This window comes from Leptidea sinapis, chromosome 27 (genome assembly GCF_905404315.1).
Source record: "Leptidea sinapis chromosome 27, ilLepSina1.1, whole genome shotgun sequence".
Taxonomy (NCBI): domain Eukaryota; kingdom Metazoa; phylum Arthropoda; class Insecta; order Lepidoptera; family Pieridae; genus Leptidea; species Leptidea sinapis.
In genome coordinates this window covers 4,283,043-4,515,506 of record NC_066291.1, presented here as the reverse complement: position 1 = coordinate 4,515,506, position 232,464 = coordinate 4,283,043, and the positions used below count along the sequence as shown (strand labels likewise).

The 232,464-nt window shown below is 35.8% G+C and overlaps 3 protein-coding genes across 3 annotated transcripts; 1 reads left to right on the top strand and 2 right to left on the bottom strand.

Annotated features, from left to right (window-relative positions):
- The first annotated feature begins 433 nt into the window (after positions 1–433).
- LOC126972774 (protein kinase C, brain isozyme) lies at positions 434–189,660 on the top strand. Its single transcript, XM_050819814.1, has 13 exons — positions 434–733; positions 165,680–165,711; positions 166,493–166,575; positions 169,282–169,393; positions 171,924–172,052; positions 173,600–173,796; positions 174,158–174,482; positions 174,869–175,038; positions 176,707–176,798; positions 177,605–177,971; positions 178,323–178,487; positions 180,009–180,165; positions 180,963–189,660. Exons 1-12 carry the CDS (start codon positions 555–557, stop codon positions 180,159–180,161), a joined length of 2,004 nt encoding a protein of 667 aa, XP_050675771.1. The 5' UTR covers positions 434–554; the 3' UTR covers positions 180,162–180,165; positions 180,963–189,660.
- A 2,309-nt stretch (positions 189,661–191,969) lies between these two features.
- On the bottom strand, positions 191,970–206,148 carry LOC126972877 (tetratricopeptide repeat protein 36). The gene is made up of 4 exons (XM_050819986.1): positions 205,986–206,148; positions 204,155–204,337; positions 202,213–202,388; positions 191,970–192,349 (listed from the first exon to the last, which is right to left on the bottom strand). Exons 1-4 carry the CDS (start codon positions 206,095–206,097, stop codon positions 192,269–192,271), a joined length of 552 nt encoding a protein of 183 aa, XP_050675943.1. The 5' UTR covers positions 206,098–206,148; the 3' UTR covers positions 191,970–192,268.
- Positions 206,149–217,687: 11,539 nt separating this feature from the next.
- Positions 217,688–223,149, bottom strand: LOC126972876 (SUZ domain-containing protein 1). Its single transcript, XM_050819985.1, has 3 exons — positions 223,075–223,149; positions 222,681–222,973; positions 217,688–221,653 (listed from the first exon to the last, which is right to left on the bottom strand). The coding sequence occupies exons 1-3, from the start codon at positions 223,132–223,134 to the stop codon at positions 221,419–221,421; spliced, it is 588 nt and encodes a 195-aa protein (XP_050675942.1). The 5' UTR covers positions 223,135–223,149; the 3' UTR covers positions 217,688–221,418.
- Positions 223,150–232,464: the final 9,315 nt, after the last annotated feature.

Sequence of the window (232,464 nt, the reverse complement as noted above, 5' to 3'; positions counted from 1 at the left end):
ATTCATAACATTTATCAATTTATGTATATTTAAGTAAGTATATTGTATTAAAATATATCGTTGTTTTGCAACCCATAACACATGCTATATGCCTAATGTGAGGCAGGATAATTTGTATAAAAGTGTGTCAATATTATTATTATTAACGTTCATTCTCCACAAGACTGTGTAGTCTGTGCAACGTGGCGGTGATCATATTAGACTCTATTTATCACGATATGAAGAAAGACTAGCAGCAACTTACAATCACAGTTATTTTCACATGCTATGACACTCGCTTATTGTAGTTTATCTACTTAATGTCCTATTGACATTTCTTCTCATTGACAAAACTGATGAAGCTCATGAAGTTAAAATGTCACATGTCAAATTCACAAATGTCAGCCTGAAAAGAATTGGCAATTATTGGCAATCGCAAATTTCAATTCGCAATGCCGTTCCGCTGAGTGCGGTTGTATACGGGCTGTACGATCGTGTGTTATTGAAAATTATTGCGAGATTTTATTGTTTTTCTCATTGCACCGGTGGTTGTCCGCTATCGCTAGCTATCAGCTATGGCGGACGAAGAAAATTGTGATGATGTTGTTGATCCAAAGGCGGGGCAGGCTTTTAAGCTGCGAGGCCGTAAAGGAGCACTGAAGAAGAAGAATGTTTACCTGGTGAAGGACCACAAGTTCATGCCGAGGTTCTTCAAGCAGCCAACATTTTGTTCCCACTGCAAGGATTTTATATGGTAAGTGATACATGTAAATGTAATTTTATGATACCTAGCTATGGTAAATTAAAAATAGTTCATGTTTACAATGGAACAGCGCGTTCAACTCAAGGCATAGTTTCCTCTTGATAACGCCCAGGATTATGGCAGAGAAACCATAAAATTAATTCAGGTCGCGGACGTGTGCACGAATGAAGCACTTAAAACATTATTATATGCAATCGTCTCTTGCACTGACGCACGTTACTATTATATTTTTGTTTTTGTGTCTGGTGCCTGTCTCTGATTGTCTCATTTAAAATAATCTGGCAAGGTCACAACCTAAACGTGAAAAATCTCTTATGAATAATAATGAGAGACACCCATAACAAAGAACCTATCTCTATTTTTTTTTCTAACTTTTAAGTAATTATTGGACTACGATTTTCCAGCTTTTAATTTATGCTTAATAGATTTATATTATATACCTTAAGATAATATCTTAATTAATTGCATATGTTTATAAAATTGTAAGCTATTAACAATAATGTGGCAATATTTTTCATCAGCTAGAAAAATATAAATAATTATTGTTCTGTCACTAATATAGTCACACAAATTCCAATTAGAATCACCATGTTGTATTACAATAGCAATAAAAAACTATTACATGTATTGTTACTTGCCTAAGAATATATATAATGAATATCTACCAAAACATGTCGAAGTAGGATGTGCTTAATAATATAAGACAATACTACTAGCTATTGATATTATGCTTAGTAAATTTAAAAACTGTTATTCTTTGAAAAAGAAAATCTGAAAGGCGAACAGACAGCACTGATGAACATTGTTGTTTTCTTAACAATTTTAATGTCTCGCATATGTTTGGGTACCAGATATTGAGTGTACTCTTGCTATGGATAGAAATTAGCACATAGGCGTCTAAGAAAATGTATTTGTTATGTCTATTTAGTGTAGGCCTTATCTAAGCTTTCCTGATAATAAGCTTCTCGCAACAAAGGATGTATATTGATCTTATTTGATAAATAGATTTGGTTTTGTGGACTCTCTCCTTATTCCTGCCACAAATTTTCAGTATAATAGCACCAATAATGTAAATAGGTACCCTATTTGTATGTTATGTATACCACACTCTGTGACAAACAAAATTCATTGGCATTATGTAGGTATATCTAGTCATATTGCTTCCTTTACTAGAAATATATCTGGGAATTTTCCCGAGAGCTATTCACATGATTGTTGCAGCCAAATTTTAGTATCACCATATTTACCATCTCGATGTGTGGTTTTCAAGGAGTTTACTTTTTTGTGCAATGTTTTCTGGCCAATATGCCATGTGTACATTTATCTAAAAAGCTGGCAACTCTTGTGTGATACCTCTGCCATCCCCATTTGTCCTCCTTTTACGTAAAACAACCACGATATTTACGATGTACCTATGTCCTATACAACTTACGTCATTAAAATCTTCATTCATAACAATTTATGCGTAGCTAATATTATTTCGTTTGCGTGACAATCTGACCATTGCATCTGATTTAAATGCGTCATTTATTGTGTTTTAGTTTCTTATTATATTATACGCATTCAAAAAATTAATTTACTTGATACCAATTGACAGAACTGAAATAATATTATACAAAAGATAAAGGTTTTCTGTAAAAATTGTATAATTTGCTCTGATTGATGACAATCAACAAAAAAAAAACAAAAAAATAATGTAACACTACTGTACTGTTTTAGCTTTAAGATCTTTGTGAGGAGAAAATAAATAGATATTATTATTATTATTATTAATCATTTCACAGCAGCTCTACGTAACAGCTAAGCCTTAGACGATCTTCAAAAATAAAGTGCTCAGCATGTCTAAAAATGGTTTTCACTTCAAAAAGTACCTTAAGTTTCGTGACGTGTTCCTGAGGCACTGGACGCAAAGGATCCGAACTGCAAAGTTCTGAAGAGAAAATAAAATGCTTCCAGATACTTTAAGCGGAAAATTGCCCGTGCGAAATTAATGATCTTTGCCAAAATCAGTGAACACTAACTTTTGAACTAACCCGTCCGAAACACGCAAGTTCTGGGCATTGTCGATACTGTATGTCTGAAGTAAGAGTAAGAGTGTGCAAAAAAAAATTAAATATGAAATCTGTTTTCATTAAACGTATTCCGGATGGCATTTCTCTCATCGTGCTGAGAACGTGTGCTCTTGAGTTGACGCCGCGCCGGTGCTAAATAAACGGAAAAGGCGAAGTCCCGAACTTATGGAATTCAGCCTTTGTACATACAACCCCCAAAAAGCTATGCTATTAGTTACCTCCCTGCTCTTCAAAATCACCGAGAGCATAATTTAGCGCTAAATTTTGGTCTAAGGGGCGGTCTCTCCATTACCAAAGTGTTTTTTAAATATCATTTAGAAAGTCATTTATGTTATATATATATTTATACCTTAATTCACACAATGTTTTGAATTTCGTAACACATTATTTTGTATGGTACCTTTTCTGGGATCATGTTTTAGAAACATATGCATCGCGCAACACAATTTTGTTTTAAACGATAAGTAGGCATAACAGTTTATGTTAGTTTTTTTTATTTGGAGAAAAAACAAAACAATTATCTAAAATCTAGATTCTAGGTACATATAAGAAAAAGTCTAATGCTACAGAATTTATAAGCTTCATTTTAGTTCATGAATTGCAGTAATTCTCTTGTTTATTATATTTTTAAATTGTGCTAATTTAATGATATTAAAATCTAAATCAATATCAACAGAGACTAAAGTTTTTATTGAATAAATTCATAAGTCTATTAATTGGAGCGCGGAAAGCTGCATTTGTGCGACATCTGTTATCTATTAATGGTTCTTGGTACTAGACCAAGTGTAGGTATTCTAAAATTAATATCTTGCAAAAGTTCTTGAGTGTTGAGTCAGATAATGTTGTAAAATTATAATGAGTTCATGAGAACTTAATCTACTTTTATTTAGTCGAAAATGTATAGCACGCAAAAACTTTTTCTGAATTATTTCTATTTTTTCACCATAAATAGAGTAATAGGGATTATAAATCACAGACGCATATTGAAGATATGGTCTTATTAAGAGTTTTATAAAGAATCAAGTATGATAACATTAGCATACCTTTAGTGGTAATATAGTCGATATGAATATCTAATATAACCTAATATATCTAATATATACCTAATATATCTAATATATACCTAATATATCTAAATATCCTTTTGCTAACATTACGATAATCAATATTTCTAGATAATTCGTTATGCCTGTGTACATACATTACATTATTAATAATATATTCTACACAGTGTTGATACGCAAAAGATTGTATATCATTGATATGTACGATGCATGCATGCATTGTTTTGCAGATGATAGTACTGGAGATGCCAGATGGTTATACCGGGCATGCATGTCTTTCTTGGGAAATCGACTTGTTTTTTCTGTTGAGTCCTTCCCTAAGAAGGTCGCGGAATGGTGTTAAATGAACCCTCGGATGATTGAAAGTTTTCGCGTTAACCACAAAAAACCATATTTGTCATATCACCGCTCTTTGACAACACTCCCATTGATGCCTCTTCTAGCATTGGAAACCTGGGTCTCGAATCTTGAGCGATTGCCAATTCCGTAGTCACCTGGAAGGGAAAGTTAAATTGGCTTCGACGAAACTGATACTTAATAACAACTAGGCAATACTTCAAGCCGGCTCATTCTAGTGTTTTTAAAGCTCAGTTTCGACCACATATGAATTGATCTCATCAATGGTCTGGTGCACCCCAGTATCGGCTCGAACCATGGGACTACGTGCAACGCATAGCTGCATTGTGCGTCTTCTACCCCATATATCACGGAAAGTCTTTCGTAGAGCTGTTTGACCTAATTTTGGTTTGATACGCTACAAACGTGGATATCATCCCTACCATCTGGATGAATGGCGTTCTTCCACAGTGCGGTTTTCAAGGAAATTTCTACCACTTTCTATCAAACTTTAGAATGAACTTCTTTTCCCGGTGTTCTTAGTAAGATAGGATATGGGTACGTTCAAATAAAACCGCGTACGTTGCACCAGTGGGAGGCACCTTTGCACAGGCTGCCGGCTAGATTATTATTATTATTAACAGTGCCTATTTCTGCCGTGAAGCAGTAATGTGTAAGCATTACTGTATTTCGGTCTGAAGGGCGCCGTAGCTAGTGAAATTACTGGGCAAATCAGACTTAACATACTTAATACGAATTAACTTATGTCTCAAGGTGACGAGCGCAATTGTAGTGCCGCTCAGACTTTTTGGGTTTCTTAAAATCCTGAACGGCACTGCATTGCAATATGCAGGGCGTATCAATTAACATCAGCTGAACGTCCTGCTCGTCTCGTTCCTTACTGCCATAAAAAAGAAACTACTGTGATCCTCTCGTTTTGCAAGAGGGCGATGGTGATCAGTTGTCATCAGGAGACCCGAGGAGGTATCCTCTTCCATAAAACAAATTGTGCGAACAGATAAACTGATACCGAAATAACCTACATTTAATAAAACTCTTTCAACAATAAACATAAAATAATATTTTGTTGAAAATGTAAATTTATATTGTTTTCTCTCTCAATTTCAATAAGATTGGCTGTGATAATTTTAAAACGGAAAATATTTTGGGAGCGTCGAAATATTTGTCGTTGTGAAAGCAACGTGCGAACACAATGCTGATTTATAAATTCTATTCTCGTTATAATGGCCACAATTTGTATTTGTATAGTCTGGTTATATTTCTGTGTATTTCATAAAGTTGTATCGTTTTTCTATACTTTGCTTTGTTACATAATTCAGGGCCTATTTCTGCCGTGAAGCAGTAATGTGTAAGTTATTGTGTTTCAGTCGGAAAGGCGCCGTAGCTAGTGAAATTACTGGGCAATTGAGACTTGACATCTTATCTCTCCAGATTTTATTATTTTATTTTATTTTTTTATTCAATTAATAAAATTATCTTAATATATATAATAATAGAGACATACTCGCAAAACCTCTAAGGTTTATGTGCGAGCGGTAAGTTCGCATTACAATAATTGTTTTAATTACTTAAGACTTAATATAACATATTATTATTAAAAATATACATCGTAGGTATTCCTGGTTATTAGCTTCTAGATAGTATTTTTTTAGCTTTACTTTGAAATTTTTCTTTTGCAGATATATATCTATTAGATCATAAGGTATTGTATTTAATATCCTAGGTAATACATAGTTACAGGTTCTTTTACCATATACATTGTTATATTTAGGTAAACAAAACTTATTTAGGTAGGCTAGTTTCCTCATATTTTGTTTTCTTTCATATTTCTTAACATTACAATAAGTATTATTATATTCTACAACTAAAATAGCGAAGATGACGAGCGCGGTTGTAGTGCCGCTCAGAAAATTTGGGTTTTCCAATAATCCTGAGCGGCACTGCATTGTAATGGGCAGGGCATATCAATTACCATCAGCTGAACGTCCGGCTCGTCTCGTCCCTTATTTTCATAAAAAAATATTTTGTATCGTACATGTTATTAAGGCCTTACCGTAGGTTAGTTTAACGTAGGTTTTACCGTGGTTTTACCCATTGTTCGACTCCTTTCATTATTATTTATTTGTATTTAGGTAATTTATACATGCATATTGAGTTAGCCAACTTTTTTTTTATCCTGTACTTCTAGTGGCAGAGTTAGTAATACTATAAATTTTGAAGTCGACTCATTATATTACAATTGAAAACTATTTGGCTCGGCTTGTTCTATCATCTCGTCTTTAGTTGGATGATTTATTGAGTAACAATGTGACGATTTATAGCTTAAAACAAGAACTGTATTTATATACGAGTGGACTAGCACATCAACTTCTACATTCAAAATATCCCCTTTGTCATAGGCAAGGCAACTCATAGGGCGCAAGAGCCACACTATCTATAAAGGTCACAAGATAGATTTCTGTCCTTAAAGGTTGTTATTTCTTTAAGATTCAGGGTCCCTAAAGCCGACAGCTGATTCCACAGAATGGCTGATGGCTGGAATTGATGTGGTAATTTTTTATGAGACAAATTTAAAATTACTTAAATAAGCATTCTTAATAAAATTTGGATTATGAAATAACTTATTGAAATTCAGAATCATTCACAAACACATTCGTAAGAGAATTGCCTCAGGGCTGAAAACGGTGAGCGAGAAAACCAGCTGGACTTTTTTTATAACAAAATTGTTACTTAATAAAAAATTGTACACTTTGTTCTGTTTCACCCATTTGGTTACAGAACACCAGTAATATTGGCTTCGGTACAATTTCGAGTTTTACAATTTTTTCTGCTGAAGTAAAAATAATATCTGATATTTATTACTCTGTATTCGCAAGTGTGGAAAGCTAAACAGCTTTCCATCCCGACTCTGCCGAAGCGGAGACGAGAGCATTTCATTAATGGCACATCGGCTTCGCATAGCCGAGTGGTTAGCGATCCTACCTACTAAGCTAGAGGTCCCGGGTTCGAATCCCGGTAGGTGCAAGCATTTATATGATGAATATAGATGTTTGTTTCCGAGTCATGGATGTTTAAATGTATTTATGTATGTTTATATGAATATATGTATGTTTAAGTAAGTATATTGTATGAAATATATCATTGTCTTGTAACCTATAACACAGGCTATACATGCTTAAGTTGGGGCAAGATAATTTGTGTAAAAAGTGTGTCAATATTATTATTATTATAGCAGATATTGTAGTGTAGATAGAGGAAGAAGTGTTTCATATAAGTCAGAAAATCGAGATGATTCTTGCAATTGGCGAAGCGCGCGGCGCAGAGAAGAGGAAATATCAGCAGGGTTTGTCACCCGTAGTTCCCCCGCTATCGCGCAAAGCAATTTGCATGAGCTGGTCATCTGCGGCAGATGAGCTCTTCTCTAACCTTAGATCATTTATACGCCTAGAGAGACTATGGCAGCTGTGAAAACATCGAAAAAAATTCATTTTAGAACGAACCTCTATTTTGAGCAAAGCACGCACACTCAGAGTCTCATACAAATCGCTGATGTAAAACGTAGCTTGTCACGCACACTAAAGTATTCTTTAAATATGATAATTTAGGATTAAAAATAATAATAAACCTGGCCTGTTTTTATCGGATTGAGAGACTCTATCTAGACATAAATATATGTGCGTATATATTTATCCCCATATTTGAATATGTGCGAAGGGAACTATGGCTGGTCCACGCGTCAACTCGTGAACGGGTGCTGCTTGTGGTGCCAGGTCGACCTGTTACTCGTATAGTTAGAAAATCAGTGTATTTGTTGGATGCGATTACTAATTATGACAGTAATCACGACCATCATGTTCACGAAGCATCAGCTATACTTTTTCCGAACATATGGTAGATTCAGTAATTTAAAAAAAATGTTTATACAAAAGCGCTTAATTTAAGCCCAATTGAATAAAAATTTGACTTTGCTTTAGGCCTAGCTATACGTTGATTTAACATTCCCAACCTAACTTATAAAGTAAAATAAGATTCTACACGTCTCTGTCACCTCACGACACATTCAATGACGAATGTTATACGGCGAATAACAAATTATTGACGTCAGCAACATCGACGATCTATAGTTTTTTTTGTATATTTAACACAATACTCTTCGGAAGACTATACAAAAATAACCTTTAATTACTAACAATTTGTTCTATTTTTCAATTATAAGACTTATAGTAATTGTTTGCAATTAAGTGGTCGTTATTTTAATTGGTGCCATATTTATTTAATACAAAGTAATCTAATAGGTAATCTGCCATAATAGGTCCGTTTTGTAACAAGTTTAGGTATACGAGAACACTTACGGCCGTTTACAATAACCTATCTATCCTTAGTTTAACTTACTAGAGGTAGATAAATCTTTCCTTTTACGCTTACTTACATTTCAGTAACTTATTGACAGACAGCATTGGACCATAACTATATTCGACATAATTATGGATAGATAAGATCTTGTCATTTAACGTTGACAGCAATGCATCCGTAACTTAAGCTAAGGATTGACAGGTTATTGAATAATATTAATAAATTAATTTTAGTATGAGTATGGATATCTTATACAATATTTTTTTATTGTTTTTTAAAACCATACTACGCATCTCTATTTTTTTGGTGGTAGGTCTGTAGGTACTGTGGACCTATTTTCGACAAAATATCCTGGAAATAGCCTTTCTTTTGTCCACTATTAGAGCTGGTAACTGGTTCTCGTCTAAATGACATGCCGACATCGAGTCGCTGAACAAATCTCTGTTGTTACAGAGTGACTTAATTTCTCTGTTGTGAGAGCAGTGACTTAATTTCCCATAGAAATTGTGCGTAAATCCGCGTATTAAGGCCTGCTTTAAAGGCAGTGTTTTTACTGCTGAGACTGAGACAAGTTTAGGCGAGTATACGAGTCTAACAATTTGTTATGTTTAACTAAGTTTAACAAGTGATAACCCTCACTTATGGGATTAAGCACACAAATAAAACTGAAAACAAAATTTTATGAACGATGGACTCGAACCCTCTCGCGTTCCGTGCGAGCGCTCTTTCCAACTGATCCAACCGTTCGAGTGACGCATCGTCATTAAATTGTTTGTTCAAATCTCATTTGTGATGCTGGTTGTGGCTTCATCTACAGAATCTACTTTACAGTTTATATTCTGCTTAACCCCAATATTTGTATATCAAATATAAATACTATATTAGTCAAATATAGGAGTGATAACTCTCACTTCTGGGATTAATTACACAAATAAAACTGAAAACAAAACTCTATTATCAGTTTAAAACATAACAAATTGTTTAGATTTACAAGAGCGACATCTCAAGTCAATTTCCTTCTAAATACTTAATACTTAATCTACCGAGGTCCTTCTGACAGTTCAGTACGAGTGGGTGGTAATATAACATTGTTGTAATATAGAGGTAATATAACTGTTTTATCGTTTTTAAAAAACCACACTAGGCATCTCTAGGTGTTATCTAGCAGGTCTACTATATGCCTATTTGGTGAGAAGACGTCCTGAAAATAGCCCTTCCTTTATACTCTTCACACAAAACGTTTTGAATTGATGATGCAGATATATTATCATGAACATATAACATTACGTAGAAACATCGCCGACGTCTCATTATTGATGATGATAGCTCAATCTAAAATCAATTGTCCATACCTCCTTACCAAAGTTAGTTTATATGTACCATACTAGTAGTATTAAAACATTTAGATAATATCGACCTATTCTGCTCTCACGTGCAGTCAGCTAAAATAATTTTGGCTAATTATTCTGAGGGCTAGATCCTAAATAGGATTGTATTGTATATAATCTAGTTTATAAGTTTTAAATCTTGCAAATTCAAATATTTCTATTCAAAATAGGATATGAAATCACTTATTGAACGTCAAAAACTAACACCCATTCAAAAGAGACTGCCTCAGACCTGAGAAGAATGGGCGCAAGAAACTCAGCGGTCTTTTTTTTTAAAATATAAAATATGGATTACAATATGATATCGTACAATAAACATTTATAATTAAAGAGCCTGAGGGTGTTCGCTTTATTCCCAGTCCGTGGTCGTGAATATCGTTTATGCTATAATAACCTTTGCCACACAAACGTTTTTAACAATTCTTTTAAATTTCGTAACACATTTGTTTTGTACATTTTCTAGGATCATATTGTAGAAGCATATACATCGCCCAACAAAAGACTTACTAACTAATGTTGTATCTAGTCTTAAGCGGAAAGCATTGTAATTTTTAGTTGATTTTTTACTTGTGTAGGCTCATAAATGGCCTTTACTTATTAACATTTACATTTAACTCTGTATTATGGGTGTCAGGCCCCCTAATATAAATAAATAAATAAACATATACATCATTGATGTCAATAATGTAGCGTTGGTAGATTGTTGATATGATTGCGGTGTTGTTTCACAATTATCGAAATTAATTGCGGTACGGAGTCGTAATCTCGGACGCGAACTCTATCTTTTAAGTCGTGACTCACCGCCCATTAGAGCAACACCCGCCATTGTTGGACTTGTGATTGAGATTGATCACTGCGAAGACAGCTCGTCAAATGAGATACGATGTCTGTTGTTTAGAGCAATCGATGCCCCTGAACCAGTCCATACCGCTTCTAATGTCTGGCCATAATTTTTTTACCATTAAAAAACTTCTAATTTTATTTATTTTTAATTTCATTTCGCTTTGTTGTGTGTCTTCTACCACATTTATCACTGTGTTCCGAAGAGCTGCTTCACCTGATTCCTGCCGCCGAATTCCACCTTCGCACGACACGCCACCAATTAGGATATCATCCTCACCATCTGAATGTGGGGCGTTCCTCAATAGCGCGGTGTTTCCGGGGCGATACGACTTGGTACCTTTAAAACAAGCCGGGACATCTTCCGTTCCTTGAAGGCCGGTCTGTGATTTCTCTGCTATGGCTAGAGAATGTGGTCATTTAGCACTGACACTGGGTGACCTCCTTTCTCATAAAAAATAAGTATATTTGGAAGGTGTTTAGTATCTTAGAAACTTCTATTACTTCCTGCATAATTTTTTATCATTTGGTCTCTTTCGCGTAGCGTTGAGAAGACCTAAAATTTGGTGCTTATCGTGGTGACACCCCTATCCAGGACATGCCTTAAATCAATCCCTACAGTTTTGAGTGGCTTGCTTACTGCTCTGATACGCGTTCTAAAAGTACAAAAATATATTTTTGACTAATTCAAATTAAAAAATCAAATATTTTTATTCAAAATAGGATGTGACATCCTTTATTGAAAGTCAAAAAACTACCACCCATTCCAAAATGAATGCCTCAGACCTGAGAAGAATGGGCGCAACAAACTCAGCGGGCTTTTTTTTCATCCAATAAATATGTTTACAATGTAATATTGTACAATTAAACTTATTATTTAATAGCCTGAGGGCGGTGACTTCACTCCCAATCTGTGGTATCATTAAGAAAGTCATTTATGTTATAGTAACCTTTACCACACAAACGTTTTTTAACAATTCTTTTGAATAACGTAATACTTTTGTTTTGAACATTTTATGGGATCTTGTTGTAAAAGCATATACATCGCCCCACAAAAGACTTACTAACTCGACTAAGCCGAGTAGTAGGCATCATAAGTTTATGTCTATGGTGGATGGAAAAACTTACAGAATTTCAGACTTGTTGTACTTTGGAACTTAGGTATCGATATTATGGTCAGTTTTAGAAGACGTGGCCTCATCGTAAGTGAATTTGCCAGAAACTGTCATAGCCATAATGTTAACACCAGGAACAGACATAAACTGATGATGCCTACTACTCGGCTTAGTCGAGTTGGTAAGTCTTTTGTGGGGCGATGTATATACTTTTACAACAAGATCCCAGAAAGTGTTCAAAACAAAGGTGTTCCGTTATTCAAAAGAATTGTTAAAAAACGTTTGTGTGGTAAAGGTTACTATAACATAAATGACTTTCTTAATGATACCACAGATTGGGAATGGAGCGACCGCCCTCAGGCTATTAAATAATAAGTTTAATTGTACAATATTACTTTGTAAATGTTACTTATGTTATGTTACTTTAATTGTAAAACATATTTTTGATGAAAAAAAAGCCCGCTGAGTTTGTTGCGCCCATTCTTCTCAGGCCTGAGGCATTCACTTTGGAATGGGTGGTAGTTTTTTTTTTGACTTTCAATAAGTGATTTCACATCCTATTTTGAATAAAAATATTTGAATTTGAATTTGAAATGATCATTCAGAACATCGAGTTGCTGAAGAAATCTCTACAAAAAGCGATGACTTCATTTCCCATCGAAATTGTGTGTTTATCCGCATATTATAAGGCGTGAATTGAACCAATTTTATCTACATCCATGATTTAAATCCTCTATTAAAGATTCTGAAAAGTTAGCTTATTGCTAACATTAAAACACCCAATGTCCTAATAACCATTACATCATTCAAACGAGTGTTGTAATGTTGTACTGAATTTCATAACAACACTCCTTTGTGTTTTTTTTTCGATCCCTTCTTGCGCAAAGTGATTCAACAGACAGCCACACTCTTATTACTCGATGTGTGGTATCTGTATGAATTAATAAAAAAACATTTTCGTTTCCGCGCGTTCCGCACTACCATAACGTCGCACGCCGTAAAAAAAGTAAGTTTTTCGAATCCCCGCCATTTTACTTCGATATTTTATTGTTTTGTTTACAAAAAATTGCGATTCAAGTTTTGACAGCACACCGCCAGATATTTTAAACGCTGCAAAGGAACATAATATTCAAGTGAATTTTAATAATTGCACTATACAAAATGTAAATTACTACCAAAATAAATAGTTCTTTCATTAATACTTAGTTTATTTGTATACTAGCTGATGCCCTGCGACGTCGTTCGCGTACGCATTTTTACACCTTGGGTTATATTACTGGACTTTTAGTAGGGATCCCTAATTTTTTGAAAGTGTCATATAGCCTATAACACCCGGGGATAATGTAGCTTCCCAACAGTGAAAGAACTATTCAAATCGGTTCAGTAGTTGCGGAGCCTATTCAATGCAAACAAACAAACAATCAAATCTTTCCTCTTTATAATATTAGTATAGAGTATAGATAATCAGTAATGGTTGATATTAGGTTACTACTAGGACTGGCAGTTTTAATGTTAGCAGTAAGCTAACATTAAAACAGCCAGACTGTTTCAGAATCTTTTAGACGATTCATATTCTGGGTGCAGATTAAGTCTTGTATGCAACTGTTGATAATTAGGTATTACAACACTCATGTGATACTATTATCATACTTATCAACTTAAATTCGTGTTGTAATACCCCTTATTACACAGCAGTTGCATAAATAACTATTTTTTTCAGCTGAGATCTCAAGAACTAAATACTGTTATGTTAAGATTACACTACGGCATAAAAGTTTTTATTTGAAACAGAACTTATAACCCGATTGTTTTATTTTAGTTGTTAGAGCGTGGGTTGCATCTGTAGGTAGAGGATCAATATGTCATGCCTCTGGTTAAATATGTCATTCTCAAGGTTTCTGATTGTTGATATACAAGGCTATAGCACTTATAATAAAATTGAACATTGAAAATATATGAGCCTTTACATTTTAAACTTTTTTCATGTATTGGAACCATTGTTAAAAGCATTTATATCAATCTAAGGGAATCAATCAATGTATAATATATTTTATTGTAAAACATGTATGTACGTTACGAATAAACCATTTTTCTTTCCTTTAAGCGTATTCACCGCCAACTGAATACTCAAAAGATATCGCAAGTAGACACTTTGGGCAAGTTGTGTTCCGCAATGTCCTGTTTTGATGAAAGAAAGCGAAGATTTCCTTATCAAGAATGTTCCGTTATATTCGTTGGCTTATTTTCAACAGGAATATTTTTGCTCCCCACCTGGTTGTGTTCTCCAAATCCTCTTCAGTGCGGTTTACAAGGAACTTGCATACACAGACAACAATACAATGGAAAGAACTTCCGTACGAGAAATGGCCACTACCATATGAAAACTTCAAATATCGCGTAAACTTATCTTTACTTACTGACATCATAAAGAATTCTAAAGAAATCAATTTTGAGAAAATAAATGCCTTTTATGCCTTTTAGGACGGCAAGGCATCTGTTATTCCTCGGATGTTGCAAAAGAGTATGGGCATATCTTCCAACGGACTTTATAGTTTGCCTTCTGCTCGGTTTTTCAGTCACATAACCCATTTATATTATAATAATTAAAATTACAGTCGGCTTCATCTTTGAAAGAAAATATTCTATTTAAATTTACTCACTTAATGACAGAATATTATGGCATTAAAGAAAGATAAGTTATTCCAACTTAAAAAAAAATTATGTGTGTTCATTTCGAGAACGGCTGGACTGATTTGGCAAATTTAGGTCTTGAATTATTTGAGGATGTCCAGAGAAGGTTTAAAAGGTGAATAAATATGAAAAATGCTGCTAAATTATAAATAAAAACAACAAATTTGTTTTTCCTTTGATGTGTCCATACATAATTTCTATGAGAGAATTTATTGACGCACGGTTTGACAGTTCTGCTGTGAAACAATTTCATTACGACAGCAGGGTGCATATTTTACGAAGTAATTTTTGATGTTATGATATATTATTGACAAATTCATATAAAACATTATTTTATTTTTTATATACAGTACAACGTCTGTCGGGTCAGCTAGTATATAATAAAAATACGACGAACTGATTGCCTTCACGTTGGCGACAGATCATATGTTACCTTAGTAGTAGCCTTACATCGACAATCTGGCCGCAGCATAGTAGGAGCTCTTTAGTAAGCTGACGTCTTTATTGCAAGTGTCAATTGGTAAATCTAATATCATTAAACGAGCAATTCTTGTATATATATATGTATATAATCTGAATCTTGGAAACGGCTCCAACGATTTTCATAAAATTTAGTATAGAGGTAGTTTCGGGGGTGATAAATCGATCTAGCTAGGTTTCAATTTAAAAAAAAAATAGTTTTATCCGCGTTTTAATGAAAAACAGCTACAATAACATTAGAATACAAAGGTAAAGGTCGTTACACTCTTGATAGAGCGGTCGTGATCATCACGAAGTGAAAACTATATACAAGACTATAATAGCTCAGATGGGACTTTGGGTGATCCGGAATGCAGAAGACCCCGGTCCGAATCCAGGTGTTCTATTAGTTTTTTTTTGTTCAAGTTTTGCACATCCTGAAAAATCCGAGCAAGGCTCGGTCGTCCGGATATTGAATAAATATACCAATCACAACACTACCAATAGGAGATTTATCGACTATTCCCGGTGTCGGAAAGTGACTCAGCATGTCAGCATTTGGCCTAAACAGCTGCAGTCACTGACCTGTATAAATACCACTGGACAGGCTGTTCTATATGTTTGACAGCAAATATTTGTGCCTATTTGAAGCGCCACTCGCGAGAGTCCAGATAACTAATTTTGACGTATAATTTAAATGGCTGCGAAGGAACATACAATACTCTGAAGTATTTTTGCATTTTGAATGAATTTCGTTCGTTTTCCGTGTTATTTATACTAAAAGAATCAACGTTATAAAATACTATTTTTTTTGTAAATAGTTTCCCATCATCTATCGATATTTGTTGAGGTTGTCACCACTAGTTGTAGTACCGCACACTCTCGCTACATGGCCAATAGCGCCAAAATGGCGAATATCAAGCAGGCACAAAAGCACTTTGACAGTCGCCAGTCCGGTGGTATATAGTAGAGGTCAGTGGCTGCAATAGATATTTTACATCAAAAGTGGATTCCAATTACAAACGCTATTGTGTAAAGTGTACCAATAAACGGCTATAATACTATATAGACAATAGCTATTATTTCAATAGCCAACAAGAGCTCTACTCTGCAAACTTGTTAACAGCTGGCGGTGACATCGGGCAGAGAGTGTGTCACAGACAAAGTTGCCTCGTCAGCGAACTAGTTAGCTGTTTGTGGGCAAAACACGACTTAGGCGCCGAAGTAATGAGCTTAGCGCAGTCCTTCATACGTAAGGCGGCAATTACAAGTCGATCCTAAGGTATCTTGGATGTATGCAGGACCAGATTTCTTCAAAATACTAGACTTGATCTTTTTATAAAAGTCTATATGTCTTATTAATAAACGCAGGGTAAACTAACTCCAAGTTTAAAATTACTCCACCCTGTTATGTAATTGTACAAGTAAATTTATTGAAGTAGGCGTTACTTTGCGTAAATCCATAATTATACAAATGATTTGAGTTTTCTTTAGTGTTAATTGCCAGATTTTGGCGAGACATATCGAATTGTTTAAAGACAAATATTGGCGGAATTAACGCTAAAGAAAACTCAAATCATTTGTATAAGACATACAAGATTTATCAACGATATGTACTCGAACAGTTGGCCCAGTGAACGCGAGAGGTCGAGTCCCGCATCGTTCATAAATTTTGTTTTCAAATTTAATTTGTGCATATACTTACGTGTAGACAAACAAAGTATGCGAGTCAGAAGAACATCTCTAAGGAGATACAGCACAAGTAGAAAACTATAAACTACCTTGGTCACGGATTACCGGGCTGTCAGGTCATCTATTCTCTAGTATATTCAAAGTCTATGATTCGAAGCGTAACCAACGAAATTACTAAGATTTTACTGCCCGTCCGTATCTGCATCTTTACAAATAGCCAATACACACTACAATATAAAGTTGTCGTAATAATAGAGCTTTTGTTCTTAGGTAGTACTACGGTATCTTGTGCAGGAGCGCAGTGGAGACCTATCCTTAATCTAAAGTTTATTGGGTACATTTTCATAAAGTATCAGCCGATTTCCAGACCTTATCTATATAAATAAATTAAAAAAAAGCTCTCATGTAGTACTACATACTGAAGATTTTCTAAACGATCACACAGCGCCGTAATACTTATATTTTCCATATACTTTATGTACGCTTACGCTATTGTAATATTTTTAAACAAGGAGAATTTCTGGCATCGTTTCCTCTCTCAGAGTGCCATTTGTTTCTAAAGCGGAAAGGAATTCTAAGGGGTTCTTATATCGAGATAGTAAATCATTTTTATGACTAATTAGAGGTTGGCCATAAGTCGTACTTCTACCAAATGAAAAATGACCTCTTTAATCGTTAGGTATTTAGTTTTGTAATCTGCTATGTATGGGATTATTTAATATTTTTTTTATTAATTTTGTGTAATGTGTTACAAAGTTGTTATTTGTGCGTATAGTGCCTCAAGAAAAGTAATAAACACACACGCATACTGCTACTATAATATTTTTGTTACTGTTAATTTTTTTTTGTTATGAAAGTGCGTGGCCTTCTGACTCAGACACTTTATTCACTTAATAGAAGGCCATATCCACAACTATGTTTATACCATTTTTTTTTAATAAATAAATATTTTTTCAATTAATTCAATGGTATGCGTTTTAGCTTTCTGTACTTCTCTATGCGTAAACTTTTACTATGCAACTCTCACATATACATATTACAAATCTCACATTCTGCGGGCAAAGTGTGTCGTCCACGAAATGAACAATATCACATTCTTTCGAGGCTACAAATGGCATATCATTAGTGTAGACGAGGAATAAGATAGGTCCTAGAATTGCACCCTGAGGTTCGCTTACCTGCACTACAGCTCCTGATGAATGTTCACTATCTAATATGTATTATTATAGTCGTGTTTTAATAAATTTAAGATTAGCGAAAGCAATTAGACATTGCGAAGATGTATATATTCACAATACCATTCTTGGATTTTATAAATGTGACTGGCCGTTGTTTAGAATTGAAAAGCCATTATCCCGATGAATCTGTTGTCACAATAGCTGGCTCGCTCGTCCAGAGCTTGCTATTCTTTCTTTAATAGACAGCCTCTATAGTTGTCTGTTAGTAATCGAGTGCCTTATTGTTACAGGTATATGATACTTATAAGTAGTCTATTAAATATATTTCAATTTGTTATAAGAGGCATCTTGACTTTGTTCGATAAAAGAGCAACTTTACGATTTAGATCGCATTTTTATTTTAATACTCGAAGATGTGGGTTTGAATACTTCCAGTGTGAGGTAGCTGAGCCGTGACTGTGGGGTACTGTGAGTGTTACCACCAGAGGCGTGCGAGCAAGCAAATAATGAAATGATAAAAACAAAGCTGAGATATGCAATGTGCCACAAACTACACCATTATAACATTGACAGTTGACATACGACTAAGTAGAAAAGTGTGCTTAAATTGTCTATGAGCACACTTTTGCCATTCCTTTATCAGACTGCGAATGATATGTTCATAAATGTGAATAGAACGTCTAGAGGCAAGCATATCATATAGGAAATGAGGCGGTGCCTACTTCGTGATGAATCTAAATCTAGTGTTAAAGCTTATTTACTACCTACGGTAGGCAGTCTACAGATTGCCTATACGAAGCAAGCAGCGTTCCATACAACTTATGTCGTACTTTCGGACTACAGCGCAACCATGACCAGTTAGATCTACAGTGCCTACCTTGCTACAATACCAATGGACGCCCCTGGGAACGTCATTGCATGAAAGTAATAATAAAAGCAATAAAAAAGAGGCATCATCAAAATTCGGACGCATTAATGACGCAGTTGATAGTTTATTGACGATGCTCCCTGTGTGGTGCTAGCAACACGCGAGCGTGCAGCTTGTATCTCAGCGAATGTGCCCGCAATTTAGGAGTTTCTTGCGTCACTTCTTATCTCAGATGTATTATCGTTCTTGTGAAGCATACAATAAGATTAATTACTATCATGATGTATAGTCTTGCACCATGAACTGTTTCATTAAAAGTATCTAAACTAAATTAGGAAGCCGGATAAAGATATTTGCGTAATAAATACAGGTAGGTAAGAATTGTTCATGTACATTAACGCCTGTCGTTGGTTAACAAGAATGGGTTTATCTGATGGTAGGTGATCATCGATGTGCCCCATTCACACAATATTACAGTTCAGTGCTCATTTCACCGCCTTCTAGGGTGGGTCAGTGGCAGAAAGTGCTGATACAAAAACTGAGTTAACCCTTTACTTAGCAGAGAAAAAAATCTTTGAATATCAAAATAATTTTCATATTCCTAGAAAAATGCACAAAAAAATCACACAACACAGTGCCAAGAGTCCTTGATAATATGTTAAGATATCAATGTATCTCTAAAGATACATAGCCAAGTTACCTTTGACCTTATTGTATAATAATTTGTTTAGAAAAATAAGAAAAATGATCGCATTTTTATTCAAAAATCAGCACTTTTTGTTAAAATCAAAAAAAAAAATAACATTTAATATCATTTCTGTTAACAAACCAATAAAATAAACAATAATACAAAAGCTTCTCTGAGAAACAATATCACAAAATGAGATTTCCTTAGGTATGCTTGCTATGGAAATTCAAAATAACAATATCTGACGTCCAGTAGGTATGGCATACCGCACTTCATGCACAAGACCCTTGGCCCCAAATGTCGGAAAATGATTATATCCATCAAATCTGGCGTAGTAGTTGGCTTTGCAGTACGAGTTTTTTTGATGGTTTTCTTTGGTGTTGGTGGCATAAAATCAGATTTGTTTCATAGTTGTTGTCTCCCAGAATTCAGTAGCCCTTGTATTATACATGATAATATATAAAATCCAGCCGTTATTTACGCTCAAGATCTGTGAAAATATTGGCAAGTATTTGCTACGTATTTTCATTGCAGTTCTGTAGAGGGCAAGCAACATGTTCGTAAGATCTACACCTCCCATGTGCGCGTTGCAGTGCCGGCCTCTTGTTCAAAGTTTCTTGTTTGTCCAATAGAAATTTAAATGCTTCTTTTACGGGCGTAACAGGTACTATTCGGTTAATCCTGGGTATTTTGGTGATGGATGAATGGATGAAAGAAGAGAATCTTTACCTGAAGAGTTCAGGGAAATGGTTCCTAAATATTTTCATAGATATTTTTTGTTTTAGCGAAAATAATAGACTGAGAATTTTTCAAACTTTGATTGACAGATAGCATTGAACTATAATAAACGGTAATAGCAATATATCCGTAACAAGAGATACGTTATTGAAAACGGCCGCTAATAGATTAGTTAAAGTAAGTAGTAGTTATGTACGTACATATAATTAAATGTTTTTAAGCGCATTAATAACTTGCCAACAAATTGTTAAAGTCTGGCAAGATATATATCATTGTGTTAAAAGTGTACTAATTAAATTAAATTTAAAATGAATAAATAAAAAAAACATTTTTTTAATTATGAGTAAGATCTATCTGATAGTAACTGATAAGTGGATTCAGGATTCTTGAAAAGCAATGCGCGTCTCGTTGAGGCAAGATGTAGTCTCAATATTTCAGTAAATTATAACTGATTAATTACTGTTTGTTAATAACTGTTTGGCAGTATTTTGCATATGTGCAATGAAGCATCCTGCTGGTAACATTAAAATAGGATGAGAATGAGTGAAATAGGTGAAACTTTATAACAAGAAAGTTTAAATTAAAAAAATATATAATTAAAGTTATATCATTAAGTTATGAAATTTACGTCCCACTTTATAATAAACTAGCTGACCCAGCAAACGTATTGCCGATATTAAAATCGCGATACAAAAGTAACTGTTGATCGTAGATGGGTGAAAATTTGAAGTTGTATGTATTATTTAATGCTGACTTATAAACAAACAAATTTAAAAAAAATGTCAAAAAAATTAAAAACATAATTCGTGTGACCACATTTAGGGGGATGAAAAATAGATGTTGTCCGATTCTCAGACGTACCCAATATGCACTAAAAATTTCATGATTCTCATGTCAAGCCGTTTCGGAGGAGTTCAAAATTTAACACCATGACACGAGAATTTTATATATTAGATATATTTACAAGAATTGCTCGTTCAATAGTAGAATGCATGCGTTGGTAAACTCAAAAGTTTTGAGATTTCTGTATGAACTCGATGTTGAAGTATCTATTGTTTTGATGTTTCTGACTTTTAACGAGTTTCTATAATCATAACAAGTTAGACACAGCAGTATGTTATATATATATGTTATAAAGTTTTTGGTGCATTAATAACGTAAGTGGTTAAGCCCCTTATCTAGTTTTATCTGAACTCACTGGATTATGCTCTCGAACCACTTCAGACTTTGCAATTACGTGACTATTACTACTACTAATATTATTTGTGGCTTCTTAATATTATATTGGCTGGTTTTGTCACAAAGCGAGAGGTAGCGTTTAAATATATTGTGTCACTACGGATATTAATCTGATCAACGGTCGTTCCCAATATACTATCTACAGATAGAGATAAATTACTACCTTCTACTGTCAATAATCTGAAGCTGTTCCAATATACCCTATAAATCATTCTTATCGCCTTATATTGGCACGCGTGAATTGAAATTTCCATACGAACATCTATCGCGTGTAAGCTATACGTCGTCCCATTGACAGACAGCGTGTACGGATAAGGTGAGTTACCGTGGGTAAGTTTATTGGCACAGAAAATTTAACGATAGTTACGATTTATATCTCAAGTAAGAGATAGACTGAATATTAGGAACGGCCGTTAGCGACTATGAAACTTATGACAAGCGAGGAACACAGAGTAATAAACTGTCACTTCTGACAGGAAGAGGGAGACTGGGTACGATATTGGTATATGTGAGTTCACGAAGCGTAATGTTATAGACTAAAATATTGTAGAAATTATAAAACCGAGTACACCAAATAATGGCGAAACGTGAATTATGACACCCTTCTCACATTTATGAATGTTGGTTTGATTTTATCTGTTGAGCATTCGCGCCAAATTTAATATAATTGAAATAACAACAGCCAGACGTTTACTAGTGGGAGGCTCCTTTGCACAGGATGCCGGCTAGATTATGGGTACAACAACGGTGCCTATTTCTGCCTTGAAGCAGTAATGTGTAGGCATAACTGTGTTTCGGTATGAAGAGCGCCTGTGCAAATGAGACTTGACATCTTATGTCTCAAGGGGCGAGCGCCGTTGTAGGGCCGCTCAGAATTTTTGGATTTTTCTAAAATCCTGAGCGGCGCTATACTATAATGGGATACGTATCAATTACTATCAGCTGCTCGTCTCGTCCCTTATTGTCATAAAAAAAACGTGAAAAAAAGGCAATGCTTATAGCAGGCACTGAGCCTGCAACAATTTGCCTCACGCGTATGTGTTTCACTCGAGTTGCAGCAATTGTATTCGTCTATTCGGAGCTTGTACAGTATTGTAAAGAAGTTGTATGACAAACGTTTTTCCCTCCAGTAACCGGGCACGAGTAGACAATGAAACATTAATCACGGGAGCGTATAAACAACAGCGAGCGACGAGTCAATCCTCTAAAATAAAAACGGAATGGCCATTACGTGTCGTGGAAATAGCATTTGGCCGGAGATATTAATGTGCACTCCTGGTATATATTGGGCAATATAATATAATAATTAGAGATGGGATGACTGCGACTAGCCGACTGGCATACTAGTATAGGTTTTGGAAAAAAATCGTGTGCAACCTAATTTAATATTTTAGTATATTGTATGTTAATAACATTATTAATATATTATTATTAACAAAACAGTCTAAACTGAACTGAAATTAATCCAGTGTTCTGTGAAAGGCTAGATGACTTAGAGTTGCGTAGAAATGATGCTTCATTGTGTGTCTTCCACCGCACGACACACTACAAATTAGGATATCATACCCACCTTGACTTAACATCTTGACTGTTGTTTCTCAATATATTCTTGATATTGTATTGTATGTTCATAGGTATATAAGTGAATTTGCAAGAAACTGTCATAACCATAATGCTAACATCAGGAACAGACATAAGCTTATAATGCGTACTACTCGGCTAAGTAGAGTTAGTAAGTCTTTTGTGGGGCGACGTACGAGTATATGCTTTTACAACAAGATCCCAGAAAATGTTCAAAACATTCATTTTGGAATGGGTGGTAGTTTTTTTTGACTTTCAATAAGTGAAGTCACATCCTATTTTTAATAAAAATATTTGAATTTGAACCATCTGGATGTGTTCTGTTCCTTCACAGTGCGGGTTCCGAGGATCTTTCTTCCACGTACAACAAAGCTGTGAAATTAGCTTACGATAGAGCGGGATGATACAATTTGGGTACCTTCAAGCATGAACACCTTCAATAAAGTCCCGCAACGCTCCTGTGATTCCTCTGATTCTGCTGTTGCAAGAGAATGTGGACGGCGATGATCACTTAACATCAGGTGACCCGAACAAATAAGTATAAGACAGTTTACAAAAAAAACATTTCATTTACTCTATATTTACACTAGTAGGAATGAATATATACTCTGCACATTATGAGACTAATTGCCGACTACAAAAGATCCGGAATAGTGTCTTTCCAGGCTAGTGACCGTCTAATCGGCCCAGCGCTAAATAATGCAATGCAGCTACAGTTTCTTACAAAGCAGTTTTAAGACACTTCCTTTTATTTACAAAATATTTTCTTGGGAGGTTTTCTCAGGTCGATTACTTGATTCAGCTCGAAGCTCGTCACTTAGCTGAAATATGACACTCCTATTTAAGTTTGGATATACTTTTTGTTTGGATCAGTTTTTCACTGAACACTTTGTCATCGCGTGGCGTTGTAATCAAAGCGCGGTCGAAACTCAACCGAATGAAAACTCTGCCTAAAAGATGCGGAGGCACATTTTTGCTTAAGAGCTTCTAGTTTATTGCCTCCAACTTTGTGAGCGTTAAATTCGTATCGTGATATATTTTTTTCTATCACACCTGACAAAGTGTGTGAAATATTTGCTCGATGCTCAGTTGAGTAGTTGTGTCGTGAGAGCGTAACAGGTAAACAATCTTACATTTGAATTTATAGTAATAGTTACAAATACATAATATAATTTATAATAATTATATTGTGGGGTAGGGCTGCAGATATTTGTGCTGCAGAAAAGAGCAATTCGAGCAGTCTATAAAATGCGTTCAAGGGATTCATTGAGAGAAAAGTTTAGTGAAATAAATAATATGACAGTACACTGCCAGTACATATACGAGAACCTCCTGTACGCTCATAAACATATTAGCCAATTTACAAATAATAGTGATGTACATAGTGTCAATACTCGAAACAAACAAACTCGCAATTCCATCTACTCTATATAGGCTCCGTAAAATTGCTAAATCTTTTAAAGTGGATTGTGTTATATTTTATAATAAACTCCCAAATGATATTAAATTATTACGTATTAAAACATTTAAATGTATCGTAAAAAATAAATTAACATCTAAGGCCTATTATAATGTGAAAGATTATTTGAATGATAAAGATAGTTGGAATTAATGTTCTAAATTTTGTTAATATATTGTTATACTCATTTGAATGCTATTGTAACTTTTCTACTTCATCCTGACTTGCACTCAATAACTTATTATGTTTTACAGTAAATAAAGATTTTTTGACTTTGACTTGACTTGAATAAGAGTATTAAACAAAGCCAAATAATAATTAATTAAAGCATTGTGACTGTTCTATGTTATGTTAAATGATAAATCGTACAAATTACTCGTAATTAATCGTACTCGGAGGGCTATTTGAAGTATTTTTGACTGCCTTTCTATAAAAGTTTGACGCTTCAAGCAGCATCTGGCAGCCGCCAGTTTGTGTATAAATTGTATCTGGCCATATTGCTTAATTGCAATGCAGCTACAGTTTATCTTTATAATTACATTTTTCATCAAAATATTCAACTGCCAGAAAAAAAAATGAAGAATTTCTAATGTGAATTGTCTTTGAATTGGATTTTATTAAATATTCTCTGCCTTCATATTGTACGAATGAAATGTGTGAAGCATTTTCGTCGTGACATTAATACGAAGGCAATTTCCTTGGCGACGGTTTCACTAATAAATTATGATCTTATTACGACATGGGGCACTTGTAATCGTATACAATTTAAAAGTTATTACTAGGTCGGTAGGTCCCTTCCCTAAAATATGCTGAGAGATTTGCTTGCTGGACCATGCGTGATTCTCGTGCACGGCCGTTTTGAGTAACTGGTATAATTCATAAAGTTTCAATTTACATAAAATCTATATATTAATACGTTAAGTGAAAACTTTCTGTCCGTTTTAGGGTTCCGTAGCCAAATGGCATAAAACGGAACTCTTATAGATTCGTTATGTAAGTACGTCTGTCCGTGTATGTCACAGTCACTTTTTTCCAGACTATAAGAACTATAGTGTGTAAAATTGGTTAGTAGATGTTTTCTGTGAACCGTATTAACATTTTCAGAAAAAAAAAAACACTAACATTTTGTGGGTGGGGAACCCCAATACTTAGAACTAAAACTCAAATGATATTGGGGTTTCTTATATCATTTTTTCTAAACTGAATAGTTTACGCGAGAGACACTTTCAAAGTGTAACTTCTAATATAAGAGAATGATAAAACTAAAAAAATATATTATGTACCATGCAAACTTCCACCGAAAATTTTGAGCGAGATCTAGTTAGTAGTTTTTTTAATACGTATAAATGATGATAGCTTATTTGCTCTGTATGATTTTGAGCAAAGCTTTTTTTGCCTTTTTCATTTCAATAATTTTATATCATCTTCCTTTCTATGTAACTTTTATATTATCTTACTTGCTGCTACGGAACCCTTCATGGGCGAGTCCGACTCGCACTTGCGCGAACGGGTAAACGTGAAATTAAACACGGATAAAGTTTATACGGAGAAGTAGTTTATAAAGCTATTTTTCTTTCATAAAATGCCTTATACTACATTCAATTAATTAAAATGAATATTAATATCTTTATAACTTTTGATATTCATAAGCAGTCTAGCGAAACTGTCTAAGAAAAAAGCGATTCACTCTATTGTATGAAACGTGCAGTCATTGATAGATTGACAGATAACTGTTATAATCTTGTAATAAACGGAGATTGCCGAAATCCTATTCGTTTTACGGCCGATTTTAATAAAATATCTATCTTTAGTTTAACTTACTAGAGGTAGACAAATCTTTCCCTTTACGCTTACTTACATTTCTACATTTTTTACTTACATTTAATAACATATCGACATAACTATAATATGACATAACTATGTATAGATAAGATCTTGTCATTAAACGGTGATAGCATATATCCGCAACTAGAGATACGTTATTGAAACGGCCGCTAAGTAACTTCATCGCCAATCGCCATACTGCTACTATTTCAAACTTATGTCCAATCACTGCACGTTTCATACGAAACTAAATTTCAAGTTTTACTTAGGCAGTCCCAGTGGTTTCTTTGATCATAAAATTATTTGATTTATAACTCATGTGTTAGATAGATGGGTGTTGGAACTTTGTTATGTCAGGTGCGCTTCCATGTTGTAGTTGTGAACGTAGCTCACAACGGAGCAAAATGGCTGGGATTGTTATTGCAATATAACAATGGTTGAATGCGAAGCGTAGATATCTGTGGGATGTCGGCTTTGTAGGCACCTGGATTTACGAGATCCGTTTCATGTAAAAGGAATGTGTGTTGTTTTACGTAAAGCATAGGATGCGTTTGTGGTTTGTGTATACATTGCTTTGGAGTTTTACCTCCTTATTCATAATGGTCCGCTAACTTTAAACAGCCGCTAAGGAGTGTTTTTTCTCATTCTGACTTAGGTCAATAAAAGAAGACAGATTGAGAATTAGGAATGCTGTAAGTTAGCAGAATATTATGAATAAGGGGGTTATTATTTACGTTTTTTTTTAAGAAGTTAAGGTGACGAGATGATCAGGATGTTCAGTGGTAATTCATAGTCCCTGCGCATTACAATGCTGTGCCGCTCAGGATTCTTAAGTCACATTTACCCAGTAATTTCACTAGCTGCATTCTGCTCACATTACTGCTTCATGTCAGAAATAATCGCCGTTGTGGTACTCATAATCTAGCTGGCATCCTGTGCAAAGGAGCCTCCCACTGTTTGATTCAGCCTTGAGTTTTCAATGAGCAACTTTATTAATAATGCCGAGGCAGTGTGTGTTGGGTGTAGGAGTTGATCTTCTTGAATATTCATGCGAGAACAAAAAAGTTTTTTATACAATATATTATATAAATAAGTTTTGGTTTCAATAACAAGGTTTCATTATAATTTTAGCCATGGCCAGAATAATATTAATATATACTATAGATTTCCACCTATATATTGACTCATCACTATATCTCTAGAACCATAATAGTACGAGATCCCGCTGCAGGATTATTGGTGCGTTCATAGACTTTTTGTTTAAAACCAAATTTTTATGTTTATTTATAATTAAGAGAATATATATTTACTAGGGTGCCTATCAAAATTTGGCTGCCATTATTTTTAATTGTTCTTGGTAAAAAATTTCGTTTATTTTTTAAATAAAATAACGTCTACATCATGTTAATTAATATGAAGTTTCTAAAAATAATGGTTGCCGTTGCGCACCTGGCCGCACCTCTTTGCAGCCAGGTGTAAACAGGTATGATTTCGATAAATTTATAAGTTTATTAGTTATATTTATTAATTATATGTCAAATTGAAGCTAATTTTTTTCTATTAATTATCATGTATGGTTGCTTAATTAAATCTGGCCGCAAATAAAGGTTACTGGCTCTTAAAGATAATAAATATTCAAGGTAGAGTGAAAGAGAATTACCGCGTCATATCATTTATCAGACGAGGACAGCTATTGTTGGCTGTGCGACGCTTTTAAGCCATTGCGCATGCGTTGAATGTTAGTGTTCTCAACCACCGGGGAGTAATAGAGACGACTTATAATAAATACTCCAAAAAAATATGTAATTTTCAAAATGACAAATTTAAAAAATGAAACAAAAAATTAATATTGATTTAATATATCGACGGTCTAATTAGCAATTTGTCTAACTCCTTATTTTTTAGAGGGTGATTTTTTTAACATTTTGATTTTTTTAACACTAACATTCGACGCATGCGCAATGGCTTAAAAGCGTCGCACAGCCGACAATCACTGTCCTCGTCTGACAAATGATGTTACGCGGTAACTCTCTTTCACTCTATCTTGAATATTTATTATCTTTAACAGCTAGTAACCCTTATTTGCGGCCAGATTTAATTAAGCAACCATATATGATAATTAATAGAAAAAAATTAGCTTCAATTTGACATATAATTAATAAATATAAGTTACAAACGTATAAATTTATCGAAATCATATCTGTTTACACCTGGCTGCAAAGAGGTGCGGCCAGGTGCGCAACTGCAACCATTTTTTTTTAGAATCTTCATATTAATTACCGTGATGTAGACGTTATTTTATTTAAAAAATAAATAAACGAAATTTTTTACCAAAAATCAATTAAAAATAATTAAATTAAAAATAATGGCGACCAAATTTTGATAGGCACCCTAGTAAATATATATTCTCTTAATTATAAATAAACATAAAAATTTGGTTTTAAACAAAAAGTCGATGAACGCACCAATCCTGCAGCGGGATCTTAGACTATAAGGCGTTGAGACTTGAAATTTGGTAGGAATGTTCCTTTCGAAGAGGTCAGCTAAGATTTACGAAATTCCACCCGCAAGAGTTTTTTTTTATTATGAACAGAACCACGTCTGTTGGGTCGGCTAGTATGTTGTAAAGTTTTATCCGTTTGTTTGTGCTTATCTCAAAAAATGGCGAACTCGATGTGAAAGCGGTTTATAAATGTTTTGTATTTTAGCAAACTCCCAGTAATATTTAGTATTTATCAAGGCGAAGTGATAAAACGAAGTTCACCTAGTAGTTCACATTAGACATTTCTGGACGAATTTACCTGTCCAAGCGTGACGGCTCATGTTTATTCAATACCACAAATAGAGTGCTCAGCAAAGAAGATTTAAAAATTTTTGAAAATACAATTCTTAACCAAAAATGTTAATTTATTTAAATTAAAATAAGTGACTTCAAAGTTTCATAATCAACAATTTGTCTTAAATAAGTTTTGTTTAACAATAGATACTGATAGGTATTGATCAAGAATATCTTTGAAGACTGGTAATGATTACAGATCTCCAAACATCTTTTATATTATATTTATTTATCAGGGGACTGGGGTGGCAGTCCCCGTGAAAGCGTGATCGGGAAACGTTCGGACTAACTAAAATAATGATAAAAATGTAACTTTTACGCAAAATCTAATGTAAAAATACAGTTCAAATTACACACGTTTTGATCCTTTTAATCAATAAAATGATAACTAAAATTTCAAAGGGAAAACTGTAGTAAATATGTAGTAACAAGAGATTACGAAAGCTCCTGTTTATCTTCGTCGTGGTAAGCCGAGGCCGGAGCAGTGTGCACTGACCGCAGGGCCGCGGTGAGTTGAACAACAGATTATATTAAATACTATCAACACACTTCGAAGTTAACATCACTGCACTGCCAACTGGCGAACTAAACTATGTCGGGTTTTCCTTTCAACCTATTTATGGTAATAAGTTATTAACTAATAATTGTGATTGTGAATCTTGTGGTTTTAAAACGTTTGTTTAACTCGGGTTTATGTTAATGTATATTTTCGTATGATGATTAGAATAAGATTGATTTTTAAATGAATTTATTTTCATGCATAGAGCACTTTCTGTAATTATTTACATTGTGATGTACCTATTGGTTTTTTTTTGGATAGGCGATTCATTGTGCAACCGTTTTATTATAATTCAATCATAAATAAATTAGTCGTAATCGTACATTGAGAACCAAAGTCACCGACATAGCCTAGTGCTTGTGAAACTGAAGTGGCAGTGGGCAAAGCACATAGCTGGACGGACAGATGACCGTTGGGGCAGTAAAGTTCTGGAATGGTGACCACGTACCGGAAGACGTAGTGTTGCTAGGCCGCCCAACAAGATGGACCCTAAATTTGTCAAGATCGCTGGAATAGGTTGGATGAGTATGAAAATAATTTTGTGTCACCTTACACGAGGGGCTTCTATATGGTTGCACAACGTAACCCCACTACAGGCGCAACCCAATTGTCGGTCATAACTCCGACCTCACAAGTACGACTGGAAAAATGTTCCGGGTAACCCCTGCGTTGGCTGCTTTGACTCATACTTTTTGAAAGACTCAAAACAAACAGAGCCTTTCTTCGCGGCTTGTCTCCGAAACTGCTGAACCCATTTTGCCAGGAGTTTTACTAGCAGGATATCTCGTCAACAATTCGTTATTTTTTAAAGTGATATCCCTGACTTCTGGGACAAATTAAATTAAATTTGTAACCAGAGACGTCATAAATTTTAGTTACAAATTTAATTTACATATTCCCAGAAGTGAGGGAATCACTTTAAAAAAATTGTTTAAATTTGAAAGAGCGACCATCTTAAGTCAATTTCCTTTTCAACAGTTGGCTAACGGTTGGCTCAGTGGAAGAGCGCTCGGACTGAACCCGAGAGGTCGAGGGTTTGAGTCCCGCATCGTTCATAAATTTTGGTTACAAATTTAATTTAGGATATCTCGTGTTATAAGGCGGAACATAAATCTTTATATTAGAAACTGGATTAGAATTAACAGTTCGAGAAAATCTGATTAGAAAAAGTTGCGGAGGCCGCTACTATAATTAAGTATTAATCTGTTGTAAGTAACACGAAATAGAAAACATAATTCGAAATCAGTTTGGGTTTTCATCAAAGTAACATATCCCTTCTCAAGTTCGAGAGCGACGCTCGCGTTAGTATAACGACGAAACAAGGAATACCTTTATCTTGTAATTCATATTTGATGAGAGGTTTCACGTTCCGCATTATATATCTAATTCGGTAGAGCGAAGTTATCCCGGCTAATGGGATCCATGATGTGATGCGAACACACGTTGCTACTGTTGTGGTATTAATAACCAACATTTTGGATGTAATATCACTTGTGTAGAGGGGCGTTCATATCATATAGGCAATTAGGCAGTGCATATCTCGTTATGAACCTAAATAAACAGAGCACTAGGGTTAAAGTCAATTTAGTTTAATTTGGTTCCGTTATAACCAAACTTCTATTTAACACCAGTGGGAGGCTCTTTTGCACAGGATGCCGGCTAGGGTGCCGTAGCTAGTGAATAAACTGGGCAAATGAGACTTAACATCATATGTCATGAGCAGAATTGTAGTGCCGCTCAGAATTTTTGGGGTTTTCATGAATCCTGAGCGGCACTGCATTGAAATGGGCAAGGCGTATCAATTACCATCAACTGAACATTCTGCTCGTCTCGTCCCTTATTTTCATAAAAAACACCCACTCATATAAATTTTCCTTACGCTACATACCTACTAAATACCTACGGTAAGCAATTTTTTCATATTCCAAAGCTCAACTACGACTAGTTAGATCCACAGTGCCTACCTTACTTGAAAACAAATGCTTACATCATATAATAATAACGCTCAGAACGATAGTTTCATTCATAGTTCCTGTCAATAAAGAAGTAACATTATAATTAATGTGTGCGTGAGCGTCACGTACTTACATTTGCCAACACGCACACAGACAGCTAAATAATGTTGCAAGTGAATAGACATTTCCCTAAATCAGTAAATAGTAAGAAATACTAGATTATATGTATTAAGAAAGAAGAAATAAAATATAAATTAAGAATTTAATAAAAACATGACGTATTTAATTTTTGTTGCAACAACTTTTTGCGCAAATTTATGAATTCAACAATATGGATATCGAATCGGAGGTTTTCGAGGGTGCAGAGAACGAATTTGGGATCATTGTTGAAATCCAAGATGGCCGCCATGCAAAATTATGATTTCAACAATATGGATATCGTTGCCGAGGTTATCGAGGGTGCAGAGAACGAATTTGGGATCATTTTTGAAATCCAAGATGGTTACCATGAAAAATTATGATTTCAACAATATGGATATCGTATCCGAGGTTCTTGAAGGTGCCGATAACGAATTTGGGATAATTTTTGAAATCTAAGATCACCGCTGCTCAAATTTATGATTTCAACAATATTGATATCGAATCCGAGGTTCACGAGGGTGCAAAGAACGAATTTGGGACTTTTTTGAAGTCGGTTAAAAAGAGTGGCCGTTAATGTTCTCACGAGCTCAACTTTTTCCGAACTTATGGTAAATTCAGTAATTTAAAATAAATATTTATACTTGATAGTGACTATTCAAAGCGCATTGTTTAAGCCTTATTGAATTAAGTTTATTTAACTTTGACTTTGAATACTTTTAACATCATCATGGTATCGTACATTATAGCCTATCAATATGTACCATTAAACACAAAAAACTATCCCAGCGGAGGAACTCGGGGTATTTAGTACATTCATAGCTGGTAACATATTTTTTTAATGGCGTCTGTTTTGTTTACAAAATATTTTGTTGTTTTGACGAATGTATTAGCTTAAATTAAAAGTTGTGAAATAGTATTTAGGGGTGAAATGTGTTTTTCTTATCATAATTTTTATTATAAGACGCTTTATGACAGCCTTTCACTGCACAGTAAGTCATTTTTCAATTAATTTCGCGCACTGATTGTCCTGGAAGTTGACAGAATGACATTGGCGCGGCGGAAAACGAATCACATTGAAACTGCTTCATTTCGCTTGGGCCTACTCACGTTCTAAGCGTTATTATTATAAGGCCTACATATTATTATGATCACAACTGCCTGTATCAGGAGTGGTCCTAACCAACTTCCCAGGCCTGGTTTCCACTCCGCCAACCCTTGCACGCAAGCAATTTCTTCTATTTCATGACAATTAGGGACGAGACGAGTTGGACGTTCAGCTGATGGTAATTGATACACCCTGGTAATGAAGTGCCGCTCGGGATTCTTGATAACCCTAAAAATTATGGCACCACAATTTGCACTCGTCACATTGAGACATAACATGTTGAGTCTCATTTGCCCAGCAATTTCACTACCCACGGCGCCCTTCAGACCGAACCACAATAATGCTTACACATTACTGCTTGACGGAAAAAAAGGCGCCGTTGCGTTTTTAAATATCTGTAAAATATCATTAATCAATTAGCGAGTGCGACAAATGCATCGGTCGGCGTAACGAAGACGTGTCGACGCACACTCGCTACAGAATTACGTAGAAAATTGTTATACGTTATGTATAGGGCTGCCAAGTTCTTAGAGTATGTCTGATTACAGAGAGGATGAATAAAAAGTACAGATTAATATTAGTGAGTATCATGTATGAATCTATTTTTTTTTAAACATTTTTTTTCCTCCATCAACATGTCATATTGAGTTTACCTTTATTTTGACCTGACTGACTTGGCTGCCTTACGTACCTTAGCTTTGTGTCTGAGTACCACCTCTCCAGTCCTTTTGTTTAGTGTACTCACTGAGATTACCTAAATGAGTATGGCAGGAATGTGCCAAAAAGTCAGTATATTATATAAAAAGAACGTTTTAGCGTTCTCTAATTAGTGTCTTTAGATTAAAGAATGCACGTACGCGAAATAGAGTACAATACTATATTTAGACCACGGTTGACAACCCTAGTTATGTACGCGCAGTTGTACCTATACTGGACAAGCTCGCATCTAATTGGAATTTAAATTGGCTTATCCGATGTGCGCTACATTTGTGATATCCGCGCCGCTTGTTGCTGTTTTAGTGTTGCAAATTTTGTTTGCATTATGATTTATGAAACCAACTAAATAGATTGTTAGCAGTTATGTTATCCAGGGGTTTACTGTAACGACAATGATGATTATGAAATAAAGCGATGTTTGTTTTTGAATACGTAATAATAATCCTCGACTATTCCTTTATATATTATAAAGAAATCATTGGGAAATAGGAGTATGCGGGATTCTATGTTTGCTGAGTTCGCTTTAAGAAGATGTCACTTCAAAAATACACGGTATTAAACAAGATCTATTGGTCTTATAGAAGTTTCCTCCAGCAGTCTATTCATCGGTCGACATCCTATTTAGAAATATTTAATCCCGAAATAAATACCGTAGTTTTAGTTATAAACACGTCATGGACATTTACGAAAACCTGAGTAATTGGGCTAATATAGTTTCATACAAAATTCGTTTATACCAAAATTCATAGGCGATGCGGGTCTCGAGCCTGGTCCTCTCGGGTTCCGTCCGAGTGACGAATCGACCGAAATTTTGGTATGTGTTGTTCAACTCTCAAGTAAGAGCGCTCCTTCGAGTCTATAATTTTATGTATAAATTAAATTTGATTGGGCGAATGGTTAGTAAATAAATAAAAATCTTTTAAATGTCTTAGTTAAACAGGCCAAGATATTACTTTGAAAACAATTTTTACACTTCATTAAAATCATTAGGTTTAAGAACAGAAAAGTTATTTAGAATCTGGCGAACTATTTGCTTAAACTCACTCCTAATCTGTCAGTACTTGTTGTTTTAGTGCTAATAAATGTCTAACGACTTTTTTTTCTTTTCAGGTGAGTAAGCGTATAATACCCATCAGGCATCAAACTACGGTAAGGTACTTATTGGAAAACAAGTTATTACTCGAGAGTACAATATTACTATCTCTATGTATATACAACCTTTATAACGAGGAGGAAATACATTTACGTACAACAGGGGTGCGCTATGTGGCACAGGGCGTGTAGGGCTCAACCACTTAGACCATCTTCTACTCAGGTAGAAGTTGGCCAAGTTTGGAAATACCCACTAAAACCTCCTCGAAATCAGAGAGTTCCCCTTTTTGAGAGGTTCTCCGGGATCTTTACAGGGCATTTCACCTGAGAACATATATACATGAACCTAGGTCAGCGTAGATATTTATATTATTTTATTCCCATATTTCTGTAACTGACAGGCGGGAAGTGAATCGAGTATTATTTAAACATTACTTTGTTTCGTCACAGATGTTTTGTTTGTTTGAACGCGCAATTTAATCAAAGAATCTTCTACATAGATTTGAATGAATAGTTTTGTATACCTAGGTAGGTACAAGAATAATCAAATAGGCTATTTAGCATTATTCTACAATTCTCGTCCAGCGTTTAACTTTGATTTTTGTGAAATAGGAAGAAAGATCTCCCGAATTGCTTTATCAGCTAGAAGGGCTATTGTAGCACAAAAACTATATTCTAGAAAATAATTAATCTTAGCCTGTTTCTTATGCATAAACCACAAGTATTTATATAACAAACATTTACTATACACTAGTGAAACCGCGACCACATCACATCATTGAAATACGTGTTCGAAAGCAAAGTTTTAGTTTCCTGAAGTAGAAGTTATGTGTTGGTTGGGCCGAGATTAAATAATTCGAACACTTCAAAACATGACGTTGTCAGTACCGGGCTTATCTCTGTTAATGGCTATACCAATAGATGATCCATGAGATAGGGCTCATCTCCTTGGCCATGAGGCCATATAGATATGAATCTAATTCGTAATTAGGACTCTCACTATTAAAAATAATGTAACTGTCACTCTTTATTTTATTAATCAATCTATATATATAAAAATGAATTGCTGTTCGTTAGTCTCGCTACAACTCGAGAACGGCTGGACCGATTTGGCTAATTTTGGTCTTGAATTATTTGTGAAAGTCCAAGGAAGGTTTGAAAGGTGAATAAATATCAAAGTGTTCGGAATTAAATAAAACAATTTTGTTTTTCCTTTGATGTGTCCCCCGTCGTCCGATATTTGTTTTGTATGGACATATTTTCTATGAGAGAATTTATTGACGCACGGTTTGACAGTTCTGCTGTGAAACAATCTCATTACAACAACAGGGAGCATATTTTACGAAATAATTCTTGATGTTATGATATATTATTGACAAATTAATAAAAAAAAATATTTTATTTATTATATACAAAACAACGTCTGTCGGGTCAGCTAGTTGTAAATAAAATTGAAGGTTTAGGCTCATGTCAATATACTTAGCTGGTTAAAAAAGGAACTAAATGTATGACATATACTGACAACATTATTTCCGTCCGAAAAATAACTTAAAAATTTATTAGCAACCCGCCTAGTTCCTTGCGCCCGTTCTTCTCGGGAATGAGGCAAATATATCTCATGGAAATCTTAGTACTGGCAAACTCTCAATTTCAGTAAGTGAACGATCACGAACTTCATTCGTTATGCGAAATTTCCTGCTACTTCATATATATCCATGGTTAGTAAGACCATTATTAGTCTATGATCGACAATATAATATGAGCACCGTAGAATTGCCGCCTTACGTGCTTTTAAATACGATTTTCTCTTATGACAAAACGTGTGTTTATCATTTGCTTGGATTATTTACTTAGATAATTTATACGACTATATATAGCTTCTTGCTGACAAAGTTAGACAACTGGCCAGGTTTACTACATTAGTGTGCATTACAGTTACGTTACAGAGTTGAACAAAGCATACAAGATTTTATGAAGATACGTCACGCGAACGGTTAGCTCAGTTGGCAGAGCACTGGCACGCAACGCCAGAGGTCTTGGATGGGTGGGGAGTCCCGCATCGTTAATAAAATTTTGTTTTCAAATTTTATTTGTGTATTAATCCTAGAAGTGAGGGTTTTCACTTTAAAAACATAATAAATTGTTTAAATTTTCAAGAGCGTCATCTCAAGTCAATTTCCTTATATGCAATTTCTTAATATGCAAATATTGGGGTTGAGCAGGTTATCAACTGTAAAGTAGATCCTGTAGATGACGCCACAACCTGAGAATTGAACAAAGCAAACAAGATTTCATCATGATACGTCACTCGAACGGTTAGCTCAGTTGGCAGAGCACTAGCACAGATCGCCAGAGGTCGTGGGTTCGAGTCCCGCATCGTTCATAAAAAATTTTTTTATTAGTTTTTTATGACAGCTACGTCTTACACTCGCGATACGTAACTCACTTTGTTTTAGTGTGCGTGCGTTTGCTGAAAATCGAGCTTAACTGTTCGCCGTTATTTAGTCGACGTTTTCAGACAAGTCACAGTTTATGCAGACGTATTAATTATCTAAGATTTTTTGTGTCTGCTATAAGAGATTCGTGAAGTGAGCTGTGTGGTTAGTTTGAAGTCTTATACATACGTTACATAAAGGCGAATTTTCCTTGCCCAGACCACTTTAACGTACCAATTCATTACGTTGAACAGAATATTAAATGCCGTCGCGCCATTCCTCTGGAAGTACTAGAGCGTCCTTGTTCTTTTCACTTCAGTAACCCTTCGCAACGAAACTTAATTTCGGCCGTATCCCGCTTACAATACAGACTATAATCCACTGGTAATTGGGGACATTAGAAACACCTGGTTGGAATGGCGCTGAAATTGAAGTGCGATTTGGCTTGCGAATGCCTTATTTAGGTTGAACGGTCTATAGTTGTGTGTAATGGAGGGAGTTGGTACAATATCTGATTTATATGTCGCTTGCTTTTCCGCAAATACAACAATAATTTCTAATGTACTGAAAGCATTGCCATTTAGGAGTGGGAGGCTCCTTTGCACAGGATGCTGGCTAGATTATGGGTACCACAACGGCGCCTATTTCTGTCGTGAAGCAGTAATGTGTAAGCATTACTGTGTTTCGGTCCGAAGGGCGCCGTAGCCAGTGAAATTACTGGGCAAATGAGACTTGACATCTTATGTCTCAAGATGACGAGTGCAGTTGTAGTGCCGCTCAGAATTTTTGGGTATTTCAAGAATCCTGAGTGGCACTGCATTGTAATGGGCAGGGCGTATCAATTACCATTAGCTGAACATCCTGCTCGTCTCGACCCTTATTTTCTTAAAAAAAAGCTTTAGTTTGGAGTCGCTTGCTCTTAATATTCTAGAATGGATTAAAATTCCGATTGGGATCGCGTGGGACATTGGAGATCACATTATGTAAATATGTATGTTTCATATCATTGTCATATTGATTTTTCCGGGAATTCAGAATTCGTAATACGAATGAAATCTTCAAATTTCAGCCTGTACGCTGGTAGTTTAGATCACAGATGATAAATAATAACTTATATTTCTTAACATTTTATAGTGTCGAGTGCTAACTATTCGTCTTTCGGTCATTAATTTATTTGAATACTTACATTTTAATTTGACCTACTTTACTATTACGAAAAACGAGCCTACAATCACGCGATGTTGTGCAATACTATAGGTACCACAGGAGGATTTTTTGAAGGTACCCATGACGTATCGAATCATGTTTCCAAAACCGCAAGTTATTTCCTCAGTTTTGTTGCACGTAGACGAAGTGGTAAAACGCCATACATACACATGACAAGGACACATGACATATATCTTACTTTATGGCTTGTAGAGCTATAGTGCTGCGGCTGAGATCAAACAGCTGTTCGGTACACTCTCTTTACTATATCTGGTATACAAGCACAACACATAGCTAAGCAGTGTCTCTATGAATAGAGGGAGCGATTCTTCACTCTCTCATAGCGTCTGTTTTCAAAGCTATAGTAATTATTAAACTTTTTAATTGTATAGGAATATTATTGAACGTCTTTTTACTTAGATCATTTATACGTCCACAGACCACGAAAGCTGTGAAAACGTTGAAAAATAGACTAAAACTATCCTTTATTTTGAGCAATTCACGCACACTAACACAAAGTGTCATACAAATCGCGAGAGTAAGACGTAGCTTGTCACGCACACTAAACTAATATTCTTGGCCTGTTTTTATCGGTTTTCTAATAGCAATACTCTATCTAGTAGTAGTATAAATTATCTAAGTCTTTTTACTATATAGTTCACGAATTCGGTTGTAGTTTATCTAAAGTAATAACGAGGCATTGGTGATCACTTAATATGTAGTGAAACCCTAGAATAATTTGTGTTTCTATGTAAATATTTTAAGTAATGACAGTAGAAGTTGTTACCGTGGCCATGTTTAATTTAGCGGAGAGCCTACGATAGCGCGCGCTGTCCCAGTCATCTGTTTAATTAGTGCAACACAGAACCGTTGACAGCGCCTACCTCGTATTCAATTCACTTAATTAATGTTATTAACACTCAACTCTTCTAGGGTGCTTCAAATGAAGTGTAAAAACATTTATTTTTTGTTTGTTTACGTTTTAATCACTAGTCATGGGGTACATTCTGAAACGCACTACTAAGTTTACCTAGCAAACGTTGTATTGCCGATATAAAAATCGCGATACAAAAGTAACTGATGAAAATTTGAAGTTGTATGTATTTTTTAATGCTGACTCATAATCAAACAAATTAAAAAAAAAAATGTCAAAAAAATTTCGTGTGGGCCACCCTTAACATTTAGATTTTGTCCGACTCTCAGACCTACCCAATATGCACTCAAAATTTCATGAGAATCGGTCAAGCCGTTTCGGAGGAGTTCAATGTTTAACACCATGACACGAGAATTTTATATATTAGATTAGTAATTTTTTTTTAGGTAATTACAAATTTAAAAATGCAGTTAAATTCTTGAATGGCGACTACTTACCGGAAGACGCAGTGTTGTTGGGGGGCTAAATGAACCGATGATCTGGTCAAGATCGCCAAAATATGTATAATGAGGGTAGGGCGGGGCAGCAGTGGACGTCTTCATGTTGATATGATGATGATGATGATGCATATTTAATAGAAATATTTATCCATGTTATACATCAATCATCTCACGGGAAGGTTAAGTACCTATGCCTTTGCGGTAGAATTCTGCGTGACCTCCACTCAAGAAACTCTGTGATGGCATTTTGTTTTGGTTCTTGAGAATATTTTTTACCACGTAGAAAGTAGTCCAAATCGGAGAATTAACCATCTGGTGAGATGACAAATTGTGTAGATAAAGAGGGTTAATACTTCGCCTAAATAAATATATAATTGAAACAACAAAATACTGTTTAAATTATCCAGTACCAAACTGCAATTTCGTACTTCAACTTCACAATTTATTAATATGCTAATTAACTATTGTACTATTATATTTAAAAAAAACCGAGCGATTACAGGATGGAACGATGGTAGGAATATTCCTTGCGTCGAGTAGAGGTCAGCTATGAACGGATTTTATGAACTGTCGAGTCAGTTAGTTGTGTATATATTACTCTGGTAGTTTTCTTTCATTATTTACTCTAATTGATTGCACTCCCTTAGTCAACTTTACCCAAACGAGAGTTTTTTCATAGTTTTCGACCGTGGCGCGCCTATCTACATCTTCACTTCAAAAGAACTTGATGAGGGGATAAAATTTTATCATCACGATTTTGTTGTCCAATATTTTATGTAGAATTTTCTTCCACTTCCGACGAATTTATACCTTTTTCATATAGATTCATTACATCCATAGAAGAATCTGTGTGAATCTATTTGAAGCATATCGCGAGTATTATTTTGGCCCCTATTTACACTCGAGTGTTATTTATTATAAGTAAGATGGATTCGATAGTGTGGAGTTTTATTTGTAAATTATCATAGTGTTATATAATCATTATAATAAACATTCGAGACAACAATATGATGACGTTAGTACAGGCACGAAACTTAGAGGTGACGTCACCACTACAGTATTCGTAGGAATGTTTGTTTATTTAAAAGTTATTTATTGTGATATGGACGGATGTTTATGTAGAGAGACAGTCAAATAAATACCAATCTTAAGCTACAGATTATTGGCGACATTGCCTTTTTGACGTGATAACGTTTTATAAATAGATGAATGCCGGCTGCAAGCACGAAAAATTGTCACGTTCCGCTTGAGCCGAGCCGAAACAGAATAATGATAATTGAGTGATAATAAAACGGCTCTGAAATCGGCGGTGGCGCTAAAATAGTGTAACTCGTGATCCTAGCGCTTCGGATTAAGTCATCCGATCAGGGTGGATTTGGAAGTAGTTCTAATTATACATCGTATTATTAGAACTACTATTTGTATGTATGTAAAAATACATACGAGTTAACCAGGTATATCCTGAAAATCAGCACTGCAGACAGTATTGGTTAACAGCACAAGCTGAGCATCGGCCTTTTCTTTTGCCACACAGCATATTTAGTTAAGTTAGGTTTAGGAATATATATTAACCCCCTTATTCATAATAGTCTGCTAACTTAAAGCATTGCATAAGCATCTCACGACAGAAGAAGAATACAGAGTGAGATAATTCTCACTCTGTCTTCTTTTATTGACCTAAGTGAGAATGAGAAATAGCACTCCTTAGCAGCTGTTTAATGTTAGCGGACCATTATGAATAGGGGGGTAAGTATTTAGATTGTATTGTTTTATTTATTATTTTATGTGTGTGGCATGGATTTTTTTTTCTTATTTCTTATGTCACTCAACAGTTAAATCATTTTATTAAAAGTAACAAATTTTTATTTCGTAGATAAATTGCATTACACTTGAAATATGTCACTTTTTTAATACAGCTCATTCGGAAGGCAGATTTCCTTAGAGAATAACGAGCGAGAAACTCTAAGGTTGCTCTTTTCAAAACAGAATGGTATTAAACCTTCTTATTTTCAATTAAATTTACAAATCATTTCAATCACAATAAATGCAAATGTTAGTAGTTAGACGGCAGGTATTGCTCTTCTAAAACGGGCACCTGTTCGTTGTAGTTACAAAATTGTTTCATTTGAGACGAATTTTTATCAGTATGCTTAAAATATAACTAAGAATTCCATGTTTCCTTTCACTAAGCACGTATAAATTGTACTAGTAATAACACCAATTAAAGATCTTATCGTCAGACATGTGGGTGGATCACCCACACACATTGAAATTGCAATTAGGTGCTGCGAAATTAAAACAATTAGACAAGAGATGTAAACTTTTAACTAAGAATAAAGCCGGAGCTGAAGTTACGACTTCAACTTTAGAACGCAAAGGAATATTAAGCTCGGGACGTTGTTAATTCTTATGAAATAAACTTTGTACGTTGGCGGTATAATTTTTGCTTCCAACATCTTCAACCGTATACTTTATTGAAAGAAGACGGTCTTGAGTTTAATTCGCTTGTAGTATTAAAGTTTAAAACAATGCTTTGAGAAATGCGAATAAATTGAGTGGGTTAAAATATTATTTTTACAACGCTCCTGTGATTACTTTGGTGTTGCAAGAGTATGTGGGCGGCGGTCATCATCTTACATCAAGTGACATGTTCGCTCGTAATTATTGTAATTGTATATTGTAGGGTCTTTAAGGTATAGCTTTACGTTGGTCAAATTAAATGTAGCAGTAATTATTTATTGTGTTAGGTTATAATATAATTAAACGAAACCACTTAAATATTTGCATATCTGTCAAGACGTAACATGTAACTCTTAAATTTTCATTTCATTTATTTATTTATTTATTTCACACACACACATAGCAACTATCATTACAGGTATTACCTAATGCGACAGTTACAAACAAACAAGAATAACAAACACAGCAAACAACAATCAAATCAAACTAAAACTAATCATACAATCAAACTACATTACATTACAAATAATACATCACACCAGAAATAGAAAAAACTTAAACATACTACTATTTACCATAACATACTACATATAACAATACCCTTGTGAGTTCACTCCACGTACACTCAAAAATGTCCACTTTGTTGTGGAGTTCGTTTATATGGCGAAGGGCTCTAGTTAAAGGCGACTTTGCCAACACATTTGTTCTCGCCATCGGAATGGATAGTAGTGGCGGACGGAGGCGCCTCCACACGTCGGTACGTGTGGAGGCGCCTTCGTGTGCCGGACCGGTGTCCGACACACGAAGTCTCAAGCAGCACAGAACTCCCGGGTTGTGCTCCTTCCCGCGCAACAACTTCACCACATACGCTGCTAGAAAAAAATCCCTACGGACGCTCAACTCAGTATACCCAACCATACCCAACACAAACAGTGTCGGATACATAAGTGGGTAAAATGGGTATACTCCATATAACTTGAAGTATAGGTGCCTAACGAATTTGTTTTGGACACGCTCTAACATCAACCTGTACTTGTCCTCATAAGGGCCCCATATCGCCGAGTTGTACTCCAGACGACTCCTTACCAGTGCATTATAAAGTACCTTGACGGTTGTGATATTAGTGAACTCTTTAGAGTGTCTCAAAACAAACCCTAAATTTCGATAGGCCTTTTTGCAGGTTTTAATTATATGCTCTCTAAACATCAAGTCCGATGTAAACAAGACACCCATATCCTGTATCTGCTTCACGCGCTGCACTGTATCCGTGCCTATCTTGTAGTTATACAATATAGGTTTACTGGCTCGGGTAAAACTTAAGACACAACACTTAGCAGGATTGAAGTTCAATTTATTCTCCCTGCTCCAGTCTATCAATTTTGAGATGTCGTCTTGTAGGTGGTCGCAATCCGATTTTTCTCTTATTTGGAGCATTAACTTTACGTCATCTGCAAAAAGGAGACATTTGCTGTGCCTTAGGACCTCCGGCAGATCGTTTATCGTTATGATAAATTCAAGAGGTCCAAGGTTACTGCCTTGACTTACTCCAGATCTCGTAAAGTATGGCTCCGATTCGTATCCATTAAAGTCTACATACTGCTTCCTGTCTCTCATGTAAGAAGCCCAGAACTGTAATGTTTTTGGCGAGCAACCTACATCCGCTAATTTCCTCAGCAATACGTCATTGTCAACAGTGTCAAATGCTTTCCGGAAATCTAGGTAAATCACATCTACCTGTATTCCAGAGTCCATTGCTGGGACCAAATATGTCATCAGATTTAGAAGATTAGTGGCAGTGCTTCGGGCTGGACGAAATCCGTGTTGGGAGTCGCAAAATTGCGCTGACACTTGGGCGTACAGCTTGCGATGTGTAGCTGACTCGAACACTTTTGCCGGCGTTGATAGGACTGCCACCGGTCTATACCCACTGACATCTGGTCCCGCTTTACCCTTCGGGACTGGAATAACTCTCGTGGTTTTCCATAATTCAGGGAATGTACTATATTTCACGCATGTGTTAAAAATGTATTGAAGAGGCTCAGCTAGTACCCTACTACAATCCTTAAACAAGAATGCTGGTATGCCATCCGGTCCTGCGGAACGCTTTGGTTTGAGGCGCACCAGAGCTTCACTCACTTCCGCCACAGTAAGCTCTTCTAAGTGGACGCGCGCGCTGCTAGCCCCGTAGCATGCCGCCGATCCTGCGTCCAAAAGTGGCTTTTCGCAACTGTAAACACTTCGAAGAACTGAGCAAATTGCAAAGCACTTTCTTCATTCGTGAGAAGTTTGCCATCTTTCAAAATTAATTGCTTACTCAAAGACCCCCTTCTTGCTTTTATAAATCCTCAAAAGGATTTTGGATCAGCAGAAAACTGACACTGAATTTTTTCCTTGTGTTGTTCATATGCCACTTCAACTTCTTGTTTTACGGACTTTCTGTATAAAGAGAATTTATTGTAATCACTGAGTAATTTCGTCTTCTTATAATACCGCTTGTGTAGCATCGCCTTAGCTTTAATATTTTTTATTAAGTCACTCGTGTACCATTCCGGATATCGATAATTTTCACTACTTTTCCTTTTTTTATTTCTTTTAGGTACACATTCATCCAAAATATTATTAATTATATTATAGAAATAATTTAGCATTTCATCTAAATTACTAATTTTATATAATTTAGACCAATCAAACATAGTTAATTTGGAATACAGCAATTGATAATCGGCCTTATAAAAGTTCCATTTGGATCGCAAATTGCGTGTACCTGAGTGTAAATGTTGAGCATTGGGCGCGGGACGGCGGTCGTCCCATAATTACATTGAGTGAACTCACAATAGGCTATCAAATATTCATAGTAATTACTGGCACTAATAGGGCAAGAATACATATTGAAATCTCCTATTACAATTATTTTTTTAAACTTAATACATAAATCTTCTAGTATTTTAAATAAAATTAAATAATCATTTTCCGAGCTATTCGGTGGAATATACAGCACACAACATAAAAACAAAAACTTGTTATTTAAAAAGACGGTGGCACAAATAATTTCAAATGCACAATTGTCAATAGATACGGAGGTTATGCATACCCGACGCAACTCAAACCTCTGTGTGGCCACTAGAAGCGCGCCGCCCTGCTTACGACCGTCCGTTCTGTCGCAGCGTAATATTTGATACCCCACTGGGACAAGTTCAGCATCTTGAATGGATTCATTGCAACCCGATTCAGTGATAGCGTATAAATCATAGTCCATAAGATGTAAACCATTCCGGAATTCTGTTCATTTTGTTCGAAGGCCTCTTACATTCTGGTAGAAAATTTGTATTTTTCTAGTTACCAGCATTTTTTTTGCTTGTGCTTCGAAACCAGATCCATTCGCTAAATTCTATATTGATTGGCCAAACGTCAGGGTTATTTAATTTATTAAAATTTTCTTCAGAGACACCTATATAAAATGATGCATAATCTCGCTTAGATTTGGGTTTGATTTTTAACCTTAATAGAATTATCCGAACCACAAATGTTTTCAATGTAACTTCTTATGTCCTCCGGTGTAGTTTGGCCTTTAATCGCTAATGAATCCGTGTTGTTGCCTAACCGGACTTGAGCCCGCCTCTGTAATGATACGGAGTTCCTGCCTTCCTTACTACTTTCATCTACATTTTGCACATCTCCTACACTCTCAGCAGTGTTCTGTGAGGCTGCCGATGACGCAACTGTAATGGCCTCATTTTGTTTTGTACACAACACTTTATTCGGATCATTTTTGTGAATGATCTGTTTTGGCTACTATATAAACTATGGAGTTTTGTACTTTTTGATATTCCGTTCACTGTTAAGGATGTTTTTATCGCTTCTTATCAAACACGAAGATGTACCCGTTTCTTTATCAGATAAAATCTCGGCGTAGGTTTTGCTCACGCAATGACAAACTTTCTTCTCAAGCGAACTTATTATCTTTACTATATTGTTCAGATAACTTTTGGTCTCACACCACGCAAAATAGGCGCGCTGTAGTCGTCGAGTTGCGGATAATAGCCCGTGATAACCTATAACCTATAACTTTTGGTCTCATAAAATTGAGTTTGTAAATGAATTATAAGATTCGCCTGGCTATCTAAACGAGAAACTACATCCTCCCGCAATTTAATTAATTCGCCTCGTATGATGTCGTCCTCGTCATACTGATCATAGGGTGACTGTGCAAATTTTACTCGATTCCCGCGCTGCGCATTAACATAATTCGGTGTAGAAAACGATATTTGACTTCCATTTGATATAATTCGTCTATTTGGAGAGTCTACACATTCAGAACACATCCTGTTATTTTTGTACTCCACTGTAAATGCGCAAAATAGATCTATATCAATTTTAAGACACTTTAAATCATATTTTTTCATTCTTTTTTCCAACACCATTATTTAATTCAAAGAAGATACGAGAAAAACTTAGCTTAAGGTTTATATTTCACCGCGACTGGTTGCACCACCGTGATGCCCCGGTTAAATATAGCCCAAAAAGTCATAATAATCTCGATATAGTCGAGATAGTCGTTAACAAGCTCGTCGAGGCAATATTTTCTTATAAAATATTGGTGATCAGTTCATGTGATTAAATTAATATCGGGGACGTTGATTAATTACATAAACATCTTGATTTGTTAGTAAATAAAACGGCTGTTTGACTTCGGGAATTGATTAATGGTTACACACTTTGAATTAATATCTAAAGGAAATGTTGTGTCGTGTGCTTTTTAGTTATTGGAAATCCAACAAACGAAAAGCAAACTTTTTTGAATATAAAATGGATTATTCATCTAGCGTTAGTTAAACATATTGTTATTTTTTTAAAGTGATAATCCTCACTTCTGGGATTTTTTTTTTAAATGAATAGGAGGACAAACGAGCGTACGGGTCACCTGGTGTTAAGTGATCACCGCCGCCCACACTCTCTTGCAACACCAGAGGAATCACAAGAGCGTTGCCGGCCTTTAAGGAAGGTGTACGCGCTTTAATTTGAGAGCAATATTTATGAACGATGCGGGACTCGAACCCGCGACCTCTCGCGTTCCGTGCGAGCGTTCTTCCACTGAGCCAACCGTTCGAGTGACGTAAAGTTCATAAATCTTGATACTATTGATTGTCTTTGTTCAACTCTCAGGTTATGGCTTCATCTACAGGATCTACTTTACAGTTGACAACCTGCTCAACCCCAATATTTGCACATTAGGAAATTGACTTCAACGGTTGGCTCAGTGAAAGAGCGCTCGCACGGAACGCGAGAGGGTTCGAGTCTCGCATCGTTCATAAATTTTGTTTTCAAATTAATTTGTGTTTCATTAGTGTTTGAAATCAATGACCTTAGTAATACGTATACGAAAAAACTCAGTACTCAATTCAGACTATGGATTGTGCTTCTGTGTTTCCAAAACGATAAGACATGGCTGCCTTCAAAATGGGCCGGCAACGCTCCTGTAATTCCTCTGGTCAGCACCAGGAGTATGTAGGCGGCGGTGATAACTTACAGGTGACCCTCACGCTAGTTCGTCCTTATCATCCATAAAAAAAAACAACATTAGGTGATACACAAAATATATATAATAAAATTTTGTAATCTGTCCAATTCTTGATTCATTATTGAACCAAACAGTGAAACTTAAGTGTCCATGTATATAATATTTACTGGGGTGTATGTGTGTCTACTACTACTACTATGTCAAATTAATATTTGACATAGATAAGGACAATAATAATGACGGAGGTAATGATGCCAGATTAACTAAAATATTTTTTTTTTGATATACAATGCTTTCCTATTGATATAATTTAACATGATTTTATCTTCATTTATTTTCTGTGCTGTTTTAGTAAATAGAAGTGTACGCGCTGATTCATTAAAATAATTGGACAAAGTTAAGTAGTAAGGACTCAAAAAATTGAACTTAAAATCCTGAAGGTCGTATCTGTCATGCAGTGAAAATCCTATTATTAAAATGTACGCGGAAACTGTTCTTTTTGGATATTTATATGGAAGATTATTTTAAAGGCATAAAAGACTTTTATTTTCTCAAAATTGATTCCTTTAGAATTATTTTTGATGTCATTTCTAATAACTACTAGATACTACTACTGCTTCGGAAACAAATGGCGCTCTGAGAGAGAAGATGCGGCGCAAGAAACTCTCCCAGCATTCTTTTTTTGCGCTCTTTACATTAAAAATGTACAATATTGTACAGTCGTTTCTATCGCTATAAAATAATCACAATCTAGTCCCAGGCTGTCCGATCATTAAGATATTCAGCAGTGGAGTAATAGGATTTACGACAGAGCCATTTTTTTTTATAAAACGTTTAACTTTATTTATAGATAATGCCTGAACAGTGGCTGGGACTTTATTATAAAAGTGTATACATTTACCCTTAAAGCTATTATGTATCTTATGAAGCCTACTAGAATTAGTTTTAATTTAGAGCTGAAACTTCAAATGCCTATAACTCTAAAGTGCCTTTGTGTGGTTTGAGTCCTTTCTGCTTAACAACGTCCAATCTACATTGATACACAACTATAGTTAACTGTATGTACAATCCAGCTCAATCGTCGATTTAAGTCGTCAAGCGAACCGCTATTCCCGTTCGATTAGTCCACTTGGTCGCATAGAAATGATTTGTAAATGTACAGTACGAGAGCGAGGAGTCGCTGCGAGCTCCCGGTTGATTTGCTCAGAGAGTTGTGTGGCGTAGGCAGTAGGACACGGCAACCCTGGGGATGATATTTGATATTATAAATTTAAAGCTGTTAAAAATACTTCAGTTGCGTAAAATGTTCGCATAATATCTTGATTGATTTACAACCTTTTATTTATGGAATAGGAGGACAAACGAGCGTACGGGTCACCTGGTGTTAAGTGATCACCGCCGCCCACATTCTCTTGCTACACCAGAGGAATCACAAGAGCATTGCCGGCCTTTAAGGAAGGTGTACGCGCTTTTTTTGAAGGTACCCATGTCGTATCGTCCCGGAAACACCGCACAAGGAAGCTCATTCCACACCTTTGTAGTACGAGGAACAAAGCTCCTTGAAAACCGGACCGCCACTCATCCAGATGGTGGGGATGATATTCTAACTTGTGGCGTGTCGTGCGAAGGTGGAATTCGGCGGCAGGAATCAGGTTAAACAGCTCATCGGAACACTCCCCATGGTAAATACGGTAGAAGACACACAATGAAGCGACCTCTTAACTTGCGTCAGTAAAGGCCATCCCCTAAACTCTCAACTCTTGAGGGTTTTTTAAATACATTTTTTTTTCACCTAGTTAAGTAAGTTGAATGTTTTGAGTAGTTTGCATGGATTGTATTGAATTTGTTATTGATTTGAAAGAGGGGCTATGAGTTTCTTGCCGCTTCTTCTAATTAAGATCCATTTTTTCGACTTGTTGGTAAATGGTTAAATGTATAAGGTTGTTCAAAAGTGTTTTTTGACCAACATGTGTAGAAGGGGTTGGTAATTTAAATGCACATAATAAAACTGTTATATCTGTATTTTAAATTTTCCACTTAGAATTATAATAATCACTGACAATTATAGTGACGGGCATAGTGTCCCCTTCCAAAACACAATAAATAATGCCCTCTCGAAAAAAAAAAAAAATTAAATTCCAAATTTCTATATTTGATATTAAACTATATATACAAAATTACTTATTAAAGCAATTTACAGTTAAGCCTTATATATGTAGGTATCAGAAAACTTATTTCTACAAACCTATCTACGTGTTGGGGGATAAAACTTTATTATGCTTAAACAAAACTAATACATGAGGTTTGGGGAATCAATGAAACTGGGAAAACCTGGCTATTTGCTATGTATGCCCTCTCGAACTTAGCGCTCTGGCTTATATAGGGCACGACCGTTTTGATGCTACCAACTGTCAGTTGGCACTGCTGTAGTGCCAACTAACTTACACGAATCAAGTTAACTAAAGATCTAAATATTATATTCTATTAAAGCCATTTCTAATAATAGTGATTATTATATAAAATAATATAATAAGATAAATGTTATTGATAATTGGATATAATTTTATGGTAGTTCATGACGTTCGTAGCGCTTATTAACACATCAAGTAATCAATATTATAATATTGCTGACACATGGGCTTCGTCTGCTTGTTCTACACCAACTTGACCAGGTTTTAAACCACAATAATACTACGGTCATTGCAATGCAATCTAAATGAAATATTATCCGTCACGTTTCAAATCAATCCTCATAACGAAACAAGGGTGGAGTATAAGAGTTAAATATTTAAGTATGCTCGCTTCGCTGGGAACAATTGTGTTATTTTGGGATCAAAGACAACTCGACAAAGCATCGATTGGAGGTTTTTTCTGGAATATCATTATTTATAATGATACTCTATTGACTGCAACGAATATATTTTAAATTTAACACGAGTATTTCTGGAGAGTGTATTTGTGATGATATTCTGCAATCCTTGAGTATTTCTTCTACATGTGTCAAGTTTAGATAAATCATAATTTGGTATCTTTTGCTGTCTTTAAACTTTTGCTTCCAATGGGCATATGAATCGCTCTATTTTTTATTCTTTTAGATATCTATTTTTTAATTACTACCATCGCTTCGGAAACAAATCTTTCGCACTAAGTAATGCTTTTAAAAATATCAAGAAAATGAATTTTGTTCCCTCCTCGATGAAAAGCTCACTTTTAGTCCCTGGTACCAGGCACAAAAGTCGTATTGCCGGTAGAGAATCGGCCACTTTTCTTGCGAGCAAGCTTGTCATCCAGGTGAGAAAAAAATCGTATACGCACAACGTGAGATAAGAAGGACATTGCCACCCGCGATTATAAATATTCCGCGGTGAACAGTGCGTAGACAATTCAGTAAAACACCCACAAAGGTTTGTGCAAAGTGGTATTAGATTTCGCGACGTGAGAATATTTTCTGTACCGATACGGTGTCTGAAGTTGTGCCTGGTATTTGGAAATGAGCTCGTCTCCTATTACATTGGTACTAGATATAAAGCCGGCATATTCATTCACACTTACAGTTTGTTATTGTGTATAAGAAAAATATTTTATTTTATTTTTTGGATCTGGTTGTGCAGAGATGTATTTTCACACGTACACGGGCACGTGCGCTTTTTTTTTTCTATGTAAAAGGAGGACAAACGAGCGTACGGGTCACCTGGTGTTAAGTGATCACCGCCGCTCACATTCTCTTGCAACACCAGAGGAATGACAGGAGCGTTGCCGGCCTTTAAGGAAGATGTACGCGTTACGTTAGTATCATTCTAATAATGATAGTGTATGACTTGTACTTGTACAATTGTACAGGATCAGTGCCCGCATTGAGCACTGTTCCGTTGTAACCAAAAAATGCAATCATTCACTAGCCGTAGCATCCCGTTGCTTCATAGACTCCGGACATTTATCAATCAACGCACACGCTTGCAAGCGTGCGTACGTCATGCTACGAACTTCAATATTACAATTTATTACGTGCTACGAGCTCAGCTACGATTAATAATTCACAATGTCTCCTTTCTTTGTGATCCAATAATGACGTTTGAATGCTCTAGTTGTAGAATACATAATTATAATGAGTGTTCCGTTTTTCTAGAGATGGGGCTAACAACCTCTTGTATATGAGATTATTAATATTATATATTATAAATATTAACGCTTATTTATTCCATGTTTTCTAAGTTGACACATAAAACTTTCATGTGTACACGTAGCTGTACCTTTGGAAATTGTACCACTAATTAGATGTATGGATAGATAGTGATTTTGACTACGAATATAAAATACTCGGATAGGTTATGATTGCAACAAAGGATAACAAACAGACTCTTTTATATAAAAATAAACATTGAAATAACGACCAGTTTGTTTAACTTCCATTTGATAGCTAACTGCGCGCTCTCGCCCTATTTTTATTCTAAGCAGCGGTGCCGAGTTTGCAAACACTAAATAATGCAGGTTCATGTGTCGCCCGCGGCCGTTCGTTACGATAAAGGGACCGAGTGTAATAATATTTACATTGTATCAACTTACGTTTGAGCGTTGATAATGTCTGAAAGGATAGTTCTTGGCTTCAACTTTAAATATCAAGTACTATATGCAGCTAAAAAATTGCTTTGCCTTGCGATATACAATCAGGATTGAAGTGATCCATAGGAGAACCAAAGCCAAAATAGCCCAATTTATTGCGAAATTGAAGTGGCAGTGGCAGGCAGCACATAGTTCGACGGACAGATGGCCGGTGCGGCAGATAAGTTCTCGAATTGCGACCACGTAGCGGAACCCGCAGAGGTGGTTGGCCCCCCACAATATGATGGTCATGATTGCTGGTATTCATTGGATGAGGGTAGCGCAGGACTGATCAAACTCAAAGGCAAATCAACTTGATTCAAGTAGGCTTAAACTAAGCTCTTTTGAATCGTCACTACAAATGTTTCATTTAAATTACTGAATTTACCATGTGTTCGTAATAAGTTTAGCTAGTGAGAAGAAAATACAAGGAACTCAACGTCCACTCTTTTCAATCAAATAGAGTATTTTACAATGGCTGTAATATACATAATAAATTAGTTTGTAAGGTGCTGCATTCAATATATGAATCGTGTATAAATAACATAAATTATTTCATGAAAATTTAAAAAGAATTAATTGTATAAATATAAATTATCGTATATTGGATGCATCAACCTTTACAGCTTGAACTCATTGTTTTTGTAAGGATGCTTCGTCTTCGTGCATCTTTAGGGGATGCCTTTGTCTAGCAGTGGATATCTTCCGGCTGATGACAGTAAATTTTATCTAAATTATTTACATTTTTCCGAAATGCAAAGTGCTATGAGTTCTGAAAGTGGGATTAACTAAAAGGAAGAAGAAAATGAAAAACAATATTAACAAGTTGCGAAAATCTTATCTCTCCTCGGTTTCTTTAATCTTTATTCGTTTCACGTTCCCACGCAAAAGCGAAGCGATGTTGCGAGGTTGTTAACATTTATAACATATTTTATATTCTAAATGAATAGTATTTATACTTCTACAGAGTAGACTGTAATCTCGTTATAAATGGTATAAAGCTTTGAGAAACGCCGGCGTCGTCTACTAGAAGCGCTTATAACACTCCTGCTCAGCGCTAGTATGCACATCATTCTGCTGTTTATGGGATTCATTATTTAACTGTGCGAGCTTGTAACAAAAATCAATTTTGACATGATAAATATCAGTTTGATATCCCTTTATGTAATCTATGTTACTTTAAAGAATTGAAAATATTCATAAGTCAAGGTGAGCTATATTGAAAAAAGAGAAAATTTTCTGACAGAGTTAGGATTCAGTTTTGTGTTTCTTTCTGATAGTTTAATTGGCTTTCAGCGTTGAGATCAAGCACAATGTGATTTGGAACGTAATGATGATAATCTTGTAATTACACCATTGAAAGCACTATACTAGACCAAAAATTTTTAAAGTGATAATCCTCACTTCAGTGATTAATAATACAAATTAAATTCTCACAACCTGAGAGTTAAACAAGACATACCAGGAGTTACGATCCATGCGTCACGCCAACGGCTGGCTCCGTAGGTAAGAGCGCTCAAAAGGAACCCGAGAGGCGCGGTTTCGAGTCCCGCACCGTTCATAAATTTTGGTTACAAATTTAATATGCATTTGTTCTAGACAGTTTGAAAATAAGTTACTTATTCATTCATGTCTAATTCATTAATTTCTTAAATTGCATAGCGTTCGCAAAGTGCTGAAGTTTTGGGCTCGATTCCCGGGTTGTGCAAAGTTTTCATGTGAGAAAATTTTCTGTACCAGTATGGTGACTGAAGTTGTGCCCGCTATTAGGCAATAGGCTCGCCTCCCAGTACGAGTAGATGAGACCTAGACATAAAGGCGGCTATTTATTACATAAACATTTAGTCGCTATAAAGAAGAATATTTTATAAAATTTTATTATTTCGTAAAAGGCTTAAAACACAAATTATGATTTTCACAGTTAATCGAAACCTAGGAATATTTAGTTTATACTTGCAGGCCGTGTTCCAATTTTTGACAAAATTTGTGCGAATCTGGCAGTTCTATATGATCTACCTAGCCTAGACTGAACCGCCTTACTGTTAATATAATATAATAAAATATTTCCGATAGAAGTGCAATTAATATATTTATTCATTGTTATATTTTAAGCAACAATGTGCAGGAGATACGTTTTTATTTTACTTTTTAAAGACAGTTAACAAATTGTAATTTTTTTTCTATTGAATATACCTAATTGTGCGGCCTTTTACAGAATTCTCTTTGTCCTGAATCTTAAAAATTAGTCGACGAGATGTTCAGGAGAAATTACCTGTCTACTGTTAGAATAAAGTGTTAGTTTTTTTGGATTGGCATCAGTTAGAAACGATAATCGATAGCACAGAAGAGTGGCGACTACGGGTTGGAAGCACGAGACGGACACGATAGACTGATGACCTGATAAATGTGGCAGCAACTGTTGGGGTGAGACCGGAATGAGGCCGGCAACGTATCAATCTCTTGACCATGGTATAGCAGATATACATTGGCGGTCGCACTTTCCACCACGTTGTCTTGTCCGTTTGACCCTTCTTATATAAAAAGGACTGCGCAAGATCGGCCGTTCTGGACGTCTGTGGAGTAGACATATATTCAGCAGTGGGCTTCTGAATTCTTCTTTTTCTTCGGGCTTCTGAAGATGATGAACTCATAAACAACAAGCAGATACAATTGTGTATTGTTAATACTTCACGTGGCACTGCTTATTGCGCTAATGAACGCGGCACAATGTTTCAATTGTCACTAATTGTCTGAATCAAGATACAACACCGCAGAATGTTTGATTACTTTGATCTTGACGCGGATGGTGAAGCTGTTAATTGTAGCATCACATCAGATGTATATGCTCAAATTGAGACTAATTTAAATCATTATTTAACCAGAGTTATTATTTTACATCGTTTAGTGAGTATCGTCTAGTCATTATTAAACTTGGACAGAGAATATGACACCAATTAATTCTTGATTAGAACTTGCTAAATTGTTAAAGTAAAGATGGCGAACGTTGCATCTTTTCTTTTTGTTTCTAATTGAGAACTCTTTTCAAATGATAAAAAGTGACAAAAACCAAACTAAAAAGTAGGAAATAATTTTCAGTAAGTTTAAATTTGGAATACTCTCAGTATTAACAAAAAATGCATATTATTGTGAAATGAATTAACGACTTTTTGGTGTGCGCATGTACACTACACTGCACGCGCCGTGGTCCTTCGACGTAAAAAATCAAATATTCAGGATTTGTTTGAAGGAGTCTAAAATCATATATAGAAACTCCCTTACATACAAACAAACATACCAAGCTAATAAAAGCGTGTTCGATGATGGCAAATTAAAAATGGCCAAAAAAGTCTTAAACTGGTCTTAATTGATGGAGGGAATGGTAACCATCGTTTTTCACGTACCACGAAGATTTAATACTTACCTTTTTTTTTCATAGCTCATTGTTCAAATGAAAAATTGGCTTAAATTTTTAACCTATTTGTTGTTTAATTCTCATCGGGTTCTTTCATTTTTTTTTTAAATATAATAACGCCCATGTTACTCAGTGATCTTAAAACGTTATACCTGTGAAAGAATTTATAAATTCGGTTAAGTTCTTTCCGAGTTTATCTCACAAAATTCAATTGTTTTCTCTTTAAAAGTGTTAATGTAATTATAATTTTCTATCTTTATGGTTTAATTATATTCATATAATGTACTACATTATCCAAAAGTATTGTCGCCCCAATTTGTGGGATTATTACAGCTGCAGTGCATTACAGAAAGGGGCAGAGCTCTAGCCCAGTGGCAGTCCGCTTTTACTCTTATTGCGAGCAAGATTACTTTAAGCACCTGAATATACCGCCTGAGTGCCAGTTTCCTTTGCCTTTATTTTACGTATGTTGAACATTCAATTTGTGTGCTCTTAAAGCGGATTTTCCCATTCAACTTTAGTTCACTCCCAAATTTTGTTATGTACTTAAGTCAGTTCTGTTATTTTAACTTCCGTATACTAAAGTTATTGTGATGATTACAAGTATTAAATTACTTAACGTAAAATTACGTTTTAAGCGATGCCTTTATTTTGTTTATTTTCTTTTCTATAACTTTTGTGTTTATAATTATAAATTTACTTTTATTTTGACTTACTGCCTTTCTGCTTTTGACATTTGAGTATTTTTTTGCGTCACTTTGCATATATTATTGTAATTGAAATGATTTGTAAATTGCATTAAAAATAAGAACTTGTAAAACCTAATCTGTTTTGAAAAGAGCAACCTTAGAGTTTCTTGCTCATTCTTCTCTGATTAAAACTGCCTACCGAATGAGCTGTATGAAAAAAAAAACATATTTCAAGTGTAATATGATTTACCTATGAAATTAAATTATTTTTGATTTGATGGTCGTGCAATAGCTAGAACCGTTGATTCTCTCCATGTTGCCCCCATGTTGGAATCTCGCTTGCCACGTACTAATGTGCTTTCTCTTTATATGGTGGGCATCACTCTTATTATTTCTTTCTCTGGTGCTACAAGAAACGTCAAGAGATAAGGTGACTCGTATGCTGATTTGTCCTCCCTTTCATAAACTTACGATGTGTTTCATAAATAACAACGTGAATACAAGATATTTAATTTAAAGGGTTTTTTGTGTGAACATGAAATGTAAGCTTACCAGTGGGAGGTTCTTTTGCACAGGAAGCCGGCTAGATTATGGCTACCACGACGGCGCCTATTTCTGCGGTGAAGCAGTAATGTGTAAATATCACTGTGTTTCGTTCTGAAGGGCGCCGTAGCTAGTGAAATTACTGGGCAAATGAGACTTACCATCTTATGTCTCAAGGTGACGAGCGCAATTGTAGTGTCGCTCAGAATTTTTGGGCATTGATTGGCACAGTGCCGCTCAGGATTCTTGAAAAACCCAAAAATTCTGATCGGCACCACAATTGCGCAAATAGGAGCCGTTGTGATACTAATAATCTAGCCGACATCCTGTACAAAGGAGCCTCCCACTGCTATACGTACATACAGTATGATTTTTTTAAGTTGCTTTCTGATGGTATGTATCTTATAACATTCATGCTGTTCAAGTAAATATGTGTTAAATATATCCATATTATCTATACAATATCTATGCAGATGTACCTATATAAGAAAATTGGCGAGCAGCTTTTTACATTTTCTGTCTGGAACAAGTAAGTAAGTTCTGGGTGTTTCTTAAGCACCTAACAGCAATCTGTCCCGCGGCTACACAAGGAGAGCGACACCCTAATCCATAATATGTTAGAAGAGAATGAAAAATCATGATGAGTAATATTAATGATAATGCATTCGCACGAACGTAGCAAGCGCTGTTACCTTTATAGCGAAGGTGGATGATAAGCTCGATTCCGCCATCAAAAGGACAGCACTTAACCTCGGCTTTCAAAGCTGGAAATAATTGAGTTAGGCAATCGTTAAGCGAGCGATTTGCACATTAACCGGATCTGCGATCGTGTCCGGGAATGAGATCCGGCGCTGAGTACCGAGCGCCGCTCGTATCCGGAGCCTAATGGGGTCCGCTATTATGGCACCATGTAATTGGTTTAAAAGTGCGTCTTTACTTATCCTTCGATAGTTACTGGCTGGAGGCCGGCCGCCTTGTTGTAGGTTTCGCTTCCATATTGAGATTGTAGTATTGTGACTTTTGTGCAAGTATTACAGCTGTTGTTTTTATATGGAAGAGTAGACATATATATATATATATATATATATAAACATATAAACGAGAAGTTCCCAGCCAATTTTGACTTACTCGTGTAAGACATTGACTATTTGACGTTTGAGTGTGTTTGTTGCATCATCTTACATTTTACATATTCAAATCAAATCAAAATATTTTATTGCAAGTCACATTTTACAGTAGGATGGTTGGTACATTAATGGGTAGACAATATGTGACGCCCTGCAAGGGCACAGCAACGTTATACATAAAATAAATAAGTCTTATACATTCTTATACTATATTGTAACTAATTCTCACACTTGTAATTAAAAAATTCGGGTAAATCGTAGAAGCATTTTGAAACTAAAAAATTTTTAAGATGTCTTTTAAATAGAGAAGGCTTCTCTTTATTTTTAATTACGTTTGGGATGTGATTATAAATTTTTATTGCCATGTGGTAAGGGCTCGATGACACTAATGACATACTTCTTTGGGGAATTTTTAATTTGTTTAAATTTCTATTATTTCGCTTGGTAGTGTTGAGTATAAGTCCGAATGTTTTTTAACAAATTTACATGCTTCTAGGATGTAAATTGAAGTAAGAGTTAAAATTTTGTGTTTAATAAAATATGGTCTACATGAATCCATCTGCTGAATATTTTCTAAAATTCTGATACATTTTTTCTGTTGAATAAATATATCTTTTATTTCACTACAGTTTCCCCATATTAATATTCCATATGATAATCTAGAATGTGCATATGCATAATAAGCAGCAAGGGCAGATTTGAAATCTGTTACGCGTTTTAGTTGGTAAAGAGCATAAGTAAAAGATGACATTTTGCTTTTAAATTTCTGTAGATATGGCTTCTGGAGTCTAAATCAATTCCCAGTAGTGTAGCTGTGTCAACTGTTTCAAGTTGTGAATTTTTGTAAGAATATGATATATTTAAGGGGGATTTTTGATAAGGTTTAAAAGGTATAATTTTAGTTTTATTAATATTAAGTTCAAGATTATTATTATTTAGCCAACAAAAGATTTTGTCCATTGTAATATTTAATTTTTCTTCTAGTTGTTTTAATTTTAATTCGTTTAAATTTTATTATTATATTGTAATTATTATATTATATTATAAATGATCTGTAAATCTTGATATAAAAGAGTGGCAATAAGTTTCTTGCTACTTCTTCTCATTAGCTCAACCCTTTACGAAGTAGCGGTAGATTCAATAAGAAAAAAATTTTTTTTGACATTCATAAGTGTCATTTCCTGACCTACGTGAATAAACTGATTTTGATTTGATTTGATTTGAATGGTTCAACCTACAGCGCTACCGATGCTATTTTATTTAACACTGACAGTGCTCGTCGCTTGTAATGTGATGGTGACTGTAAGTTCGAGACTGATCTTTAGTGAGACAGAAGCAGAGAATATAATCTCAGTGGCTTTGGACTCGGAGCACCACATGTACACATACGAAGATCAAATTAAAAATTATTAGAAAATCAATAATTTATTAAAGTAGCAAGTTATTCGTCTTATGATATCTTTTCGAAATAGTGTCCATTGACGTCGAAACATCGCCGCTTTCGATGTAACCACTTTGCCCACTCGTTCTTAGTTTACACGTTCATTAGAAAATGGGACACGACCACGAAGCAAGAACATTTTGTTTTAGCAATTGAAATGTAATAATTTAGCAAAATTATTAAAACAAAAAGTTTATTACATTATTTTTTATGAAAATAAGGGATGAGACGGGCAGGACGTTCAGCTGATGGTAATTGATACACCCTACCCTTTACAATGCAGTGCCGCTCAGGATTCTTGAAAAACCCAAAAATTCTGAGCGGCACTACAATTGCGCTCATCACCTTGAGACATAAGATGTTAAGTCTCATTTGCCCAGTAACTTCACTAGCTACGGCGCCCTTCAGACCAAAACACAATACTGCGTACACATTACTGCTTCACGGCAGAAATAGGCGCCGTTGTGGTACCCATAATCAAGCCGGCTTCCTGTGCAAAGGAGCCTCCCACTGGTACATAATTTTGTTAATTTAAAGGGGCACTCACACTCCACTTTTTAAGCTTAGATATGATGTTAATTGGACAGTTTTTCACTGAACACTTTGTAATTGCGTGACAACTGAACGAAAGATCTAATAGAGGCGCAGGCTGAGGTTTTTCTTCAGATAATTCTTGAACATTTTGAGTCTAGTTGCTCTGTGAGTCTAGTCGCTTATTGTAAGTCAATGCAGCCCTTGCGAAATAATTTCAGTCAACGTTCAAGGTAGGTGACGCGTCTTTGCACAACGTCACCGTATGCGCTATGAGTTTTCACGTGACACATTCGAGCGATGAGTCAACAAGATTGAAAGCTCCTACCCAGAGCGTTAAGCCTTTAATACAATCGTAATAAATCTAGCGCTGTACCATTATACGAGCATCTTTCCGGTGTAAATCTTCTCGCTAGAACACTTGCCTGTCCTTTAAAGGTCGCGCAGCTAATATAATTTCACTTTGTGTGCTGTCACGTACTATCTTAGGTCATGCAAGCTCTTGCCGTTCAATTACAAAGCAGTCTGTACCTGTTCTGTTCAATATTCTATTGGCATGAATGTGTGAATAGAAATATTCTGTGAGGTTTATGTATTACATTTTCTTGGGAGAGATAATCAAATTCAAATATTTTTATCCAAAATAGGATTCAAATTCACTTATTGAATGTCAAAAACAACCACCCATTCAAAATAGACTGCCAAATCAAGAGAAGAACGGGTGTTGCGAAGAAACTTAGCGGGCTTTTTTTTTTTTCATAAAAATATATAATATCTCTGAGGGTGCTTTTTGTACATTTTCTGGGTTCATATTGTAGAAGCCTATACATCGCCTAATAAAAGACTTACTAACTCGACTCAACCAATTACTAGGCATAACAAGTTTATGTTTGTTCTTCGTGTTAACATTATGATTGCCACAGTTTCTAGCAAATTCATCAATGTACTTATGAACATATAGAACATTATCAAGAATATATTAAGAAGCAACAGTCAAAATATTTATTTCTTAAAATTTTTCTCTTAATGATTCTCTAGGATTAATCAGCTATATAACAAAATATATAATGTTTCAAATAGCTCATAATAGTTTATATTATTTATTATAAGTGAGAGTTGACCACAAATCAAATTGTCGTCGGTACGATACTGGAAGAGTTATTTCGTGAACGACGTTATTTATTCCCGTGTTGCGGACAGATTGTTTTGCCCTCAAATCCAGTGATTAATTACTTGAGTTTCTGAGTGGGTTCTGAACTGCGTTGCGCTTTTTTCATTCTTTGGTAATTTTCCCGTGTTACATATTAATTGGTGGAACGGAAAGCAGACCTGGTTGCTAACTATGGGTGCTATAAGAAAGATAATGGTCATTCAGAGGACAATGGTGAGGGCTATGCTCGGAGTTTCCCTGTGAGGTAGAATCAGAAATTAGGAGATCTGTAGGATAGTCAAAGTCACCAACATAGCCGGATGATTGTGGAACTGAATTGGCAGCGGGCAAGGCAAATGGAACCGACATAAAACCTATAAATAGATAGCAGATAGATAGATTAGTATTTTATTAATATAAACGGTATTAATTAGGTTAGTGTAAGAGGTTAAAATAAAAAAAAATAATCATAAGCCCAGAGCAAGTGCACGTGTCGAGCGAAAATGAATTAATACGATAAGGCAACGTGTAGTGCGATAACATTTATAGATTTAGATTTATTTAGAATAATATTTAATGTAATTAGCTAGTGATTATAGTGTTTTTTTTTAATGAAAATAAGGGACGAGACGTGTACAACGTTCGCCTAAAGTAATTGATACACCCTGCCCATTAAAATGCAGTTCCGCTCAGGATTCTTGAAAAACCTAAAAATTCTGAGCGTCACTACAATTGCGATCGCCACCGTGAGACATAAGATGTTAAGTCTCATTTGCCCAGTAATTTCACTAGCTACGGCGCCCTTCAGACCGAAACAAAGCAATGTTTACACATAACTGTGTAAAGGCAGGTGCAAAGGAGCCTTCCACTGGTAAATAGTATTAGTATTTTATTAATATAAAAGGTATTAATTAGGTTTGTGTAAGAGGTTAAAATAAAAATAAATAATATTAAGTCAGAGCAAGTGCACGTGTCGAGTGAATATTAACGCCAAATAGGATACGGCAATGTGTAATAAACGCGCGTACGAACGCTTCTTCGGAACGCAACGATCGCGCGTGATACGAACGAGAGAATCAAGAATGCGCTCCTTCTGGACATGCCCTAATTCACTCGGAAAAGGTTGAGCTTAAATAAGAAATGAAAAGAAGAAAATCATTGCCACTCTTTTAAAGCAACATTTATCATCATTTTACAAAGTATTTTAATTACAACCACTGTGTACAAATGTGAAGTGATGCAAAAAAAAAAAATCTGTGGATATTTAATACCCTGTATGATCTGTTCACATAGTTACAATTACTGCACACATTTCAATTTAAATTATTAATTCAAATTCGCGGTTCAATAACTTACACAAACAAGTCCCATATACAAACTAGTGTATAACATTTGCGTTCATCAAATAACGTTTCTGACTCTTTGTTTGAGTTCCCAACCCGAATTTCAATTTCCGTCCCGATCAGTGTGCTATTGAAGTTTTCGTTCGGCACCGCATCAATTACTTAATCTACAAACGTCCCGGAGAGGAGCTCAGATAGCTGTTTGAAGTGGACTCGTGCGAATTGTGGAAGTTAGTTGGCGTTTCTACGTTGTAAAGTTAGGTCGTTAGTACTGAGAGTTAAAAACAATATTTTTTATTTAAAATTAAAAATTGCTTTGTTATATTAATGCATTTTACATCTAGTAAGTGGTTTTTTAAGCTTTTATGTGAGCATTGAATCTGCACAATAATAATTTATAACTTAATAATTATTGTTTAGAAAATTACAAGTAATTATTACTTTTATAACCAAACTACTACTATTATAACTGTTATCATGGAAATGATTAATTAGCTTAAAGCAAAAGTCTTTCCCTCCACACTGCACTGCGAAATAGTAACGACTGTTTTAAACGGACATGAGTCAGACGCTACGTCGCGTAGGCGACTCGCAACGAACGAAATCGAGAAGGTAAACTCAATAGTCTCGAAACACCACGGTTCTGTGGAGCTTTGCTCTGGAGGCGTATCCACCAAAGTCGAGGGTTCGAATCTTGTATAATCCGTACATTTATAGCACAAATCTAATTTTAAGAAAAAAAGGAAACTTTATCCATGCCACACACATAAAAATACAATGTAAATACACATCCCCTTATTCATAATAGTCTGCTAACTTAAAACATTGCTAATTCTCACTCTGTCTTCTTCTATTGACCTAAGTCAGGATGAGAAAAAACACTCCTTAGCGGCTGTTTAAAGTTAGCGGACCATTATGAATATGGGAGTTAATATATATATTCCTAATCCTAATTTAACTAAATATTCTGTGTGGCAAAAGAAAAGGTCGATGCTGAGCTTGTGCTGTAAACCAATACTCGCTGCAGCGCTGATTTTCAGCATCTACCTGGTTAACTGTCGGATTTTAGATTTCAAATAAGTACTCAAGAAACAGTTACAGTTTTCGGCAAATTTCAAAATCAAATAGACCACTTCCACGCGTATCGACTGTTGTTTAATTTACGACGCCTGAGGGTCAGAATAAGTTTCTTATTTCATTCAAATTTAATCTGAATTATCCGCACACGTGCTGTCAATCAATCGGTTAGTTCTCCGTTTATATTATGAATAGATGTAGTCGTAGATTTCTAACTTCCCACTCTCCACATTAGTTATTTATTTTGTCAATTTGAATCATTTAGTTAGCAATAAGACCGCTGTCAAAATGTACTCTGTATTATTAAAGTAGTGAGAAATGTATCAGTCATAATATTACACGCTGTTTATTAGCTTCACCTGTATGTATGTATGTATGTATGTTTGTTTGTTTGTAACCGACTCATTTGGGTGAGATTTTCATCCACTTAAAACTAGATTTTCATCCACTTAAACCAGATTTCGATCAAACTTCGTAGATATATCGAGGACCGATGACATTACATTAATTTAATAAAATTATTCCATTTTAAAATTTGCAAAATAAGATTTTTGTTAATTTATATAATTTTCATCTATACAAGATCTATCTTCCTTATAGAAGAATTTTTAAAATTAACATCAATCAGGTATTGATGTTAATTTTAAAAATTAAATTTTTTAGTCCAGTTTTCTATAAAAAGCGTATTTTTTACTTTTTTTAACTACTTTTTATTTAAAATAATCCCTTCTTATGTTTATTAGTTCAAAAACTAAGGCGTTAATCTTGAAAAATAAATCTAAACTTGTTTCGTGTTGTAAATAATTTCCCTGTAACATAATTTTAAGACTTAAATAGTACTAATTCTGTATTAGCCTCTTATATTCGTATAAAGTAGCAATTTGTATGATTTATACAGCCTATTGTAGATGCTCAAGTTAAATTTCATACATTCCGTGCACCTGGCGAAGGACGTGTTCAATGTCGAATATTATAATATTTTTCACACGGAATTTCGTATTCCTCGAGCTTATTTCGAATTCACGGTTCGCTTAGAATCGAGCGGATGGCATAAATTTTAACCCTGATTTATCTGAATATCTGATGTAGGTATTTGCTTTTATCGGAATTGTGCTTCCCAATTGAAAAACGCGAAAATATGCTTCTACTTGTGCTTTCTTTACTGTTCATTGCTTTATTAATGTAATATTTATATATATAATTCTTCTATGCGTGTGTTGACAGTGAAGTACTCCTAAACGGCTGGACCGAATTGAAAGAATTTTTTGTGTGTGTTCAAGTGGATTCGAGGATGGTTTAGATTCACATTTAAACTACCTCCAAAACTCTATTCTTCAAACTAATATTCCTGGCCTGTTTTTATCGGTTGTCTTAATAGCAAGAGACTATCTAGACGTATAAATGATCGTAGTATAGTCCACTGGTTTATAATAATTTGTAAAATTCGTTCAAATTTTGTTTGACAGCCTGATTAATATGCAAAGAGTAGGTATATGACAAGAGCTATCCTAATTGGAGGTATATGGCAAGATACATTTTTCATCAAGAAAATTTATTTATGATATATCTAATTGTTGAGTCCAAACGGAAAAATATAGAAAATAATAATATTTACACACTTTTACACAAATTACCTGTACTATGGGTTCAAGACAACGATGTATTTAATATACTTACTTAAACATACATATGTACAATATAAACATCCATGACTCTGAAAGAAACATCCATATTCATCATATAAATGTTTGCACCTACTGGGATTCGAACCCGGGACCTCAAACACAGTAGGTAGGATCGCTAACCACTGGGATATATAATCGTATGGTATACATTTTTTTAATGATGGACTTTTTTAAGGACGAGACGAGCAGGACGTTCAGCTGATGGTTATTGATACGCCCTGCCCGTTACAATGCAGTGCCGCTCAGGATTCTTGAAAAATCAGTATTTTCACTAGCTACGGCGCCCTTTAGATCAAAACACGGTAATACTCACACATTACTGTTTCACGGCAGAGATAGGCGCCGTTGTGTTACGCATAATCTAACCGGCATCCTATGCAAAGCAGCCTCCCACTGGTATAAATACATACGTGATGTGACAATAAATATCTGCTCATAAATAGCAGAGTAAATAATGAAATATTTATATTGTCAGCAAATGCGTTAGGCTGCTATCAGCGGACGGGTTCACTTCGTACAAATTTATTTAATGTGAGAGCCCATTTCACGGCTGTATGATCGTAAACATGTAACGTCGTCAAATCTTATTAGATGGTACATTTAGTGCCGCGTTACTGAGGACATTAATGGTGCCAGCCGCATTGTTGCTTCCACGTGGACTTCAGCAGGTTATTGGATTATGTGAAGTCGAAAGAATTGATATTTGACATGATGGGGACAGATTTCCGAGTCACCAATTTGGTCATTCACTTTGGATGTCAATATAGTCTTAGAGATTTATTATTTTATTTATATTATTTGTAGCATCGCCAACAGTAGTGAAGCAGTAATGTGTAAGCATTACTGTGTTTCGGTCTGAAGGGCGCCGTAGCCAGTGAAATCACTGGGAAAATGAGACTTGACATTATATGTCTCAAGGGCGCACTTGTAGTGCCGCTCAGATTTGTTGGGTTTTTCAAGAATCCTGAACGGCACTGCATTATAATGGGCAGGACGTATTAATTACCATCAGGTAAACGTCCTGCTCGTCCCTTATTTTCATAAAAAAAAACAATACTATAATCTACTAATTACATTATAAATTACATTATATATTATTCTAAATAAATTTAATTCTATTAATGTTATTGCATCACTATTACATACCTGTAAATAGATACATAATATATATTTTTATTTGTGTAATATTAGAAGTAAGAACTAATACTAAGATATACAATTTTATAATCATCCCCACCATCTGGATGTGTGGTGCTACTCCACAGTGCGGTTTTCAAGGAGCTTTCTTCCACATACTACGAAGCTGTGGAATGAGCTTCCTTGTGCGGTATTTCCGGGACTATACGACATGGATACCTTAAAAAAAACCACGTACACCTTCCTTAAAGGCCAGCAACGCTCCTGTGATTCCTCTGGTGTTGCAAGAGAATGTGGGTGACGGTGTGGCGGTATGGCACTGAACCAGTTGATCAGTACGGTCGTTTGCCCTCCTTTTCCATAAAAATAATTAGTTTCTATAAAGTAAGAGTTGCAGTTTTATATCAGGTGATTTTTTTTGTATGACTGCAATGGTTTAGTCCTCATAGCCCTTATGTTTCTGTAATTTTCATATTATTGAAATATAAATATTACATTAGATGTTGCGTGAACATGATGGTCGTGATTTCTGTCATAGTTTGTAATGGTATCAATCAAATACAAAGATTTATCAACTATAACAGGTCGACCTGGCACCAGAAGTAGCACCCGTTTACGGGTTGAAGCATGGACCAGTCATCGTTCCCATCGTACATATTTGACGCTGCATAGATAGTACATCATCTAGGAAGGAAGCGCGCTGTGTTAGTGGGGGCCGTGTTCGCCCGAAAAGAATTGTTTGCATATAAACGTAAGATCAATGAACTTTTCTACAATAAATTAAATTATTCGCAAAGTAAAGCCGTATTTGGAGTAGATAGCGACATTAAATCACCCCACAATTCTCCCGAGCGTCGATCGCGTTGATGTAATAGAATTAGCGAGCCTATCATTAAGCCGGGATCGTTATCAGCCGCCGCCGGGACCCCGCATCGCTCTTCCCAAATCTCGGAGGTTCTTAGCAACCGTTCATTTGACACTCCAACCTGTCTGTCACTTAACGAGACGACGTTATTAAATTATAATATTTTTTTCCCACCTAGATGAAAAGCTCGCTTTTAGATACCTGGTACGCGGCAGCAAAGTGGCCGATTCTCTCTCGGCAAGACGACTTTTGTCCTTCGTACCATGGATTGAAAGTGAGCTTTTTCATCCATGAGGGAAAAAAATGGTATACGCACCACGTGAGATAAGTAGGACATTTCCAATATTCCGCGGTTGAGAAAGTACGTACTTTTATACCTAGGTGCGTAATATACTATTTTCTACTCCTCTACTTTTATCTGTCATTTATGTAGCCACGATCAGTAATATAAGTACATACTTTATTGGGTCTTTGATAAAGTGTATACTCTATGGCCTAAAAAAACACTGTTTACCGTACTGCTTATAATGTTGCCAAAAATTTACTGTTGTTGCCAGAAACAACTAAATCTAGGTTAGGTATGGTAGATTCATAGAAATAATAGGTAATACGTAGTACATACTAAAAGGCATTTATTTTCTCAAAATTGATTCCTTTAGAATTCTTTTTGATGTCATTTCTAATAACTACTAGATACTACTACCGCTTCGGAAACAAATGGCGCTCTGAGAGAGAAGAAGCGACGCAAGAAACTCTCCCGGCATTCTTTTTTTTGCGCTCTTTTCAAAAAAAATATACAATATTGTATATTATGTGTACTATATTATATACATAATGTTTTCGAGTTAAAATCATTAGACTAAGCATTTCAATGTCAACTTAAGAAAAATCTTGTTTATATAATTTGCCAAGATGCTACTAGGTTCATTATACATGCTAGGGCCATTATACAGCCACCTATACAGGTTAATGGCCCTATAACGCGGTACAGTGGTTTAACGTTATAGGTATATTTCCGTATAACGCGTTTTTACGACCTCGTAATTCGTAATAATAATAATAATTAATCACAATTCGTAACGAGTATTTCCAATTATTTAACCCTATTTAACTTAATTTTTATTATACTAACTTTATTAACCTAGTTTAACTTTTTTAATACCCACATTTAATGAAATAATTTAATTTTGTAAAAACACAATTGACACACGCGTAAAGGTACGCTAAGCTAATTATGTGTATAGAACGTCATTGTCCACGTCCATACAATAATAGTAAAATAAGATATTAAGAAGAAGAAGATATTAAGATATTTTCCACTCCCTGAAATTATCAATATTTTTAATTTTTCTATTGTGAATCAATCAGGAAAGGCAGGTGAGCGAACCATGTTCACGAAATCAGCCATCGTCCTCGTTTGCTTAGGTCCGTGTTTACATTCTATGTTTTATTTACGATGAAGCCGAGAGACATTTTCTTATTTATTTATGGAGTCTCTTATACGAAGGCACTCTCGGCGGTAATGTGAATATTCTTACGTGTTTTCTTTGGCTTTGACAAAATGAATGACTATTTATTTACTCTTGCAAACTCTTGTGATATTTTATGGTCGGTGGTATTTAAGTTCGTTAAAAAATGGACAAGTGCAATTCGGACTCTCCCACCTAGGGTTCCCTACCTATATATTACGTACCTATAAACTTTTTTGACCTTAAACTATGAAATTTGGCAGGTAATTCCATTTCATATTACAAGTATAGGGGAACAGTTGGAAAACTATGCATTTGTAATTAAATCATAAAAATACAGGGCCTTTAGGCAAGGAACGGCCATTGGGGTATCGTATGAAAGGGCTTTTTTTATGAAAATAAGAGATGAGACGAGCAGTACGTTGAGCTGACGGTAATTGATACGCCCTACACATTACAATGCAGTGCCGCTCAGGATTCTTGAAAAACCCAAAAATTCTGAGCGGCACTACAACTGCGCTCGTCACCTTGAGACAAGATGTTAAGTCTAACTAGCTACGGCACCCTTCAGACTGAAACACTGTAATATTTACACATTACTGCTTCACGGCAGAATAAGGCGACGTTGTGGTACCTACCCATAATCTAGCCGGTTTCCTGTGCAAAGAAGCCTCTCAGGTGGGCTTCATTTACACAGACAGACATATAGACAGTTATTTTATGATGTATTCGATTTATGACGAATAATGAAAAAAAAACCTTCACCCTTTTTTATATCTATACCTAGGTAGCTAATAATATGTATGTAACCCGACTGGGTGTGCGAGTCTGAATCGGACTTTTTGGTATCTTCAATTGCTTAATTTTACCGGTGGCAGGCTTCTTTGCACGTGATAGACTAGGTATATGTATATGTAACAGCGGCGTTTTGTGTGTGCATGCTGTTAGCTAACGCATCACAACAGGCCAGGTTGATTAATTTAGTGGGCTTACAAGCTACGTCTCACACTCGTGATACGTATGCCACTTTGTTTTAGTGTGCGTGCGTTGCTGAAAATAGAGGTCAAACGTTCCCCGCTTTGTTTTTTGATTGTTCACAGCTGTTACAGTCTATATAGATGGTTAAGTTATCTACATGTGTGGGTTTTAAATTTTTGCACATTTTCGTGATGTCATAAAGAGTTCAAAAAGCTTGTCTGATCACTTTTCTTAACTTGTAGACTAGACTGTAATGTGACGGACAGACGGACGGTGTTCATTTGACATGTCATATTATTATCTAACAATAATAATATAATAATATTGAAACACTATTTTACAAATTATCTTGCCCCAAACTAGGCATAGCCTGTACTATGAGTACAAGACAACGATATATTTAATACAATATACTTACTTAAACATAATATATAAATACATATAAACATACATGACTCGGAAACAAACATTCATGTGATTGCACTTACCTGGTGTCCGTATGGTGTCTAGTTTGGTAACTTACGGACACGACGGTGGCGTAACCAATCGCAGCTACCAACAAAATGTATACAGCTCTATAGAGAGTTATTCACCTGGTGCTCGTACCTGCGCAACCGTAGCCAATTTGGTGGCGCGACCAGCTCGGTCGCGTTATGACTCTGGTATCCGTATGGTGTCTAGTTTCGATACTTACGGACACCACGTGGAAATATAGCCCTTAGTAATTCGCCGCTTCGCTGGGTGAATTTTAAAAGGAAAAAAATTAGTACAAAAACAGTTAAATATAAGTAGCCATAAACCATCTAGGATAAATTTCGCAAGGAATGGTGCTAGTTTCATGTCGATACGATCAGTGGCTTAGGCGTGATTGAGCCTCAAACAAAGACAATTTTCATTATATATATGTAGATATAGATTAAACTATGTTGCTCAATGTTTCGATCTTTGGTATAAAAATGAAACAAAACGAATGAAGCATTAACCTAAATATCTTAAAAAACACAAGTGTAATTATAAAAGGGCCGTAACGTTCCGGGAACGCGGCGCGGGTGTTCGCTTAATGGCGATACATAAGTTTCAGCTTGCTGTTGTAATTTACTGTGAGATTGCGTTCAAGATACTGCGGCTATGACGTCCGCTGCCCGCGGTACAATCGTGCTTGTACACGTCACTATCGCTATAACACACTATTGTTTTAAAATATGCTTTATTTAATGTGTCGTTGAGAGAATAATACATAGCGTAGCCACACTGATTCTAACTAGACAGCTCCTCGTACTACAAAGCTGTGGAATGAGCTTCCTTGTGCGGTGTTTCCGGGACGATACGACATGGGTACCTTCAAAAAAAGCGCTTACACCTTCCTTAAAGGCCGGCAATGCTCTTGTGATTTCTCTGGTGTTGCAAGAGAATGTGGGCGGCGGTGATCACTTAATACCAGGTGACCCGTACACTCGTTTGTCCTGCTATTCCATAAAAAATAAAAACTAGACAAGTATACTTATAATATATCTCATAGTCAGATGGTACGAATCCTGATAGTTTTTAGTATACCAGTTTACCAGTGGGAGGCTCCTTTGCACAGGATGCCGGCTAGATTAAGCAGTAATGTTTAAGCACTACTGTGTTTCGGTCTGAAGGGCGCCGTAGCTAGTGAAATTACTGGGCAGATGAGACTTAACATCTTATGCCTTAAGGTGACGGAATTGAAGTGCCACTCAGAACTTTTGAATTTTTCATTAATCCTGAGCGGCATTGCATTTTTATGGGCAGGGCGTATCAATTGCCATCAGCTGAACGTCCTGCTCGTCTTGTCCCTTACTGTCACAAAAAAAATCATAACTTTTTAGTATTTATTTTTCTAAAATGTCGGAATTGGTACCGACTAGTTTCGGATCATTCGGAGATCCTCCATCAGGGGGAGTGTAGTGAGTTTGCGGTGATGTCCCGTCTCAAACTGCGGATTTGCGCTCGTAGTGTGCGGCTTGAGATAGCGGGGGGTGCGGGGTGCGCCGGTTAGTAAAGACGTTTTAGACAAATAAACTTTATAATGTGTCACGAAAGCCACGCTGATTCTGATTTTCTTCTCTCGAAAAAAAGGGTCAATAAAGGTCTAATATCTGATTGCCTTTCTGTTAAACAGGTGTGTTTATATATATGTATGTGTTAGTAAATACATAATCAGTACATGGTGATAGTAAGCAATTGGTATATTTAAGTATGGTAGGGTTTGTACATCGTTTGATGTCATTAGCATTCCGCATGGCTGCTCCACGATCCGCCGAACCCATCTATTGGGATAAATTCTCTGTTAATCATGTCTAATTAAATGCTTAGCTCGATTGCGTTCCAACACGCAGAGCGTTCTAATGCTGAGATCTATAGCGTACAAAGATTTTGCTCATACTTTACTTACGTAAAGCTTAGCTGATTAGTGTGATGAAACGGGAACTTGCGTCGGGCTTTCTTAATTTAAGTATCAGTATATTTTCAGCTCAAATAAAATTTGAAAACAAAATTTTATGAACGATACCGGACTCGAACCTTCGACCTCTCCCGTTCATAAAATCTTGTATACTTTGTTCAATTCTCAGGTTATGGCTTCATGAACAGGATCTACTTTACAGTTGATATCCAGCTCATCCCCAGTATTTGCATATTGGGAGATTGACTTGAGATGTCGCTCTTGAAAATCTAAACAACTTGTAAAACTTTTAAAAATTTAGTTAGATATAATTTTATATACTTAGAAATAATTTTTGTTTTTCCATAGCTTTTAATTGCTCTTTTGTTTATTCACATGTTTTAACTGTATCGTGATTGTGGCTGTAAGCTTCCCAAATAAAATAACCTTGTGTCTTATATCCTTTTTAGTTTAAATTCATTATTACTCGAAATATTTCGTGATTTTCTTGTTTAAATATTACTGTTTCATACGGCTTACCTACAATGCACAGTTCCAATCGCTGCACTAAAGCTCAGAAGGAATTAAGTCTGCGAATAGTTGGCACAGTCAATACAAAATCTGGAATTGATCTGAGCGAGGTTAACGTACATTTAGATAAGGTCTATCTGTCTACTATGGAGTCATAACGCATGACTTTCTATCAGTAAATAAATAACGTTCTTCTTCATCTGCGTCTATTCATGAAAGTATTTATTTAAAGAGATAAAGATATATATATATCCCAATATTATGACGACTCCTATAGCCCAGTGGTTAGTGACCCTGCCTACTGAGCTAGAGGTCCCGGGATTGAATCCCGGTAGGTGAATATGAATGTTTGTTTTCGAGTCGGGGCGAGATAATTTGTGTAAAAGTGTGTCAATATTTATTTATTCATATGTCGAGACGAGCAAGAGATTAAATTGATTGAACTTAACCTCGACAGGATCGCAATTGTACTTTGTATTTGGATCCTGTACAAAGCCTCCCACTTTTATACGCGACCAATTTAAATTTGTCAATTCAAATTCATATATTTTTATTTATAGTAGGATATGATGACCTGAGAAGAACGGGCGCAAGAAACTCAGCGGGCTTCTTTTTTTTTATAAAAATGCGTGTGTTATCTAGTTGTTTGCTTGTTTAATGATTAAAATACCGAGGAGCCAATTCCAAGCGTGGCTGTCTGACTACGATATGTTAGTTATAAGTCGACTACATATTTAAATGAGCAAAAACGAGCGTACGGGTCACCCGGTGAGAGGAATCACAGGAGCGTTGCCGGCCTTTAAGAAAGGTGTACGCGCTTGTTTGAAGGTACCCATGTCGTATCGTCCCGGAAACAACGCACAAGGAAGTTCATTCCACAGTTTTGTAGTACGTGGAAGATAGCTCCTTGAAAACCGCACTGTGGAGGACCGACACACGTCAGATGGTGGGGATGATTATATAATTGTATATCTTAGTATCTTACTTCTTATGTTGTACAAATAAAAAAACATATTATGTACCTATTTATAGGTTTGTTATAGTAGTGCAATTACATTTAAAGACTTAGATTTATTTAGAGTAATATTTAATGTAATTAGTTAGAGATTATTTTGTTGGCGATGCTAATAAATAAATGGTGGTAAAGTCAGGCGAAACAGCTCTTCGGGAGACTCCCGGTGATAAATGTGGTAGAAGACACACAATGTAGCGACGCGTAGCTACACTATAGAACTCGAAAACGATGATGAAAATGATGATACAAGAAATTCTCTGAATAAATGTTTTTTTTCCTACTTATTATAGCAGTTTCAATGTTTTCAATTCTCTCTTTAATGAATTCACAACAAAATACACATATTACATATTTGTAAACAAGCATTATCAAATAAAAATATGTGTTGGCCAGCTTTTTGCATCAAATACCCCACCGTGCGACGTCTCTAAAATATCTGAAAGACGCAACAGTGAAATCGTCGCGACCTACGTCCGCGTTCACGTCTGTCGATCATCAACTACTAAAAATACTTTCGTGTGGCGGTGGCAATGAACTTGTGGTGATGCTATTTAAGTGTTATTATTTACCGATCTGTTGCTTCTGTACTAATTTTGAAAAGAGGATTTGTTTGTTATTTGTTTATACTGAATAATAATATAAAAACCTACTTAGTCGATTTTAAAATATCTTTCACGCAGAACGATATATTATCTCTGAGTAACATGGATTTTATTTAAAAGATCCCTACTTAAATTGAAATAATGTAAAAATATTATGTATTTTGTACTTCTTATATACTACCAGCTGACCCAGCAAACGTTGTATTGCCGTAAAGTAACTGTTGATCGTAGATGGGTGAAAATTTTAAGTTGTATGTATTTTTTAATGCTGACTCATAATCAAACAAATTAAAAAAAAAATGTCAAAAAAAATCGTGTGGACCACCCTTAACATTTAGGGGGATGAAAAATAGATGTTGTCCGATTCTCGGACCTACCTTTAACACCATGACACGAGAATTTTATATATTAGATTAAGTTCAGCCTGAACTAAGTCGGGGGTGACCAGTGCATTGGTTTTCTAGCAAGGTAGGCACTGTATATCTAACTAGTCTTAGTTGAGCTTTGGAATATGAAAAGATTGCTTACCGCAGGTATTTAGTATCTAGCGTAAGGATAATTTTTATTAAAATAACGGAAACAAATCAAAATAAATTAACTTTAACACTAGTGATATATTTGTTTCAGTTTATAACGAGGTAGGCACTGCCTAATTGCCTATATGATATGCACGACCCTGTGGGCGATAGACTAGTATTTTACATTGACTTACTTATTTAAATATCCGTCACCTTAACTCAATCGAAAGATTTAAAATTGAAACGAGTTTCTCGACTCATATTAACATATCCATAAAGCCAACTGCACTTTTAATTTGCACATTCGTGGGTCCCATCAGGTTACACGAAAGTAATGCTTTTATTAACCGACTTCAAAACAGGAGGAGGTTCTACATTCGTTGTTTTTTTTATGTTTGTTACCTCAGAACTTTCGACTGGTTGAACCGATTTTGATAATTCTTTTTTTATTCGAAAGCTGATGCTTTCCGTGTGGTTCCATTTTTTGGTCCAAATCTGACAATTACATTCACGAGAAAGCCATAAAAGTCTTAAATTTGCTAAAACTCGGTATCAGGTAGGTTTGTATCAGCATTGACAATGACAGCCACGAGAAAACCATAAAAGTCTTAAATTTGCTAAAACTCTGTATCAGGTAGGTTTGTATCAGCATTGAGAATGACAGCCACGAGAAAACAATAAAAGTCTTAAATTTGCTAAAACTCGGTATCAGGTAGGTTTGTATCAGCATTGACAATGACAGCTACGAGAAAACCATAAAAGTCTTAAATTTGCTAAAACTCGGTATCAGGTAGGTTTGTATCAGCATTGAGAATGACAGCCACGAGAAAACTATAAAAGTCTTAAATTTGCTAAAACTCGGTATCAGGTAGGTTTGTATCAGCATTGACAATGACAGCCACGAGAAAACCATAAAAGTCTTAAATTTGCTAAAACTCTGTATCAGGTAGGTTTGTATCAGCATTGAAAATGACAGCCACGAGAAAACCATAAAAGTGTTAAATTTGCTAAAAGTCGGTATCAACCAAGCACATCTCATCTATAACTATATACATAGTTTTAGGTGGGATGTGTTTGTGTCGCACGCGCAACGTGACAAGGCGAGAGGCGAGGGTCCACGGCCGGAGGTCACCTATTCCAAAAATAACAATAATTGTAACAAGAATTAGATTAATTAGATTGTATAAAAGTACGCAATTATTTTTTAAGTTTTGAGTCCACCTTATATTAATTGTTTTGGAATAGTTTTTTATTTTGAAGTCGGTTATCTTTTGTTCAAATTTTTTAATAAACCCCGTAAGGACAGTAAATATACTGAGTAAGAGATTTTTCTCCCTTTAATTGCTAGCTTCTAAAGTAAGGTACGTTTTCTTTCAAAGTACAAACATCACCGTTTCATAACGTAATAAGTCTAAATTAAAATTTGATGAGAGTACTCCACCGAATACCAATACCTCTTGCCTTCTATCAATTCTCTAAATGGTTCCTTTTCTCTTCAAGTTCGGCTGAAGTCTAAAGCTAAATTGAATAATTAATTAAATTGAAGGCTTCACCGTAAATTGGGTTTCAATTAATCTATGCCAGACACTTAACAACATTATTTTGTTACGAGTGAAATAACAACTTATTGCTTATATAAATGTTTATATTAATTTAACTCTTTTTGTTATTTTTGGTATAAATGTTCTTAAAATGATATTTGATATTGCCGGCCTAACAGTGAGTGCTGTATTATGTTAGAAATTAATTGGTGAGTCACTCATCCGTTTAATGGATAAAAAGGTTTAATTTTATATCAAATTATTATATTCGTTATGTTTTATTTTGCGAGTGATCTGAACTGTTTCTGTCGATACTAATGTAATTAAAATTCGAGTTCTGGAGTTCAGACAGTATCTCACTGACACTGTAATCAAATCAGTTTTATCTTCTTAATATATATAAATTACGTGACACGTTGTTTGTCCGCGATGGACTCCCTAAACTAATGAACGGATTTTAATGGGGATTACTTCATGGAGTGCAGTGTGGTCCAACTTGAGAGATAGGATAGTTTTTATTTCGATTTGGGACCCATAATTATTTTTATTTCCAATATTTGTTATGTATGGACATATTTTCTATGAGAGAATTTATTGACGCACGGTTTGACAGTTCTGCTGTGAAACAATTTCATTATAACAGCATACGTTACGAAATAGTTCTTGATGTTTTGAAATATTATTGGCAAATTCCTATAAAACAGTATATTTCTTTTATCTACAGAACATCGTCTGTCGGGCCAGCTAGTTTTATATAAGGTTCAGATTAGTGCAAATTACTGGTATTTATCTTTCCTGTTTTTGCCTACCATACCAGTAGTAATGACGGCAAAATAGAAGTCAACTTAACTTTTTCATATTTTATACGCTTGCTACTTCTGAATTGTATGTAATTTGTATCTAAATCGAATAAGTGCTATCATATCTGAATTTTTAGTTAATTTTTTTGTTCTTGTTAGAAACTCACCCGTGAAGTATTTTTACTTTATGAAATAAATAATATTAAAACAGGCCAGGTTAAGTTTGCGTGACAAGCTACGTCTTACACTCGCGACTTGTTTGTCACTTTGTGTTAGTGTGCGTGCATTGCTCATAGTAGCGGTTAACCGTCAACCTCAATTATTTTCGACCTTTTCACAGCTGTCTGTCTATCTAGACGTATAAATGATCGTGCCACGAAGTGTAGCCAGTGTTAGTAGTTTTTTTTTATATTTGAAATAATATGAGACTATTATTGCACGTTCGGTCCAGTTTTCAAGTCATACGTCATCACGCTGTTAGTCTTGTTACGTCACATCATAACAGTATAATACATGCTTGACACTGCTGCTAATGTGACCACAAATTGATTGTATGCAGTTGTATGTGTTATGTAGAATCTGTCAATGGCACAATAATTTAGCTCGGTGATTTGATACATTGTTTGATGTTGTTGATAGACCGCCATACTCGCCGCTCGCGCCGGCGACTAGGGTTGTCACTGGTTGTAATTCTATGGTATATGCAGCTATTATCCAACTTTATGGATTATACAGGAATAAAGATCTGCATAAAATCGTCATCTTTTTTGCGAATTATACTAATTTAATAACAAAAGATATTGTTTTTTACCAATTCATGAAGGCTCCATAAAATACTTCATGTTATTTAAAAATTTCGATAATAATTAAGAGTCATTGTATACTCTTTATTAAAAAAATGCAAAAATAAAAAGTTTTATCAAAAAATATCAGATTAGAAATGTCACACTTGGTTATGTAACTCTGTTTCAGGTAAAGTCGGTTTGAGTCAAATAAGAGATTATTAGCGCTATAAGTTAGAGCGTAACTTAACAAAGCAATTTACACAGGATTAAATGTTTTTACATTATAAATTAAGAACAAAAAAGAGTATTTACTTCGTATTTTCGACCTCGCTTTGATAATTTATGATTTCTATTTTATTATTATTTTTAGAGTTACACTGTTTATTGGACATTGCAACATTACCTTACTTTTCTAAAATAAAATAATTTTTCTTAAATAAACGTAGCCTAAGTTACTCCTTATTTCATCAGCTATCTGCCATTAAAAGTCCCGTCAAAATCGGTCCAGGCATTTCAGCGATTAGCCGGAACAAACAGACAGACAAAGATAGAAAAATGTTATTTTGGTGTATGTACCGTATATATATTCATATACATGTAGTAATAAACGGTTATTTCAATATTACAAACAGACACTCCAATCTTATTGATACTATGTATAGATTATCTATATATTCGTCTCGTTGCCAACCCTAGTTGATGAGTTCGAGGCTGGGGAGCGACATGGATGCGACAATGGGACACTGATTGCGAGTCTGTTTTAGAAATGCGGTTATATTATCGAACAAAGTTTGTACTAAGACAGCTGACGCTGCGATGTAATAACCAGCTTGCATTTGAAATATATCCTCAATAAAAATGATTCTACAGAGTTATTTTCAATGTATTTCTTGTATGTTCACTGTTTGACTTAACGGGTAAACGGACGAGCGTGGATCTCTCGTGGTTATTTTAAATATAGATAATGTTTAAAAAATGGTTTATATTTGTATTTAATTGAATCGGGTTTCTTTTTATAATTTCATGGGTATTTTATAAGCGGAAACATACATCGTTTTTGTACGATAATAATAGTCTTATCCATGATAATTTATCCGTATAATATCATGTTCCGTTCTCCAGTGCAATCCTTATTGAAATCGGTCGAGGTGTTTTGCAGTAAAATACGAAACACGCACACATTCAATACCGCTTATTCTAGTATACGCTCACACACAGGCACTTACGTATATATATATATATATATGTTCCTAACACCATGCACTTGCATAAGAGCGATATGTCGCGATCCATTCCATTCTAGTCTAGTCTAGGCTTACCAACTAAATACAATTTACTAACTTATGCACTGAGAATTAAACAAATATTATAAAATAGTTTAAATATACTTAAATTATAGGTAGGCACAACATTACTATACGAAATACATGTGATATTTTAAAATCTAAAATATAAAAATTTTGGAGAGCAATATAAATTTGTTTTTTAAAAATAAGAAAATTTGAAGGGAAGATTTCAATGTTTTCATCTATATTAAAAATACTATTACGTAATTGTAACATTAGCTGTAGGGGAGAGTTTAAGCCATAATTACTTTGATGGAATTAAATGTACATTGGGGAAAAACTCAAATATTATTATTCAAATGACCATTGTATGTATTGCAGGGGCGTGCATTGATTTTCTAGTAAGGTAGGCACTGTGGATCTAAATAGTCGTAGTTAATCTACGAGTGGGAGGCTCCTTTGCACGGGATGCCGGCAAGATTATGAGTACCGCAACGGAGCCTATTTCTGCCTTGAAGCAGTAATGTTTAAGCATTACTGTGTTTCGGTCTGAAGGGTGTCGAATAGCTAGTGAAATTACTGGGCAAATGAGACTTAACATCTTATGTCTTAAGGTGACGAACGCAATTGTAGTGCCGCTCAGAATTTTTGGGTTTTTCAAGAATCCTGCGCGGCATTTGCATTGTTATGGACAGGGCGTATCAATTGCCATCAGCTGAACGTCCTGCTCGTTTCACTGTAACACTAATGCTATATTTATTTAGGTTCATAACGAGGTAGGCACTGCCTAATTGCCTATATGATATACACGCCCGTGATGTATTGTCTCTTGTGTGATCTTCGTAGTTGATTTACCTCTTAAGGCCTGAGCAATGCGCTACGCAAGGTCTACGCCGTAGGAATTGGCTAAATTCACTACCTGATGAGTCTCAGCGTCTAATATCAACCAATTTTAAATCAATCATGATAAACACAAAGAAAGTTACCAGTATAAATAGAATCTATATATATTGATTATTTTGAATCAGACATGCTCAGTTTAATTACTGTTTGTTTAAATTACATATAATTATAATAGTAACTAGCTCCTGGCCGCGATGTTATAAAGCAGCAAAAATACTATGCCTACAAATAGCATGATAATCTGTAGCCTAAATATTGTCCTGGCCTCTTGTTAATATTCATTCATTCATAATACATTCAGCAGTTTTTGAATTTTTCCCGTACAAACATACAGACAAAAATTCTGGAGAAGTACTTTTATGGTTCCGTTATTGTTTGTAGAACATTCAGCAAGTATTCTTTATGGAAAGTAGTACTTAATAATATTTAATATTTCATAGTAGAGCTCAGACCACATCCCAGAAATATTCCTCAAATTCCGTCGGTGGTTTTCTTATTTAAACTCTAGTTGGCAACAAGTGTCAACCTCAATATAACCTTCCCACGTCATTACTAGTCTAACCATAAATTTGTTAATTCCAGGATAAATTTGAAATGTATACTTTACTTCGTATTTGAATGTTATTGTGTTCTGAATAATGAATTTCATTCGATTACATCGCTCATAATTCTTTGTTCGTCAAGTCAGGAGTATCGCAGTAGATTGAATGGCATGAATAAAATGTAATGACCTAATTTATAATAAAAAACGCAGTGACAAAATATATTGTACCTGTATTGTATTTTAGTGATTATATTGAAGTGACTGTATTGTAGCTTGTAATGATTTGTGGAATGAATCTATCTTTTTATATTGTTTTGACATGTTAGCGTTATAGGACTTCAATTTACTTTTATATAATTAACAACTAAATTGTTTGTATGTTTATGTGCATGATGTGTTCACCTGTAATTGCAGGAACACGATTTTTGAAATTTATGTTACAATCTTATGAATTGTCTTGTGTATTCTGTGTTGGTGGACCTTGAATAAATAAATAAATAAATAAATGGAAAAATAATGAGGATCGACGTCAGCGGAGTATGTATGAAATGTTTGTGGAAGTAGCAGGCAAGTGTATAAGTATTATAATAATTTTAATATTAACCCGAGAGTTGAACAAGACATACCAAATTGTAGGTCGTAACGGTTGGTTCAGTTGGTAAGAGCGCTCGAACGAATCCGAGAGGCGTGGGCTCGAGTCCCGCATCGTTCATGAATTTTGGTACAAATAAAATTTATATAATTAATAGTGAATTGTTATAAAGCGTTAAATAATAAAAACTTGGTCCGTCTATCGACATTATCAAGTCTTTCTTTTCTTACTTTTCATTTTATACAAAGGTTTTTTGATATTAATTATAATAATGACACACTTTTATACAAATTATCTAGCGCCAATAGTAAGCATAGCCTGTGCTATGGGTGCAAGACAACGTTATATTTAATACTCAAATATACATACATACATATCAACAACTTGGAAACAAACATACACATATATCATATAATTGCACCTACCTGTTTTCGTCTCCCTCGTGCTGTCTAGTCCGTGTCGATCGGTCTGAATTTAATTCAATATAATAGAAACGCTTGGTCACACTACAAACACTACGTATGGTATTCTATATCAGCAGACTTTGATTCAGCCCACTGGCCCGTATCGTGCCCTATTACTCGAGGGAAACAATGACCAAATACATATTTTATTCGTATGTTTAGATGTATTGAAATATCAAACGTCTTTTAAATAAATATTATTAATAGCTTACTTAGTAAAGCCATAAATACTGTTACTCGTAATACAAGTATAAAAAATATATAATACTAGTTGACCCGACAGACGTTGTTCTGTATATAATAAATTAAATAATGTTTTATATGAATTTGTCAATAATATATCATAACATCAAAAATTGCTTCGTAAAATATGCACCCAGCTGTCGTAATGAAATTGTTTCACAGCAGAACTGTCAAACCGTGCGTCGATAAATTCTCTCATAGAAATTATGTATGGACACATCAAAGGAAAAACAAATTTGTTGTTTTTATTTAATTTAGCAGCATTTTCCTATTTATTCACCTTTTAAACCTTCTCTGGACTTCCACAAATAATTCAAGACCAAAATTAGCCAAATCGGTCCAGCCGTTCTCGAGTTTGAGCGAGACTAACGAACAGCAATTTCAATTCTAACTGCTGATGCTTGGTTTGTAACTTGGAACTTAAAAGAGTCACTTTGGTCGTTATTCGACCGATACTTTAATAATGACTGGGGTGCCATAAAATAATATCAATTGCTGAGCGAAGCTGAGCGGAGCTCCCACCGGGTGATACCAATCGATTTCTGTGTTAAATTGTTTCTAGGCCATTTCTGGACCGATTTTAAAAAATTTTGATTTCATAGAAATCTTTTGATATTTCGACTTGATTCAATTATTATAATTAAAAATAAAACCAAACTAACATTATTTACAAATTATTCTAAATTATCACGCGCTATTTATATTTATTAAAAAATTGGGCCGATTGATCAAATCTTGTTTGTTTAATTTTGTTTTGTTTTTGTACACAGACTTAGTTTACCTCGGTTCGCTCAAATATTCGCCGCAACGAAGCGGTACGACGAGCGACTGCGGCATCCTAGTTTAATTTGTATTAATCAATTGTTTAGTTTATATTGATCTCTTAAGTCAAAAAAATAATGGCGTATGAGATAAAGAGGCTGTTGTTCATATAAATGAAGGCGTGATCGTCTGTCACTCCCAGTCAGACACCTTTGTGGCTATGGTGAAGCGCATGTGCGATTTTTATTCGTACACTACTCGTAGTAAACTCAAATTAACCATCCTGTATTTACTGACTCAATGTGCAAAAATAAGGCTTAGCATAATTTCAAATTGAAATACTGGAATTGATAATGACATATACGTATTAACATTATTACTATGAATTTAAACAAAATTCTTTACACAACATAGAAAATGAACTCTCCTTAGGGTAGATAGAGCACCCAAAATATTGGTAGCATGAAACACGTGTATCAATTAATAGTATATTGATGATTCGTGATTTATAATTTTGTCGTAGAACGGTATATGTTTCTGATTGCTTGATTTTAATTAATGTTTATAATTAATACAGCAATATAATATAATGAAACTTTCGTGTTTCGCTGATACTTATTTGCAATTGAGAGTTAATTTATTCCGATCGCGACTGTACTGTGTTTATGTAGCCAATGAACGCTACGGGCTACGACATAATCAGCTACGTTACGTAGCGGTATTCACGCTACGGTGTTTTGTTTGCTTCATTTTAAATACCTACTTGCTACTTTTTTTGAACTTATATTTCCTTTGGCGCGTTAGGAAAAAAATTATCAGTGTTTTTTTTTGTTATAAGTACACACACCCTTATTTGTTTGTAATATTAATTGCTTTGCTTACAATATTGTTAATATCTAATTTTTTCATTCAAATATTTCCTTACTGTAAAAAAAATATGAAACAGTTAAGATATGTGTCGTATTAACAGCCTACCTTGTGTGCATCGTAATGCGCCCGTCACCATAATACTTAGAATGTCTCATGTGTACTGATGTTTTGCAGCAGAAATAAGTTATAACAGTAGTTCTGTGATTTTATTTCTTTTTGATTACTTTATGTATATATATATATACACCCATGCTTTTTGCCATCTTTGGTAGTGACATGATCCCTTTGCTGCAGATATTTCGGGACTTTGGCAGTCTTGTCTTGATGTTAACAGGATTTGATACTGAATAGATCGAAACACGTGGAATTCTGAAAGTTCAAAATCAGGGCATTAATACCTCCTGGCAAGGCAAACTGCAAATTTTTGATGAGTAGCTGAAGATGTGTGTGGTCTAGCGTTATCGTTATGAATAACCAAACCATTTCTATTTATCAATTCCGCTTTTTATTCCACTCTTTCCCAACTTCTTGCTTTAATTTCATCCATTGTCAGCAGTAGGGATCCGAATTGATGGTTCTGCTCCGCGGTAGTAGCTCATAATGAATAATGCTCTTTCAATCATCATACACACAGTTCGCCTTATTGCGAGCTAGCTCGAGTTTTGCCACAGTTTGTGAAGCCTCAACCTTTGACCCACGAGGCTTTACTTTTTTATTTCCTGACTTCATCCTTTAAATTACCTACTAGGTAAGTAAAACATAATGGAGAAATCGCAGTAGCGATTGTAGTGAAAATGCAATTTGTGTATATAGACAATTTTCGTTCGTAGATATAATAAAAATATTTCATTTGATAGACCAATATCAAATATTAGTGTAACTCAATAGAAAGGTAAAAATATGAGACAATATTTCGAAAAATACAGCTTAGGATTCTTGATTGAACCCAATATTCATCACTTTGAAATGTTAAGTTTCATTAGCCCAGTAATTTATCTAACTACGGCGCGAATCACGCTCTACACATATACGAGGATATATTATGCGCAGTGTGAACTTCAAAAGTGTAAATACAATGTTAGCACAGCTTTTCTCCTTAGTCTTGTTTCAACTGTCTTGCCAGTTGCCTAGCTGGTTGCCGCTATTCGAATTTATTGTTTTCCTAAAACATTTTCTATAATGTAGACTACTCGTATTTGGTATTATACAGGACTTAAATAATTTGACAAATCTTGCTAGGAAACATTACTTATAATCTGAATTAAACGACAGTCAAATGTTGCTATGTGAACAAATATCCTTATCATCATCATCATCAGCCGAAAGACGTCTACTGCTGGACAAAGGCCTCCTCTAAAGATCTCTACCACGATCGGTCCTACGCTGCCCTCTTCCAACGTATTCCGGCGATCTTGACCAGATCGTCAGTCCATCTTTTGGGAGGCCTACCAACACTGCGTCTTCCGGTACGAGGTCGCTATTCACGGACTTTACTGCCCCATTGGCCATCTGTCAGATCTATGTTCCCTGCCCTCGGCCACTTCAGTTTTGCAATCATTAGGGCTATTTTAATATCCTTATAACAGGTACTAAATTTTTAAATGTTTAGTGCAACTTCAACTGGAAATCTGGTACATAATATAAATATCCATGACTCGGACACAAATATTAATATTTATCAAACAAACATATCGGAATTGAACGTAGGATCAGAGGTTAGGGTCACTAACAAATGAGATATAAGGTTTTAAATTTAGATTACGCATTTATTGTATTAATTACTCTGAACGCAGAATCAAACCAGAATTTAAAGAAATTCATTCAATTGAAAAATTGCGATCGTCCCCTTAGCCATTTTAATAAAACAACATTTTTATCGGTCGGCTCGTCGAAGGACAAATTGAGATAGATGGGGCACTATATTCCTCCAAACAGCTGTACATTATTCAATGTATTATCACGTATCTACTATCTTTTATCAGCTATATCACCATTTATACGTACACATATTGTGTGCTCCAGACTGCCTTAGGTAGTCTGCCTGTACCTGACGTCACTAGAGAATAACCAAAAGAAAAAAGTGATGTCATCATCACCTGGATGTGTGGCGGTACTCCACTGTGCGGTTTTCAAGGAACTTTCTTCCAAGTACTACAAAACTGTAGAATGAATGGGTGGTAGATTTTGATGTTCAATAAGTGGTATAAAATCCGATATTTATTGAATAAATATATAAATAGCGCCGCGTCTATAAATGCTTAGTAATCGTTGCACAGCTTATACTTATTGTATGCGGTCGGACTGTTGAGATACGGGTCATAGTCACGTTAACCTCCGAATGGCTTCGGAAGCCTCTTGCGGCCTGCCGACGTACTTGGCCTCGGATGCAGATTACTCTTATATGGCTTGCTTAGATATAGACCAATGATCTATGAACATTTTGACAGAACAGTGATAATCTTAATATATATAAATTACGTGACACGTTGTTTGTCCCCGATGGACTCATAAACTAATGAACGGATTTTAATGGGGATTACTGCATGGAGTGCAGTTTAGTCCAACTTGAGAGATAGGATAGTTTTAATTTCGATTTGGGACCCACAATTATTTTAATTTCGAATATTGGTTTTGTATGGACATATTTTTTATGAGAGAATTAATTGACGCACGGTTTGACAGTTCTGCTGTAACGACAGGGAGCATTTTTTACGAAATAATTCTTAATGTTTTGAAATATTATTGGCAAATTCCTACAAAACAGTATTTTTTTATTATCTACAGAACAACGTTTGTCGGGTCAGCTAGTATATTATATACTGAATTTCCGTACATACATGTTCAATTATAGATTAAATTAAAAAAAAAACCGGTTCAGTGACAGTTAATTACGCGTTAAAATATTACCTTTACTTTTAAAGGGGTTAGAGTTGCACATTTATTAATATTCTGAATGAGATTATATTTAAAGCGAACGATTGCTTCGTTCAAGTGGATATGTATGTATATATCGAGTTCTGAAGGAAACCTTAAAATTTCGGGAAAAAATGTGTATGTATGTGTTGTTTTTCTGTAACCTTGACAACGCGTATGATATATCACAATTCGTGAAATATTAACCGCGCGATTGAATTATCATAAAAAATTTAAAAACTCGTGATGCTGAAGTTTCGTTTCTTTTATTGAGAACAGTTACTGTTTGCGCAGTGATATTATCATATAAACTAAGTCTGGGATCAACTAACTTTAGCAATAACAAACATGCTAAAGTTACGGTTGAGCAAAAAAATGTGTTTCATCATTTGAAAATTTTTAGATGACGTCATAACTTCAACTGTTAACCGTAATCGTCCAATCTTCGCCGTTTAAAGCTGATACTAATAATTAAAAACTTAACTAATTAAAACTCATTGTAAATGAACGTTGAGGGAGTATGCAATGTAGTGATACGTTGCCTATAAAAATTGCCGTAATTACCTGTAATTAATTTTCGTATAATTAATTTTTTGATATAAATTGCAAATATTGTTACATTACACCTTGCATGCCACTTCTTATATTCATCTTCTTCTCATATTCATATCTTTACTTATGCAACAAGGAATACTATAGCGATACCCTCTGTGTCTATGTTAAGGTCATCGTTACTGTTAACGTTAAATTCGATTTAAACCTTAACTATAAAAGCTGATATGATGCAACCAAGCCTAAATACGTGAAGTTATGAACCGAGAGTGCGGTCTGCTAAAGCGCTATTTGGACATGCAATTCAGAATATTCGCAATTTCCGATAGAAATTTCAATTTATTGGCCGTTACTTGCATTTCTGATTTCAATTCAAAATTACAAATTGGACTTCGACAGTTTAATGAAATATAGAAACTAATATTGGAAATGGAAATTTATTTATTCCTATAATTTTCCACGCGTCTCTGTATATTTCTCGTCGTTTTCGCAGTTGGATAATTTATCTTTGCAAAATATTAAAGCATAACAATTTGTTCTTCAAAGTTTCAGTGGAAATTGAAGTGTTGATGGATATTATGTATCTTTTAAGAAATAAAATAATATGTGTGTCGATTATTTTATTACTTGTGTTTAGGATACTTAGGATATAGAGCAAAACTTATGAAAATATTGTGTTAACGGTTCTTGATACGTGTGCAAATAAAATCAAACATATTTTTTCGTAGGTAAATTGCATTACACTTGAAATATGTCATTTATTCATACAGCTCGTTCGTAAGGCCGATTTCCTTAGAGAAGAACGAGAAAGAAACTCTAAGGTTGCTCTTTTCAAATTAAAGGTGAATCTGGGCCAGAAATAGTTAAATGAGCTGCCCTACAGTTACGACGTAGACTATGTAGCGGACTTTCCAGGGCAATACTTTCAAAAAACCGCGTACTTAACCCTTGACAGGCCGTTAACGCTCCTGTGATTACTTACTATCAGGTGATCCGTACGCTGGTTTATCCTTCTCATCCATAAAAAAATATACCGTTACTACACATTTAAATGAATTTACAATTAAAATCTATACTGTTAATACACTTTTAAATAAATTTACAATAAAAATCTATACGGGTAATACACAGTTAAATGTATTTACAATTAAAATCTATAGTGTTAATACACATTTAAATGTATCTACAATAATTAAAATCTATTCTGGTAATACACAGTTAAATGTATTTACACTTAAAATCTTTACTGGAAATACACAATTAAATGTATTTACAATTAAAATCTATACTGTTAATATACATTTAAGTGAATTTACAATTAAAATCTATGCTGTTAATACACATTTAATTGTATCTACAATTAAAATCTATACTGTCAATACATATTTTAATGAATTTACAATTAAAATCTACATATACATCTAATACGTTTGTTAACAATTTATAATGATTAAACATAAATCGAATAAAAGTCACACAGCACACAATGCTTACATAAAAACGAACTCTAAAAATAACCCCAATTAATGTTCGCATCGTATTCAAGTCCGAATTTCGGAATTTATGATTTATTGACAATGTTGCAGAGAGCAATTTGAAAATAAAAGAATATAACTGAATGGATTCATGTCAAGGCTCCGTCGGAAGGTCGAGCGAGTTATTTGAAATGACTCCATCGCTGTAGCGCTACGAGAGCGGGCTGATTTGAGAATCTTTTTGTAGTTGCCGACATGTGTACAATATTATGCCGGAGCCTCACTATGTTTTTCTTAGTTTTATATATTATGTACTTTGATGAAGCTCCGTCTATATGTATCTATGTATGTAATGAAATCTTTGAAGGTGTTGTCCGACACTAAGGCTGAGATCTATAGAGCGAACTTAGACTTTCCTCAGGCTTATCTAGAGTTAATTCAAAGTTCGTTTTTATAAACATCGATTTCGAACCAACATTTCTTATTTAGAAAGTATTTTATTTCACCCGATTGCTGTAAAACCATTATAAAACCTAAGCAGTTGTTAAATGTGGAAAATGTGAACGTATTTTGCACCTAAATCCGATATTAATGCTCAACAAACAAATAGCAGCTAGATTTCTGGTTCTTTAATATTAATTAAAAGGGTAAAGGCGGCCGCCCGCTAGATGATATAAAAACTGTACTGTGGGCAGTCGTACCATGTAAATTTTGAGCACGATTATATCTAAAGTATACATTACATTGCTACGTGCGCTTGCAGCTTTCCGAATGTTGTAAGTACTTCAATAGCAATGGTGTGTTATAAAAACACGGTAAGACGATTAAAGTTAAAACTAATCAATGTCGTAGTGAATGCTGAATCTCCGTTTACATCACAGACATAGATCCAAGTAGAAAACGCAAATCCCTCCGTCTGTATGAAAACCAAGCGTGGCCTTTTTTTTGTACCTACTGTGACGTCGTTAAAAATGCCAGCGCATCGAGCCTAACGTTTAGCCACTCACCTCATCATGAGTTGTCGTTTTCAGTACATCAATAGGCGGTATTGTTTATAACTAAAATCGGCAATGTATTATAAATCATAATAAAAAATAAAATAAAAACGTCAAAGGAAGAGCATTGCTCCTCTTTTCGACACGCGAAGTCAACTCGCGGCATCAATTTGGATCCATGTCTGTGGTTTACATCGTTTGAAAACACAACAGCTTAAAAGTAAATTTCTGATTGGAAGAGTTTCTGCAATAAAATATACCGCATATTTAAGTATTCCTTCACATACGCCGTTCCGGGCAATGCAAAATCGCTTCTTACGCGTTGGTGGGCCATAAGTCATTTGTGTCTCATGGTTCCTGCGGGTATGTGACTGCTATTACCTTTCCATTAAGATTTCTACGGTCCACAAACAGAATAAACCGCGGGTAAAATCGCTCGATCGGATAAATATAGGTGTAAGAGAATACTTTAATATATTTATTAAAATCTGTTCAAATGCAATAATTTGTTTTTTATTCTAACATTTCCATTCATGTACTACAAAGTATCTCTACCTAAATATATTCAACGTAATATATTGAACCCCAACCCGAAGTTAAGTTTAATGGATCCGTGTTTTGAATAATGCATCGAGTTGTCAAATTTCATTTGTGACTTTCCTTTCTGAGTTAATATGGTATTGTGTAATGGGTGATACGACGGATGACATGACGACACATAACGAGTTTTATTGCACCGTTTGATAGACATTTAACTTGCTTGATTGATAATAAATAAACCCATTTTTACAATTTTTTTTATGACAATAGTCGATGACATTTGTAACTTGGCTGGCTGATGGTAGTTGTAACGCCCTACCCATTACAATGCAGTGCCGCCCAGAATTCTTGAAAAACCCAAAAATTCTGAGGGCCACTACAACTGCGCCCGTCACCTTGAGACATAAGATGTTAAGTCTCATTTGCCCTGTAATTTCACTAGCTACGGCGCCCTTCAGACCGAAATACAGTAATGCTCACTCATACTGCTTCAAGGCAAAAATAGGCGCCGTTATTACCCATAATTTAGCCGGCATCCTGTGCAAAGGAGCCTCCTACGGGTATTTGCGTATAGTCTTAGTTTTCGAAATCCTTTGTATTTATAATGAATTACACTCAAATATTGATATATTATGATAAATAAAGACTTAATCTTTTTACCCCCAGACATACTGTCAAAATACCAAATACCAATCGCGTTTCGCTGCAAACATTTTCAACTAACACACAAACTCAATCATCAAGTACTCGATAACGGCCGTTTCCAATATACAATCTACAGATAGAGATAAATTACTGCCCTTTTACTGTCAGTAATTAGCTGTCATTAATCTGAAGCTGTCCCAATATACCCGATAAGTTATTCTTATCGCCTTTTATTGGGACGCGTGAATTGCAATTTTGATAAAAACTTCTATCGCTGGTAAGCTATACGTCCTTCCATTGATAAACAGCGTGTACGGATAAGGTGAGTTACCGTCGATAAGTAGTTTATTGGGACAGAAAAGTCAACGATGGTTACGATTTTTATCTCAAGTAGGCCACAACCAGTGATAGACTAAATATTGGGAACGGCCCTAATCCAGGACAACAAAAACACACGACGATTAGAAAATGACTGTTGATTAATCAGTAAGTGGATAATTACAATCTAAGGGTCGGGTCGGGCGTAGCGGATAAAACGGTGATATCAAGATGGATGTTAATTAAAAGTTCCCGACGCTGTCGCGTAAGGATTGATATCCTGGAACTTGTTAATTCCAACGTTTTAACAAAGTTCCGAGGTTCGTATAATTAATTGTCTGTACAGAACAGACTTCGAAATTATACTGGTAAGCTGTTATGTCATTGTGTTTATATCAATATCGTAATACAAGCAAGATATTTCAATTAACAAAAGCCTGTTAAACCCGTTCCGTACTACCGTTTGTGTTTCCTGGTTTCCTCATCGCTGCAGAGACCAGTGGGAGGTTCTTTTACACAGGATGTCGGCTAGATTGTGGGTACCACAACGGCTCCTATTTCTGTCGTGGGGCAGTAATGTGTAAGCATTATCGTGTTCGGGTCTGTAGGGCGCCGTACCTAGTGAAATTACTGGGCAAACGAGGACTTAACATCGTATGTCTCAAGGAGACGAGCGCAATTGTAGTGCCGCTTAGAATTTTTGGGTTTTTCAAAAATCCTGAGCGGCAATGCATTGTAATGGGTAGGGCGTATGAATTACCATCAGCTGAACGTCTTGTTCGTCTCGTTCCTCATTGTTATAAAAATAAGACAGCATTGGACAGTTTACTGCACAAACACACAAGGAATTAAACACTGCGCGACGATTTTTGAAGAATTGTGAAGCGTGCCACTGCCCCAGAAGTAATGATCGCAACCATTTATCAGGTGTGTATGACAAATATAATAAAATAAGTTTGTCTGAAAAAAAGGGAACTTTTTTAGGAGAAACGTGCGAAAATACCCCGCTTAATTTGATATAAAATACTAAGCTACTAATCTAACTACACACCTATAACTGTCAAACTTCTAAGCCAACGCAATCATAGGAAACACGCTGAATCATTAGGTCGCTTCCCTTTGACCCTACCTGAAGAGAAAATACTATTGTAATCGGAACCATTGACCAATTTTTTCGCCCACTTCAAGACGTTATGTTGTTACATCGTGCAGAGGAATCTTAAATCTGAAAAAGGGAAAAATTATTGTAGTTATTATTATGCACATGAAAAAATTACAATAAAAAATATTTGAATTTGAATCATTGAAGTTATGAAAATATTCCATTCAAGAGTAGAATACACAAACAAAGAAATTCCCCTTGTGGGACGAGCAACATGTAGAGCTCTTTCTTCAATGATATAAGTAAGCTTAAGTCCTACGTAATTTACTAATAATGTCCTTTTAGGATGAAGGATTATGGACACGCGTTTATAAGGTACTTATGTCGCTGCCAGTTTTGGTCAAGAGTCAACCAGATGCTGAAATAACATCATATTTTACAAGCTTACTCGTCGAACAATTTATGGCGGTACATTTATGTTGAGAAACAACTTCAAATAAGTTGATATAAAATGGACGAAATAGATATTCTTGATTGTGATCCCATCATTAAAACACTTTGTTAAGTAATTAATGTACAAAATCAGTGAGATATTACATGTATAGAGCTCAACTTAGTAAAACTGTGGACCGAAAGGTTGTCGTAATAATTTTTATATACTATCTGTCTTATAAATAAACGTTTAAAATTACTTCTAACCGTCATGTAATTCTGTAGCGACAACTTGGTGAGATAAAGACAAAAATTTCTAAAGTTGGAATAACTTTACTTCGCGTTTATTAGTAACACAGGATAAAATTAAACAATTTGTTATTTATAAAGTGACATCTCTCACTTCTGGGAGTAATTGTACAAATTGTAACCAAAATTGTGAACTATGCGGGACTCGAGCCCGCGTCTGAGAGCTCTGTCATAGATTGTATTTTATTGTGGCAATGCAAAAAAAAACTCCTGTGTTCCAACAGGGAGCATGGGTGGCGCTGATCAGTTACCTTCAGGTGACCCTTAGAGCATTCATCCTAATCCTAAAAGAAATAACTAATTGTATATCACTTTATTGAGGCATAGCTTGTTAACCCAAGAATAAAAATATGTTGCTTTAGCGATCAGATAATCCTGTTAGGAAAAGTATGTGATTTCATAAAATTTGTGTAGTAATTGGGCGACGCAAATATTGGAAAACAATTTGTACCGGCACAGTCGCTCCGAGACTCGTTATCAAACCTGCAGACGTGAAATAGAAAATGTAACGAGTGGAGAAGTACAAGTACGTGACTGTGGAACTGAGATAATTGACACTTGAGATCTCTACTTATGCAGCTTTTCAGTTAGTTGCTCCGTAACATGTACGAATATTTCCTCAAAATGTGGCCTAATTTATGTAATATTAATAATATTAACTTTTTATATATTATCTTGCCCCAAACTAGGCATAGCCTGTAGGACTATTTTCTTATGACAATAAGACTCTTATAAAGCGTTGGTTATACGTTCATATGAATTGGAAAATAGGAAACACTTTGGTACGTGGCTGGTAAGGATCGAACGAGGGGCCCGTAATAAGAGTCAACGGTTCTATCTATTGAGCCATCGACGTTATGATATTACGGGTATTGAATGTCTTATGTGTATATATTACCATAACGAAGGGGTTGATAATATTTTTTAAGAAAGAATATGAAAATCGGGTGGACGCGCTTTTTTTGAAGGTGCCCATGTCGTATCGTCGCGGAAACACCGCACAAGGAAGTTCATTCCACAGCTTTGTAGTACGTGGAAGAAAGCTCCCTGAAAACCGCACTGTGGAGGACCGCCGCACATCCAGATGGTGGGGATGATATCCTAACTTGTGGCGTGTCGTTCGAAGGTGGAATTCGGCGGCAGGAATTAGGTTAAACAGCTCTTCGGAACACTCCCCGTGATAAATGCGGTAGAAGACACATAATGAAGCGACGTCTCTACGCAACGCCAAGTGATCCAGCCGTTCACAGAGCACTGGGTCCCCGACAATTCGAGCTGCTCTGGGTTGCACGCGGTCAAATGGATCGAGGTGATACTGGGGTGCGCCAGACCAGAGATGACAGCAATACTCCATGTGTGGCCGGACCTGCGCTTTGTACAGCGCTAGAATGTGGGTCTGCTTGAAGTATTGCCGTGCTCTATTAATGACGCCCAGTTTCTTTGAAGCTCTCTACCTCTGTTTTGTATGACTACAATTACCATATTATTGGGTACAAGCACAATTTTACCTATATTATTATTAATTAATACCTTGTGCGGTATTTCCACGACGATACGACATGGGTACGTATAAAAAACAGCGGGTACGCCTTTCTAAAATCCGCGCTCCTGTGTTTCCTCTTGTGTTGCAAGATGATGTGGGCACTTAACATCAGGTGACCGCTACGCTCATTTGTCCCCCTCTTCCATAAAAAAATAATTAATACACTATTATAAGATTGCCATTCTTTCAATGTATTATTAGAATTTCATTATTTTATCTCAAACAATGACAAATACATAACAACTAAAACCTAAATGCTGAAAACTTACCATTGCCTTTATTTGCTCTTTGTTGGTTGTTCGGAAGTTCTTATCTGTACCCAGAACAGTAGCTAAATCCTTTCTTTTTTGTATCGTAAACAAAGTAGTAACACGGACAATTTGTAAAGTATACGCCATACAGCCGATAATATCGCTTCTAAAGCTGTTTTATTGCGGGCTCCGTGTTTATCTACTATTGCTTTGTATTGCCTCTGTAAATTGATAGCTCGCTTTAGAAACAATATCAATAATAGGGATTTACTTGAATCCCTTTGATGTATAGAGACGTGTTATAAGAATGCAGATTTTTTCAGTAAATTTAGAAGTACCCTCGTATTGAGTAACAAGTCGATTGAAATCGGGACGTGACCTGCGTAATAATTGTTTGAGTGATTGTAAATATTGCTCGCGATTCGTAAGAACATACAATTATTTTAAAAAGGGATCTAAATCTTTTAAGTAAACGTATAAACTTCTTTTAATTTCAAAATTAAGGTAGCTGCTTTCGTTCACGTATAAAAGCACGAATCGAAAGGATTATAGGCATTATTTTTTTAAGTTCTATTAAGGTAAATACTTTAGATATTACAGTTGAATAATCTTATAGCTTAACATTCTTTGTTGTTGGAACGAATTTCTTTTACGCCGCGTACAGTAGAGTGAACTGGCGGAAAATGTCACGTAGCGAAAAAGCGTTATTACTCAACTCGAGAACGTTACGTTACTCGAAAGGTTCGGTTATGTGACGCTCCTATCCAAAATAGTGCAGCAGTTATTTTTATTTCGTGGTCCAATTTTATCGTACGTCTGTCTTTTTTTATGACAGGGTTTTTTTTTCTGATGGACCGCGCTATCTTGTTATTCTCTTTTTTTATGTGAATAAGCGGCGAGACGAGCAGGACGTTCAGCTGATTGTAATTGATACGTCCTGCCCATTACAATGCAGTGCCACTCAGGATTCTTGAAAAACCCAAAAAATTCTTAGCGGCACTACAACTGCGCTCGTTATTCATTCGTTATTCGTATTCTATCTTGTGGTCGTGTTATTAATTAGATTAGTGCGATACTTTAGTCACATTGCTCGCAGAAATGCCAATTATTTGGAGCGTCTTGTGGTGACAGGGAAGGTAGAAGGAAAGAGACCGAGAGGTCGGAGTCCTACGGTGGTCTTACCAAATTTCCTAACAGCTGGAGGTGCTAATGAATGTTGCAATACATGAGGCAACGGAACGCAAACAATGGCGACAGATAGTGGACAAGATCAGATGGAGTCACTATCCTCAGCAGTGAGGGAAACGACTGAGAAGTTTTATTTATAAACACGAAGTAATTATCATTTAAAGTATTACAAATTTAGGGAGTGGGAGCTGTTGTATGCTCACACTAAACATAACTCAGGGACATGAGAACAGTATCGCTGTACGCTACAGCCGCATTCTGTGATCTCTACACGAACATGGCGTGGGCAATCTGCAAATTTCTTCACTTATTTCCATAAAAAACTAGCTGACCCAGCAAATGTTCTATTGTCATATAAAGTAATAAAAAATTCAATTATAGACATTTTTGGGGGATAAAAATTGATGACGACTAATTCTCACACCTACCAAATATTACGTACGCAATATTTATTGTACTAAATCCATTATTATATTCGTTTGCTATCTTGCAGCCTTATTGCGGATCTGTGGATCGAACAGAATAATACAAAAATCGCGATACAAAAATAGGTGTTGATCGAAGAAATTTGAAGTTGTATATATTTTTTATGTTGAATCATAATAAAATAAATATTAAAAAAGTGTCAAAAAAATTAATAATATATATTTAGGGGTGGGTCTTCAAACCTTTATCATTTAAGGGAATGAAAAATAGATATTGGCCGATTCTCTTCAGTTCCAATATGCACATAAAATTTCATACGAATCTGCTTAGCCGTGTCAGAGGAGTTAGCAAACGCCGGGACACGAAAATTTTATATATACAAGGGCGGAGATATTTCAATCGAATTGAAATACTACTCTGCATGTAATAATGAATGTCATTGTTTGAACAACACCCACCATTGCCGGTTCGCGTGTACAAATTAAAGAAAAATATTTAATTATCCTGGGCTCGAAATTTGCACATGCGAACAATGGAACGTAAACATGCCACTGCGGTTTTCATTTTAAATAAACTCAACAATTTTGTGTATTTGCAATAAATGTATTGCGGGGTTCACGAAACAATATTACGAAGCCTATTTCGTTTGTAAATATTGATTGCTGATTGTTAGTTTCATTTAGTAATTTATAAAATTTAAAAATGCAAATAATGTTATTATAATACGACATATTATGGAAATTATGTCGGCCATATTGAACGAATTAGAAACCGAACATAGACTGAGACTGTCTTATTAATAAACTCAATCTTAAATAATAAATAAAATAAGCCTTTATTCAGACAAAACACTTAAGTTTTTTTACATGCATAATTATTATTTAAATTTAACAATATTTTCCTTCATAAATCATATATATATATATATTATTTAATTACTTGAATTCTTATTAGTTTTGTCTGTTTGTCTATTATAGACATAGGCCTCCTCCAACTACCTCCACAGACTCCTTTTTTCAGCTGTTCTAGTCAATGTGCTACCGGCAACTGCTTTAATCTCGTCCACCCATCTTCGAAATGGTCTACCTTGATTTCTTTTTCTGTTTCTCGGATACCCGTTCATTATAGTTTTACACCATTTCTCTCGCCCTCTTATAGTATGCCCCGTCCACTTCCATTTAAGTTTCCTTATTATGTCAGAAGGAGTATGGCCGGTTATAAACAGCAGGATAAGATAAGAAACACTGGCCTAAGGAAAATTACGAAACTAACCGACATACTCAAACGAATCGACCAGCAAAAGTGGATATGGGCAGGGCACATGATTCTAGATAAAGTGGGGAAGTGGAGCATAAAACTTACAGATTGGTACCCAAAAGATGGCAAAAGAAAGCGAGGAAGACAGCACACAAGGTGGGAAGATGAAATAAAATTGACAGCAGGATTAGGTCCTGGAGATGAGTTGCCCTAAACAGAAGAGAGTGGAAATCGTTGGAGGAGGCCTTTGCCAATCGGCACGCCGAACTAAGAGACATTCTATAGTTTATACTTGACAGCTTAAGATTATTGGTTTTTCAAATTTTAATTGTTTTTTAGTTCGGTTTATTTCTTCGCCTTCTCTTACTGCTTTTTTTTTAGCTGTGCTACTATCGTATACGTTTCTTATGATTCTGATATATTTATTCGCAATTTAAAGTTACTCCAAGTTTAAAATTACTTCTCCCTGTCATGTAATTCTGTAGCGACAAAGGTAATATAAAGAAAAAATGTTTTCATTTTGGAATAACTGTACTTCGCGTATGTTAATAACAGCTACAGATTTAATTAACTTGGAAAATAGCTGCCAATGTTATTTATCATTGGAAATGATAATAGAAGACTCAACAGTTGCTACAAACGTATTTCCAACTCGCTTATTGCCCCGAGCACGTAGTTTCGATAAATTCCCCATTGGCCGCAAACAAGCGACGTGCCGCTGTTGCGGTCGGCTAGGTTCCCAACTACCTCGACATCACCCGCCGGCTGCCACCCACATTACCAACAATGTCGGATTGACTCCCACTCGCAAATATATCTTACGCTTCTCAATATACGTTTTTTTGTTATCTGTTTATTAAAATAATTGTACTTGACTTACAGTCTATAGTTGTTATCTGTCAATGTCAAATTAACCAGCACACTTTGATTCCATCGTTTGAACAGAACACGTTATTTCATTTTACCAATCCAATTAGTTCCGTAGTTCCTGAAAAACGTTCCAAGCCTCTAACAACACATTTTAAGGAATTCGTGTTTAAAGTTTAATAAATATTAAGTGTATTCCATACATGTGGGTTACTAAGTCATGATCTCATTTAAAGAGTGACAGTAGGGCTGCCATTTTTTGTCGGTATGATTGTGGTTTGGAACTGCACTACATATTTGAAGTGAAAATTCTTTAGGCGCAATTTTACTAAAGTTATACTTATTTTGGGGCATTAAAGAAAAAAATTCAGTGGGAATTTATACGATGCCCACGCACACCGTCGCGCAAATTAGACACCCTGACGTTATTTGGTCAACTAGACCATTTGTATCATACTTCAGCTACGAAGCCTCTTGTAACATATACGTCTACTGAACTACAAACAATGGATGAGAATTTAATAATTTTCAATATCTATGTGTTAGTTGAAAAAAAAAAAAAAATCTTTCTTATTGTAGAAATATAATTTAACTTGCTTTTACCCGTTGTGTTTATGCGTTGAATAGTTACTTTGGGCAATAACAGTTAGTTTGTATATTGATACAAACGGTTCTTTCCGCTCTTCTATGATACAGCGCATATCTCTTGTCATTATGGGATAGTCTCTTTGATAGTTTTTCCCTGCGAAAATTATCTACCTATCTATCCTATTTCTTCCTTATGTAGGTCAAAGTTTCAAATATGCTCGAACGAATGCTTATAAATTATTTTATTTCAATTGCCTAAATACAACGTTTGATGGTTTTATCTTCTATAAGGACGAATTTCCATACACACTAGCATACCCCTATTCAGACCCTCCATTTATTTTTTGCAATAATTTATAATCATTTGTTCGAGCATTTTTGATACTTTGACCTACATGGGGATGAAATATCAGATTAAAGTCCACAGGGAAATACTATGAAAGAGACTGTCCACAATGACAAGGAATATCAGCTGTATCATAGACGAGCGCTGCCAGCAGCGGTAAGAGCAGTTTGTATGTGTATTATTTGAAAAGTATCCATTAAAATAAAATAAAAATAGTCCAGCTCAAAGTAACTATTCAACGCAAACGAAGTCGCGGGTAAAAGCTAAACTTAGTATGTATTGAATAAATATAATTACGTTAATGTGTAAACAAACCATCTCTCCATTAATTATTATGATGTGGTCGTTTGTCCATCAATGTTGTTTCATCGTGATTGTTTATAAGCTTTTACATTTTAACAAGCAGCCCATTGTTTGAAGTGTTAGCTCTTGTTGGATAATAAACTTCAGTTGCAACATACACAGTGGTAGTTACACCACTAGTGTAATAAGCATTTTCAATTCTCTAATATTATAGATTTATTTTTATACTAGCTAACCTAGCAAACGTTGTTTAGCCATATTTATATATATAAAAACGAATTGCTGTACGTATGTCTCGATAAAATTCGAGAACGGCTGGACCGATGTGGCTAATTTGGTCTTGAATTATTTGTGGAAGTCCAGAGAAGGTTTTAAAGGTGAAACTGCTCGGAATTAAATAAAAACAACAATTTTGTTTTTCCTTTAATGTGACCCGTCGTTTAAAATTAAATTGAAAGAATAGTTTAAAATGAATTACTAATTTGAATTTATATCTTTCTTTCGGAGGAGGAAAAAAATAAACTTAATTTTATATACAGAACAACGTCTGTCGGGTCAGCTAGTAAATTAATGAAAAACCCCGCGCCCAGTTGCTTAACTGAATTATCTGTATTGCGAATGTAAAGGTATTTCTAAATCGAAAAAATATAGGTTTTCACATAGTAAAACCTCCGAAATACGCTGCATGTTATGGTATAAGTATTATTCCGATCGGTTCAGTAGTTTTCGCAGTATAACCGAACATAAAAATCGGCTCTCCATTTATTAGTATAGATATTATTTCAGGCTTCAACGCAATCCAGTATATATTGATATTAATACGCTGATTTATAAAAGAAATTGGCTTTACTCACGTTTTTATCGGTCTCGGTACCAACTAGTTTCGGACCATTCGGAGGTCCTTCATCAGGGTGAGTGTGGTATTTTTTTTTATGGAATAGGAGGACAACCGAGCGTACGGGTCACCTGGTGTTAAGTGATCACCGCCGCCCACATTCTCTTGCAACACCAAAGGAATCACAAGAGCGTTGCCGGCCTTTAAGGAAGGTGTACGCGCTTTTTTTGAAGGTACCCATGTCGTATCGTCCTGGAAACACCGCACAAGGAAGCTCATTCCACAGCTTTGCACTACGAGGGAGAAAGCTCCTTGAAAACCGCACTGTGGAGGACCGCCACACATCCAGATGGTGGAGATGATATCCTAACTTGTGGCGTGTCGTGCGAAGGTGGAATTCGGCGGCAGGAATCAGGTTAAACAGCTCTTCGGAACACTCTCCGTGATAAATGCGGTAGAAGACACACAATGAAGCGTCGTCTCTACGCAACGCCAATAGATCCAGCCGTTCGCAGAGCACTGAGTCCCCGACAATTCGAGCTACTCTACGTTGCACGCGGTCAAATGGATCGAGCAGATACTGGGGTGCGCCAGACCAGAGATGACAGCAATACTCCATGTGTGGCCGGACGTGATGTGGCCTCTATTGATGACGCCCAGCTTCTTCGAAGCCAATTTGGCTTTTCCCTCTAGATGGCCACGGAATTGGCAATCGCTCGAGATTTCGAGACCCAGTATTCCGATACTAGGCGAGGCTTACTATTAATAAATAATTTAATAATGACTCACGAAAGTCTTAATAATTTAATAGGCCTTATTTTGTCGAAATCCATAATTATCTAAATGTTAATCTCTCTAAGAATCAATCTCTATTAAATCTATTCTTTCGTATTCTACTTTTGAATATATCTGTAACAAGTACACATTGATTAGCTCCATCCATAGCTTCGTTTGAAATTACGATCCACTTTTATGTCTGTAAATTGCTTCACAAAAGCTTCGGGTAAATAGAAATGAGAGCTCCGAGAAAGTTGAAATATTTCGTTAGAGTGTAATCGTGTAAACAATACAGTAATATTGTGGGTGTGTTTTCATTCCGATCCAATTACCGTTTGGAATAAAACTCCACAATTTTATTCTACGCTTTTGTTCAACAATTTCATTCGTCGCTTCGTTTGCTCTATAGGTCGCAGAACGCGATGGACTGTTTCTTTTTTAATATTGATCAGTTACGATTAAGCAGCGAGGGTTATTTTCATTCGTATTTTACATTCGGCTTAAATCTCATTTTAATAATGGATTTATATTGCTCGTCTCTTTGAATATTGAAAGTTGCACATGCTATGTTTCTTTTTTGTAATAAACTTTGTAATTTTGGCGTGCCGCGTTTGAATCATTTATATAACTAATTTATTGGATTCCTTTTCTGCAACGATTAAATATACATACATAGTTTGCACTACACCTTATGGACGATGCGGGATTCGAACCGCTATCTTAATATATATAAATCCAGATGATTGTTTTCAGAGAACTCTTCTTCTCTAACCTAATGAACGGATTCTAATGGGGATTACTTCATGTAGTGCAGTTAAGTCCAACTTTAGAGATAGGATAGCTTTTATTTCGATTTGGGACCCATAATTATTTTTATTTCCAATATTTGTTTTGTATCGACATCTTTTCTATGAGAGAATTTATTGACGCTCGGTTTTTTGACAGTTCTCAGTGGAACAATTTCATTATAACAACAGGGAGCATATTTTACGAAATAATTATTGATGTTATGAAATATTATTGACATAAAAAATCAGTATTTTATTTATTATGTAGAGGACAACGTCTGTCGGGTCAGCTAGTACCTATCTATATCTATATATATATATATATATATATATATATATATATATATATATATATATATATATCCAGATTATATAGAAAGATCGCGTACCATACAAAATATTTACGTTGATTCATAAATCACAATCACTTAGCTTAGAAATCTTTATATCACACCATACTAATATGTTAATGGCTCGATACTCGATATATTCTTTGTATAAAGATAAATTACTCAGCGTCACAACTTCGTCGTGACATCGTATATTATAATCGATTCCCGTTCGATAGATTAATCGAATGGCGAGACATCGATTTGTCGATTGATTTATTGCTTGGGCTAGTTTCTCACTCGACATTTTTCTCAAATTGATTAGTTGTATGCTCATATCCCCAACGCCCTTTTTAGGGGTTGGTCGATATCTAATACTAGCAGACCCGGCAAACGTTGTTTTGCCATATAAAGTATAATTCACGCGATTTTTTAAGCAAAGTTTTATAAGTAATAAAATATTGCCTATATTATAGCCTGTACATCATTTTGTTCTATTGTCAATAGTTTTTGCAGCGCACGCAAAAATAGATTTTCGATTTTATACCTTGTGTTACAAAATAGCAATTTTATTACGGACCCCTTATTTTGAAAAAAAAAACATAGCCTATAGCCTTCCTCGATAAATGGACTACCCAACACGGAAAGAATAATTCAAATCGGACCAGTAGTACCAGAGATTTGCGCGTTCAAACAAACATACAAACACTGCAGCTTTATAATATTAGTATAGATTATGAATCTGAGGCAAAACTAGAGTGTGTTACAAAAGATACAAGAGGTAATTGATAATTAAAATCTGAAAAAAGAAAATGTCTTCACGATATCTCTGGAACCATAAAGCCCAAAGACTTGATATTTGATAGAAATCTTCCTTTCGTGGAGTAGAGGTCAGCTAAGAATTTACGTTTATACGACTTTCTTTTATTATGAAAACAACAACCCTTTGTCGGGTCAGCTAGTAGTTATATGTGTCTTCATCACTTTCATTTAAGGCTACAGCTTGTTCCAGGTCTTTCTATCAATTGCTCTTATTATCCATAGCTGCTCATACTTTTATATCTTCTATCCACCCTTGCCTAGAACGCCCTTTTCTCCTTTTTTCTGTTAGTCCTTCCGATATAGTTGTCTCTTATTTGCTTTTTTATCTGTACATCTTGCTATACCTCCAGCCCACCTCCACTTCTATTTTAGAGTGTAATGTCAAGCACCTTTGTATTCGTCTTATTTTTTTACTTTTTCCAGTGCCCTGTGCTTCCCCGAGGCATAAAAAGAATAGGGAAGTGCCAGGCCTACCGGCGTAAGAGCCGTTACCAATGTTAGGCTCCTTTTTACAAGATGCTAGATTATGGGTACCACAACAGCGCCTTTTTCTGCCGTGAAGCAATTATGTGTATGCATTATTGTATTCCAGTCTGTAGGGCGTCGCAGCTAGTGAAATTATTGGGCAATCTCATGTCTCAAGGTGACGAGTGCAATTATTGCTGAGCGGCACTGCATTGTAATGGAGGCGTATCAATTACCATTAGCTGAACGTCCTTCTCGTCTCGTCCTTTATTGTCATAAAAAAATGCTTAAAGCAGGCACTTTTCAATCGTAATTCGATTTTTTCATTTAATTTACTGAATCTATCAAACCTCTTGGATGTATAAAATTTAATGCGTTTTAAGTATGACTACCCCCTTAATAGATGGAATCTATTGAACTTAATTGATAGAACTGATTGAATACGTCGTTGAAATCGTTTTTTGCTACGCCAATATTGTGACGAGTGAAAGAGAGACACATTCACGGAATAAGCAGCTTATAGGGCTTTAGAAGTCGGAGTGGTAATTATAATTGATAGCGGGAACGGATTGTGAAGAGGGCGCCGCATTCAAAGCGTTCACTTATCGCGGAGGCTGCACTCTCACTTGAATCAGACTCTATTGAGCGGGTATACATTCGCACCCTTGACGGTAGCGGGACTTATTTAGCTGCCAACTCGAATAATAGATTCTCTATTTCATCAGTTAATATAAATCTTGTATTCAAGAACGTCGAGCTACGAGCGAGTGCGAAGTTATACCGGTACTCGTTCTGGCTCGGGTGTAGTCGGCGTGCGGTGCGAGTGCGGTCGAGATCGGGCGCCGAGCAGGAGTCAGTGAAGAACTATCGAGCGAGGCGGTTGTGTCGCACGCGCAGGCCACACCACACCACGTTCTTGTTACATAACCATAAGGCTTTGTGAAGTGTCCGTACCGTTACGATTGTAACGTTTGTTGCTGATGTGTTTTACTTGCTGTCGTGATCAATGCCCACATTGATGGACAACCACGAAGATACTGACCATGTGACCGGTCTTGCCGCGTCATATAAATATACCGGTTTATATATTCCCGAACCGGTACGCTAAAGACTTAAAAGTCCAGATCATACTTCCGTCCCAAAGGCCTAAAGGCATTTATTTTCTCAAAATTGATTCCTTTAGAATTCTTTTTGATGTCATTTCTAATATACTAGATACTAGTACCGCTTCGGAAACAAATGGCGCTCTGAGAGAGAAGAAGTGGCGCAAGAAACTTTCCCAGCAATCTTTTTTGCGCTCTTTTTGGCTGGCACCGAGATTTAGATACTTCTGATGTCCATGAGCGGCTGGTTTGTTAATTTTCCATCAGGTAAGCCGCCTGCACTTTTGTCCCTTAGCATAAAAATAAGATTATTACTAGGTCATAGTAGTTCTAGGTGAACATTTTCGTATAAAATACCCGGTTAATGGTTCCCTTGAGAGTGTTAAAATGTACGCTTTTGCAGTATAAACGGCCGTATTTTTTTTTACGTTAAGTTTGAGTTTCATGGCTTAATGATACTGTAGACTTGAGTATATCGTTTTAATTCTACTCGATACCTCCACGCGTTCCCGAGATAAAGGGTCTTGAAAAACAGACGGACGAACGCACACTAAAGTGATCGTATAATGGTTCCGTTTTTTCTTCATGAGATACCGCGACATTTTCTGCGTATTAATTCCAATTAAGTCAACTTTTTGAAGCAAAAACTATATCAGGCGCACTGAGATCTGTATTTTGGGTGTATGAGACTGAGCTGTCACGCTCGGCTACGTAATGCTCGTTCTGGTAAGAGAGTCAACTAATGAAGCGCTATCAGTTAATTTAAAAATAACAAGAGTAATTTATATACGATAGTAATTACATTAAATTTTATGATAATATAAATTGTAAATGTTATTATTTTATAGATATAGACCAAGAAGTATTTCGTATTATTTTAAATGAGTTTTTCACTTTTTGCGGTCTTTTTGTGTACTTAACTCACTGTTTCTTTATAAGTGAACTGATTGGATTGAAACAAACACAAAATGTCACATGGACCTTACCACACAATATATAACAGTGATTTAATTTTTGAATTCAAAATCAAAAAAACTGTCAAAACTGGGTTAAGGAATTATGTGCCATAATGTCACATGCGTATTTTGTGTGTGTGTAAAATTTTGTGTTTACATATGAATTCAAAAGCTGTTTCTGAGATTAGCGTGCGCACAAACAATCAAAAATTCTTAAAACAATGTTTTGGCCTCGCTTATGTAATGCAACGTGTATAAATAGTTTTTTTTTTTGGAAAATAATTATTGTAAGTACAGACACTCCAAAGGTGAAGATATTACATGTATATGCATTTCATACTCCTAAAAGTAATTACAACACTGCAGTCTCGACATTCAGATTAACTCTGCTCGTATTTTAGTGCTCACCGAAGCACGAAAACTTTGTAACTTACGATGTAATATAACTGTCATATCTCATAATTTTTGTGTGACATTCCTGGACATAGTCTAAGGCTCACTTAATGGCAGGTGAATACCACCGCCCATATACATATAATGAAGAAGATAAAGTATACTGATCTGATACGTGTAGTAGATTTACGGCCCTTACATTTGACGAACGGTGGTTTTTATGAGATGAAATCTAGAAACCTAGCTTAGTTTTGTGTTCCTAAAAAATTCTTGTAATTCTTGGCTACTTAGATATACACTCCAACGTCAAAAAGTATGCAATGTTCCTTGCAACTAGTTGATTGGTATGCAGATATGTTTTCTTATGGAATAGGCATTTGGGAGAACGCCCATATCTACGGGTCATCTGATGGTAAGTGATCTCCGCAGCTATTCTCTCTTGTAGCACCAGAGGAATAACAAGTGCGTTGCCGACCTTATGTTCAAGTTCAACTGAACTGTAGAACTCTTCACTAGCAATTGTGAGTGTATAAGAAAGAAAGAAATGAGAGAGAAATTCTTAGTGTGTTACTTGAACATGATGGACCCTGATCGGGAAAACCCTGGCTTAACGCCGGGGTGGCCGAGAAGTTGACGTCCAAAGCTAAAATTTGAAAGCCTCATGGTATCATAATCACCCCTATGTATGTTCTATGATTTTGCGTAGTTTAGGAGATAACAATTTATTTCCCCTTTTATCTGCTTTTTTCACCTAATTGTGGTGTAGGACTGTTTTCTAATTTTTTTGAACACTTAGTTAATTTTATTGTTGATAATTATTCACTACTGTTGCAATAACCGCATAACAAACTATGAATAGTTTAGACAATGTGGAACTAGTTTAGAATTGAGTCGTAAGTTCAAGATAACTGCTCCAGCTAAATTCATGAAAATGTTCAAGGTATCAAAAAAAAACAAATGGGGAGCCTATGGCTTCTAACTACTTTTAAAAACTTCCCAGAACATTGGCCAATAAAATGAGCCAAATTCAAATTTTAGCTTTGGACGTCAACTTCTCGGCCACCCTCGAGTACATGGGGGACGAGGATCGAACGCCGGGGCTTCGAGGTGAGAGTCAACATTTCTATCTATTGCGCCACCGACGCTTATATACTAGTTATTTATGAAACTGTTGTGTAAAAAGGGATTTTAAAACACGAATGTGGGTTTATTCGCCTCGTGTCATAATAGTATCACGTGAGTGTTTTTTTTTTTTTATAAATTTATTTAATCATAAATATATGCACAGTTAGTACTTAAATTTTACATCTCGCCAAACTGTTGCAACAGTTTGTTGGCGAGTTTACGCTCTTAGTCTATATTATACTATTGTGCATCTATAATAAATTATACCTAATTTGTTCGTTATATTATACACTATTACTAATACACATATAACATTACACACATATCATTACTTAGTTATCAATTCATAATATTCCTAAAAACATATTAAAATCTTACCTGTATACATATAACTACACTATACTACTTTAAATATTAAGGCTTATGTGGAGACGTTACGAAAGTGCTTTTAATTTTTTCTTAAGTACTACTCTTCAGTCTTTTTTATCCTCTCTTAACCATATAATACCTAATTATCAACAGTTGCATACAAGACTTTATTTACACCCAGAATATGTATCCTCTAAAATATTCTGAAACACTTAGCTTACTTATAACATTAAAACACACAGTCCTAGTAGTAACCTAATATCATCAAAAGGAGTGTTATTATGAAAACGGATGATATAATTTTGTACTGAATTTCATTAAAACACTCCTTTGGATGATGTAATGGTTTATAGGACATTGGGTGTTTTAATATTGGCTAAGCTAACTGTTTTAGAATTTTTAATAGAGGATTTAAAGCATGGGTGTAGATAAATATATTTATTTCACTCCCCCTACGGACTCGACAGTACAATCTCTTATTAGCAGTTAGCACAAATGCAAGCATTAGCTCTGGGGATTACCCCACTAATTACTTCACTCTCATGATCAGAACACAATAGAACTGAAGAACAAATGAACGTCAATGTGTGTAGCATTTCCGACGAGAAGTGGTATGGTATTATCTAGCTCCCGATACTTGCGTCCAGATCAACAAACAGACGAGCTTCGTGAATGCGGAGAGCGCTGTGTTCGCTTGAAACTGATTGCGCTTCGGCTGAATTGAATGTTTGACTTAAACGGAGTCTGTTTTGTGGATGTAGCATTGATTGCGGTTTTATGTGGTGTAGAAATACTTCTCCTGTGAATAAATTTATTCACCTACCTACCTATACCTACTTACCTACCTCTCTCTATCGGTACCTACTTGTACCTACTAATTAGTAGGTACAAGTAGGTACTTTATTCACAATATAATTCGTTTTTGTTTATTTATTTTATTTCGCGAATACATTGCGTTATATGTAGATAGATAGAAGATAGAAATATATTTATTTACCATAGCGAGTGACAATAATATTGGGAGAAGAACTGATATGAAACTCCCATGCCATCTTTTAAATCATATAATAACTTAGCCTATTTAATATAATATAATACAATTTTGGTATCCTCTATCGGCCGTTTTCAATAACGTATCTCTAGTTACGAATACATTGCTGTCACCGTTTAGTGACAAGATCTTTTCTATCCATAGTTATGTTCAATATAATTATAGTCCTATGGTTATTGAAATGTAAGCAAACGTAAAAGGATAGATTTCTCTACCTCTACGAGAAGTAAGTTAAACTTAGGATAGATAGGTTATTGCAAACGGCCGTATATAATCTACTATACTATAGTAAGCCTTCTTTGTCAAACAAGCTTTAATATCTTTCTTGAATTTGTGCTCATAGAGTCCTAGTAATATAGCTATTCCAATAACCGTTATAGAATTATTTAGATTTACATGTCGCTTCTATACAGCGTGGTAAACCTATAGCGGCGACACTAAATAAACACACGAGTAGAGCTTCTAGACCGTAATTAAAAATATATATATATAATTCACCTAAATTAATAAATTTTCTATAATATCATTTCGGAACGCCCTGTGAGTAATCTAGTAGCCGCACGCTAGCCACGTAACGTGACCACGTAAGAGTGATTAAAATTAGTTTCATTAATATATAATTTGTTTGTGTTAGATTTATTTTATATGGTTCGTTAAGTAGTTTAAGCCGTGTGTTCATTTATATCACCAGCTCCACGCTGTATATTTTACGTGGAATATAATTCATTGTGGGCCGGTTGAAGCTGATCACCGTCGCACATCCCTTGCAACAGCAAGAAAATAACAGCCGAGAAATTAACTCCAGGTAATATGGCGCACCCCAGTATCAGCTCGATCCATTTGACCGCGTGCAACGCAGAGCAACTCAAATAGTTAGTGCTCTGTGAACGACTGGATCACTTGGCGTTTGCGTAGAGACGTCGCTTCATTGTGTGTCTTCTACTGCATTTATCACGGGGAGTGTTCCGAAGAGCTGTTTCACCTGATTCCTGCCGCCGAATTCCACCTTCGCACGACACGCCACAAGTTAGGACATCATCCCCACCATCTGGATGTGTGGCGGTCATCCGCAGTGCGGTTTTCAAGGAGCTTTCTACCACGTACTAAAAAGCTGTGGAGTGAGCTTTGTTGTGCGGCGTTTCCGGGACGATACGACATGGGTACCTTAAAGGCCGGCAACGCTCCTGGAATTCCTCTGGTGTTGCAAGATAATTTGGGCGGCGGTAATCACTTAACAACAGGTTGTCCTCCTATTCCATAAAAAAAAACACCAGGTGAACACAGGACAAACACAGGACAAACGAGCGTACGGGTACGCTCGTTTGTCCTCCTATTCCATAAAAAAAAACACCAGGTGAACACAGGACAAACACAGGACAAACGAGCGTACGGGTACGCTCGTTTGTCCTCCTATTCCATAAAAAAAACACCAGGTGAACACAGGACAAACGAGCGTACGGGTACGCTCGTTTGTCCTCCTATTCCATAAAAAAAAACACCAGGTGAACACAGGACAAACGAGCGTACGGGTACGCTCGTTTGTCCTCCTATTCCATAAAAAAAAACACCAGGTGAACACAGGACAAACACAGGACAAACGAGCGTACGGGTACGCTCGTTTGTCCTCCTATTCCATAAAAAAAAAAACACCAGGTGAACACAGGACAAACGAGCGTACGGGTACGCTCGTTTGTCCTCCTATTCCATAAAAAAAAACACCAGGTGAACACAGGACAAACGAGCGTACGGGTACGCTCGTTTGTCCTCCTATTCCATAAAAAAAGGCTGTGTTTGACATTGCTATAATGAAACATATTGAACAACACGCTGGTAAGGTTTTGGTGAAGTACAATCACAAATAACGTATTTTTGCTATCGTAATTCTTAGAATCCTGAACTGCCAAAGAGTTGCATGATAGGCCGTGAAAAGTTTTCGTTGGGTCAGTCAAAGAACCGCAGACTCTTTTCACGACTAACATTTCTTTTACTATAGTAAAAAAGTGTGTGTACTTATGTATGCACGCAAGCAGTTATACAAAAATCATTAAAATTGTTTATTCCTCGTGCTATTATACGTATTAAGAAAGAACAATTTTGTAAAAATCTTGCAAAGATGCCTTTGACAATTTATAAATAAATAATTAATACGGCTGTATGGGCTTGAACCCTTTGCCTGTACTTATACTGGACGAAGAGAACAATAAAAATAACGAATGACGCAAATGTCAGAAAATTTTAAGAACCAACTTCAACCTGTTACTTTTGTGTATGTATGCATAGCGCGCATCTTAGAATTTCACTCTCATCATTTTTTCATAACGCACCTAAAGAAGTATAACTTCAAAAAGTATATATTGTATTAAAATTACCTCCTGTGTAGAACATGTGAACCAAAGCTATCATTAAATTATTAAATAACACTAAATTAATCCAACCAAACGACTCTTCTAGGTTACGTTTGTGATATCTTATATATAAAATTCTCGTGTCACAATGTTCGTTCCCGTACTCCTCCGAAACGGCTTGTCCGATTCTCATGAAATTTTGTGAGCATATAGAGTAGGTCTGAGAATCGGCCAACATCTATTTTTCATACCCCTAAGTAATAAGGGTTGTTCACCCTTAAAAATTTTTTTTTAATTTTTGAACGAATTTTTTTGTTTTTATTTTTTTATAATGTGGCATTAAAAAATACATACAACTTCAAATTTTCACCCATCTACGATCAACAGTTACTTTTGTATCGCGATTTTAATATCGGCAATACAACGTTTGCTGTGTCAGGTAGTATATTATGTCTATTATTATTATTTTATACCAATGAAGCGATACAAGTCTGCTAGTAAGGATAGGTTGAATATCAACATGTAACATTGTGTAACAAGTTTGATTTAAAAGGGCTAATGAAGTAATATATCAGTCATGTGCTATAGCTGGCGGGGAAAACGCCCGCGCCTTATAAAGAACCCGCTCTGATCAATAGCTTCGTATTATATACTTGTGATATGTAGATGTTAAACTGTCTAAAAACGATACAATTTTTGAAGTGAAAACTTTTTTAGTCGCGTCACTTTTTAACCGAATTAAAAAAAGGAGAAGGTTCTTAATTCGTCGGTATGTTTTTTTTATGTTTGTTAAAACTTTCGACTGGGTGAACCGATTTTGATAATTCTTTTTTTATTTGAAAGCTGGTGCTTCCCGTGTGGTCCCATTTTTATATAATCTAACTAGCTGACCCGGCAAACGTTGTTTTGCCATATAAAGTATAATTAACGCGATAGTTTTATAAGTAATAAAATATTGCCTATATTATAGCCTGTACATCATTTTGTTCTATTGTCAATAGTTTTTGCAGCGCACGCAAAAATAGGTTTTCGATTTTACACCTTGTGTTACAAAATAGCAATTTTATTACGGATCCCTAATTTTGAAAAAAAAAACATAGCCTTCCTCAATAAATGGACTACCCAACACTGAAAGAATCATTCAAATCGGACCAGTAGTACCAGAGATTAGCGCGTTCAAACAAACAAACAAACAAACAAACACTGCAGCTTTATAATATTAGTATAGATAAATGAATCTAATTCTAGTTACGATTATTGTAATTTTTGGAAGGACACCGATTCCAAAAATAACAATAATCGTAACTAGAATTAGATTAATTAATTAGATTGTATAAAAAAAAGTAATTATGAACAGTCATAATATTTATTTCTGTAATTTTTTCTTTGAGAGGCTATCTATTACCAAATTTATTATTACTTTTTAGTGCATATTATATCTATTGTTTTGGAATAGTGTTTTTAAAGTATGTTGTTTTCTTGTTAATTTTTTTTTGTTTGGCACTTTCATGACGCACCGTATTTTACTGTGTGGTCATGCTGCTGACATTAATATAGTGTGTGCTCTGCAAAAGAGAACTGTTCGTGCTATATATCAGTTTGGTAATAGATAGCCTCTCAAAGAAAAATTTACAGAAATAAATATTATGACTGTTCATTGCCAGTACATTTATGAAAATTTAATATACGTTCACAAAAATCGTCACCTTTTTCCTCTTAATAGTGATTTTCATTATAAAAACACTAGAAATAAGGGATTGTTTGTAACTAATTCTAGTAGGCTTCATAAGATACATACAAAATAGCTTTAAGCGTAAATGTATACACTTTTATAATAAAGTACTAGCTAGTGGTCAGGCATTATCTATCAATAAATTTAAATGTTTTATTTAAAAATGGCTCTGTCGTAAATCCTACTACTCCACAGCTGAATATGTAAGTGATCCGACAGCCGGGGACTAGATTATGATTATTTTATAGCAATAGCAATGAATGTACAATATTTTATTAAAAAGAGCGCAAAAAAAATATACTAGTAGTGTCATATTGTTTTTGAAGTCGGTTGTATTTTGGAACGACTCTCCGGAAGAATGTAGTCGTTATGACTATATCAATATTTTATTACTAGACAATTTTAGTGTAAGTAATTTAAACGATAGTTTAACAGTTTAAGAATAAGCCGCCTTTATTAAGAATATGGCTTGTGAAAATAAAGAATTAGAATAAGTTGATAACATTTTCATGGATACGATTTATTACAAACATAATGATACTATAATGATATAGTTAGATTAAGTAAGTTAAGATAAGACGTACACCTTCCTTAAAGGCCGGCAACGCTCCTGTGATTCCTCTGGTGTTGCAGGAGATTGTGGGCGGCGGTGATCACTTAACAACAGGTGACCCGTACGCTCGTTTGTCCTCCTACTCCATAAAAAAAAAATAGATTGTAATAATCCAAATATGAATAGCTATAAATATATGATAGCATAGGAAGTGATTGTGTTGAACTGTCCTAATAAAGGTGGGGTGGACACTAATAAAAAATTTATAGTACATATAACGTAAACACGTACCAATTTACGGGTCATAAATTTCCAAGCCATAAAGGTCGGGTGGTATATTTCGTAGTATTTACTATTTGTTATTATTATTATTATTTACAGCCTTTACGACCTGCCCATTACAATGCAGTGCCGCTCAGGATTCTTGACAAACCCAAAAATTCTGAGCGATACTACAATTGCGCTCGTCACCTTGAGACATAAGATGTTAAATCTTATTTGCCCAGTAATTTTACTAGCTACGACGCCCTTTATTTCAAAACACAGTAATGTTTACACAGTACTGCTTCACAGCAGAAATAGGCGCCGTTGTGTTACCCATAATCTAGCCGGCATCCTGCGCAAAGGAGCCTCTCACTGGTAATTTGTGTTTCGGTCTGAAGGGCGCTGTAGCCAGTGTAAATACTGGGCAAATGAGACTTAACATCTTATGTCTCAAGGTGACGAGCGCAGTTGTAGTGTCGCTCAGAATTTTTTGGGCTTTCAAGAATCCTGAGCGGCACTGCATTGTAATGGGCAGAGCCTATCAATTACCATCAGCTGAATTAAAATTGAAAATATTTATATAACTTATATTGTACTTTAGCTTATGCCTGCCACTTCATTCGCGGTAAAATTATCATGCCACATGAATTATTCATATCAATGAAAATGATTTATTTTGGTCTACTATAGACTTATGAATACAAATTTGTAACCAAAATTTATGAACGATGCGGGACTCGAATTCGCGACTTCTCCTCGGTTTCCGTCTGAGCGCTCTTAACTATTGAGCATGTCTTCTTACAAATACAATTTGTACAATTAATCCCAGAAGTGAGAGATATTACTTTAAAAATAACAAATTGCATGGACATATTATGTATTTAAAAAAAAACATTAAAAATATTTTTTTTTGGTCTTAGTATACCTTCAATCATTCAATTTGATTTTTTTTTAATGTAACGCGTGGTCTTTGAAGTTTCCGAACCATATTATTTTGTAAAGAAAATTCTTCGTTAATTTTATATTTACGCAGATCAAGTTGAATATAATATTTAATGTTAATTTATCATTCTCTGAGTGAAAATCCCTAGTAATGTTTGTACATAATTAACCCTCATTTAATGTCTTTTCAGGTAAGCTGTAATAAATGCTAAGTTCGGTAGCAGATTCGCAACTTGCACAGTCAGCTCATCAGGTTGCTGGGCGCGAGGTAAAAACGGCTTGTGTTCAATTATTTTAGCAAAATATTTAGTGAAGAAATTTGGGTGAGATTGATTTATAACTCTTGCGTATAGAGTAAAGCGAGGCATAACTTCTCCAATGGGTTATAGATTCTAGCTTTTATTCTAACCTATATAGATATAATGAAAATGGTCTTAGTTTGAGGCTCTTTCAAGCCTAAACCACTGATCGTATCGACATGAAACTACCATTCGATGCGAAATTTATCCTACATGGTTTATGGCTACTAATTTTTTATTGTATTTCTAATAAGATGAACAAAATTTAATTTATCTCCTTTTAAAATTCGCCCAGCGAAGCGGGCGAGAACGGCTGGTATCTTTATATTTAAATATGTCTCGCGAGTGTGCGCGATGTATTTCTTAACTACTGAACCGATTTTAATCAAATTTTGCACACTGTGTGGGATTGGATGGGATAGTTTTGACTCACAGTTTGGTAGTTCTGTTTCGCGTTATTAAAAAAAAGATTTTTAAAATTTGAAAGAAATTTTTTTTATGTTAAGTGAAATGCACCTATCTGTTACTAATACAATAATTATTGTTTGTTTTTATGGAAGAGAAGAAGGACAAACTTCATAGGAGAGCACCTTATGGCAAATAATTACCGCAGTGCAGGCCATTCTCTCTTACACCAGAGGAATCACAAGAGCGTTGTCGACCTTGTAAAGCGTCGAATAAACGTACCTATAATTAAAAAGAAACTACCTACGTTTCAAAAAATCGACTACATAAACTGAAAAGCACTGCACATACAAATAATAGTAATTTATTAATTTTAAAAGTAAAGATCTGCTACGAGGTGTATTAAATTCAATTTTTAGTATTTTCAAGTTTTGAAGTCGGTTTTTTTAAAACGTAGCTTTTTTTTCACTTTTTAGTGTCAGTTAATGATAATAATAATATATAATCAACCCGAATGAAAACTCCTAAAAAAGCCTTACACAAAAAACAATGATATACGTAGACAAAAAATTTCATAAAAATGTTCACAAAATGAAAACTATGTAAAAAATTTTATGGGACCAAATGGCATTTATTTCGCAATACAAAAACATTATTTTAACAATGCACAGTATATACACATTGAACTTTTCACTAAAAACATTCAATTTTACTTATAAGATATACACAGCACTAATGTTACACAATACGTCCGCTGTATAGCTACAGATATACTGCTACACGCATTTCGGTGACGCAGCCAAAAGGGTCTAACTATATTTTTTATTATTATTTATATATCGCGTGCGCCAATCATGAGCATGTCGGTGACGCGAATTCACGAGATTTCACCCATACAAACACTATAACTATATATTATATATTTTTTATTATTTATTTACCGCGTGCGGAAGTTCTGACCATGTCGGTGACGTGAAACCATAATGGAAAAAGTACCCAAAGCGGCTAAAGCAGTTTTCACTTCAAAAATAATGTAATAGCTATTTTCAAAATCGCTTCAACTCGTAACTTGCGGAGAATCAACATTTCGAAGGCAACAGTCGCCCTAATTAGCTACGGCTTGTAGGAGCGGGGGCCGGCCCGGACTGACGGTGTTCTTGTCCTCTTCATATTTATCATAATATTGTTTTATTCTTATTTCTAATGAAAACGTATTTTTAATATTGTCTTGTGCTCGTGTTTTTCCTTGTTCCTGTCATTTGGAGATATCATCATTTCTTGTAGATGTGTTAGAAGGCATAAAAGACATTTATTTTCTCAAAATTGATTCCTTTAGAATTATTTTTGATGTCATTTCTAATATACTAGATACTACTACGCTTCGGAAGCAAATAGCGCTCTGATAGATAAGAAGCGGCACAAGAAACTCTCCCAGCATTCTTTTTGCGCTCTTTTTAATAATGTAGTTCTACAGCAAGGTACTTATAGTTTGGTGGGGTCACTGGATGGGAAAAGAGAAGTGTTTTCCTGTTTACTGAATTAGCTAAAATTTTTTCGAACAAACATACAGCACTCAAATATGTATAATTCAGCTTTCAAGGGGTCCTTTTCCCGCTGCAGCCCTCAAACATTTTTCTGCGCTATTAAGATTCTATTTATTACTGTTGAGTTACCCCATATTATGATACCATACCTAATTATAGATTCTACGTAAGCGTGGTAAGCCGTTAAAGCCGCTTTTTATAGTTTTTTTTATTCTCCTTATTACAAAAACAAACTTATTAAGACGTTTGCATAATGATTCAACGTGAGCTTTCCAATTACAATGATTATCCATTATTATGCCTAAGAATTTGGCTAAATGAAATATACAATATTGTACTGTCATTGCTATTGCTATAAAATAGTCATAATTTAGAACCAGAGTGTCGGATCATTTAGATATTCAGCTGTGGAGTAATAGGATTTACTACAGAGCCATTTTTTTTATAAATCATTTATATTTATTTATAGATAATGTCTAAAAAGTGGCTGGGACTTTATTATAGAAGTGTATACATTTACCCTTAAAGCTATTATGTATCTTATGAAGCCTACTAGAATTAGTTACAAGCAATCTCTTATTTCTAGTGTTATAATAATGAAAATCACTATTAAGAGTTTGTTTGTTTTTATGAGGTTCGTTTTTCTTGACGATTGACAGCTATCTGCCTCTTGTGTACTTACAGAGATACTTTTATTGTGATCTTCTTGGAGATAATCACCTAAAATGTTTATAGTTCATGCCCATCCTGGTTCAGTTATTTATTCCGAGATCTTTAGTTATGTACAATTGCTACAAATATGTTTTGTTACTTCTCAAATAATGTGAATAAATTTGTGTTTTTTTGAAGCAGCTGGATAAAGCATTCGGTTTTATTTATTTACTAGTGAAACAAACAATGTTATAGTACTTATATGATACTAATAATATTGACACACTTTTTACACAAATTATCTTGCCCCAAGTTAAGCATATAATATAGCCTGTGTTATGGGTTACAAGACAATGATATATTTAATACAATATACTTACTTAAACATACTTAAATACATATTATAAACATACATAAATACATTTAAACATCCATGACTCGGAAACAAACATCCATATTCGAAACCGGGACCTCTAGCTTAGTAGGTAGGATTGCTAACCAGTCGGCTATACAGGTCGTCATATATTATATGATACTAATATACAAAAATACAAACATCAGCTAAGTTTCCACTGATATAAATTACATACAAACTGGTTAGCAATAACAAAGACAAACCAGATACAATTAAACATAGGTACCTGTATGAAAACAGATCGAAACAAATAACATAATATATACGGAAAACTAAAGTTATAAAGATGTGATAGTATTAAACAATACAATATTATATTAACTGATAAGGTATTTTTTTATGAAAATAAGGGACGAGACAGGACGTTCAGCTGATGGTAATTGATAATAATGCAGGGCCGCTCAGGATTATTGAAAAACCCAAAAATTGAGCGGCACTACAACTGCTCTGTGACCAGAGTGATGAGTGAAGGTGACCCTTGAGACATAAGTTGTCAAGTCTCATATGCCCAGTAATTTCGCCCTTCAGACCGAAGCACAGTAATGCTTAGACATTACTGCTTCACGGCAGAAATAGGCGCCATTGTGGTACCTACCCATAATCTAGCCGGCATCCGGTGCAAAGGAGCCTTATAACAGCAAAGTGTATTTTTGAGTAATTATACACAGACTTATTCTGTTATGTTTAACATATTGACATTTTTGTCTCTTATTTAGTCAAATTCCATTTTTAATTAAAAAAAATACTTAAGCAAGTTAGCAAATAAATACAATGCCAGTGTTTTATTGTGACGTGACGCAAGGAAGTTGAGCGAAAGTGTTTATTTTATGCAGACTTGCAAAAATTCTTTTTCGGCTTTAATTCAACGTATGACTGAGTGCTATAGTTTTATTAGATTTATAACATTTTGTTATATTACTAAATCTAAAATATAATCACAGTAATTAATAGCAATTATGGTCAAGGCGAACACTAGCCGGGTTTCATACGTTCAACTATGAGTGATTATAACGTATATGGCAACCGGCGGATAAGATCTATAATATTTTATTGCATTGCCACCTTTTTTATGTAACTTTACAATAGCTACTCTAGTTTCAATGTTAATATTTATTTATAGAATTATGTCGAAACTATTTCGTTATTACTTACGTTAATACATTGGCTAGAGTTATGGACTCCTTCATAGGTCTTGGTATTCAAATTTTACAATAAATATCAGACGGTATACTAGGAATCCCTAAGCGCAAATTGAAGAAATATATTAAAGTTTCTTTGACAAAGGAAGCTTACTTATAGTATAGTAGGTTAACGGCCGTTCCTAAAAATCATTCTACTACTACTACTTGAGATAAAAATCGCAACTATAGTTGACTTTTCTGTACCTTATCCGTCTTACACGTCTGTTAATGGGACGACGCGACGTATAGCTTACCAGCGATAGAAGTTTGTATGGAAATTGCAATACATGCGTCCCAATATAAGGCGATAAGAATGAATTATCGCGTATATTGGGACTGCTTCAGATTATTGACAGTTAATTACTGACAGTAGCAGGTAGTAATTTATCTCTATCTCTAGATAGTATATTGGGAACAGCCGTGAATAGAGGATAATGATGCATGGTTCTTGTCTTGTTCTGCGTAGGCCACCTGAAATTGTATAATATTACATTAAGTAGGCTAAATTGTTGATGATTTAAAAATGGGCTGGGAGTTTCTTATCACTTCTTCTCCCCATGTGAAAGCCTCTTTACGAACTGATGTAGCTCCATAACGTTTACCAAGTGTTGTTGCAATATGTTATGTTATTGTCACTCCCTATGGTAAATAAATATACTTCTATTTCTTACGAACAAGTCGTGTGATGAGGTCAGTCTGCTACGATCACATGTCTGTTTCATACTCGGCTAAAACTTCCGCTACCTTTTGACTAGTGTCTTTATGTATCTATTATTATTTAATTCTTCAGTGCCCTGCAAGCTTAGTGACTTGCCGACTGTTCGAATTAAATATATCGAACAGCATTATATTACAGATATTGTTGTTACGAAATTTCAAAGAATTCTTAAAAAACTAACGGTTATTATGTAATATTAACATAAATGGTTTTTCTTAATGATACCACAGAATTGTGCGAAAACCAACAGGCTATTTAAGTATAAATGTTTTATATTATTTTATAAGATATTAAATTGTAACCATATTTTTATGAAAAGAAAGCCCGCTACGTTTCTTGCGACCCTTTTCCTGGGTCTGGGCACATTATTTCAAATGGGTGATTTTCAATAAATGATTTTGAATCGTATTTTATTAAATCTAATATTGTCATAGATTTAGCGTTATGATGACACGATTGAAATGGACGAAAATAACCAAAATTAACCACATTAACCAAAAAATGGAGAAAATCAATAAAAGCTTTTTTGTTTAATACCCATAATTTCTAAAGAACATGCGATGGATTATTATTTGGATTTTTCTGATGATGCTTATCATCTAGCCTATCGTCTCGTTTTGGCTTGACGTTGAATTTTGGGACATCCTGTATATGTTGCAGGTATATTGTCAAAACCGTGATATTACAATTTCACTAGTGATATTATAATTAAACGGTAGATTGTCAATCGACTCCATTTCTTACAATTTGACGGCCTGGTTTTAGTGACATTGTAATGTCACGAGTACACTATAGTGATATTGTAAGACAATTATATTTTGACAATTTTACTGGTCGTTAGTTTATGAGGCCGTGTCTGATTGGTTTATTTCTTGTATTTATTGTATACTCATTATTTTTTAGTTATGCATTAGTGTAACCAGTGAGTGCCAGAACCGAATCGGCCCTTGTTCACTAGTGGGTCCCAAAAGAAAGCTGACACTGTTTTTTATCACAACGCATTATCGTAGCGTGCCGCGGCAGCGGCCGGCGAATGCCAGAACCGAATCGGCCCTTGTTCACTACTATTTCAACAATAACATCAGACGGAACTCTCATACACGCTCCAATGTTTACTTTTATTGTTTTGCAAATTGCGTATGCAAAACACACTGCTAACTTCATTCGTGATATACCGATATTTATTACAATATCACTATAGCGGATCGTGACATTACAATGTCACTAAAACCAGGCCTTTTAATTGAAAGAAATGAAGTCGATTGACAATCTATCGTTTAATCATAATATCACTAGTGAAATTGTAATATCACGGATTTGACAATATACAAAATTGAAAATATTTTTTGTTTAGTATGATATTTGTAGAATAGAAACTGCACACAGTGTGATTAGTTTGATTGAAATCGTTTCATTAGTTAAGGAGTAGTTTCATCACGTACAAACAACGCGACACAATTTTTTTATGTATAGATATACTTTTACATTATTTTGGCTTCTATATACGTTTTTTTGTATAATTAGTAATCTTGTACGAAAAACGTGGTCTTGACTTGTAAACCCTTGTCAATCTTCCAAGACGGGTGTACCGCCATTAGAATGATCAAGGGCTCTGATCCACAAAGCCTTAAACCCGTACTACAACCGCACGCTACTACCTTAATAACTTAATGTCACGTTCATTCGTTCGTGAATGTTTTCTTTGCACGGTCACAGCCAAACTATGGAACGTCACTGTGAAAACTAAATGTGAATAAATTGCGTGCGTAAAACGTACACATGTCAGAAGTGTAACTTGCATTGTGCATGAACCTCTAAACTGCATATGAAGTCCTGGTACATGTTGCTAGGATGACATGATTTCAATAGCTATGAAAGACATTACTATCACCACTACCATATTTATTATCTCCTGGTGTTTATGTAGTAATAGGTCGTGCGCATGACGTCACAATGTATTAAGGTATACTCGCGTCATACATAAGACAATCTCTTCTTCAGCTATGATCGCCCGGTACCAAATTACTGTATATTGCTTCCTTCCTCATTTTTCCCCAAGTTAAATCTTATAAATTTGTGTGTCTCGCTATTTCGTTAATTCGACTGAATACCACAACGATGCTAAAGAAGTTTTCATTTCAAAAACTAACTAAACAAACCCCTTTTTTGCAAATTTTTTTTGCTTTGCCTCAGCCACCGCGCGCTTTCCAGCTAAGCCAAACGTACGCGTGGCGCATGATCCGTAAACCTTGTTATATTTATTCAACTCTCTTGTGATGAGATGGAGGTACAACCCTAGAGGCGTGGGCTCGATTCCATAAATTATTGTACAAATGACTTTGTAGGTATATTTAATTCCAAATCAGGGACTTCACTTAAAATATAAAATAATATGGTTACTGTATGAGGTGTGCTAATTCACACCTTATTATAAATGTTATACTTACTCAAAATATCAAAATGATTCACTTTTGCATACTAAAGGGGTTAAAATTATCACAAATAACAGGAATACTTTCAATTTAAATAACTCTGTATAATTACAATTTTTGCATTAAAATAATAATACTTTTAACGAATATTGGACTATCTATAGCTTCTGTTGAAATGAAATTCTTGAGTTATCGGTTAACGAGTAGAAATCGAAATATAAATATACTTATTTACCATAAGGAGTGACAATAACATATTCAACATATTGCAAAAACTCTACTACTACATCATTTCGTAAAGGGACTATGACATGGTGAGAAGAACTGACAAGAAACTCCTAACCGATCTTTTGAATAAACAACATCTTAGCCTATTTAATCTACTATAATATAATAGATAGGACATATGTTAAGAGAAAAACAAGAAAAATGGACAAAAATAATAACCGACTGGTATCCAAGAGATGGTAGTAGAAGAAAAGGGCGTGAAACTAAAGCTGGGAAGATGAGGTAAAAAGAGTAGCTGGGCCTAAATGGATCCAAATAGCGAAAGACAGAGAGGCGTGGAAATCTTTAGAGGAGGCTTTTGTCGAAAAACAAGCTGTTTAACCTAACATATAATTTAGATTTAAGTTTATATTTAGTGATGTATCATTTATAATATTTGTGAACAGCAATAAAGGCTTATTTTATTTATTTATTTTATTTAATACCTGCGCAGAACCAGAGAAGTACCCTGCGTCATTCTCTATATTATCTACTATTGACTTTGTCAAAGAAGCTTTTAAACATATTTCTGAAATTTGTGAAGGAGCCCATTAACTATAGGCACGTACAGTTTAATCTTTCTTTTTGATTTGAATGAGTACATTTGGGTTAGAGATTAAACCGATATACTATTGATTTGACGGGTTAAAATTCTTCTAGTTTGAATTGAATGTATCGAATGTCGGCCGACACGAGGCGGTGGCATGCACTGTATCAATTACCATTATTGTTAGCGAGAGTGGCCGGCCGGGCCCTCTCCCCCGAGTGTTCCCGCTCGCTTCATTTATAAATTACTACCACTATGCTATTAACTAGAAAATGTACTCGAATACAGTCATTATAGAGTGCATGTACATATCAGCAATGTACCGCATTCAATTGATTGATTAGTCGCTTCTAGCGCTAGATTTTATTGAAAGCGCTTTTTTTATGGAAAAGGCGGACAAACGAGCGTATGGTCACCTGGTTTTAAGCAATACCGCCGCCCACATTCTCTTGCAACACAAGAGGAATCACAGGAGCGTTGCCGTACTTCTGGAAAGGTACACGTGCTTATTTTGATGGAGCCCATGTCAAACAGTCCCGGAAAAACCGCACAAGGAAGGCTTAGTTGTACGTAAAAGATTAAGTTCCAAGTAGCGTAATTTGTGGCGTGTCGTGCGAGGTGGAATTTTACGGCAGGAATCAGGTGAAATAGCTCTTCGAAAGTCTCCCTCATAAATGCGGTAGAAGACATACAATGAAGCAACGTCTCTATGCAACGCCAAGTGATCTAGCCGTTCACTAGTACTGGGTCACCGACAATCCATGCAGATGTCTACGTAACAGGCGATCAAATGGTTCGAGCTGATACTGGGGTGCGCCAGACCAGAGATGACTGCAAAGCTCGATATTTGGGCGGACCTGCGCTTTGTAAAGCATAGGTCTGTCCGGTGTAATGTGGGCTGGCTTGAAGTATTGCCGTGCTCTATTTATGACTTCCAGCTTCTTTGAAGCCAATTTGATGTAGTAACTGCAGAATCGTTAGACAAAAAGGTAGATGCTGTAAAATATGCAATATTGAAGTAGAAGGTGTAATTCCAGCAAATAAGTAGCTTTTAATATTTGGTCACTCGTATTATGTATTTATCAGTGCGAGGGTATACTGAGGTGGTTGTTTTGAGATCCTAAAAAACTACTGGTGGTAGTTTTGGTGGTTGACTTGCGTTACCCCAATGATTGTTTGTATAATTTTGTCCTGTAGAAACTATGAATTCTATTAGAGACATTTTTTATATTTTTCAGAAAAATTAAAATTGCACCAAAATGTATGGTCCATGCGGTATAACGATTTAAACATTACGCCTTCAACGCTTTCACCGTTAATCTAAACGTCAGATAACGCATTCTCCATAAAGCTTGGTTTGTTTTTTTACTCTATAGTTTTGCCGCCATCTACTGGATGTGCTTCACCGTTGGTAAACTGCTCAACGCTATAATTGCATATTAAGAAATTGACTTTAAACAATTAGTTATTTATATTCAAGTGGTTTCCCTCACTTTTATATTTATATACTTAATACGTTACTTAATAATTACACATATCATCTACTACTTCTACGGATCTCCTCTCGCCCTAGCCCTCTCCATTGCCCTCTGAGTGACCATCAGCTTCCTCATAAGGCCCATAGTTAGCGACCACGTCTGCATACCGTACGTCATCACTGAGAACACACACTGTTTGAAAACCTTCGTCTTCAGACACTGTGGTATTTGGTACGAGAGGATTTTACGGAGCTTCCCGAACGCTGGCCATCGGAGTTGGAATATAATTCCACTAAACTATTAAATAATTTCAGTTTAGTTAAGTTATTAAAAACTTCGTCCTTGCGAAAGTATTTTCAAAATAAAAATAACGCAATCAGTTAAGATTAAAACGATCTAGGCTCAACTAAGTAAAATAGGGTGAAGCAGATTATTTATGAAGTTAATAAAAGCTAAGCACGCAATATTATCCGTGTAAGTCTATTTATAAGGCGGGCTGTAAAAAGTTGAATAATTAACTCGCCGACTAGTTTGCTGCAGATTTATAACGCTGCACGGATTTATTGTATAATTGGTGATTTCTTTTATGTGTCAATAAAACGTTGCTTGACCAATTTACAGCCGCTGATATCTGCTTTCATTGGACCGGGTTTAAATGAATGATTTATTGTTTTTTTTTTTTTTTATAATAGGAAGAGACGAGAAGCGTTTAGCTGATTACATTCGACTATAGTAATTATCTCTATCAGGATTGTTGAAACCCCATTTAAGTCTTTCAAAAAAATATATAAAAAAATAAATATTATGACTGTTCATTGTCAGTAAATGTATGAAATTATAATAATCGTCACCTTTTTGCTCTTTATAGTGATTTTCGTCATTATAACACTAGAAATAAGGGATTGTTTGTAACTAATTCTATAGGCTTCTTAAGATACATAATAGCTTTAAGGGTAAATGTATACACTTTTATAATAAAGTCCCAGCCACTGTTAAGGCATTATCTGTAAATAAATATGAATGTTTTATTTAAAAATGGCTCTGTCGTAAATCCCACTACTCGACAGCTGAATATCTAAGTGATCCGGCACTCTGGTTACAGATTATGATTATTCTACAGCAATAGCAATGACAGTACAATATTGTATAGGTCATTAAAAAGAGCGCAAAAAAAGAAGGCTGGGAGAGTTTCTTGTGCCCCTTCTTATCTATCAGAGCGTTATTTGTTTCCGAAGCGGTAGTAGTATCTAGTAATTCTACAGGAATTAATTTTGAGAAAATAAATGCCTTTTATGCCTTTTGATTGTTTAAGAGGTGGCAAAAGGATAAGAGACTCACGCGAAGGAGAAGTGAAGCGAAGAGGTGAGGCAGTGGCCCTTCTATATCCTCAACACCAGAAGCCCTATTACGAAAATCAAAATACTAAGTTTCGGTTGACGGATCGTACATTTTCCAATGACGGCCGATTTTAAGGGGTCAGGAGACGCGTTCCCGGCCTTTATGTTGGGTGTATGCTCAATGTTTGAAGGTGCCTAAGTCGTATTGGGAAAACTGAATTGTGAACGGCATCACAAGGCTATAAAGCTTTGTGTCATAAGATATTTAGTATATCTAATATCTCATCTCTCTTATCTCAGTAGAACATTAGACGGCGTCCTTCAAACCGAAACCAAGTAGTTATATAGTGTGGTGGCTGAGTTACCTTTTAAATATTTGTCACAGCAGACATTTGAATGGTTAGCTGTTTAGAATGCTAATTTAATATATTTACTTGTAACCTTATGGACGGACAGTGGAGTCTTCAATCATAGGGTTCCTGTTGGTTGCCCGTCAGAAACGTTACCCTTTTAAAAATAATACTCGCATAATACGCATAGAAGTTCTAAGTATAAAATTAATAAATTTGTAGAGTATAAAACCTCTCAAGTAGTGATTTATTATAATTTGTGATATTAATATCTTATACCCTTAAACGAGCAATTCTTGTATATGTATATTCTGTATCTCGGAAACGGCTCCAACGATTTTAATGAAATTTAGTATACGCGTAGTTTCGGGGGTAAGAAATCGAAAGGTTTCAATTTTAAAAAATGTAGTTGAATCCGTGTTTTAATGAGAAACAGCTACAATAACATTAGAATACAAAGGTAAATTTCGCCACTGGAAGATGGGACATTGGGTGATCCGGAGAGCAGAAGACCCCGATTCGAATCCAGATGTCCTATTAGTGTTTTTTTTATTCAATTTTTGTATATTCTTAAAAATCCGAGCAAAGCTCGTTCGTACATATATTGTCTATTGAAGTAATAAATCCATAGCTTCCAGTGTAGTGCTGTAAAGTTGATTCATAGTTCCATAAGCGCCAATTCCATTATGGTGCCAATTAACACTTGATGCTTCAAAGTCACTGCGTGCTGAGAGATAGATTAAAGTCAGCTCCAGTCATACACTTCAAAACTAACGCATCAAAAGTACCGTTTGCAAAATAACGACTGCCATCTGACGTAACGTAGATACAACAACGTTCCGTACCTATTACAATGCAGTGCCGCTCAGAATTCTTGAAAAACCCAAGAATTCTGATTGGCACTACAATAATTGCGCTCGCCACCTTGAGACATAAGATGTTGAGTCTCATTTGCCCAGTAATTTCACTATCTACGGCGCCCTTCAGACCGAAACACAATAAAGTTTACACATTGCTTAATGGTAGAAATAAGCGCCAATCTTATGACAACCTTAGTCCTTGGACCTCCCTATTATTTTTATGCCCCAGGGAAACACAGCACAAATAATTGAGCAATTATTTATTAATTCTTATGAGTATTTTGTCCAATGTCCTCTCTAAGAGGCGTTGGTCGTATATATATAGGTTAAGTGACGGCTGACTCGGCCGCTTTATATAAAAACTGAATGATTGAGCCACATTCCTCGGCCGACCTAATCACTCAATATTTATTGAAGCACTCGATATGGCTTGGTGTTGACTCTTGTTTTTTATAATAACTGTATAAATGAATGTACATTATAGGACTGTGTCATATTATATGCGCAACATCTTATATATAAAATTCTCGTGTCACAATGTTCGTTCCCGTACTCCTCCGAAACAGCATTAAAAAATACATACAACTTCAAATTTTCACCCATCCACGATCAACAGTTACATTTGTATCGCGATTTTAATATCGGCAATACAGCGTTTGCTAGGTCAGCTAGTCTTATATATAAAATTCTCGTGTCACAATGTTAGTTACCTTACTTCTCCGAAACGGCTTTACTGATTTTTACCAAATTTTATATGCGTATTCAGTAGGTCTGAGAATCGGCTACTATCTATTTTACATCCCCCTAAATGTTAAGGGAAGTCCACCACAAAATATTTTTTGACATTGGTATTTTTAATTTATTATGATTCAGCATTGAAATATACATACAAATTTAAATTTTCGTCCTTCTACGATCTACAACTATTTTTGTATCACGATTTTTATATTATTCTGTTCCATCCACCAAACCGATATAGGGTTGCAAGATGGCAATCGAATACAATAATTGTAGTACGACGATATATTTGGTAGGTCTGAGAATCGGTTGCATCAAAATTTTAATAATTGATTTTTTTTAATATGTTATATGACAATACGACGTTTGCTGGGTCAGCTAGTGATACTATAAGTATATGAGGAGAGAATCATAATTGATTGAATGAAATTAAATAATTCCTTTATTGTTTTTGTTCTTATTCAAAAAATAAGTAAACAATCAATAAATAGAACATATTTACGATATATAAGGGCTGTATATTTCACCGGGACACCACGGTGACGCAACCAGTCTTGCGTGTCCGTAACCTACCAAACTACACACCATACAGACACCAGAGTTATGAATATATATCACGTATATAAATAAATAAAAATAAAAAAGCCTTATATTTCTTACTAAATTAAATAATTTGTACATATTTCTTAAATATTAACATATTATATACAAAATAAACGTATTTCTATTACATTTAATTTAAAAATAAATTTTTATAGTAAGAACCCCTCGTTCTCATAGGTGAAGGCCTCCTCTAGAGATTTCCAACTGTCCCTGTTCCTTGCAGTCTCCATCCATTGTTCACCGGCCACTTGTATGATAGCATCAGATCACCGGGTTGATGGTCGACCTCTCACGTATATTTATCACGTATATATAATTATATAATTAATTACCAAAAAGCACTTATACTTCAATGGCTCGACTTTTTCTAATATCCTGAGTATATATTATTTTATTATCCCGGTGATCCTTACATATTGTCATTGGTCCTTGACACGTGTGTAAATTTTCAAATAATCAAAAATCCTAATACATTGGTGAAGTTTACATAAAGCCTTTGTATATTTCATTGTCTGGATAGAGCCTCTTGCTGCTAGACAACCGATGAAAACAGGCCAGCTTTATTAAGTGTGCGTGCATTGTTTATAATAGAGGTTACCTGTTAACCACAACTTATTTCACACCTGTCCACAGTCTATCTATACGTATAAATGATCTAAGTATGAAGCATTTATAATCACAATAATTACCCGCATAATAAGTAATACCCTCAGTATAATGCCTACTACTCGGCTAAGTCGAGTTAGTAAGTCTGTTTAGGGGCGATGTATATGTTTTTACAGCAAGATCCCAGATAATGTACAAAACAAAGGTATTACGTTATTCAAAAAAAAAAAAACGTTTGTGTGGTAAGTTTAATTGTACAACTTTGTACATATATTTTTTGATAAAAAAACAACCACCTAGCTTGTTGCGCCCATTCTTCTCAGGTCTGAGGCATTCGTTTTGGAATGGGTGGTAGGTGTTGAGTTTCAATAATACATCTATACATATACATAGGTACATACACCCAAATAACATTTTTTACAATTTTTGTCTGTCTGTTTGTCCCGGCTAATCTCTGAAATGGCTGGACCTATTTTGACGGGACTTTAATAGCAGGTAGCTGATGTAATAAGGAGTAGTTTAGGCTACGTTTATTTTAGACAAAATCTTTTTATTTTAAAAACGATCTAACTCTAAAAATAATAATTTATATGGCAAAACAACGTTTGCCGGGTCAGCTAGTTTTGAATAAAACTGTTTGAATATACTGATGTTACATTTTATTGAAACTGTACACGTACAAAAGGTAATTTAAATGGGTGAGGTAATGGAGAGGATTCACTTTAGCGGGTCGCGTGCAGGCGCCGGGGCCCGTGCACTCAACACTCACCTGTTGAGACGCGCGCACATCGACCGCCTCCCGCCACCCACTCCAACTGGGTCACCTCCACAACACACTATCATTGCGACTGATGCACACTCCGCACAACCGAGATGATTTAGCAGCTCCTTTGCACAGTATGCCGGCTATAATCTAGCCTGCTACTGGTAAAATTAACCAATTGAAGATACCAAAAAGTCCGATTCGGACTCGCCCACCCAGTCGGGTTACGTACATATTATTAGGTACCTACCTAGGTATAGATACAAAAAAGGGTGATGGTTTTCTTTCCATATTTCGTCAATACGTCATAAAAATAAACAAAAATCTATTTATGCTTGTGCTAATGAAGCCCACCAAAGGCTCCTTTGCACAGGAAGACGGCTAGATTATGGGTACCACAACGGCGCCTATTGCTGCCGTTAAGCAGTAATGTGTAAGCATAACTGTGTTTTGGTCTGAAGGGCGCCGTAGCTAGTCAAATTACTGTGCAAATGAGACTTACATCTGAGCTGAATGTGACAAGCGCAGTTTTAGTGCTGCTCAGAATATTTGGGGTTTTTCAAGAATCCTGCGCTGCATTGTAACGAGCAGGGCGTATCAATTACCATCAGCTGAATGTCCTGCTCGCCTGGACTCTTATTCTCATAAAAAAAAATGTAACCTCGATTCAGGAGGTCAATTACCAAAATCGAAAGGCGAGGTTTCGGTCCGAAACGAAAGAGCGACGAACTTCGAATTGAATCCTATTACCAAAGTGCTTCGGATCCGAATAGTGCGGACGGATTTCGTATCAGAACCATGGACATAATCATATGAAGCGAAGTTGTAGTTACGATCATACTAATGTCAAGTGAATTTGGGAATAAGGTAAACGAAAGACAAAATGTCTAATCGCTTACTTCGTATCGATATTCAAATCCGGAATACTTTCGTAATAGGAAAATGTACGATCCGTCAACCGAAACTTCGTATTTCGATTTTGGTAATGGCTCCAGTGCCAGCTGTACGTTTAGTGTTGGCAAAAGTTTTAGTCCTCCATCATAGTTCTTGGTATACTAGGACTCCCTGAGCACAAATTTAAGATATATATTAAAGCTTCCTTGGCAATGAAGGCGTGGGCTGGGTTGCACGACTATTATAGTTAAGATTTGAGTCAACTCTAACGTTAACAGTAACATATAGCTGCGGTATGAGTTGCACCATCGTATTCCTTGGCTTAGTTATAGTTAAGGCAGGTCGCTATTTAACATTTACAACAGCTTTGACCGACGAAGATAGGATAAAGGCTATAAAACTTGTCAAATGGTGCAACACATTTTTTGCTTGTTATTAAAGTTTGTTGCTAAAGTTAGTTGGTGCAACCTAAGCCTTACTGTAGTATATTAGATTATATAGAAGATAATAATGCATGGTTCCTGTATGATTCTGAGTAGGCCACCAAAAATTATATAGTATTATATTAAGTAGGCTAAGTTGTTATATGATTTAAAAGATGGCCTGGAAGTTTCTTATCAGTTTTTCTCCCCTTGTCTCTCCCTTTACGAATTGATGTTTCTGACGTTTGACCAAGAGTTGCTACAATATGTTATGTTATTGTCACTCCCCATGGAAAATAAATATAATATTTCTATTTCTACTATTAGCTAACGGTGTATGCTATTATATATTACAATCAAGCTTTTTAATTCCGGAGATTGAACACGGTGCATTGTGGCAGGAAATTGTTGGAACTGCAAACTAAACTACACTGAAAACTGGGACGAAAACGAAATGAACTGCAAAAACTAATTGCGATATGAAAGTAATAAATAATGCTGTTTCTTTTAATAATGTTGCCAGCTTATTAATTTTGATAGATTTCCCCTGACAAGTTAGTTACTCTCGACTCTGGGGTTCGGTCTAAAGATTTTCAACGTTTGTTTATTTATGCCTTTTTTAATATGGCAAATTAAAGGCATTTATTTCTCAAAATTGATTCCTCTAGAATTCTTTTTGATGTGATTTCTAATATACTAGATAGTACTACCGCTTCGGAAACAAATAGCGCTCTGAGAGAGACGCTCTTTTCAATAAAAATATACAATATTGTACAGTCATTTCTATCGCTATAAAATAATTATAATCTAGTCCCAGGCTGTCCGATCACTTAGAAATTCAGCTGTGGAGCAATAGGATTTACGACAGAGCCATTTTTTTTATAAAACATTTAAATTTATTTATAGATAATGCCTGAACAGGGGCTGGGACTTTATTATAAAAGATAAATTTGTCCCATTTTCGATTTACGTGTTAATTGACTTATTTAATAGAATTTCCACCACAGGAATCGACAACATTTTTTTTTAATTTATTTTACTGTTGTTATCTGAGGTGCAGGCCTTTTAGGAAGGTGTGTGCATGTGGTATCGTCCTGGGAACACCGCGCTAAGAAGATCTTGGCAGACAGTACTTTGAAAACCGCACTGTGAAGGAAAGCATAAGTTAATAAAAATAGAAGTGTTAGCTTACACATATCTAAGTTGAACTATTTAATATTGAAATTATTTAACTTTAGGAAAACTAAGGTTATTACTTAAATGTTGTGGCTCAGATAATGTTAGGAAAGGTTATTTATTAAGGAAATCTTTTACAATTCTTGAATATGTACATCAGAATTTTGTGTCTTTACATTATTAGTATCAACTGCTGCTGTGAGAGAGAGAAGACAAAAGACAGAGAGAAAGGGAAGCCAAAAACTGGCGCCGTAACGCGTTACGTTACGAAGCGGTTTAAGCTGCCATAAGAAGTTATACTTAAAAAAAAAAAACATTTAATCTTAAAAGGCTGAATTTGACGAATACTAATTCCCGGGGGATCACTTCTACGTCGATAGCTCATCAAATTAGAACACATTATTATGTTGAAAACGTAAGTGCAGGAGTAATAGTTGTGGTATATATACTCCTGTGTAAGTAATAAAGCGTAATATCTCTCTTAAATCGTCATCGCCGTGTTCAGTAAAGAGTTGTAAAGATAAACGGTCGGGAGTCAGGGCAGCTCGCGCTACCCCCCCCCCCCTCCCCCCTCTTTCCCCACCACGCGGACCCATTATGCTCGCTCGTTACTCACGCGGCATTAAGCTCATTTATGACTTGGTGCGGATTTCAGATTCATTTTACACTTTTACACATTGAACTCGTCATACATTTTTATTTCAAACCCGGTGGCCACGACCGGCTTTGCACCAATAGATTTACGGCCGTTTTCAATAACCTATCTACCCTTAGTTTAAGCTACGGATACATTGCTGTCACCGTTTAATGACAAGATCTTATCTATCCATAGCTATTTCCAATATAGCTATTGTCCATCCAATGCTATCTATCAATAGGTTATTGAAATGTAAGTAAGCGTAAAAGGATAGATTTGTCTACCTCTAGTTAGTTAAACTTAACTAAAATATTGTAAATAAACTAGAATTTTGTTTATCAGTATCCTATCAATAGTTAGCACAAATAAACAGTAGTGTATTATTAATATTAAAGGTAAAGGCTTGCATAAGAGGTGTATTAAATTAAATATTTAGTTATTTGAAACTTTTCAGTATTTGAGAAGTCGGTTTTTTAAACGTAGTTTTTTTTTATAAATTTCAACCATTATCTTTTCAACTTTTCTTTTTTTTTAATTTTTTAAACTATTTTTGCGTTAGACATAGACATAGATATATTTTATTTCACATCATCATCTTACAAATTAATTAATAAAGTTTTATTATACACCTTAAAGTAAAACATAACAATATCGCTTAAAGTTACATAATATTTGTGAACATAATTATATAATTTACAATAGAATAAAGAATGATGCGAAAATGGACACCGCTCAGCGTATGCTACAGCGCTGGTTTTCAGCGTAGCCCATTACGAGACAAACTCGCGCTGTGATTTAGAAACGTTTGAAAATTTTTAAATACTTACAGCATAACACATACTTAAAACTGAAAACCTACCCAAATAAGTAGAAGAGTTGCCTTTTGGTTTTAGTCAGCGTTCATTAACGTTAGTGCTGCTGTTTGCGATTTCTCACTCAAGATCGGTAACAGTAACAAAATATTCGATTACTTTATCTATCTTGCTGTAAAAACTCCGTTAGTGATGTTCTACTCTGTGGCATTTGTATGCCTATACGCAAGAATATTGTAATCTATGGTAGAATGTAGATTTTTTAAATGAAAATAAGGGACAAGACGAGCAGGACGTTAAGCTGATGGTAATTGATACGCCTTGCCCATTACAATGTAGTGCCGCTCATGATTTTTGAAAAACCCAAATTCTGAGCGGCACTACAGTTGCGCTCGTCACCTTGAGACATAATATGTAACGTCTCATTTGCCCATTAATTTCACTAGCTACGGCGCCCTTCAGACCGAAACACAGTAATGCTTACACATAACTGCTTCACGGTAAAAATAGGCGCCGTTGCAGTACCCATAATCAAGCCGTCAAAGAAGCCTCCCACTGGTAGTAGATACATCAGGTTTGCGAATATAACACAATCATTAGGTACTCGCGACATTCGCCGTACCTACGTACTGTTATGGGTGACTGAATAATGAATAATATTTCAATCCTGGAGGCAGTTACTGAACACACTCCATTATTCAGAGCAACGTATTTCACCTAGTGCTATTTGAGCACCTTATTACGTTCTCCTCGCCTCCCGCGCCCGGAGGGATGTTACACGGTTATCAACAGCTGTAAGTATTTGATAATTACAAAAGTAATTAACGCTAACTACATAAAAAGGAAATTAGAATTGTTGAATAAATGAGAGAACTCATTTATATTTACGAAATTGAATTCTTTTTAAAGTCGATTAATAAACTCTGCACTGAAGTAGAAGAAAACATTCTTTTTTGGCACGTTCTAATGAGATAAATGCTGTTTAACATAACATAATTACTTCTTTTTGATATATGGCGGTATTCCACCCACGCGCTTGGCGAGAATTCCTCGGAATAATACTGTACTATGGAATCTGTGATTGGTATCTACTATATATACTATGTGGGCAAGCGAGACTTAAAATTTTATGTCGATCAGAATTTTTGGGTTTTTCAAGAATCCTTAGAGACATTGTAATAATAATAATATTGACACACTTTACGCAAATTATCTTGCCCCAAGCTAAGCATATATAGCCTGTGTTATGGGTTACAAGACAATGATATATTTAATACAATATACTTACTTAAACATACATAAATTCATATAAACATACATAAATACATTTAAACATCCATGACTCGAAAACAACCATCCATATTCATCATATAAATGCTTGCACCTACCGGGATTCGAACCCGGGTAATGGGCAGGGCTTATCAATTACCATCAGCTGAACGTCCTGCTCGTCTCGTCTCTTATTGTCATAAATTGAAACTAAATTAGTACGTCTATGGCTCTCGATAACTCTATTGACACTCGCACCATTTCTAAAGGTTTCTGGATCACTTACATGGGTTATGTCTAAAAAAAAGAGAGAGAAACTTAGTGTCAATGAGTTTCTTGCCACTTTCTTTCATTATATCATAAACATATTATATCATAATATATTATTGGTTCTCAACGTGGGCGATAACGCCCCCTTGTGGGCGTTTGAGACCTTCGGGGGGGCAGTAGAAGACCCAGAGAAAATTAGGGGGCATTGAGATGGCGCAAATGGGGCGTGGGTAGATTAAAAAATATAGTCTGAAAAGGCAAAAAAAATACACGAAAATACTCTAGAAAAAACCATATTCTCAAAGTGGGCGGTGAGCAAAGGTTGAGAAACTATGCAATATATCATAAGAAGAAACATTCGTGGTTATTTTTCTATACGTTTGTTTTCGCCTCTTTTAATTTCTATAAAATTATTTTCAAATAAGATCGTGATAGCGATATCTTCGTTATCTGTGTCTCTCTCTCCGTTTTGCTTTTTTTATATTGAAGTGAAATCTTCTTTAGCGTCGTTGATCACTTTTCTTGGTATGGGTTATAAAATGTTAAACTCGCGTCAGGACACGTTACATGATAGAAAATTCGTAAGACAGTCGTTGAAATTATGGATGATGGTTGATTTTTCTGAGAGATAAACTTATTATTGTAAAATAATTGTAATCGTTCTGATGTGTAAAGTTTTTTATGTAATATAAATTGTCATTTTTGTGTACGATAGCGCAATAAATGAGTATTGTATTGAACCACATAAGTGACTGATAAATAGAGCAATTTCGTTCGAAATTATTCCCGTACTATTCCTAAATATTCAAAAAGGTTTAACGTCAATGTTCAAGTTTTCACTTCTGCCGGCACTCCCGGAGTGCAACCCGTATTTTTTTTTGTACATGCTAGAGTACTTCAAAAAGTGGTTAAAAGGGCTTATTCGTATGGGCTGTATACAGAGATCTTATATACAATTGTGACAACAATTCCGAAAAAAGCGTGACAGTCTGACACGAAAAATTGGATATAATTACCGACAACGATACCCTTATTTTTGAGATTTCTTGACTTCCCCGAAATAGCTGTAAATTGTAAAATGAATACATTTATTAATTGTTATTTTTTTTAGTCAATAAATCAATTTTAATTATTGAGTGCGTTGGCCAAGCTCGGTAGTTATCTGGCATATATGGCTAGTACAGCAACAGTACAGCAGTTGCATGTTAGAAGTCTGCGAATTCCCCAGGCGTGTTCTGAACTTCTGGCTGGACCAATTAACCAATACATTAGACAAACAACATAATATTTAATTAAAGTTTTTTTGTTGGTTCCATTTTTATTAGTACTTAATATATCTATGTTATATAATCATCTAATAATGTATCAAACAACGCGATCAAGTTATGTATAGGTCACAGGGGAGTGCATTGGTTTTCCAGCGCGGTAGGCACTAGAAGTCTAACTAGTTATATTTGTGATTAATATTTAAAAATTTAGTTCCTTTTATAAGGATAAATATAATTTCACTTACCAACTTTTTTCTGCCGTTCTGTCAGATTTTAGCAATTTTTTTAACAAGATTAGTCAAATTATTCAAGTCACCGTAGCCAGTATCATTCCACACAGTTTTCGTTGTAGAAAATAAACAGCAGGGGAAGCAGAACAATAAATTGGAATGGCGGCATCCATCTAGCTAAGTGTATTTTTCGTAATACTTGGTATTGAAATATCTCATAATTTTACCTTTTTGTTGAGTTAAACTAATATTTTTGCATTGTTTGTCTATAAAGAGAAACAACTTTTATTTTATCTACGAACGAAAATTGTGCAAAAGGATACATACCTAATTTATGTAAACAATTCGTATTTTCGCCACAATCCCGACACTGGAATTCCTCCATTATATTTTAATACCTTACTAGTTACCTATATTAAACACAAAACACACAGCAACTTCTTTTTTTCAATACAAACACTAAATATAATTAACAATAAACAAATCAACACAAAACAAATAACTAATGTAGTTAGCTTAATTATTCACGCCCGTATTTGCACGCGAATGACGAAAACACAACAACTAAAAAAATGGCGCTGTCATTGTTGATTAGTGAACAATATATTTTTATTTCCGGAAATGTCATATTTTATATCTCACAATCATGAATCACGTCATGTAAGATGTCAACACTCTTATGGGAGCGCAATAAGGTTGAAACTCGGACACTAAGCGAACGAGACACGTTATAATAATTACTCATAAATCATAATGTAGGTATAATTTCTTTCATTGGTTTAAATCGTGATAGCTAAATTGAATTGTCATTTTTAAAGCCTTTTTTTCAGCCTTTAGTAAGCATTATCGGAACTGCTTACTTTAGGTATTTAGTATATCGCTTAACGAAAAACTTACTGGTTGGGTGTTCAATTGAAGTTCGATTATAGAATAAAAGAACTAAATTTATCTGAATTATCTTGGAATCTAGTGTAGGTATATTATTTAGACTCTTAATATGGTAGGTAGGCTATGCTTATTGGCATATATGGAATGCACGCCCCTGATAGGTCAGTATCCCAATTAAATCTTTTTCAAGTGAATTATTAATAACTATTAGTTTATCATATATAAATAAATAGATTGTATCTAAAAATATTATTACAACCTTAAAGAAAAAAGAATATCGGAAATTATTTCAAACGACTTATCAAATAAGTATAAAAAACTTCGCGACATTCTCACAAAATTATTCTCCCAACAAAAATTGTAAATTGTTTTAAACCCAAACCTCGTCGATAGCAGTCGTGTCAAAACTTTGGCAGTTATAAGAAATTAGAGTTGTGTCATTGATACTGTAGAAGGTTCAAAGTTATTTTTCATTTTAATTATGGGTAATTCGTTTATTCTAGTGGAGAGCTGTGGACTTTGAATATAAGTGTTAAGTTGAATTAAGAACTACTTCTAGGCATTTCCAATAACTACTGCTCGCATCTAAGCACTTTAGCTTTAGGGTTACGTAATACAAAAGAACAGCGAACTACTAGAGTTCAAGTCAAAATTTTTTTTTATGAAAATAAGGGACGAGCAGGACGTTCAGCTGATGATAATTGATACGTCCCGCCCATTACAATGCAGAGGCCGCTCAGGATTATTGAAAAAACCCAAAAATTCGCAGCGATACTACAATTGCGCTACTACGGCGCCCTTCCGACTGAAACACAATAATGTTTACACATTACTGCTTCACGGTAAAAATAGGCGCCATTGTGGTACCCATAATCTAGCCGGCATCCTGTACAAAGGAGCTTCCCACTGGTATCTGATAACATAAAGCACCTCCGATGTTTGGCTAGAATCTAGATGGTCTCATAGCACATATAAAAAAATAAGGCACTTAAGGCTCCTGTGATGATAGATTTAGATCAGTTCTTAGAAGTACGCTAAACTAAATAAAATATATTATACAAGAAGAAGATCTTTGCGATAAAGAGGCGACGCAAGTGGTAAGAGGTGGTGCAGTGGGGGACGGAGGAAGCTTGCCGGTGATCACTACAGGGTTAGCGCTTCGCAGTTATAATTTAGTGACAAGTTAATAATAAAATAATTTTGTTTGAATTTGTCTATTACTTAATATTAAATTATTTAAAACAGTAAAGTCTTATATCTTTATATGTAAATGTTAGCCGAGCTACAAACAAAAAAGATCGATCATAGATTTTGGTCGTGATGCGATGTTGACATCCCTACATGCGCCTCGCGGTAGAGCTGCATGAATCAACGCTAGTAAAGAATATGTTCTTCTTATTGAAGCCCGCGCGCACTAAGTACTTTGCACATGGTGTGTACATCTACCTTGGCCCCCACTTGATTTATAAGTGTACGGTGGTAAGTAATAAGGTAACTTGATAGTCGAGCTATAGCGTGTATATGGCAACATCGGCTAATCCTATTTTTACCATGAAGTATTTCAGATTTTAATAAGCGTAGGTTCTATTTTCGAGCTACTTCACGGCTTAAACGATAATTGTTATTAGAACCTAACCCAGACGATTAAGCTATAGGTAACTTGATATAAATGTTAAATGGCCAAGGCATAGAAGCGCACTCATCATCATCATCAGCAGCCGGGAGACGTCCACTGCTAGACAAAGGCTTCCCCAAAAGATATCCATGATGATCGCGCTGCGCTGCCCTCATCCAACGTGTTCCGGCGATCTTGACCAGATCGTCGGTCCATCTTGTGGGAGGCCTACCAACACTGCTTCTTTCGGTACGTGGTCGCCATTTGAGGACTTTTCTGCCCCACGGGCAATCTGTCGGACGAACTATGTGCCCTGCCCACTGTCACTTCAGTTTCGCAATCATTTGGGCTATTTCGGTGACTGGTTCTCCTACGGATGTCCTCATTTCTGATTCGATCTCGCAGGGTAACTCCGTGCATAGCCCTCTCCATTGCCCTCTGAGCGACCATGAGCTTTCTCATCAAGCCCATAGTGAGCGACCACGTCTGCGTAGCGTAAGTCATCACTGGCAACACACAGCAGTTACTATTTCTTCAAAATAATAAATATTTGCGCTAAGGCTCATATCTATATGACACTTACTCGCATTTACGGTTTTTCGAATGCAATTAATTACTCGCCGTGTCACTGTCAATAATTAAATTGGAAATGCGCGCTCAGAAATGTATGGTAACAAGAGTATTTAAATATTTAATTGCTTGACTTCGTATTATTTTTCATTCAATGCGGAATATGTCACAGTTTTTGTTTTAGCTATATGATTCCTTCGTCGACTTCGAATGTATTCTCGACGATGAACGTCGTTAGTTTAAGAGGCCGCCTCTGATTGGTCTGTTTCTTGTATTTATTATAGTCATTATTTTTAGTTATACATCATTGTAATCAACTAATTGTTATCTAAACGAATCGGCTTTTGTTCACACTAGTTGTTGTCCGAAAAACAAATTAACACTGTTAATTACAACGCACGAGCCGAGCGTAGCGTGCCGCGGCAACGGCTGGCGAGTGCCAGAACTAAATCGGTTTTTTTAACTACTATTGCAGCAATAATTTCAGATGGAAAATTGTATACACGCTCCAATGTTTACTATTATTGTTTTGCGAATTGCGCTTGAAAAAAAATGTACGAATTAGAACGATCGATGTCTCACACTGCTAACTGCATTTGTAATATACCTACCTATAATATTATCACTATAGTGTACCCGTGACATTACAATATCACTAAAACCAGGTCGTTAAATTGTAAGAAATGAAGTCGATTGACAATCTACCGTTTAATTATATCACTAGTGAAATTGTAATATCCCGGATTTGACAATATACAGTAAGGAAACGTACAAATGTTAGAAACGACGCACGCACACATACGCAGGGTTCTACGCGACACGTGCAGGGCTGTCGCGACTACATGCGTCGTTTCCAACATTTGCTCGTAGTATCCTAACTGCTTTAGCTTATATCTATTTATGTATATATACTGTGACTTCGATCCACGGACAACAAGATGTAGACATAAGTTGCGACGAGCGAGCAGTGCAGGAGTTCGCTACTGAGTGTAGGAAACAGGAGAAAATCAATCATTTTATCTCGTCCCTACAGCAGGTATCGTGTTACTTCAATGGAACAATATTGTTGTATTCGGGAATATAAAGTATTTACAAAATATATCAAACGTTCACGAAATGGATACTGCTGTTCTCATTTATGAAGGAATATTTATATTGAAATAGAATCCGTAAATTGTTGCTGGTAAAGTTTTATTTATTATTTTCAATATTCAGTGAAAAGCTTTTTGTTTTTATTATTCTACATTTTTCTTTCGATTCCTTAGAGATTTCGATCTTGTTGAAATTTTAATATCTTACGTTAAAGTAGCTTGCTTGTAACTAAAATATAATTATTATTATTATCATACTCTACCAGAACTTTATATTCCTACGAGAGCACATTATAATTATAGTAAGCGATTTTTTCCGGAAGGGGCAGGAGCACAACATGTTTTTTTTTTTATGGAATAGGAGGACAAACGAGCGTACGGGTCACCTGTTGTTAAGTGATCACCGCCGTCCACAATCTCTTGCAACACTAGAGGAATCACAGGAGCGTTGCCGGCCTTTAAGGACGCGCTTTTTTTGAAGGTATCCATGTCGTATCGTCTTTGAAACACCGCACAAGGAAGCTAATTCCATAGCTTTGTAGTACGTGGAAGAAAGCTCCTTGAAAACCGCACTGTGGAGGACCGCCACACATCCAGATGGTAAGGATGATATCCTAACTTGTGGCGTGTCGTGCGAAGGTGGAATTCGGTGGCAGGAATCAGGTTAAACAGCTCTTCGGAACACTCCCGTGATAAATGCTTACGTTTAGTTACTTTAGTTTACGACTCACTTCAGTTATTACCAGGGCGTGCAATACATATAGGCAATTAGGCAATGCCTACCTTGTTACTCGTATTAATTTATATATATAGTGCTATTTAATAAAAATAGCACTAGTGTTAAAGTTAATTTAGTTTAATTTGGTGCCGTTATTTTATTACTAAACTTCTATTGAACACCCATTCATAAAATTTTTCCTTGCGCTAGATACTAAATACCTGCGGTAAGCAATCTTTGCTTATTCCAAAGCTCAACTATGACTAGTTAGATCCACAGTGCCTACCTTGATAGAAAACCAATGCACGCACCTGGTTATTACCACGGCCTATTTTCTCTTGTAACAGCAAAAGAGCACACAGTGTCCTTGCTGGCCTCTGGTGCAAAATTCGCCGGCAGAATTCAAATAGCTCGATGCCTGATGAACCAGTGGGAGGCTGCTTTGCACAGGATGCCGGCTAGATTAAGGGTACCACAACGGCGCCTATTTTTACCGTGAAGCAGTAAGGTGTAAGCATTACTGTGTTTCGGTCTGAAGGGTGCCGTAGCTAGTGAAAATACTGGGCAAATGAGACAGACTTAGAATTTTTGGGTCTTTCAAGAATCCTGAGCGGCACTGCATTGTAATGGGCAGGGCTCAACGTCTAGCTCGTCTCGTCCCTTATTGTCCTAATCCTAAAAAAAATAGACAATTTCAACACCTTTTGTTATTTGTTAAAACATTTTTAAAAGCGGCGCGAGCTCTATCACGTCTGAAGTACAATCGTGTAGACAATTCATTTGGAACGAGCCGGAGTAATGCGGGCGTCGCTGAAGAATTTAATCATGGAGTTTCTTTCATCGATTTGTGTAGCTGAGGTTCAACTCTGAATTTTAAAGAAATACTTACAATTATATTAGTAGTATGAACCACCCCAACTCCTGTTGTAACTCAAATGATAATTAATGGAAGACGTATAAGAATAATTGAAAAATTGGTCAAGTGTGTGTGTCTCGGACTCGGAGAGTTCAATAGAAGATTACTACTTACTGTACTTTTTTTAATACATTTAATACTTGTTAATACAAACATTTTGTTATCTTATATCTTTAAACGAGCAATTCTTGTGTATATATATAATCTGAATCTCGGAAACGGCTCCAACGATTTTCATAAAATTAAGTATGCAGGGGATTTCGGGGGTGATAAATCGATCTAGCTAGGTTTCAATTTAAAAAAAATGGTTTTATCCATGTTTGAATGAGAAACAGCTACAATAACATTAGAATACAAAGGTAAATTTCGCCACTATATACAAGACTATTATAGCTCAGATGGGACATTGGGTGATCCGGAAAGCAGAAGACCCCGGTTCGAATCCAGAAGTCCTATTAGTTTTTTTTTTGTTCAAGTTTTGTACATTCTTAAAAATCCGAGCAAAGCAAGGTCGTCCGGATATTGTTTTTTAAAGTGACAACCCTCACTTCTGGGATTAATTAGGGGTGCGGCTCCGCACGTAACGCGAGAGGTCGCGGGTTCGAGTCCCGCGTCGTTCATAAAATTTAGTTTTCAGTTTTATTTGTGTAAATTTTAATACTCTTATTTTGTTATTATAGCTGTAGAGCTTCTTCTCTCTCGCACGCTTTGTTTGTCTATACGTTGGTATATTGTATTGTGTTATACGTTCAATAATAACTCAACATATCCTCACTCTGTCAAAATTTCAGAATATTGCAGTTTATGAGATACAGCTCACACAGCCTCGCGCAGCCACGGCTGCGGTTTTCCCGAACCGATACGACTTACGGCCGTTCCCAGTATTCACTCTATCGCTTACTTGTGATAAAAATCGTAACTATCGTTAAATTTTCTGTACCAATAAACGTATCGACGTTAACTCACCTTATCCGTACACGCTGTTTGTCAATGGGAGGACGTATAGCTTATCAGCGATAGAAGTTTTTGTGGAAATTTCAATTCACGCGTCCCAATATAAGGCGATTAGAATGACTTATTGGGTATACTGGGACAGCTTCAGATTATTGATTGCTAATTACTGACAGTAGAAGGTAGCAATTGATCTCTATCTGTAGATAGTATATTGGGAACGGCCGTTAGGGACCTTCAATAAAGAGTATACTCCCACCTTAAAGGCCGGCAAAGCGTCTCTTGACACCTGTTGTTGCGGATGTCCATGGCCGGTTGCCTCACCTCTCCCCATCCCGTGAGCCTCTTGCCCGTTTGCCCCCTCTTATATAAAAAAAAACTAATCTGTCTATACATTCACTCATCTGACTATAGATTAGTACACACATGCGGACCGTTTTATCGATGGTTCGCTATCTTACCAACTAGCGGTTAACCGCGGGGGCGTGCGGCTTACTTAACCGCCACAAATGTTCAACTGGGGCTGTTGATTGGAGAGTTACGGCGCTCTTCGAAGCTGGCCACCATCGTGTCTATACAATAATGAATATTTAATTAAATATTAAGTTTTTGCATGCTTTTAATATCGGCTGGAGGACTCATTGTAATATTTTAATCAAATTCGCCGCCGAATATCTCCTTCGCACGACACGCCCCAAGTTAGGATATCATCCCCATTGGATGTGTGGCGGTCCTCCACAGTGCGGTTTTCAAGGAGCTTTCTTCCTAGTACAACGCTGTGGAATGAGCTTCCTTGTGCGGTGTTTCCGGGACGATACGACATGGGTACCTTCAAAAAAAGCGCGTACACATTCCTTAAAGGCCGGCAATGCTCTTGTGATTCCTCTGGTGTTGCAAGAGATTGTGGGCGGCGGTGATAACTTAACACCAGGTGACCCGTACGCTCCTTTGTCCTCCTATTCCATAAAAAAAAAAACAAAATCACTTTATTCATGTAGGTCACGGAAATACTTATGAATGTCAAAAAAAATATTTTTTTCATTTTGAATCTACCGTTACTTCGTAAAGGGAGCTAATGAGAAGAAGTAGCTAGAGACTCATTGCCTTTCATTTAAATCAAGATTTACATTTTCATTGTTTAATAAATAATTTCAAAAATATGTAAAATGATGCTACAAACATACTCAAAGGTCGAATAGTCAATGCCTTACACGAGTAAGTCAAAAAAGTAAATGTAAACAAAAAGATTTTTATTTAAGATCTGGACATACCCTATTCTAAAGCAAAATAAATAATTTCATTTCATTTTATTACAGTCCACACATAGGCGATTACGATTATAAGTTTGAAATTTGCATTGAGCCGCTGCTGAGATTGTACGTTTGAGTTACGCAGCTATGAATTTCGCCACTGAAAATTTTATTATACCAGTGGGAGGCTCCTTTGCACAGGATGCCGGCTAGATTATGGGTAACACAACGGCGCCTATTTCTGCCGTGAAGCAGTAATGTGTAAACATTACTGTGTTTCGGTCTGAAGGGCGCCGTAGCTAGTGAAATGTCCGGCCATACGAGACTTAAATCTTATGTCTCAAGATGACGAGTGCAATTGTAGTGTCGCTCAGACTTTTTGGGTTTCTCAAGAATTCTGAGCGGCACTGAATTTTAATGGGCAGGGCGTATCGATTACCATCAGCAGATCGTCCTGCTCGTCTCGCCCCTTAATTCAAACTCAACAATAAGAAACTTTATTGAATTAACAATATTAAGAATATTTTATTCAGTTCTTGAAAACAACTTGAGAACGGGCCAAATAAGTTTCAGGTTTGTTGTAAAGGATGATTCCAATTTCCATTTCAAATCACCTCTTGCTACCACGAAGGCGACGTTTATGTACCAACATGACTTAAGTGGTCTGGGTATAACCACTCTACGAGGTTATATCGCGTATGCCGCCATAGCGGTCAGCTAATGAAGAAACAGTTGCATCTTGACGCTGATGGTAAGGGAACACACTTTTCTTACAAAGCGAAAATTATAAAAGATGTGCTTTAGTTTATAAATAGCGTTTGTTGGATGCTTTGACTTAGCACCATGGCTTTACTTACAGTTGTACGCGGCCATATATCTAAATATATGATTAGTTTATTGGTTGAGAATTACACAAATTTAATTTGAAAATAAAATTTATGAACGTAGCGGGACTCGAACCCGCGACCACTTTCTGCTCTTTCCACTCAGCCAACCCTTCGAGTGACGTATCGTTGATAAATCTTGTATGTCTTGTTCAACTCTCAGGTTGTGGCGTCACCTACAGTTGATAACCTGCTCAACCGCGGGTTCGAGTTCCGCATCGTTCATAAATTTTATTGTGAAATTTAATTTGTGTAATTAATCCCAGAAGTGAGAGTTATCCATTTAAAAAAAAACAAATTGGTTGAGAATTTACAATAATACTAATTAAGTGAAAAACTGATTAAATAAGGTTTTTCATTTCTCATACTCGGAAAGTATTGTTGTTTTGATCTGATTATTGGGTGGAAAATGTTGCTTCCCTCCACAGAGAGGGAAAAACTCATACAAATTACTTCCCACCCAAGGGCCGGAATGAACTTTAAAAATAGAACTGCTGTCAGCTGTGAAGAGTTTTATGTAAAAGAAAAACTAATAACAAAAATGCTGCGGCCATGTGACTTTCTAAACAGCCAGTGTGAAGTTAGTGCAATCTTCTTTGAGCGGAATAAGCCGCAACAATTACGCGGTGAGTTCCATATTTAAAATTCAAAAAGTGGACATAAATTGTCCTAATTTGACAATTAATTTTAAATAGGTACTACAAATATTATTACATATTATCTATGAATAGTTTAGATAAACAAATAATTTTATTTTCCTCATATTCGAAATGAAAAGTAGTGTTTAACACGGGTAAAAAAAACAATTCCTGCTCGGACTAAAGCCGCCCTCGCTGTGCTCTAAATACCTCGGGAATTGATTCTTTCTACCCTCGACTAACAATCTACTATTACTTCTATTTTACATCATTTCGTGTGACGTTTACTATCCTGAGTCACATATATTTTTTACCACAATTCATGAGAAATGAGTCAACAATGTACCGCGTTGAATAGCTGGAGTTCCGGAAAAAGTTAAATTGTATCATAAGTACTGTATTCCACGAGGCTATTTGTCGCAATATATAAATTATATTTGTATCGTTGGAACGTGTAACCCATACATTGTTTGTGGCTTTGGAGTGAATGACAAACTAGCGAAGACCGTGCACGAATTACGAGTCATGTGTCTTTTTTTTATGAAAATAAGCGACGAGCAGGACGTTTAGCTGATGGTAATTAATACGTCCTGCCCATTACAATGCAGTGCCGCTCAGGATTATTAATAAACCCCAAAAATTCTGAATGGCACTACAATTGCGCTCATCACCTTGAGACATAAGATGTTAAGTCTCATTTGCCCAGTAATTTCACTAGCTACGGCGCCCTTCAGACCCGACCGTACGCTCGCTCCTTTTCCATAAAAAAAAAAGATAATAATGGTCCTCAATTGGAAGCTTAGTTTTTCTTCAATTAATCCCTATAAAGATTAACGAACAACCTCCAAAAGTAGGAAAAACTGTTGTCCTTCAAAATGTGATCTATTTTCTTGGATGCTTATCTCAAATCAATTTCACACTGGCCGTTTTTTATTGCCTCGCTATTTGCAGGACCGCGACCAAGCCCGGCAAATATTGGCTCACCAATAAAAATCGAAACAAAATCTCTATGACAACCCGCCGCGATGAAACACACAAATTCAATTTCGAAACGCGCCCGCCGCTCTTCGAACTTTGTTGTTTTGTTGATGCTCCGGAATTTCGTCCCTTTCAGTATAACCCCTTTGACGATATATCTCGAACAGTCTACGTGTATTTCATAGGTGCTTTTATTTCATGCACCCATTTTTCCCTCGGTCTAATTAAATTCTAATATTTCCTATTCTATAATTTCCTCAATTCTAATATTTTATGAGTGCAAATAGTCTGTTGTAATAAATTCTGTGATAAATTAGTTGCTTAAATCATTCTGGTATTTAAGAGGCTATGTTATATACAATATGCCCTCTGCATATTGTATATATATACTCTGCTCTAAATACAGCGTAACTATGGACTCGCCTGATAACAGAAAATAAATATATTTTTCCTTAAGGGGCAGTAACATAACATATTGCAACAACACTTGGTAAACGTTATGAAGCTACATCAGTTCGTAAAGGGGCTTTGACATGGGGAGAAGAAGTGATAACAAACTTCCAGCCCATCTTTTTAAACAAAGAATAACAAATTTGCTTAGCCTACCTAATATAAAAAAAAAACTGGTGTTTTATTGTAAAATTGAATTGAAACCCCAATGCGATTTGGATAAAATTTATTTGAACTTCGAGAACTGGGCAGATTTACATAATAGAGTTTGAAATGTGAAATCCGCACTGTGAGAACATTATTATATTTGTGGTTGGTTGTCGTTCCGTTCAACTCCCTGGAAATATTCGAATAACATTACAATCGCCAAAAAATTATGTAAAACAGCTTCAAATGAATTATTTACCAGCAGATATTGAACCCGATACCTTGATTGGCAGACATACAACGCTCGGCTCATATATCATCATCTCAGCTCATGTATCATATGTGTGTGTATGTATATGTTTGTATGTGTTAATTTTACTTATCTTAATAAAATTTAACAATTAATTTAAAAAAAAATACCTCATTACTATTATAAAAAAAATTAAACATTTTTGTACGGTCATATTTGTTTATTTAATTGAATTATTCACCATCAATTGAATCAAATCAATATCACCTTACTCATCTAGGTCAAAGAAATGACACTTATTAATGGACTCAATAAAATTCTGTTAAGGTATTTTGTAAAGCTTCTTGTTTTTAAAATTTTTAATTTTATATTTAGAAAATTTATTGAATTAGGCGTTACTTTGCGGAAATCCATAATTATACAGTCTCGTGCCAGATTTAGGCGAGACAACACGTCCTGAGGATGCCTCGTGTAGAGGCGAAACACGTGTCGAATTGTTTTAAAAACAAATATTGGCGGAATTAACACTAAAGAAAACTTAAATCTTTTATATTTAGATTAAAACACAGCGTTCGCTCCGTGCCAGAACCTTTATATTTATTTATTTTATTTATGAAAATAAGGGACGAGACGAGCAGGACGTTCAGCTCTTGGTAATTGATACGCCTTGACAGTAATTTCACTAGCAACGGCGCCCTTCACACCGTAACACAATAATGCTTATATAGATACGTATCATTCTTTACTTTTTAGAACTGAATTAAAAAAACAATTGAATGTGAAACAATAGAATATTGTATATTGTAGAGATTTCTTGATGCAATAAAAGTTTCACACTGAAATCTTGCCAATCTTTGCCACAGATGCGTGTCATTCATATACCTTCCCATTCAGCTCAGACATGTAAAAGCGAGGAGCTAAGTGGTGTGCTAAAATAAGATCCTTAACCTTAATATGCAAGGTGGGCATCATTTTAACCTTTAAGAAATTAATTTAATAACCGTGATATGTTGCTGGAATGCGTCCAAGTTCGCTGCCACACGCACGGACACCGGTGCAGCGCCGTTAATTACGACGACATGTGTTGGGGTAAACGCTACCAGTTACAGACTATTACGCGATTCTGATTATACTATCTATTATTTGTTATGAAAATATTTTTAAAGTGAAACTTTTATTACATCGTTTCAAACTTTTTCGTCTGTGTTGCATGTCGCGTGACGGTCGGGCGGCGCCTATAGTTCGCAGCAGCTAGCCGTGTAGTGTATAGACTATTACTCTTTTGTGCCAGTGCTCCACGCTATTTTGTTTGTTTTTGTCAGTGTTTAATGTAAATGTTGTTTGTCAGTGTTTAATTTAGATGTGGTTATTTATTAAAGTGAAACTTTTATTTGTTTTTGGTAAACGTTTAGTGAAACGTGAAAAAAATATTCACTTTTACCGTGGTTTCATAAAACCACACAATCCTTTTGGAACGAAGTTCCTTATCGCGCGTTGTGAAAGGGGGCTAGACGGAAATTTTTTTTACGAAAAGTTGTCACGACACTTTTTGCTATAGTAAGCTGTGCGGCGTGCGCATGTTTCTCTATCTGTCTGTTATAAATGGATATTAAATAATAAAAATATTGTTTATTATTATATTAATAATAGTATTATTAATTTATTTAATATAAAATTAATAATTTAATTATTAATATATATTATATTAATTATTATAAGAAATGTTATAAAATAATATTAATAATTTTCTTATAATAATTAATATAAATAATATATATATAATATAAATAATTATAATTTAAAAAATTAAATTTAAAATTAATATATATAAAATTTTATTACAATTCCTTCACTAATTAATCGAAAGGAACTTCGCTCCATCCGGGTGTCCCTTGACACCTCTCAACTTTTTTTCTATTGCATTGTTTTTCACTTACATAATTATTCTTTATACAAAAGGTAATACTTCAAGCGACATCTTCCCAACAAGGTATCTGTTGTTAAATAAGATAGTCTATATTGGATTCGGTTTCAAGTATAATCGAAAGGAAAGACTAAGTAAAATGATTTTTTTTTTATGGAATAGGAGGACAAACCAGCGTAACCTGTTGTTAAGTGATCACCGCCGCCCACAATCTCTTGCAACACCAGAGGAATCACAGGAGCGTTGCCGGCCTTTAAGGAAGGTGTACGCGCTTTTTTTTGAAGTTACCCATGTCGTATCGTCCCTGAAACACCGCACAAGGAAGCTCATTCCACAGCTTTGTAATACGTGGAAGAAAGCTCCTTGAAAACCGCACTGTGGAGGACCGCCACACATCCAGATGGTGAGGATGATATCCTAACTTGTGGCGTGTCGTGCGAAGGTGGAATTTGGCGGCAGGAATCAGGTTAAACAGCTCTTCGGAACACTCCCCGTGATAAATGCGGTAGAAGACACACAATGAAGCGACGTCTCTACGCAACGCCAAGTGATCCAGCCGTTCACAGAGCACTGGGTCCCCGACAATTCGAGCTGCTCTGCGTTGCACGTGGTCAAATGGATCGAGCTGATACTGGGGTGCGCCAGACCAGGGATGACAGCAATACTCCATGTGTGGCCGGACCTGCGCTTTGTAGAGCGCTAGTATGTGGGCCGGCTTGAAGTATTGCCGTGCTCTATTAATGACGCCCAGTTTCTTTGAAGCCAATTTTGCTTTGCATTCCAGATGACCACGAAATTGGCAATCGCTCGAAATTTCGAGACCCAGTATTCCGATATTAGGCGAGGAGTTGAGGGAAGTGTTGTCGAAGAGCGGTGATACGACAAATGGGGTTTTTTTAGTGGTAAACGCGCAAACTTGAGTCTTCTGGGGGTTAAATTGGACAAGGTTCAATTTTCCCCAATCCGCGACCTTCTCAAGAGAGGACTCGATAGAAGACACAAGTTTCTCCCGGCACTGGTCGACGATTTCCCGAGAGAGATTTGCATGGCCCGTGTATATGGCATCACCAGTGCTGTCGTCTGCATAGCAATGAATGTTGGAGGTGTCCAACATATCATTGATATGCAGAAGAAACAGCGTGGGAGACAGCACACAGCCTTGGGGCACTCCAGCATTCACGGGCCTATCACGAGCAATATCCGTCGACAACGACCTGTATGCTACGCTATGAATCTTTTAAGACAGTTTTTTTTAAAGGAAACGGCGTATTTTATCCGTCTGATGAATTTCGTATGCAAAGCTAGACGTAGATGTGATCACAATCCCAACGGTATACTGATGAGATTGCAGGATAAGTAATATTTGTTTGACCTCGAAATTTTTAGAATTAAATATCATTAAAGATATAAAGAGATGTAAGAATATCTCTGTTTTCAAATTTTATTTGTGTATTAATCCTAGAAGTTAGGGTTATCACTTTAAAAACATAACAAATTGTTTAGATTTACAAGAGCGACATCTCAAGTCAATTTCCTAATATGCAAATATTGGGGTTGAGCAGGTTATCAACTGTAAAGTAGATCCCGTAGATGAAGCCACAACCTGAGAGTTGAACAAAGCATACAAGATTTTATAACGATACGTCGAACGGTTAGCTCAGTTGGTTAGAGAACCGGCACGGAACGCCGGAGTTCGAGTCTCGCATCGTTCATAAAATTTTCTTTTTCAAATTTTATTTGAGAATATCTCTTTCTCGTTCCCTGTGAATACTTGATAACATTCATACAAATACAGATGATGAACTACTTTTTAATCTTATAATTACAAAAAAAAAATCCGTACTGATAAAAATTAAACTCAGTACGTAATTTAAGAAATGTTTAGAAATCTCTGAGATATTTTAAAAAACATTCTTCTTTTACGCGAAAAAGGTTGCGAGTTCCGGTAGATATTAAATTATTAATGCTCTGAATAAATGAACGGGCCACAGGCTTTCACTAATACCTTGTCCATTTATAAAGTAGAATAAAGCATTATTAATACGGCACACCTTTTCTTTATAAATTTTCGCGTGATTTTAAGTAAAAATGTTACCGTTAATTACAGTTTATAATTTCGTTTTTATCAAACAAATATTATTATTATACAAAAACTGTTTTTAAAAAGACGTTTCTTTATAGTAAAACCTGTATTCAATAAGCTTTTAAAATTTAAACTAAAAATTATATAAAGTCCAGTTAATATTAAAAAAGACAGACTGAAGTCTGTATAACGCTATATATACGTAACGCAACGAACTATCTATATAAAAGTACTAAGTAATATTTTACTGTTGTACGCTTTTTTAAGTTTTTATTACCTTATTATTTTTTGATGATATCTGTGTTGTAAATAAAAATAAACTTTCCGATATTATTATCCCGCTTAATTTTCAAGTCAATTGATTTCTCACTATAGCTATAAATGATCTGTTATTGAGATATTCACCCTACTTAATTTTATTAATAGTTGAAGAGTAACAATGCGTGGTTTTATAAGATATCCGATCGACGGAATTTTGTTTATAGTATGTGTTTGAAACTTGCGCGCGTGGAGTGATTTAAGATACATGAGACATTTTATCCTCCATATCTCAAAATGACCGGCGCGGACTATATTATGTCCACTTATTACGGACGTTTTCAATAACGTATCTCTAGTTACGGATACATGGCTGTCACTTTTTAATGACAAGATCTTATCTATCCATAGCTATGTTCAATATAGTTATAGTCCAATGCTTTATGTCGATAGGTTATAGAAATGTAAGTACCTAAGCGTAAAAGGATAGACTTGTCTACCTCTAGTAAATTAAACTATAGGCCGACCGTTTATCTGAGTCCTCGCCTGCGGGGTACAGGGGCGCGGGGGTATTATTGTAATCGCTCATTTCACTAAGCGCCCCCGCCGCCCGCACCTGTCTCAGTCCCCTTTGTCGTCAAACCTCCGCGCCCCTGTACCCCGCAGACGAGGACTCAGATAAACGGTCGGCCTATAAGGATAGATATTATGTTATTGAAAACGGCCGTTAGCGTATATAGTAAACATAGCGTGCGAGACAGAGGAACATCTCTGACATAGATTTGTTTTTTCTTTAATTTATTTGAAGAGGGTGGCTGTTTGACTATTCCTGGTGAGTCCCAGTAACACCGCATCCAGAATTAAACTGTTGTGTTCGCCACTCATACTTACCTCGTCGTCATTTACAAACCGCAGTATTATCTTGACGCGAGTATTACAAACAGCATCTGGAAGCAGGGTGTAGTCACCAAGGATAGTGTTACGCTTATGCATTAGTGGGCCACAATCGCAGAGGTGATGAAGAGGCGTTTCATCAGCCTCAAGGCATAATCTGACAGAGATACAGCAAGAGAGAAAAGGAAAGCGAACGTAATCTAACTGACTTTAATTGACAAGTCGTAAACAGTCAGCCAATGTTGACATTGGCGTGAATCGTGATCATGAATTTCTCATCAGACTCTTTATTTATGAATTTATAAGCATCGCCAACACTATAATCACTAACGACTTACATTAAATATTATGACTTCTAAATAAGTCTAAATCTAAGTGTTATTGCACTTACAGCTAGTGAAATTACTGGGCAAATGAGACTGAACATCTTATGTCTCAAGGTGACGAGCGCAATTGTAGTGCCGCTCAGAATTTTTGAGGTTTTCAAGAATCCTGATCGGCACTGCATTGTAATGGGCAGGGCGTATCAATTACCATTAGCTGAACGTCCTGCTTGTCTCGTACCTTATTATCATAAGAAAAAGGCAATGACCACATGTAAGTATAACATACATAATTTTTAAATTTTAATTGTGCAACATAAGAACCAGTACTAAGATACAATATATTGTATTCAATACAATAAATTATAAGATAATTAGATTCCGTAAAGTGAAAATTAATTAAAATGAACAAAACTTATTTTGCTTTAAGTACGGCAGTAACTAAAATATTACATGAATAATTTTCGTTGAAAAGAAAATTATACCAGTGAATACTAGTAATATAATAACGAAATTGAATGGATGAAACTGATTGAAAGGATTTTGTTTGAATAGGATGCTATGAATAAGTAATGATTCTGCAGCGCTACGTGTGCCGAGTATGAAACGCATCTCTCAGGTAACGAGATATTCAAATGTGAAAGATTCCTTTTGCCACTCGAACCTAGAGCGATTAGCCTCATTTATATTCAAGAACGTATTGATAATATAAAGCTCGTGTTTCTATAACGTATTTCTTATAACAAATTGGAGAGAGAAATGGACATAACGACGATTAACTTAGGTATTCATGGGTTTTATAAGTACTTGATACTGCTGCATTATAAAGAAGTGTATTCACTGTAAAGATATTTTTTTTTGGCCCGATTGTGCTGGCGTCAAAAGACGGCAGCGTGACTCTCCCACTTCTAAAAAGCCCTTAGACGCCTCTGACGACACCCATGGGATTGGGACTCCCCTATTATTTTTACGCCCCGGGGAAAGTACAGGGCAAATAACGATAATGTTTTATTTTATCTTCTTTTTTATTTTTTTAGTGGAAGACGAGGACAAATGAGCGTACGGGTCACCTGGTGTTAAGTCATCACCGCCGCCCACATTCTCTTGCAACACCAGAGGAACCAGGAGCGTTGCCGGCCTTTTAGAAAAGTTTACGCGCTTTTTTTGAAGGTACCCATGTCGTATTGTCCTGGAAACACAACTTGGTTGTACGAGGAAGATTTTTTTTAAAAGCACGCTGTGGAGGAACGCCACACATCCAGATGGTGGAGATGACATTGTAATTTGTGGCGTATTGTCCGAAGCTTTCGGCAATTCTGTTACGTAATATTATATTCAAATCCAAATATTTTTATTTAAAATTCTATTTGAAATCACTTATTGAACGTCAAAGACTTCCGCCCCTTTGAAATAGTATGCCTCAGAGCTGAGATGAACGGGCGCAAGAAACTCAAGTTTTATTTTGTTTACTAATAATGGCTGAGGACGGTCGCTCCATTCCCAGATTGTGGTATATTGGTATCTATCAATTTGGTACAAATATTTTTTTTATAATTTTGAATTATTTTAATCTGTAAATTATCTTAAAAAGTACTAATGATTTCTTTTAAAATAGCAAGCGTTTCGATATTTCCTTCATTATCCTGGTAAACCTGGTTTGTGATACAAGGCAAATTTTAGGTATACCTTCTTGATAGTAGAATAAGTAGTGTTTTACGAAAAGTAACAATGACACACACCACACATACGCACACCTAAACACACACACACAGACATCCTGTTTGTATAATATTTTTCTTTTGTTACATTATATTTTTAAACTTAATTTGTGATCCCTAGTTTTTGGTACTGTTAATTTTAATTGATATGGAAGAGCGTGGCCTTCTGGCACAGGTGTTTCTCACTTAATAGAAGATCACATCCACTATTATGTTTGTACCATTTTTGTTACTGAAATAAATATTTTTCATTTTTCATTCCATTTTCAAGGCTAAAGTTATTACTTTATTATTATAAAATTTTATATAGTGGTGCAATTTTCAAGAAAATCAGTCGTCTACAAGTAGGAGATGACATAATCACGGTGAAAGATACTGTTATATACATTAATACAGAACAAGTCAGTATTATGCAAAAGTGCTTAGAGAATTTATAAGCCTAGATAGAGCCTCTTGCTGTTAGACAACGCATGACAACAGGCCAGGTTTATTATTTTCATTTGCATGACCTCTATGTCTTACACTCGGAATACGTCAGTCACTTTGTTTTCGAGTGCGTGCGTTGCTGAAAATAGTTTGCCACAATTTTTCGACATGTTCTCTGCCCTCAGTCTATCTAGACGTATAAATTGTCAAAGAGACAGCGTATAAAAGTAATAAGCCTTTTGAACCGTACAATGACGCAAAACAGTTAATGATGTGAGCCTGAGATTATTTCTCGCCGCGCTAATTAATTCCTGTCAACATAGGGTTCATAGGATTAACCATTTTGAGGATTACGGGACATAGAATGTTTTGACCTGAAATTCTCGTATTATAATAATTATAATAATAATAATTCTTTTATTTCAGGCCAATTATGTCCCATATTTAACATTAATACTTTATTCTAATTAAAAGTAAACTTAAAAACTAGAAAAACATCACTGTGGTATCCAAAATATAAAAAATCATAATATTAATTACAAGTCCAATTTATTTTTTGTTAGTCTCCATGTGAACAGATATCCATCGTTTATATATAGGGCTCCTGATATCGTCAGATATAGCCGTGAGGATTTTATTATTTAAGCTGCGCAATCGACTCCAAAATGTCGCTAAATATTATGTTATATTTAAGACATTAAGGCTGGGGCGCATCATCTAACTTTGTCAATAACAAACATGTTAAAGTAATGGTTAAGCAAAATATCTGTTGCACCATTTGCAAACCTTCAACGTTCATTTGAAATTAGTTTTATCAAAAACACACGTACCCGCAGAATCGGGCAGTAGGATCTACTGCTTACGATAGGTATGTCACTTTTTAACTTTAAATATTGTGTGTTCCATATTGCGGTTTTGTTTTTATACGACGTGGTTTGTCTATATGTATAGCCATAGAAATTCATTGGCTTATTCCGTAGCGAAATGGCAAAAAAACAGCAGCCTTATAGATTCGTCACGTCTGTCTGTCTGTTTGTCCGTCCGTATGTCACAGCTCCTTTTTTCCGAAATTTTTAAGAACTGTACTGTTGAAACTTAGTAAGTAGATGTATTCTGTGAACCGAATTAAGATTTTCCCACAAAAGTTGAATAAAATAATAATGGGGGGTTCCCCATACTTAGAACTGAAACTCAAATTTTTTTTGGGGTATAGGTAGGTCTTCAAAAGTGATATAATTTTTTTCTATACTTGAATAGTTTTCGCGAAAGACACTTCCTAAGTGGTAAAATGTGTGCCTGTAACTTCTAAAATAAGAGTTTTATACTATGTTACTTGTGGCTTTTTGCCTTTCTCACTATCATAACCTTATAATTTCATTTAATTTATTAGAATTTTCATTTAGCCAACTCAGTTGTTTACGACATTCATCCATACCACAAAGGCTCTCTCGCGCTCTCTTATCTGCCCCTATCGACGAAACGAACTCCGTCACGACCTTAAAAGGGTTATTCAATGGTATGTGGGCTGATAAAGAATTCATGTCGACTGAGAACTTCGGCTAGTACACATCAGAGTCAAATGAAATAGTCATCGCTGTCATATAGGTACTATGACAGCGATATACGCTATATTTATTGTCGCTCCAGTATTTATTACTTTTCATGCAGAAACTTAAGATCTATATATTGAAATCGAACTAACATTTTCTCTTTTTAACCGACTTCAAAAATGGAGGAGGTTCTCAATTCGTCTGTATTTTTTTGAGGTTATTTACCTCAGAACTTTTGAACCCATTTTGAGGATTCTTTTTGAAGTTTAACTGAGTTTGGCGCGTTAGGAAAAATTTTCAGGGTGAATTTTTACGATGCGCGCGCACACCGTCACGCAAATTCGACACACTGACGTTAGCTGTTCAACTTGACTATATTTATCATACTTCAGCCGATAGCTGCCTTTTGTTCCCCATATTATGTCTACTAAAGCACAACCAACGGACGAGAGTAAAATAAATTTTAATAATTATATAATTTTTATTATAATATAAAAACTAGTTTTAAAATAAAGAAAATAATTTCTCTCTAATTGTATAAAAATAATTTAATGATGTTTAATTACACGTTATTGAACTTAATTGTGCGGTAAAATAAAATATTTTTATTGGTTGTTTTAATAACTTCTTTATAATAATATTGTTTTTTCAACGAACGTAAAATAGCACGAGGAATATTTTTTAAGGATTTTTTTTTATTACGCCAAAGATGAATAACCTGTTGCGTGCGTACATAAAGTACGCACTGATTTCTGCATTTGGTGGTGAAGCTCCATCCAATCCACAATCCACAATTTATCGCTGGTTTGCTGAATTTCAACGTGACGGTTAAGCTCAGTGATGATCCCCGTCAAGGTCGTCCAAAAACTGCAGTCACCAAAGAAAACGTTGATGCTGTGCGTAAGCTGATTGAGGAAGATCGACATGTGACATACCGCGAAATTCAGGCAACTTTAGACATTGGCATGAATCAAATACAAATAATCTTGCGTGAACAATTAGGTGTAAAAAAGTTGTTTTCCCGATGGATGCCGCATTTGCTCTGTGAAGAGCAAAAAGCGGCTCGCGTTACTTGGTGCGTCAGAACTCTCGAAAGATTCCACGCAGGATCCTCAAACGCTGTAAACAACATCGTATCAGGTGACGAATCCTGGATATACACGTACGAACCCGAAACAAAAAACCAGTCACGAGTTTGGGTGTTCGAAAATGAGTTAAAGCCAACAAAAATTGTTTGTTCACGGAGCGTTGCAAAAAAAAATGGTGGCCACGTTTGTCTCCAAAACCGGCCATGTTGCGACTATTCCTCTTGAGGGACAAAGAACGGTTAATGCAGAATGGTATGCTAGCATTTGTTTGCCACAGGTCGCTTCTGAACTCCGTAAAGAGAACTGCAACCGCCGCATCATCCTCCATCACGACAATGCGAGTTCTCACACCGAGCACAGAACAAAAGAGTTTTTAGAGCAAGAAAACATAGAATTATTAGCCCATCCGCTGTACAGCCCCGACCTAAGCCCTCATGATTTCTATATTTTCCCTAAAATAAAGAATAAATTGCGTTGTCAGAGATTTTCATAACCTGAAGAAGCTGTGGATGCCTACAAAACGGCCATTTTGGAGACCCCAACTTCCGAATAGAATGGTTGCTTCAATGATTAGTTCCATCGTATGGAAAAATGTGTCAAATTTCGCGGAGAATACTTCGAAAAGCAATAAATACATTTTTAAATAGTAATGCTGTGTCACTTCCTTGATTCCCGAAATTTTCAATGCCGCCCTCGTATTATCGCAATAATTTGATTGACTCTTAGGTAATTTAATATCTTTCGGTTTACTTAGGAGCACTCTAAAAAATAAGTTATTATTAAGTTGTAGAAGAATACGGTATTTTGTTTTACTTTTTAATCAAATATGCATATTGTTTTGGAATAGTTTTTTTACCAAGTCGGTTGTTTTTTGTTAAAATTTTCCTTTCTTGACGTGCCTGTTTGTATTGTATTTTAAATGTATTTCACCATATTACACCACGATTATCTGATACAACTTCTGAATCTGCGGTGGTTATTGTCCTGATAATCATAGATAAATAGGCTTTTTATTCGAAAGGTGGAAAATACATTTACGTATTGAAGACCCGAAACGGGGCCCATATATCGGGCTCGGGTGTTTTTTATTTTTTTTTTTGAAAATACTGTACAAGACGAGCAAACGTTCAGCTGATGGTAATTGATACGCCCTGGCCATTACAATGCAGCGCCGCTCCGGATTCTTGAAAAGCCCAAAAATTCTGAGCGGCACTACAATTGCGCTCGTCACCTGGAGACATAAGATGTTAAGTCAGAAATTACTGGGCTGAATGACCCAGTAATTTCACTAGCTATCTAGTGTAAACACCTCTACCGACTAAAAACCTCCTCTGTGCTGACAGCTCTAAAGGCTTTTACAGCGAAGCCGGGCGGAGTCCCTGGAGGCCGAAAATGTCGCTCTTGTGAGCTCGAGCGTGGGGCGTCTCGGGATAATCATGGCAGCAGGGCATTGGTTGATGCCACATGTAATTTACTAGGCCGGCAAGCTATTGGTATTCAAACCGTAAAGGGCGCCGTTGCTCTAGAAACAACTGAGCCACTAAGACTTAAGCTGAGATCTACAGAGCGTATTAAGACTTCGCTCAGACTTATCTAGAGACTTAAGTCGAAGTCCGTATTTATAAACCTCGCTTTAGAGTGCAAGCTAAGCTTAAGTCCTCCATAGCGACGACTCAGGAAGATCTCAGACCATAAGCCGAACAAAAAGGAGATCAACAGTTCTTGCGTCATCACAACTGTTGTTCGGCGTTTTAAAATAACCGTATAGTACATGCATCGGTGTAGTTAGGTGTTACCTGTCATGTACGTGTGTGTGTGTTTTTTTTGTGTAAATAAGAGATGGCACAAGCAGGACGTTCAGCTGATTGTAATAGATACGCCCTGCCCATCACAACGCAGCGCCGCTCAAGATTATTGAAAAACCTAAAAAATTCTGAGCGGCACTACAACTGCGCTCCTCACCTTGAGGCATAATATGTTAAGTCTCATTTGCCCAGTAATTCCATTAGCTACGGCGCCCTGAAGACGGATTTGTGTACAATTTTGCTGTCACTGCTGACATTACGTAAATAAGTTAACAAGACCGCATTTAGCATAAATCAGTCATCGATTTCGACTTATTTTAATAAAACTAACAATCAAATAAGTTTTGGTTACTGTTATACTTTAGTAAACTTTCTATTGTAAAAGTTTGTTTAATAATAATCGACAATGTACTGTGTTACATAATACAATGCGTGCTTAACCTTTCTATTGGGCTGTCTTAGCTTATAGACCAAGAGCTAGTGAACCCTCCGAGTAAGGGTATGTCTTATGGTTATTGTACTTAGCCAGCTATGACTCATCACCATTAAAATTTCTAGCCTTACAGACATACTGTTACTCGAAGGGTCCATTAGCTCTCCTAAGTTCAGCATAATCTCAGCTGTAAAATGACTTTACTAAACGGTTACATTGAGCGCTTATTACATTTAACTGAATTTAGTCGTCTAAATTTAGACGTTACTGAACTTAGACCAGTATAATCGCATTCAGCAACCTAGTTTCTTAAATTTAGAAGTAAGAATAAAGATTTTGTGAATACGAACTTTCATGACCTATTTCAGCCCCACACGGGTCGAGAGTTGGTATGGTTTCTGAATGACTGAATCATTTAGAAGCCTAATTAGAAACGCATTTAGGAAAGTGTAATCGCATTTAGTTACTAATTTCAGTCGCTAGTGGCTCTTCGTGCATGGAGGTTTCTAGGTTTCAGAGATAGTTTTTGTCAGCAGGGCTTGGGATATTAAAGAAATGAAATTTTTTTACTTACGTAAAATATGAGTAAAGTGTAAGTACGCTCGGGCTAATGTCTCGGGGTGCCGCTCATAATGTTTGGTTTCTTTCCTCATCGGCTCCAATGGATAGGGCGTATCATTTACTATCAGGCGAACAACTTGCTCTTATCACTAGTTTATACTCACTTTGTGTAAAATAATCCCTAACTTTAAGAGGGCAGGAAAGATTCCACCCAGGCACGAGTTGACACAACAGCAGCTATTCCAATCTTCGGGCTAGGAACTCTCGGCGAGGCCAGTTCTCGGCACTCTCTTCTCCGCTACGAGGCCCCTTAGTTCCATCGATGGCTAATGTTCTAGGTTAGTCCGTTCCGATAATGGATTTCAGAGATGTAATCTCTGTGATCGGATTAGAATGATGAATTTCTTTTTTTACATAATAATAATAGTAATAGTAGCTACTTTGGGCAGCATTTTCTTTAGAATACTTTGCAAATAATAATATTAATATACTTAAACATACTGCTGCGGGTTACTTTAAATTGCTTATTTTAATACATTTCTATAAACTACTTTATTTCTTTTTCCATTCTTTGCTAAATCATAATGATTTTGCGAGTTTGATGCTCGTGAGCCACACATTATTTCCCATGGATTTTTTTTTCTGAGAGTACTCCTGTAACTGTACCAAATATAACCATAATCGAATTCGCAGGTAAGCGTGAAAGCGTGGCTTTGTTTGGACTTCCATACCACTTTCATCACCTATTTCAGTCCCATACGGGTCGAAATTTCAAAAACGCTAGAACAAATATTTATTTATTTATTATCAAGTACCTAAATACAAAGTCTCATGGATTGGATGATATTGGATAATGAAGAACTTCCATACATACTTCCATCCCCTTTTTCAACCCCTGCATGCCTTTTTTTCGCGATGAAGAAGAAAAAGATAGCCTATGTCCTTTTCCAAGCTCTAGTCTGTCTGTACTGAATTTCATCCAAATAGGTGCAGTTGTTAAGGCGTGAAAGCGTAATAAAAAAAACTTACATTCACATTTATAATATTAGTAGGGATAGACAGGGATTAGGGGACAGAGTTTTCAATGTCTATAATAAAAACACCCACAACAAAAGTTCTGTATAGGATACTCACGCTCGCTATTACTATTATTATCTCTTAATAATATTATTAATTCTGCGTTTGTTTATTGTGGAATATCAAACCGCAGAATTATGATTAACTGCATTATCATATAAACTAAATAACAATTGGACTAACTGGACAATAATATTATTAAATTTAACTTGTTTAACTACATAATACTGGGTCAACACTCAGATTTTGATTTACTTGAGGATATATTATTATTAGCACATAGTTCGACGAACAGATGGCCGTGGGGGCAGTAAATAGTCGAATGGCGACCATGTACCGGAAGACGCAGTGTTGGTAGACCGTAGACACAAGATAGACCGACGATCTTATCAAGATCGCCGGAATACGTTGGATGAGGGCAGCGCAGGACCGATCGTCGTGGAAATCTTTGGGGGAGGCCTTTGTCCGGCAGTGGAAGTCTTCCAGCTGATGATGATGATATTATTATTATGAGAATTCAAAACAATCGGCATAAATGGGTGTATTTTTGGCTACGGATTGTCGACTGTGTATCTATTGATACTCAGTGATGTATGCTAGATAGTGTCATTAGTTTTTTCACAGCCTTACTTTTATTCAGTTCTATTTGTGTTAGGCCTATGTACAGTTCGAGACAGAGATGCTTTCAGTTAGTAGGTCGCTATCAGGGGCGTAGCTACCGCCGTATCAATTATACACCGGGCCCCCGGGCCATGGGGCCTCCGACTTGCGTAAGCAAAAATTAATAAAAACTTACCAATTTTTTTTTATTTCAGAAATGACAAAAGAAAAGAAAACCCTGTCAGACCGCCCATTAAACTTCTCTTAAGTTTTTGCTTCTATGAACAAATGGAGACAGAAACTTTAGAAAAACTAAAGCCGTCATCAGCTATTTAAAATGATTTAATAAATAAATTTCCCGAAAAAAGGCAAGGGTATATTTAATTTGAATTGTTTGTAAAAATTTTGGAAAAAGTGACATATTATAGATAAAAAACCGTGTGGTGTCGTGGGACACCGGATAGGAACGAAGATCCTTATTATAAAAATATTAATTTTAAGTTCTATTCGGGTATACATTTTTTATTATAATTTTTTTATTGATAAAAATAAAATAAAAATGTTTAATAATTGAAACTGAATTGAATACAGTGATTGGATGATTGATAATTGTATAAAGTCACCAAATACTATGTACCTAAGTAAAAAAATAAAAATTTATTTATAACATTTCACATATGGGCAACACGTGTATATTGTTGGGTGATATGCATGGTTACCACGTGTTTTCTTTTTGTGGTTGTATGTGTATAAATCGTTTACGATTATTTTTATTTTATTTTACATAAAATGTTTTATTTTATTTGTTATGTTATTCATGTTGCATTAAATAATCAGCAAGATATTGTCGCTTAGCAGCGCTTCGACGTACACGAAGGGAGTTGTCAAACTTCATGTCTTACGTTCCGGACGTTTTTTCCCAGTTAGAGTACCCCTCCGCATCGTCCCATAAAGAATTTCGTTCCAATCATGATGAATTACTATTTCTTTTTATTTTATGCAAACATTTTTTTTTCTTTTGTGAGACATATTTACCATTCATAAGGGCCCCCGAACAATTTTTTTATACGGGGCCCCACCTAGGCACGCTACGTCACTGGTCGCTATATTATATGAGCGATATAATAACAAAGGCAGCTGCGCTTAAGGCGTGTGACATGTCACTCCAAGTGTCGCAGGCGTTAAGATATTATAATGTTCGCACTCCGCAGTAACGTCTGTCTAGGGAGCGTGAATATTCAAGCGAATTAACTGATGCACACAATAGCAGGCCTGTATAGTCTTAGAGCTTGTACTTATTACTTATTTATTAATTTATTTGTTGAGAATGTTCAGCCTCTCTCGGCTACGTCACGCTCGTTCGGGTAAAGTCAGCTCGATTCGACTAAGAATGCCAGTCTTTCTTCAGCTATTTATATTATATATTATATTATTATGACGACCTGTGTAGCCCAGTGGTTAGCGAACCTACCTACTAAGCTAGAGGTCCCGGGTTCGAATCCCGGTAGGTGCAAGCATTTATATGATGAATATGGATGTTTGTTTCCGAGTCATGGATGTTTAAATGTATTTATGTATGTTTATATTAATATATGTATGTTTAAGTAAGTATAATGTATTAAATATATCGTTGTCTTGTAACCATAGAACAGGCTATGCCTAGTTTGGGGCAAGATAATTTGTGTAAGTGTGTCAATATTATTATTATTATTTAAATAAAATACTTTTTAATGGATTACAACGCGTGTGGTTGTTATGAAATGAAATGAAATTTACTGCGTCGAATACAGTATATATAATAGATTTTAAATTTATTGTAGTGTTTTCTAAATTTTTTGGCTCATTTAAATTAGCATGCAAAAAGTTTACCTAAAATTAAAAAAATCCTTAACACTATAAAAAAAAATTGTCGATTAAAAAAAATTGTCCAGGAATTTTATACACATAGCGTAGCTACTATTTAAGTAAAATATTGTTTTGGGACAGTGGCCAAAAACCAGTCTATCCGGTAATCTGGTGGAAAAATTGTGATTAAATTCAGTCCCCCTGAAATCGTGCTATGGAAAAGTCACGAAAGGTCGGGTTAAATAAAATAATAATAAAAATGTAACTCTTACGCAAAAAAACGTGAATACTGTACTTTTCACTTAAACTGAATCATGAAAAAAAAAACAAAACTGTAATTATGTATTTAGTTATCACTATAATGCGGTTCAATAAAGGGCATTGATTTTTTGTGTTATTCCCCATTAATCAAAATCATTTAAAGCATCTGAATTAATAAATTCCGGAGTCGCATCACTTGTACGTAACGAAATTTTCGTATTAACGCAACGTGAAAATATTTGGAAACGTAACAAATTCTTTGCAACAATTTTTTTTAAATCAATGTTAAATCAATTATAATAATAACTAGAACTTTGTCATTAAATAAAAAATGAATTAATACTTAATAATAATTTTGCATGCCAGAAATGGCCGATACCATTGATACCTTAAAATTGTTTACACCCATTGTAACATTACGTTTACTGGCAAAATAAAGGATTTATGATTTATATGAACGGTGTTTTTTTTTATCTATACTGCATATGGTTCTGGCTGTGTGGGCTGACTTTTTTTTATCTAATAATCGTGGCTAGTTCGATATTGGACGGAAAGGCCAACAATAAAAAATTCTATTTTTGAAAAAGATCTAGTTACATAGACCGTAAGCACAGTAGACATATCTAGTAGTATTCATACGAACTTCAATGTTCCAAATTTAAATCATTTTAAACTTGTGGAAAAGGCTGTTTCTTTTTTGTGTGCTTGATTAAATACAATACTTAATTTATCTTCGTGAAATAATCGTTTTTTTTTTGTTACAGGGGTTTCGGAAAACAAGGATTCCAATGCCAAGGTAAGAGCCACTTTTGAACTATAAAATCAAATGCTTACTGTAGAAGCCCAGTACACTATACAATGGTTTCAATAGAGAATAAATATTCTGCAAATGCAGTAGCTTTTAATTATACCCAGTCTTTCCATAAAATAAAAGATCTCTTTTTTCTAACGCTTAAAATATATATAACTGTGGTGTCCGTTAATTTATACATAAATATCCACTGTATAATCTTCGGTAAAAACGCGAATTTCCAAATTGACGGTAGAGCCCATCACATATACCTTACAATATCACAATAATACAGACCTTTCAAGATGGCAAGACCTTATAAGTCACCAGATTACAAAAACGATGGATACCACTCAATCAATCTAAGGTGAATAAGACATAGTTTCTCTTCATGTGACGCGGACGCCAACAAGAGTTCGTATCATCTGGTGATGGTAAGTGGTCACGCAGTCCATACTATCGCCACATCAGGATCATTGGAACTTTATCAACAGTTTGTTTTTCATGCAATTTTGAAAACACCTCGCAAGGAAATTCGTTGCACAGTTTATTTAAACGCCACACATAGAGATAGTGAGGATTATATATTATTATAATAATTATTTGGCGTGAATTGATATGTTCCGACAGCTCTTCGAAACATTCTCCTTGATAGAGGTTTTTCTTTTGAAAAGCGTGCAAGCCTTAAAGGATTACGGGCTTTTTGTGGAGTCCTGTCAAGACCCTGAATGAATCAACAAAGAAACGAGTTTGAGTCGGGTCGTGTAACGTGCCACGTGTGTTTCAGTGTGCAGCTTCGTGGTCCACAAGAGATGCCACGAGTACGTGACTTTCACGTGCCCTGGGGCCGACAAGGGCGCCGACTCAGACGTAAGTATCACCCTCGGCTAAGTGTTTAAAGTTAAAGTCAAATAAACTTTATTCAATTAGTCTTAAACTAAACGCTTTTGAATCGTCTCTGCAAATATTTCTTTTAAATTACTGAATCTACCAAATGTTCGGAAAAAGTTGAGCTCGTAAGAAGAACATACAAGAAACTCAACAGCCACTCTTTTCAATCAAATAGAGTATTTTTCATAAAAAGTAATTGAGAATAAACTGTATAAGTTATCGTATAATGGCTGCATCAACCTTCAGAGCTTGAATTATTTGCCCATGTTGTTCTACTGCAGGCTCACTAGCCTACGTAGGAATTTTTTACTATTATAACTCCCGCGCGTTTAGAATGGAATAAAACCATTTTAAATTACATCTTTAAATGGCAGCATTTTAAATTAAAATAATCTTAATGAGGGCTCTGACAGGAAGTAAGTAACGTTAGCAAAAAAGATCAAAAATCCACACTGGGTATGCGTCAATTCGTCGTCTCTCGCGAGCTTGTTTTCCTACGCAACGATTGCAAGTTCTTTGAACATGTGTCCCGAAAACCTGATGGTGACCAAAAAGGTGTTCATAAAGAACTCAAATTTCACTATGTGGCAAACAAAAATGTAGCAACCGTAGTCCCTAAAAAGTTTAATGTAATAGTCTTTCTAGATGTATAATAACATGTCAAAAGTTGTAGCCTTAATTATATCAAAATTAAAATAGAGAAAGACTATACCGCCAAAAGATCTTATCACACTAAAATAAAAGTCCCTGAGCAATTCGTGTTTTAATAGATAAAAAAGGACAACTATAGTTAAATTTCAACTAAGTAGCTGTAAAACTGTAAAGCACTGAAAAAAAAGTGTATCATGTGTTGCTATTAACCCTCAAATTCAGATTTAAATTTATTTGAATTCAAACTATACCTCTGGCAGATCCTATCTGTGGGTACGGCTCGAGACAAATCATGCAAGTCCACGAATTACTTTCGAAGTTTGACTAAAATTTCGTTAACTCCGCTTAGTATACTTACGCATTCATAGCTCTAAGTAATTTAAATCTAAACTGGCTGCCAAAGTTGGGATGGACTACGCGAAAAAATGCTATTTAATCTCCAAAGGCATTCGGGGGATTCGGATCGTAGCAAGTTAAATTGGTGGCCGAAAGGATGAGACCCGTTGAACTTCCAACCGAACAAATTTATTTTTATACAGTGTAAAGTTTAGTAATCGAAAATAGGTGAAAGTGGTTGTTCATTGTTTGATGTATTATTGATAGTTGATCTGTGATTGAATTTGAATGTAAAATTGGTAACTACTATATTAGTTATTACTTATTCTAAGAAGCAAGCGAAATGTTTCTCCTCTCTCAGCCGGTGGTAGTGCTTTGACATCTTAAGTGTTCTAAAGAAATCAAGTTTGATAAAATAAATTCCCTTTGTCCCTTAAAGTTTTATGGAACTTTAGAATAGGCCAATTTCAACCGTTGATTGAGTGTTGTCTTCATATATGTTAATAGGCCGGGTAAAACTCTTTACATGACCATGTGATTTTGATGACATTCAAAAGGTTAGATTACAAAATTTAGCTTGCAATTTTTTTTTGCAGTGTCAGTTAGTGTAGTACAAATTTCGTGTATAATTTTGATGTGAAAGATGCACATAGCTCTGGTCGCCTTGTTACGGAGAAAAAAACAGATTTGACCCATTTGAAAACAGACTAGGTACATAAAATAGGTATCTGGGTGCCAAACTAGCTCACAGAAAGAAAGCTGAGAAATCTAAAGCTAAAGAAAGAAACCCATTATGAACTCGTTTGCAGTTCTTTATTGAGACGTATTGAAACCGAACCATGAAAAACGACAACGGATGGATTCATCATGGAGATCAAATACACTGGTTTTATTTTGCAAGCAAGAAGTTGCAAGCCAAAACATGAGGAGAAAAGCAAAAAGATGAGAGGAAACGGGCGGGTTTGATCATTAGATAGGGTGTGGTCATTCATCACGATAACACGCACGCATCTTAAACCACTCATTAAAAATTTAGAGTTTTTCTGGGAGGAGTTGATGAAGTCCCAAAGTGTTTATAGCAATCAATTTATCAAAAAAAAGTTATCGAGCAAAATGGCACATATAATATACTGTAATTAAATCCTACTAAGTTTGAAAAAAAAAGGGTCTTAAGTTATCTTTAAGTGCCAATAAACTTTTTCGCCAACCGATAATTTTGTTAGTGACTTGTGTGTTATGATAACTCACAATATTGATCTTGCGTGTGGCCTAATTCACACAAAATATATCCTTCAATATTTATTACATCAGAGGGTAAAAAAACAAATTGAAATGTGAGCAAATTGGAGTTTCTTGTTGAACGGTTTGCGGGAATGAACCTTGAAAATCTAAGCGTGTTACATTTCATTTTATGTTGTTAACGATTTGTCACATTTATTTGTTCCCTGCTTCTTTATTTTACTATTCTTTAGTAGTCACAAGCCACATAAAACGGTAGGTTAATATATCTTTAGGTTCTCTAGCAAAGTATTGCTAGTTAAATAAGACAGAAGTGTGAAGTTTCTGTTATTTTTTTAAGAATGGTTAGATGATTTTGATATTGGCGTATTCAATGTTGCTAGACTCAACATGTCGTGCGCATGTCGTATGACGTATATAATGTTCTTACTGACGTAACTCCCATGCCACCACTACCAGGACACCCGCACGAAGCACAACTTCAAGGCGTACACGTACTCGTCGCCCACCTTCTGCGACCACTGCGGCTCGCTGCTCTACGGACTGCTGCATCAGGGCCTCAAGTGTCAAGGTATTGCTGCCTCCAGCCACACAGGACACGTGCTAACGCCTCTTCCTCTACTTTTCAGCTTGTTGGTGGCGTTCTATAGCTATTTTTCTTGTACATTCGTCTAACGCAGCCAGTACTTTACTATGGAAAGTATTATTATTGAAATATTTTTTAATATCTTCAAGAATTATTACAAACGACTTTGTATTTTGAACAGAAATGATATGAGGAAATATTATGTTCCATAGTAACGGAGTGGTTTTTTTCGCTTTTAACTCTTTTTCAACTGCTTTTTAATATTTTTGTGTATTATTGTCTTAAGGCCGCGTACGCTCCCCACAAGTGGAACAATTGGACTTTCATAGCTCCAACATTTTGTGATCATTGTGGCACGATGCTACACGGTCTTGCTCACCAGGGATTTAAATGCGGAGGTATAATAGATTCCCGGAGGTACAGCATCTAGTGCTGGGTATCCAAACATCAACAACAATTATTGTTGATCCAATCGATATTGTATGCATACTAGATAGATCGACCCATTTCAAAAAATTGAGTAATCTGAATTTTGTTAGAATTTTCAAATGCCGTCATTTCGATACCGTAAAATTATTGTTTTTCAAATGTGTTCCTATTTAAAACATAATCAACTTTATCTTGGAGTATTTCCTGAGTTAAATATTGTAATGTGTTTATAAAATTATATGTTTTACAGTGAATTTTTATTTGTGAATTTTGTAAATAAATATATAATTTCTGCAGCCACTCCTTTGAAAATTCTGCTAAGTAAACAATATGTCCGGATTACTTTAATAGTATAATGGTCGTGAATGTTAGCACTTATTAAAATAAAAATACTTTGATGTGCCTCGTGCTGCTCCCTCCGCATTAAATACAATTTCCCGAACAATGAATGTTGACTCAAATCCCGCCTGGATGTCCCGGCCCCATCTGCGAACATGGGCGTTATTAAATTTTCGTCGATTCATCGCAATTGGCTTTTTGTCTTGTTAGTTAATATTTCATGCTTTGCTTACTTTAATTCTGTTCCTTCTATTTGATATCTCTTTTGTTGTTTATATTTATTTTTATTCATGATATTATTTTAACCTTGATACAGGATTTCTGTTATCTTTATATTAGTTGACTAGTCACTAGATAATTCTAGACTCCAAAATTAAAAATTTTGCAAGCTTCCGTTTGGTTTTCTCTACCATGAACGAAAATAATTACTCAATGAGATTTAAAATTTGAAATGTTTATTATAGTACCGCCACTGCAAGAATTTTTAGAATTTTGTACACAATAAGTAACAACAAAGCATACAATATAGTCTCTATGGTGGATCGTTTAACAGAGTGTTTCCTGTACAGTTTCATGTGTAAAATTGCACATTTGAAAAATCTAAATATTAGATGACTTCTTTACTTTAACAATTTAAGATTAAGAACACTTCTTTACTAATAATGGTACCTACTTCTAATATACTCATCCAAAATAATTCGTAATACTTCCTAATTTGGAGATTTTCAAAAATATTCAACTTTTTACTTTGAGACAGTCTTTTGCGCCAAGCGAAAGCTCGTAAGTGCAAAAAAGTGTATACTAACGTTTCATATTAAGTTTTTTATTAATATTAAAGGAATTTGAAGATACATTAGTCTTACATTCAGTAATTGGATAATTTAGGAGATTCCAATAGTGCAATTTTCGATCTTTATTTTGCATGCAAATCTTAAAAGCTTTTAACATATAGTAGAATCCTAGCTTGCATGTAATTTTACAGCCTTCTCAACAACTATTACTATTAGTCGTCACTCACATGTTGCATGTACTCACGAATTCTGTTTGTAAGTGTTAGTAGCTGTCGCACATCACATACATAATGCTTCTGTGATAAAATTGTAATGGCTAACTGAATCTATCACTCTTATCAGAGGTAGCATATAGATTATTTACTATGAATAATGTGTACTTGCCTATTAATAACTAATAGTAAAAAATTGTATTCTAGGCATTGGTCTATTTTGGTATTCGTAAAATCATCCAAATGGATCTTCAAACATGCAATAATGACTTCTTGAATCTCGTAGGCCCAGTCATTCTTTTAATTAAACTTCTATTATCCATGGATAATAGAAGTCACATCTAATAAAATGATGCTAATTTTATAATTAAAAATCTTTTCGTACATGCAATTTAAAGCACTTGAAAACTATTTGAAGCCACATGCATACACTTTTTGAGTTGATTTGCAAGTTATCTTCATGAGAACACACATTTTGTACATTTCAATTCCACCTATTGCTATAATAAATACGGCTATAGTTACTATTCAATTTTTGCTATGATAGTTTCTATTCTATATAGGAAAGATATAGTCAACGATATTGGTGTTTATGGTGATTTATCTCCTTTTTATAAAATTTGTATTAAACTGTCAAATTTATAATGAGAACATGTTGCTATAAACAATACATAAGCAAATTAAATACACCAAGCAAGGTTCAAATAATTTGCAATTGTATAAAAACATGATCTACAATTGCAGCATGCGATATGAATGTGCACCAACGCTGCGAGGAATCTGTTCCGAATCTGTGCGGCTGCGACCACACCGAGCGACGTGGTCGTATTCAACTCTCCGTGTCCATACAAGGCAGCAAGCTTACTATTGTTGGTAAGTATTGTAATGGAATATGAAACTTGATATATCCACTTCTAGATGAAAGCTTCTGAGGTCAATTCCAGTATCCGTATATTCGATATCGGGGCTTACTCCAGGTGTTCCCGATAGTCTTTGCTGCTGCTATTATCTAAGTCTATCCTTACCGACTACGGTACGGTTTTCCTTATAAATTCCAGTACTTGGCTCGGTCTTTGACGATGATGATCATTTAAAATATCCCAAAAACAGAATTAAGTAGCGGATTAAATCTTCTAACTTACCTCTGAAATTTCTAAACTAATTGAGGAAAGAAAATACTGGCACATATCACGCTAGTGTTATCTGGCCAAAAGTTAAAATCATAAAACTAAAGCTAAATGTAGATTATTCATTAATTAAAGAAAATTGAAAAGATGCACTTACAGACGTGGTCGCTAACTATGGGCCTTATGAGAAAGCTCATGGTCTCTCAGAGGGCAATGGAGAGGGCTATGCTCGGAGTTTCCCTGCGAGATCTAATCAGAAATGAGGAGATCCGTAGGAGAACCAAAGTAACCGACATAGTCCAAACGATTGCGAAGCTGAAGTGGCAGTGGGCATTGCACATAGTTCGACGGACAGATTGCCGTTGGGGCAGTAAAGTCCTCGAATGGCGACCACGTACCGGAAGACGCAGTGATGATGAAAAGATGCACTCGATGACACCAGTTATGTATCTGGCGTCGGGAATTTAGTTTTTAAAAAGCACTTTATTTAACAATATTTAATGTTACTCACAGGTAAATTGGAACAAGACTGATTAAACAATATCATAATTAAACTAAAGAAATCTAAAAGACAATAGGTGCTCGATCAGCACTTCGGGGTGCGGGGTGGCAACGTATGCAGGTTTAGCCGTGTTGGGCTGCGTAACTCACCGCTTGTTTATTTTATGGAAAAGGAGGACAAACGAGCGTACAGGTCTCCTGGTGTTAAGTAATCACCACCGCCCACATTCTCTTGCAACACTTAAGGAATCACAAGAGCATTGCCGGCCTTTAAAGAAGGTTTAGGAGTATTCAAACTCTTAGGAGCTTATTTATTATTAAGGAGTACCTAATAAAACCTTGGTTACTGACATTGCAAATACCGGAAGGCATGTCTTTTACGATTCGACGGACTTCCTTTTTTGTTTTACAACATGGCGTCCTAAGGGAATCCATTTGTAAATGGTATTTCCTTTGTTTCCGTCGTGAATGGCTGATCGACCGTCACTTGTTAATGAACTGATGTAGGTCAGTTACATTTATTCTGTGATTGTATCGCAAAATAAATAAATAAAAACTTTCATTCGACGAACTCTAAAAATCATCCCAATAAAGACTGCTCTTAAACAGCTTTCACAACATTTTATTAATCTGTACAAATCACCTAAGTAGTAAATAAAATATATTCCTTAATAGAATTTTTCAAGTTTTGAAGAATTTCACCTATTTTAGGTTTTGGAAAGTTAGTTATCTATTGAATTGGGGAAATAACTGTCGATGGTGTTATTAATTACGACTATGCAATTGTTACAGTGAAGCAGGGCAGGAACCTTATCCCAATGGACCCGAATGGCCTATCTGACCCTTACTGCAAACTTAAGCTGATACCAGACTCGGATGGTGTGAAGAAGAAAACAAAAACCATCCGCAGCTCATTGAATCCAGAGTGGAACGAGACTCTAGTATTTGATTTGAAGCCAGAAGATAAAGATAGGAGGCTCCTTCTAGAGGTAATTTATGACATGATCTGCTAATTTTTGGGAGTAGGTTGCTGTAATACGGCAGAAAGAGGCACTTCAAGTTTAATAGTGAATTGTATAACCCAAAATGAAATTCATCGCTTACTAATAATCTATAATTTTTATGATGTTAATTTTTTTTTACTAGTTTGGCAATTGGCACAGGAAAACATTCAAATGAATGAAAATTTGTATAAAATATTAAGTTTACAGTAATAAAATCGTTCTTCTTGCAATACTTAGTTCTTCTGATAGCTGTTATTAAGATTCCTTCATTTAATTATATTCGTGTAAAATAAATGTTTTAAATATTCTTACAATATCAGCTGCACTGAGCGTTTCTTCATTTCAGATATGGGACTGGGATCGTACCTCCCGCAATGATTTCATGGGCTCCTTGTCCTTCGGCATATCCGAGCTCATGAAGGCGCCTGCTGATGGCTGGTTCAAATTGCTAACCCAAGAGGAGGGAGATTATTACAATGTTCCAGTACCGGAAGAGGGGGCGGATCTGGCGCAGCTCAAGAATCAGATGAAGGCCACCAACTTGGGCGCTCGCAGGCCCCCACCCCCGCCCGATAGGGAGGTGCCGCACAACATGGCGGCCGCTGACGTCATCAGGGCAACGGACTTTAACTTTATCATGGTCCTCGGAAAGGGATCTTTTGGAAAGGTACCTTTTATTAATAATTCTATTGATGCTAGAATCATTAGATTTTTTGCTATGGTTTGGGCACACCTTCCCCATTACGACTCCTTATTTGAGTCCATGTTGCGTGCAGGGTTAGCTGGTTACACCAACCAACCTAAATTCTTCTAGAATCTTTGATGGATGATCAGCATCAGGATCTTCAGAATCCTTGATGGATATTCCCAGATTTCTCAGAGCGACCCCGTATTTTCGTGGATTTTTACCCGTTAGTCAGCCCGTTGTGTACTATCCGGGATTACATGAGCGAATATCTTACTTACTTAACTTCTTATTTTCAATAAGGTCTATGTAATAGTACCTAGTTATAGAAACTATGAAATAAAATGTAATACCAAAACAAATTTTAGGTACTGCTAGCGGAGCGTCGCGGCACGGACGAACTGTATGCCATCAAGATCCTTAAGAAGGACATCATCATCCAGGACGATGATATAGAGTGCACCATGGTGGAGAAGCGGGTACTGGCGCTCAGCAGCAAGCCACCCTTCCTCGTGCAGCTGCACTCCTGTTTCCAGACCATGGTGAGCTTGCACTGCCCTGTACCATATGTTACAGTTGACCATTATGGTGACTAACTAACCGTCGCTTTCAATACCCGATTTCTAGTTGAACATTATAAGCGTATATACCATAAAATAAACGTCCCTACGTCCCCGGCCTAGGGTGTCGTAAAAGGCGACTTGGGGCATTTACCAGCAGCGGGAGGGAAGGATATATTATGCAAGGGTTGTGGCAATTTAGATTTTAGAAAATATTTTGTAATAAATGGAAAGGTTTTACCACCGCATTCAATTTATTATTATTTTCTTTAGTGGCTAGTTCTTACTTCTGCAAATGCAAGTCCAAATTAAAACAAATACGTGCGTTGTGTTGTGTACTCTCCACGACGGAACTCGTCTTCCAATGACTCTTATTTTCAATTCATTCGGTTTTATTTTAAAGCCGACTGAAAAAACAATTGAATCTCTAGCTGTATTGTAAAAAAAGTTTCACCCTGAAATCTGGCACCTTAGTGGTTTTATTTTAATCAAAAAGTGCCAGCACGCCAAATTGGCAATTACATACTTAGACCCCATAATTATAATTTATGATAAAATTTTAAAATACTTAAAAAGAGTGCAAGACAAAAATATCTTATAATATATACATGAATTAATAAATGAAGCCTTTATTGCAAGCAAACTAAATAAGGTACATTCATAACTTATACTACAACTTATACTAAATGATTATCATTATATTTCACCTAATATATATTCATGACGTAGCCCTCCTCTAAATCTTTGCAAATTTTCCTGCCATAAATTGTTTTTCTCCATCTTGGTCCAGCAATAATTTTGAAATTATCTTCCCATCGTATGGTTTGTCTCCCTCTATTTCTTTTTTATATCTTGCCCCCAAACTATGCATAGCCTGTACTTTTTCATTTTAAACATAAATACATATTAACTTCCCTGACCGGAAATAAATATCCATATTTATCATTTAAATGTTAAACCAACCACTGGGGAATACGTTTTCTAAATTGGATACTGATTATTATCTTCTGCAAAAAGTACATTCTTCTTTGTGGAAATGAGAGTCTGCATTTATAATATTAAATACCAATTTGCCTCCAAGAATTGCATTTTAATAGATTTAAATCGGCAAATAAGAGAATTTTAATTAAAAAGACTTATTACACTGAAAATGATTAACTGAATGACAAAAGCACGGTGGTTGCTTAGCGCAGCAAAAAGGAGAAATACATACTGTCATACTCGGAGTGGGCTATGCTCGGAGTTTCCCTGCGAGATCGAATCAGAAATGAGAAGATTCGTAGGAGATCCAAAGTTACTGACATAGCCCAAATGATAACGAAACTAAAATGGCAGTGGGCAGGGCACATAGTTCGACAGATAAATGGCAGTTGGGGCAGTAAGGTCCTCGAATGGAGACCACGTACCGGAAGACGCAGTGTTGGTAGGCCCTACACAAGATGGACCGACGAACTGGTCAAGATCGCCGGAATACATTGGATGTGAGCAGCGCAGGACCGATCGTCGTGGAAATCTTTGGGGGAGGCCTTTGTCCAGCAGTGGACGTCTTCCGGCTGATGATGATGATGACAAGTGTATGTAACTACCCAAGTGCTGAATAAAATAACATTGTTTCATTAATTCTGAATACTGATGCTGTCCTGTTTTCAGGACCGGCTGTACTTCGTGATGGAGTACGTCAACGGCGGAGACCTGATGTTCCAGATACAGCAATGCGGCAAATTTAAGGAGCCTGTCGCTGTGTATGTATTTAAAACATTCAATTGGGTACTACTTGACAGAATACTAAAATATTCTGGATACCAGAAAAAAAATCTTAATTACTCACGAGTATGTACCGCTGTGGTTGTCTTTTCTGACCTTGACTTTCAAATCATGTTTTAATTCCTGATGTTAAATTCTAGAATAAATTTAAATACATACCCAGGTATATTTATTTATGTGTGCTAATTATGATGCAATCTTTACTAAGGCCAACGAGACGAGATAAAGAATGTAAACAAATGTCTATATAATGTAAAATAGTAAGTCTTTTGAAGGGCGATGTGTATGCTTTTACAACAAGATCCCACAAAAAGATTCAAAACAAAAGTATCACGATATTCAAAAGAATTGTTAAGAAACGTTTGTGTAGTAAAGGTTACTATAACCTATATGACTTTCTTAATGATTCCACAGATTAGGAATGGAGCGACCGCCCTCAGGCTATTAAATAATAAGTTTAATTGTACAATATTACATTGTAAACATATTTTTTAATGAAAAAAAAGTCAGCTGAGTTTGTTGCGCCCATTCTTCTCTATTATTCTGAGGCATTCTTTTTGGTTGGTGGTTGGGTGGTTGGAGTTTTTGACTTTCAATAAGTGATGTCACATCCTAGTTTGTATAAAAATATTTTAATTTGAATGCAAAGGGTCCAACTGACTGGATAAGATTTTGTACAGGATGATTTGAGCCGCTTTTCGGTGAGATAAAATGAGCATGCACATACATACCATCAGTCATACTAGTCCATTAAACAGCTAAGTATTTTGAAACATAATTACAGATTCTACGCGGCGGAGATCGCCGTAGGTCTGTTTTTCCTGCACTCCCGCGGGATCATCTACCGCGATCTGAAACTGGACAACGTTCTGCTCGACCAGGATGGACACATCAAGATTGCCGACTTCGGCATGTGCAAGGAGGGCATCACCGGCGACAAAACTACCAAGACCTTCTGCGGGACTCCAGACTACATCGCACCGGAGATCATCTTATACCAGCCGTACGGGAAATCTGTAGACTGGTGGGCCTACGGAGTACTTCTGTACGAGATGCTCGTGGGGCAGCCGCCTTTCGACGGAGAGGATGAGGAAGAACTATTCGCGGCCATCACTGATAACAGTGTCTCATATCCGAAGACGTTGAGTAAGGTATGTTCATGTTTCAAAAAGATGGTAGTGTAATCGAATGAAACCCAAGCGTCATTTTAAGCTCAGAAATAAACTGTTGTAAAAATCCCTAACTACAACCAAAAATACATACCCGATATGAGTGCTGGTACATTCTCAAACTTTAATATTTTTCCTATCCTATAAAAAAACGGCACAGCCGCAGAAAAAAATTAATAACAAAATAATCAATGTCAAAAATGGGCTAAAGTAAAAATAAAGAAAATTAATAAACTTAATTTTTTTTAACAAATTAATATTGAATCCGAATTTTTTAAGGTACATACTCTCTAAATAAAATATTATAATTTTGATAATGGCCTATTGGTGCAGGAAGCTAAAGACGCATGCAAGACCTTCCTGACGAAGCTGCCAGCTAAGCGTCTTGGATGCGGGCCGCGTGGCGAAGAGGACGTGCGCACTCATCCCTTCTTCAGACGGATCGACTGGGCCAGGATCGAGGCGCGGGATGTGCAGCCTCCCTTCAAGCCCAAGATCGTGAGTTGTGTCACTTGTCATTACAATATTACCTACTTGACAATATATATATATACTAGCTCACCCAGCAAACGTTTATTAAAAAAATATTGCCATATGTATATATATAAAAATGAATTGCTGTTCGTTAGTCTCTCTAAAACTCGAGAACGGCTTGACCGATTTGGCTAATTTTGGTCTTGAATTATTTGTAGAAGTCCAGGGAAGGTTTAAAAGGTTTGAATAAACATGAAAATTCCCGTTTTTATATAAAAATAACAATTTTGATTTTCCTCTGACGTGTCCCCCGTCGTTCAGAAATCAAATAAAAATAATAGTTTAAAATGAATAACTAATTAGAATTTTTATATCTTTCTAACTTTCTGAGGAGGTAAAAATAAAATTCCTTGCTCACCCAGCAAACGTTTATTAAAAAATATTGCCATATATATATATAAAAAAAATGAATTGCTGTTCGTTAGTCTCGCTGAAACTCGAGAACGGCTTGACCGATTTGGCTAATTTTGGTCATGAATTATTTGTGGAAGTCCAGGGAAGGTTTAAAAGGTTTGAATAAACATGAAAATCCCCGTTTTTATATAAAAACAACAATTTTGATTTTCCTCCAACTTGTCCCCCGTCGTTCAGAAATCAAATTAAAATAATAGTTTAAAAAATAAAAATAATAGTTTAAAATGAATAACTAATTAGAACTTTTATATCTTTCTAACTTTCTGAGGAGGTAAAAATAAAATTCCTTAAAACACACAAAAAAATGATTCCTTTTGTTTGTTTTAAGTTTTATTTTATACAACAGTTAAGCTCTTTTATTTATCGATTGAGGCAGTACGAAGTCTGCCGGGTTGGCTAGTAAAGTAATAAAAAATTCCGATTTTCAGACCTATTAAATTTACAATTCACAGATTCAAATCATCTCTATCATTTAAGTTGTGGAACGAATGCATACAGAAAAATACACCCTACTTCCAAGTGTTATTCTAAATGGCAATAACTTCTATTCACTGTGACAATAACATAACATATTGCAACAACACTTGGTAAACGTTATAAAGCTACTTCAGTTCGTAAAGGGGCTTTGACATGGGGAGAAGAAGTAATAAGAAACTCCCAACCCATCTTTTAAATCGTATAACCTTGTTTCCTGCGCAAAACCAGAGAATAAACATGCATCCTCTATATAATCTACTAACAATACTATTAAGTAAGCCTTCTTTGAAAAAAAATGTAAATATAATAATATTCTTCTAAAATGAAAGAAACCTCGTTATGTTATCCAGCACGGATGTCCGTGGGGCATGTGGTTGAGTTCCCTTTAATCTGTATATAGATCTACCCCATTATTCATAATGGTCCGCTAACTTAAAACAGCCGCTAAGGAGTGTTTTTCTCATTATGACTTAGGTCAATAGAAGAAGACAGAGTGAGAATTAGCAATGCTTTAAGTTAGCAGACTATTATGAGTAAGGGGATTAGTAATCAGTTTGTTCAATTTTGTTTAATTGTTACTTATTTTTTACACAGAAACACCGCAAGGACGTGTCGAACTTCGACAAGCAGTTCACGACGGAGAAGACGGAGCTGACTCCCACTGACAAGCTGTTCATGATGAACCTCGACCAGACCGAGTTCATGGGCTTCTCCTTCCTGAACCCCGAGTACGTGCAGCACGTCTGAGCTGGTGAGTGTACTTATTTTATATACAGCGCGACATTAGATATTATCTACCAGTGGAATGCTCCTTTGCACCGGATACCGTATGTAAGCTTTACTGTGTTTCGGTCTGAAGGGCGCAGTAGCTAGAGAAATTACTGGGCAAACGAGACTTAACACCTGACGTCTCAAGGAGACGAACGCAATTGTAGTGCCGCCCAGAATTTTTGAGTTTTTCAAGAATCCTGAGTGGCACTGCATTGTAATAGGCAGGGCGTATTAATTACCATCAGCTGAACGACCTGCTCGTCTCGTGCCTTATTGTCATAAAAAAATTATCAATTAGTATTATTAGTATATCATCATCAGCAGCCGGAAGACGTCCACTGCTGGACAAAGGCCTCCCCCAAATATCTCCAAGACGATCGGTCCTGCGCTGCCCTCATCCAACGTATTCCGGCCATCTTGACTATATCGTCGGTCCATCTTTTGGGATGCCTACCAACACTGCGCCTTCCGGTACGTAGTCGCCATTCGAGGACTTTACTGCATCACCGGCAACCTGTCCGTCGATCTATTTGCTAATTATATATTACTAACCGTTACCGCCCGCGTCGCTGGGCGAATTTTAAGAGAAAGAAGCATTGGAATTCGAAAAATAAGTAGCCATAAACCATCTAGGATAAATTTCGCATCGAATGGTGCTAGTTTCATATCGATACGATCAGTGGTTTAGGCGTGAAAGAGCCTCAAACAAAAACCATTTTTATTATATATAGATTAGCATAGGTACCTATACTAAAATGTTAATTGTTTCTATTCCAGATCTTTACCCCTTCCATGATACTCTTCTACGGTTGACCGACGTATTGGCCTTGAAACTCCAACTATCGTCTGTCTCTATCGCTCTCACGGTAAATCGTATCTCATGCCTCTACATCTACATTTAGATTCAAGCTCTAACCGCCACGTTTCGGAAGTACTTCGGGAGTTGGGTGCTCATTTCTGTCATTAGTTTTAACTTTAATTTACTTGTGGTATTATTATTTGGTTCGCGGTACGTAAAAAGATCACTGGGCGGTAGTGGTGGGGATACGAGAACTGCGCTTTAGGTACAGTCACGCAAGAAATTATTTATGAATTAAATTGTTATTAATATTATGTTCTGCAGTTGTTATGAAACATTTTTTTATTTTTACTTGTCCGTGCTATTTCAGAAACGCCGTGATAAAATTACTATGAGACTGTACTGTACAAAAACAACTCAAGTGCGGGATAAAATGTTACACTAACCGGCCAATAGCGTGTCGTTATTAAACCGCAGTGTATCTCTCCCCACCGCACTCCTTACCGCCAATTTGGTCGACAAATCGTTACTGCGCTCTTCTATCGCCTATGGTATTTTTATGCCGCGATACCTATGCCAAGTATTATTTTTTAATTTTTACTATAATTAGGCGTCACTGCCAAATATTATATGGCAATAATTTAGCAATATTTTGAACATTGCTCTCTAACTTATTTATTTGTTTAGTCTATGTTTTGTGTTTTATGTTCTTTATTACTATGTGCCATTATCTTGGGGCCACTCGATAACACATTAAGCTCATGGCGTTATAATCTCTACGTAATAGTAATAGAATCTATGTCTGTGTGTTACATATCAGTGTGTGTGTTTAAGTGTTATTTAAGTGTTGATTGTTAGTTATTTGTTTTATTGTTATAATTTGATAGTAAGTATATTGTTTTATAGACTCTGTTATTTTTGTATATTTTATGAATGTTTGGATGTCTCTCTTGTAATAATTTTTATCGATGACTTTTTACTTGAAAATGTTTTGTTTGCGACTTAGTTGGTAAGATAAAATGGTATTAGATTTTAATGTTCTTTAAATTATCTAATGCGAAGGTATGTTGATTATAAATAGCCTTACTAACATAAAATAAAATGATAAATAAATTAATTAATACTTACATTTAAACTTATGATGTAATCTCGCTAGTGTAAATGTGAATTTAAAGAAACGGAAAAGCATTTGATTCTAAATTTGAAATGTAAAGTAATAATTTAAATATGAATTTAGCTCTATTAGTGTACTATTCTTCAATATAATATTCACTACCTACTCGCTTACTGAATGCTGACGGATTTGCGCGTTATAAAGATATTAATAGATTAGAATGCAGATGTTATGTTTAAGAAACTTCAAACTTTTGTATAAAGACAAGGATACAATCACGGCATTGCATTAAAGAAAATGGAACAGAATTATAACCAATAATACTAAGGTCAACTAACAACCGTTCACGCTTTCATTTCAATGTGAGTTCCTGAATCTCTCTTTGTGGAGGTGACCTATATCAAGTGGAGCCCACTTGGACCGCAAATGACTAGATGAAAATTTGAACGGTGACAGCGAATTAGTAGCCCTGTAAAGATGTTGATCCCGAGTATGTACAAGATTATCAATTTAACAACGGCAAAACTTTAATAATGAGTATTGTGCACATACAATTTATAAATTGGTCAGGTTTATTACAATTGTGAATGTCGACAACGGTGAGCTTTGTTGAGAAGAAGTGGCAGGAAACTCATTGCCACTCTTTTGAATGATCAAAGCACTGGGCATCACTGCGTACCCATTTTGTGGATTGGGTGCTATTAAGCGAGGAACATACTCGAACTTCAAAAGCCGGCAACACATCTCCAAACCCTCTCGCATTGCGCGTCTTAGCAGCGGTTATCACTTAACATCAAGTAGCCTGCATCATCCTTTGCTGCCAGAATGGTTTATTTATATTTATATAATTTATAATTGCCTAATAGCAAGTGAGATAGTTCGATCACCACGTGTTTGGTCTCGTGCAAATCCGTCGGCACAAATTACACAAGGCGTTGTGTATTCATTTGTGATGGAGGCGTCGGACTCGCTGTTAAATACTTATGATGTGGCCTTTTGGAACCGAGGAGTTCCGTCGGCTGTAGGGTCGGCAAAACAAGCTGGCATCGAGACTTCGCAATTAGACATTTTCGCAGTTCAGAATTTTACTCTTTTTTAATTATAAAGTAATTGAGTGCTAACGCTATGTCACTCTAGCCTTTACTATATTATCGTAAGCTAATTGTTGAACAATCAATTCATTGTTCAAGGTTAAATTCTATTGTATAGGTAGGTGTAGAACAGATCGACCATTTCGAAAAAAGATGTACGTAATCATATTATGAACAATTTTTCTGAAATATTTGATTTATTTGATCGTACTACCCGGTTTACATTATCTGTGGACCTCACGACGATCACGTCACATCGTCGCTTTGTGTGTGTGTGCTGTACGGTGTGCAAAACAAGCATCACTAGGATATTATTATTTATAAATTAATTAATACGATTAATTTTGTCAGTATTATAGATTGATATAAACGTGTTGATAAGCTTCTTTTAGATTATTTCGCTTCTTTTTTGAACTAAACTGTACTTCGAGCGTCTTTCACTAGAGATATTGCAATATATTGAAATTAAAACAGTAAGTTGTGAAGTCTCCAACTAACATTGAACTCAAGAACGAAAGGTGACGTTACCCTCCATCACTATGAACCGATTGCTTTAAGATTTTCCATTTGATAAAACTTTAATAGCTTCATTGATAACACTCGAATAATCTAGTTATAAGTGAAACACGTAAGTCTTTCTCGCTCGTAACCGTCAATAAATGGTTATGCCATATTGCTTTATATGTAGGTGTACATTCTTATTGCAAAATGAAAAATACATTGGTTAATAATTTTAAAAGCGAACGAGCAATCTTTTTGGATTGGCTATTCATGACGAGACATTTAAATTGGATTTTAAATACACAGCTTTGCGACTTTAAAGTATGTACGTAGTGTCCAAACCATAAACTTAGTATACTACCGATTATTTAGGCAAACCCTGTGTGAAAGTGAGAAAACTATCCTTACACAAAAACCTAGGTGTGAGAAATAGATGAAGACCATGAAACCGTTTTGAAACAATTTAGTGTCCATTAGTCAACTGTCAAATTTGTCATAGAGATTGACCAAAAACAAAATACTGCATACTTCACTAACTCATTAATACATCTTTATAACTAACACACATAAGAACATTTTAAATTTAGTCTCGCCGTAATGAGGAGAGTGTTTGTCTATTACGGTAGTATACTAAGTTTATGGTCCAAATGACAGTGTTGTGTCAAACAGTTAATGTTTGTCACAATACTGTTATTGTTTAAATGATTGTGTTTTTATAGAACCTGTATGCGAAGTCGTTTCGTGAATAGCCAATTATAGTCATAAGACATTAATATTATGTTCCTAAAATAATTTTCTAGCAGTTCAAATGTTAATCCATAGGCGGGCGACGAGGCTATGCTATACATCAACATGTTTGTGACCAAACTTATGAGCTTATAACACGTGCTTATTTTTTGGACTACTACTTTCTACTTTTCTAAAGTGTATCTCGTAAATCTTCCAATAACTATGTATAGCATGGCGGTTTATTCGTCGCGAAACTACCGCGAGTGGGAGAAATTTGACATAATATAATGATCTACTATTTACTACCATAGTGTTGCTAGCTATGCTAATTCTTCCCTTTGACTTGGTCAGATAATTAGTAAGTTTTGAACTTTAGATATTTACATAGATCTCACGTGTACATAAGCACGACTTCTGCTAAGATATATTGTAAGCTAAGTATTCTCGGATTGTGTTGACAAAGCAATATTATTTAGATAGAGAGGCATTGGGTTCCGCACTCAATGGTTCGTGTGTTGTATTAATATGATATTATTTCCTTATGCATATTAATACTGTGAGTGATAAATTATTTATTATATAATAATAACCACAAATCGCAGTTGATAATAACTTAATTGATCACTCGATTGATCAATCAGGACCTTAACGTCTGTAATGAACTTTGAAAGATTTCTACTCCTGTGTCTATATTTGTGCTGTTTTCATGGTGTTATAATTAAAAATGGACTCAATTTCTCTAAATTATATAAAGGTGGTCATTTAAATATGCAATTATATATTATGATTAATTATTATGAAAAGATTTAAAAAAATATATATAAAATGGAAAAACAGCTTACAAGCTTAAGGTCCTTATACACAGTCAATAATTAGTTCAATCACCACTGTAAATATTATTATTATATATTTATTTTATTTAGTTAAAATAGCACCATAATATAAAGAGTTGTACCTTATTATTTATAAATGTGTCTCATCATGTTACAATTTTTATCTATTGACTTTGTAGAACTCTGTTAATGCATTTTGAACTCTGTTTCTATATGTAGTGGTGAGATTTTGAAGTTATCCTCGATATATTTTAGATATATAGGCCTAATTGTCACCTTGTTTAGACTAAGCCCGTAGGTGATACAGGATTTTAGGATTACATTTTGTCTCTTTGTATTAATTATTATACATTTTAAGACGTTTTTCCAATATTCACGTCACTTGTGCCAAAAGTATTAACTTTTTCCCCAAAAATTAGTATTATTATCTGTCCTTTTTAATATTATTACAATTTTATATAATCTTAAGACTTGCCAGATAGTTACCCCGACTTGTGATCACTTTTACTTAATATATTATCAATAATACCATTAATTATATAATCAGACAGAAATCTCCAGACTACTATATATACCCATCTTTGTATAATATGTACACTGGCAATTCTTAAAATGAGTATTTTAAATGATTCTCACATTAAATTTTGTAAATGCACTTTTTGTTAGAATTAAATGCATAGTGAATTCAAATTATAGTTTTACTTGCTAAGTACTCGACGGGCTCTTTAACATTGAAATTTTGCTGTAACATACGACTCGTGAACTGGGTGAGATCATCGGATTGAACTTACTACTAATGTTCTGTATTTTTTCGATCAATGTTTATGTGCTTGCAAAACTCAATCATCCATACAAATAAACTTGGTATAAAGTTATACCTGAGGATAAACCAATAATGCAAAAATGTTGATTATATCACTGACAACACTGTCAATACAATCATTATTCTGAAGTTTGCCGAATGTCAAGCACCCTTGCAAATAAACGCGGAAAACGTTATACGTCCGAATAAACCAATCATAAGCAAAATGTATATTTGTAATTTTTTTTACATATTCTTGGTTTATTCTCTGGTTTAATTTATACCAAGTTTTTTTGTAAGGCCGAATGATTATAATACACATGGCAATAAAGAATTCACTTCTGGGGTCAAATATACTATCAACTATAAAATGTATCCGAACCACAACTCGAGAGTACAAACATCAAAATTTTGATACATGGATAAAGTGGCTGTTCACCAGGCTCCTTTGCACAGGATGCCGGCTAGACTATTTCTGCCGTGAAGCAGCAATGTTTAAACATTACTGTGTTTCGGCCTGAAGGGCGCTGTTGCTAGTAAAATTACTGGGCAAATGAGACTTAGCATCTTATGTCTCAAGGTGACGAGCGCAATTGTAGTGCCAATCAGATTTTTTGGGCTTTTCAAGAATTCTGACCGGCACTGCATTGTAATGGGCAGTGCGTATCAATTACCATCTGCTGAACACCTTGCTCGTCTCGCCCCGTATTTTCATAAATCAAATATAGGGTCGCGAGTTTCAATCTCTCATGGTCCATGATGTCCAAAATAGAAACTACACTTTATATATTCACGTACGTCCGTTTGAGAATCACCATCAAATATTTGTTTATCTTTGAATGTTCCACAGCGATTCATTGTGATGGGTAAACTAAGACTAAGCCGAAGGAATAGTTTAAAAGTAAATGCTATAATTTGAATTATCTTTGCAGTATAGCGTTCTTTACTTAGGACCTGTTCAGACCACACTTGACAATATTCTTATAACTAATTATTAATAATAACACTATTGTACTTGTAAATGCTCCTTGTAACTAAGCTGTCTTCACCTCTGACCTGCAAAATTGTCAGTATTAAGTTGGATATTACCATCGCGTAATGCGGGTAGCGCGATATTTTTTTTACCTTAATCATTGCATGGAAACATGAAGATCAAAGTTTTTAATGTTTCACAGCGATGCTCTTAAAAATTATACAAATAAAAAAGAATAGGTACATAACATTACACAGATTAAGGATTGGTCTCCGCTGCGCTCCAACTAGATACCGCAGGCGTAGTCGCAAAATGCGGCAACTAATACTACGCCCAAGTGGGCGTACTCACACCAGTCTTCAACAATGTGTGACGTTGACGTCTGTTCTATTAAACTTTGGTAATAATTGAAACTAAAATACCGGGTTTCGTAGTTAAACTGTGTAAAAATAATACTACAAGAAATAATAAAGACACTGGGAGCACATATCATCAGTAAGTATTTTGTATTTTATTTATTTCAAACTAAAATAACACAAAGCATATAATATAAGTTGCAAAATTTGAAAGTTGCCATTTAATGTCAAGATAAAGTTGCCACAATATAAAGTTGCCGTAGTAAAAAAGCTATTGTTCTTAGGCAGTGCGGTATGTAGTTGGAGCGCGGCGGAGACCAATCCTTAATGTTATGTTCATAACTCATATTTCTTATTAGCATAAATTTAAAAAGGAAGCACTGGACAGGTTGTCCACTATCATATATCTCTGTGGTTTTGAAATTCTCTTCATAATTTTTTTTTATTGTAGATTCAATATATTAATGTGTATCTAAAAATAACATTTTTATGATACGTAGCATTGAATCTGTAGCTTTTGAATGAATGCTAGATTGTATAGCAAATGAATTTTATGATATAAAATTGTAAAAGTACAGTCGTATTATCACATGCTATTTATGGTAACCAGCGACATTATTTGACATTTAGTCTCTATAATTGGACGTAATTCCAAAAAAACGCTCCAAATCACACTAATTTCGAAATTGAGTTAAGAACACAAAACTGGTCACGTGATTCATATTCACGGACTGCCAAAAAATGGCAACCCTACTGTCACTGTTTAAATGACATCATGACTTAGTAGCCCATCCCACATGTATGGAATACACTAATATTCAATAAACTTTAAACACGAATTCCTTAAAATGTGATGTTTGTGGCTTGGAACGTTTTTCAGGAACTATGTCCAATTGAAGTACCTACTTTTTCACAACACGCGTCTTACAGCGGCTATTCATTAAAAATGAATGTCACTTGACACTGACAGCTGTCAAATGATATATAAATTATTGACATACCTCTACTCTACTACTTCGACTGCATTGAATCGTTGCATACGACCCTTAATACATCGCACCAAATAAAAGTTAGCAAAAAGCGTGCATTTTTTTTATTATTTGTTGTAGTAACTTTATATATCCGTACAATAAACCTAGATTGAATTTTTGGAAGCTTTCGCTTCTTTAATTATCTTTATAATAGATATGACTAATAATGTATTAAGTAGGTGGTAATGACAAACCTACGTTAAAAACCTAGTAACAACTATCTTATACTTGGCACATCGTGTATATGGTTGAATCATTGAGAAGCGGGCAGGGTTTAACGTAATTCATAAATGTCATTAGCTATATCTGTTGGTGGATTGTAGTCGAACTTAGAAACTTCTAAAGAATATTATGTATATACACGACAGTATTCATTATAAACGAACCCGCAGTCCTGTAGAAATCAACAATTTAAATGAAATGCGCATCTCCGAACAATACAAAGTTGCAACACAACTCGCAATTTGCTCCTTCTATGCGATTTATTATTCTGTGATTTGAATCTTATGTCCGTAATTGTTTCGCACTCAAATATTTTGTTTGCTTTGAGGTCAGGCAGACATCTAGGGTGATGGCCAAGTTTGGACGTGAAGATTTGGTCGCATTTTTTAAGGCAGCCGATTTTCTATGACCAAAACTTGCAAAATATTTTGTATAACATCTTTCTTTTTCTGGTTATTAATCACTAGGCTTTTCATATGCATCGTTATTTTAATAAGCAATTGTATGTGAAGTGAAACTATGTGAAGATATTGCCTTGTTTAGTAGCTCATGAAAAAATCTGTGAATCACTTTGAGTCACCTAGCGGAGGTGAAAGCAATATTTGTGTGCAGAATTTTATTTTATAAAACATTTATTCGTTCTTCATATTCACTATTAATATCTTAATTAAAACAATTTGGGAGTCATAACCTTCGAAAAGACCATTTATTTTTTACCTATACAAGGAAAAGAACAAATGAAAAAGAAACACAATATAGAAATAATAACGATAATTGATTTAATAAATGAAGACAGATTCATGCGACAAATGAGGGTAGATAGAAAAATAAAATTCGGCACACGAATAGAGTAATAATTTTATTAATTATAATGACAATGGTATTATATTTCTTGTAGACACTTTGTGCAATTGTAATTTCTATTAACGGTTTGTGCAGTGATAACTCGGCTGTATTTGAGAGTGTAGAACCATTCTGAGACGTCACTGTGAATGTATTCCATAATTAAATTTCTAATCCATTATATTGTTTTGTTTGATTTACTGATCCAAAGTCCGTTAAATGTCTTGGAGTGTTGATTTTAATGCTTATAAAAAACACCACCAAAATATTTATTAGCATTTTTTTCATTGCTTCATTTTAGCACAATTTTTTATTAGCTGTAGATGGTCAACTTGCCTAATAGCCTAATAAAGAAATATCTTCGATCTAGATAACATGTTAGATATAAAAACTGTCTTCTCATGGCACCCATTAGGAAAAGAATCTTTGAATATTTTTCGACATCAATTAAAGTGGTGGACGCTTCGGAAACAAATGGGTAGCTGAGAGCGAAAAACGGCGCAATAAAGTCCCCGAGTATTCTTTAATAAAATACATTCTATACAATAGGTAGATATGTCATTACAATTATTTGAATAGTTACTACTTTTTGAATGAAAAATGAACTATGTTGACTATGTCGTGGTCTTTGAACGCATTCATTACTATCTCCAACACCAGTACGTTTGACAACAAAAGAGGTAAATATGTGGACCGCATTTATTTAAAAATTACGATTACATAGGTGTCTATTTATATTATAGAAAAACTGAGCAATTTTTTATAAGATGACCTTATAGGTTCTAGGTAGGTACACTTTTAGGTGCAGAAGAGAACCCTTGTGTCATCAGAAGGGGTTAGAGTCACGACTCTAGAGGTAAAGAAGAGGCAAGAAGGCAACTTCTAGATGAATAAAAATGGAGGTTAATAGCGCTGTGCGATCTGAATTACACCTTATTCTTTGGCCGCAAGAGTCTCTATTTCTATAATTGATTTTGCGGAGTGAGCCTTCTGAACTTATACCTTCTATTGCATATTCTTTATATAATATAGGCTCATGCTGCCCAATCGCTCAGATATTCTGTTATTGAGTAGGTAATTAGATTTCCATTAGATCCATATAATTTTATTATTTATTATTACTATCCAGATAATTTTGTTCAGTAGCGGTGAGGAATACTGATTTTATTTGCTTTGGACGAACTATGGTTATTAACTTTTGATGATTTTAGAAATGCGTTAACTTTGGATGCAGTGTTGCGTATATTAAAACGACAAGATGGTGTCTCTTCGTGAAAAATCTCAGCAAGAATTAAAATTCAAATTGAAGTTGACATTTATAGAGGAAAGGGGGTGAGGGGAACAGTAAATTTAAAACGTCAAAGTCATTGCTTATAACTAATGTTGCCACTCGACAATTTTATTTTACAAATTTGTATAGATAACGCCGGAACAGCGGCTGGGAAACTGTTATAAAAATCATTGAACCTTCAAATTATTTTGTATGTTGTGACCCCTACTAGAATTACTTATAAACGATTCCTTATTTCTGGTGTTATAACATTCCTATAATAAACACTAAAGAAAAAAGGGGACAATTAAACGTACCTTTATAAAATCTTCATCAGTATACTGGTAATTCACACACATATTATATACTTCTTTAATATTTCCTTTGAGTGGCTATCCTTAACTTAGCTGATATATTGCACGAACAGCTCTCTTTTGCAGCGCAAAAAGCAATATTATCAGCACCAAGACAGCAAAATTCCGTGTCTTGTGCTTTGAAAATACCTAACTGAACTCATGGAACATTAGCAGAAGTGTGTCTATCTGCTAGTAGGTAGGGCAATATGTGGACTCCACTGCAGCTCTTTTTCTAACAGAATACCTACCTCAATATCTACACGACGCTTTGCTTTATAAATAAGAGAAGTATCATCAGTAAACAATACAATCTAATGGCTATCGTCTACCACGAAAAGTAAGTCGTCAATATATTGTTTAAGACTAAGAACAGAACCCTGCGGAACACCTATTCCTACAAGTTTACCCGAAGACCATCTGCTGCTTACGTCGAATACTTGCCTTAACTCTTCCACTTCAATATGCTTTAAACAGATTTAAGGGTGTATTTTGACACCTAGGCCTTAATTGTTAAGTCTTACGAGTAAAGATTTATGGTGGACGCAGTCAAATGCTTAGGATAAATCATGCGCAATGTGTGTCTCTTCCCAGGCGTCAAAGATGTGTTCAATGAGCATAATAGCTGCCTTAATTAATGATGTAGTAATATAATAAATAAGTATAACCAAAAAGTTTAACACTACACTTGAGACTTAGAATCGCATTGTAGATCTACTCGATAAAATTGAAGTTTTTATCGTTCAGTAAATTGTCTTAATTTGATCAGTTATTTTAAAAATGGCTTTTATAGTCTACTTTATTTATAATATACATACAACAACTTTACTGAACCACTTAATTTCATTGAAATGACAACACACAATACACAGAGTTCCAAAAAATATAATATTTATTTTCTCCAATAAATAATATAAAAAATAAACCACAATAAACTTGTTGTGTATTACCAGCTATTTTGGGTAAACTCACAGCAAAAATATCTATTATGAGTCAAAAGAACATTACATAAAGTTATAAGTATCGTTTTGTTTTGAAAAAAGATAATATAATTAAAATAACGGGATATTTACCGTATAGCCTATATCTATTTCTTAATCCCAACCCAAACTTTGAACATACTTAAATCTAATATATTTGAAGTGTCCGTGGAAGTGTAAGTAACTTTATAACTTGATGTTTTCTCCCTTCATAACTTGACTTAACATTTGATTGCACAGTGCTGCATACGGGTTCATTTCTACCACCTGGAAATGGAAAGAATGCTTTACAGGCTAGACACCAAGTTGAAATATGTCTTAATTATTGATGAAGGTCAAATAAAGGTCGACGACAAATTATCAATTTTAAACGTTATTTATATATAGAAGGCTGCGATGCGAGTTATGCATGCAGTATGCATTTTAGAATGCATTAATAATCAGGCGGTCAAATTTTATATTTAGTTAGCGATAACGTCACAGACTCTGGAAAATTCACTAATGATCGATGTCGCATGACATACCGCCTTAATAAAATGGTAGAAAAGTTGCACAAACCAAGCTGTTGCTGCTTGGCCCATCACTCAGAGGTCCGTAGGACGCTTTGCTACAAACATCATAGCAAACACCAAGTCATGGAGAACCAACATACGTTATTCCTAAGATAAATTTTCCCTGCAAGAATCGAACCGCGATCCGTAACTCGGACGAGAGAAGGAGGCGCGGGAGTTCTTTTTTTAATAAATCCCTTTCTATTGTTCCAGAAATATAAAGTTATCTATCATAGTAGGTATATAAGTTCCTAAAATGATATCAAAAATTGCTATGCCTGAAAATATACTGAAGTTGAAATAACTAAGATTGAAAAACGGTTATAACGTCAATAAGCCAATTAACTCTTAATGCTGATACTAATGGAAAATATATTACCTATAATAAAATGTTTCAGAAAACAAATGAACATGTGGATATCGTCAAACCGTAAATAATTCAAGGTAATGTATTTAATTAAGAACTTAGAAGTGAAGTAGGATTTACAAAGGTAACTAATATTACTACATTTTTCCTGTCTTAGTCCTGTCTTAGTATTAGTACTATATGTGTAATGAGTGCTATAGTAGAGCTTTAGAAATATTGTAATAATAATAATAATAATAATAACAACAACAACAACAACAACAACAACAACAACAACAACAACAACAACAACAACAATAATAATAATAATAATAATAATAATAATAATAATAATAATAATAATAATAATAATAATAATAATAATAATAATAATAATAATAATAATAATAATAATAATAATAATAATAATAATCATTTATTTCGGATTCACTCATGAGATTACATCCATATTTGTTAGTACAATTTGCAAACTTACAAAATAGTGTTAGTAATTACTTATTAAATCACATATTTAGAAAATAAATAAAATAAAATAACAGGCTGGTCCGGGAGGACCTCCCGATGATGACGGTAAATTACTATACGACTGCATGCAGCCGTATCCAACGATCCAGCATCGGGGAGACCCACCGGTCCGACAGCGCATGCAGTATGGTGTCGGGACTGTCGCGCATGCGGCGCATGGTACCGCTGGTACCAGCGCACCGCTTGCGCATGATGGCCGCAAAGCCATCTGTGTGAGCTGCCGCGAACATAGCGGAGGCGCTGCAGTGGCGCGGCAGTCCCATCAGCACCCGTTAAACGCGTTATTATATTGAACACGCAGATCGCTGTATGTCCGCAGTGTGTAGTTAACCCATAGGCTGCAGGTGTAAAATGGCTGACAGTACGATTTAAAAAGCGCAACTTTAACAGTCTCCGTGCATCGTGAAAACCTGCGGGCCAACATGTTGCATCGGACAGACAGCGCTCTGCGCTCTCTTTCAATATCTATATTGTCATTGAGGTCCTCGGTAACCCAGTGACCCAAATACTTCACTTGCTTAACTTTATTTAGAGCTGTACCACATAAGCTGAATGTTGGTACGAATGTGTATCGCTTTTTATCCGGCCAGAAAATCATTATTTCACTCTTTTTCGCGTTGTATTTGAGCCCGTGTGCCACCGCATAGCACTCACAAATTCTCAGAAGCCTTCGTAAAGCACCAATCGATGGGCTCAGCAGCACCATATCGTCTGCGTAGCTGATATTGTTCACGCACACTCCATCAATATGACACCCGACGGCCGGAGCTGCTGAGCTCATCGATCAGTAGGTTGACATACAGGCTGAAGAGCTTGGGAGAGGTCAGCCCCCCCTGCCTCACCCCGCATTCCAGTCCGTACTCCTCCGAGGCAGAGCCTGCCCATCTTACATAGTTCTTTTGCATATTATACCAATGCATAAATAATAGCACGATTTCCCTAGGTATAGACGTTTCATCCCTTAATTTATCCCACAGAATGTCGTACGATACAAGATCGAAAGCTTTCGATAAATCAAGGTAGTTTAGTGACTGAGCGTTTGGCGATTAAATAAAACAACTGCTTGACTGTGAGGAATATGTGGAAGATATATGAAAGATATTATTGGTTGTAGGTACAGCTACAGGTGTCCCCTTCAACTTGTACAGGTAAAGGTAATGAATATAATGTATTGTTTTCTTCAGTTTCATTTAATAAATATGCAGGTTTTAAACGCTCGATCGATATGTTTGTTTGTCGACCTGGTAACTGAATGGTATAAACTTTACCGCTTCGTTTGATAACACGGTACGGTCCTTCATATGGTGTTTGTAATGGTGGTTTTACTGAATCTATTCTAATAAACACATGTCTGCATGAATGTAAGTCTTGATGAACAAATATGTGTTTGTTATTACGATGTGAAGTAGGTGAGTGTGGTTTATTAGCTGCGATATGGGTACGTAATTTATGAACGTAGGTACGATCCAATGAGGTAGATGATGTATGTGTGTTAATGTCGAAGAAATCACTTGGTAGACGAAGGTTATAGCCGTATGTTAGTTCGGCGGCGATAACGCCTGTGTCCGATCGTAGAACTGCGCGCAGGCCTAATAATACGGTTGGTAGTTCAATGACCCATGCACAGGTGTTCGTTAACCTTGAACGAAGGGCAGTCTTCAAGCAACGATGAAAGCGTTCTACCTTTCCGTTACTCTTTGGGTTATAGCTAGTACTTCGTATCCGTTTAACTCTCATAGTTTTCATGAGGTTGGTAAACAGAGAGCTTTCGAATTGTCGACCTTGATCGCTTGTTAGTGTCGCTGGGCATCCAAATCTTGAGATCCAGTGATTGTATATGATATCTGCAATTGTCTCGGCTGTAATATTATCGCTAGGGATTGCCTCAGGCCAACCAGTATGTCTGTCGATCATTGTTATCAGATAACGATGTCCTTGAGCAGAGGTAGGTAGAGGTCCAACAATATCTATGTGTATATGCTGAAAACGATCGCTTGCGTCAAAACATTGAATTTTGCTGACTGTGTGGCGTTGTATTTTACTTTTCTGACAATTTATACAAGTTTTACTCCACTTCCCGATGTCGATATTCATTGATGGCCAAAATAATTTTTGAGATATTAATTTACGTGATGTTCGTATTCCTGGGTGAGTAATATTATGTACACTATTAAAAATTTGTTTGCGGAATTCTGTAGGTATGTAAAGACGTATATGACTTGTTGATGTTTCGCAATATAATTCTAGGTTCGTGTTAGGTACATTTATTTTCTTGAAGGTTAAGTTTGGTTGTTGAATGAGTTGTGTTATGATGCTGTCTCTCTCTTGTGCATTTGCTATCTCGCTGTAGTCGATCGTAGGTGACGCTGTTATTGTTTCTATTCGACTTAATGCGTCGGCAATAATATTGTTTTTTCCACTGATGTGTCGAATATCGGTTGTGAATTCACTGATGAATAATAATTGGCGCGTTCGGCGTGGCGTTTCGTTTGCAGTATGTGTTTTATTCATAGCGAATGTGAGGGGTTTGTGGTCTGTGAATATAATTAATTCACGTCCTTCAAACTTACGGAAATGTTTCACTGACTTATAGACGGCTGAGAGTTCTCTGTCATACGGTTTCTTCTCCGCCTCTGAGAATTTCTTTGAGAAGTAACCGAGTGGTTGTAGGACGGCGCCTACTGCATTGTCAGACGCATCGCAGAATATTGCGATAGGGGCATCATGTGATGGGTGAGCGAGTAAGGTAGCTTTGGATATACTATTCTTGCACTCTTCGAATGATTGTGATGCTTCGTCGGTCCATTCAATTATCGTTTTATCACGTTTCTTGACGTGGTGTAGGTAAGCGTTTAGCGGAGCTTGTATTGATGCAGCATTCGGTATGTGGTCACGATAGAAATTTAACATGCCTAGAAATCGTCTTAAACCTTCTATAGTTTTCGGTTTTGAATATTCGGTAATGGCTTTAATCTTCTCTTCTGGTGGCTGTATACCGTTTTTTGATACGATGTATCCAAGAAATTTGACTTCTGTTTTGCCTAAGTTACACTTCGCGGGGTTGATAGTGATACCGTTTTCTTCCAATCTTCTAAGAACTGTTCTTAGGTGATCGCGATGCTCGATGAATGGGAAAACGTAGTCTAATCCACGGAGCACTTCGTGAATAAATCGCTGAAATGTTTGTCCCGCATTCTTCAGACCAGGACACATGCGAGGAAATTCAAATAAACCAATTGGTGTGAAGATAGCTGTCATCTCTATGTCCTGTTCCCTGGTCTTCAATTGTTGGTAAGCGCGGTTGAGGTCGATTGTGGAGAATTGTTTTGCCAGACAGATGATGGGTAAAGTCCTTGACTCTCGGCACTGGATAACGATCGGGTTTGGTTATGCTGTTCAATCGTCTATAATTACCACATACCCGTATATCTCCATTATTTTTAGGTACTATATGGAGTGGTGAAGACCATGGACTTTTACTCGGTCTGCAGAGTCCTTGTTGCATCATGTTTTCGAATTCTTTCTTCACTATTTCATAACGATGAGGTGGAATGGGACAAGCACGGCAATGTAATGGAGGTCCTTGTGTTTCTATATAATGTTCCACGTTAATTTTTGGCGATAATTGCATCGATGTTAATCTCGTGGTACGGGGCCTGTATATCGATACTTCGTATTGTGGGTGAGGTCGTTGACATTATTGGCGCGTTGATTTTTAAATTTGTGACGGCATCAATTAATCCTCGATTTTTTAAGTCTGCGATAAGTTGATGGTGGTTGAGAAAATCGGCACCTAATATTGGTTTCATGACGTCAGCTACAATAAACTTCCACTTGTATGGTCGACGGAAGTTGAGATCGAGTTCTAATGTTTTCTCACCATATGTTGAAATTGTTGTGTTGTTTGCAGCGTACAATTTAAATGGTAGAGGCGTTGCTTTCAGGCCTTTTTTTCTTGGTAGGACGGATATATTAGCACCGGTATCTACTAAGAATGACATCTTTGTTTTCTTGTCTGTGACAAAAAGGCGGTATGAAGTGTGAAGGACGCCGGGTTCCGCCGCAGCTAGCGTCCGTAGTCCGTCTAGTTTCCCGATGGCTCTTTCTTGAAGCTGCAGGGCGTAGTACAACGTCGTGCTTCACTACCAAATCGGCGATGGTAATGACAGTTAAGTGTTGGTGAGCTATTGAGTGTGCGGGAACGGTGTTGTAACAAAGTTCTATTGCGAGATGACGAGTGAAATCGGTGGCGATGATAGTGTTGAGATGGGCTTGACTTGAGTTCGGCGACTTCAAGTGATAGTTTTCGTATCTCGTTAATAAGGAATTGTGTGTGCTCTACCTGATTTGATGTCGATGATTCTGGACCTGATGCTGGTGGCTAGCTGGAGACCCTGGAGCTCCTGGATTTGCTCCATCATCGTGTCAGCAAGCAACGCTAGTTCCTCCAGCGTGGACTTCGCGCTGAATGACTCGCTGACGGCGAGCGAGGACGTGGGCTGGCAGCAGCTTACTCCACATCATGCGGAGGGTGGAGTCGGTAACCTTGTCCTTGCAAGGTTACGCATGCGTCGCAGTAGCTGTGAAGGCTTCTGGTCTCCAAGCTCCATCTCGGCGAGCAGCTTCTAGAACTTGCGGCTGTCGGATTCTTCATTTATCGATATGAGACGTTCCTTGATTGCTGAATATTGTTTGTCTCTCGGTATGTTAAATAGGATGTCGGAGATTTGTTCGATGTCAGCCTTTTCTAATTGGACGAGCACCATCTGTGTCAGCTGGGCTTCTCTTGAGATCATCGGTAGCGGCTTCAAAGCTGTGATACCACAATCGCGGATTTTACCGCCAAAATGGTGGTATGCGCATCGACAGTGAAATGCTGGAGATTTCTGTCGCGGTTGGCGCTGGGAGTGGCTGAGCCTGGTTTGTGTCTTCCATTTCTTCGTCGGGTTGATATTCCTCGAGCAGAGATTCGTCGAACAGGAATTCGTCGTTTCGGCGAGCTGGTGAAGCTGTTTTTCGATGTGTAGCCGGGCAGAGGTTCGGTGTTCGGTTCCTGCCGTCGGTGTTCTTGTTGGGGTTCCTTCCGTCGGTGTTCTTGTTCGGGTTCCTTCCGTCGGTGTTCTTGTTGGGGTTCCTTCCGTCGATGTTCTTGTTCGGGTTCCTTCCGTCGGTGTTCTTGTTCGGGGTCACCACTTTAGTGACTGAGCGTTTGGCGATTAAATAAAACAACTGCTTGACTGTGAGGAATATGTGGAAGATATATGGAAGATATAGTAGGTACAGCTACAGTACCATGCGTATACTGGGGTCTTTCTACTAGTGTAATACCGTACAGTCTGCTTGAGGGCCAGGATAGCACTCTCGGTGGAAAGCCCGGGCCTGAAACCGAACTGCGCGTCGTTTAGCGAGACGTATTTATCCAGATGTTTACCGAGCAGACTGTCCAGCACTTTAGCGACCACTGTGGCCAGAGAGATCGGTCTATAGTTGTTCACATCTGATGCATCACTAGTTTTATTTTTGATTATTGGTACAACTATAGTGCGCATCAGATTATCAGGCAGATGGGAGTGACCTAAACACAGGGTAAACAACATAGAAAGCACTCTGGGTAAGTGTACACCCGCGTGCTGCAGGTGCTCGATGCTAAGGCTGTCGTGACCCGGGGATTTACCTCTCACCATGCCTCTGATCACCGCACACACTTCCTCTGCCGTAAAATTAACACTACGCTCACTACCATCCTCTGCATCAGGCTCCTGCCGCGCTGGTCCCAGAGGAGAGTGCACCCTGAACTGGTGGGAGAACATAGTGGCAATGTCCCTAGGCTCGTGTACTCCCGCCACGCTAATGGGGAGGCCCGGCTTATGATTCATTTTATTTGTGTTTTTCCAGAACTGACCGAACTACTTGTGTGAGTGTAAGTCGGCTATAATATCCATTTTTATTTGTTGCTGATTATTCTGACACCACTTTAATTTTGACTTAAAAGCGCGCCTTGTTTCACACATATCATTATAAAGACGGCCGGCCCCAGGCCTACCCCCATACAACCAGGCTTGAAAACAAAGCCGAGCCCTTCCATGAGCGCCGCGGACATGCCTATTCCACCCGGTAATGTATCTACCTCTACGCTTTTGGGTAACATTATAACTACAAATAGCGGCCTCCGACAGTATACACATAATATCGTCATACATGCTATCTAATAGGATTTTATGATTTTTGTTACAACACATATAATCTGAGCAGTTTCTTAATTCTGAAGGAAAATCAATTTCACAAAGTCTAGAGTGACATACATTTTAAAATTTCTCTATTTGAGTCGAGTCACGTTGACCCCAGACTATTCTATTTACACTAACATTAGGTGTACAAAGCTTAGGCTTAACTAAATTAAAATTACATTGTATAGATACAGGGTAATGATCAGACCAATAAGTATTAAATAACACAGAGGCCGCGGACACGGAGTGCTGCGCAGCACAAGTAACAACACAGTGGTCGAGCCATCGCAGACAGCCATGCGCATCACTGACAAATGTATGATTGTCCGGCGGCATCAATTCCAAATCTACACAAGACCACGATTGTTCCTTACAAAAATTTAAGAGCTCAGTAGCAAATGACTCACTAGGGTGCGCATTGTAGTCCCCTAACATAAACACTGACTCAACATTGTGAATGTCAATTATAGCTGTCATTTCGCTGAGACACTCTGTGAACTCCACTAAGTTTTCATTGGACTCGGTAGGCATATATACAGAAAATATCAAAATAGAACGATCACTTAGCTCGATTTTTATCGCGGCGAGACGCACACTATTGCAATTCACTACAGTTACCGACGGAAATGTAACTTTCCTCCAGAGTAGGGCAACTCCGCCGTAAGGCCTCCCGCGTAAGATCCCCGTCGCTGTATCCACTGCAGAGGTACCCGTGCAGGCGAAGTCGTCATCAATCGTGACCAGATATCCGAGGTCGTGCGGCATTAGCCACGTCTCCTGTAACGCCACCACATCAGCCGAGCGACAAAGCTGCCGTACACATTCCACTGATCTCATCACGTTTTTGCAGTTAAAACTTATCAAGTTTATGTTATTCATAATTTAGAGCTAGTAATATTCTCGCTAGTCCCACGGACATTTTCATTATCACGCCTGATGATGTTTATAAATCGACGATAGGCTACCCCTTTTGGCCAGAAGTCATCACTCAGGAACATTTTTAATGAATGCTTAGGTACGAATATTTTGTATGATTCGTAGTCCTTAGCTAGCTTCATATCCATTTTTTCAACCTTAACATCAATGTTAGTCTTTTTCACAATATATGTACTGATATCACACACAGACACGCCCTTCGCCACATTATAAATGTACATAGGAACATTAGTTTCCGCTGCAATAAAATTACTTCCAGGCTCAGGAATCGCTTTTCCTCGCTTTCCAACGAAACCGTTTCGCGATCTTCTACTTTGGACACGAACCCATTGGTCACTCGGGGCTTGTGTCTTCTACTTCCCTTCTCGAACAATCTCCGCCAACGAATTCTGCTTACACGCAATAGGGCCGGATACATTTATGTCGAGCGTAGGTCCGACGGCCGTGTCGAGTTGTGTTACTAGCAGCTCAGTACTAGCGGCCGGATTAATTTGTAGCGGGGACGAGTGGTGCCGCGGCCCTGCACTGTGCACCCGCGATGGACAGGCCTCGGGCTGAGGGGGACGAGACGCGAGCGACTCGATCAGCTGACCCGCGATTTGCGTCATCGTTGTCGAGTCTCGTAGTTCGACTTTTTTACTACTACCCTCATTATTCTCCAATATATTGTGTTCATATTCACTTATTAAGCCTTCATTGCAGTCTATCGGCAACCCCGAGGGACCACTATCGCATTCAAAGCTTGCAACATATGCACCCCTCCTGCTGTTTACATTGCACCACCCTGAAGACAGATGCTGCACCTCACTTCTCAACTGATTCATTTGCTGAACTGTAGCATAATAATCTTTCATCATGTCGAGATCTTGCCGTAGCTTAACAATGTCTTTCAAAAGCCTCGTCACGTCAACATGGTCGAACAAAACCGGAGGTAACTTTTCAAGGTCACGGGCCACAAATACTGGGATATCCTCAGAATCGGAATCGCGGATCAGACAGATAATGTCATCTATGTCCCTAACATTTTTCCTTCGCTTAATCTACACACAAGTACGTACAAGTATTCAACCGTTAGCAAGCGCGCACAGATATCCAACCGTTCGGAAGCGCGCGCACGGCGCATTATAATCTCTGTATTATTTCTTGTGTGGTTTTTGTGCAAGCTATAGCTGAATTTAATTTATAAACGAATCAGATGACAAAAAAAATAATTGAAGTAGGCGTTACTTTGCGGAAATCCATAATTATACAAATGATTTGAGTTTTCTTTAGTGTTAATCCCGCCAATATTTGTCTTTAAACAATTCGACACGTGTTTCGCCTCTGCACGAGGCATCCTCAGGACGTGTTGTCGCGCCAAAATCTCTCGTGCCAACACTAAAGAAAACTCAAATCATTTGTAGAATCAGATGATATTAACGGGGAGATGTGTCGTGGCTAATGCCATTTACAAACAATTTTAAAGTTGTCTGGAATTGCCCACACACACGTATCTGCCAGCTTTTTTACAGCATGCTGTCACACCTGTTTCCTAGCGTAGCTGCTTCCAAGTGCAGCAGCCTCGGAGAACGCTCGCCTGGCGTCTTCGTCCGCCCCTCTTTTCCTCAGCAACACTCCCTGCTGACACAGTGCCAGCGCTCGACTACGACTCCGAGTGCCCGTGCTCAGCTCCACTGCTCTGTCTATGTCCGCCATTGCATCTGTAACCATTGTTTAAATTCATCCGACCATAATCCTAAACTGGGCTTCATAAATAGACTACGGCAATGCTTCAAGCCGGCCCACATTCTAGTGTTGTACAAAGCGCAGGTCCGGCCACATATGGAGTATTGCTATCATCTCTGGTCTGGCGCACCCCAGTATCAGCTAGATCCATTTGACCGCGTGCAACGCAGAGCAGCTCGAATTGTCGGGGACCCGGTGCTCTGTGAACGGCTGAATCACTTGGCGTTGCGTAGAGACATCACTTCATTGTATGTCCTCTAACGCATTTATCATGGGGAGTGTTCCGAAGAGCTGTTTCACCTGATGCCTGCCGCCGAATTCCATCTTCGCACGACACGCCACAAGCTAGGATATTATCCCCACCATCTGGATGTGTGGCGGTCCTCCACAGTGCGGTTTTCAAGGAGCTTTCTACCACGTACTACAAAGCTGTGGAATGAACTTCCTTGTGCGGTGTTTCCGGGCCGATACGACATGGGTACCTTCAAAAAAAGCGCGTACACCTTCCTTCAAGGCCGGCAACGCTCCTGTGATTCCTCTGGTGTTGCAAGAGAATGTGGGCGGCGGTGATCACTAAACACCAGGTGACCCGTACGCTCGTTTGTCCTCCTTTTCCATAAAAAAAATCCTCTATTTCCCTGCAGTTTTTAAGGTATATCTATGAAGCACAAATGATCTCGTATTGAAATTGAAAGACATGGTCAAATAGATGCTTTCCTATATCTAGAACATTCGGTTACAACGGGAAAAGAAAATTAAGGTATGAAATCGAAAGAAAGGTTTACTTAACGCGAAGGAAAGGAAGGTAGGAGGCCTTCGTTCAAGTTATACTTTACTCCAAAGGCTAACAAGCGAATACAGTGACAACCGAGAACGTACGAATCGAAGCGGTATAATAGCTTTGTCAAGTGTTGGTGCATCAAAAACATCAATAACATCATTATTAATAATTAATACTTATATTTATATAAAAGCAGTCAAGGTACATATTTGGAGTTAAAATTAAGTTTGTTATACTAGTAATAAAACTTTAAAAGAAAATGTATTAAATATTTTCAGTAAATTGATTGACTTTTTCACAAATTTTTAAACAATTTTATATTAACGGCCGGACTGTGCCAAAAGTGGCGCTACTTACAGGAGTGCTTCTCCCTACGTTAATGTATGGCAGAAAAAGCTTGAAAGCAGAATTAACGCAGTTGAGATGCGATTACTGCGTAGTATGTGTAGGGTTACTATACTGATTGATAGAATTCCGAAAGTTATACGAGCGCGCTGTGGTCTGAGAGGAGATGTCATGACAAGAAATGCGGAAATGGTTTGAACACATAAAACGTCTAACGAATGAGTGACGAAAGAATGACGAATTAAACCGACCAAACCGATAAAAATAGGAACGTTTTGAAATAAGTAAAGGTTCGAAGCACCCGCTACTGGCCAGCGTGTATGAAAAGAATAATGAATGTAGAGGAAGCGCTTGAGGTCTGTGAGGAAAGAAGTAAGTCGCATTCAGTTTTCTCTGCCTACCCCGACGGGAAAAAGGCGTTAGTGTATGTAGGTTACATGGCGCTTGCGTAAATTTCTTTTAGAAGGTTATGCACGCTTAACTCTTTCACTTGGAAGGGATTACCATGTGTGTAAGCCACGAGTATAACATTTGAAACTATTTTAAATGTACTGTAACTCACTAAAAAGAAACCATCTGTGTTTGTACGCATGCAGATGTATAATTAGAACAAACCGTCATCTCTCGCCATGAGCCTCAATAACTGCGCCCTGTCGTTGTACGCCCCGGCTCTCTCCGGAGCTGCCAGCACAGCTGTACTCATCAGTTCTAGCGCATCTTCTAGTTTCCCTTCTTCAGCCAGCTTTACGCCTTGCACGCATAACGCCTTGGACTCTTCAAAGCTGGGTGAGTTCTCTGCTACAAAAATATTTCAGTGTTTTTTATTTTTAATCGATAGTTCTATGTTCCAGTAGACGCAGTACGTACTAATTTTCCATCAATCCATAGGGTAATTTGTTCTTATTTTACAATACTTAAAGGAAAAGGCCTCACCAGAACTGCAATAATTAGATACCTAACTATAAAGAAACGTAAATTTATTTACGTTCTTAATATTATTCATAAATTATTTATTCATGCTTATATTAAGGATAGGAAGTAGATAGATCTGCTATATGGCCGGCTTCCTGTCATAAGAACCCTATCACGTTGACGAGCACAACGACGTTACACATAGACCAGCCATCGCTTCCCTCGCCATATTTTTAAAAGGGAACGACACTTGGAACATATTATGATCCCGTTGCTCTGTGATCGTTTATGAGTTAGTTTAGCAGTTACTGTTATTAGCGTCGTTTTCTTGTTTAGTATATATCATTACAAATCACTGTTGGCCGATGTTTGGATATAATAATCTAGATTTTATGAAATAAAAAATACATAATTAATATAAGTATTATAAGTTGAACACAAGTAATGCATCACTTTACAATTGAGCACACTCCTAAATTATAATCCTAATTCTTATTCAATTAGTTATTGTCAGACCAGATCCTGTAACCGGGGTAAAAGGAATACAGTATAGGAAATTCTTATTACGTAAATATTACTGGATAAAAAAAATGCTTGAAGGCAGAGAAAATTGGTTGTCCACTGCCAATGAAAGAAAAATCGAGAAAATCCTGGGAACTGCTTTAGGAACTCTGTATAACTATATGTATTTTAGCATGCACTGGTACTAGGGTTTAGACGAATAAAGCGTGCAAGATAGACGAATATCTGTAACGGAGATACAGCAAATAGAAAAGTTAAGCGAATCTATTGTTGCTGTATCCGATTTTGATTGCCAGGTCGTAAACAGTTCGCCTCGTATGGCATTAGATTGTAGTATGTTGAAATAAAAGTCCACTAGAAATCGGTCACATTGTCAGGTCATGTTCATATTTATTTATTTGCTATTAAATAAATGGGAAATAAACATGGTAGTATACCCAAAGCTTATACTATTTAAGTACATAATACAGAAAGTCAGAAAAGGTAAGCGAATCTAATTGTTACTGTAACAGATTTTGATTGACAGATCGGCACCACGCTTGGCATTAGATTTTTAAATGAAAGACCACTAGCTAACGCACAAATCAAAACACACATTATTGGGCTGTCAGGTTATCTATTCAATATGATAGTGTGCCTGCTCTTTTTATCATTATTTTATCTATTTTTTTTTTAACTGTAAACTTATGTTTTATGTGTACTACCTGTAGGTTTATTCCCCATAAAGAACTATTTTTTTTTCTATACATATTACAATAAGTGAGAGACGAGCAGGACCTTCAGGTGATGGTAATAGCTACGCCCTGCCCATTACAATGAATTACCGCTCAGGATTCTCGAAAACCCTAACAATTCTAAGCGGCACCACAATTGCGCTCGTCACCTTGAGACATAAGATTTTAAGTGTCATTTGCCCAGTAATTTCACTAGCTACGGCGCGTCGTGGTACCCATAATCTAGCCGGAGCAAAGGAACCTCCATGGGTATTCTATTCTTATTAAGTACCTCTTACCATCATCATCATCACAGAATTTATCTCCATCATCGACCACATCAGCGATCGTCGCCGTCGGGTCGAATATACTCCTCAAAACTGCCCGATCCCTATCACTTAACTCAGACATTGTTACCGGAAATGCGACTCACTTATACGCGTTGTGTTTACGACTGGCGAGCTAACCATGAAACTTGTTTTAAGTATTTATATTTACATAATGGCTTGACCAGTCTATTAAGATTTGATCTTGTATGTTATTAACATTCTTACGTAGGTACTAGTTGATCCACCCTGGGAATATTATATATTATTCTACGTATTTTTATGTGGGAGTTAAAATCAAATCAAATTATTCAATTAGGTCAAAGAAATGACACTAATGAATGTGAAAGTTATACATTTTACCATTTACAACCACAGAATGTTGGGCTTTCAACTATCCCTATAGCTCAGTGGTTAGTGACCCTGGCTAATGAGCTAGAGGCCCCGGGTTCGCATCCCGGTAGGTGCAAACATTTATATTATGATGTAAGGATGTTTGTTCTCGAGTCATGGATGTTTATAAGTATGTATGTATTAAATATTTCATTGTCTTGTAGCCAGGGTGCCTTGTGCCTAGTTGCAGGCAAGATAATTTGTGTAAAAGTGTGTCAATATAATATATTAAATTATAATGAGAAGAACTATCAAGAAACCCATTGCCACACTTTTAAATCAACATGTACAGCTTCATCATTTTATAAATTATTTTAATAACAATCTATGGAAAGTGATGCAACAAAAAACATTAACTTTAACCCCCTTATTCATAATGGTCTGCTAACTCTAAACAGCCGCTAAGGAGTGTTTTTTCTCATTCTGACTTAGGTCAATAGAAGAAGACAGAGTGCGAATTAGCAATGCTTTAAGTTAGCAGACTATTATGAATAAGGGGGTAAGAGTTATAAGAGTATGAAAAGTACTGTATCGTGTTCAGTAGACGCATGAACACTAAGATATTATGCGAGCATTTCAAGTATTATTACTAAATTCTGGAGGGGCAAGCGAGGAGCGAGTGTTTAAAATATGAAGTAGGTTCTACGAAGTTAGTGCAAATTGCACGTTTCGTTGTTAGTTCGGAATGCCAGAAGCACGGACGCGTAAAAAAATTAGGACTCCGTGTCACCTTACATATCAGTGAGGCACCAAAACAAGCCGGTAAACGTGTAAATACATTGCCCCACGCATACACTTATACTAATACAAACCGATCGGCCGCCATTATGAGATTTGCCATCGTCTGTGACAGATCAGTTTGCGTCGCAATAAAATATTTTAAAAATGCCGTCGTGCGTTGTGAATAATTGTAAAAACAATACGATAAAAGTATTTGTGGATATATGATTACTTAAGGGAGAAAAAATAGTGTAACTGGTATACCCCGTAACCTCACACACACTAGCATAAAGGTGCTTCACTTGCTAATATCACGCGCGGCGCGGAGTCTCTTTTTTTACTGGTCCGTGGCCAGAAGGCATCTTGTTAACACGTCCATCCATGATCAACTTGTATCTTTACGTCTTCTGGAAAGGGTAAGGATGTAAGTAATGGATTTCCGCAGTAGGAAGTAAAAACTAGATCGATCTTAGGCGCATTTTTCGCTATATAACAATTAGCTATACTTAACTGTTGTGAATGTAACCTTCTACCAAGAGAACCTTGTCCTGGTTCGATGTGATTGCCTCATGGTAATATTCAAAACAGATTCACGACAAATCTTACTTACGTTAGTGTGATAAATGTAGAAACAACACAATAAAAATCACATGCTGAAATGTATGAAATCTTTATATATATTTATTTATGAGATAATGAAAGCCACAGAATACAATACCGTAATGCTGATGTGTAGGTATTTTGACATTTATCTTAAACGAAAACTTATAAACATTTTTATGAAACGTAGTCATTATATTCTCTTCGATAGATACTTACTAGCTGTAACGACAGACGTTGTTCTGTTCTGAATTATAAAAAATAATTAATTTATTGTCTACATCTGGCGGTGTGCGATCTGTCTCCTACTATACAACTGACTGGTATTTTTAACAACGCTGGGGCTAAAGTGACTTTAAAAATGGTTTGGTCACTTTCTGTGAATCGATGTGCATGGTAACGATGGCTGTTGTCATGTTTCTGACAAAGGTTTCTGAATATTAGCTTTTTGACGCTGACTGTACCAGCCATTATCTATAGAAATATTATCTATACCTAACTATGTCTGCCACTTTGGGTGGTAAACAAGAATAATAATATGTGGTACAGAATTTTTTTTGCCCTACCCTCTGCGGTAGGATATCCTGAGTTGCAGAGGCTAGGTCTTTCCGAAAGGCTATACATTATTATAGATAATTAGCAAACTCACTAAAAAGAGGTATGTGTGCGTGCGTGTGTATGTTTGCGAGTCTGTGTGCTTTTTATTTTTATTAAGCCTATGTTAGTATGTCAAACTGTCCACAAGATTGTAATTGATGCTTGAGTTTTAATTTTAAGAACGTTTTCTGTATCGTCGTATTTTAATACTACTAGCCATGATTTTTAAGATTTTATTAAAGAGTATTTATTTATTTTACTTATATATTTATTAAATTTACTAAAGTAGTTCTAAGCGTATGCAGAATCAAATTCATATTGTGACTGAGCAAAGCCTGTTTTAGTGTTTGTGGTACGAAATGTGGTTATTGTTATTATCATTAGAGTTTATATTACTTTTTACATGCAATCCCACGCTGTTTCTTCTGCATATCAATGATATGTTGGAAACCTCCAACATTCATTGCTATGCAGATGACAGCACTGGTGATGCCGTATACATGGGCCATGCAGGTCTCTCTCGGGAAATCGTCGACCAGTACCGGGAGAAACTTGTGTTCTCTCTTGAGAAGGTCGCTGAATGGGGTAAATTGAACCTTGTCCAATTTGGGTTAAATTTGAAGACTCAAGTTTGCGCGTTTACCACTAAAAAAAACCCCATTTGTCGTATCACCGCTCTTCGACAACACTCCTTCCCTTAAAGCCTCGCCTAGTATCGGAATACTGGGTCTCGAAATCTCGAGCGATTGCCAATTTCGTGGTCATCTGGAGGGCAAAGCCAAATTGGCTTCAAAGAAACTGGGCGTCATTAATAGAGCACGGCAAAACTTCAAGCCGGCCCACATAATAGCGCTCTACAAAGCGCAGGTCCGGCCACATATGGAGTATTGCTGTCATCTCTGGTCTGGCGCACCCCAGTATCAGCTCGATCCATTTGACCACGTGCAACGTAGAGCAGCTCGAATTGTGGGGGACCCAGTGCTCTGTGAACGGCTGGATCACTTGGCATTGCGTAGAGAAGTCGCTTCATTGTGTGTCTTCTACCGCATTTATCACGGGGAGTGTTCCGAAGACCTGTTTAACCTGGTTCCTGCCTCCGAATTCCACCTTCGCACGACACGCCACAAGTTAGGAAATAATCCTCACCATCTGGATGTGTGGCGGTCCTCCACAGTGCGGTTTTCAAGGAGCTTTCTTCCACGTACTACAAAGATGTGGAATGAGCTTCCTTGTGCGGTGTTTCCGGGACGATACGACATGGGTACCTTCAAAAAAAGCGCGTTCACCTTCCTTAAAGGCTGGCAACGCTCCTGTGATTCCTCTGGTGTTGCGGGAGATTGTGGGCGGCGGTGATCACTTAACAACAGGTGACAACACAACACAAAAAAAATCGTGAAATTATTCTATAAATATATTGCTGACGGACACAGAAGTTTACGCACAAATGCAATAGGTCATGATTGGAACACAGAGAGATTTGTACACCATCGTAGTTGTCTCGACTGGGGCCACGTCTCTTAGATTTCTAAATAATGGAATGAGACGTTTTATTTTATTTTTTAAATTATAAATATGGGCCTTCCAATTACGTGTTTAGAATGGTGTTTAAAATTATTAAATAAAAATTAAAAAAAAATCGCTATATAAAATACGTACTTATTATATGTTTTGTATCGAACTTCATTTATTCCACAACTAAACTCAATATTTTATTCAGAGGCGCTATTTGATAGTACGTGCTCACATACTTTGAGTTCAAACTGTGAAGTTTCTTTATGAACTAATAGAAGTGGCGGTGATCACTTCTATCAGTTGACCAGTATGCTTGACGCTTCTACTATTTAAGAAACTATTATACTCGCATTTCGTAAGTTTACTAATTTTCATGTAATCGGAGACCAAACATACAAAACACTACATTCACGTGTAGTAGGTAAACTTTAATCATATAAAACAGTATCGAATAAAAAAATACAATAAAAATATATTTTATTAAACAGATTTGTGTCTAAAAAAAGGGTCTAGAATAAGTGCTATAACTTAAATAATGAACAGACGAGTTTCTTAAAATTATCGTGATGAAGTTAATATCACTTGATGCGATGTACTTGATTCGTTGTAGTACTAACTACATATCTACTATATTGTACAGATACATTCGCAGACGACGTTACACGAGCAAATGGTGACGATAATCTATATAAAGATGCAATATCCCAAATGTATTTATTATAATTGACGCATTACCAGAATGAAGGAATACCTACGTCTGATAATCTCGTATGCTTTCCTGCCGCTTTCGCCGTCTTTACTACACAAGGTGTCACCCCCTCTGATGACACACTTCAGGAAAGACAAATTCAGATATAAAAAAAGGCAATATTCACATGAAAGACAATCTTAAGACATCTGACAGAACCAATAGAAATCTAAATAAGGAGGTAATAGAAATGTTACAACTACATTCGCACAATATTCAAACGGAGAGCCCCATATATAGCCTGAATACATGGTGGGATTTGGTAAGGCCGGACCATCGGACTACCCGGTGGGAGCCTCGCACTAATTGGTCCGGCGTCGACTTCAGTACGGTCCGGACGGTAATAACAATAATTTCGAGCCATTAACAAAGCGACATACCATCGAATATTGTCCGCTATCAGACGGCAGCCGATGATTCGGCCGTGCCAAGTTCGATCATGTGTTTGGGCTATTAAATAATGAGAAACGCTTCACCGTGAACTTATATTTACAAAGAGCAAGCAATCTATTAAGATGTTTATTATTTGGTGCGTGACAAGCTACGTCTTACACCCGATATACGTACCTATGTCACTTTGTTTTAGCGTGTGTGCGTTGCTGAAAATAGAGGTTAAGAGTTCGCCGATATTTTTTCGACGTGTTCACAGCTGTCACAGTCTATCTAGAAATATAAGTTATATATAAGATTTTTATCGAAAGCATTGCTACACAAGGAATAATGAGGCACTTGTGCACCAATGTGTTTAAAATGACTGCAATACGAATAAATAATCTTATGAAATAGTTGCAGATATACTAAAAGTACAGCTTACGCGTTGTTCCACGTCCGCCGTTCCGACTAATACAAAATCACTGCTACCCCGCTGGTATCATACTAAAATAATAGAACAGTACCTACTTTAACTTCATAATAGAGCGCCAAAATCGACGCACGCACACATTGGCACGATTTACACGGCCGCTAGGCAATCTTGGGAAGACAAAACTATTGAGTACCGAGACTGGTGGCTGTTTTGAGTTAATTCAGCTGCGCCGCGCAGGCCGCATGTCAATCTTTTTGTATGTACCAACCCTAGCGCTCTGCCTAGACGTAGGTAACTAGGTACCTATAAATTTCAAGGGGACCGCTACTGTTCTATGCTTGTATTGTGCTGGTGTAGTCTATGAGACATCTTGAACGCGGCTATGGCACTTCTAAGTACCTACTTACCTTCTTATTTAGATTTCGATGTTAGAAAAGGGGAGCGTATACCCATACCACGCTTCCACCACGCCACCGGGCGGTTGTGTAACGGTATTAACAGTTTCGTCTAAACAAAGGTGAACTTCTGACACTATTTTCCTGACGCCGCGGCCACCAAATGTATTTTAACATCCGCATATGGGTATATTAACGCCAGTTTATCCCATTAATGCCTGTTTTTAAATCCGTTTTACAATAAGAAATTTAAAAAGTTTTGGTTACTAAAAATTATATGAACAGAAAAATTATTAAACATTTTGATTAGCGATGTGTGTTGTCAGAAACACGATATTTTTTACTCCGCTAGATTAGAAAAGTAAAAATGTTAATTTTCAATAATTTGTTAATTTCAATTGTTTGTAAAAAGTAGAACTTTAGTTAGTATTAATCAATTTTATTAATTGTACCAAAAACCGATTTATGCCTACCGCCCTCGGATTTCCGGCCGTTATTACCTATATTTCTAAATACAAGCGATTCACGTGAGCACCATCAATAATAATTACACAATAAATATGTTAATTGGCACTAAAACACGTCGATTATATAATACTATTTACAAGTATGAACTAATAAACAGTTACTATTAGACTGGCACTATACAACCATAAGCAATTGTTTTACAAAGTTTAAAAAAAGCAAACAGTAAGTTAAATAGAATTAATTTCGTATTTCTAAAGTTATTACGTACTCTATGTACAATGTACAGCTGTAACTTACGAATATATCCCGTGCAAAATGGCCATTGGCAGTAAATGCAATCCATTTACAATTTATTCAGTCCAAGTACAAAAAAGGTCTTAGGCACGCTATCCACCAAAGCGGAGAGGAGAGGAGATAAGCCGCGAAGCTGTCAGGCTATATCCACCAAGGCGGAGCGGAGATGTGAGCTGCTCATAGAGGTGATGTGAGCTGTGAGAGCTCGAAATCAGTCAAATGATGTCTACGAAAGTAAGACGTCGAGTAGTTACTGAAGTGCTTGAGGAAGAGGAATTAGAGGTTGAAGAAACATAATTAATTATTCAATATTTAAACTGTCGAAGGAAACATAGATTCTCTTTGAGGCCGCCTACAGTCTGCACGCATCTCCGCTCTGTCACGCCGCTTGATCGCTCGACGCGGCACAAAATTATATGATATAATATGGACACACTTACACAAATTATCTTGTCCCAAACTAGGCATAGCCTGTACTGTGGGTACAAGATAACGATATATTTAATACAATTTACTTACTTAAACATACATAAATACATATTAATATCCATGACTCGGACACAAACATTCATATTCATCATATAAATGATTGCACCTACCGGGATTCGAAACCGGGACCTCTAGCTTCGTGGTCAGGGTCACTAACCATTCGGCTATATGGATCGTCAAAATTCTATAGAAAAATGAGTCATCTCCTCTCCCCTCCGCTTGATCCATTTCCACCGAACCTAAGCGAAGAGATGTGGAAATAACGAAATCTGATCTGTTACTAAAATAGGTACATCTCTCCTGATCGCTTTGGTGGATACCGAGCCTAACAGACTTACGAGAAAGTTACGCTACAATGACATATTAAGGAGCCTAAATACCGCAATATTAATAATTGTAGGTAGGTGTATGCTACAGTAAAAAAAAACCATTGCGGAGACGCTGTAAAGAACAGGTATTTCGGCTTTATATTCAGTTTACAATATCAAATTTGATATCTTAGATAATTTATACGTCTAGATAGCCTCTTGCTGCTAGACAACCGATGAAAACGTGAAAAAAATAGGCCATTATTACTTCAGTGTGCGTGACAAGCTTACACTCGCGATTTGTATGTCGTATTAGTGTGCGTACATTGCTAAAAATAAAGGTTTTTTTGACGTTTTCACAGCTATCACAGTCTATCTAGACGTATAAGTGATTTTGCCTCCTTGGATTTGAAATTTCCCATAATCAAAAACCTATTTCAATACAGCGCCTGTGAGAGACCCTTGACAAAATTATAACTAAAGAAGTAAGAATAATATAAAGCACAAATGTAAATAAAATTTATTACTTTATTGCATCAATTTCATGCAACAAAGCAATAAATTTTATTTAAAGTTGACAGTTGTTTAAAAGTCAACGACACTTATGATTTTTATCTCAAGTAGGCCACAACCGGAGATAGACTGAACATTGGTAGCGGCCGAAAAGACACCTAGCTGATGTATGGAATATAATATTATAGGTGCAACTTAATTAATAAGATATAAAATAATACCTCAGTACCTATTATTTAAAATTAGTGCTCAGACATTTGCAGTCGTCTTAGGCCTATATATCACCGGGACACCATGGTGACGCAACCAGTCGCGGCACCATGGTGACCGTAAGCTACCAAGATACCATACAGACACCAGTCATGACGCGTCCCATCTAGTCGTGGTACCAAGTTGGTTGCGCAACCAACCGGACACCAGGTGTGTAACTCTCTATAGAGCTGTATATATTATATTGGTAGCGGGGACTGGTTGCGCTACCGTGGCGTCCCTCTGAAATACAGCTCTTAGCTTCTGATGAAGTTGACATTGATAAATATTAAATATGGTTTTTATATTCATTCGTTACAAACCACGCATTATTGTTGATCTTACAATTTAGACTGATAGTTATTGTACTATATGAAAGAGTAACCTCTTAAGTACATGCAACAAACTCACAATCAATAAAAAAGATATTGTTATTAATGTTACACTTTCTATATTTTGTAAAACTTTATTTTATAATATTTATTTTTTGTCGATTTAGAAACGAACAAACTGTTCAATTCTTAACGATATATATAAACATGAACCAATAGTGACTAGATTCATATCAATTATCATTTATGGTATCAGGACGCTGAGCAAAACACATTTTTACCAACATAAAACTGCAACGTACAATAGAAATATGAAATAACAGTAGTTACAAAGTAGCAGAATACATTGAGTATTCTCACAAGATTATAAATATGTATATGTATGTATGTCTCGCCAAACTAAATGGCCGCTCCAAACAGAGCCACAGGTAAGAACTCTATACTACAGTCAAATGTGACAAAATTTACTGAATAACTGAGAACTTTTACTTTGCTATACAGGGTTATTGGTAATTCGACGTAATCCCGTTAGGAGGTGCAGGTGGGGGGGCTGTTTGTGATAATTTTAACCCCCATATGCATAATGCAAAAGTGAACCATTTTAGAATTTTTTTTTTACCTTTTTTTAAAAATAAAGAACAGCTGGGCACAAAGAATCCGAAAAAAGATCTAAACAGGAAATATAACCGTGCATCCAGATTTAGCGGTAAATTGCCCGTGCGAAATCGAAAGCATGTCGTCAAAATCGGCGAACAGCTTTCGAGTTACCCGACTGGAATACGCAAGTTCTGGTCGTTGTCGCAAGCAGCTCTTGGTAACTTCAACCAGCAGTCCCTGCCGCCACTGCACATGGGGTATGACACACTAGCCCATACGGCAAAAGGGAAAGCCGATCTTATGTGCCTTTTTATCTTCCTCCCTATCTTTTTGCCTCCAACTCGACTCTTGACGACAACGGAAAAACTACCTAACATCCCGCGATCAGACAGAAAACTGTTCGGCGAGTTTTTTTTTTTTGTTGGACATAAAGAAGTCGAGCGGGCCGGATGGCATTTCTCCCATTGTAGAACGTGTGCCCCTGAGTTGACTCCGTTGCTAAGGCGTTTATTCCGGCACTCATACTCAGAAGGCGTAGTCCTTGAATCATGGAAGTCAGCCCTTGTCCATCCGATCCAAAAAAAAATGGAGACAGACCGGCAAACTACAGGCCTATTACCCCCTGCTCTACAAAATCATAGAGAGGAAAATTAACCGGCAGCTCTTGGTATACGTAGAGGGTCACCCTCAAGGTATATATATCTCTTGAGATGGCCGGGGGTTGGGGTAAAATGAACCTTGTCCAATTTAACTCCCAGAAGACTTAAGTTTACGCGTTTACCTCTAAAAATCCCCTATTTGTCGTATCACCGCTCTTCGACAACACCTCCCTTAAGCCTCGCCTTGTTTTGGAATACTAGGTCTCGAAATCTCGAGTGATTCTCAAACTGCAGTTATATGGAGGGCAGGGGCAAATTGGCTTCGAAGAAACTGAGCGCTATGAATAGGCACGGCAATACTTCAAGCCACTAGCGCTCTACAAAGCGCAGGTCCACATATTATGGAGTACTGCTGTCATCTCTGGTCTGACGCACCCCAGTATCAGCTCGAACCATTTGAACGCTTGCAACGCAGGGCTACTCGAACTGTCGAGCACCCAGTGCTGTGTACGGCTCGACGTTGCGTAAAGGCGTCACTTCATTGTGTATCTTCTACCGCATTTTTCACGGTGAGTGTTCCGAAGAGCTGTTTTACCTGATTCCTGCCTCCTAATTCCACCTTCGAACGACACGCCACAAATTAGAATATCATCACCGCCATCATGATGTGTGGCGTTCCTCCACAGTACGGTTTTCAAGGAACATAATCACCGGTATATGTCGAATTACCAATAACCCTGTATATATCATACAATATAATAGTAAACGATTTAAGAATGGATATAATTCGAATAACCAGCTTACTGTTATAGCAATACTTTGTTAAGAGCTGCTTATAAGTTTTGCAAGAAGATTTCAATACTTTTTTGGCACATATTGACAAACAAGTCATTAAATGCTTCACTATTACAGACACAATACTTTTCATTTGATTACTTAAGTTGTTATCTAAAAGCTTTTGAATATTGTGCTATGCACCATCATCCATCATGTAAAATAAGGCTAGCTAACATAATCCAAAATATGCCATCGGGTTTTAAACAAGTTAAGATAGTAATAATTATATCCTATGGTACTAAGGCTGAGATCTATATAGCACTTACGACTTTCCTCAGACTTTACTCACGTAAAACTTTTCTGGGTGCATTAAAAACCGAACTTAACTTTTGCATTGGACTATCAAAGATTATGCTAATCTTACACTCAGCTAAGTTTTACGTAGTTAAGTATGAGCCACAGAGTAGGTACCTTTGTATAAACGTCTGAGCAAAGCCTCTAAGTTTGCTCTATAGAGAATAGATCTCAGCCTAATTATAAAACAGTGCCCAACAATAATTTTTTTCTGCATATGTTATCTAATAAGTGTTAAGACTCCAAAACATGCATACATCCAGTTGGATTAATAACAGCACAACCATAATTTAACACTGCCAACAAAAATTTATGTTACATTTTTTTTTGACAGCGAAATAAACTTATTTAAAGCAGCAGAGGAGCAAGGGGTGGGGTCTTTCAATCCCTGAATAACTCTTACAGTGATTTTTGACTTAATAATCTATTCGTATAAATATTCATCATTAATAGGGACAGATTATGACCAGAAGTTTATCCTCATTCCCTTAGCCCAACATACAGCTTCTTCCGTTAATATAATTGAAAAAATAATAAATTTAAAAAATAATTATACAATCTTTGTAACAATTTATAGTATAAAATACAGATTATTTCGAGAATAAAAAGAATTGGACGGAATTCACTCCATATTCCCTCTTACTCGGATGGCAACATTGTATTATTTCGTTGCTGAAGGCGATAAAAATATTTTATATTTTTGTAAGACTCTAAATCTCCCAACATCAAAATTGGCTAAATTATGCTTAATGAGACATTGGCTAAATTATGGTGGCCACTCAACATTACATTGACTAAATTGTAATGAATAAAAACAAGCACAGATAACCAAACTCTTACTAATGATATTTAGTACAATGTACTAATAATACAAGAAAATCATTTTTAACGGCAGTTTACTTTAAAAGAAATATAAAACATTCACTATGTTTTTTATTTTTTTATTAAATAAAGTTTTGTCACATATATGAATTATAGAGTAACAATTATTATTGTGTTGCTAAGTTTGCTTCTAAAACAGCGAAACTGTGAAAGTTCTTGATGTGTTTTAACTGGACACAGCTTTTCAAAAAAATGTTTATAGTACAAAACGGACCAATCTGAATTTAGATAGGCACCAGCCTAGCGAAACTCTCTAATAAAAAAGCGATTTACTGGATTGTATGAAACATGCAGTCATTGATAGATTGGCAGATGACGGCTATAATCTGGTAAAAAAAACAGAGATAGCCGACATCCACTATGTTTTAAGCAACTGTCCGCTTTCAAACTTAGCCGGATTAAACTTAGTCGCCAATCGCCATACTGTAATTACTACTATTTCAAACTTATGTCAAATCGCTGCACATTTCATACTAAACTAAATTTCAATTTTTACTTAGGCAGTCCCACCTTTTATTACTGTTACTTACATCCTCTTTGATAGGCACATTCAAATAATTTAATAAACAATATTACTATCTTAACATTTACATACAGTAATTCTACCAAAGTATGCATTAACCACTGTAGAAAAATGTCCTATGTAGCTATCACAGTCACATGACTTACAAGATATTATAGCTATCATTATAGTACACTTATCGCCAAACCATTCACACATATTTCTATCAATTGGAACAGTATACAAAAGTAATACTGACAAATTTAGATATAACATGGTAGTAACCCAATATTTACACCATAAAAAATGTGTATTATACACATATATATTAACCCCCTTATTCATAATGGTCCGCTAACTTTAAACAGCCACTAAGTAGTGATTTTTGTCATTCTGACTTAGGTCAATAGAAGAAGACAGAGTGAGAATTGGCAATGGTTTAAGTTAGCAGACTATTATGAATAAGGGGGTAAGTGTTTGCAAAATTTTTGAAGTAAAACTTCTTTATTGACATATGAGAGAATTTTTATAGCAATATCGTCACGATTACGGTTACTCGCCATTTTGTTTTTTTTATCAAGTTCAGTATAGTGACATAGAGAATAATATATTAGTGTGAAAATGATAAAATAAAAAGACTTATTTGTATGCATGTCAATAGTTTTAATTTAATACGCCTAGATAAGGCTCAAGTAAAAAAAAATCAAATTTATGTGAAGTTGTAAATAGAAAAAAACTTATGTCGTAAAGAAGTTCCACTTCTTACCTGTGTATTTTGGTATACAAATATAATTTTATTGTACTTGTTGTATTAAAACTTAAGTATTTGTTAATCTAATTTGGACAAATGAGAAAATTAAACATACTTAGAAAAAAATATTTTAAACTAATACCATTGAAGCCTTTAGACAATAGTCTTGCTGTGCCTGTGATAAATGAAACTGCATTGAAGATTTAGCTTCAAGTACAGTTACAAATAACTTACTATGTCCTTTATAACATTTAACAAATTTTTATTTTACACATGTTTATGGAAATTTATATGTTATATTATTCAGGCACAATAAATACATAAGAATTTTTTTAATAATACAAGTATTATATTGGTGTAATTGAGGGTTTGCGATAACATTGAGACTGAGCATAAAATATCAATATTATGATTACAAAGTTATTTCTATGAATAAAATACATAGTTGGTAGTGTTCAATAGAACTGCTAGATCTATTCAAATAAAACCGATAGATATTAATTATTAAAGTTCTTCCGAGTCATTTATGATGTACAATGTACCAATCAAACAAATTTAATGGTTGCAATAAACATATTTATGAAAATTTCTCTATACTTCCATGATCTTGAAGATATTCTCTAAATAAAATGATTAGATTGCAAAAATAAGTTTAATGTGTTTACTATTTAAGTTTAATTGAAAATTATTGAATTTTCAAGATTTCCCAGACAAAAATATGATTGCAGAATTAGATAAACTGACACATCATGATAAAAAAAAACTTAATCAACTAGTGTTATGAGTTACAAATATGTGAGTGATACTATTATTAGTGTTATAATAAAATATACAAACTAAGCAGGCAGTTTACTTACAACGAGTGTCCTAAAGAAACAATTTCATTTGTAAAACTATTACTAATCTAAAATTATTGTAATAAATTACACTGTAATTGTTCCCTCAAATGAGCACTCATCTTGTTTTACAATTTCATTTAGAATACAGAACAATATATTGGGTAAATCATTGCAGGCATATTTTGCAATTAAAGGAAATAAAATATAGGTTTGGAAAACAATTCTGCAAATAATTAATTTGTCACAGCAGACAGCAATATGCTTCTTACTAGGTACCAATAACTCGTAACACAGTAATACTGATCACCAATGGTCAATCAAACTAGAGGTAGTATTACTTGTTATATTGCACTGAATGTTCACTTTATCACTCGGTTATAGAATATTTAATGGCTCCAGTATGTACTATAACTCTTAAGGATTATTCTCAAATGATGTCAAACAGGGTTATAAATAATCTAATATAAAAGTAGAGCTGTTTTTTTATTTGTATATACTGAGAAAACTACTGAACCAATCAGAATAATACTTATACCATATAATGCAGTGTGTTCCAAAGAAGGTTTAAGTATAAAATATATTCGGATTACTTATCTGGGAACCAATTTTTTTAACTAAGAAATACCTGTATATTCGCAATACTATTTATATGGCAAAACAATGTTTACTGGGTCAGCAGTTGTATGTAATAAAAAGATTACATTATGCATGTAGGTACACAGCAAAGCCTATGGACTCTTTTAAAAATTTAAAAACATTCAACTAAAATATATAGTTAAACTAGATGAGCCTACAGACATTGTTCTGTACCTAATAAATAAAATACTGTTTTTTATGAATTTGCCAATAATATTTCAAAACATCAAGAATTATAACGTAAAAAATACTCCCTGCTGTGATGAATGAAAATGTTTCACAGCGGAACTGTCAAACTGTGTGTCACTAAATTCTCCCATAGAAATTGAAAATAAAAATAATCATAGGTCCCAAATCGAAATAAAAACTGTCCTATCTCTCAAGTTGGACTAAACTGCAATCCATGAAGTAATCCCCATTAAAATCCGTTCATTAGTTTAGGAGTCCATCGAGGACAAACAATGTGTCACATAATTTATATATACTAAGATTAGCAGTACGACAACTCTATTTATACTATGTTTTAAAATATGGATATAATTTTAATGTACTATCACATTATTCCTTCGTTATCTTATTCTGAAAGGCATTGAATGAGACACTTATTATACGCAAAAAACAAAATTGCTCAATATTTAAATACACATTATTCAATAGGGCTAAGCTGTGTTCATTAATGCAAATAATAAGATGTTTTTTTGTGATTATTCTAATACCTTTCACTTATTCATAAATACAAAGGTCAGATATAAAAATAGATAGTCGTAGTCTAAAACAACAAAACTGATTTTTTTGCATTCTGTAGAAGACCATGAAAACAAATTATTTATACATTTGACAAGTGCAAATAGCGTTTGTTTATAACACTTTAATTGCAAAATATAGTAATGTAATAATCAGAATTACTACCCAGTTAAGAAAAAATCATAATCAACGTAAGGGAATCTATTGAGTTCAGTAAAATTAAAGGAAACTGTAAAACAATTAATGTTCACCAGTCGCTATTATAATATAAGTTGAAAAATAGTTACGAAATTTAGTCAATGCTACCTCTTCATGAAACCTTTTGTTCCATCTGGACCCCTAGGAGTTCTGATCACAAGTACCCCTGGCGGGGGAGGGGATGGAAAGATACCTGATGATGTTGAACCTGGCGGTAAACGAACTAAAACTTTTCGTTCCTTTCCTTTACTATTATTGTCATTGTTATAGTTTTTCTCCTTATGGTTTTGACAGTCATTTAGATTGTTTGCTTGCAATTTGTCCTGAAGGCGGGTCAAACTGAAATTAGAAAATATTTTTATATAATTGTCATATTTCTAGTATGTTTTTAAATGAATATCTTAATTCAATGATTTTAAGTCAATACATTTGTCAATGCAAAAATTGGCAACTACTTGCACTAAACATTTCCACATCACATGTATATTTCATTTATTCCGAGGGCATAACAATATACCATCAAAGTCAGAGAAACTTTATTCAATTAGGGTTAAACTAAGTGCTTGTCACTAAAAAGGTGAGCTTGTGAGTAGAATATACAAGAATCTCAACAGCCACTGCATGTGGATGCATCAACGTTTAGAGCTGGAATGAATTGTCAGTGTAAGGATGCACGATAAACCAAAAGAATATATTATGTTCATATTACATTCATAAGATTATAGTATCTTAATATGAAGAATTATTATTGGACCTGAAGCATGTATGTCTTTTTGATCAGTGATTCTTTACAACTATTATGATATTATTTCATTGTCTACAACTAACACCTCCTGTGTTAGACATGTCAGTTAGTTAACATAGGAGGTGTTAGACATGTAGACAAAGAACTGCACACTGAGACAAACAAATGAATTTCGTATTTTACCAAATCTCAGTTTGGGAAATTATTTCTTGAATTGATGGTATGTATCAAATGTATGTTTAAGTTTCTGTTTTCACTTTATTATATTCTGAGTAAATTTTGCAATACTGAGATTTACAGAATAGTATAGAATTTCTGATCTATCCAATAACCGAGCTAAAAACTTATAAATACACTTTTGAATCACATTCATAAGTGTGTCATCTTTAAGATGTAAATACTCACACTTGAACGAAGTCAAAAGAAGTAAATTGTTTTGTCAAAAAAACTGCTGTGTCAACAAATCTCTTAAAAACTCCCATTAAAAGCATTACATATGACTTTGAAGTTGTGTAATAAAAAGAGAGTAGAGATATCATAGGGTCTGCTTTTAAAAGATTCACATGAGACTTATTTGTCTATTGTAGATTTCTTTGAACGTTTATAATTTATAATACATACTTGTCATCAATAACATCTTCAGGGCTTCTAGCTTCCCCTAATATACGTAACCGAGCCTCTTCATACTCTTTCTGTCTTTGTTGTAATGTTTTCACCGGTCGCGCACGATTCTCGCCATTTAGCTGACCACTAGATAAGGACGAGGGACGTCTTAATATGCGAATAGCTGGCTCAGGCATCATACACTGGGACCCAATGCAAGCGTTATCTTCCACAATTACGTTAGTAACCTTGCAACTTTTCAATGCATTTGCTGGTACTAGACTGGACATCAGTTTGATCTTTTGGTCCAGCTGCGAACAAGAACATTGGATTATTATTTATTATAGTACCAAGCAGAGTTTGTGGAACTTTAATAATTATAACTCATATCAGCTTTCACGCGCAAACTTACTCCAATTTCGTCCATATCCTCCCAACTTTCACATACGTCAACTTCATCTTGCGACGCCATGTTGACTCCATTCCATTCACAGAGTACCTTTGTTTTTAAATTTCATTTCCGATGTTAATTGTGGTTGACTTTTGTCTTTGTGTTACCTTATACATAAATGCCTCCTATCATCTCCTGTAGTACTGCGATACCTTGTCTATTTTATTTAATAGTTTTTTGACAGCTCGACGACTGATAATATAGTTGATGTCCTACAGGACGTAAAAATCGATGTCGCTTCTTTTTTTTGTTTTATATTTTTATATTTCATATTAATTAATATGAAAAAGATTATAATCGTTAATAATATATTTAAGTCAACTGGCCATTTTGTTATAGTCTGAAATACCTTGAGTGAGTAGTTTTATTCCTCGGTACAACTTTTGGGAGTGCTTGGATCGGGCTTAATACATTGATCGTGAATCGCCGAAAGGAAGTGTGTTGAAAGGACAATCAATTAACAAAGTCAAAATGGCGGTCGCAATCTCGCAAGTCCGAAACCGTGGTGCAGGTGCGTACTGATACGGCAGGAGCGGCTTAGAACAAAACAAGCCTTCTACATCAATAAGAAATAGCCGGCCCGTGATGTGATAGCCTTTGACGATTTTGACGCTGACGCAAATCGTCATCATTAATATGACTACAACCTATCTAAAAAAATAAAAATTATTGTTTCTTTGAAAATAATTTTCTTTTCGTATAAAAAATCAGATAAAAGAAAATTTTTAACGGAACGCACTAATATTGCTTGCACGTTTTAAGACTTTTTGAGAGAAGCAATAAAGCCTTGTTTTGTGAATCATCCTCGCTAAAATGGCGTTGCTTGCGGCGGCGTCGAGTGAAGGGTCATCTCCTTCCCTCAAATATATGCGAAGGGAACTATGGCTGGTTCATGCGTCACCTCGTGAACGGGTGCTGCTTGTTGTGCCAGGTCGACCTGTTTTAGTTAGAAAATCATTGTATAATGTTCTTATTGGATGCGATTACTAATAATTATGATAGTAATCACGACCATCACGTTCACGAAGCATCCTTACACAAACAATAGATTCAAGCTCTAATGGTTGATACATCCAGTATAGGATAATATATATTTATACAGTTTATTCTTTATTACCTTTTAGGTAACATTTGATATTTAAAACGCTTATAGGTAAACCACATGATTAATGTATTGGATGCGGCACTTTAGAAACTAATTTGTTTTGTACATTGCCTTTGTAAATACTCTATCAAGTGAAGAGTGGCCATTGGGTTTCTAATATGTTCTTCTTACGAGCTCTCTTTTTCCGAACATATGGTAGATTCAGTTATTTCGAAAAAATATTTATATTGGGGATTAAAAAACACTTAGTGTAAGTCCAATACAACGCCATAGAATTTATATGGGCACAAGTAAAAGAGCATGCTGCAAGACACAATACAAGCCCAATTCACAGTGAGTAAAATGTTCCAATTACTCAAAAACGCACCCACGCGACGGCTGAGAACTGGGCAACTGTGGTGGAGAGAGTTATTATGTGTGATAGGGACCGTGACATTGCATTTGTTAATTCATGCACACAAGAGCTAATCATTAACATTACTGAAGAGTCCTTATCGGACGAATATCGTATAAATGATGATTCTGACGACTCATGTTAATAAAAGAATCAAACTATTTTAGTTATTTTATTTTTATGCGTTATACAAAGAAGAAAGTAAAACTTTATATGATGTTAATATTTTAATTTATTGGTTTAACCTTAAAATTTTGTTATCTTCCTAATTGAACAACATAATATTACACCTTTACATATTAGCATTTATTTCTACAGATTATTTGTAATCTGTGACGCAATCGTAGTAAAGCTCAAGACATACTATCAAAACGCGACGCCACTCCACGCCATCCAACGCGTGTAAGTACTAATCAATCCCATATATTTAATCCGGCAAACTACAGGCCTATTGCTATTACCTCCCTGCTCTCCAAAATCATGCATAATTAGCCGCCAGCTCTTGGTATACCTAGAGGGTCACCCGTTGATCAACAAGGGAAGGCCTGACAGTTAGCCTGGTTATAGCGAAGGCCTTTGACCGTGTATGGCGTAAGGCGCTTCTCTCAAAACTTCCATCGTTTGGGCTTCCCGAAAGCTTATGCAAGTGGACCTCCAGCTTCCTCACTGGGCGCATACAGCATACAGGTCATTGTCGACGGTTATTGCTCGAACCTGAAGCCCTTGAACGCTGGAGTGCCCCAAGGCTGTGTGCTATCTCCCAAAGCTGCTTCTTCTGCATATCAATGATATAGACACCTCCAACATACATTGCTATGCAGACGACAGCACTGGTGATGCCGTATACACGGGCCATGCAGGTCTCTCTCGGGAAATCGTTGACCAGTGCCGGGAGAAACTTGTGTCTTCTATCGAGTCTTCTCTTGAGAAGGTCGCGGAATGGGGTAAATTGAACCTTGTCCAATTTAACCTCCAGAAGACTCAAGTTTGCGCGGTTACCACTAAAAAAAACCATTTGTCGTTTCACCGCTCTTCGACAACACTTCCCTTAAAGCCTCGCCTAGTATCGGAATGCTGGGTTTCGAAATCTCGAGTGATTGCCAATTCCGTGGCCATCTGGAGAGCAAAGCCAAATTGGCTTCGAAGAAGCTGGGAGTCATTAATAGAGCACGGCAATACTTCAAGCCGGTCACATTCTAGCGCTCTACAAAGCGCAGGTCCGGCCACACATGGAGTAATGCTGTCATCTCTGCTCTGGCGCACCCCAGTATCAGATTGACCCATTTGACCACGTGCAACGTAGAGCTGCTTGAATTGTCGGGGACCCAGTGCTCTGTGTGGCTGGATCACTTGGCGTTGCGTAGAGATGTCGCCTCATTGTGTGTCTTCTACCGCATTTATCACGGGGAGTGTTCCGAAGAGCTGTTTAACCTGATTCCTCCCGCCGAATCCCTCATCATCCCCACCATCTGGATGTGTGGCGGTATGCCACAGTTCGGTTTTCAACGAGCTTCTTTCCACGTACTACAAAGCTGTTGAATGAACTTCCTTGTGCGGTGTTTCCGGGACGATACGACATGGGTCCCTTCAAAAAAAGCGCATCTTTCAAGTTGCAAGAGATTATGGGTGGCGGTGATCACTTAACACCAGGTGACCCGTACGCTCGTTTGTCCTCCTATTCCATAAAAAAAAGATTAGCCTGTCGATATAACGTTGTTGTTGAATATTATAATATGAATGTCGCAAACGTCAGAAATATTTTTGTAAATTTTATAATGATTTATTTATTACAAAAGTAGTAACTATTAAACAAATCCACTTGGAGATTTTAAAAAGTTATTACCTAATGAGCAGTTTGAAACAATTTTTTTAAACCATTTAATTTTAACGGTAAAACAATTTTTGTTTGACTAACTTGCTTCAGACGAAAGTCGCGCCGAAAGAAGTTTCAGTTCAAAAAGCACCAACCATTTGATAACCAAATTAAATACTCTCACGGATCTCATTGAATCATCAAGTTATTGGAATACCAATGGCTTGTTAAGTAAAAAGCTATTTGAGGTTTAAATCGATTCACTACCCGACACATAGATCTCCAAAGCTTGATTTATTTAACTATAAATATGAATGAAGCCTTAACCAACTATGCATTATATTGCAAATATTTAAAAATATAATGCCAATAATTATTTTAATTCTATTGTTAAAGAAAACTGTCCAGGGTGGCATCATATTTATACTGATGCTTCAAAACACAAGCCAGAAGGTTTTTTAGGAGTCAATTTTTTTGGAATCGGTGTCCTTCCGCTGCGACCCGCTCTCGCCTCTCGCCTCCTCACGACTCAAGCACATTACACCTATAACTATGTATGTAGTAACAAACCTATCTTGGATGAAACCGACTCCAAAAATTACAATAATCGTATCTAGAATTAGATTAATTAATTAGATTGTATAAAAATACGCAATTATTTTTATACTTTTTAGTGCACATTATATTTAACGTTTTGGAATTGTGTTTTTGAAGTCGGTTGTTTTTTTGTTATTTTTTTTTTATTTTATGATTTTTAGTAAATTTGAAGTAAACTTACTAACAATTTGTTTAAATATGTGTAGATATACTAAATTTTTCAATGCAGCAATGAACGTAAGTGCTTTGCAATTTGATTACGGACAGTTAGAAATTCTGCCACAGATCGCACCCTTACTGTAAGTCGTTAAGGAGTCCCATTGATCATCATATTCGACTACAACAATTACTTGACCATAATTATGTTATGGTAGATGACTTAAATATCCGGATAGCATCCGGATATATAAAACAAAAAAAAATCAAAAGAATAAAAGATTCGGCCGACTATCGTTAATTTTCTCCTAAGAATTGAAGAGTTCTGTTACTTTGTCATGGATTCCATAATCAGAACCTAACCAAACTCTCACCAAACTATCTTTGAAGTATAATCATTTCCAATAAAAGAAGAATCATCGAAATCGGTTATATATATATATATATATAAATTTATCATCCAATTTGCTATACGTATGTATAGCAAATATTGGATGATAAAGTATAGCAAATTTAAGATTTTTATCGTTTTCTCATGGATGCCATGATCTGGACCAAATTACAATGGGACCACACGGGAAGCACCAGCTTTCAAATAAAATAAGAATTATTTATATCGGTTCACCCAGTCGAAAGTTTTTGAGATAACAAACATAAAAAAAGAACATACTGACGAATTGTGGCTGTGGCATAATAGGCAACAAAACAGCCGACACATTTGCAAATGAAGCTTTGGTGTGTGATGACAAATTCCCCTTTAAGATATAATATACTCAGGATTTATCTGCTCTTCCTGGTCTATATTTCAGGGTCTCCTTTGATAAATTCTGAGAAAATATTCAATTCAAGGCAAAAATTATTTCGAAATTCAACAAATAATTCTTAACAAGTCATGGTTCTCTTAAATATCCGGATAGCATCCGGATATATAAAACAAAAAAAAATCAAAAGAATAAAAGATTCGGCCGACTATCGTTAATTTTCTCCTAAGAATTGAAGAGTTCTGTTACTTTGTCATGGATTCCATAATCAGAACCTAACCAAACTCTCACCAAACTATCTTTGAAGTATAATCATTTCCAATAAAAGAAGAATCATCGAAATCGGTTATATATATATATATATATATATATATATATATATAAATTTATCATCCAATTTGCTATACGTATGTATAGCAAATATTGGATGATAAAGTATAGCAAATTTAAGATTTTTATCGTTTTCTCATGGATGCCATGATCTGGACCAAATTACAATGGGACCACACGGGAAGCACCAGCTTTCAAATAAAATAAGAATTATTTATATCGGTTCACCCAGTCGAAAGTTTTTGAGATAACAAACATAAAAAAAGAACATACTGACGAATTGTGGCTGTGGCATAATAGGCAACAAAACAGCCGACACATTTGCAAATGAAGCTTTGGTGTGTGATGACAAATTCCCCTTTAAGATATAATATACTCAGGATTTATCTGCTCTTCCTGGTCTATATTTCAGGGTCTCCTTTGATAAATTCTGAGAAAATATTCAATTCAAGGCAAAAATTATTTCGAAATTCAACAAATAATTCTTAACAAGTCATGGTTCTCTGTCAGTAAACTTAATGAAAAGGAGGACGCTGCGAGAACAGCTTACAGTGTGGACGTGTTACGAATTAATTAAAAACAAAATAAAGTGGTGACAAACAAATTTCATCTCTAATACATCCGTGGTAAGACAGATTTTAGTGCGCATATTTTTATTGTCCGTACGACTTTTGTTCTCTGAGTAGCGTGGCGCTGTACCGATAACGTGAGGAACGCCATAGATCAATATGTCCGCAAAACGATCTCCGACTAGAAGTGACTTGGCATCTGCGCGAAGTGGATCTTACCCAAATTTGCCAAGTAAAAGTAATCCTTCTCAGTCATCGGAATTATCGCAAATAAGTACGCGAAATAAGCGAAAATTTGCTGCAGAAAATGAAGAATTAAAGACTGAATTCTCGGATATGAAACTTGAGTTCATGGAATTAAGAAAACAAATGACAGCACTGCAACTACAAATGTCGGAAATGATGACGTATCTCACATCTAATAACACTATGCAAATAGATAATTTCTCTAAATTAAGCGAAGATATCTCAGTCATAAAAAACCAAGTTAGTGACATAAAATCTACTACTGAAGTCTTGAACGAAGAGCAAAGCAAATTAAAATCAGAAATTATGAACATCAAAAGCGCAAATAGTTTAACACAAAAGCAGATCGAGTTATTAGAATCTAGAATGCAAAACATAGACTCAAACATGCTTAGTTTAGATGCAAGCCCGAAAATGAAAGCACAAGAAGAAATTATTGCGGAACTAAATGAGCGAAACATGAGATCCAGAAATTTGTTAATATCAGGCATAACCGAATCAACATCTACAGACCCGAAAGAGAGACAGGACTATGATAAGAATGCGTCCTGGAGTATCCTAAAAACTATGTACACAGATTGTCCTCGACCTGAAAAAGTATTACGCTTAGGAAAATATAACCCAGAAAAACACCGTTTAATCAAAGTTTGTTTTGAGTCTTCGGAAACAGCTCTGCATATACTTCGAAACAAATCAAGTGTGATGAATGAAGTGAATAAGCTTTACCCTGATCAAACACCCCAGCAGCAATCATTTATGAAATATCTCAGAGAAGAGCTAGAGCGTCGAACAAAAAGTGGCGAAACAAATCTTGTCATAAAATACGTTAGGGGTGTGCCGAAAATAATTTCTGCTTCGCCAAAAAACTGATAACTGATTCAAAAAAGGAAAACTGGGACACAACCTCTTTTCAAATTGGCAAGAAGTGTTCCGATATTACAACTACCAAGAAGTCTTTAAAATGCCTGTACGCAAATGTTCGCAGTATTACTAAGCCAGGAAAATTAGACGAATTAAGATGCATTATTCAGTCTTTCGAAAATACCATCATCCATTTAATAGTTATAACAGAAACATGGATCAACTCAGAGGATGAGGCAAATAGAATTCAGCTTCCAGGTTATACTCATTACTACAACTACAGACAAGAGGTCAGGGGTGGTGGTGTCTCAATTTTTGCCCATAACAGTCTCAAACATAATTTTATTGAAAAACACTCTGTTGATGAAAATCATTATCTTTGGATTCATATAAGCAAATTTTGCTTAGATGTAGGTGCAATATATAAACCCGGACGTACTAACCACACAGATTTCTTAGACTTTTACTCAACGCAGCTGGAAAAAAGGAAAAGGGCTTTAATACTTGGAGATTTTAATTATGACCTACTAAGCACCGACAAAACTGTTCAGAATTACAAACTTACAGTAAAAGAAAGTGGCTTTGAAATAATAAATAAAATTCACCAAGACTATTGTACCCGTGAAACTGATAAAACTAAAACTATTTTAGATCACGTTTGCTCAAATTTAAAACAGAATAAATTCCACTTGGCAATAATAGAATCTAGTATGTCAGACCATAAACAAATTTATTTTGAAGTTCACAACTATAAACCAGAACCCTTGAAGACACTTACATATCAAGCGATTGAATATCAAATACTCTATAAAAACATTGAAAGCTGCACCAAGGATAGTAAACAATCAGAATATTGTATTTTAGAAGAGAACATAATAAAGAGCATAAATCAGAGTAGAATAAACAAAAAAAAGATATGCAACACAGTTAAACAAGATTGGATAAATAAAAATATCATAGAGGGTATAGATAGAAGAAATGCACTATGGCTAAAATATAGAAAAAATCCTCATGATACTAAAATAGGTCAAGAGTTTATGACAGAGAAAAAAAATGTGGCGAAAATCATACAAGACTGTAAAACTAAATATTATTGTAAATCTTTTAGAAATTGTCAAAATAAGCCTTCAAAAATGTGGTCCCTAATAAATACCCTATGCTGCAAAAAACCGAAGGATGTAACTGCTCCAGCTAAGCTAGAAACCGAAGAAGATTCTATTTGTGATCCAGTCGAAATTTGTGAATATTTTAATTATTTCTTTTCTACTATTGGTGAGACTCTGGCTAATGCAATATCTTCTACATACCATAAGTCTAATGTGTTTATTGGTACTAAGACAGTGTCGACACAACTTTCTCAATTATCACTCACATCTACCGATGAAGTCAGCAAGATAGTAGACAATCTTAATAGTAATACGGCTGCTGGCATTGATGGCATAAACACTAAAGTTATCAAATGCATCAAGACATTAATCATCTCCGATCTCACAAACTGTATAAATAAATGTCTCAAACGAGGCATTTTCCCCGACAGTTTAAAACTTGCCAAAGTTACTCCCATTTTTAAGTCAGGCAGTAAAAGTGATCCAGGCAACTACCGCCCGATATCTGTTCTCCCTATTATCTCAAAAATTTTTGAAAAAATTATATATAATCGCTTAGAAATATACCTAAACTCTAACAATATAATATCACACAATCAATATGGCTTTCGGAAAAAATCAAATACACAATCAGCTACAATAGACCTTTTGACAAAACTAAAAGTAAATATAGACCAAAAGAAAATAGCTCTAGGGATATTTATAGACCTAAAAAAGGCGTTTGACACTGTAAGTCATGAAATACTCTTGGAAAAACTAGCAAATCTAGGAATAACGGGCTATGCACATAGCATGTTTAGATCCTATTTGTCAAACCGTAGTCAGAAAGTGAAAATCGGAGAATATAAGAGTAAGCCGAAACCTGTTAATTTTGGCGTTCCTCAAGGATCAATATTAGGTCCAATGCTATTTCTGATCTATATTAATAGCATAAATGAAATAGGTTTAACAGGAAACATAACTTTATACGCTGACGATACATGTTTATTTTACTATGGCAGCTCAATACACACAATTATTACAGATGCACAAAATGATTTGATTTTACTCAATAAATGGTTTCAATATAATTTACTTACTATAAATACCTTAAAAACAAACTACATTATATTTAAATCCAAAAATAAAAAAATCCCTAACTATCAACCTCTTAAGATAAATAATGTAGAAATAAAAAGGAGTGATAAGGAAAAATATCTAGGACTCATTCTTGATTGTAACCTTACTTGGAAACCACATATTGACAAAGTCAGAAACAAGCTTGCCTCTCTCACTGGACTATTACGGAGTATAAGACGATGTCTTCCACAAAAAGTGCGTTACCTTATCTATAACACACTTGTTAAGCCTCACATTGATCATATGGTAGAACTCTGGGGCTCGGCAGCTAAAACCAATTTAAATATAGTGCAA

What these genes read in the sequence shown, in the direction of transcription:
- LOC126972877 (XM_050819986.1), bottom strand. Translation starts at nt 206,097, where the DNA reads ATGTCTGAGTTAAGTGATAGGGATCGGGCAGTTTTGAGGAGTATATTC. An exon ending in ATTCTGTGATGATGATGATG is followed by an intron (nt 204,338 to 205,985) that starts GTAAGAGGTACT and finishes ATATTTTTGTAG; the next exon opens with CAGAGAACTCACCCAGCTTT. An exon ending in GCAGCTACGCTAGGAAACAG is followed by an intron (nt 192,350 to 202,212) that starts GTGTGACAGCAT and finishes TTCCATTTCCAG; the next exon opens with GTGGTAGAAATGAACCCGTA.
- LOC126972876 (XM_050819985.1), bottom strand. Translation starts at nt 223,134, where the DNA reads ATGGCGTCGCAAGATGAAGTTGACGTATGTGAAAGTTGGGAGGATATG. An exon ending in AGGATATGGACGAAATTGGA is followed by an intron (nt 222,974 to 223,074) that starts GTAAGTTTGCGC and finishes TCTTGTTCGCAG; the next exon opens with CTGGACCAAAAGATCAAACT. An exon ending in GAAGATGTTATTGATGACAA is followed by an intron (nt 221,654 to 222,680) that starts GTATGTATTATA and finishes TTCTAATTTCAG; the next exon opens with TTTGACCCGCCTTCAGGACA.
- LOC126972774 (XM_050819814.1), top strand. Translation starts at nt 555, where the DNA reads ATGGCGGACGAAGAAAATTGTGATGATGTTGTTGATCCAAAGGCGGGG. An exon ending in ACAAGGGCGCCGACTCAGAC is followed by an intron (nt 166,576 to 169,281) that starts GTAAGTATCACC and finishes CACCACTACCAG; the next exon opens with GACACCCGCACGAAGCACAA. An exon ending in CTCCCTTCAAGCCCAAGATC is followed by an intron (nt 178,488 to 180,008) that starts GTGAGTTGTGTC and finishes TTTTTTACACAG; the next exon opens with AAACACCGCAAGGACGTGTC.